This window comes from Pipra filicauda, unplaced genomic scaffold, assembly GCF_003945595.2.
Source record: "Pipra filicauda isolate LSUMZ 115617 unplaced genomic scaffold, ASM394559v2 scaffold184_size3518187_pilon, whole genome shotgun sequence".
NCBI classification, from domain to species: domain Eukaryota; kingdom Metazoa; phylum Chordata; class Aves; order Passeriformes; family Pipridae; genus Pipra; species Pipra filicauda.
Window position 1 is genome coordinate 968717 of NW_024104292.1, and position 282958 is coordinate 1251674.

The 282958-nt window shown below is 40.2% G+C and overlaps 3 protein-coding genes and 3 long non-coding RNA genes across 19 annotated transcripts; 4 read left to right on the top strand and 2 right to left on the bottom strand.

Annotated features, from left to right (window-relative positions):
* The first annotated feature begins 64345 nt into the window (after positions 1 to 64345).
* SLC36A4 (solute carrier family 36 member 4) lies at positions 64346 to 162590 on the top strand. Of its 4 annotated transcripts, none has more exons than XM_027735605.2 (11): positions 64346 to 64535; positions 72968 to 73091; positions 73845 to 73935; positions 74970 to 75058; positions 76369 to 76464; positions 78023 to 78107; positions 88576 to 88806; positions 89580 to 89678; positions 104862 to 105031; positions 110755 to 110924; positions 156682 to 162590. In XM_027735605.2, exons 2-11 carry the CDS (start codon positions 72970 to 72972, stop codon positions 156987 to 156989), a joined length of 1461 nt encoding a protein of 486 aa, XP_027591406.1. In that variant the 5' UTR covers positions 64346 to 64535; positions 72968 to 72969; the 3' UTR covers positions 156990 to 162590. The 4 variants fall into 4 exon arrangements, with proteins under 4 accessions (XP_027591406.1, XP_039235988.1, XP_039235987.1 ...); XM_039380054.1 differs by lacking the exon at positions 64346 to 64535 and adding an exon at positions 64884 to 65329; XM_039380053.1 differs by lacking the exon at positions 64346 to 64535 and having other exon boundaries at positions 71429 to 73091.
* A 32424-nt stretch (positions 162591 to 195014) lies between these two features.
* LOC113995478 lies at positions 195015 to 195569 on the top strand. Its single transcript, XR_003543405.2, has 3 exons — positions 195015 to 195078; positions 195198 to 195259; positions 195380 to 195569. It is a non-coding gene; the product is annotated as an uncharacterized LOC113995478 (long non-coding RNA).
* An 18587-nt stretch (positions 195570 to 214156) lies between these two features.
* Positions 214157 to 216289, bottom strand: LOC120323019. Its single transcript, XR_005563062.1, has 2 exons — positions 216254 to 216289; positions 214157 to 214539 (listed from the first exon to the last, which is right to left on the bottom strand). It is a non-coding gene; the product is annotated as an uncharacterized LOC120323019 (long non-coding RNA).
* On the top strand, positions 216285 to 234723 carry LOC113995476 (POTE ankyrin domain family member C-like). Of its 11 annotated transcripts, none has more exons than XM_039380056.1 (22): positions 216287 to 216817; positions 217171 to 217285; positions 217418 to 217591; positions 217683 to 217789; positions 218254 to 218391; positions 219734 to 219897; positions 220031 to 220092; positions 220654 to 220756; positions 220870 to 220928; positions 222373 to 222475; positions 222594 to 222673; positions 223246 to 223348; positions 223467 to 223528; positions 224098 to 224191; positions 224323 to 224405; positions 224981 to 225083; positions 225202 to 225263; positions 225384 to 225461; positions 226164 to 226316; positions 227058 to 227221; positions 227411 to 227501; positions 228735 to 229256. In XM_039380056.1, the coding sequence occupies exons 1-22, from the start codon at positions 216708 to 216710 to the stop codon at positions 228783 to 228785; spliced, it is 2259 nt and encodes a 752-aa protein (XP_039235990.1). In that variant the 5' UTR covers positions 216287 to 216707; the 3' UTR covers positions 228786 to 229256. The 11 variants fall into 11 exon arrangements, with proteins under 11 accessions (XP_039235997.1, XP_039235999.1, XP_039235996.1 ...); XM_039380058.1 differs by lacking the exons at positions 224981 to 225083; positions 225202 to 225263; positions 225384 to 225461; ... (2 more) ...; positions 227411 to 227501; positions 228735 to 229256 and adding exons at positions 230255 to 230357; positions 231402 to 231463; positions 231584 to 231661; ... (2 more) ...; positions 233894 to 233984; positions 234616 to 234723 and having other exon boundaries at positions 216505 to 216817; XM_039380057.1 differs by lacking the exons at positions 224981 to 225083; positions 225202 to 225263; positions 225384 to 225461; ... (2 more) ...; positions 227411 to 227501; positions 228735 to 229256 and adding exons at positions 231180 to 231282; positions 231402 to 231463; positions 231584 to 231661; ... (2 more) ...; positions 233894 to 233984; positions 234616 to 234723 and having other exon boundaries at positions 216506 to 216817.
* Positions 234724 to 241440: 6717 nt separating this feature from the next.
* Positions 241441 to 243573, bottom strand: LOC120323018. Its single transcript, XR_005563061.1, has 2 exons — positions 243538 to 243573; positions 241441 to 241823 (listed from the first exon to the last, which is right to left on the bottom strand). It is a non-coding gene; the product is annotated as an uncharacterized LOC120323018 (long non-coding RNA).
* A 380-nt stretch (positions 243574 to 243953) lies between these two features.
* Positions 243954 to 249039, top strand: LOC114003557 (ankyrin repeat domain-containing protein 7-like). The gene is made up of 10 exons (XM_039380067.1): positions 243954 to 244101; positions 244450 to 244564; positions 244697 to 244870; positions 244962 to 245068; positions 245533 to 245670; positions 247013 to 247176; positions 247310 to 247371; positions 247932 to 248025; positions 248155 to 248237; positions 248802 to 249039. Exons 1-10 carry the CDS (start codon positions 243992 to 243994, stop codon positions 248910 to 248912), a joined length of 1158 nt encoding a protein of 385 aa, XP_039236001.1. The 5' UTR covers positions 243954 to 243991; the 3' UTR covers positions 248913 to 249039.
* The last annotated feature ends 33919 nt before the right edge of the window (positions 249040 to 282958 follow it).

A 282958-nucleotide genomic window follows, 5' to 3' on the forward strand; every position in this document is an offset into this window, starting at 1 on the left:
CCTACGAGGAGAGGCTGAGGGAGCTGGGGTTGTTCAACCTGGAGAAGAGGAGGCTCAGGGGAGACCTCATCACTCTCTACAACTCCCTGAAAGGAGGTTTTAGCCAGGTAGGGGTTGGTCTCTTCTCCCAGGCAACTATCAGCAAGACAAGAGAGCGTGGTCTTAAGCTGTGCCAGGGGAGGTTTAGGTTAGATATTAGGAAGAAATTCTTTACAGAAAGGATAATCAGGCATTGGAATGGGCTGCCCAGGGAAATGGTGGATTCTCCATCCCTGGAGGTTTTTAAGATAAGACTGGATGTGGCAATGTCATAGGTTATAAAAGCCAAGGGGGAATTTTTCCTCCCCTGCCCCACTGTAAGAAAGATGGAGTTCGAACGGGAAGGGGAAGCGGGGCGATTAGCTTTACAAAAGATCTAGCTGTCCTCCTCACAAAGGGAGAGAACAATTTCGGGTTTCTCTCTAGAACGGAGACGGGATCTGTGTGCGTGCATTTGGAAAAAAAGCCTTGAGGCCGGTTTTTCTTGCTCTCGACCTGGTCAGTCCTGACCACTCACCTCGGCTTGCTTGCACACTCCCCTTGCCTCCAGCCCGAACCTGCTGTGATTTCATTGGAGAGTTTTGTGCTCATTGGGAGAAAGGGAGGAGCCTTGAAACACTGTCAGCCGAGGACAACAGTGAGTTCTGTGGGGGTGGACTGCTCTTCTTTTCCCCTTCTTCCACTGGGGGAGGGCCCCAATTTTTTGGCTTCTCCAGTGATCCGAGACCCCCCACGTGGTAACCGCCAGAGCCCAACAGTGCCCCTGCAGGCCACCACAGAGAACTGCAGGCTCTGCACCTCCGGTGATCCAACAGTGCCCCCTGCCAACTGTGATTAGAACCGCGCTAAAGGACAGAGAAGTATCAGACTGTTTCCTTTTTTTTTTTTTTTTTGATAGGGACTTTTGGGTACAAGACTATTGTCTAGTTGTTTTTGTGTTCTCTTACTGTCTTTGCCAACATACATATATCTTTTAATAAAGGGTTGTTATATCTTCCTTTTTTTCCATAATCGCTCCACTGGAGCCTCTTAATTTTGGATTTACAATTGCTGAGAGAGAGGAGTTTGATCTGTCTCATAACTCATCCTCCTTAGCAAACATTCCAGTCTCTTCAAACTGAGACAGGCACTTAGTGCCATGGTCTAGTAACCACGGTGGTAGTGGATCAAGGGTTGGACTTGATGATCTCGGAGGTCCCTTCCAACCCAACTGATTCTATGATTCTATGAGTCTATAATTCTTGGAGAGGTATTCTTGAAGTATTCAATCTGCCAACTCAGTAGGTGCAGCAAGAAAATACAATAGCTGACTCAGGCCTTTGCTCTTTTATGGCTTTGAGGTAGCTTGGCCAAGTTGCTGCTGTACATTTCTGGGCCATAAGTCAGAGTTCTCAAAGCAGTGGCTCTTGCTGACCTCTCTGTTCAAACTTGGCTGAGCCAATTTGGGGTTGAGGGCTTGGTTTTTCCTCACTGGTACATTCAAACTTGCCACCTTCTGCTACTTGCTGGTTCCAGCCTGACCCAGATCAGGTCTTAAGGCCAAGCAATGAAGATACCAACAGCAAAGTGTATATACAGGGAAGGGTTTTCTGATGCTCCTGGACATTGTCACTTTTATGTTTTTTTTCCATGAATAACCAGCCAGGGTTTGAGCCCATTTTGGAAAAAAAGAAAAGAGGAAACATCATTGTTGAATTTCATGAACTTTTACCTCCGACAAATCATCCTTTGCATTGCTCTGTCTAGGAAACAGCCATTAGATCTATTTTTGTTTGTTTGTTTGTTTGTGGTGTACATACTTTAGAAGTTGATACCATTGATGTAAAGTGGTGGCAAGAAAGTAGGAAAGAAGTCAGCCCTGGTTTTATTTGTGTCTCTGGCCTTTGAGCAATGAGAGTTATTTTCTGTTTGCTTTCTCGTACCTAAAACACAAGACTTCAGAATGAAGATGGTCCTGTAGCAGTCCATTACACACATTATTGTGGTGTGTGACAAACACCAGAATTAAGGGAAGAGTGAGAGAGGCTGAGGAAGGACTACGTAGATAAAGAAGACAAAGTAGATACAGAGCACAAGGGGAAAGTAGTTGGGAGAACAGTAGTATGCTGTAAAGTAAGAGGAATGAGATTCTGACAGTAAGGACCCAAATCACCTTTGTATATTTGGAGCTGTTTGGGATGCTAATTGCTTGGTGATGCTGGGCAAAAGAGCATTTGAAAGAGAAGTTGTATCCATAATACAAGATTTATGCTTTTTGGTCCAATTTTATGACATACCCGTGTTCCTTAATTGATTGTTGAGTCCATCCTGCTATTCATGGCTCCCTTGCTTCTGGAGAAGGAAAAGATTACAGGTCACATGAAACAGAGGACTAAACAAAAACAAAATGGAGAATCAGTCTTCCTTTCAACCTTTTGCAACAAGTATGAAGGAGAAAGTTTGAATGGAATTTCAGAACTTCATTAGCTACTCTTGTAACGTGGCACTAAACCCAGATGTACTATGGACAAAGGTCTGCAGAGAAGATTTTGGTTCAGTAAGAACTTAATTGATTTCTGAATAACTAAATAACATGGTTATTACTAATCACTAAATTATTACTAATTACTTATTACCAATTATTAAATAACATGGTTATTACCATGTCATTAAATAACGCGACTATTGACTAATGTTAGAGCCACCATGGAATTGTTCTACAGTGATCCTTTCGTGATCTTGAATATTCTTCCTCTGCCTTAAAACAATTTCAGTTCCATCTCTTTAAACTCTTCCGTATCCTTCACAGCTATCTTGCTCATTCTTGTTTAGGACCATTCAGATAAAAAAATTACCTTTCACTAGAAATGGTGTGTTCTGCATCCCCTACCATCTCAGGAAAGGCTCCATTTTTGTTCCTTTTCTGGTGCTGCTTACTTTTCAAATTCAACTGTTGAATAATTAAATTATAGACTTTTAGAGTTGCCTAATCGTGTGCCATAAGCACAGGGATTTGCGTATGAGATCAGTGCCCCAAATGTCCTTATTTAGTCTGCTATTCCAACTGGTTTTGTACTCCTGACTAATACCTGATTGCTGCAATCGATGATTGAGTGAATATACTTTTCTTTATGAATAGTTTGTCGATGTCCTAGGATCCTCTGGGACAAAGGCAGCTGCATCTATATAAGGTGATAATAGTATTTTCCATCTTATCAGAGAAAAGTCCACAGCTGGGGACATATTAAAGCAATATTTTCAGCTCTCCACATTCCCAGTAGTTTAAATTGAAAAACCAAATATAAAATTGAAGACTAAAAATAGCTTCCCCCCACCTCGATTCATGATATTATAAAGAACCTCCTACATTACCTCCTTCTCTCAAAGCCATAATGATCTTTAAAGGCCAATTCTAATGATCTTTATATCCAGTCTAGATTTTATTAACTGAAACAGGGTCATTCTTCTGGAAGTTTTCTTCAACAGGCAAATAGAGCTCACTGATGTGATTTTTTGGGTCTTTGTCCAAGATTTTCCTAGTTTCACTTCTCTGCACCAAGAGGTTCTTCTTCCTTCTACAGAGCAGTGAGATAGGGCCAGACAAATCTACATTGCAGCAATTTTTTCGAAACATTTCATGCTCTGTGCCAAAACCATGCACTTATGTCAACGCAACTATTCAGTAGGATAACTGATCACCTGTATTATCTGGGGATGCTTGAAGGCAGTGGATTTTAGGCCTTCTTATATAAGGTTACTGCAAATACAGAAGCTATCTAAGCCAAATCTGTACACATAACTTTTGGCAAATAGAGAAGGAGGGTGGTTCTTTGAACTCATGAATTCTGGACTCAACTCTGAAATTTGTCATATGCTTCATACACTTTTCAGCAAACTATTTGGATTAATTTCCATATATGGAAAATTGAGATAACATTAATTATATTCTCATTTGCTGACCTATCCTTTATCTTCGGATGTTGCGTAAGTGACCCTAAAAATTTCCTGTTTATTATGCATGCAATATATAGGAAAAAGGGTCCTGGCTTGGTTAGCAAGTCCTGTCATCCAGTAATTCTCATGGCTGGGATTCGATAACTCAGTGTCCATGACATTAATTATTCATATACATTTGTCATTCACAGATTGTTCTTCTTACTCACTTCAGCAAAAGTAGTTTAATGCAATTTCATCTTGCTTGACAGAGAAAGATAAAACTAGGCCAAACTAATGTTTCTGTTAATATGCTGTAATGAAAAGGCATTCTGCATTCTCATCCTGTTTTCCACTGTGGTTCAACACATTTCATTGCTCATTTTATGACATGACTGCTAGAGTTGCACTGAAATCAGAGCAGTTGCATTCAGATTTTCAGAATTGGTTGGGTATTGGAAATTTTTATATGGCTTTTAAGCACTACTACATCTGAAAATTAGGCTTTTAATATAATTTTTGATCTATTTATTTAAATAATTATTTATTTCTTTAGAAACATTGCAAATGTCTTTGTTGCAGGTTAGTATATCTTTGTGCTAAAAATCAGCCAGTTTTGACTATTTAAGATTAAGTTGCTTTGATGGTTTTTGTTATAGAGTGTAAAGGATTTTTCCCACCAAGTTTTCTGCTGAAAAAAATTCCACAGATCAAAGCATCAACTGACATGCTGATAAAACTTCTTTTACGTTCTCCTTGCATTTTTTCAAACCTGGGGGAAAAAAAAGCTTGTGTTCTTTTAGGGTGTTGAATGCTTTATCAGTGCATAGAGAATAATTATATTTGCAAAATTGCAGAGTGCTTTTTAAATAGACTCACAACATTGCTGTCCTTTCCTTAAGTTTTGGTTTTGGGAAGTGAATGTTACTCCCTTTTTTTTTTTTTTTTTTTTTTAAGAGCACTTCCAAGCCACATGGCTAGTCATCTGTTACTGCCACATGGAGCCAAATCTGCAAACATTTCTGTTTCTGCCTCCTGCATATTTTCAGGGTCTAGTAGGTTATTTTTCATAGTTACAAAACTTGACATGTGTTGCTGCACAAATGGTAGATTTGGAAATATCTTCTACCATTTTTAGCGTGTACTCAGGCTTACATTTCTGCATCATTCTCACTGTCTGGAAAGTCAGTTATTGTTGGTCCATATTTGGTATGTGCATAGTTTGCATAAGGTATAGTGTGCATAGTTGGTGTAATGCAGAGCAAAGCAGCCTAAGATGAAATCTTTGGATCAAGAAGAGGATTTTACTCAACTGCATTTGAAAAATGCCTAAGGAAATCACTGGTCAATTGAGAATACACTATTTCTGTATTAAGCAGTTTCCTGTTACAACACCCTTTTTTGTTGTCTTTCATTGTGCTTATATAACCTCTGCACTATTAGCTTCAGTAGAGACAGATTGCCCCTTGCTACTAAGGATTTTCTTTTTTTTTTTTGTCTATTGCTATTAAGGATTTTTCCAAGGCCTTTGTACCTTAACATTCCCTTGCAGTGAGATACATGGCAAAATAATTTTGTAGCTGTTTACACAAGACCAGGCATAGATTTTAATACTGTTTTATAGTTCTTTGGAGCCAATTGTGTGAACATTTTTATTTTTGTCAAATAAGGTTCAATTGTGTTATTTTCATTTCATTAAACATCTTTTCTGTAGCAGTAGGTTCTGTATGCCAAGTGGTATTTTAGACTTTTTAAAAAGTTACTGTCTAGCAGGTGGTTCGTGGTATGTCAGCAATTTTGCAGTAATTTCACATTTTTGTGTTACTGGTTTGTGTTATTGATATGCAACAAATGGGAAGTAATTTAAGCTGGTTTAGCCCTCAGTTAAGGAAGATTCTGGTAAGAGACTCTTCACATAGAAATTTTATAAGTTAAGGAGATGAATCACAGAATCATAGAATGACAGAATAGTTTGGAATGGGAGGTAAATTTAAGGGTCATCTAGTCCAACCTTACTGAAGGAGCAGTGATATCTTAAACAAGATGAAGATGAAGAACAGACAAAGGAGGGAAAAAAAGATTTCAGTGACTTAACGCAGCATGCTGTGTATTCCATGATTTTTTTTTAACTGTGTTTTTGAACACAAGATAAATGATATGTAGGAAGTGAAGAAAAATACAGACAAGCTGTGAACTTTTTTCAGTTACATTATATCAATTTTGTAATATCTGTATTCCACAAAAATATATTTGGCACATATGTGTGTTTAAGTTTCCTATACCTTTAAATCCACAATTAACAAAAGTATCTAGATGTCATTTAGGTATGCAACAGGTTTCTCAAAATCTGGTTAGAAATCATGCTACTTTTCTATGATTTTAGGTCAAATGAAGTTAATCAAAGTCTCAAGACCTACAAAGGTCTACATAGTACTTGTCTACAGCTGAAATTTCTGACTTTCTGTCCCTCGATAGTCCATGAGAAGAGACTAGCATTTCTAGGCCCACTTCACCTCTTCCTAATTTATATAACTAAAATGAGATTGTTAAAACTTGCCTTTAGAGTCCCTGTTTCTGTCTAGTGACTATAAAGGAAAGTTACCCTGCCTAGTTTGCATAGAAAACTGTATATTATATGTCTAAAACTAAATGAACAGAATTTTAAACTCAGGAATCACTTTTCACATCAATGTGATACTTTTCACCATCTAAAGAAATTAGAATAGCAGAAAATACACAGGCAGTTTGAATATATAGTCCTATTACTTAATGTGACATTTCTTTCTTTAAAATGTTGCTGCTAATGAAATGATACAGAGAAGCTTGTCAAAGCAATGTCTCATAAAATGAGAGATGTTATTTAATAGAATTTTGATTCCTTGACTTGCTGTTTTCTTTTTCTAAAAGACTGCTTTTTGAATATAATTTTGAGTGTGAGAGGAACAGGAAGTGATAAATACTTAATTCCTGTTTGAAAATTAACCATGTGATATTTCTAAGGGTAGTTATTCAAGTGTTGTTTATTTGGTTTAACTGTAGAGCACTGTAACATCTCAGAGACCTCCCAAAGCCAGATGATTATAGACTTTTTATTTCTACACATTTCATTTTGAGATCTAAGATGGGGTGTTTCTACATAGCAGGTCATGAAGGAGAAGGTTTCCTTACTTGGAAGTTATTTTTTAGATGAGTTACACATAACTAATTCTGATTAAGAAGTTAGTATTGCAATTATTATTGTGTGACTTTTTTGGTATTCTTATATTGTATCATTTCCATGCTTTTTTCTGATGCTTTCAGGAATTGTTGCTAGTTAGATGTGGAATGTCTGGCAAACTTTGTATTGTTTACTTTGGATGGTAGAGATCATATTTAGAAATCAGTATTTCTAGAATACCATTTATCCTCAGAGAACAGTGATTTGTGAGTGGAAAGGCACACCTTCTCTTTAAGTAAAAATAACTTTCAGCTTTTTTATTCATTGTACTTCACTTTGGAAGCTGAAGGTTTTATTCTTATATTATAACTTTGGATGAAAGGAAATATCAAACAAAGCTATCAGAGAGTTCTACAGTTCATTGTTCTTTGTGTGTCTTTACTTGTTAATTTTCAATAATAACTTTACCAGTAGGATCACTAACTCTTTCTGTTGTATTATTGGCAGATCTTTTGCCAAGGTTGCAGTCATACCAATAATCAGGGGCTTACATAATTCTGTACTAATCTGTAGGTTCTTTTTCAAGAATCCATATATTACACATGAGTATTCTTCTAATGTCTTGAACAATCATTATCTTCTGCAATACTATGGATTAGCTTTTACTTTTGGCACAAAGTTAATGTGAGTATATGCTGCTTTCTCAGATGATTATTCCTCTGTGACTGCTGTGCTTATTGTCTAAGTAGCTTTGTATTATTTTTTGAAGTTCTGTAACTACCAATAATGCAATGGTACATGCCCCTAAATGATTTCTTTCTCATCTGGATGTGTTCCTCTACCCCTGATTATTTTCCTTTATGTTTCATATATGCTAGTAGATATTTCAGTTACCTTATGGTGTCTACTATAGTACCAGACATCAGTGTTTAGGCAGCCAAACCCTGCCTTTTTCTGCGTGTTCTCAGCAAACAGAACAAACAGATTTTTTTCTCTTCTGGAAATGAGAGAAAAAGATCATTTTGGCCTTCTGATTTATGGCCTCTACAGATCCATGGTTTAGCCTGATGTTCCAGCATGCTATGACTCCCCTGAAGCTCATGCACCAGCCTTCCATCCCTTTTCCTTTTCCATTCAGAAAGAGTGACTACGTTTTATAATATTCTTTCCTTTGGGCAAGTGTGTTACAGGGAGAAGAGAAAGCTGTGTATTTTGCGGACTATGGACGGCAGGAGTTTCGGAACGCACGCAGACGATCAATATGATCAGGTGATGTTCAATTTATTATTTAAATGAGTTAACTTTTATACAGTTTAGTTTTTTCCGGGTACATGATCACAACAAGGTGATTGGATAGCTCAGTCTGTGCACGCGTCTCATGCCTTCGGTTCATTGGTTCTGGTGCTCTGTCCATGCGGCCTGACATCAGGCCCACCCAAAGTCCCTCCTATCGATCTGCCTTCAGGGGCTTTCCGAGATTTACCAGGTGTCCCTTTATCTCTAGTTTTCCCACAACTTTCAACTAGAAACACACGATTTTCTCATACCTTACAACTATAAACATACAGTATTCACAAAGCTAACAACTATAAACTCACATAGTTTCACACAGTCTGCAAATATAAACACCACACAGCTTGCAACCTCCAAAGTTATCTCAAGCGAGGCCTAGTGCTTCTTAAAAATATGAATTCTTCATAATGTGTCCATTTTCCTGCAAATACTCTGCAGTGGACAGTAAGTTAAGAGTTGTTTTAGATATGTAATATTTTTAGAGATTTTTTCCTGAAATTTATTTTCACTTTGAAAGTCTGTGATTAATTTACGGCAATTTTATTTTTATTATTTCTTTTTTCTATCTCTTTTTCACCTTGTCCCCTCCATGCTATCCTTATTTATTTGCATTATAGTGACTCCTACAGAATACATGCAGGATCTCAAGCTTCATTTATCAGACATCACACAGAGATCCCTGCTCTAAAGCTTAAATCAGGAAACAGAAAACAGAATCAGAAAGCATGAACTATATTCCTAGTTAAAAATTCAGATTTTTTCACTTTGCTTATATATGACAAACATCATAGGAGTTATATTTAAAATGTATACTTTTTAGCAGACTGTTCAACCTGACCATCTTCATTTGCCAGTTACTCTTAGATATCTTCTTCTTCAAGTTCTGTAAGCTTTGAATTTTCTTAAGGCTTTCTTAATGAGAAAGCAGGGCTTTTAAAAGAGTAGAATTTGTATTTTCTTTGATTTAAAAGTCTGTTATCTTTCCTCACAGTAATGTATTCTAATGTAATTCAAAATGACTGATACTCATAATTCTACAGAGGTTTTTGGTTTCCAGAGCTACATAGTGTTTCTGTAGAAACACTGCTTTTCTTTCAGTCTTTTGCAATAGTAGGTTTTCTGTAAGACCAAATTACTATTTTATTTTCTGAGAATGAGGCATTCATCATGTTTTACTGTGTCTTAATTTATGAACACAGTCACTTTTGAAGAAATTAGTGGATTTTTCATTGATGTTTTGTCATTGAATCACAGAAATGTTTAGGTTGGAAAGGCCTCCTTTAGATCAAGCCCAGTGCCACTGCTCAAGCAGGGTAAGCAAAAGCAGATGGAATTTCATGTTTTTTAATTTCTGCCCATTACCTCTTGTCGCCTCAGTGGGCACTAGTGTGAAGAGTCTGGATGCCTCTTCTTCCTTGTCTCCCATCAGGTATTTATACACATTGACAAGATCTCCCTGAGGCTTCTCTATGCTGAACAGTCCCATCTTTCTCAGTCTCTTCTGGTATGAAACGAGTTCCAGTCCCTTAGTCATCTTTGTGGCCCTGCTCTGGAGTCACTCCAGTAAGTTCATGTCTGTCTTGTACTGGGAAGCATTGGGCTCAGCACTCCAGATGTGGCCTCACCAGGCCTTGACCTGCTGGCAGCACTTTTCCTGGTGCAACCCAGGAAGCTGCTGACTTTCTTTGCCATGACAACACCTTTCCTGCCTCAGGGTCAGCACTGTTGTCCACCAGGACCCCCAGGTCCTTGTCTGCCTTGTCAGTTGTTTTTCAGTCAGTCAACCCCCAGCATGTACTGATGCATGGCATTATTCCTCCCCAGGGGCAGGACTTTGCTTTTCCATCTTTTCAACTTCATGAGGTTACTCTCATCTGATGTCTCCAACCTGTTCTGACAGCATACCAATCTGGACTACCAGCCACTCCTCCCGGTTTTGTATTATTTGTGAACTTTTTGAAGGTGCACTCTGCCCTGCCATCCAGTTAATTAAAAAAGGATAAAAAGCATAGGCCCCTGTATTGACTACTGGAACACGCCACTAGTGACTTCCTTCCAACTGGACTTCTTGCAGCTGATCACAACCCTCACAACAACTGTTCAGCCAGTTGTTAATCCATCCATCTATCTATCTATCTATCTATCTATCTATCTCTCTATCTGTCGCAATTTTACTCTGGCTCAATTTTTCAAACCCCCACAAAATTACTAAAAAGGTGAGGGAGGTTTTACAGAGGCAAAACATACTCAACGTGAGGGAACAATATTAAAATTTATTGCTAACAGAATAAAAACTATAGAATAATATATACAACAATTCTAACTAGTTTTTCCTATGATGACAAACCCATGTATTTACAAAACCACCCCTCCTCCCCCCCACATTACTTCAGGGGGAAGAAATCTTTTTTTTTATTCTCAGGGCTATAGCTCTTCCAAATTAATTCTGCAGCACTTGAAAGTTTCTCTTCTGTTGTCTCTAGGGCGATAGCTCCAATTCACCATAGTTTGAAAATCTCTTTCTCTCTCTCTCTTCTATAAGGTGCAGGGGTCTCAGTACCCCACCTCTAACTGCTTGGCTCCCACCAAGGGCTTATCCATGGGCTTTGGGGGGACGCCTGTTTCACCATGTCTTCACCACGAATTACAGGGAGTTAAAGCTCAAAGTCTCTTCCCTGCCATGTGGAGGTCCCTGCCCGGGGATAAATCTTCGGGGGAGAAACCCCTCCAAGTTTGGGGGCCACCCTTCCCCAGGCCAAAAGTTCTGGGGTTCAGTTCAGTCCTACTCCAAAATGTTCCAGCTTGGCTTTCCTCTCTGCTCCGCCCCACATGCTGCGTGCTGCTACCACTGCCCCTTCAAAGGGGCCTCTCTGTTCCGAGCTGCTGCTGGAGCCCGGGCGGCTCTTCCACAGAGGTTTGCTTCTCCAGGCCCGCTTTGGGCCCGCTCCACTCCATGTGCTGTGTGCTGCTGCCGCAGGCACTGCAGGGCCCGGGCTGTAGTTGCTGCCCCCTCGCAGGGGCCCGGCCCGTTCGTCTCGCTGTGGCTTTTTCTGCTCTGGCGTCCTGGGCTGGGCTGGGTGCAGCGGGACGTCTGCGCTCTGCTATGCACCTCAGCCAGGGGCTCTGGTCTCAGCTCCAGTTGCCCCCTTCTCCTGCCTTGGTGGGGAAGGCAAGACTGCCTGAAGCTTTTCTCTCCCTCTGCTAGGAATTTCTTCTGTGCTCTGCTGCACGTCTCGGCCATCACTGCTGCCCCCACTCACAAGTGGGGGGAAATGGTTGGGAACCGCCCCAGCCCTGGCCATGGTGCCGCACTGCCGGGCTAGGGCTGGGGGGCCCGGGGCACCCCGGGCTTGGGGGCCCCTCAGCCACCCTCATGGCTGTAAATTCCTCTGTACAATAAGTGCTTCTCTTCCGGCTCTGTTAAATATGTCATTTCCCAGAGGCATTATCAAGCTTTCAATTGGCTCAGCACCAGGAAACCCTCTTGGAATTAAGCATTTTCAGCCCCAGGGAGGGGACCTAGTAAAATCACGACATCTTTCTACCCCTCACCTCTGTGAAATTACATATTCACAAAAGTTCTAAATTCTACATTTAACATGCAACCTTCAAAAAACAGAATATAATGAAAATCTCTCTACTAAAAAAATAAAACAACATCATTATAATACTTGACTCTATCCTTTGTGCTTTCACCAAAACTACAGCAAACAGTCTCTACTATGGCCAGTCTTTTGTCTGTGAACTTCTCTCAGTTATCTCAAAAGTTTCATGCCTGCATTCTACACAAAAAAAAATATGTTGTGGTTTTACTCAGGGCGGATTTTAAAATTCCCATAAATTTGCTAAAGGGTGAGAGAAGTTCTCAGACAGGCAAAACAAACTCGGCACGGGGAATAATATTAAAATTTATTGCTAACAGAATAAAAATTATAGAATAATATATACAACAATTCTGACTAGTTTTTCCTATGATGACAAACCCATGTATTTACAAAACAATCCCTCCTCCCCCCACACTATCTATCTATCTATCTAATCTAATCTATCTATCTAATCTATCTATCTATCCATCCGTCAGTCTATTTATCTAACCTGAACTTTGTCAGGTGGTTGATGAGGATGTTATGGGAGACAGTCAGTGTCAACAGCCTTACAAATGTTGAGCTAAGCAACATTCACTCCTCTCGCCTCATCCATCAAGCTAGATGACTATCAGGTTGGCTAAGCATGATTTCCCCTTTGTAAATCCATGCTGACTAGTCCCAGTCATTTTCTTATCCTTCATGAGTTTGGAAATGTTTTCTAGGATTATTTGCTCCATCATCTTATTGGGGACTGAGGTGAACCTGACTGACCTGTAGTTCCCTGATTCTTTACGAGTGCTCTTCTTGAAGATAGGTGTGTCATTTACTCTCTCATAGGCTTCAGGAACCTGTTCCAGATGCCAAAACCTTTCAGAGATAATCAAGGGTAGCCTTGCAGTGACATCAGCAGGTTCCTTCAGTACTTGTGGGTGCAGCCCATCAGGTGGACTCCATCACCTGAGCCTCCTTTTCTGAAGGTATGTCTTCCCTCTGGTCTCAGACTTTTGCTCTGATCTGGGACACCTGGGATTCCTGAAGACTAAGCTTACCAGTAAAGACTGAGGGAAAGAGGCATTGAGAATCTCATCCTTTCTCATGTCATTTGTCATCAATTCCCCTGCCCCATTCAGCAGTGGGCCCATGTTTTCTCTAGTTTTCCTTTTGCTGTTAATGTACTTGTAGAAAGCTTTCTTGTTGCTCTGCACATCCCTCACCAGATTCAACTCCAGGCTGGCCTTGGCATTCCTAATCCACCCCTGCTTCCAGCTCCTGTACACTTCTCTTTATGCCTGAGTTCAGCCAGGAGCTCCTTTCACACCTATGCAGGCCCCCTGCCACCTTTGCTTGATTTCTAACTTGCTGGGGCGGATCTTTCTTGAGCTTGAAGTGGGTGATTCTTGAATATCAACCAGCTCTGCTGGACCACTCTTCTCTCCCATTGTCACATCATTTTATTCAACGGCTGACATTTATTTTTAATAAATTTTTACTACATTTTTAAGATTTTGGTTATAGTAAATTGTTTCCTATTTCTGATGAAGACATTCTGTGTACAAAAAGACTGACTGTTATAATGATTAAAGGGTTTTAGAAGTATTTTAAAATTATTACAGTTATTTAATGTTGCTGTTAGTTTCCTGTCTACACTGCCAGTAATATTAACATGAAAATTCTCTTACACTATTCCTTTACACTACACTGGCAGTCTTCTGACTTTCCCTATCCCATTGAAGGGTCCAACTGGAGAAAGCAATAGGAAATGCAAGATGAACTGTATCTGAACTGGAACCTGGCTTTACCAGAGTGTGTGTCTGTTTTATGTCCAGTTCCTGTGTCTTTCATAAATCAGAAAGCCAAATGTTGGACTTTGGCAGTACTGGTGTGAGATATTTCTTGCATCATAACCCTATGATTAGAAAACTTTAGAAAAAACCAGATTTGCTAAACTGATTTTACCCTTCCAAAGTTTAGAGTATCTCTGGTAGGGTGCACTTTCTATCACTTTTATTGGAGCTTGATCAAGCTACTGTGTGTAGAAGAATTAAAAATTAAAGAAACGAGAGGAAAAAAAATAAAGAGAGATAGATTCTGCAGAAGAAGAGGACATGCTCTGATGAGAGGAAAGGAGTCTTGCATCCTGATCCTCGTTGCCTGTCTTTGTATATTTTATGACTTAAAGACTAAATGTCTTTCAAAAACCTTCTTATCACTGGATTATAGAGTCTACAACATAAGTATACCCATAAAAAGAAGAGACAGTGTAATGGTATAGTGCAATCTAAATAGGTGAGTTAGACAAAGGCTTGAAGAAAATCACAGCTAATTAGTATCATGGTTATCTGGTGCCTGCTAGTTTGAAGTCCTGTTTTATCCAGAAAGGCTATCTGGATTTCTTCACGTTACTTGGAGAAAGTGTACACATACCAGGCAAATATGTTTGAATGTGTGGGGAATATTTCTTCATTACAAGTCATTAGTCTATATTGCCACCCAGCTGTGATCAAAGAAACTAGGATATTACAGGGATTGAATATTTTACTTTTACTTCTGTTCAAAAAACAGATTACAGGGTATGCTTTATTTGCAGCAGGGAAGAATATGAACAGACTGTAACAGGAAGGATAAAAACAGGCCATTTGTAGCATTAATAGGCACAGTCTGAATTTGTAAAGAGAATTTCCTCAAAGGACGCAGGCGCTATGGGGATCCTTATCCTATGGGGCATTGTACTTTAGCATGACAGGTGTCTTTTGCTGCCTCTTTTCTTCCCTTTCATTTGAAACATATAAGCTGCAGCCCAAAACTTTAGTATGCATTTACATTTTCGTTTCACTAAGTCCTAAAAGCATCAAAATATCTATTCACTGTGGTTTATAGTGGACCAAATTGTGTATTGGTACATGTGATTCTATGTTCAGTACTGAAGTAGGACTGGAAGGAATAAACGAACAAATGCTTATGATGAAATGGATACTAAGAATATTGTAAAACTTGCATCCGGTTTCCAGGTTTATGAACATACAGATTTAGAGGGTATAGAGAAAAAAATCATTACCTGCACTTGATAAGTAGATAAAGTAAGGAATACAAAATAAAGACAATTATGCATGCATGTTTTACTTTTAGTTTTTCTTCAGAATTTTAGGTTTTTTGAATCTACAAAGAAAAAAAAAAGAATTTGCTGTAGATATTACCACAGCTGCAGAGTAGAAGTTGTCTTGATATATAGGTATGTAAGATGCAGTACCTATATTAAAGGCAGCCAAATTATAGAAGTGTATTTGCTGCCTTGATAGCTGCATTATTTTGTCATGTGTTAAACCAACTATCTTCTGTTATGATTAACTTAAAATATAATGATGTCCTTGAATCCCTTGAATACAAACTTTAGTGTTAGTGACTCATTTTTACACACCTTTTTTCAGATGACCTGCCGTCGTCAATCAAGTGCTTTTTTCTGTCTGAATTTATCCACACCTCATATTAAGTTTGTTGCATGACAAGCTGATTTCCTTTCCCTAATTAACACTGTATTGACTCTGAGATTGGGAGATCTTGTGTTGTGATCATAGAATCATAGAACTGACTGGGTTGGAAAAGACCTCCAAGATCATCAAGTCCAACCCTCGATCCAACACCACCGTGATTACTAGACCATGGCACTAAGTGCCACATCCAGTCTCATCTTAAAAACCTCCAGGGACAGAGAATCCACCACCTCCCTGGGCAGCCCATTCCAATGTCTGATTACTCCCTCTGTAAGAAATTTTTTCCTAATATTCAACCTAAACCTCCCCTGGCACAGCTTAAGATCATACCCTCTTGTCCTACTGCTGGTGATATGTTGAGATCTCCAACACAGGCAAATGAGTCACACTGGTTCAGATTTTTTCTGTGGAAATATAAAGAGTAATTTATCAAGGAGCTGTGAAGTTTGAAAGTGGATGCAAATGGTAAGCATGAGCTGTGTTTTTCCAGAGGAACATTGACTCTTTTTATTTACATTTGTGATGATTTCCCCTGAAAATTCACTTAAATGTTACAGGAAATATGTGCAGCTAGATTTCTAGATCACATAATTTTCTAGCTTTCCTTGAATTTAATTTCTCAAAACCAGAATGTAAATTTATAATTAACAAAGGATTGAAAGTAAACTCTCTGGTGATCTGCTTTTCAGTGTGGACATTAGAGCATTGTGTCCTGAATGCATCTGTGTCAAGGACTACTCTGAAAATACAATGAAAGTCAGAAAAATGGGAAAAATAGAATGGTTGCAGTTGTGTAACTTCAGAAATGCAACATATAGGAACCATGCTGAGTGTTTTATAGCACTTTCTGGACATGTAAATTGATAAAGTTCTTTCACTTGTACTTCTGCGAGCTCTGCACAGCAAGAGGCATTCCATTCCTTTACTGCCATTGATAAATGAGTTGAATTATTAGGACTGAAGGCATCAGAAACAGAAAGAACTTGGCATGATTATCAAATCAATCTGTAGCAAATTTTAGGACAAATAGCAGCGTGGTCTTTCATATATGCCAAAGTAAACAGCTTGCATTAGAAGCACCAAGGAAACAATAAAAGCTGGATCCCTACAGTGCCATTTGAGGTTTCTTTTTAGAGCGTAAGTTTTCAGAATATTACTGCCCTTCAAACACTATGACCGTTATCACAGTTCAGAGATGAATTGTGAATGCACCGGAGGGCAGATGATATTGGATATTAAAAGAAATGTGAACTCCAGAACAGAAGTAGTGCTGGTCAAGTTCTGTTTCAACAGGGACTTTTAAGGATTTAAGGGTCTCTTCATGCCCAGAAGAGATCATAGTGTCCAAATACCAAGCTAGTTATGAAGAACAGGAGTGCATAGACATCTGATAATTAAAATCACAATATGGGGTAGAAGGAGGCTACAAATGTGTTGAAGGTTTGGTGTCTGCTTTATGCTATAAGCCTTCATGCCTGGCGAGGAGAAAGAGGATTCACACTCCTTTGCTCCAGGATGCTCTGCCTTTTCCAGACTGCCATGTTCATATTTTGGAGAAGAGAGAATTTGTTTGTAGTTACGTATACTGAGTAGCTCGCCTACCTGTCATCAAAATTACATTCATTGTTTTTGTTTTCCCCTCTAATAAATTTGGCATAAAATGTTTCCTATGATTAGTTTGCATTTCCTCCCATTTATTAGTCATATCCATTGTTTCTCCTTTTTCTTTTTCTTTTCCCTGAGAACAGGTTCAGTTATTTGCAATGTGTTGCTGGAGTGCCTAGCAAAATGAAGCCGAGGCACTGCAGTGTTCCTGCAGTACTAATGAGTAATAGTAGTTCCGGTAGTAATAGAAGGACTGGTTTGTTTAATAAATTTAGAAAGGAATTGGTTTGGCTGACTTAGAGCAGAGTGAATGCCGCCTGACATTTTCCAAGGAGATGTTAATCATACTGTCTTCCTAGAAAAAATAAGCAAAATAAGGGAAAAAGAGAACTACAGACTAGTTAGTGCCCTTGGGGCAGGGAGAATATATAGCTGCTACTGTGAAAAGATGTGGGAGGCTGGAGTGCACAGAGATTTTAAACGGCTATTAGATATTAGAGGCTGTCACAAGTGTAAACTGGGCATCTCAATATCAAAATGACATTGTGAAGAATTCGGAAATAAAATAACACCTTTCTGTTCTTACAGGCATACTTTTTAAGAAAAAAAAAAATCACAGAACAAACTTCTCCTGTTTGATTTTTTATGTTTTCTTGCAAAAGAATATAAGGATCCAATTTAATAATAATGGTTTTGTCTTGAAAACTTTTCACTGAAGCAAGTTTAAGACTTTTGCGAACTATTTGCTTAACCATATTAAGTGGGCCTCTGAGAAGCAATGCAGAGATGCCCAAGTGAGCACTCAGTGAAAGCCACTGATCTATTAATATAACTCTATACAACTAGTTTGCACATTAATTAATGTCAGGAGAGGCAAAGCGGAGCTGGACAAAACCTACTGCATATATTCTGCTAGGTGGGCAAAAAACATTCATTTTGGAACCATAATCTGTTCCCATCTGCAATAATCTGAATGGCTTAATATATGGGATGAAACATATGGTTCAGTGTCAGCAAGACACATAGGGGCACATGGAGGACAGGGAGGTGTCCTGCTTTACAAATCCTGCCTGACCAAACTATTGGCCTTCTACCGTGGAGTGACTGTGTCAGTGGGCAAGGGAAGAGCTACTGGATTTTTGTTAAGCCTTTGACATGGTCTCCCACAACATCTTTCTGTCAAAAATTGAAGAGGTATGGATTTGATGGATGAACTATTCAGGGATAAGGAATTGGTTGGATGATCGCATCCAGACAGAAGTGGTGAATTGCTCAATGTCTGGATGGAGATCAGTGATGAGTGGTGTCCCTCGGGGGTCTGCGTTGGGACCACTGCAATTTAATGTTTTCACTGATGACATAGACAGTGGAAGTAAGTGGACTCTCAGAAAGTTTGCAGATGAAACCAAGCTGTGGTGCAGCTGGCACACTTGAGGAACAGGATGCCATCCAGAGGGACCTGGACAAGCTTGAGAAGTGGACCCATGGGAACCTCATGAGACGCCAAGTGCCTGTACTCGGCACTGGTGAGGCCACACCTCAAATACTGTGTCCAGTTTTGGGCCCCTCACTCCAAGAAAGACATGGAGGTACTGGAGCGTGTCCAGAGAAGGGCAACAGAGCTGGTGAAGTGTCTGGAGCACAAATCTGATGAAAAGGGAGCTGGGATTGTTCAATCTGGAGAAAAGGAGGCTCAGGGGGGACCTTCTTGCTCTCTACAACTACCTGAAAGGAGGTTATATCCAGGTGGGGGTCGATCTCTTCTCCCAGGTAACAAGAAACAGAATGAGAAAAAATGGCCACAAGTTGCACCAGAGGAAGTTTAGATTGGATATTAGGCAAAATTTCTTCATGGAAGGGATTGTCAAGCACTGGAACAGGCTGCACACGGAAGTGGTGGGATCACCATCCCTGAAGGTGTTTCAGGCGTGTAGATGTGGTGTTTAGGGACATGGTTTAGTGGTGGACTTACAGTGCTGGGTTAATAGGTGGACTTAATGATCTTGGAAGTCTTTTCCAACCTGAATGAAGTTGTAAGGTAAATGAAGTAATTATATTATTGAAAGATGGTATTATCACAATGAGGTTTCTGCATTGTTACTTTGTCTAATGGACATCCATTCTATTATGTACTGCACGGGTAGTATAATTTCCATATGCAGTTTAGGAAGCAGAATATCTTGCAGCTGACCTTTAATCACTTGCATTGAGTCTGTTCTCTCTAGTGATGTATTCTACTTTCAGCTTCTGTGAATTGGATCTGATCAGATGCTATTATGAAACAGAAAATTTGTGTGTTAATATTGAGACAAAGAGCAAATGACAACAGAAGTAGAAATGTCACACCTGATGGACCAGATTCTCATTTTATTTCCATCAGTTGTTGCAACATAGTGGAATTACTTCAGCAAAATTCTGCCATAAATAAGCAATTGTGACATTATCATTATTAGAGAGGAAGCACTATCTAGTAAATAGAAAAGAAGAATTATTTAATATGCTCTAATGATAGCCAGTTATTTTCTGCATGATCTCAGGAAAGTGACTTAGTCTTTGTCATTCTTGTGATTTAAGTAGGTCCCACTAACAATTTGCTACCTTGTTGGATTGTTGCGAGGATAATTAAAATTTCTCAAGCACTCTGATACCTCCAGGTAAAAGGAGTAAATAAATGTAACTACATAATTTTTCTAGGTGGATTGAAAAAATAATTTGCAATTTGCAGGAGTTTATTTATAATTTCAGTGGTTGACTTAATGAGCCCTTTACATCAAGGTCTTGTTATATGAAATGTATGATTGAGTGTATACATTAGATCTTAATGTCTTAAAAGGGACTGGATTACTGTGGTTCAAGAACAGACTGATTATTTTTGTTAGTTGAATGGGAATGATGGCACAGTTCCTCTAGCATGTGGGGAATAATCTTACAGTATTATAATTGTGGATTTATTATCATAAAATGTACATTTGAAGGGTATGGAAAAAGCATCTGTAAGTCACCACTTAATTTCTACTTTTCTGCCTTCTTTGTCTTTTCACTTTCCACAAATCAAAGAATCTAGGAAGTTATTCATATTTACAGTTGAAAGCTGTATTTTTTTCTGTTACTACTAATATAAGGAATATCCTCTCTACAAGACTGCTTTTCCCCTAACACACATTAGGTTTGTGAGGGACAGGTTAAAGGGCTATTATGAAACCATATCAAATTACATTTGTTAATATCTAACCTAAGTGAGCCTTCTTGCATGTTAATCCTGTGATTTCTTGTCCTGTCCATCACAGGAATGCAGAATGAGTTAGTCATTTCCACATTTTGGCAATATTTTATATAAGAGCAAGCAAACATGGTATCTTTTCATTCATTAAGTCTAAACAATCCTGATTCTTTCAACTTCCTCCGACAATATTTTTCTGAATCAAGTCTTAGCATTTGCTGCTGCTCTTCCTTTGATCGATTCAGCTCAACTGACTCCTTTGGGGGTAGTGCCTGGGGTTCCGGTCTGGTTTTGAGACAAGTATGTATCTCAGGAAGGGAATAAAGGGACTGACAGTAAAGTAAAAAAAATTGTCTCATCAAGCAAATTCTACTTCCAACCCCAAAATTACATTGATTAACATGACCTGAATGAGAATATAATCATATAATGAGAATATAATAAGATCCCAAGTCATGAAAGATTAGCATTTTTTGTATTCTTAACAGTAGTTCAGTGCTGCTAAATCATAGTAGTTCCAAAAAGGATGATTTAGGATAAAAACCCCCTGCAGATTTAATTGATCTTTTTGTTAGCTATTTGGTTTTGTCCCTTGGTGTGCTGCTTTCTCTTTAGCTCTAGGGACTGGAAACTTAATTTAGCTTCTCATGAAGCCTACATTATTACTGTATTGAAAGAATCTAGAACTATAAGAAAAGAACTAAATATCACCAAAATTATGATTAAATTTAGAAAATTGGTGACAGTAATTTGCATAAAGAATAACAGTCTGAAAGCCATTGATTTGCTAAATAAGTCCATTTGTCTATAATTGTTGGTAATGTACAGCAACATTTTAAAATCAGCTGAGCTTTCTCTCATAGAGTTTCAGGCAGCTATGATTTCTTTATCTTTTCTATTTTATTCAGAATTTTTACCAACTTCCCCACTTTCCTCAGTCTGCTGAGTTTCAAGTTGAAACAGCCTTTATATAAAATGTAGAAAACAGCAGATAAAACATAAATAATGTTTATTCCTGTATGCAGATTTCCCTGCATATGTAGTTTCACATATCAGAAATATGTTTATAACTTCTATAGATGGTTTTTCAACTCTAGGGGATCTAAAACAATGAAGGATGATTGAGATTGCTTTCTGTAGTCTTTTCTATTTACTATTAATCTGTTTATGATTCTGAAAGACTTGTTCCAAAGTCTGTTAAAATACATGGCAGACTTCCACAAGTTTTGGATCCATCCTTAAATAACTTAATAATATTCACAATGTATTTTCACTTGAAAGCATAAGGTTGGCATAGTATTTTTTGTTTCTTGTGTGGGTGAAGCTGTTGACTGAGAATTGTGGTTTGTCTAAGGCAGCTCAATTTTAATAGAAAAATTAAATTTGTGGCTTATATATCCTCCAAGACTGGTACATTTCCATTGCCTGGTACTGTCTTGATTTGCAATCTCTTAATTCTCAGTAAGATACTGAGATTTTACTGTGTTTATGTCAAAGCAGAATTTGGTCCAATGTCCTAAAGTTTATTTACATGTGTTCTTAAAGACCAGTTTCCATTCAGGAATGGAAATCCACATATGCATTTTTTAGAAAACAGTGCTAATTTGCTAACAGCTTGACAATAATTTTGCATTTTGAATACCTCCTAAACTCTAAAGCACAACCATAGAACATCAATAATTTTCATAATGTATAGAGATTAGAAAAATCTCTAATCTACAGAGCATTGTCTTCTGTTGCAAAGTATTTGCCACAGAGGCAATAACAATAACTTCAGAAATGTTTGTTTTTATTATCAGTGGAATGAGATGTCTATAGGCCATTTTGAAAATCCTTTAAGTACTCTAGCTGCAAATTTGCACATCCAAAAGCCCTCAAAATCTTGCAGCATGGCATCAAACAAATGTGAAAACTCTAGTGAACTCTGAGATAACTACCAAGATGTGTAATAACATCTGTTAGTGTATGGTGTGTAGTTCACAGCTTGCTGAAAAAGCAAATTCTGCATCTTAAAAACTAATTTTGAGAACTGGGATGAGAAGTTAATACTCCAGAAGTTTTAATGCAGAAATAATTCCTCAATATCTAGCTGTAGATATACTCCAGGGATCTCAAGGGCTCTTGTTTAACAATATCCTGCTTGGTGGCTATGAAAGAGTCTGAGAGCTTTGAAGTTGGAGCTCTAACAAGCTTTCTTGTTTGGAACAGGATGAAGCTCTTAAGAACACAAATGTAGAGATAACTAATCAAATGCATGCTCTTTCATTATTCAGCCAGTAATTTTCTGAAGAAACAGTGAATTCAGTTGCCTTGTTTAATCCTCTGGAGTCACAGAGCTCAAAAGCTGAGGAATCTGAAGTTTTTCTGCATCTGTTGATGACTACTGAGGAAACAAGCAAGTTGGCATGGAATCAGTCAAGTAACTACCAAAAAAGTAATGTGAATTAAAGACTCTAGTATAACAATTTATTACAGAAAATTTCTGACCAGCTCAGGTGTCATTTACAGATTCTTGGTGTGAATGAAAAACACAATAAAAATTAGTCTGCCTGCACTGATGTATAAAATTATATGGCACTAGAAATTCAGTTGCTCCAATTTGGTCATGAAAGAGAAGAAGGACTACACAGAAATGCATTTCTAGTCCATCTCACCTTGCTGTCTAAGGTATTATACTTATGTGATAATGAAGAAAGCTGTGTTCTGCTGCTTTCCAAGCATAAAATGGGGTAATTATGAAAGCTGAAATCATAGAAAAAACCAAAACTCTCCCAAGTAAATGTCTTCAAGGTGTTTGGTAGTATTTCGAGCTACTTGACTTATTTTCATGGTGTTTAAACAGTCTGTAACTGAAGTTATATTTAAAGGTATGTTTAAATACTTTGAGGAAAACCAGACATTAGCAGGAGTTTCTTGGTAATATATGATTGTTCAACTGTAGATGGAAGCTAGGGCAAGGAGCTTGTGAAAAAAAAATAGGGCAAACAGATGAATTAATAATGTAATCTGAAGAAACCACGCTAATTTGTAACCTTAATATAGTCCTATACTTAATGTTTAGAAAAGTCTTGGGCTTGATCTTCTTTTACGTGGTGAAATTTTGGCATCTAATGCAAAAAAAAGTCTTCTGCACTTAACTGAAGAGGTACTTATCTTTGACATGTATTTTTAACATGAGTGGAATTGTCCTTCATCGTCCATAGGGCCACAAGAGACGCACGTTTATATTGAATTGGTGAGGTTAGGTGAAATTAATCCTACGTTTAAGAAAGAGCAACTTAAAAACAAGATTGCACTTGGTTTTTATTCACCAAGTTATGAATATTTTTCATTACCTGTTCCTGAATAAGTAGGGTGTCTGTTTTCTCTAAGGTGTACACACACACACACACACACACTCACGCACACACACTCTCAATTCCTTCAAAATCACCTTTAAATTGATTGCAAACAACAAACAGTTAGAGAGGTTCTTTTCTTGTTTGTACTCCAAAGCTGTGTACTGATCCTCATTTCTCCAGCGTGGACAAATTTTTTAAATTAACCTTGTCATATATGACAAGTTAAACCAGCAGATGTTTAGTGCAGTTCCCGTTATCAAAGAAACATGCAGATGCTGGCAAGTAACCAGTTTCTAGGTTTGTTTCTCAAAAGAACTGTCCTTCAGACAGCTTTGATATTATCAGGAAATAACATCTGAAGTTTATGACACTGCTACACTTCCATCTGTCTCCAAACTGATGGTGGCAGGTGCATCTATCCATGTGCCACTTCATATCATGCTGAAGTTTAGAACCATAAATCATTCTGTTGCTGCAGTAGTGACAGGTGCAGGATAACAGATGCAGTCTCCAATATATTAAGAGAATGCCATGATTTATTTGAATTAAGGTGGTCTGGGGTTAGCAATCTGCTTGAAACTAGATAACCATATGGTGCATGGCTGCTAGATGAGAATATTTGCTGGTAATAATGTACTGTATTAAAATGCAAGCTCCAATATTTAGCCTTGGAAAGTGTCTCTTGACACCTGTGTCAGCTCCTTGAGATGCTTGAAGACTACATTATGTGAGCTGAAGTGCAGAATGCCACTAATCTTGTGACAGCAAGCTTGGCAACTGGGTACAGGTTTCCAATAGAGTAAAGAGTTTAAACACGCAAGCTTTCCCAATGGCCTGTAAATTTGGCATGTACCTAAAAGTCTGATTGAGGAGGGGTCTACAGGAAGAAGTTTTCTGATGAAGCGTTAATTATTTTACATTTCACTTGTTAGTAAAAATGATCATGATGAACATATGGGCAGAGGAAGGATAACTCTGTAATTAAGAATATAGAAGTAAAAATTACAGAACTGAGGCACATGCAAGAACAACAGTAAGATTGATGAGTTCGGGTCAGGGACAGAGTGTCATCTCCATTACATATTTCTCTGTAAAGAGACCTGAGAATACACAAAGGTGTATTCTAATAACAATGGTCTAACAACAGTGGTTCCACACAGATTTCAAGACAGGGAAAGCATAAAAATGCAGTGATGTCATTTAGGGATGGTTAAAAGTGTTCTTTATATAACTACAGGCCCGTTATTCTGATCCCAAAGGTATGAGAAGTTTAAGAACACATTGTCAGGGAACAACCAGGGCTGGCAGTTGTGAAGGAGCTGGCAGGGGTGGGTGGAGGCCTCAGGCAAGGCTGGTGAGGGCAATTAAGTACTATGAGTGCCCTCAGGGCCCTGACACATATTTTGATGGAAAAGAAACCAAAAACAATGAAAAAATTGGGAAAGAGATAAATTGCAGCTTGGGTTTACTGAATGTGAATTGCATCTGAATAGCCTGACATCCTTCTTTGCTAACTCATTTTCTAGACAAAAGAAATGTCATCGATGTCATCTGTCTGGCCTACCAGCCATATGGGAAATTGAAGAAGATGCAAATTAGTGGAAGAAATTTCAGGTGAATAAGGAATTAGATAGAGGAGAGACAGCAATAGGTGCCTTTGAAAGGGGATGTACTATGCAGAGGAAAGTCAGGAGTGGAGTTCCGTAAGGAATAGTCCAGTGACTGATGCCTTAACTATTTTCACATCATTTTAGGATTGAATGTGGAAATGTGCTGACAAAACTTACTTATGACATTGTGTTATGGGAAATTATTGGTACAGAAGTAGTTTAGGCTATCACACAATAAATAAATAGATGATATTCAGATTCAAAGTACTGAAAATGGGAAAATAAATCCATATATGTGGAAAAATATCAAATCATGAATTTAAGGAATAGTAGAAAGAATTTCTGCAGTCACCCAAGAAGACACGTCTTGAAAAAACTAAGAAGGGATTTCAGGAGACTGCTTTTTCACAAAAAGATTATGAGCAACCAAAGACATGCAACTACAACACTGTACAAATAATGCCAGGGCATTGCATTAGTAGGTTTAGTAGATAAACAGATACTAGATAAAGATGACCTTGTAGTATCCTAAAAGTTGGATGGACTGCTCTTCAGGAGTCTGTCTCCCTCTCAACTGTAGCAGGAAATCAGATGTCTGAACTAGATTCCTACTTTCTATATCAGTAAAACAGGTGAAATAAGTGACACTTCTAATTAATAGTTAACTGGAAATCAGGATTTTTCATTTGCACTGATTGTATAAAAGAACAGTAGAAAAACCTGACCAGTCATCTCTCCATGTGTTTTCCAGCAGCTTCCCTTCTCCTTTGTTACCAAGTTCCTAGATCGGTGAAATGAAGCAAGCTTATCTCCAATTTTAGGACCTATTTGTTCATAAAGATTTAACTGTCAACAAGCTCTATCTAACAGAGAACATCCATACTTATCTAAGTCCCTTCTCATCTCTAGAGTCAAAGTACTTTACAGACAACTGTAAGAACTTTGTATCAATGCTCTCCTTGCCACAGATAAAGAAACCAAGGCACAAAGGTGGCGTATCTTGCCAAGAACCACAGACAAGGGAGTCATGCATGGGAACAGACTCCAGTAGTCTTGACTCTCAGTATACTACCTTGTCTACTGCTGTGTGCTGCCTCCCACAAACGAGTAACAAAACAGTTTGCAGAGGTGACCTGTAGCATTCCTGACACGGTAACTATCCAGAAGGATTTTTTCCAGGCTATCAGATGAAACAAGAGAGGCAGAGAGGACAGGTTTTTGAAAGAAGAAATGTTTAGCTGAGAGACAAAGGTACAGAATTTTGTGGATGAGAGTTTTTATGTGCAAAAAGAACAGACAAGAAGCAGCAAGATCTTTTAGGCTTGTTAGGTATTAATTAATATGAAATTGTTACAAACCTAAAACTGGAAACCCTAGGCACCCTAGGCAACAACAATAAATTACTGAAGTGACAGATTACCCAGCTGTTTTATCCAACAACATCCACATGGATATTTTACAGAGCACCTCTGGATATGACTGATGATATAAAAAACTGAGGGATATCAGCTCTGGTGGGAATGGGAAAGATCAACAAAATCTATGAATTTGAGAAAGGGAAAAGGAAAAAGGAAATGGGAAAGGAAAAAAAAGAAAGGAGAAACGGAATACAAGAAAAAGGAAAGGGACATAGAAAAGGGAATTTTTTATGGAAGCTAGCTGAGAGGTGAAGTAGTGGTGGTGGTGGACATTCTCAGAAAGTCTTTCTCTCCTATGCTCTCTTTGGTGTTCTCTCACAGATATTCTTCCTAGAGTAACTATATGATTCCACCCCTATACACTCCACCTCCTTATTACTCACCCTTATTCCGTGTGCTAATCATACTGCTCAGAGCATAGTTTGATTGCATACATGTTGCCCAAAGTTAATGGTCTCCTGTGCTTTTTGCAAATGTATCGCTGGGCAATGCTGGTTGGCTACCTAAAACACTGCTACTTCCTGCTATTGGCAGCTGCCAGACACCTCATATTCCCTACCATAACGTTATACATCCAAAGCCGCAAAACAAATAGTGAAGAAGGACAGAAAGCCAAAAAGAGTGGTTCACATAGTGGTAGCAAATGCTTCTCATGAGAAATCCAATGCAGTGGCCATAGCTGTGGTCCAGAATCAAGAGTGCAAAGCTGGCAGGATGACAGCATTTTGTATAAAGAGGTACAAAACTCTGTCACAGCACCCTTGAGGTATGAAGGTGCAGAGCTGCACAGAAAAGTGACTGTCAGACTGCAGTGTTGCGAGGGAAAAGCAGCAGAGGTGCAGATGGAAAACTCTTGGCATCGCACAAGTTGTAGACTCCTCTGATGGGGCTGCAGCGCAGGGCAATAAAACCCCTCTGATCCTTCAGGCAGGCAGCTGATCGCTGCAGACAGGGAGAGGCACAGAGTGCTTTCCCCAGTGCCAAAGGTTGAGCACCAAGAGAGGACTCCCAAACAACTCCCTCTCTCTCTGCCTGTCACCCTTCCCATCTGTCTGTCTTTTGGAAAACCGTTCCTTCTCCTACATGCTCCTAAGAGACACTTATATTTTCCTCCCTACCTTGTGGAAAATCTTGTCATGTTATAGCATGTGCTCAAAACTTTATGGTTAAGGTATTGTTTTATTTGAAGATGCCCATGATTTCTTCTGTGTCTTGGGATGAGAGTAAACCAGGGCTCACATGCTGCAGTCACTGTCCTGACAGAGCTGTGAGAGCTATAGGATTCATGTGAAATCCATAGTTTGGAATGAAGGATTTGGTAAAAATGAAAGAACCAGGGCCTAGTCATATTCTCACTTATTATAATGAGCTGGTAGCAGCATAGCTGCAATTCTGCACATGAATTCAAAGTTCACAGCTTCCAAATAGGTCATCCAGAGGGCAGCAACAACTCACAGGATCTCTGGTATACCATTACAAACTCTTTCAAGATGTGCAAGTAGGCAGATAGGGAAGAAGAACATTGTCCTTTTAATACTTGAGGAAACAAAGAACATCACGGTGTGAATGATAAGCAGTTGGCTTTGTACAGGTATCGTCTGGTATTCATAGATTCACAGAATTTCAGGCCACTAAGAAGTCTTAAATCATTTTTATTGACTCACTGCCTGTTAGAGGTTAATACATTTCGCCCAGAGAAGTGAGCAATTTCTCTTTTCAGGCTACAATGAATGCCATTGAAATACCTTTGCCCACTATGGTTTCAGGTGCTGCTAAAGCTATTTTTCTTGCTTAAGTTTCTCAAAGATCCTTCTGTTTGTAATTCCTACAGGAAACTAAAAACAGCAGCGGTGAAATATGTCTGACCTTTTGATCCTTTGGCCAGCTGGGATTTTTCATCTCTCACAAATGTTCCATCTTCTCTTGTTAGGACCATTCTTTTAATACAAATTTATCCCATTGCACTAACACAGTGTTCATTAAATTTCCGTCATTGTTTTTAATTAGACCACAGAAATTTGTTACTAGCTCTGACTTCACATACTGTGGGATTCTACACAACATTTGAATCTCAGTGGCATCCCATTAACCATCATAATTTTTGCTTGCCTTAGCTGTGGTCAGCTTCAGGGATAGAATGTAAAAGTGATCATCTTCTGTCTTCAGTCAAGCTGAGTAATGAGGCACTCCTTTACTGTCCATTCATTTTACAGTTACTGCTGACCCCAAATGGCTCTTTCATTGTTGCACAGCAATGCACAAAGTGCCTGGCTTTGGAAAGAGTCCAGTTTCCCTGAAATAATTATGGGCAGCAGAGAATTAGTATTCACTGTCTTTTTTCTAAGTCATTTTCTTTTCTTTAAATGTCTCTGCTAATGACTGTCATCATGTTGTGTTCCTGCATGATATGAACCTGGATTTTTGTCTGTCTTGCAACATTTTTGTAATCATCGCATTAATAAGACTGCTTAGTGTTATTGTAAGGACATTTACTAGGATGAGACTTACTTTGTCTCCTAGGAGAACACAAATTCCTGTATACACTTATACTGACCTTTGTTACCACAAAGGTCAGTTGGTGTTAGTTACATAGGGCTGTGTACAGGAAAATGGATAAAACAAGTTAGGGCACTATGATCCACATGGGGGTAAAACAAAATGAGTAAAAACTGGGCTCATGATTTGGCTTAAAGCATCACATTTAATGCGTCACACTCTACCTTAGAGGCCACTAACAAGTGGGATGCTCTGTGGCTTCCTGGGACCTGCCCCATTTAACATCTTTACCAACCCTCTGGAGAAGGAGACGCAGTGTGCCCTCTTCACAAATTTGCAGAGGCCACCAAACCAAGGGGAAATGGCAAACATTGGAAAACATTTTTAAAGAGAAATACAGTGCAGGTGAACATAACTAACATTCTTTTGAAACTCTAAAATACCTTCAATGAGAGAAACTCAGACAAAGGGAAAGTTATAATGAGAGAGGTAGGGGTGTGCATGTGTGTACAAGTGCATGCATGTGTGTGTGTCTATTTGTATATGTACATATACATATCAGAAACACTTAGATGGATTCATCAACCCTGTTGTACTTGTGAGCTACCTAGTGCACAAAGCTACAATGAAGCAACTAGTAATTTGAATTCCTGATGTGCTTACTGAGGACTCTAATCTCTGAAGTAGTTGAGAGTACCTTAAAAAAAGATTCTTTCAAAAAACTGCATTTTACTATATGCAAAGGCCTACTGCATATTTTAGATTAATTAAGGAGTGAATGCTGTATCATGTGGTGATCTGAGATGTCTCTGATGTGTGCTACCCAGTCAAAAGTAAATGAATGTTATTAAAATTGTAAGGCTAACATTAAAAAAGGAATCACTGCACAATCCTATGTCAGACTTCTTGTCCAGCTGCACTGTTACATAGTTTTTAATTATCACGCACATTATCAAATACTTTATCTACAGCACATCTTTTATCATCAGCTTTACCCTCATTCAGTGAATGATCTCTCTTCTTTATTGCTTTAAAACACTAAAACCTGCTCTGAAAACAAAAAGATAATTTCCTTTTGTGATTTTCCATGTGGCTTTTTATTACCAGAATATCCAGGCACGTATTTACTGTTGAATAATTCTTTAGGGTGGAGGGGAGATAATCTCATTTTACAGAGTGAGAATTGAGAAACAGAGGTGAAACAAGGGACCTTCCCCTGGGAAATAAAGAACCCAGGTGAGACTTTTTGAACACCCATGTAACAGCCACTGCTGCATCAGTACAGCCCTCCACTTCAGAATAAAGCACCAGGTTCAGCTTCCCAGTTGCTTCAACACCTGATGTATTTTAGAAGTCTTCTTTAGGCTGAAAGCAGATCCCAGCCTTACTGGGATTGTACTGGGGGGATATCCAGTCTAAGTGCCTGGCGCTGCATGGGAACACTAGGGTAGAGGTAAGGGTAGACTACTGCAGTGCAGGGCAGTGGTGGGCTTCCTTCATCTGGAGCCCACCCTTTCTCTTGGCTGTCACCTTCCCTGGCACCTTCCCTACTACCAGTGGCCTCCTCTCTTTCTCCACACCTACAGGCCTCTTACCATTCCTTTAACAGTAGTGTCTTTCTATGGCACAAATGCTTATGGCTCCATGTCATTCTCCACTGTTTATCTCCGCCTGATTTTTCTTCCTCATTTTCCCTCCCTTCATGCAGTAGCATGCACTAGTTGAAGAGCTGTGCCCAAGTACTTCAACAGTGTGTTTTGTGTCTCATTGGGCACATTTCCAAGTGTTTGTAGCTGTAATTGGGGCCACAAATTGAAGTGAGCTCTCAATGTGACACTTCAGGCCCTGATTAATATTTAATTAACATAGTCCTTAAGCAATGAGTCATCACATAATGTTTCTTTTGCAATCTTACCCTGATTTTTGGTGTGTGATTCATGTAATCTTTTGTGAACTCTGTCACACCCTTCACCATCATGGACAACAAACTCCCAATTACAGAATTACACTGTGGGAAACCAAACAGGTGTTCAGGCTAGAGGCCCTTAAGCAGCAACCCAGCCAGAGGCCTCAGAGATAACGCTGGATTACACCATTCCAGTAATGAAATCAGGAGCTGTCGACAGACAAAATACTATTCTGACAATATTGAATATTTGCATTTTTTATGCAGCTGGGAATCAGAATATACCAACTGTATTCTTTTTAACCTGTACAAACTTTTAGCAAGTAATCCATAAGTCAAGCCTTTGAGAACCAATTTCATTTGTAAACTCAGTGTAACATTACCATCTGTTTCTTTGAGAAGACACTTCCTATGCTTCTAAAAGTGGCAAAACCAATTACTCTTTTGAGTAATAATTAATGAAAAAGCTGATACAGGTGTTACAAAACTGGGGATTTCCTCTCTGTTGCCTGACTCTTCTTGCAGTGTTCCACGCACTGGCTCTTCATCTGCACTGATGGTGATTTCTACTTGCTGCTTATGAATCACAGAGCCACCTTTCAAGTACTTTTTCAAGGCTGTGTATTCAAGTGAGACCAACACTAAAGGACTAAGGCTTCAAAAAAAGTTTAATCAGTTTAATTTTCTCTCTGCTCATTTTAGAAAAGAAGGTAGAGTAGTGCTGCCAGCCCATTCTTTAAAGGATGCAATGAAATCAGCACTGAGGGAGAAGAGCTGGGTTTGAGGAGTAGCTTTCCCCCCTTGCTGTGCTAAATGTTTATGCAAAGTGAAGGGAACTGTAGAGTATTGGTGTGTGATGGACTGAAAGCTGTTGAGTAAATGTCTGAATTAAATTATGTTGGTTTTTCCCCTCTCCTTTTCTTGGCAGAAGACCTTAGCAAGTTGCCTTCTGCTTATTTATTGACACTGCTGTTTTCAACAACTCTGAATCGCTACGTAAGATGAAAAGAAACAAAGTAGACTAGTATGGCACAGTAAACAGTTTGATAGGTCAGGCTATCATAAGCTTTCCAATGGGGAAATGGTTCTTTCATTAATTCTGTTCCTTTGAGCTATTTGCACTAACACGCTCCAGAATAGTGAGTGGGTCAGATCAAGGGTTTGTCTGGCTCGGTATCCTTCCTCAGAAAATGTCCAGAGGTACATCCACAGGGACCAAAGAAAGCACGCAACAATAGTTCACCAAAATGTTATTCTAGCTTTCAACAGTTTGCAGCTTGGCGGCTTCCTGAGTCAGAGGTGATGTCTCTGTTTTCAGTCATCCTCTAAGGTTTCTTTTTCATAAATTTATGCCTCTAGTCCATGTAAACTTCTTAGTCTTCATAGTACTCTGTACAGAGGAATTCCATGGTGAAAATAATGTTCTTTTTAACCTGCCATCTGCTACTACATTTGATATTTCTTAGCTTTTCTATTGGGAGAAGCAGATAATGACTGAAACCTCTTCACACTCTCCATTTTACTTGTTGTTTTGCTGATACCACTATAAACTGTTTTTCCCAGGATCCAGAGTAAGATGAGGCAGATCTAGTAGGCAGATATGGACCATTTTTTGTTCTGAGGATCAGTAACTTTGCCAAAAATGGACATTTCATGTAAGCAAACTGTGAGGTCATGTTGAATCTGATAAATAGTTAAGACTGCAAAAGAGGAGGATAAATAGGGAAAATGTCAAAACATTTCATTTTGACATTTTCAGAATGAAATATTTTGTATTTGACATTATCTATCTGAAACCTACAAAGTTCTGTTCTAAACAAGAAAGTGGAATGCAAGGCTTACAAAAAGACCAAATAAGCAAAAAGACAACCAAACTAAACCCTTCATTTAGGATTGGATAAGAGATTTCCACTTAAACCAAAACTGTCTCAGATTGTTTTGTACAACATTTGAATAGAAATGTTATATTTCCATGGAATTTTTCGGTATGGCTGTCTCTGTGGAACAGAGACATCTGCCATGTTCCCATCCCTATTTACAGGGTTCTGAATGGCTTCCCCTTTTCCCCAATATTTTTGGTCCTTATTTTCAATTGCCATTCTTTTATTTGGTCACACACATTTATGTAATAGAAGGCAAGTACAAACTGATTTAATATTACCAATGCAGAAAGATCTGGCAAGACTTGGTCTTGTTTAACCTTCCAAACTAAAGGTTAGCAAGTAATATAGCTTCTCCATATAAATGCATAAGGACAGACGTGTCAGGGAAAGGAGAAAATATTCACTGAGTGAAGATGATTTAAACTGAAAGACAAAATTGGCAAAAAATCCCAAACCACCTCATGTAAAAGAATTTAACTAAGAAAACTTTTAACCATATGAGAAGCAAATTTATGGAGACTAAAGGGAATAGAAGCATATATTTAGGATGGAACATGATCAGTTTATAAAAGACTTACATGATAGAGTAGTGTAGGATAAAACCCAGAAATTTTTGAATGTTTTGTGCCTTATTCAAACTTTATGGAAGTATACAGAAGTTATCTCATTTGCTACAAATCCAGTATGTCAAAGGATCACAGCACTGCTGCCACCCACCACATCAATATTGGCATGGATGAATATTTTGCTAAAATATATCTGCATGATGAACTGAATCCTTGATGATTGATTCCTGGGTAAACACGAACCAGAAAAGCTGAGACATAGACTCATTCCTAAAAAGGTTGAGATTTGCCTTATAAAGTGTTTACACTAAGCTGAAAACAAACTACCTCTTAGCTGGCAACATTAATCCTAAACTTTTGGAATTTTAGTTTGACCTGTGGATGTGGTTTCTACAAATTGGCTCAGGAAGGTGTCTTTGACTCCCAGGTGACACCTGCTGTCAAAGATGGGCTGTCTTCTGGAATTATCATTGTGAGAGAGAATAGCTGAACAGCGATGTAACATTTTAGGGTGCTTGGATGATCACTGTGGCTGGTGGTGTGATTTGTGCTGGAGAGTTGGTCACTCTTGTGCCTGGTACCAAAAGGGAAATGGTGTTGCTCCCATGTGAGGAGTTAAATGCCTGCTCTTTGCTGCTCTCCTTGCACTCATCACTCATTGAATGATGTCTAGAAAAGATTTTTACACCATTTCCTGTCTTTAAAAATACATCCCATCCTCAGTAGTGGCTACATGCAATACATACTAGCCCAAAAAGTCTACAAGGCAGAAATTATTGTGCTATTCTCTTAGCATATTTTCTTACTCACATCTGTGGATCAAAGGTAACTTTAAATGTTGGTAGCACACAGAAGTCAGCCAAGTAAGCCTCCATGTGCTATAAATGGTACAAACAGAGAAGTCACTCTCTGCGCTAAAAAGGTGATATATGAGACATATGTGCCCAGAGGGAGAGAAAGCAAAGAGGAGCACATCACTGTGCTGGTCTGAATGCTTGTGCATAATTTCCTGCAAAGTAGTTCAGCTTCAGCAGAAATGATGGGAGGGCATCACTGGGACCAGCCTGTACTTGTGCTCTTTGCTCAGGTTGGTGGGCGAACGTCTGAGACCTGCCCATCACCATAGAATGGTCTGACCATGCTTGGGCTGTGGCTGACCCTCGTCCCTGTCCCTTTACCTCCTGTGCTTTTCTGACTTTGTGCTATGAGACATGAGAAGTTGTGGATGCCCCATCCCTGGAAGTGTTCAAGGCCAGGCTGGATGGGGCTGTGAGAACCTGGTCTAGTGGAAGGTGTCCCTGTTCATGGCAGCAGGGTTGGGACGAGATGGTCTTTAAGGTCCCTTTCAGCCCAAACCATTGTGTGATTCTATGATTCTATGATCACCATGTTGAGAAAGGCACTGCCCTTGCCGTCACTGTCACCCTCAGCCCCCATCTCTTCTGCCCTTGCCACACCACTGCCTGACACTGAGGGACATCTCAACCTATACATTGGTTTTAGGTATATGTACGTGTGTTAAAAATGACCCTGCTGACTTGAACACTTCGATGAGGATGAGTGATGTTCCCTTCTCACAAAGAACAGACTCGAATGACTACTCACTGGTTGCCCTATGGCACGGTCCTCAGTACAACATTTTAGAGGAGCCAGCTTTACCATCTGCAACTAAGGGCGGCTGCTGGCCACACTCTGCCGTGGGCTGTCCATGCCCATGGGCTCAGGGCGACACCGGGGGCATTAATACACAAGCACCCCCGGGTTTATGAAGTGAGGTCATTAGTGTTTGTGCTGCTTTCCACTTGATGGCAGCAGAGCCCACAGCAACGGGTGCGGGCAGGTCTGTGTGCGGATCTCTGGTTGTTAGTGATGGGGAATGGCAGGCGATGAGTCCTCACGGCAGAAACGCGGCTCTTGAAAAGAATATTAAGTATATTTCGATAATATGGATTTGGATAATTTGGATGTATGGGTAATAATATGGATTGCAAATGTAATGGTGGTGAGACCAGCTCTGACAAGAACTGGAGTGCTCCTGCCTATTTCCAGAAGCAAGAGGCATAAATACAGTCTTTTGCAAGAGATGAAATCTCCACCACTGTAACTATGTATGAGACCAAGTTTCCTCAAATCTTCTTAAAAAATTCAGTAGCTTGGGAGAATATTTCATATTTCAGGCTAGTTTTGTCTGCTTTCAGTACAAACGGTTTGTTCTGAATTTCAGTGTAATGTGCAAATAGAAAGCAGCCAGAAGTTTATAATTTCTGAGGCTGAGCCAGTTTTTGGCATCCACTTTACAATTGTTTTCAGGGAGGTGTCCACAAAAGAAGCAAAATGAGAAGAATTTCAGAGAATAAATAGAGAAATGCAGCAAGGACATAGATTTACAGAAAGAATATTTTCTGCAAGGTAATCAGCTACTCTGTAGACAAGTCAGGCTTTTAATTAGGTCTGTAGTTGCAGGTGTTTCCTAAGAGCCTAATCAGCTTTGGGGGAAAATATTATTTGAGGCAAACTAGAGAAACTTAAACTTTTCTTAGCTCTGTCTCCCACATTTCACCTCACAGCTGCATAATTTACTGTGGTGGTTTTTTAAACTCTTTTGGCATACTGCAAGGTCTGAAATGGAGGCTGGTCTTGTTCTTGTCTTTGCTCCAATGTTAAATTAACAGAAATAGTACATATATTTTTCAAATCACATCAGACACTAGTATAAAAGTGATCATCTTCTTGGAAATGTTTGCCATTGCTATTCAATGGCTCTTCATTTTCCTACCAGGATAAGTAATATATTTTAAAAAGACTAATTTCTCATTGTAAAGTTATATACTCTGTAAACTGAAGAAAAGAGTCAAAATATCAACTGCTTTGGACATTTCTGTTTTGTTAATTCTGGTGGAATTGCAGGTGCCATGTTATTTCTGCTGCTTGAAAAGCAGGGCAGAAAAACTTAGTGGAGGAAATTGGAAGTTACCAGAAAGCCCACCTACAGCTTTCCCTGACAAGTCACTTTCTGAAAATGTTTACTCTTTTTGAAACAATATGCCACCATCTTGTGTCCCTTAGAAAGCACATAAACCCTAGAAAAATAAAGCCATGATAAAAAGCACTTTCTTACAAAAATTGAAGAGGTAAACAGATGGGCGTATAACCCTTGTCTTTTCTTGCCTCTGTTTGTCTTTCAAATGGAATTCTGATGTTTCACATACTGCAGGGGCCATAGAAGGAGTTAGCAGGAATAGCAGTGATATTCAAGACTATGAGTTACTTACTTTCCAGATCTTCATCTGTTTTTCATGAGAAAGACTCAAGGTAATGAAGTAAGACCCTACGGAGTGGACATCTCACTCCAGCTTCCTTGTCTTTTTTTTTTTTTTTTTTTTAACGTGCTTCAAGTTCCCTACAGGACTAACTTTACAGAAATTTTGAGAGTTTATGGGATGTGTTGGTGGGATGGTGAACTGCCAGAGGCACTGGAGAGAGGCAGAGAGAATGATGCTCACTTTCTTTCTCCAAACCTTTTAAAAATTCCTGCTTCCACAGGTATTTCACTACTTTTTTTTTTAAATTTGCTAAAGCATATATTTGTGGTTTAGTAACTTCTGCATGCTACAGGTATCTGTTGCACTAGTCAGTGTTAACTCTGAATTACTTATTCACTACTTTGAAACAGGGTTATGAATAGTGGGGTGTGTGCAAGAAAATCTAGATGGTGTGTCCATCATCTACATTGACACACACTGGTTTTTGACCTAAAATTACTCTACGACTGTAGTGCATGACATATTTTTAAAATTCTACGAATCACAATTTATTTTCATCTTTGGAGAATGTGGGAAATATGTTACAAGCCTCTGACACAAGTATCATAGCCAGTAATGTCAAAATTTTAAATTTGCCTAGGTCTTTATATTCCGTTCATGGAAGGTTTATTAAAGAGTTAATGTATTATTAATCATTAGAAATATATTACAGTTGTAAATCAAGCACAAGTGCATCAGAAGCGTTTATAACCGGTGGTTGTGGATAAGCATTCACAAAAAAGTCACAAAAAAACCCCTATATAGGTTGAAATAACCATTTATTAGAACATTTATTACACAGTAATATTTACAGCCTTACCTTGCAGGCAACTTTGATTGAGATTTATTTTGTAAAGTCTGAACTTTCTTGGTGACAATTTCTGTGAAACTTCCTTGCTGTCTGATTCATCTAACGCTGCAGCTGAACGACACTGGGAGAGCAAAACCTGCCAAGCCGATTTTACATGTGACAATCAAAGGCAAGGACTCTTGACAGGAGCCTTTTAATGAATCCATGTGAGATGGATGTGGGTTCCTTCACTGGAGAGAGAAGAGTCTCACAATGTCTCACAGAGATCCCTTCTAATAGTAAGTCATCTTTTGGAGATAGATTTTTCCACCTTGTTTTCAGAAGCAAATAATGCCAAGTGCCACAATTGGGACATTTTACTTGGGAAATGAGTTTCAGATACTAAGGGGAAACTTATTTTGAGACCTGTGATGGGGACTCAACCGCCTGCATTTTGCTTTCTCTCTAACTCTGATTTGGCAGGAGATGTCTGATGTATTCCCCAGTGAATGACACAGCCTTGCCCACAGAGAAGCATAAAGCTGAATGGGGAATAACAGCACTTTGGCACAACTTCTTAGCATCTTCTTTTGTCTCCTTGTGCCACATGCAGAGATGAAGACTCTCCAAGGTACTTGTTGGTTAGTAAGCAGGGCTGCTCATACAGTTCAGTGCTACCACTCCTACAACCCATGATATACTCTGATGCTTACTGCTACACACAACTACCTAACATCTGTATCAAATAGCAGAGAAATTTGTAATTGAGTGTTTAGTGTGATTTATTCACTTAATTAGAAAGAGTTTGAAGAAACTGCTCATAGGGAGTTAGAAATACTAGACAATGGATGAAAAGATGCAATCCTAAACTATCGGTCAGATGTGGGCTCCGAGCTTTGCTGCTAGAACAGCTCTTGAATAAAATGCCAATAGACTTTCTGCTTCCTTGGTTGCTCAGTGTGACCTGGTAAAGACAGCAATAGGAACACCACTGCCTAACGCATAACAAAATCCAGGCTATGGATCCCTGGTATCTCAGGGGGCAACTGCTGCAACAGAACAAGGCAAATTCAGGGTTATTCCAAATAATGGCAACTGCTAGTTCTTCCCCCAGGGCTTTTTTGGGTTGTTTTCTCAGAGATGGGCAGGATCCAAGCCCTGCTGTCTTATAAAATTACATATTTCAAACCTTTCAAAGCATTACACATGACAGTTAGCCATTTAGATCCACCTAGAAAGGCAAGCCCTATATTTGTAGTTTTTTCTCTGCCAAGTGTGTAATTTTCTTGTCAGACTAGAATCTTCTTCATACACACGCATGCACACACACACAAGTAGAAATCTCCTGCTGTAGACTTTTTTTTTCCTGGAAAGAATTATTTTTATTTCCTCTTTAGGAATAGCCTAAAAACTTATTTTATCCCTTGCTGCTGTGTGGGAGGTATTAATTATCTAATTATTCCAGTTTATAGGGGTGAAAGGTTTTTGAAGTTTCTTTATAGTAGCAGAGATATGAGAAACACCTAAGTTACAGCTAGGAAGTTTTGGAGACCAAATTTCTTTATTCAGGTATTATAGGGCTTTTATGCCCAACACTTCGAATCATTTCTAGGTAGATTAACAAAGCTCCAATTAAACAAAAAGAGACTGTCATGTGCTCATGCAAAGCCTGAGTAGAGTAACAGGAGGAATAGAAATTATAGAAATTATTCTGGTCAGAGAAAAAAAACCAAACACACAAAGAATCTCTATATCAGCCTAATTTCTTATGGAAATTAATTTCTCAGCTGGATTCCTTCAACTGAGAGTGTGTTATCTATCCTCATTACACGTCTATTAATCTTTAAAATTAAACAAACAAACTCTTGTTCTTTCCACTTTTAGAAACAAAATATGTTAGAAGTTTTTGTAGTTTTGATAATACATTCTTTCTCCTCTTTTCCTCTTCTGGCATTAAATGTAACAGAATGAACAATGCTAACAGTTTTCAGTTTTATTTTTTCCACTTGTTAAATTGAAAAATAACAAAGCAGCTTGGCAAGAGGGAAATTAAATTCTTCTGAGTACAGAGAAGATAAAGTTAGAGGAAACAAAGAGAAAAAAAGGGAGAAAAATCATTAAAACTTCTTGTGAAGTTTTATTCCACTGAATCTTTCAGCCAACAAGCCAAAAATCTTATCTTTTGGCAGCTTCCCATGAAGAAGTCCACTAGATGTAAAAACTGGAAATCCCAGGGTGCATCTCTCAGTTTCCTTTCTACCTGCTCCAAGTTCTATGTTTTTTCTTACAGGATTGATGTCAGTTGTCTCCAATCAATGTGCAGCAAACGTGGCTGAGAAGGAATCTTTGTCCTACTTTTAGTTAGAGAACCTCTGCTTGTCTCTTCCACTCTCAAGGCAGGAATATCCATCTGACCTTCAGCTGCACTTGTGGAGAGCAAGAGAGCCATAGGGTAAGATAATTTACTGTTAGAATAATAGACCTACACATGTCTAAAGATACTCTGATAAAATTATTCTCATGTAATTCCAATCATCTATATTTTTAGGCCATTATTAGCTTTTAAGTCTTAATTGGTGCCGGATGTGTCCATCACGTTACCTGTTATATCATCTGGCTGACACTTTAAAAGTAATATAATGGGACATAAAAGTTTAAAATTAAAGACTACTTAATAGTACTTAATGTATAGATCTAAAAATAAAAAATCACAAGGAAAAATTAATACCAGCTGGGCTAGCTCATAAAAGACCTGTACCATCAACCATGGATATGTCTAAAAAATTGCTGTACTTTTACAAACGGATGAAAGCAGCAGCTAATGTAAATCAGTACAGGTCCAGTTATTTCAGTAGCATTGGCACAGAATCTTACCCTTTAAACAAGGTGGCAAGGTGCTACTAGAAATGTTTTATTTATATTAAGTAACTCTATTTCTAGGCTTACAGCCCGATAAGGTTGTTGTTCTCCAAACAACTAAAACAATTCTCTTTGCTCTAAAAACCTTCACCCTCTAAACAAGGAATAAGTTTTAAAATAAAAGTAGTTAAACTGTACAAAACCCCAAAACTCAAGATGCAGCCTTAACATAGCAGTTTTATCATGCTTTATGATGCAATTGTTGTAGATTTTGTTCCTGCAAGTGGTCTACAAGTTTTGGTAGTAACCAATACAATTAGAGATATCAATTCCAATCTTAATTAAAGTTGCCTAAAGACTTAGTATAAGTAGTGGCAATTCTAAAATCAGTTTCCATCAGAATATGGTGGGACCTGACTCTAACAGGATCAATAACTATTTTCTGGTTTTCAGTAACCAGTGTCTGGAATAACAGAGGTAAAGAAATTCAACAGATGTGATTTGAGGACTGAGAGAATGACACAGCAGAGACTGACATGGGACCAAGGAGAAAGGACTCAAAGCTACCTTCTTGGACTTCGTGAGGAGAAAGGACTTCAGGAAACAGTTGAAGGTTGGTTGGGAGGGAGTGTTCAGGGGCCCCGAACACTCCCACGAGAGAGAGACTGTGTTACATATCAGCCTTGGAAGGCTTCTCCTGGACTAAAGTTAAAGGGAGGGGCTTAAAGGACTGATAGAAGTGTAATACTATATATATAGTTGCCTTTAGTTTGTATAGTATTTATTTGTGTAAATAAATGTATATACTTCCCCTTCCCCCTATAGAAGCCTCTGGCCTGAAAGTTTCTCTCCGGTGTTGGGATAAATTGTGGGAAGGGGTGGGGGGAAGCCTGGAAATCGGATTCTGGATTTCTAATGTGTCTCAAATTGCCACACACAGTTAATCAGATGGCAGTGCCTTTCCCCAAAAATGTGGAAAACAATCCAGTTTCAGAACTAGTATGAGAAGATTTTTAACAGAAATGGAAATATAAACCCTATAGCAGGTCAATAATGCTAAGACAATCCCAGGTGGAGGCAAAAAACTGGAATCCTTTATTGGACATACAGGCTGATATTTTAAGGTTCTGGGGTCTACATATTCATGGGGGCGCTGAGCTATTACAAACAGGGGGTTTTACAAGGATGAGGTAAGGGAAAAACCCAAGTTACACCTTTTGGGTTTAGCACATCATGGGGAAAAACTACTTATTTTAGGATTACATTTTTGGGGATTTACATGGGGGAGAGATATCCAATGTTTACAGAATACACAGGATACACAGAGAGGGGGAAAACAACAATGGATTTTGTGCAGAGGCTTGATAACATCACAACATAGTCTTTCTGTATCTTGGCAGGACATTCCAAACAGGTGACATCCTGTTTGGTCCTCAAATGCAGGTTTTTTCCCCAGCTTTTGTAGCCCAAGGTTTCTGTTTAAACCCAGTGGTTTCTTTTTCTGATATCCAACTTTTCAGACTCCAGCAAAACCCCAGACTATTTGCCAGGGTAATTAGGAGAATAAACAGGCTTAACAATTTTAAGGAAAAAAGCTCTAAAGAATAAAATCTTTACCCTGTATTGAAGCTCTTCACTTTTTAAAACTCCAGTGGATAGTGTCAGCTATTCAGCTTGTGAATGCTCTTTGTTGTCTGCCTCACCCAAACATTGCAAGACTTCAAATAAGCTGTCAAAATCTAGTATCTGAGTGAGAAATGTCCCCTTGTTGAGCACTGCCAAATTACTGCTGTCTGCTTGTGGCTCTCTGCTCCTGGATGACATGATGCTGAAGCAGCAGCAGTAGACTCAACTAGCCTAGTCCAAGTCAAAAAATAAACTGTATCAAAATTTCCTTCACTTTTTGTGCTAAACGGACCTTCACAACTGCATCCAGTTCCAGGTTCAAAAAGGCTTCATTTGTTAGGAAGCCCACATCTAAAAACCTATTTTAAAGAAATCTTATAGGCCTGAAAACATAAATAACTATTTGGATCTTCAGGTGCTCTTAGATACCTCATACCTGTTTATTGCCATAATTTCAAATAGCAAGATAAGATATATAAAGTAGACAGTATATATTATGTGCTATATAGCACATATATAATATAGCATATAGTATATAGCTGAAGTCCATTCACAGCTATCAAAAAATGAAGAGCCATTGCTGCCTCAGCTCAGCCAGATAGGGTGGGGCTTGTGGCAGCCACAGGGATGGGACCAGTACCCAGCTCCTGCAAGAGGAGCCCTTTGGGCATCTCAAAGAGATGCAGCCTCCTCACCAAGGGGAACCTTGCTCTGTCTTACTGTCAGTACGGAAAATTGTGTTCCACTATCTTGGAGAGAGCTTAAGAATTTAAGTTATAAGGGAGATACAAGGTTGAAAGTTGACTTTGTCCTACAGTTAAAAATTGCAGCAAACCTGGGTACATGGAAGTTCTCCACTCCCAGGACCATTCCAACTGGTCTCTGCTTTGATGAGACAATGGACTGACTGTGAACTGGACTCACTGGAGACTGGACCAAATGTCACAATCAAGCATTTCACTTATTGCTACAAGAGCTCTTCAGGTGGGAATTTCAAACAGCCATGGAGATCCCTCTTGGTACCTTTTGCTTTGTCTAGATCAATCCATAGGCACAATTTGTATGCTTCAGTGAGTTGACTGACATGCTGGGTGGAGAATCTGGACATCCCAGAAACTCCTTCAGGCAGTTGTTACTGTAAAATTGACCAAACTCTACATAGATAAAACACATGCAAATAGTGTAAACTCCTCCTACAGAAGGAAAATTGGTCACATAGCACAATCTTCTGTTGTCAGTTATGATAGATAGGGGATGTTTCTTACACAGTGTCAGGAGTGATGGATCTTGGATGTTCTGCAGTGGTCATGCAGCAGCACAGGCCAGCTGGCTGTGTGAACATTATGCAGCTTTTACAGTTTGCTTAAGGGCTACTTTTACAATTCTTTTCTCTGATTAGTTTGTAATTTCCTTTTAGTTGCAAATTACTCCTTCGGAAAGGGGATTTATACCCCCAAAGCTCCCCACACAGTAGAAACTAGTGTACACGTGCACAGATGAAACCCTCAATAAACAATTTAACTTGTGCATACAGGCACATTACGGACAGCTTACAGGGGATGCTGGTTACTGGCCAGGCTTCTCCGGCCTTTTCCCCTTTTCCCTTGGACATTGCTGTCTCTTCTCTGTCTGCTCCACTTTGACTGCTGCAGGCTCAAACAGGGTTGTTAAGCAGCCTTTGGTACCTCAGCTGCCTTTTTCAGGACTGGCTCAGGTACCTCTCGTGGCTCTGAATTACATTTTTGAGACTGAACCTGTGGACTCCAAGGGAAGGGTTTACGCAATTACACCTGGCTGTCAGTATTCATTCAGTTACAGTAACTCCTCTCTGGGGGAAGAGGAGTACCCTATTACATCTGTCTTGTACTCTCCTAAAATGAGGTCAAATAAAGTGACAAAAGCATATGTAAGGGTAAGAAAGTGTCTCTGCAATGCAGGGAGCAGCTCTGCATTTTGCTACTCAAAACTCCCCCTCAGACTTCATTGAACATCTCCTGAAAAGCTCTTGAAATGAAGATCTGACCACTGGGATTCTTTGTTTCCTCAGAAAGGAGCAGTATGACTTACCACACACTTCTCTGTCTTATAGGGTTATAAGATCATGTCCCTGGCTGGCAGTCAAGACATTGGCTTGGATGGGTTACTTGGACTATAGTCAGGGATTGGATAACAAAGCAGTAGGAAGGATGAGGACGAATGAGTCTTGTGTCCATGTGCATATATGATGGACAGTGAAGCAGGGTGAAGCCCTTCCCTTGCTCTCTGTAGAAGACAAAAGACCCACCCACAAATACTCCCTTCCTGATTATTTTCACTTTGATCCTAACACGAGGTTTTACTCCACAAGGCTGTGGGCCATGTAGTATGTTCTGGCAAGGACCACATGCTAACCTTACAGATTAACTCTAGGAGGTCTCCAGCAGCCCAGCTCTGACATGTATAGAATTCATCATTGACACTCGAACACTCCTCCCGGCTTTGACTCTACCACCTCACACCATATGAAAGCAGCTGTGCCCTCTGGGCATCAGACTTCTCAGTAGTGTTAATTAAACCCTACAGGCTAACCTACGTCAATATAATTTCTTTTTATCCCATTCTAGATACGGTTGATAAATAGTGGCCAGGAAAAGATTTTTTTTCTGAGGGGGGTCAATGAGAGAAAAAATTTGAGCATTGCCCCCAAGAATAGCTGAAGAAAATGACATTGCCATCATTGGCAGATTTCCAACCATTCATCTGTATTAGCAATGTGTTGGCTTTTGTCAATAAGGTTTTATTTTTGTCCAGTTCCTCCTTATAGGTATCGGAATTCTTTATAGCCTGTTAGGCCACTGTGAGACATATTTAGAAACACAATTAGTGCCCCTAAGGCTCCGTTCCTCTGTCCCCAGGGGAACTCAATTGAAAATGTTTCAGGACTGTGCAGCAAAATAACATGGTTTATCACATGAGGGAAAACCTTTTGTGCAAATAAACTGAAATTAAAATATAGTCAGTGAAAACTGCATTCTCCCTAGGCACAGAGAGAAATGATTATGTGGCCAGTGTTGTAAGAAATGTGTTGCTTTCCAGAAAGGAAGAAAGAACCAAACAGAACTAAAATGCAAAAGCTGTTTAAGAACTTTCTTTCCATTTCATGTAAGTCTGAAAGATTGTATTTTAAAAATAATTTCTGTGCAAATAGCTTCTCACCTAACTTTTAAGGAGTATTTGGACTATATCTAACATACAAGCAGTTTTAAAACATAATACTGAGGACTTAAGAGCACAACCACTGCATGACTTCCCTGTCATCAGTCATCTCCAACTTGTCCCCTATGCCCTCTTCAGTCCAAGTCACACTACAGGGGTAAGAGCCTAAGTTATTGTGCCCTATCTACTGCTGACCTTCTGTTCAATTAAATAACATAATCTGTCATAAACCCAGGATTTATTTGGCCCACTTAATTTGGAATGACAGTTTTCACTGTTGAGAATAGAACTGAACATTTTATCTACTATCTCTAGGAAGTGTATGGTAGACCCACCAGGGAAATATTTCTCCAGATTTACCATGCTGACAATTCCTGAAGAAGTTCTCTTCTTCCTAGGAGATTGGAAAGGCAGAAAAGGCTCTTGTGGGAACTCTACCTACCTGCTGCTTCATGAGTTTTGTGTTTCAGGATTGCTGTGGCAATGCTGACTTACTTGCATTCTGCATTCAGTAAAATGCTAATCAAAGAAATAAAGTCTCAGATGTAGATTTTCAATCTCTGACTCTTCACACTCAGCAGAGTGGGATAATCCTCCAGGAGGAAGCGGCAGGAGAAGAAATTTTACTAGTTTATGACTGAGCTCAGTAAGTTTGCAAACCTATGGCATTAAATGACAAGTCCATTCCATGACTGCAGGCAGCCCAAATGGCTCACTGAGTCTCCTGTCCTTGTAAAAAAAAAAAAAAAAAGAATCAGGGGGGAAAAAAGGAACGTCATTGTCTTGTCTTGTTCACCACCTGCACCACATTAGCACTTTGAGATAAACTTCCCTTGATGCTTATGATCCTGTTGCAGTCACACCACTTGACTGATGGCAGAACAGGGCCCTTAGCAATCCTCTTCCTGCTGTCACCAAATGACACCACAGAGTAACACTGTTAGCAGCTGTTCTCTTCCACATGAGACGTTTGCCATTTTGCTCTAATTTTTACAGTTTAACTCCTATAATGGGAGCAATGACAGTATTTCATTAGGACTGTTCCTTAACCAGGAACTCCTCAAGGAGCACAACATTACTAAGCAGCCATTGCAGCTAAGAGTGAACAGTCCCATTTATTGTTTGCTTATGTCTTCCTCCTCTAGGGATTAAACCCATTATTGAAGAAACTGGCCTAGCCATGACTGAACATTAATACAAGCAGTTTAAAACCAAAAAATACCCTACTATCCTTTAAATAAATGCAGACACGTTTATTTAAGCAAACATCAATCACGCAAATGCCTTTGGAAACTCCAACTAATTTCCTTCCAGAAAAGTGTTCAAACAACATGCTTTGGAAATACTCTTGGCTTATAGTAAAACATATTCTGGTACTATCCTGTCCTGTTGTATCTAAACAGTATTTAGTTATGTACTCTCTGTCTAGGAATATTTAGGCTTTTTTCTCCTTGCTTAGAAGTGCCCCATATTTTGAGACCAGCAATGCACTGGAATAGATAAAGGCATTTTTATTGATTAAAAAAAGGGTAAACTAACAAACGGTTACAAGCCCAAGAATGGATATAACAAGTGGCATATTTATTATTGACAACTCATTGCTGAATGGAAACTAATTCCAAGGTCAGGCAAGGCCTGAAAATTTTGGGTTTTTTTCAGGATTGCTTAATTTTTCCTGGATGGTTATGTGGTTTATGCATGGATGTTGCAAAGGGATCTTTATGTATGATGGCACAGCATATTTAGAAGGGAGACTAACTAGTGCTGTTACTTGCCTGCTCCTATCTCTTGGTCTGACTGTCCTGATATAGAGATGGAGCAGCTCAAGACATAGAGGTGTACATCACCCATACACAGACATTCTTTGCAGAATATGTGTATAACTGAAATAGGCTCTTTCAAGCAGAAGAAAGGCATGAAGAAGGGCATGTACATAGCTCTTCACACGTGGTTTATCAGCCTTGTGTTTGCCACAACATCACTACAAGCAGCACAGATGAAAACTGTGTTTTGATGCAGACAAATAACATCTGCTTCCCAGACTACCCTCAATGGAACAATGAGCATCTCCCTATTTACACCACAAAAATAGAGTAGTCTCCTGTGTCAACATGACCAGTGAATCCCAAGAGTGTAATGTAAAATAATCAAGTATGTAACCAAGAAAAAGCCTAAGGACATAATACCTTCGTAGAGATAATTGGACTTAAGAAGTCTTTGGAGCTAATTGTTTGGAGGCAGTTAGAAAGGTTAATAGAGTGTAATATAGCGATGTATTTCCTCTGTAAAAGTAGCATTGCTTATCTATATTTACACTACAGTACACATCAGCACAAAAGCATTATCGTTAACTAGAAAATCATGTACCATTTAGACAGGCTTCAACACCTAACAAGTTATATGGCTTGGATATAAACTCAGTGAGCTTGACGTGTAAAATAGCTTGATAACTAAATGCTGTCTTTGTGCAGACATCACACTAAAGACCCTCATCTGCTGAAGTCTTCAAGGATCTCTCTTATTTTCCAATCAGTCTCAACACAGAACTACTACCAGAGGTGAAGAGACAGCTGCGACTTCACTGCCAGTGAGGCTTCAAACTCTGTCCCAGGCACAGCACCAGTCACACCATGGTCACCACTGTAGCATGGTGTCTAGAGGAACTGAGTTTCTAGAACAGGTGATTTCACTGTAAAAAGGAAAGCATAGCATGGTGATTTTTAGCATACTTTAAATTTTTTTCCCAAACAACATCTTCTCCTGAGACCTAGCTCTGGCCTTTGACTGCTACGGATTCTCACATCCATCATTCATTAGTAGAAACTGAATTCAAGGATCTTTGGGCTCTAAGGGTATTTCATTTGGGAACTCTGCCTGAAGGATCATTCATTAAATGAATATGGTTGGCATTTATGATGATAGTATGTTTTTTTTCCCAAACTTACTTGATTACGCTTCTGCCTTGGATCAGCTGTGATAATATTTATTCCAGTGGGATCTCATTACTTTCAATGCAGAAAATTATTGCTAAATTAACTGGCTCAAAGTACTATTTATGCGTATATTTATTCATAGAACTATTTATAAAAATTGCTGGATTCTTTATTGATTGATATATCCATCCATATTAGTACTTAAGACTTTTGGATCTGTCATTATTTAGGGCCTCACACTAAAATTACTGAAGTTGAATGAAGGTACCCCTTATCTTTGTCAGACTTTGGATCAGATTGCTTATGTTGAAGGTCCTTTAGATCATGTTAGATGTAGAAGAGAATAAGGGTTGTAAAAAAGACTGGGAGTCAGTTCAATCGATTTGCAAAGCTGCCATTTAACTTTCAAAGCAGAAATAAATCAAGTGAGATTTGCAAAGTTAAAAAAAATAGTTGATTTTGGAATTAAATTTAATTAGGTAAATCCTTAGAGAGTTTTAGAAATTTTAGAATATAATTTTCAATCATTAGTTTCGTTTCTTTCAGGCCATTTATACTTCAGATAGTACTTTTTTAATCACGATACTTGGTGCATTTAAGGGCCAGTAGTTAGAGGACTCTGCAAATTTCCAACTTTTCGTGTATTCACTTATAATCATTCAGTATTAATTCTTTACATACTCATGGTACACTAGTCTTTCCTGTAATTCTCTCAGCAAAACACATGCTTTTCTTTATGGTCTTTAGGAGGTATGCAACCTAATTAGGACTGGTTGAAAATGCTCATTCTCAGAGTTATTAGTTAGAGTTCGTTGGAATGAAATTAACTAGCTTGAGCTAAATAATTTATTAACTAACTGAGGTAATTAGTTAACAAACTAATTAACTCTTTCAGCTAATTCAAGCCCAGGTTAGACAGGGCTTTGAGCAATCTGGTCTAGTGGAAGGTATCCCTGCTCATGATAGGGGGGGTTGGAACAAGATGATCTCTAAGGTCCCTTCCAACCCAAACCATTCTATGATTCTTTGATTCTATAATCTGTTGACTTTATAAAGGAGATGCTTCCCTATACCTCTACTCCATAAAGATCCAGGACACAACTCTTTACTCAAGAATAGACACCACCAGGGGATTTCTTGTCTTTTATTTAAAGAATAGCAAGACAAATAAGAAATTAAATCTACATTCACATTTTAATATTTTCTTGCATTCTTAGGAGAGAGGAGAATTTTTATACATAACTGCTCCAAATGCCAATAGCCCTTTTGAACTCTGCAAGCTGCAGCAAAAAAAAAATCTGATTTCTGCAACCCACAGTAAGGAGAAGCTGTTCACAGATGCTCCTGAAACTCTAGAGTTTATGTATGTAGGGGGACATTATTTAAACTTTTAGTCTGCTTCTTTTATTTCCCAGCAGCATGGACATAGCCAAAGGCAATGCCTGTAGTACCACATTAAATGCCTTCTTTGGCATGGGGGCCAACTTTCAAGCCCTTTTCCCCTCCAAATTAGAGAGACTGTTTAATTGAGAATGACGTATGGCATGTGCCAAGTCCGAAATCATGCCTGGGAGTTGTTTAGGAAACTTTGAGCATAACAATACCCCAGGCTCTATCCTAACAATTAAACAGTATAAACGATCACTTGCTTGTGTCTAAAGACTGTGCCCAGGCTTTGTTTAATTTACTGTTATTGCTAATAGAATTACATGCTGGTAATACAAAGTATGTCAGGCTTTATCAATTCAGAGCTGTGCTTCGATGCTGAATATAGATAGGTCCTATAGTGGAATAAACTCAAAAGGAGATATTTCCTATTTAAGAACGACAAATATCTATTGACTAGATATATGTCAGCATATTCTCCAAGAGGATAACTCCCTGCATTGTATTCTGCCTGCTATACTCCTCAACAGGGTGAATGATTAGTATTTATAGATGTCCTATAAAAGTATTTACCCCAAATGGATGAGAACCCCGCTGCACCAAGGCTGGTCCCTGCCCCAGACCCTATTTTTAGCTGCAGCCCTCTCTGAGAACACACAGTTGCTTTCTGGGAGCATGGAGGAGCTGGGCTCTGATGTTGGGCATCCTCCCTGCTACCCCCTTGCCGCAGGTCGGGCTGCGTGAGCCACACTCAAGCGTGACTTCAGCCAGTGTCTGCTACAGATTCTGCCTCCTCTGGAGATGGCTCTGTGCAAAACAGAAAGAAGTTGGCTCGTAGTCAGAGGAAGGTGATTTCTTGTTCATTAGAGGTTTTCAAGACATGAGAGGACAGGGTGCTAGGTAATCTCATGTAGGCTCCCCTTCCCATGAAAGGCTGGACCAGGTGATCTTTGGAGGTCCCTTCTGGATTCTGTGGTTGTTGCAGGATGTAAAGTCAAGAGTCTGTGCTCACTTTTGGGATTTTATTGTTGTTCTTTCAGTCTGTTAGTTTTTTCCTTACAGGTCACTGTTCTGGAGGAAGTTTTCCACACAAGAATTTGACTTTGCACTTGGAGATGAGAAGTAAGCTTTCTGTTTTATCAGTGGCAGCAAAAGGTTTGTGAACAGTTTCCTTACAGGGCTCAAATTCATGGAAGTAATAGAAGAATTTCACATTCAGATTTACTTTTTTTATGTCTTAACTCTGAAGAGTTAGAGACTTTAGAAGGAACCAGAAATATTTAAGTAGCTGAGTTTACCAAAATTACACAAAATTATTTAGAAAATTCTGAGGATGTGGGTTATTGCCTTGCATTTTTCTACTGCAGACAATATTCTTACCTGTTCAGCACATTAATTAAAAAAAATTTCAGAATAAACTATTTGGTGCATGGATATAGCCACTAGATGGGAGACAAGAGCTGGTTAGAAACTGGGAGCATCAGTTGGGGGTCCACTTGGGGAGCTCCTGTCAGCTGCCACTGCCAGCTGTGACATGTCACACTGGAGCTGCACACTAACACATCTGGGACCACTTTTACGAGTGTTCACAAGGAGGTTATTCACTGAACTGGAAACATTTCTTTATGAATTGGTGGTGGTGGTGATGAATTATTGAGGGAACAGGATATTTTAAAAATAACTGTGTTAATTCTCTGCCTCTAAATGGCATTGCCTTAGGAAATTCTCCTCTTTCATTTGCAGTGCTGATGGAAAGGAACATCTTTCACATTATCTCATCTATATGAGGTCTGTTAACAATACAGCTGCCAAATGCTTTTATTGGGCAGGAGTGGGATTAGCCTATGTGTTAGGAGGGTGGAATTCAAATCCTTAGAATGTCACAGACTTCCTGGGTAGCTTTAGGCAAGCTGTCTTTTTCCTCTGTATTTCAGTTCTTCCTCTGCTTCTCTTTTTTTTTTTTTTCCTATAGAAATGCCATATAATTGAACTTGCTTTCTTCCCTAGTGGAGATTAATACTATAGACTGTGCTATCATAATACTGCACAATATAGAAATGTCTTTGAAGCTATTTGTGGATACATTTTTTTAAATAAGAAAAATTCTGCATTTTTCAAAGTTTTCTGTGCCTCCTTATATTTAACTTTAGCCAGGGTAACAGAAATGTGGTCCAGCCTGTTTCCTAAAACTATTTGTAAAAACTGACCAAAGTAAAAAGATAAAGAAATGGAATAATTTTAAACAAAAAGACATACTCATCTCAGTCAAAAGGGGTATGGGTTGAGTAACCAGAGGATGACCTCTGACAAATGACTTCTGTAATATCCTGGTAGGACCCAGAAGCGCAATCCAATATAAGAATGCTTTCACATCCCATCTTGCAAGTTATAACTTCACTGAGACAGATGGGGACCCAAGAGATCCCTCATCCCCACCTTTACCAACTTTGGCAATGTCTTAATATGAGATCTGGAGCTTCTTTTACCTTTTTTTCCCAACTCTCACCTTTTTTCTATCTTTTGTTCTTCTCTTATTCTTCTTTTTTTTCTCCTTTAGCCAAGTGTGTTTAGTAATGATGCTGGCAGAGTTTGCCTGTACATAGAGAAGCTAATTGAATCATACTAACATGTATTCTTCAAAAAAAAAGGTACAAAAAAGAGCACCAAAACCAGAATCTATACACAAAGTCCTTGTTGGGGTCTGGCTGCCTGTACTCAAGGCCAGCTTTGACGTGGTCTCATCAGGGACCTCTGCCCCTTGGCTTGGGCTCAGGGCCTTGCCCTTTATTTTTGCAGATCCTGACCTGCTCTTCTGGCCGGGTGCTGTGGGACAGAGCTGAGGCAGGGAGTGGCTGAGGGCACTGTCCTGTCCCCCGCTGTCACCCGTGCCTTATTCCTCATCTGCCCTTGCCCAACACCTGCTCCTGCTGCTCCCTGGCACTGTATTTTCCACCCTTAGTAGCTGCTTTTCTTGTTACTTCTTTCTCCTTTTGAAAATATGTCTTGCTTTATCCTCAAGAAAACAGGACAGTACCATAAACAGCTTCAGACCATCTCTCAGTGAAATTGTCTTTCATCTTCTCCCTACAGAGAGCTATCTAAATGATGGCCAAATGTGGGAAGTTTCCATTAAAAAAACCCTCTCTTTTACAAAAGAGAAAGGCATTAAATCAGGTTGTTAAAATTAAAACTTAATCCATATTGTAACTATTTCTCCTTTAAGAAGTTTTAATAATGTTTACCATGAGATGGAGCAAGCCCAAATCTCAAATCTTGACTCAGATCTTCCTATCACTTAATATTCTAATATTAGCCAGGGGCTGAGTCTTACCAATGTTTTTAACTTCTATACCCATTTGGTCCACCAAAATACCATAAACCTGACTTTTTATCTGAAAAAACCCAAGCACTAAGCACTTTTCCTTGTCTGAGAAGGTACTTTATCTAGTCACACTGAAAAAACTGGTAATAGATCTTGAATACCTGTTGCTAAAATTGTGTTTTAAATATCATACATGGAGAAGGCAGACTGGACTTTGGAGAAGCAGGAGCGTATTCTGGCAGACCAGATAGAAACTTAGGCTTCCAAAATTCAATCCCCTGACAGGTACAGTCCGGTCCCATTCCGTGCCAGATATTTTAACAGTTGCCCAGGTGCAGTCCTTTGTTAACAGTAGGGGTTGGCATCCCAGGCTCACCACTGCAAACCTGCTGTTCAGGGCTGTTTATTATCTGCTGCTGCGTGAATTCAGACAGGCGTGTCTGCATCACCAAAAGGAATAAGTTCTTGGTCCGACCCTGGAGCTCCAACCTCTAATAATGCTGTAGAGGTTAGAGCTTTATTAATGGTATATGGAGATGCCCCAAAGGAGCTGCTGCCCTCTGCTGTACCTGTGATATCTAGGAAGAATGAGGCAGCCACTTCTGTTACATGATCCACTGTGCTGCTAACATAGGAGGATTAACTCATGTTAAAAAGCCTTCTGTGTCCTCAGTACAGAGTTTTAAAATCTTCGTGGAGGACTAAATAGCATGTAAAGCCCTCTCTGACTAGTCATTCAGATAGCCTTTCCTCTCTCCCTGTAGATTCTTCAACTAGCTTTATTATACAGTGAAGGGAGGATTTGTCTAGGATGATTTCTTACCTCAGCAATGTTTGGTCTCCTTCTCTGCTTCTGCCTCTCCTCTCCTACATTAACGGCCTATCATCAGCAAAATGTTCAAATCATGGAATGGTTTGGGTTGAAAAAGACCTTACAGATCATCTAGTTCCATTCCTACTTTTGGCTAAAAATGTGACAAACTACCACACACCTAGAACACAGATATATAAATTGATGTTGCTCATTTGCTTTTCTCCCCTTCCACAAGAAGTGATAGCCTTTCTTCATGGAGTCTCAGGATGCTTCCTTGGCCTGGATTACACCTTAAGAGCAGAAGTGTTCTGCTGAATAAGGGAACAATTTACACAACACTTTAATTTGTGTAATGCTGTTGAGCTGCTACTAAGTATAGTGCTGTAGTGTACATAGGGGAGGTTGACCCAGACTGAATGAACTGAGCAGAAATCACATCCATACTTTCTTTAAAGCTTCTCATTGCTGTACTACCAGAACCAGCAGCTGCTAAATGTCAGCAGTTAATATTTGTTTTTTCATACCATCCTTATTTGTCTGAACAAGCCATGGTAAAAATAACTATCTCCTATTTTCACTAGTGGTTATCACTGGATCTAGTGCTCTGGAGGAAGCTGTAACTAAAAAAAAAGATTACAGACATCTTTACTGGGAGTGGCAAGGAGAACTGGAGTTAGAAGATTCTGGCATTCGTTTCTGTGTCCATTGGCTACACCAGAGAGGTTAACCTGTAACTCTGGTATGATTCACAATATTACTTTACACAGGAAAGTTGCATCTTGCACAGCAATCATCTCCTTGCTCTATGCACTTGGCCCATGTTCTGCTCTTGTTCCAGCTACAGACAAAAGATATTCTGCAACTTCTTGGCTTCTACAGGAACCACCTGCTTGTTGACCCCCTCTGTAATACGTCTATATCAGAGAACAAAATCTGTACTTGTAACCAACAGAGGGCATGATCCTTTTTTTCTGAGCATCAGGTAAGATCCCATATACTTCAAATTCATCACCGTCCAAAATGAGATTGCCACATCAAGTCTCATTGGGAATGCTACACATGCAAGCTGTGCCTGGGAAAGTGCAAGCTCAGCTCCAAATCATGCCAGGTTTTTAATTAGAATTTAATATAGATTATTGCAGAACAGTGATTGTACCCACCATCTAATAAGCTCACTGGCATAGCCAGTCTAAATGCCTATTTATTGGGGCATGTAGCCTACCCACAAACCAGGATTGGCACACATGCACTAGGCTATCACCTTTCAGATTTCAAAGTCATGATTGCCCTTTGCTAATCAACAGCAGTCTCCACCAAAATTTTCCTATTTAGAACATAATTTGTGATGTAAATTGGTGGATTTCCAAAGATATGCATGTATATGTATATATCTATATATTATTTCTGGACTGTATATAATCCTTTAATGCAAACCAACAGAGGCAGACACCTTACTAGGACAGCAGTGGCTTCCATGAAGAACCAGCTCTTTGTCAGCTCAGTACTCTATGTAGTCTCACATTTGTATGACTGTTAAATGCTTTGTTATTTTGCTGCTGACATCAAACTTAGATCTTGAGCTGAGAAAAGAAGAGGAAAGAGTAATGAAAAGGGTTGGCAAAAACAAAAAAGGGATAAAGTTAATAGTGTCATTTCTTTTTATGTTACATACAGGACTGTAACTGTAAATGGGTACCAGTACCCATTCTATTGTTAGAAGTCCACAGCTAAGTATAACATCCCTCATTAAATTAATAAGAATTATTATTTACCCAATCTAAATGTACAGCACTTGCAAAAATGGATATGCTCATTATTTTGAAAATGTCTTTGTGAAATAAAGAACAGAATGAACTGTGGAGGTGATGTTCACTATTTTGATAAAGTAAATACCATTCAAGGGAAGTACTCCAGAAGAAGACAACAGTTGTTAGTGTGTTCTTTTGTTCAGGTAACTGCTTTATTTATGGGGTCTGGGACAGAGTTTCATGCAATTGACAAATCAAAAGCAAACATTGCAGTCAACAATGAATAAGATTTTTAAGGAGAAAAATGGGGGGGTTGTCAGGTTGTGGTAAGATTGGCTTCTAATTACAGTGTAGCAACACTTCTCTGTGAATGGAAGACACCATTTTATTGATGGGTAATAATTTGTGATAGTGACATTTCATGAATCAAATGGGCTGTTTACATAACGGAAAGTGAGTGAGTTTTTTACTGCTCTCCTTTACCCTCATCCCAGAAGCTGAGTCCAGGAAGAAAGGAGGGATGGAGGAAAGGTATTTTTAGATTCTTATTTCTCATTATCCTGCTCTGTTTCATTGGTAATAAATAAAATTAATTTCCCCAAGCTGAACATGTTTTACATGTGATGGTAAAAGCTGAGTGATCTCTTCCTGTCCTTATCTCAACCAACAAACCTTTCATCATATTTTCTCTCCCCTGTCCATCTTAGGAGACGAGTGATACAGTGGCTTTACTGGGCACCTGATGGACAGCTGAGGTCAACCCACCACAGTTTGCATCCAACATGTGAAGCAAAGCAGCTCAAAAAAGGAGCAGAACCTGAATCCACACTTATGCAGGGAAAGAGTGGCTATTCTCAAGTACGACAGCTGAAGTGCAGCAGTCCAGATGGACTATTGCTCGCTCGCAGATTGAATACTTCATGCAGACAGAAACAGGCCATCAGTTATTTTCCAAATTACTCACATTGGGTCTGGCCATAAAGACAATGCATGTGATTGATTTTTACCCTGTTTAATAGGATGGCTTCTGTGGATGCAAGGACAGCTTCTAAATGCTTCCTGAATATGAGTGGCTGACCTGAGTTTCTAAGATAAATGCCAAATGGTACACTTTTTAGTTTTCACAGACCATTAAATAAAGCTAAGAGCAGACGAAAAAGAACTGGATTACCATGCTCACTGAATAAATCAGTACCACTGCAGGTACTTGTACATACATAGCAGTTGCAAATTTCAGAGTAAGAAACTGATGCTGGTAAAATCCTACAGATGACTTACTCCAGTGCTCAACTGTCTGAATGATCATAGATCTCCTAACATCTTTTCTAACATCCAGTACTTTCTGTCTTTTTCCAGGAGTTTTTTTTTTTTAAATTGGATTTGATTCTGCCTCTGAAGTAAATGGAAATTATCTATGCAGCTATTTTTTAATTCCTATAATTAACATTTCCTGCAGCTTTAAAGTGTGAGTATCATCTTTTAATCACTAACTGGCTATGGTTTTATACAGTGTCCTACAACTACTTTTACTTCAGGAAGCTCAATCAGGTAGACAATCTTTCTCCCATTCACACTCTTTGAACACTACTTCACAGGAGTATAAGGGCTGTAAAAGCCTTGCAGCTGGTGGAAGGAGAATCCTAGAAAGATGCATGAAAGGAGTCCCTGCAGTGCATGGTGCGATGTGGATTTTCAGTTGTTCTGAGCTGTAGTTCTCTGGAGCTTTTTCCTAAATTAGAGCAGACCTGGGGAGTAATTTTTTGTCCCATGGGCTGTGCTAGTTCCCAAAGGTGATGTGAATCATAGGGGTGGGAGGGTGGCTGACAGCTGCCTTAGGGCTCTGCTGGTGGGCCATGGCTTTTTGTGATATTACAGCCATGGGCATCAAAAGTGACCTGGGCCGATGTATTATATCTAGCTGTGAAAAACTGTGAATGGTAGAATTCCCTTTTAAAACAGGAGAGGTTTGTCTTACACTACCACAATTCCTTTCCCTTGTTCTGTCATCTATTTTCAGTTCTTGAGTGTATACTAAATGCCCTGGAAACATTGCATGACGACATGTGGGCTGTCTGAAGGTGCCAAGCCTGCTGGAATAGTGTTGGGGGACTGTGGAAATGGAGGAAGACAGACTTTACACATTCTTGTCCACAGTGCTTTTTGAGAGCTGACTCGAAGAGGACTGTCCCCTAACAGTCCAAGGACATAGTCTTGGAGAAATCTGGTTAGAGGTCCAGAACAGGGCCACAAGAGAGACCTCCCTGATCCTTTTATTACTGAATACTCCAGTACAAGACACAACTCACCATACACTGGAGACAGATGTCAAGACTTGACAGTATCTCTAGTCATGTGCAGAACTACAGACATCTACCTAATTTCACAAGCATCCAGATAGGTCCTTGCAGGTACTTAGAGTAAAAGGAGTATTGTATTTGTAGAACACCCTCAGAATTTAAGCACTGTTTTCAGATTGTAGAAGTCATGAAGTTAGCAGGATAATATGGAAAAGTGTTGTAAATCTGAAGCACTGCCCAAAATATTCCTATGATCTCCTTTAATGCAACTTGTTAAGTTTATCATGCAGTGCATCTGTTTTTTACTTAAATATTAATGATAAATGAGATAAGAGCTGACAAAGATTCACAAGTGTCTTAACATTTGCGATACTTTCCCAAGTGACCTACTTATTGAAGGGATGCTGTGCTTTGATTTTGAACTGTACTATAAGAAAGTTGACATTGGCAGCCCACCAAATAAAACAATAGCAAACTTTGATGTTGGCAATGCTTGACTGATAAGTCCCAGCGCACACAGATCTACATGCAAATAAAGATATTTTAATTTCATTAAGGGAGAGAAAAAATATTCTGCTTTACTAACGTGATAATGATTCATGTTGGGAAAAATCCTGGCGGCTTTCTCAAATGCTTCTGATATTTGAACTGTGCTGATTATTTCTATTTGAAGTATGAACTACCACTGGCATTTTTGACACCGCAGCATCTTCTGTAATCATACTTATTCTTCATCAGAGCTTAGAGAGAGTCAACACACACTAGACTTAGCATTTTGTTACTAAACAGCTGGGTTTTTATGGATTCCAGTGGGGACCATCTAACATTTCCGTGTTTGTCACAGTTGTAGCAATCAAACTTATGAACAGCAGTTTTGGAGTTTGATGCATATTTGTTAAACACAATGGGTCTTTTATGTTCTTTGTCCTTAATTAGTGACATTGACAACGTCTGCCATCTTCAGCCACACACCTCATGAACAACTCCAGGCACCAGTTTATGCTGGGGGCCAGCCAGTTGGAAAGCAGCTTGGCAGAAAAGGACACCAAGCTGAATGTGAGCCAGAAATGGGCCCTTGCTGCAAAGGCGACCCAGTGGCATCCTGGGCTGTACCAGGTAAAGTACTGACACCACATCAAAGGAGGTGGTCAGTCTTTTCCCTCTGCTCAGCCACCAGTGTAGCTGCTCCTGTAGTGCTGTATTCAGGTCTGGGCTCCTCAGTAGAAGAGAGACTGGGACAGACTGAGAGAGTCCAACCAAGGACCACAAGGATGAAGGGACTGGAGCAACTCTCCTGTGACAAAAGGCTGAAAGAGCTGGAACTATTCTGATAGGGGAAGAGAAGGCTCAGAGGGATCCCATCAATGTCTACAAAGAACTGGAGGGAAGGTGCAAAGAGGAGGAAGCCAGGCTGTTTCGAGTGGCATTCAGTGCCTGGACCAGAGGCAATGGACACCAACTGAAACACAGGAGGTTCCCTCTGAACATTGAGAAACACTTTTCTCCTGTGAGGGTGACCAAGCACTGGCACAGGCTGTCCAGAGACACTGTGGATTCTCCTTTGTGAAAATACTGGATAGGCCCACTGACCATGCTTGACCAGGGGGGATTGGACCAGATCATCTTCAAAGGTCCCTTCCAACCTTAACTATTCTATGATTCTAAGAAATGGAATGGAAGTCAACCTCTAGACCTCCTTCTAAAAATGTTTTCATGGCAAAGAAAGGCAGGCATGGCATGAAGCTTCATATCAAAAAGATGTTACAAAACAGTCCCCTATTCAGGACGCATCAAACAAGTCCTTCTAAAACCTTAAGTCTCCTGGTTTATCAACTGCATTTTTTTAAAGCTGCATTTAGATGCTGATTTTTTTACCACAGTTTAGAATGTTCAGTGCTTGAAATTTGAACCAAGAAAAGAAGGAAAATAAGAACCCTTGAAAATGGGCTAATACAGAGCAGCATATTGATCATAAGGAATTAGTGTGAAAGTTCATGCTTGTGACCAAGGAATTCTAAAGAGGTAAAAAGATATATACATGTTTTACATCACAGATTCATGGAATCACAGAATGGTTTGGGTTGGAAGGAACCTTAAAGATCATTTTGTTCCAATCTCACTGCCATGGGCAGGGAAGTCACTCTGAACCACATTGCTGAGAGTCTCATCCAACCTGGCCTTGGACACTGCCAGGGATGGGGCATCCACAGCTTCACTGGGCAATGTGTTACAGTGCCTCACCACTCTCACAGTATATCTAACCTAAATATTCCCTCTTTCAGTTTGATCTCATGATGTTGAGTGATGAATTAGCAGGAGGTATTGCTTTTTAATACCTAGATGAGCAATATGCTATCCAGGATCTAATGAAATGCGGATGCCATATTCATATTCAAGGTGATTTCAAAATGTGCTCTTAAAAATAAATTAGTGGTATAAATCTTAGAGGAATGCCAATAATTTGCCAATCAGACAGAATTATAGTCTACAGGCAGATGGATGGCAACATAATTGAGGCCTACCAACGGCTTATTAAAACACCATGCAAAGTAATCACATTGCAAAGTAGTACCTGAGTAAAAGTTAAAATACAAACTGTTACAAAAAGGAAGAGTGAAAAACACTCAGATGTAGGCAGAAGGGTTTTCGGTGACTTTGTATGGCTACAGGTCTGGTGCCCTTATATGCAACTGAACATAGGAGATCTAGAAATTGCAGAAGAAGGGGAGAGAAATTATGATAAGCAGGAAATGGCATCCCTGTGAGGGGAGAGTAAATAGACTAGGACTCTTCAGCCTGGAAAAGACATAGGAGAGAGAGTATGACAGTGATATGTCAAGAATGACTTAGAGAAGATAAATGGAATAATTATTTTTATATTACAAAACTAGAGGTTATCACATGAATATCAGGTAGAATGCTCAAATGGCACAATTTTTTTTTGTACAATGCATAATTAAAGTGTGGGACTCACTGCCGCTGGATGGTCTGGAAGCCAAATATAAAGCATTGGAAAAAAAAAAAAGAAAGATTCCATGAAGAAATGGAAGAAAAGTTCCTCAAGACATGAGCAGCCCCCAAACTAAAGCTAGCTGGCATTTGTATTGAGGAATTGTATATTGAAACAGTAATTCTGTAAATTTACTCTGTTATTGTTTTTTTTTCCCCAAAACAGTGTGGAAATAGATCTAGTAGTGCATCTATTCTAATAAGGGGGGTTTAGGTAGACAAAAAAAAAAAAATTCCAAAAATGGTCCTTAAAGATTTCAGGGTTAGCTTTTAATTAAAAAAGATTAAAAATGGAAGAAGCTATGTATTTTGCTCCATCTGGCCTTGTTCTGAATCAACAGAAACAACATGAGTTGAATCCATGATTTCTAAGAGGCAAGCCGTATATGCTATTCAGAATATGAAGCCTAGGGCAAATAGGCATTTGGTGTCTGCAATATTCACATCATGAAGTAATTTTGCATTGATGGATGGGTGTCTAGAATTTAACCAGATGTTTGCAGTAAAGCAAATCCTTCTATTCTTACCAAAGGAGAACAAAATGTATATTACAAAATCATTAATCTCTATCACATTATAGAATCTCCTGTGTTTTTTGAATATTAATTGATCACTACTGGTTAGTCACATATTAGATATAATTTTTGGAGCATATTAGAAAAATATATTTAAACACATAATAAACCTCCTGGAGAAAGGAATTTTGATGCTAATAATGGCAAGTAGTGGAAACAAGTAGTTTCCCATTGAGTAGGATGTGAAATAAAGATGTATCACGTCCTTAATGTCTCTTCAATGTCTATGTAGGATTTACTGGGAGCCAAGTTCTGAGATGCAATGACAAGGTGGAAGGAATGAACACTGCAAACTGAATACAAATTTTGAATATACACTAGTGATCTTATATATTTTCCCAAGCAAAGTTTGGCATTGCTAGAAACAATGTAGAATACAGAATATGCATGAATACAAAGAAAATACATACACACTGCATAAAGGCTTGACACAAGCATTGTAATTAGTGAATCAGTTCCTTAAATCAATAACCTGCACTAACAGATTGCCTACTGAGAAGCCTTTTCCAAAATAAATTTGAGGAAACCACATAATAGCTCACTCACATGGCTCATTTTTTTAATGAAAGTCTGGAGGAGTATTGTATCCAGAATAAACATGAATTTGACAATTGAAAATTAATGTTTTCCACATTGGAATTTCTTCACTGTAGATAAACTAATTAATGATGTTTGTTTAAAGATGACTGAAGTTTCTGAAAAGTTTCAGATGATTCTTGCATTTCTCTTGTGTAGAAAAAAAATTTTATCATACATTCTTATTGCAAAAAAGAAAAGTTCTGTTTTAGGAAACCAACAGTGGGAAACTTTATTAATTAAGTCAAATCAATCATATATATGGGCAGAATACTGATAGTTTTGATGGAGAATACTGATACATTATTCTGGGAGGAACTAGCGTGAAAGATAGATTAAAGGGTGGGTGTCAGGTTAGTGGAAGTTCAGCCTCCAGATATTTGGAAGTCACAATAGACTAAGCCTGCTAGGAGAAGGTTCTATCAAAAGGTGATCCTTTTAGGCTAGACAGTATATCTTCAGTTAAAAATCTTTCAGAGCACTGTGTCTTTCATTAAGATAGGACATCATCCCCCCTTCCAACAGCCCTGCATTAGGGTCCTCAAACCATGAAATAAAAGCTTATGGAATTGTACAAGCTTTTATTTTACAAGTCTAAAATGTTTAATTTCAGAGGAAAGGTTTAGAGAGTAAGAATTCTGAGTATTACTGCAGTGACCTGAAGCTCTGATTGTAGCTTTTATTAGAGACTATGATTGAAATCTATTTTAACATCTTGATATATTTGATTTCCAAAGATTAAAAAAAAATAATCTAAGAAATTACAAGAAATACTGCTTTCTTTTATTATGGATAGAAACATTTAATTATGAGCAGAGGATTTCTAAATCCACAGTGTTTTGAATTGTTTCACTATCTGCATTTCCTTCACGTTTATTTTGCTTATTGGTGAAGCTATTAAGAAATATTCTTATCTACAAGAGTGTGCAGAGGAGATGCAGCATTCCTGTGGAATCCACAAAAAGTGGAACATCAGTTTCAGGGAGTGAGTAATTTGATATGAAATGATTAGTTAGAGATAACACTTCATATCATCCATCATTAACTATGATTCTCACAAATATAATTTTGTGTCTGAAGCACCGCCCCTACAAAGACAGGCTGAGACAGCTGAGGCTGTTCATCCTGGAGAAGAGTAGGTTGCATGGAGACCTCGTAGCAACATTCCAGTGTCTGAAAGAGGCCTACAGGGAGGCTGGAGAGGGACTCTTCGTCAGGAACTGTGGTGACAGGCCAGGGAGTAATGGGTACAAATTGAAAGAGGGGAAATTTAGGTTAGATATACAGGAGAAATTATTTGCTGTGAAGGTGATGAGGCACTGGAACACATTGCTCAGGGAGGTTTTGTGTGCCCTGTTCAAGGCCAGGTTGGATAAGGCCTTGAGCAATTAGTCTAGTGGGAGGTGTCCCTGCACATGGCAGTGGGGTTGGAACCGGGTATCTTTAAGGTCTGTTTCAACCCCTTAACATTCTGTGATTCTATGAGTCATTTCTTGTTTCACACAGGGAAAATAATTTGAACTGTTGAAGGGGATTGACTTTCAGGAGGTCAAACTGCAAATCATAGGCAATCTGAGCTGTCAAGTTCCGCTGCACTCTTTGTTCTCACCCCTGATTTTAGTCTCTGCTGATTAATTATGGCTCTGTGCTTGCAGTGCCCCATGCAAAGCCGCTCTCCCCAGTCCTGCCGAGGGCGGCAGATGCGTCCAGCGCTTTATGGGGCCATCACACGTGGGGCTGCAGCAGAGCCAAGGAGCAACAGTAACGATGCTGATAATATCAGAGTTCAAGGAGCGTCTGCACAGTGCTCTTAGTCATATGGGTTAGTTTTAGGTGGTCCCGCATGGAGCAGGGAGTTGCACTTGATGATCCTTATGGGTCTCTTCCAAACTGAGACACTCTGTATTTCTATGGGCACGTGCTAAAGTGGGCACAGAGCAGCCGGGCCACTGCCGGACGAGAGCACTGAGAACGGACACAATCCACACCGGGAGCCGGCACCGCCCCCTCAGCCCCGGCAGGCCCCGCCTGCCCGCCGCTCTCTTTGGTTCGCTTCCACGGGGCGCATGCGCCGCGCCGGTCGGCTCCACATCCGCGGAAGGGCGAGCGGAGCCCGGCGGGGCGATGGCCGGCGCGGCCAGGGACGAGCTGGGTGAGGCGAGGTTGAGCCGTGCGGCCCGGCGGCGGCCGGAGCGGCTGAGGGGCGGCGGGATGGCTGCTGGCCGCGGGGCATGGGGAGGAGGCGTGAGCGCCGAGAGTGGCCGGCCAGCACCCACCCCTCTCCGCTCCAGCCGGGATGGTTCGGCCCACGGGGGATGCGCTGCGGCGCTCAGCACACCGAGGCGGGCGGGATGAACCATCCCACCTGGGGGAGGGGTGCGCTCTGTGCTGCCGCGTCTCCGCGGCGCCGGGGCCGGGGGAGCGGTGGTGAGGGTTGAGCACCCCGGAGCCGGATCGGCGGCACCTGAGGCTGGGCGGGTTGAAGGGAGCGGAGCTGGGGTTCTGCAGGGGTCGCTCCATGAGGGCGTCAGTCACACCTGGCTAGCGCTCGGTTTCTTTGGGAAGTCACGGCCTCCATAGAAGTACATGAAAATACGTTCTTTTTCATCTGTGATGAAGGATTGTGGCTTGCTTTAAGTCTGTGTGTGGGAGGGTACATCGATGTTCATCTCTTAGTTTTTCTGTCCGCAGATGGACAAGATAGCTCGTAGCAGGTGTAGCTATAAAGTGTAACTGGGGCTGGGCTGGGCTGGTTGAAAATCTCATCTCAAAGCTGTGTCCACAGAATCGCAGAATAGGTGAGGTTGGGAACGACCACAGTAGGTCTCGTGGTCCAACCTCCCTGCTCAGGCAGGGTCGTCCTAGAGCACATGGCACAGGATTGCATCCAGATGGTTCTGGAATATCTTAAGTAAGGAGACTCCGCAACCTCTCTGGGCAATCTGCTCCAGTGATTGGTCACCCGCAAGGTGAAGATGTTCTTCCTCACTTTCAGGTGGAACTTCCTGTACATCAGTTTCTGCCCGTGGCCTCTTCCCCTGTTGCTTGGAACCACCAAGAAGAGCCTGGCCTTATCTTGGCACCCCCCTTCACACCTTCAGATATTTATGCACATTAAGGAGGTCCCTTCTCACTTGTCTCTTCTCAAGGCTGAACAGGCTCAGTTCCCTCAGCCTTTCCTCCTTAGAGAGATGTTCCAGTACCCTAATCATCCTTATTGCCCTCTGCTGGAAATCTGAAGATTATAGTTCCACTGTAATCTGAGGAATTCGTCCTGTCCAGTGATAATGGTGGGAATTGGAAGACATACTTCAAATTTTATTGTCCCCAAGGCTTCTCCATCTTGCATCGAGGGACTGCCACCTCCCGAGGAAAGGTGGCTGAAAGATATTTAAGCCTTTTTTTTCCCCTAAGGTTACAGGTCTGACAGTAGAAGCAGAATTTGTTTATGGGATTAACTGTTTAAAAATGCAGATCAACACCTGCTAAGAATTCTGAAGATTTTTACATGGTTTTATCCTATTGAATACTTAATAAAGCGAAAGTCTTGCCAGTGTGTCTTCACTTGAGAGTGTGTTAATAGTAGAAATGTGTGGCTTGGTCTAGATCGGATAGTGGATTATTTAAGACTAGCATTTTCCCAAATAAATGATCCATTGTGGGTTGGGGTTAAAGTGTGTAATAACTGTGGAGACCTGTGCTTGTGTACACTTGGTTTAATAACTCTGTCCGATTTTATGAGCCTTCTGGATTTGACAGTTGTGATGCAAACTGTTTGCAAAAGCAAACAGTTCTTCATGCTTTTTGAGGTGCATTATTGACTTTCAACATTTACTTAGAAATAACGATTCTCATGATTAATAAATTCTACCATGAAGCTGAATAAATCTACTTTATTAAATTACAGTATGTAATGGAAACAGATAAATGACACAAGATATATTTTCCAAAGAAAAATAAAGAGGGATTTAAATAAGAGCATGAAGCATAAAGTTCTTGGCAAGCAAACACAACAAAAACTAATGCTACCTTTTACTATTCTGGAAAATATAATTATTAGTATTTAACAGGAAATTTTAAACCAGATGAGTTTTCCTTTTTAATTTTCAAACTGGAAAATGTGTTTTAGTTTGAGGGTTTTGTTTGTTTTTATGTCTCTCATATTCAGTAAGAGTTGCTGTAGTGGAAGATAAAAAGGGAGCTGGCTTGTGTATGGTGTATTGGGGTTATCTGTTATTTCCTCCTTTAAGTAGGAAAATTTACAGATGTTTATTGCTCTGGACCAGTGTACCCCTAGCACTACCATCCATAGTCACTTCGTGTTGCTCCATAATTTCTTTGGAGGTTGCAGAAGCATGTGACTGAGTAACGTGGGAGATCATGTGTGCTTCAGGGATAATGCTGGACTATACAGTTAGATGTCTTCTGGAGAAATACTGGGAAGTTTATTTGTAGGCTAAAGCTTGGGTAGTGGAGAAACAGGTACTTCTTTCTGTGGTTGAGGGAGTAACTGAGTGTTATTCTGAAAATAATTAGGGGCAATGTTTTCTTTGTAACTAAATTTGTCTTGAGAGCTCTGGTTCTGAATGCTGAATTAAAAAACTGCTCCACAGCGTTGAGACAATAAATGGGTCATTTGTGGACTGCAGTAGTTGCTGGGAACACTGAGCCTCTCCGGTTGTCACAGACGTGGTTGCTGCCGGACATAAATGTGTTTTCTGTGTTACACTGTAGTGAAGTCTCCTTGGCTGTGTTGCTATTCACAGACTCAAGTGCTAACCTTGTCCCATAAGAGCAGCTGGCCTTGGTTGGTGACACAAGCTCTGGGTATGCCCTCTGGATCATGAGTATGGCTTTCTATAGCCTGTGGGAAAATATTAGCATAAAACCACATTTTAGGCTAGTGTAAAGATGACGTGGTTCTGATTTTCTCTTTTATTCAACAGTCAAACCAGCTGCTTGTTAACTCGAATCTTTATCCCAGTTATGGAGGCCCTGGGTCACCCTCTATTTAATAAACAGATTTCACAGGACTGTGAATCTTGTACAGTGTTTCTGGCCCTGTGGGCATGTTCTTGTGTAGAAGCTGACTGTGCAGTGAAGTATCTATGAGATGTCCTTTGCCTACTGCTTTTTGCTGAGCGCTTAATATACATCTGAAGTGTTGCTCCAACAAGGTCTGTGGGTTCCTTCTCCCGTAAATGAGTAAAATTAGCTGATGTAAACAATGGTGGGCTATATTCTATCCCCCAAATCTTTTTATGCTTATATATCAAATCGAGTTTATTGTTTGCTGACACTGACTTCAAAAACCCGAAGGAAAAACAACTAAGCTAACAAAAAACAGATCATATTTTTAAATTTGATTTGTGAAGGGGGTTTTAGATATGACTTTGGCTAGGGCATGACCTTCTTCAAAGGAACAATAGAAGATTGTGCTTGGCTTTGTTTTTAATATCTCCTCAACCTTTAACTTCTTGTGCAGCCCTGGCAAACTTTCATCCTTTTGTCACTGTTTCTTCTGTAAAATGAAAATGATGATCAGTTTTATCACTTGTGGTGCTGCATGGTTCAGTTAAATTTAGAAATGTTAATTGCTTGAGCTGTATAGAAAAATTAACTAAAGTTCTTGGTGAAAAATTTGTTTCTTTACAGAATTTTGGAACCAAAGGATTGCTTTATTGTGCTGTAAAAGCTTTAGAATTAAGTCCATTTAATAACAGTTCAAAAGTTTCTTTGGTAATATGTCCATAAATGTTGTCAAGATGCTGGCAAATTCTAGGGGATAGAAAAGTACACTTGAAGATTCAAATCTGGAAATCCTGGTCATAGCGATTTAAACACTATAGGTTTAATTTCACGGTGTAACTGGTGGCTGACCTCTGAAATTTGTCAGAGGTCTTTGAGGATACAGTGTTGATATTTTTGCATGATTATAGTGTGAGATGTAGCTGTAATGAATAAGTGAATTTATGTCTCCAGTGGTTTAAGGAATCAGTTTAAACATTGCAGTGGTTAACTCTGGGTGAAGTTGAAATGCACTCTGTGTTGCCTTGCTTGATAGTAGCAGTACTTACAGAGCTTTTTGGCACTCTGCTTGCATGGGTGTTCAAAGAAGAAAGCAGAAACAATGACAGATGTTTAAATAACTGTTGAAGACAATCAGAAGACAGCATTTGATCTGAAAAGATTTTTGTGGTGGTACAAGGAGAAAAGAAATTCATATTAGCTGATTGAAAGACAATGCTGAAAATTGGCTGGTACTTAGGCTAAGTAAAAACAAAAGGGTGTGTAGAAGTGAATTTCCTCATTCTTAGTTGTGCTGAGTAATGATAATGCAGACTTTTCAGTGGCTGGGCACTGGATTGGATCATTCATAGTGTGTTTGGATGCCACCAGAACAGCTTGGAGGAGCATGGACCTAAGGTTGGCTGAGGTATGCTCTGCACCAGGTGCTTTGTGAGAGCAGCCAGACAACTTCATCTTTGATGCGAGTATGACATGTATATGCTGTTCTTGTAGCTGGAGTTTGAGATCTGATTTAAACTGCACATACTGGACCTTTGTAGGAAGGAATCAAAGTAAATATGGGTATTCTGTACCAATTTCCTGGCAGTGACTGTGGACTTTCCAGAATAATTCATTTCAGGCTAGGTGCAAGTATGCAAAGCACCCATTCTCTGACCTTGTGAGCTCAAGCTTTCTTGCTTGGTGTGCTCTGGACTACAAGTTTGGATCCATTAAAGCTGGATGTTACACAAACCTGTATGTCACTGTGAGTGTGGACTGTGCAGTGGGACACAGCCACAGTATTCCTTCCAGCAGCAGAGATCTCATCAAATAAAAACCCATTCTTAGAAAGTCGCATGACCCAAACCTCGTATTATGTCCCAGGACCTTTACTTTTAACGGATTCACATATTTTAGGCCAAAACTATACACCAGTCATAGGATGAAGGAGGAATGACAAGGAGAAGAGGCAATTCAAAAGCATTTCTATGGCTAGAATAGAGACTAGATAGCATTATTGGAATATTTTATATAATGCAGTATTTCAGGGGAACCTGTAGTAAGTATAGTTATCACAATGTGAGTTGATGCAGATTGCTGTTGCCTGTGTTTGAAAACTTCTAATAGAATTTATTCTCAAATGTGTTATTACATTAGAACAGGATCAGCAAATTGCCAACCTTAGTGTACAAGTTGGAAACAGATATTCTGAGGTCTAGTTTAAGCAATTTCTGAGAACATGGGTGAATAGTTGACAGTAAGTTAGGTGATTAGTCATCTGAGGGTTATTGTCATCAGTATTCCAGCTCTGATAGACAGCTTTAAACATGGGCAGATGACTTTTCAGAAGAAAAATAGCTTGTCTTAGAAAAATTCTTACTATTTAAAAGATGAGGGGAATGCTTGAGTATGTCTAAATCCATTCTTAAAGGACTACCTTTGTGATCAGAAGATGGGTCAGGAAGTTGGGAGAAAAGTAAAATGGGGTGTCTGAAAAATTCAGTCTTCTGAGTGTCATCCGGTTGTGTGGTAAACAATGTAGATGTATGTATATATCAAATGTTCCAGTCTCAGGCTGTAATGGAAGAAGAAAATTTTACTTTTCTCTCTTGACTGAGCAGTTGCTGATAGTCACCAGAGCTATCAGTTCTAAGGGTTGTGCTGGTTCCCTCACACTGCTAAATAGGAACCTTAGTTGCTGCATATTGTCATTGTTGTTTAGCATTACAAAGAGCATCCTACAAAATATGATGGAGACAAAACTGGAAAATATTTTTATTATTATTCCTTTTATATGTAGTTGAATCTCATGTGATCAGAGACTTTGCACGCTTGTAGTTTGGCTTGCTCCGAATGAAAACACTTCAGATTCTAAGTTTAGAATCAATATTTTAAAGAATGAAAATGAGCCTAATCAATTGCCCACTGGGTGAAACTTTCAGCTCCCTCTGACCCCTGAGGCGACAAACTTTTACTCCAGAAGTAGAATGTGCAGGTCTTTGTGAGCATCAAATGAACCCAGTAGGGGCTCGGAGCTGAGAGAGGATGGTCGTGGCATCCTCAAGAACTAGTCAGCGCAATGCTGTGGGAGCAGAGGGAAGGAACTTTGCTGATCCTTCTGTTGATCAGTTTGTAGACTATATGCCATGTAGTGAAACATGTTTAAGTCTGTCTTGACTTCTATAATTAGAATATCACTGAGTATAAATTTGCTCTGCAGTGTACTTACTGGTTGAGTCTCTGACCTCTGATTTTTGCTCTTGACTAGTCATCTTTGCTTCTGTCAAGTGCTTTCATTACTGGCTTTCAACTTTACTGACATGAAATTCGGATGACCCTTCAGTTTTTTCAGGAGAGTTTGAGCTCTGCTTTTAATTTTAATGACTTGAATAAGCTACCTTCTGCTTTGTAGGATTTTTACACTTGTTTTACAGTTTTTCTTTAGAGATTCTTCTTACTTAGCATTGGCTTCAGTGCCCTGCTGGTGGGTTAGACATCTTTAAGGTTTCATAAAAACTTTAATGATTTGTTGAATGGCTGTGGTGGGTTGGCCCTGGGTGGATGCTGGGTGCCCAGAGAAGCCACTCTATCATTCTTCTCCTCAGCAGGACTGAGGAGAGAAAATATAACAAAAGGCTCATGGATTGAGATAAGGACAGGAGAGATCACTCACTAATTACGATCATGGGCAAAACAGATTTGACTTGGGGAAATTAATTGAATTTCTTATCAGTCAAATCAGATAGGGTAATGAAAAATAAGAATAAATCTAAAAAAACCCGTTTTTCCCATCCCTCCCTTTTTCCGAGGTTCAACTTTACTCACAATTTCTCTACTTCCTTCCATCCAGCAGTGCAGGGAGATAGGGAATGGGGGCTGTGATCAGTTCATCACGTTATCTCTCCTGCTCCTTTCTTCTCAGGGGGAGGACTCCTCACAGTCTTCTGCTCCAATGGGGGTCCCTTCCCATGGGAGACAGTCTTCCGCAAACGTCTCCAGTGTGGATCCCCCATGGGATCCACAAGTTCTACCAGCAAACCTACTCCAGCGTGGGCTCCTCTTTCCAAAAGGCCACAGGTCCTGCCAGGAGCCTGCTCCAGCACAGGCTTCCCCTGAGGTCACAGCCTCCTCCACTGTTGGGTCCTGCAGGGGCTGCAGGTGGATCTCTGCATCCCCATTGACCTCCCTGGGCTGCAGGGGCACAGCTGCCTCACTATGGTCTGCACCACGGGCTGCAGGGGAGTCTCTGCTCCAGTGTCTGGAACACCTCCTCCCCCTCCTTCTTCACTGACCTTGGGGTCTGCAGGGCTGCTTCTCTCACATATTTTCGCTCCTCTCTCCAGCTGTTATTGCTCAGCAGTGTTTTCCCCTTCTTAAGTGTTATTCCAGAGGTGCTACCACTGTCACTTTTATGCTCAGCCTTGGCCATGGTGGGTCCATCTTGGAGCCAGCTGGCATTGGCTCTATTGACATCCAGCAGCTTCTCATAGAAGCCACCACTGCAGCCCCTTGCTACCAAAACCTTGCTACACAAACCCAGTACAATGGCTACTTTTCAGTGCATTCTGTATTTCCTACCTGTGCATATCTTGTTTTAATTAATTAAGTGTTAATTTTTATCAGATTGACCATAATGACTCCCCAAAATAAAACTTTTATTTGTCATGTTCATATGCTTTTATGTACTTTAAAGATGTCAGTTGCCTGTACCTTCTCTTAAATGTATCTGCAGGCTCACAGGTGTTGCAGATTTCACAGGTATTCTGTTAGAATCCGTGTTTTTCTTACATCATAAATAAACTTAAAATAGTTAAGGTATTCAGTGTTCATTTAATTTATGAAATATTTTTTTTTCTTGCTGAATAGTCTTTTAATGTAGCTAATGTTTTAATGTATATTTTAATGTAGCTAATGAATTTCATGGTATTCTTCAGTGTTTTCAGAGTTCTGTAAGCTATGTGGTAATTCACTGTGCTCTTGCATACTTAGAATTCATTAAGGTTGGAAAAGACCTCTGAGATCATTGAGTCCATCTCTTACCCTAGCACTACCATGTTACTACTAAACCATATCCCTAAGTGCCGCATCCACATCTTTTAAATACCTTCAGGGATGGTGACTCCACCACTTTCTTGGACAGCCCGTTCCAATGCCTGATAATGCTTTTAGTAGAAATATTCAGTAATGTTTTAGTCACAGGGATTTCTCTCTTTTTTTGGTGGAAGTTATGAAAGTCGAGACTTAACGTACTTTATGAATGGGTACTCTGGTAGGCAAGTGTAGGGTAAATTATCTTTTTGCTCTTGGCAGGATTTGCTTTACTTAACTGTAGTAATTTAAAAATGGTTATAATTTACTCAACATTAAACTGGCATAAGCTGTTAGTTTTGCCTGAAAGGCGATTTTGTTCACTGCTGACTGCTTGCTCTTGCTAGGTGGTGTTACTTAGCTCGAAATTTATGTGAGTTTAAAAGGTTCATGAAATTGCATCTTTCAAAGCATGGAGCCTGAATCCTTTATTTTGGTTCTTTCTCCATTGAATGGAGATATCTTCTGTGGTACCTGTCTTACCTATTCATTTTAGGATGGGATGACTCTGGGGTGTGCTGTTGCTTACCACTGATAAGCATAGACTAAATGCTTAGTTTTGCAATAGCTAACAGTAGGTAAGATAAATCTCTATCTTTTGTAACAATAGGTGACTTTTCGGTTTTGCTTTTTGTTGTATTAGCTTGCAAAAGGATCTAAACCATTGACATTTTCATGATAAAAAGTTGGTTTTCTTAATGAAAACCTGTGGTGTTTGGCCATAATAATAATGATAATAATGAGATGGTGTACCACTTTAAAGAGAGAGCATATCCTGTGCAAACTTGTCCTGTATGTATCTGCTTAAATCAGCATTATGGTTAGGAACACATGTAAACCTCCTGGCATGAGAAGTTTTACGTCTGAACTCTAAGTTTGTTTCTAATGCTAATGTAGTGTTAACTCTGTTGTACAGGCATGGAAGTAATGAAGCCTTTAATTGATGAAGAAGACTCAGATGGCATCTCAGAAGAAGAGCATGAAAATAATTTCCTGCCAGTTAAAACACATTACCAGCTTGGTAATGAAGAAGGCATTACGTATGTGTTATGCTTGAGTATCAGCTTGTTTAAATTTGTTGCCTCTGCCTCATTTCTTATGAGCAGTTTACTGAACTGTGTAGGGGTTTTCTTGCACCTGCAGGACGGTTTTGTGGTTGTACATCAGGACTTTACATAGTTCTGCCAAAAAGCAGCCCATTTTGAATAGGTTTTTTGTTCTTTGGAAGCTAAGAATGTGGCTGTAAAATATTCCAAGGTGCCTATTTGCAAAGTGACTGGATTACTCAAAATCCAAGTGCTGTTTAAAGAAGATTTTGAGAAGATTCTGGAGATAATCTGTTTGTGAAAGTTTAATTAGAAGAGATGGCAAAGCTTTGGGTTTTGGTTTTCTTTTTTAATTTGTATAAAGCTTTGGCTGTCAGACTTGTGATTTGCAGCTGGTAATTTTGTTTTTGAATGTTATTGATTCTAAAATAGTGATAAAACAGTGATAAAACTTGGTAATTTTGACTCTGAGGCAAATGAATAATAGAATTGGACAGAAAATAACATTTCACAAGCTGGAGTAAAGAACTGAAGATCAGACTTGTATGTTCTATTTGAGAGTGCTCACATATAATGATGAATAAGAATGTTATTTGAATGTGCTGCACATACTTTAAAATAACTAGACCACCACCATGAGTTGAAGCTCAAAATTTATCACTTTATTATTAAATGACAGAGGATGTGGTTTTACTTTTGCCCCCTCCCCCATCTCAGTGTACTTCTAATGTGATGTTTTATCCTCAGGTTTATACAAACACTTACTCACCTCCTCAAGGGAAACATTGGAACTGGGCTTCTTGGTCTTCCACTTGCAATAAAAAATGCTGGTATTGTGGTAAGAATTCAATTCTTTTTTCATACACTAGGAGAAATATCTAGACTGATTTACAGATATATGTCCTGAAAAACTAAAATCCCTATACTTATTTGTTACTGCAATCTTAATAGAGTTGTGTTGATTTTCCTCTTTAGTCTGGTGAAATTAGTACTGAAGATTAAGATTTTTATTTTTTTTAAAAAAGTTACTACTTCACCCTGAGGACTTCATTGCATGAGTTGCATTTTTGTGTAGCCGAAGTGTTTTTCTGGTCAAAACACAAACTTTGTAAAAATAAATAAATATTTTGATTTACTCAGACTCCTGTGGTCCTATGGTGTCTCATGGGAATTGTTACTATGTGGTTGTCTTTGTACACACTTCTCTAGAGGCAGATTGTGTGTCCTGGAATGCGTCATCAGCTTGTTAAATCAATGTAGTGTTTCTGCAGAAACAGGCTATAGCACAGGTTGTTTATACCAGGTAATAAACAATGCATTTCCTAGGGCAGGGTAAATTTGCTCAAGTGAAATTTTCACCTTACAACTAAATAATCCTGTAATTCTATAGTACAGGATGTTCAGGTTTAAGAGTGAGAGTTACATGTGAAAAGCAGATTCCTTCTGTGAAAATTTCTGGTTGAAATTCCACTCTGAAACAAATTATTTAATTTGATAATTATCTGTAGTTTGTAACTTTTGCTGTCATTACCACTTCAAACCAGTTCAAACCACTGCTTTGAATTGGACACTATGTGCAGTCTTCTCTCTTGACAAACTTTTTTGGGCAAATGAAGCAGTTAGAGGAGTGCAGTTGTTTGTGCCTATTTTGTACTTATAGCCATCTCTCAAGTAGTGAATGTAAAGTAAGGAATGCCATGGAATGTCAGCAGTAACTCCCCCCCTCTGAGAGAGGGAAAAATACAGTTGCACAAAATTTTTTTTTTTTGCTACAATGTGAATTTTTTTCATTTAGAGATTTTTCCCCAGAATATTTTCATGAGAAATTCTGTATATTTCCTGTGTCCTCCCTCCTTTTTTTTTCCATACCATGTTGGACCAATCAGCCTTGTGTTCATAGGAGTTATATCGGTTCACTGTATGCACATCTTGGTACGTTGCAGCCACTCTCTGTGTCAGAGGTAAATGTGGAACTACTCGTTCAGTTGCTGAGTTTCAGTATTTTTTTCCTTAATTTGTCTGTTCTGTTTGTGATTTTTGGCCTAGAGAATGTCCTGATGCTATAGCAGTTCCTTCTGTCAGTTTAGAATCTTCCAATTGTTGGAAGCAACACTCAAATTTGTAGCGTGTACCTATAAATGATAGGTATGCTCTGTGCAACTCACTGGAAAAAAAAAAATTGTTCTCTGTTCATATTCAAAATGAAATTAGTTTAATGTGTTGCCCAGTACTCTGCTCCCTGCTAGGAAATAGTAGGATCTTTCTCATTGCAGTTTTAATTGCTTATTTTCAGTCCATTAGTCCTTCTTTATATTCGTAGATTTCTTCATAGCTTCTGAATCTTCATAGCTTTGGAAAGTGTATAATTTATAAATAGCCACTTTATAAGTACTCCATAGGAATAAAAGATAAACTAAGAAATCTGTCAATGTCTTCCATGATTATATGTGAGTTCTGTCTCTTTGAATTGTGACAACTCGATTCTTTGAACTTGTAGTGCTGAAGGAGTGAGTTAAAATGAGCTAGTGAGCAGATAAACACTAAATACTCCTCCAAGTGAGTTGTACAATATTGGGGGGAAGCAGTTTTTCGGATTGGTAGAGCTATTCAGACTGACAGAGTATTTTGTTTAATAGTGACTTTTGTTAAACATTTTTATCTTACTGTCAGGTGTTAAAAGAAAAGCAGTGAGAGGGTCTCATGTTTAAAAAGTGCAGTAAAAGTTTTAAACTGAATAGAATTGCAAAACTATTCATGCCCCTGTAGCTGGAAAATCTCTTACCAGATTAATATGACATTGTACTGTGAATGGACCCTGTCATTCCTGAATTCTTCACTTCTTCCGCTGTGGTTTTGAATGATCTTTGAAGATGATCACTGAAATAAGATCATTCAATCAGTTGTGACTGCTTGTGCAGGAAGAGTTTTTGAAACCTGTTCAAATTCTTTCTGACTTTTAGATTTGAGATCAGTTTCTTAAGCTCATATTATAAGTATCTGATTTTGGATTAATTTATAAAAAAACTTTGTTCTGTAAGGAACTTACTTAGTACTGTTGAAGTGGGGGAAGCAATATTGTGTTTAACGTGCTTGTTGAGTGCTAAATAATAGCCCTTCCTGGAGTAAGAAGCCAGAGCCATACCTCTGAAATTCAGCAGCAGTGGAATGTTGCCACAGGTGATAACTTGTTATAATCGTGGGAAACCAACAGCATTTTCAAGGTAGGGCATATTTTTAATAACTCCATTCTTTCTTAATTTTTTGATTTCAGGATGAAAAAGTCCTCACTGGGGTATAGTGATACAGTTAGTTATGCCATGGAATTGGGGCCCCTTGCTGCTCTTCAGAAACGAGCTTCTTGGGGCAGGTAAGTTTGAATTAGAATTTAATTGAATAAATTCATTATTAAAAATTAATGGTTTGACTTGGAATGATAGGAGAATTTCTTTTTACTAAGATGTTGCCTTCCTTAACAGTGATTTTTTGCAGTGTCATTTGTTATTTCCTGCTACCAGCAAGTAGTGGTGACATGGGAGGATGTCTGTCTCTCTTAGGCATTTCAATTTTCAGGTCTACAAGAGCTGTGAAGAAAAAGAATTCTGTTTAGTAATATAGGAAGAGATGTGTTATAACCAGAAATGCATTCTGTATTGTCTAATGTAGTGAAGTTTTCATTCTTTTACTGGCATTCCCTGCATCAGAGTTCACTCTTTAAGCAGGTTGACACTGTAGATGTTAATTACTTTAATGGATTTAGTCAGAAAGGAAGCAAAGAATTGCTTTGCTTCCTGTTTAAATATAACATACAAATAATGGATAAAATAGGTACTGTTTTTGCAATAATGACATGAAGATGTTAATAGCTTGTTGTCTCTGTTAAATACTTTATCCCTCTTTTAAAAAAGACTGTTATATTTTTCTTTGCCATTTGTTGCTGTAGAGCTGTTTGTGGAGTTTGTAGTATGACTGCACAGTAGTGAAATTGTGAATAGTGGAACAAACATATTGCTCAACATTAATTTAAAGTGGTTTTTACCTCACTTGTGGAAGAATTTTTTTTGTTCCTGTTATTTTTAAAGATGCAGCATCTTGCATCAGGGGTTTTGGCTATTACTTTGTTTCAAGTAAGCAAAAGGTGAGCTAGTTCTTTTAAGATCTTTTGTGATGACTTTGTAGGAATGGAGAAGAGCTCAATTAGAGGAAAATTGATTCGTACTGATATATAATGACAATTCTCTATTGCACCTAAGAGTTACAAGCCATAAATGGCAATTGGATCTCCAGAGACACTGTACTGCAGCAAATCCATTCTCTGGGGCAGATCTCTGCTGTATCCTTAACTCTAGCAGAGCTTCATTACAGCATGTCTTCAGGCCACCACTGTGTATTACTTTTTTTCAAAAACAATCTGAACCATAGTTTAGTGTTTTTTCAGTAATATACAGTGTCTGAATGTGTATTTGGATACATTGACATAGACCTGCCTGGTAAGATGTGAAAGTGTTATCTTGAGTTGATGCAACTTTTATGTCTTAGACTGCATATGAGACATTTCATCTCTGGACCTGGTGGAAAACTGCTGTGTTGGGGGCTAAAGGGTGCATCAAATATGTATGTCTCTTGTTAACATTTGTACCACATTAAGTCCTTGAATTTCATTTTATACCACTTTAAAATATGTTGAGTACCTTTTTTTTTTTTGAGAAACTGTGATGCCTACTTAGTTTTACCTTAAAAACCACACGCACAAAACCCACCCTGTTTTGCCATAAGAGGAGCATGTATTGCAGTACTTGTGAAATTAATGTGGCATTTGAGTGTTGCATTTTGATTACTGTAAAAAGGAGCAGTAATTGCATGTTAGGTAACAATGGGTTAATTATTTGGATCTTAAGTATAACGTATGTTTGTTTTTTCTTCCTCAGGTGTATTGTGGACTTTTTCTTAGTGATAACACAGCTGGGATTTTGTGGTGTTTATGTTGTGTTCTTGGCAGAAAATGTGAAACAAGTGAGTAATGTTGCCATATGGAAGCAGTTATGGGTTTAGATTAATATTTCCTCGCTTTTATTTCCTGTCCCTATAAAGCTTTTGGTAAATAGAAGCAATGTCCAAAATGAACAGAATTCAGACCTTGTGAAAGTGTTTATTGCCTTCTGACTTGTTTGTTGAATTTAAAACTTAATTGCGGACATGATAGAAAATAAGGATGAAACTGGATGAGAGGAGCCAGTTCTCCCTCAGTTTTTTTTTTTCCCCTAGGCCTTCTGCTGACAGCCTTTTTTTACCCCCAACTTCCTGGGCATATTTTACCCTTTTCCTGTCACTGGAATATTTGTTTTGTTCCTGTTTAGTCACTTCCCTTTGTAGAATCCACTGTATCTAAACCAATCCTGATTTTTTGTTCCTAAAAATGCCTGACATTGAAATTTCCGCTGCCTCCTCAGTAGTCAGTTCCAATGCTTTCTTATCTGTTAGACAGCTGCTTCTTTGTAGAAGCTTAAAATTTCTTATCAATGTTGCAAGTCCTTTATTTCATGTTCTAGCTCTAAGTAATTTATTCTTTTCGATTTGTGGATACTGTTTATATTTTTGAATATTATTATCCTGTCTCCTCTCTATGTAATATCTAATAGAGGGTAGACATGATAGAATCTAGTAACTGTTGTTGCTTTTCTGTGAACGCTTTGCAATTGGTCACATAGTTTACTTCAAGTTTTATCCCTGAAGTTGGTTAAATCAACTAAAAATTGCAAATGAGTCACCACAACTACAAATACCTATACACTTCCCCAGCAATCCCAAACCTTTCAATAAAACCCAGCTATCCCTTTTCTTCCCCTCAACCATCCATCACTGACAAAAGGAAACAAACCCATGCCTATCACTTTCATGAGAGCTGCTCCTGCTTTCATTCATGTGTTTTGTCTCTTGTTTTCCGGTCCTTCTAAGCTCTTTCTCATAGGTGGAGATTATTCTGTTGACAGGGTCCCTTGTGTGTGTTGGTCATTCCCCTTTGCATACCCAGCAGTTGCAGGCAGAAGTTTGTGTGTCTGAGCAGGTGGTCCATGGAAGGAAGGAAGGTTGAATGCTCAAACACAGGCACGTTGAGCTTGTGATGCTTGCTCCTCCACGGGCTTTTTAAGATGCCTGGACTCTACCAATATGCTTTGCTGTGTTTCCTGTTTATGAGATTATGGTTAGTCACTTGCCATAAAGCTAATGAGGATGAATCTGGGCCTGTGTCTGTACAAGCACTGGTGAGGCCTTGTACTTGAGTACTGGGCCTCTCACTTCAGGAAAGACACTGAAGTGCTGGAGCTTGTCCAGGGAAGGGCGATGGAGCTGGTGAAGGGTCTGGAGGACAAGTCTGATGAGCAACTGAGGGAGATGGAGGTGTTTAGTCTGGAGAAAAGGAGGCTGAGGGTGAATCTTATTATTCTGTACAACTACCTGAAATGAGGTTGTAGTGAGGTGGGGGTTGGCTTCTTCTCACAGGCAATTAATGACGGGATGAGTGGACATAGCCTCAAGGTTCACCAAGGGAGGTTCAGGTTGGACAACAGGAAGAATTTTTTCATGGAAAGGATTGTTAAGCATTGAAATGGACTGCCCACAGAGGTGTTGGGGTTACCATCGCTGGAGTGTTCAAGAAGCAATCAGACATGGCACTTAGTGCTGTGGTCTAGTTGACAAGGTGTGATCGGTCACAGGTTGGATTTGATGTCTTGGTGATCTTATCCAACCCAAACAATTCTGTGATTCTGTGATTCTTTGTATGCTCCTGTATTTAGAGAAGTGTGTGAGGAATAAGGTATGGCAGGTTACTGAGCATTAATCATCCGTGTAGATTCTTATTCTGCCAACAATGGAGAGCAGAGTAATACCACGGTAATTTGAACAGTCTGATTTAACTCCTTTCTTCTTATACAAAGTGATGATGACTGCATTACGCAGGTCTGATGGTAGTTCGCCGAGTTCCCTACAGCGCATCACAAACTCATGAAATTTAGCATGGAGTGCTTGGCCCCCATGCTTCCAGACTTCAGGTGGAATTCTATCAACCCCAGCCGCCCTGCCAATTTTCACCTACTGTATGGCCTTAAGAGTTTCTCCTAAAGTGGGGGCAGTATCGAATTCATTCTTCACTGGTTGTTGTGTGATGGACTGAATTGCTGAGTCTTGAACTACACGGCTGGTACTGAAAAGAGTCTGAAAGTGTTCAGACCATCGATTCAGAATGGAGGTTTTATTTGTCAGAAATGTTTGACCATCAGTGCTGAGTAGAGGGCTTTGGACCTGGTATGTAGGCCCGTATGCTCTTTTCAAGGCCTCATAGAATCCTCTGGAATCACCTGTATCTGCACATAATTGAGTTTTTTCAGCTAGATTGATCCACCACTTGTTCTGGACGGGAAGGCCCATACTACGACCTTAAATCATCTTGTCCAGGAGCTGCTTTATGCTGATGCCGCCGCCCTCGTCACCCACACAGAAGCAGCCCTGCAGCGTTTAACATCCTGCTTTGCAGACGCTGCTGAGCTCTTTGGGCTGGAAGTCAGCTTAAAGAAGACAGAAGTTTTCTATCAGACTGCACCTCAGGAAGTCTTCCATCATCCCCATATCACCATTGGCGAATCAGAGCTCAGATCGGTCCAGCAGTTTAATTACCTAGGTAGCCTCGTCTCGGATGGTAAGATTGACGGAGAGAGACAACAGGTTAGCAAAGGCATAGAGTGACTTCGGAAAGCTTCATAAAAGAGTTTGACAAAATAAACACTTAAAGTACAAAGATCAGTGTTTACAGAGCCATTGTGCTGTCTACTCTCTTATATGAGTCCGAATCATGGGTCATCTACTGCCACCACCTGCGACTCTTAGAACGCTTCCATCAACACTGCCTCCGTACAATCCTAAACATCCACTGGTCAGATTATGTGACTAACACGTCTGTTCTAGAACAGGCAGCAGTTACAAGTATTGAGGCCATGTTACTGAGAACACAGCTGCGCTGGGCAGGACACGTCTCAAGGATGAAGGACCACCGCCTCCCTAAGATCTTGCTTTATGGTGAACTTGCCACTGGCTGCTGCAAGAGAGGAGCCCCGAAGAGAAGAAACAAGGACTCCCTGAAACAACATCTCAGCCTTGGCCATATTGATCACCATAACTGGTCTACTCTGGCCTCCAGTCAGGAGGTCTGGAGACACGCTATCTATAACGCTGCTGCTTCTTTTGAGTATGCATGCAGGATCACCCTTGAGGAGAAAAGACAACGCAGAAGGAATCGTGTCTTGCTGAATATTCCACCTGAGGAGTCTTTCTGCTGTGCCTTTTGCAACCAGACTTGTCTATCTCGTATTGGCCTTTTTAGCCACCAGCGTGCTTGTAACAAGCGTGGGTAGAGCCCTTCCCAATTCTTCATTTGCGAAACCTAGCCATGATGGTGAGATTCTTATGTTACTCAAAAGCTAGACTACAGGTGTCTTGACATAGCTCACCTTTAATTAGGAAAAAGAGTGTCCCCTTGGGCAGTTAGTACATACAAGATAGTATGGGTTTTGTTCATGAGTATTTATATTGTGTCTAAAAAGTGTTCCAAGTTCTCTGGATGAAGAACCTGTTGAGATAGGGTATATTTGTGTATTTGGAAGCTGGATACTCTGTAATTTGTGTCTTGAGAGGAAAAAAAAATCAAACCTTTTAAACTACAGTTCTGCTGTCAGAATCTGTCTCAATACCTGAAAATCCTCTCTGATGTCCTTTTCCTGGCCTTCCAAAGTGAGATTTTTATTGCATTCCTTGCAATGTAAGTTCAAATTAAGCCTTTCCTATCAAATATGTATCTCATTAACCAGTTGTCATGTATGTGTTGTGACCTTGAGTAGAAGATGAGACTAAACACTTTTTGACCTTGGCTTTTGTAGGTTTGGAAAAAAAAAATTGAAACCTTTTTCAGGAAACTTGTTGCTGCTTTATTGAGGAAGAGTTGAAAGCTCTTACAGAAAAGCAGGTGCTGCTGAAGCAGTAGCTGCAGAGACCCGTAACATGGGCACTATGAATGGATTAAAGTCATTAGCAATTCAGAAGTTCCACTTCCAAATGTACTTAATTTAGATTGCCTTGTTCTTGCTCTTCTGGGAGGTAGAAGTCGGGTTTCTTCCTGGCAACTTTCGATTGCATAAATCTGTCCCGTAGAGGGCACCAAAGAACACAAATTGTTACAGCCTTAAATCTGTAACGATTTGGGGTAGTGAGAGAATGGGAAAGGTGAACAGATGGAAAGGGGATGGGGGATGAGAAGGCGAGAGAACTGAGATAAAGGAAGAACACGGTAAAAATGTTACTAATGGCACTCCTTTACCAATACCTCTGCATTATAATTTGTATGACAGAAAGAGCAGGTTTTGAGATACAGGTCAGGAAACAGTGGTCTCAGTTGAAGAGACTAAGGAAATGGAATTTTTTCTTGCTTCTGAAATAGTTCTTGTAAGAAGTGTATTCGTGACTTGAACTGAATTTTTTGCAAACACTAGCTATGCATTAGTTGTTTTCTGAGCAGAAAAGGAACCTGGTAACCAGATTTGTGCAAGTGTTTGATCTTCCTGGATACAGCTGAAGTTGGTGGATGCTGTGATTGGGCTATGTAAATGAGACATCAGGTGAAGAAAACTGTTTCAGACATCACACCAGCATGTAAGTTAATGCTTGAATAACTGAAGTAACTCCTGATGAAGTCTTGTGTCTGTGGATATCACTATACCTAGTGATTTCAGTGGCCATGTACTTCCTTTCTAAAACCATAATGGTATTTCCTCATGTAGTTTAGAGAAATGTTTGACACTTCAGATCACGTTGCTTTGTTTAGGACAGAGGCAGAGTCAGTGTCTGCTGTTCTTGGCTCAGCATGACTGCCACATGCAGTGATGCACTAGCAGAGAGCAGTGAGAGATTGTTGTCCAGAATAGGAATCTGAGGTTATTATAATTCTAGTGTTTAGGAGATGAGGTTAGATAGAAAGTGAGTCATAGTCCATCCTAACACAATCAGCAGTAAACTTGCACTGAGCTAAAGAGCATATGAGAAAGTTTAAAACCCCCAAATTCCTCCTGCTGCTTTGTATTTTGTTGCTTTTCGAACAGTTTTAAGTATTATCTGATTAATTTTTAAAAGCAAAATCTAGGAAAACACTTTCAAAGTGATGATGTTAGTCCACACCTGAACAAATTAGTATAATCTCATCTTCATGAGAGGGTTTTTTTTGCTGCTCTCTGTTGTCAACTCTCCCACAGCCTATTGCTCCACTCTAAGAGGAAGAGTAGTGATCCTTACATTCTGTATGTTTTGTGTTTACTTTCTTATTCAGCTTTCTTCTACCTGTCAGTAACTCTTGCCAGTTTTTTTAGCTCTCGCATAAGATTAACCCTTGCTGGGTCTTATTTGGTGTGCCTCTTCTGAGGCTGTGTGCAAGATCACTATTCTTTCATGTCTCAAAATACACCTTTGAGGGGTATTTCCTGTGGCCATGTCTAAACCCGTAAGTGGTACTGCTCTGACTGATGCTGTTAAAGCTGCTCTATTGATATAAAGTTGGTTTAAAGGTATATATGTCCACAAAAGGGAATAAACTGTCCTCCTGTGCATTTATATCAGTATAACTGTGTCCATAATATGAGTTACACAGTATATATGTGTGTGTGTATACATAAAATTCACCTGTGTATAATGGACATAATTAAAACAGTTTGACAGTCAACAGTTGAAACTTTAAAAAGTTTCTTTTTTTTTTTGGCAAGCAAATTGAAATATTAATTTTGAAGTCATGGGCTTCACATTTTGATGCATGCAAGTAATAGCCAGTGCAAAGTAAATTTCAGGAACCTCCTGCTTACCCAAGCCAGTAGTGCTGTTTTTAGCAGTGTTTCAATTCACAGTAACCTCTTCATCCAATGGCAAACTAATCTCTAAAATAGTCTGTGTGGGATAAGTGTGTGCACTTTCAGCAGTTATTAGGGAGTAAGTGGAACTTAACTAACCATTTCATGTGTTCTTTTCTCTATTCCAATCCATAATTCTCCATAGGATAGACATTGGTAAACAGGACTGTTTCAGAAAGGGCTCTACTTTTCTTTGTTTTTAAATATATTTCTAAAGACTTACAGCAGAGTAATCCTCAGGGATTGGTCCGATCTCATTAGGGTGAAGGCTATCACAAATAAAAAGGGTTTGTTCCATTTGAGTTACAAAATACATTTATACATTGCCAGCTGTGACCACACAGAACAAAGATGGGAAGAGAGTAAGAAATTACCTGCTTTATACTGTCAAAATCTGGTTAAAGCAGTGTCACTGCTGTCCTCTGAAGACAAAAAGAAAAGAGGGAAACTGGGATGTATCTAAGAGTACTGGGAGAAACCTGAAGTCTTTGAAAGACCTTACAGACTGGAGAGGTTCTTGAGAACCAGAGAGAGACAAATGTTGAGTTTATCTTTATTAAAAGCCAAAAGAATAATTTGGAGAATTACAAACCAATCAGCCTCTTCAATCCCTTTGAAAATCAGGAACTGAGACTTCTTGGCGTGTGTTTCTGTGCACATGAGGGAGAATAAAGTGACTGGAACCTGTCAGCATGGATTTACCAAGGGACTGACCAACTTGATTGCCTTCTGTAAGAAAAAAAGTCTGAATTTGTACATGATGAGAAATCACTAGATGCTACTTTATAAACGTTTATAGCAAGGTTTTTCATGCTGTCTCTGACAATAAATTTGTATCTAAGTAAGGTTGTTATGGTCTGGATAGATGGGTGGACTGACAGACAACTGGCTGGGAGAAAAAAACCACTGGTTGTGTGGTCAGACTTGGAGAGCAGTGTTCATGATCATGAGCCAGCAGTGTGGCGTGACGGCAAAGCAAACAAACAGCATCCTGGGTTGTATGAAAAGAAGGATTGCTGGTAGATAAAGGGAAGTGATTGTCATCCTTTGCTTCACATTTGTTAGGCCATATCTAAAATACTCTATCAAGTTTTGGATATTCCTAGTACTGGGAAGTCATTGACAAAGTGAAGTGAGTTCAAGGGAGCCTGCTGAAATTGCTGGCGCTGAAGCATTTGTCTTGTGAGGGCTGGGGAAACTGGGCTTGTTCAGGTCGGACAAGAACTGGCTTTTGGAGGACCTAAAAGCCACTCCCCAGGACTACAAAGAGGTTGTCTAGAAAATGGAATGAAGTTCTTTACTGAGGTCAAATGACAAGACAAGAGAAACCATTCACAGAACAGCACAGGAATTTCTGTTCTGAGGGAAAGAAAAACTTCCATACAGTCAAGCACTGGAACCAGTTGTCCAGACAGGTTGTGCAGTCTCTATCTATCCTTAGAAGTTTTCAAGACCCAGCTGGAGAATGGGGAGAGGAACAATCTGATCTGATGCCGTAGCTCACAGAACTGTGAGCAAGCTATTGGACTATAAACTTCCTGAGGTCCTATCTGACCTAAGTTATTCTATGATTCACTGACTCCAGACCCCTGGTTTTGGATGAGGTAATGGAGAAGATTGTTGAGAATACGGTGTTTTGTCTAGTTGGTAGGAGACTTGACAAGGCAAAGTGACTCAAATGAGAGATGGTGTAGAAGAGAGGAAAGGGCAGAGGAACACTTTGTGTATTTTGTGGAACTGGCATTTATTCCCCTAGAATTGCAGCTTTTGTGTTAAAAACACACAAGAAGCACATGCTTTTCATAGCTCGGACTAAAGACAGCTGTAATTGCAAATCTGGTTTATGCAAAATATTAATCTGTGCTGCTTAGGTTCAGAATTTCATTTTTCTTTTTTTTTTTCTCTCCCAGCTAGGATGTCTTTGATGCCCTGACTTCTTTCTTTAAACTGTATTGCAAGGAACAGGATCTGCAGCAGACTCCTGCAACTCATGACATTCTTGAGAATCCATTTGACCCCATTTCCTTCCTCCAGTGAATGCTGTGCCAGGGAACAGTGCAGGAAAAGGGGTACCATGCTTGCCGTATTGTAAAGCAGAATACAGTGTTGTGATTTGTTGCAGGAATACATCTCATATCTTAGGGGTGCAAGGGGAGTTGGTAAACTGGGGTCAGGGAGGCAGTTTTATTGCCCTTTCTGCATCAACATTCAGTCATCTAATGAAGGTTGTGGAGAGTTTATGTGCAGCTGTAGTATGTTCTTTCTCTGTGCTTTCCTCAGTATTTTTGTGAAAGTAAAAGGCAGATGGAGATATGATCACCTCCTTCATCAGGGTAGCTGATCACAGTAGAGCGAAACTTGAATAGAATTTTATATTGTACCTTGCATTTTCCGACTGTATTAGCCAGTAAACTCCAGTTGAATATCTAATTGGAATTTGGTGATGCTAATAGAAAAAAATTTCTGACTTCAGGCACTTTTTATTAGAGTTTGTGTACACTAAGGGAATGCCTCTGTCTTAAGAAAAAAATTGAAGTGTTTGAATGATTGAAATTATTTGAGGAGAAGCTGGTTTATACTGTGGTATTTTACAGATGTATTTTAGAGCCTGAACTGTATCTTGCCTGGTGTTTTTTTGTTTGGTTTGGTTTGTGTTTTTTAAGGAATAAATATTTTATTAATTTTTTTCTAATAGCTTATCAGGTATTTGTATAAATTGAAGGCATGCTGGGTTAACTTTATTGTAGAGGAGGTTTTCAATTGAGTTTGTGTGCTCAAATCATACTGTGATTCTTAGAAAACTCTTTTATGTGTCCCTGAGTGTAGAGAAGCTCTGGCTATCTGCAAATGCATGCAAGCAAGTAAACACACGAGACTTGTTAAAGTGAAAGGCTTAAAGTGCTTGTTCTATATTTCTGTTTTAAGTATGGTGGGAATGCTGTAAACTTCTACAGAGAACTTATGTGGCATTAGGGAAGTAATTTGGTTAAGTGTTTGAATTATTGGTTGGCAAAGTAGAGGGTTTGTAGTTCTGTGAATTCAATTCTAAATGCAATTAGCACTTCTTGTAGCTTTCTAAAAATGTTATCTTAATGAAAACTAACAGATTTTACTTGTCATGCAAGGGACTAAACTTAAGATCCTTGCTAAGTGGAAACCATCAGTGTTTCCATAATGTCCAGTGTCTGTTTTCATTTAAAGTGAGATGTCTGGAAAACATGTGGTTGCAGAATTGTATCTTTTTCTTTCCCTTTTTCATATTGGGAAAAAAAGTGCATGATGCTTTTTGTTACAGAGAAAATGATCTTAAGTTCATTCTGTCTTCCTGAGTTTTTGGATTGTTTGAAACAATGGAAATAAGGTGAATTGTGCAAAATTTTTTTTCTGCTAGACTTGTAAAGTCTGAGTTTTTGTGAACTTGCCAGGTTGAATGACTTGGTTTATATACACTTGGGTTTCCATTAGCAACTAACTCCTCATGATAGTCTCATAGTACCCACATTACCTTGATTACCTGCCATTTCACCAGCCTGTCCTCATTTCTTCATTTCACCCTCTTCTTCAAAGTAAAAAATTAATAGCCCTGAGTTACTCTGACCTATAAAAAATTTCATTAAGTACTGGTAGTTGTGGTGTTTGCTTAGGAATGCTGTGGTTAAACAAAAACTTAACATTTTAATGGTAGTACTTGCCCCTTTCATTTAACAGCTTGATGTGTTTGGATTTTTGAAGTAGAATCTATGATCTTATTATTTCACTGTCACAGAGAATAACTGATATTTTAAAGAACAAACCATATTGAAAGAATTGCCCTTAAATTAATCAGTCTTGGGACCATGCCTGTGAATTATGTACCAAAAAACCTACTACACTTTCGCATTGTGTGCTACTGTTAATTTATATCAATATAATGAGTACAGAACTCTCAGCTCTCCTAGAGCTCATGGTTTTTAAAGCTGAGTTAATGTTCATAAATAAAAGAGTAAAGAGTGAAAAAAAATTTGAAATAAATGAAAGACGGACGTGTTCATATTCTAACATTTTGTATGTATGCTGCTATCGTGCATGGCGAAGGCATCAGGTTGTTAGGCACTGAACTTGGGTGCAATAGCAGTTTGTCATCTAACCCCCTTACTCTCCTTAGGAAGATTCACACTCTTAAGATTAAGACCCAGTTCTGTCTTGCTTGCTTTCAGTTTACCAAACTTTCTGAAAGGAATCTGGTCAAAACTGTGGATGTGGATTTCCACTTTAGTCTGTGGTGGGATAATGATGCTTTGAAGTCCTGATTTCATCATTTGCCTTAAGGCTTGCTAGAAGTGCCTTGTCTTCCCCTCTGCATCGAGAGTACCAGGCATCTCAAAATTCCTGTCATTCACCAAGCAGAGGAACAAATTTCCCAGTAGGAAAGTAGCAGTGTGACTATATACTCACTACTACCACTGTCTAACGTGTTTTTTTGCTTTGGTTTTTTTGTTTGTTTGTTTGTTTTGTTTTGTTTTGGGTTTTGTTGTGTTTTTTTTTTTTATTTTTAAATAAAGGTCCATGAAGGATTCTTGGAAGCTAAGATTGCTCCCATGAATGTTAGTGCCACGAATGTTAGTTCGTCTGAGAAGAGGAATATTGATTTACGAATATACATGCTGTGTTTCCTGCCATTCCTGGTCCTCCTGGTCTTTATTCGTGACCTTAAGAGCCTGTCCTTGCTTTCATTGCTTGCCAATCTGTCCATGGCTGTCAGCCTGGTGATCATTTACCAGTATATTGTTAGAGTGAGTATATAAAGTTTATTATCTGGTTTTTTCAGTTGGCAAGTTGTGTTTGTTGCATGTGGCAGTTGGTCTATGATAGATATACACTGACTGACAGTTTCTGAAAGGCAGCATTATCATGTAATTAATTGAGGCATCTTAATTTAAGGAGGTGCCTCAAAATCTGCAATATGCTCTAAATACAGACTTTTACAGTGCTTTTGAAAGAAAGAATAATATTGCTGCATTTAAGATAATAAAAATATATATTTTGGTGAGTGGGAAGTGGAAAATGGGGAGGAAGGCAATAAGAGATATTGACGAGGAGGCAGGAGAAGTTATGTAGAAAAAATTGGGGAAGATAGTAATTAATTACTCTGCAGGAACTCAGCTTGTAATAAAGATATTTCCTTTTAATGTCCCTCATGGTTATGAAGAATATCTGTGCAGTATGAAAGCAGATTAGAAAATTCAGAAGTTTGCAGAAGATTAAGCTTTATAGGTGCACTTTCCCATGTGCTTTAATTGATGCTCCCTCATATACAACAGTGTGATACTTTAAATGTGAAATTTTTTCATGACAGTAGTAGAAACCTAGAATAAATGTATCTGCAAGTGTTTGTGTGGGAAGGTGGCTATAAATGTGTGTAAAGGACTAAGTTTGGGAGGGAAACCAGGGATTATAAATAGCAATGTCAACATTGCTATTTATCTTTCCTATAACATAATGCATCAATCAAAAAGTTTTAGAGAGAACTAATGTACTTTACACTGTTTTGCTTTGTTTTCTTCAGGATATAGTAGATCCTCGAAAACTACCTCCAGTGGTCGGCTGGAAGAAATACCCACTGTTTTTTGGGACTGCAGTATTTGCTTTTGAAGGAATCGGTGTGGTAAGTGCTTTTTACTGACTCTTCAAAATCACTGGTTCTATGCTAGATGATGGGATACAGGCAATTTTACTCCTGTTGTTATTTTGTTGTTTTTATTGAAACACTAATCTCCCACATTGGTATGAAGAGGGTTAATTTGTCTGGTCAAAAAAGGCAAAAGTTGAGAACACAGCATCCCCATCACAGGGGAATTTGGTGGATACTGACTACTACTTGGACACTTAGCCCTTTCCCAAATTACAAGAATGCCTTTAGTTCCAAATAAATTGAGACAATACTGTAATAATAACTGGTATCATAATATGTTCTATGGTAGTATAGAATTAAGTTAATAATATGATTATATTGTAATTACAGTGATTCAGCAGCTCAGTTTTATGTGATGAGTGTGTAAAAATAGAAGTGCATTCAGCATCCTTCTTTTCCTTTGGAGTCAGAAAGGACTAAGTGATTTACTAGAAATGTATTATTTTTCCTGCCTCAGACTTCTCTATAGATCTGACTTGATAGAGATGAGGGTGATAAGGAAAAGGATAGAAATTTCCAAATTTTTTTTTTTTTGATTCTTGACCTTCTGACAATGAACTTCAAGTCCTCATTGTTTCCTGAAATATGTCAAATATATAGATTTATCACTCAGAAAATTGGGTTTTCAAAAGTGGTTCTTTTTCCGTCTCTTACTCAGTCAAACATCTCAAACTGGCAAAGTCTGCAGGTTAGTCAACCGTTTTTGTTCCCTATGATATATTTTAAAAAACTAGCTAAAGAGACTTCTGGGAATGGCAGGTCATAATGTCTTTAAATTGTTGGGAAATTACTCTATGTGCTTTGTTTGTTATATAATTACATACTTCAGCAAGTGTTACTGTATGCTTAAAACTGAAAAACAACCAACTGCTTCCTATTCCCCCCCAAAAAAAACCAAACAAAAAACTCCACAAACTAAAGCAATCCCAAACCGAGATGCAATTAATCTGAAATGATTGTCTGTCATTGACATAACATAGGAGATTTTCAAGTCTGTTTTCTTTTCTCGAATTGTCAGCTCTGACTTAAATTAGATTATTTTACCTCGATGCTGTGTTATCAGTGGCAGAAGAGCTGAATAGGAAAACCTTTTAACTCCTATTGTGGTGCAAAAGAGTGTTTGCAAAGTGTTCTCCACTGTTTCTCAGGTGTGAACGGACAGATGCGGAGCTTTAGCTACCCTATATCTGACTGTGTCTGGATATCTTTCATTTCGTCATCCAGAACTTTCATTATAAGAAATCAGCTGTTTGTCTGAGATTATTTGATGCCTATGGATCTTGGGCAAAAAAGCCCATGCTCAATGAAACAGACAGATTGGACTATGCAAGGTAGTTATATAGTCTGTCTGTGACGGACTTCACTTACTGTGTGTGTTATGTACAGTTGGTCTGATACATGTCCCAGTTGTATTTGATTTGCCCATGTGCTGCATAGCACACAGGTGTGTATTTGTAGCTAGGGAATCCCAAATGAGAGTCCTGTGAGCCTTGGGAAAGTGGGGAAGGCTTATCATTTGGTAGCAGTAGTTTATTGAATTATAGGTGGGGAATTGATTTATGGTAATTATTTTCTGGCACATTAGATCCCACATTAGAGAGCTCCTTAAATTTACATGAGCAGCAGACTTCCGAAACTTCTGAAGAACTGCCCAGAGCATTTGCTTGATTGAATCCCTGGTTGTTACTAATGACATCTTTAGAACTCCTGATTTTTTTTATCTTTTATTCAAGAGGGTTCATTCTATTTGTACCTTTAAAGCACAAAAATACTGCTGTTTACAAACTAATTAAATGTTTATGTTCATTATGGTTTGATACACATTGTATATGTGTGTTTACATTACACAGGACCATTAGAAAAACATAGCTACCTTTACAAATTAAAATTAGTGTAGAGTGAAAATTTAGATCTTAACGTTTCTTCCTTATATGCAGAATGATATTAAGATGTCTCTGCTTCTCAGGGATATTTTGGACATGCAGAATATTTGTTGTACATGCTTATGCTCTGCTTGCAGGCATCATAGAGAAGAAAAATATTATTTTATGGGTTTGGATAATCAGAACTAAACAAAGTTGTTGAAGCATGAAATAAGAAAAGATGAGTGAAGTAAAGCAAGACAGACATTTCCTCTTTACATAATTAATATTTCATACAATTCTTGGTGATTGATTTAATTGATAACTAGTTATTACAGCTCCATAAGTTACCATCATAGACCTGTTGTATGTAGCTAATGTGTGACAACTTGTTACCCTGTGTCTTATTTATTGTCATTCCTAGATCTGTGGTTAAGTTGTTCTGGTAAGGAAAAAAAAAACCCGCCATTTAATTAGATTGGCTCTTTAGTCTACTTTCTCTGACTGCAGGCACTCAAAATGAATTTTTATAATCTTGGTCTTGTAGTTAGAGACTTGATTTTAGATTTTGTTCTGGAATGTCCTGCAAATAACACATATTATTGGGAAGCTGTCTGATCATGGCATTATGAACAGAAGCCTTAAGGTCTTAATTTTATCAGAAGAGGATTAGGATTGATTAATTTTATGCAATAGATTGACCTGAAGCAGTTTGAGGTCTCATTTTTCCCATTCCTTGATTCTGAACATGCATTATGCTAATTCTCATCTGAGAGCTGCCAGATTATTGGATGTTATGAACAGGGACAGTAAATGAAATTCTGAATTTTTTGGGCTGGTTTAGTCATCTAAAGCAGAACCTGACAAGAGAGGATAAGTTCCCTCAGTGTGGGTTTTTTACCGCCATTGTTATGTTTAAAATAGTCTTTCCTGCTAAGAGTATTTAATGATGAACAACTCAAGTAGAAGAATAAATGATCTATAAAGACACAGTACAAAGCAAGGCGCTTGAACCATAGCAGTTGGGAAGATTTATTTTCAAAGATACATAATTGATTTTGGTTTTATTAGCAGAAGAGAGGATAATGTTGCCAGAAGGCAAGTGGCAGTTCATAATGCATGTTCAGTGTGGAAACATGTCTGTCTGGTTTCTTTGAAGCAAATAACAGGGGAAATACTCTAGCACAGATCTTTTTTCCATCCCATTGTTCCAAAAAGCTTCTTATATATTGATCTTTTTCCTTTTAGTTTAGCACTTGTCATCACTTCAAATATGACTATAGTTCATTAGTAACTAATAAAATTAGTGAGACTAATAAAACAGAGGAGACTAAAGTCCTGTTCAGTCTAGGGAACATGTTTTGGGAAGCTGCAATGATTCAGCAGATTTGTAGTAAAATTTTCTTCTTGATCTTCTGAGACTATGTTTCTCTTACAGATGGTGACTGTATGAACATGGGTTTTGGTTAAACTCTGTCATTAGCTTAGGACTGATTAGTTGTCCCTGTATAATAAGGAAATCAGCAGTATGGAAGCAATTTGGAATATTGTTGCTTTAGCTGTCGTTGATCCCTAGATAAATAAACTTTAAGAACCTCAAGTTTACTGATTTGAGTCTGTAATAACTCAAAGGAGGAAAGGTAGACTCTTTAAAATTGAAATATAGAATCTCAAAGAAACCAAAGCAGTGCCTAGAAACTAGTACTTGTGAAATACTAAAAGCTAGTTAAACATTTCATCAACCAGTGTTATAAAACTATTTTGAGATATTTTTCATTAAAATAAAAACAATTGATATAATGAATTGATGATATTATGATGATGAATTGAGCTGTTCATGTCTGCCTGTGAGATCAGTCTAAACTCTTATTTGATGGCAGATTTGAACAATTTTGTCATTTTGCTAAAGTCCAGGCAAGTTGTTTGCTTATTGCTACAACTGCTGGAATAAGGAATAAGGTTAGTGCTATCAAAGAGCTGATTAATGTTAATTCATGCTAAACTCTGAGTGACACTTGTAACAGGATTAAAGAGTTCTACAGTCGGTTTCTTGTGCTATTTATTTCTTTGCTCCCTTTTCGAGTTGTCCATAAAAATGGGGTTACTGCACATTGGTAAAAGGTTCCTGCTGCAAATTGTGAATGTCTTGGCAGCTGGGTGGTAGTCATTACTGTGTGGAAAGAGTTCAAGTTGGCAGCAGGGGCACCCAGTGATCCCTTGATACTGAGTTAGCAAACAGCAGCTGAAAGCTCAGTGCTGTCAGTCTGGTGGTTATCATTCACGGTGTTGAGAACTGTTTTGGAATTCCAACACTTTTAAGATTGTAAGATCATCAGGGTGACCTTGTGAAAATCATATGGACTTCTGACATCAGTTCAGTTTGTGGAACAGTAGTGGCAACAGAAGTGCAGTACTCTAAAATGGATACAACAAACCGCTTAAGATACTTGGGTTTTTTTAAGCTTTAAAGTGAAGATTTTGGTTCAGAAGGCAGTATGTTGATTAGGAGATGGAGAAAATGTATATTTAGCCCTGAGTGGACCTTTTTGAATACAGGACTCTGCTGGGAATGAGAAGTTCTGTGGCTGCTTCTTTCCCTCTGTGCTTTCACTTCTCTCTGGCTATGGGTTCTCTGTGCCAGATGATGCTGCCTGGCAGATTGTGGGGCTGGTGTTCAGGCCACAGAATAGAGTACCAACACTACTTACTGAACACAGGAGCTGCAGGTGATGGAATGCAGTGAATGTGTCTTTCATGGAACACGTAACGTTATTTTGTAAGAACCATGTTCGAGTTCCTCTTTCATATTCCAAAGGTGAGTAGGCCTGGTTTTATAACGAATGTGAAGTTTTTGTTACTGAACGAAAAGTAACTTCAGACTGAGTGTGCCCTTAATGTAGTTAAGCCTCTTGAACGCACTTTTTAGAAGTGTAAAACCAAAGCCTTCAGGCTTGAATCTGTCTGTAGCATTACCATGTGGAGGTAATAGTTTTGCATAATGTTGTGCTTATGTAATAGCAGTTACACTCAATAAATATTTTGCAGCAAAAGTTTGACTAGCTTTTCTGTCCTAGATTTAAAAAATCAAATCCAAATGTGGAAGTCATATTTTATAATAAGCTTCAGAGGGGAGGAGGATGAAATAGATTCATAACATTTACACAGGAAATATGATTTTCCTTCTCCATTACATATAAATATGCTAAGTTAACTACTGTTTGTACAATTGAGTATGACTTTTTTTTTTCCCCTGTACTGCAGTACTGTTGAGTACTGCAGACATATTAGCTTAGTGAAGAGAAAACATTACTTTCCAACATTAATTTCAGGTTTGGAAAATAAGAGTTCTTATATTTTAGCCTATTACTTGAAAATGTCTATTCAGACTGCTTTTGAACTTGGATATCAGAGCTTTGCAGTAGAAGATATGGTGGTATTTGTATACCAAAAGACAGACTCTGGAATCACATTAGGCAGCAGCTAACCAATTCCAGAAGATTTAAAAAGAGAAAACTAAGTGGATTATAATTTTAAAATGTCATTATTTGGATTTTGAAAGTAATGCAGATGAGCTTGTTAGGCCTGTGGCTTTGAGATAAAAGCCTCTCATTGTCAAAAACTCTTTTGCCAGATTAATATTATCCTTTAAAAAATAAAAAAAGAAACCCAATGGCAGGCTTCTGTAGTCCTTAAAACCAGACTGGATTTGATAGAAGCAGACATTTAACAGGTAACATGACATCATCTAAATTTTCTTGGCCTATCATCTACTTGACCCAGGATGTATCATTTCATTGGTGTTCTTTTGAGATGATGCAAAGGCTTGTATCCTCAAATATGAAAGGTGGGAGTTTTCTGAGGATATTCCTGTACTTGGACAAGCAAGTGTAGGTGACTGGATTTCATGACTGTGGGAGATGACTTGCTCCTAAATGTGCGTTGGTAAAAGTGGACTCTAAATGTTGTGTCAGCAAGAAATGTAATTTATCAAATTAAATATTCCTTACCAATATCCTGCACTTCCTGATTATGGAGAAAATTACTTTCACCCTGGAGAACCACTTGTTTGTGCATATTCTACTTTTAGTACTTCCTATTTTAATGGCAAATCTTAATAACACAAGCAGAAGAATCTCGAGTATAACTTTCTTTCAGGCAGCATCCCATCCCTTATTCTTGCAACATCCACAAGTTTCTTTTTCCTTAGAAAAGCTATGATACACATGCATTTTCACAAATAGGACAACAAAGGCATTTAAGTTTACTGCTTACTCGCCTGAAGCATTTCTTAATCATTATGTGGTTCATGACTTTGAGAAAGGGAGCAAAGGGCAAGAGTGACAGTGTGCCAAGCTGTTGTGTTCTGCCTTGCCAGCCTGTGGCAGTTGGGTTTTGGGGTCTGAGACTTGGCTTCAGTGAGGCACAGAAGCTAATTCTTTTGAGATGTTACCCTGTCTTAAATGGAAAACTTGTCTGTCTTAAGTATACATGGAGTAGAGGCAGAGTGAGGCATGTACTGTTTATGCTAATATTACATATAATTAAGAAGCAGAGTTATAAAATCACAGAATCAAAGAATATGCTGAGTTTGAAGGGACCCACAAGTATCATCAAGTCCAGCCCTTAGCCTTGCACACGACCATCCCCAAGAGCCACACCATGTACCTGAGAGAGTATTGTCCAAACGCTTCTTGATCTCTGTCAGGCTTGGTGCTGTGACCACTTCCCTGGGGAGCCTGTTTCAGTGCCCAGCCACCTTCTGGGTAAAGAAAAAATATCCTAATCCTAAACCTAATCCTCTCCTGACACAACTTCAGGCCATTCCCTTGAGTCCTGTCACTGGTCACCACAGAGAAGAGATTAATGCCTGCCCCTCCTCTTCCCCTCATGAGGAAGTTGTAGACTGCAATGAGATCTCGCCTCAGTCTCCTCTTCTTCAGTCTGAACAAACCAAGTGACCTCAACCGTACCTCACACAGCTCCCCCTCCAGGCCCTTCACCATCTTCGTTGCCCTTCTTTGGACACTCTATAATAGCTTAATATGTTTCTTATATTGTGATGCCCCAAACTGCACACAATATTCAAGGTGAGGCCACACCAGAGCAGAGCAGAGTGGGACAATCACCTCCCTCGACCAGCTGGCGATGCTTTGCCTGATGCCCCCCAGGACATGGTTGACCCTCCTGGCTGCCGAGCACTGATGACTCATAATCAACTTGCCATTGACCTGAAATTGTTTGTAGTTTATTCTGCTTTTTTGGAGTCAGAATTTTTGTTCCCCTGGCCCATCATTCTGTAATTCTTCTAAACAACTGCTATGTTAAACTTGTAATGGTCTGAGGCAAGATTTTCTTTCTGATATATTCTGACTGAGTACTTCTCTAGAGTGTATGGAATTGTCTAAGTAATATGGAAATATGAGTCTTCAGTATGTGACAAACCTTTTGAATATAGCTCTGAAGATGCAGGAACATTAGTAACTTTTCTTGGAGAGAGCAGCTAGCTAGAATAAAGACTTGCATCCTTGGTTTTAGATTTTCATATCTACCATTTAATTGGCAGCATCTTTACCATCTGTAATAGATTCTATGCAACCTTTTCAGTGACAAAGGTAGCATTGCAGCGTATGTGCATATGTGTGTCTAAACATAACAATAAATAAAGTTTAAGTTCTGGTTTACCTCTTAAATATTTTGCCAACATATTTATTTTTTAAGTTAAGTCTACTGTAAGTCATAGAATAATTTACATTTAATGGATCAAGCATGATGGAGACAGTGGAAAAATAATTATTTTATGGCTGAAAATACTAATTTTTAACTCTTGAGCCAGAAGGAGTCCATACATACATGATCATATACTATACCTTTATTTATTATTGCAGTAGATTGAAACATACCCTCCAGCAACATTTGTGTTTCTAAGTAATATTTTCTTTTAGCACTTAACTGGTAGAAATTTTGAGAGAAGCGTAATTTATAGTGGACATATTAGAATATAGTATTGTATAGTCTGTAGGCTGAGTAATATTTTCTATTGACATATCTTTTGCTGGATAAAATTGCATACTATTGTAAAGGGCAGCAAAGCAAATAACACTTCAGTGATTTTGACAGAACAAATACTTAAAAAGTATTAGTGACTGAAAAAAGATGCTGCTTTTTCATTTTCAGTTTGCATTGGAGAGGAGTATTTTTGATTTCATGCACGAATAAAGTCAAATAAGACATGATAGTACACAAACTTGTAGAGCTTCTGTTAAATTTCAGAGGAAACTAAAGATTAACGAAATGTCACAATAAAGTGATAAACAGGCTCTTAAGCATAAAAAGGGAAAAAGAAAAAAGAACCTCTGTAGAAAATGTGAGGTTTAGATGTCAAGCGAAGTAGGATTTATACAACTCCTGCAAGCATTGTTAAATCAAGACCATCAGAAGAGGCAAATAGAATGGGTTTTGATTTTTTGGGTATATGAGTAGTTCTTTTTCCTGGTGAAACAGGTAGGAAGCTGCTTTGCTGGAATCTGAGGAGATTGATTTTTGGAGAGATTGAAATTGCTCAGCAGATTTCGGAAGGTAGTGTTCTGTAGTGAGAACTTGTCTTCTGGATTTATTTATTTCATATAAAACTTTTACTATAAAAATTGATGTATAGTCACCATTTGACTTGCATCTTTCCTTGAATAATAGTAGTTGCCTTTTTATTTGCAGTCATGAGAGAACTGTTACGAAAAATTAGGTTGTTTATTGTACGTCTTCCAAACGGTGATGTTCTGTATCTTTCTAAAGAGAGTGAGCTTTAAAAACCTATCCAAAAGTGCATAAAAGCCTGTTGTTTACAATATCGCATGAGACTTTTTCTGTGCAGTGCAAGAGGACATGAACAAGGACAGGCAAGCAAAGCATAGCAATGTAATATTGATGTATGTTATGATTATTATTTTACTTGGAGAAACCATACTTCTGCTGCAGACAGTCCCCTGGTACGTTGCATAGTTGTAAATCCACCTTTCAGTGAACAGATGAATTCATTGGTACCTTCTGCAGACAAGAAGGAATGGGCCAGGCCTGGGCTCCATTGGTTTGCTGAGGATTTAATATTTTGTCTTTGGAGGTTAGATAGTAGAATTTATGTTTACATACTTTGAATACCTTCAGTATCAGCTTCCTCAGCTTTTTTGCTTTGACTGAATAGAGCTTTATCTTGTTGCTGTAGGACATGATTATAGATGGATTTTTTTCCCATGAGTAAATTGATAAATATATTGGGTTTAATTTTCCAAAATTCTCGAGTTGTCTCTAGCTTAAACTAATAAAATCTTTTGTATAGCTGTCTCTTCTGCCTGAGATACATCTTTTAAAAGTGGCAGGGATGGAGGATTGCTTCATTCTTGCCGTTTTAGTGGTATTTTCTGAGAAAGGGAAAGATAACCATATGTATTTAAACACTAAGTGTGTCTGCTGTTAAATTATCCATTACAAGATTGGCCATGAGAATTAAATCACAGTTTACCTGATTACCTGCAGGTTGAATTCTCTTGTGAGTTTTTTTTTTTGCTTCAGTCATATAAAACATACAGTAGAGATTTCTAATCAGTATTAGGCAGTCCCCTGCAGCTTAGTTGCAGAAAAGACTGAGTGTAGCAGGATATTCAAGGCAAGGGATGGGGAGACAGTGGTATTATTGGGGATGTTTATACCTACTTCATGGAGCTTGAGATGAAAGGGAAAACAGTTTGCATAATGGATGATAGCATATTAGCCAGGTTATTTCAAAGATTCAGTTGTGCTTCCTTACCAGTAAATGATGGGTACTTTTGAATTTATTTGTGGATGAAAGCAAGATGGATTATGCTTGTTTTGTAATTTTAAGAAACCAAAGGTTGATTGTAACTAAATGAACCAAGTATTAAGTTTCAAGGAAAATAATGGTAGTGACATGTGCAAGTGTCTCAAAAATTATAAGAAAAGCTCTGCGAAGCATGTGACGGAGAAAAATGATAGAGAATTTATTCAGTGAGGAGGGAAAAGAATGATAGAAAATGAGAAATTATGAAAAGGATCGGTTTTGTCTAAAATACCTGATTTCATAAGTATTTGGGGCTATGACAGGGACTAGTGTGAAATGAGGGAGAAAGAGCTTGAAGGAAGCAGAGCATGGAAATAAGAAGCATGAAAGTGACCCATTTAAAAAAAAAAGGTTAAAAAAAATAATATTTGAAACTCTGAATCTCAGCTCATCTTCCAGTTCTCTTGCCTGCATCATTCTGCCTCCAGAGACCTTGCTTGGGATGGAAGACTATTCCCCGAAGTTTCCCCTGACCTTAGTATCTCCCATCACTAGGTTGTGCAGTGGTTGTGTATGTTCTTATAGATCTGAAGAGTGTGGGAGGTATTGGACTAGATGAATGATACTGCCTGTTGTAGCAGAAATGGGTGTTTTAACAAGCACAGAGCAACAGCGAAGCCTTAGTGTGTCATACTGAGTTGATGCAATATCCCTTTTGAGAGGTGTTATGATGCAATATTGGACAGAGAGAAAGAATCAGAGGTGTGAATGTTTTTTTTCCAAAGCTATTCAGTTGTCTAGGTAAGGTGTTACCTTTTTAAGAAAATAATTTAAAAGAATTGAAGAGTGAAATTAATTTCTGGCTCTAGAAAAAAGGGCAAGAAAGCATGTTCAGCTTCAGTGTTCCAGAAGGGAAGTAATCAAACAAAAACTAAAAAGCATTTGTGAAAAGAACCTTATATCTTTTGCATTCAGATAAAATGTTAGGTTTTCTGAAGTCATCACAAGAATGATTGTGCAGGGACTGGAAAGAAATTTTATGTGAAAATCTATCCAGCAGCTGCCCAACAGTGACACAGTGTCAGAACAAGCATTGGCTCACACCATATCTCCTGTCAGCCCCTGTCTCCTTGTGAACACTTCACTAATCCTTTGGATCCTGATGGAATTTAGCAGCTTAGGGAGCAGAGAGTTTGTGTAATATATAATATATATAAATATACAATATATATAAATTGATTGTTACTTGATTTCATGTTAATTCAGCAAGGTGCAGAACTTTTTGTCTTGTCTGGAATAGGTGATACTGAATACTGTATAAAACGTGGCTCAAATTCTTCACATAATTACTTTGGGCATCAGTTCTACCAAGGGAAGCACCTCCTGCAGTGACAGCAACTGTCTTGTAATGTCTACTGCTATGCAGAGAGAGTACCTGAATCTGGGAAGGCTTGTGCTGAGACTGGGAAGGGACACTCTTGCTCGTACTGAGTGATGCAGGAAAGGCTACATTAGCATCCTCATCTGTTCACTCTGGAGGCAGATCTAGTGTTGATAATAATTCAAAGATAAGCAGGGATAAATTAGTATATTTAAATATAATTTGGAGTCTGTTACATGCCACTCAACCAGGATAAAGAGGCAGATGAAATATTCTATAAGCAGCTGGGAGAAGTCTCATGGTCGATGGCCCTTGTTCTCATGGGGGATTTCAACTTATCAGATGTCTGTTGGAAATACAATATAGCAGACAAGAAACTGTCTAGGAGGTTCCTGGAGTGTGTGAAAGAGAACTTTCTGGCACAGCTGGTGAGTGAGCCAACCAGGGGAGGTGCCTGCTGGACCTGCTGTTTGTGAACTGATAAGGACTGGTGATGTGACGGTTGGAGGCCATGGTGATCAGGACAGGGGGATCGAGTCCACCCTCAGCAAGTTCACAGATGACACTGAGCTGGGTGGGAGTGTTGATCTGCTGGAGGGTAGGAAGGCTTTGCAGAGGGATCTGGACAGGCTGGATCAATGGGCTGAGGCCAGCTGTATGAGGTTCAACAAGGCCAAGTGCCGGGTCGTGCATTTGGGTCACAACAATCCCAGGCAGTGCTACAGGCTGGGGGAAGGGTGCTGGAAGCTGCCCAGTGGAAAAGAACCTGGGGATGCTGGTCAGCAGTGGGTGAACATGAGCCAGCAATGTGGCCAGGTGGCCAAGAAGGCCAATGGCACCCTGGCCTGTATCAGCAATAGTGTGGCCAGCAGGACCAGGGCAGTGATCGTCCCCCCTGTACTTGGCACTGGTGAGGCCACACCTCGAATCCTGTGTTTGGTTTTGGATCTGACACAACAAGAAAGACATTGAGGTGCTGGAGCATGTCCAGAGAAGGGCAATGGAGCTGGGGAAGGGCGTGGAGCACAAGTCTTATGAAAACCATCTGAGGTAGCTGGGGCTGGTTAGCCTGGATAAAGAGAAGCTCAAGGGAGACCTTCTGGCTATCTACAACTACCTGAAAGGAGGTTGTAGGCAGGTGGGGGGCACCCTCTGCTCCCAGGTAATAAGGGTCAGGACAAGGGGAAGCAGTCTCAAGTTGATCCAGGGGAGTTTTGGATTGGATATTAGAACAAATTTCTTCACAGGAAGGGTTGTCAAGCACTAAAACAGGTTTCCAATGGAAGTGGTGGAGTCACTGTCCCTGGAGATATTGAAAAGACATGCAAATGTGGCACTTGGGTACATGGTTTAGTGGTGGACTTGGCAGCGGTGGGTAAATGCTTGGACTGGTAAAAAGTCTATCCCTATCTTTCTTATAGACCCCCTATAAGTATTGAAGGTCTGCAATAAGGTCACCCTGGAACCTTGTGTGCTCCACGCTAAACAGCCCTAGCTCTCTCAACCTGTCTTTGTAGCAGACGTACTCCATCCATCTGATCATTTTTGTGGCCCTCTTCTGGACCTGTTCCAACAGGTCTATTATAATGAACATTCTTATAGTCTTTGAGTTTAGCTCCCTCTGACTGTGAAACCACAGGAAATTTTTTCCCCTATTAATTAGTCACCCATGGATTACTTTTGTAAGTTCAGAGAGGCAGGCAGTCTCAAGGATCCCTTTCTGACCGGCAGTCATGGTGGAAAAACGTGAGATTTTTTCCATGATCAGCATGTGTATCTGAGTTCACAGTCCTCCCTCTGCTAAGAGTGCATGAAATGAATACCAGAGACTCTGGAAATCAAACCTGTGGGCCAGTGAGCTTACTAAGAGACTCCTGATATCTGCTGGGCGAGCAGTTACCATTACAGCTCTGCAGAGATAATGTAGCTTGGAATAAGATCTTAGAGTAGCAATTCATGCTTGTTAAGGTTCCCAGAAACTGTAAAACATGGCAGAGCTTATGCAGAAAATATATTCTGTTTATAATAACCAGAGAATTAACAGATACACGCTGAATGAGTTTCTGTTACTGGTTCAGACTCAAATGCTGTCTGTTAGTAGGAAGTCAAGAATGGGAGAACTCCAATGTAGGAAAAAATTGCCGTTAATTTTCATCCTCACCGCTCCTTAATAAAGCAGTGTATTAAAACTGTCTAATTGCAACTGAGGACAAAAGAATCTGAGGTGTGCTCTGCTCTAACTGGTAGTTGTTGATGTTAAATATCAAAAGATGGCTTGATAAGCACTACACGGGCACAGAGGCTTAATTAATTCAGAGAAATCAGCAAGTTTTGTCTGTGTCACACTGAAGTAATACTTGTAGCCTCATATTTCCTTTTGTATTTTTCCTGCTGCTCATCAGTCATTTAAAAATAGATTTAATTTTTGAAACTCTTCTTGGTTTAAATTTTGCATTCCCCACCAGATCAAGTTACAAAAATCAAGCTCAGATTTTTTTTCTGGAGGAAAAACATCAGCAGTGGAGGCTCCAAATTATGTAAAGAAGTTAACATGTATAATGTATTTTAATTGAATAGGAATGAAAATTACCTCTAAATGTGCACTTTTTAAGGGACCTCTTTGTTCTCAAGTGTAAAATTACTTCTTTGGGATTTCTAATGTAGGAGAAATAGAATAATATGGGATGGATTGGCAGTAGTGATACTCAGGAAGTGATAAGTCAGGAAGTGGATGTCAGTGGGTGACTAGGAGGAAAGGAATGATTGCCCTATAGAAAATAATATGCTAGTAATCCAAATATATAAATTTATTTGCTAATTAGTGAATGAAATATCCTTTTTTTCATAACTCACATTGCTTAAATTGAATAGTAGATATTGAGTAATTTAAAAGGCAATTTTGTGTGACAAACAGGAGCTTTTACAGGGCGAACCTGTTGCACTGAGACTGTTTTGTCTGTATTAGATTAACATAAATGCTAACTAGAGATGACAAGCTTGTTTAATTAACAGTGCCATGCTGTTAATCAAATATAACCAGCATGTCTACTGAAAGACAGGCTGAACTGAGGACTTTATTCCACTGACTGTATTGATTAGATCTTCATTACCTAACTTCATTATAGAAACTTAGATGTTTTATTTAGATGTAACTATATTAGGTGTTTTAATCTTGAACTATGTCCCATATTGAGTATCTGAGTGTACAGTTCTCTGAAAGAGATAGGGAAGGTATGGTCATCTAGGAGCATGCATGTACCTTCAGCTTGTGTTTAATGATGTAATAGGATCTGCTAATGCTGATGAAATTCAAGCTGGAAAGAACAGCATGTGAACCTGTTACTTGGTTTTACTGCCTTGCCTAGAAATTTTATCTGGGTGCCTAAAAACTTAAGTTGGAACTTACTAAGTGTATTTTCCTGAATGTTATATAGTACCTGTAAAAGGCAGTCTCTCCAGCAAACTTCATGTAGTAATGGTTGCAACATCTCTGTCTTCACTTTGAAGTGATGGCAAGCCCAGCAAGGTAGATTGACTATAGTTCTGGCACAAGGCACGTACACTATGTTTAGAGAAAGCAGTGCTTAGTGTGCCTGGCCTGCCCTATTTCTTGTCAGAAAAATGAAAAAGAATGTGGGACTGTGTTCTGGTTGTCATGGGCTCAAGCTTCCCTGCTGGGAGAGCTGAGGCTGAGTGCTGAGCATGAGCTTGGGTGTCAGTAGGTTTGTCTGTGATGGGATACTGACAATGCAGGCATACCTAACAGAAGTAGGAGAAATATCCTTGGATTCTGAACAATTCTGTTACAAAAAAATTCATGTTACTCATATTGCCTACATGTTTGCATCTGGACACCATAAGTTTCTCTTGACAGTTTTCTAACCTATAAATATTGCTTTATATTCCCACACTGATGCTGTTTTTCAACCAAGATAAGTGCTTTTCAGTAATTGAACGTTTCTGTTGGGTACCTAAAACACTGTGACTGTTCAGGCTGTAAAACATTATTGTAGAATAATCTTATTTATTTATAAAACCAGCAAAATTTTGGAAATTGGCTTTGAAATAGGGGAGAAAAGTAGTTTTAGGACATAAAATGTAATTGATTCTCCCTCTATTTCCAGGTACTACCATTGGAAAACAGAATGAAGGACACAACACGTTTCCCACAGGCATTGAACATTGGGATGGGAATAGTCATGACCTTGTATATCTCACTAGCCACTCTGGGATATCTGCGGTTTGGGGATCAAGTCAAAGGCAGCATAACTTTAAACCTGCCACAAGATAAATGGTAAGTGTGTATGTGACTTAAAAGCAGTAATCTAGAAGGCATGAATGTTGCAAAGATTATTCCGTGCCTCAGTGCTGTCAGGCTTATAATTGATAGATGCTCAGACTTATAATGTATGTACTGTGTCTGTGCCTTCTACATTAGAGCTATGGTCCTAGCCAGCAATTTCCTGCATATTAAAAGGACTTGAATATGGAGACAGATCAATGATCTTTATTATAAATTATTCCATCTCTAGCAGAAGCTAGTTCCTGGACTGTTCAAGGGGAGAATATGCAGTTTGCAACCAGCTGTAACACAGTTGTGAAAACAGCTACTTTTACCTTGCATATCCTGGTAATATCGTGCCCTTTTTTAGTGTAATCACTGAGTTTAGCAGGTAAACAACTGGGATGTAAGACACCAAAGCTGAATGGATTTGTAGTTCAAGTGCAAGTTCATGGATAACATATAATAATGGCTTCCTATCAGAAAAGTGAAGCTTATGCTTGCCAGTGTCTCAAGGATATTATAATTTTTCTTTGGCTTTTTTTTTATGCTGTGAGAGCTCCACATGTCACATGCTAAAGAAGCACTGAAGACAATTTCAGCTGGTGCACTGTTAGTTCTGTATCTGTCTATGGATGGATATATATACTGTAACTATTAATTTAAAGATAACTCTAAATTTTTTTAGTACTTTTATGTCTGATGGGCCTAAAATTAGGCATATCAACAGTGCACAAGTATTAAAACTGAAAAGTATTTTAATGTTTTCCTTCTAATCAAATAATGCGTTACAGGTTATGTGCTTGCATCTACTTGTTCAGTGTCTGTTGTGGCAGCTTACTGAAGTAGTGAAATCTCAAATTATGTGGGGAAAAAAACCCTGCTTTAATGAACTGAGTGCTGACTCGATTTTTACTCTTTGAAACAGAGGAGAACGTGTGTAAAGAAAGTTCTTAATTTTTAGGTGTTACTTTTTCACTTTTTCTTCCTTTTCATTCCTTGGAGTCAGTATGAGCCATGCATTTTTAATTTTTTTGTTTAATTGCCTGTCTGATTCCAGTGTTTAATACATGAAAGTATAATAAAATGGGTCTTGAAGGATGAATTTTTTTCAATTGCTAGAATTTTCATCTATTGCTTGTTTACTTGTTTTGGTTTTATACTACTGTTGTAAAAACTGAGATTTGTCCCTCAGTTTTTTTCCATTTTATGGGAAGTTTTTTTTGGTTTGTTTTTTTGAGCTTTGGGGGGTTTTGTTTTCCTGTTTTGCCTGTGGTTCTGGTTTTTGGAGATATTGCTATATATATATTTGTATTCTTTCGTTGTACATAGATACATGAGAAGTTTAGCAAGACCAAGTGCAAGGCAAGGCAATCGCAAGCATAAATACAAGCTGGTCAGAGAATGGATTGAGACTAGCCCTGGGGAGAAAGTCTAGAGGGTGTTTATGGAGAAGAAGCTGAACATGACCTGGCAATGTGTGCTCACAGCCCAGAAAGCCAGCTGTGTCCTGGGCTGCCCCAAAAGCAGTGTGGCTTGCAGGTTGAGGGAGGTGATCCTCCCCCTCTACGCTGCTCTTGTGAGACCCCACCAGGAGTGCTGCATCCAGCTCTGGGGTCCTCAGCCCAAGAAAGATACTGACCTGTTGGAACAAGGCCAGAGGAGAACCTAAAATAATCATAGGGCTGGAGCACCTCTCCTATGACATGCTGAGGAAGCTGGGGCTGTTCAGTCTGGAGAAGGCACTGGGAAGACCTTAGACCACCTTCCAGTACCTGAAGGGGGCTTACAAGAGCGCTGGAGAGGGACATTTTGCAAGGGCATGTAGTGATAAGACAAGGGGGAATGGCTTTAAATTAAAGGAGGGCAGGTTTAGATTAGATATTAGGAAGAAATTATTTGCTATAAGGGTGGTGAGATACTGGAAGAGGTTGCCCAGAGAAGCTGTGGATTCCCCATCCCTGGAGGTGTTGACGACCAGGCTGGATGGGACTCTGAGTAACATGATCTAGTGGAAGGTGACCCTACCCATGGCAGGGGGGTTGGAAGTAGATGATCTTTGAGGTTCCTTCCAATCCAAACCATTCTCTGATTCTGTGACATTAGAAAAACCCAGGAATATACAAATGTTTAATGCATCCATTCTGTCTGTGTGATGCATCTGAAAGGGAAAATACTTCTATTTTGAATATTACATGGCAGTGCTTGTTGTTTGTAAGATTAGTGAAAAGTTTGTTTTAAATGGTAGCTCTGGATTTATTTGTGCCTTAAGAGAAGTGCTCTTAAAAAGCAGGAGTGAGAGGAATGTGGAATAAGGTAACATTGCTACTCACTGTCGCTTTTTATTGCGCTTGTGCAAGCAACACGATGAACTTTATTCTGCATCCCTGCTGTCTAGCAGAGCTATTCACATATGAGTTTTCAAGTAGCTCTTGGCTACAGTGCAGATGTGATGATGATGTTTATCCTGATAGCTTTGCAGGACTAATGCATAGAAAGAGATAATAAAAGAGATGGAAACTGGTGCTCTAAAGGGTAGAAAATTGGCATTTTAAGTGTAATAACCTCAAAGCTACTCAGGGCACATATCTACAGTTAACGAAGTCATCTGTTTTTGTCTTACCCTGGATAGTACCCCAGAGCAGCAAACAAAATTTGGAGAAGCAGCTCATGGGTGCACCCAGGGGTTGTGATGTACGATGCTGTTGCTGTGCCGTACTGTGGGTCTACTTGATACAGTACTGAGGGGCAAGAGGTTGCAATCACTGTGCTAACAAAACAAATTTCCAGTAAACAGTATTTTGGTATTTGGTCCTCACATAAAAAGCCAGTAAGTTGCCAGTTTGTACTAGAGAAATGCAAGGAGCAGGGGAGGTTTTTATAAGAAGATGGTCATGCAAAAGAACCTGGAATGTACCTAAGCAGTGAGACTTGGCTTATGTGTTTCATTCCAGCTGGACAACCCCTGCTTAAAAATAAGCCTTTCCTGGTAAAAAAAGTTAAATTAGAATTCTGCTGCTTTCTGAGTTTTATTTGATGTCCTCGCAGATGCATTGACTGGAAGGCATGCACAGGCCCTAGACTGGTTAAGTGCTTAAGTTTAATTTAAATAGAAGATTGCTCATGTTCTTAAAAACATCCTGCTAGATTAGTGCTTTTGGAGGAACCACTTAGTGCAGTTCTAGTTTAGATGCTGTTTGATAGTACAAATTATCACTCAGCATAATATATTACTTAGAATATGTTGAAAATGGACTTTAAGAATAGTTCTCAGATTGTTTTTGCTGATCTTTTACAACTCTTTTCTGGAATCAAAGAATTCTGGTTTATTTCATAAGTAGCATTTATCTTTTTACATAGTTAGCTGCTTGGAATCTTAGTAATTATTGTCATGTGACCATCAGTTTGAACCAAGTCCTGCAGTATTTGCAAATGTAGATTATGGAAAATTGTGCTTTAGTACTTGGTAGCGTCCTTGGTTCGGGTCTCATAAAATCATAGAATGGTTTGGGTTGGAGAGGACCTTTAAAGATTATGTGTTCCAACTGCCCTGCTGTGAGCAGAGACATCTTTCACAAGACCAGGTTGCTCCAAGCTCTGTCCAACCTGGCCTTGAATGCTTCCAGGGATGGGGCATCCACAGCTTCTCTGGGCAACCTGTGCCCGTGGCTCACCACCCTCATTGCAAAAATTTTCTTCTTTGCCCATGGTTAGTTTCTCATCTTCTTGAGGCTGAATATGAAGGTTCTTTTCACCACCTGTTCTTTGTTAAGACATCAGTGAGTCTTTGTGCAACAGTTCCCTGACAGTGAATCCCAAAGGTTAACTACCATACAAACACTATAGTATATTGAAGTTCAACAAGGCTTTACATGGTACTAGTTAAAATGAAAGCTTAGTGTAATTAATTCCTGTATTGGTTCTAACTGTATTGTTATGCAAGTTTTGTTACAGTACTTGCCAATGTTTCTACCCTTAAAAGAGGTACAATGAAATGTCAAATGGAGAATTGAAAAGAGGTTTAGCACATATGATTTACATTTTTATTAAAAGGTAGCTTAAGAAACTGTCTTTATCTGATTGGAGTATAATATTAAATTACTAGTAAAATCACCTCAATAATATAAAAATTGTTTTCTAATTTGGAAGGTTTTAATCCTTGTAGATCTATAGAAAATTAGTTAGTGTAAGGGAGACACTCACTTTGAACAACTGTGTATTTAAAGTTTTGAATCCTGTTTTTGAGTATCTTTTAAAAATTGTTTTTGTAAAGGTTTGGGATGGTCTGAAGCCTGAGGATTAGAGGTGAATTGTGGGTAGCGGGTCAGTTTTTCTATTTTTAATTGGCTAAAATCCATCTAAGCTTCTGGAATAAGGACAGTCATGCAGACTTGATAGAAAAGTGACTCTTTTTTCCTTGACATTTCTAAAAAGAAGTGTGTCACAAGAGCTGTGGCTTCTAAACTAGCTACACCATTATGTCACCACAGAAATTGATATAATAGTTTTTTTATCCATTTGAATATGCCTTTGGGGCTTCACTGAGTTGTGTACAGTGATGGTCAAACCTTTGTTACATATATTCTAGAACCTATTAGTCAAAATTTATTTTTAGTTGAAGCATATTTTTCTTTTTCCCCTCATATCATAGAATGTATATATATATAATATATATATATACATACATATATATAAAATAATTACTTCTGTGTATTTGTTCATTTAAAAAAAAACCCCTTATTGGTTTGTTAGCAGTCTCTTAGTATCATAAAAAATGGAAAACTTGATGACCTAGCTTGTAGCTGTGAGATGAGAAACACCTAAGACTGAGCTGAAAGGGCTATTCAAGTTCACCAGCGGTTCACCACTCCAGTGTTCGAAACCGTTATTGACTGTGTGTTCAACACATCCTTCAAAATGTTGAAGGAAGGATGATGGAGGCATCCTGTTGTGGTGGTGAAGAGCTGAGCTGTATGGATACAAATTTTGCCATGTTGTGCCATTTGGCCACAGGACAAGGGGCCAAAAGCAGTCGTGGCTGGACTTTATTTACTTGTACAGATACAGTCTGTGACACTCAAAGAGGAAACACTTTGAGTGACCCCTGCCAGGCTTTGAGAGATACAGAGATGAAGATCCTACTTGTTCTTTCCCTACCCTTGCTTGTTTTTTCTTTTCTTACTTATGCATGTTGCCTTTGCTTCAGTTCAATCTCTCTTTAAGGACTGAAGCAAAAAAGAAAAATGTTGTTTATGAGAAATATTCCCTTGCTCATTTGTGAACACACAATACCCCATGGCAAATGAACCAAACCCTTACCCAAAGTTTTAATAATGTCCTTAGTTGCATTCTTAGAAAGAAAATCATGTGAAGAGACTCATAATTTCTCAGTTGACTGCAAGCAGACCTATGACAAATGCTTGTAGTTTATGCAGCATGGATTTAAACTGCATCTAAATTTAAAACTGTTGGTAGTGCGAATAATTCTTTGTCACTTGTTTACTCAACCACACGTAGCAGTGATAAGGGTGTCTGCACTTCCTGTTTCTTGAAGATTTACTCTAGTTGGCTTATCTTCTGCAATTTCTTAGGCCGTTGTAATGTAACATTTGTGTTTGCTGGGGGAAAAATATATTTTTCAAATATATATATATTTAGGCTTAGTACCATTGGCAAGCTGATTTTTTTATGAAGAGTTTACAACTTACGTGAATGTGTGTAAATGTTTCCAATAGGTTATATCAGTCGGTAAAAATGCTGTACTCCTTTGGGATTTTTGTGACCTATTCGATTCAATTCTATGTCCCTGCGGAGATTCTCATTCCAGTTGTCACTTCCAGAGTGAAGCAGAAGTGGAAGTTACTCAGTGAGCTTGTGGTGAGAGCACTATTAGTCTGCTCAACCTGTAAGTATGTGCAGAATATCCATAAAAAAATCTTGCTGTTACATTTTGTTGGGACTTGCTTATTTAAACATATGTTTTGTTGTTTATTTTTCCAGAGGCTAGCAATCCTGAAATTTCGCTTCAACAATTCACTATATTTTGACTTATATGAACAAAGGAATCTAATACTGTATTTGTATTTTAACCACACTTTTATAGGTGTGACAAATTATTTGACAACCATATCTTTTGCCAGTAATACCCTAAAGCTGCCAACTTGAACTTTTATTTGAAAAAAAATTATTTTTTTAAGAGAGACACACATTGCTGATACATGTCAATGTTTATCTATTGATCTGCAGTACCTGCTTGTCATGTAGAAATCCTTTCTCTGTTTTGTTGATCTGAGGATGAAGCCTAAAGGTGTGTTGGTCTGTATCCATTAAATTGCACTGACAAACATGGATGCCTGGTCACAAGAGTTCATGAAGGGAGACTTATTTTAGGTGATAATGCTCCAAAGTAGTTTTGCATCTCTGTCCTCACTGCCTATTACTCCTGTTGTTTCTCTCGCTTGTCCCCTAATCTTTCCATCCCTCCTATAAGCTCATTGAGATATCACAGATGCTAGTAGAAGTCAGCAGGGCTCATGGAATGGTGAGTATGGTCTCATCTAGGAATCGATACTTCTGAAGATAATAAACTGTGGAGGAAGTTAACTCTGTCTTTACAGCTCCCACCTGAAGTGCTTGAATAACATAGGATGCTTTTCTAAAGGATGTTGTAAAAAAATTGCTTCTAGTACAAAGTTGACCTCTCCACCATGTGTACTGAAATGAGCTGTTATTACCTGAAAAACAATCAAAACTGCTAAACAAGCAAAAAAATACTAAACCTTGTTTTTTAGGGAAAATGTTGATTAAAGAGTCTGGATCCCTTTCCCCACCCACGACGTGGGGGAGCCCAGCTCTAGTTCCTTCTCCGTCTGAAGAACCATTTCCGACGTCTTGAGGGACGGGGAAAGGGGACTCCAGCGACAGGGTTTTTCAGGCCCCGAGCCTGGAGGGGAGAGGTGCCCTCCCCTCCCCCCACCACCCACGTGGCTCCATGGCAGGCACAGAGACAGCACACCGGCGTGGAGAGGAGGCAAGAGAGAGTTTATTGTTGGGAAGGGGTTTATAAGGCTTTTAGGAGGGTCAAAGGGGAACCAATCACAAGTTCAGGGTCACACAAAAGAAACCATCAGGTAAAGGGTCAACAGCCAATAGGAAGGGGTTAAACAAAGGACCAATGGGACACCTCAGGACACCTTTCCCAGGACACTCCTGCATGGGAGATAACAGTTGCTGTGGGGGGTGTTGGGAAGAAGAAACACGTGTTTGCAAAGGGACCACAAAGAGCCATTTTAAGACATGTTTAAACAAGTTTCTCATCAGATATAGTGCTACAAAAGAGAAGAGTTTTGGTTTGTTGTCTCAGTTCTCTTAGTGAATGCTGACCAGTAGCTCATGTGCTGGATGACAGCTAAGAATTGTTGTCCAAGAAAACTTGAACATCTAGTGAGACCTTCTTAAGGTCAAGCCAGTTGAGAAAATCTGGCTTGTTTTTCTATCAGTGCAATTTAATTGCTACAGTAAGCAAAGGCAAATATCATCAATCTAATAAATTGCTGCTCTGAAAATACATCTGCTATGTGGAATTGAAAAAAAACAACAAACAAACCCCAAAGGTTTTCTTGAGTAATGAAGTGCATATCTCCTGAAGCACTGTATAATCTGTGTTCCACTTCAAGTGATCAAGGTGTTAAGATTTTAGATTGAAGATATATGAATAGCTCCTGTAATACCTGTGAGTCATCTATATCAGAATGCTTCAAGGTCCAAAATGCTTTTTTATTGTCTCTCTGAGAGATCATTAGTAAGATCTCCAGTCCTTACTGCACCTTCAACTTCCACTCACTCTCTATTGCCCTTTATGTGCCCCTTATCACCTGCCCTGGTAATGGTACCACAACAGATTTGAAAAGCTAAGAATCTTGTAGATCCAAACTCTTGTTTACAGCCAGAGGTTTTAAGAGTTTATCGGTGAAAGATATTTTCATGTATGTGTGTAATGAGAAGAGCCAGTGGTGAATAGGCTTAAAGGCACATTTCCCTGTTGGACTTAGGAAAATTATAAATGACTTCATGATATTCAGCCATAGTATTTTGTGGGTTTTTTGGCCTTTTTAATTACTGAGTAGCCTGGAAAGAGAAAACTGGGGAAGTCTCCAAGAAAAGAAAGTAGAAAAACAAAGAAAATTTGTTATATATATGTAAAGATATATTTATATAAAATATACAGCTATCTATATAAAGATATAACATTAGAATCCTACATATTTGTTTCTTTGAAAAAAATGTGTAATAAAATTGGACCTGTTTTATACCATTGAAACTTACCTGTGATATGAATCTCTAAAATGGACCTGCTGAAGTGCTACAGATTACTGGGATATTTGAGGATTGTTTGCTGCAAGACACAGAAAAGTAAAATTAAAAGTGTGCTCTTAAATGTTGGATATTTGCCAGGCTGTTCTGTGATATATTTTTCCTAGTTGTTGTTTCAGGATTTTTTCAAGGGGTTTCTACAAATTGTATGTATACAGTATCTATAATACCTTTTCACCAACATTTGTATAAGCTCCCATGCTTACATTCACCTTCTCTTCATCATTTTTCATCAAAGCACTGGTTTTATACAAAATTGATTTAAATAGCTTCACTTTTCACTTAGCTTCACTTTGTCTAAGTGAACTGCAGAACACAGTTCCTAAAATGATTCAGAAAGCATTTCTTTAATGGAAAGTAAAAATCCAAAACCTTTTCAATTGAATTTTAGAAATTAAGTGGTTTTGATATTGGTGACGGAATATGTTGTAATGTCTGGACCATTCAGAGGTCATACACTGATTAAAGGGACTCTGCTTGCTTGAAAATAATTCTCTGAGAATAGAAGCTTCAGCTGTGTTGCTATTAATGCATTAGCTTTTTAAGAGAAGACTTGAAAAATCAGTTATTACTGATTTTTTGGGCTTTTGCATTACTCAAATTATGTAATGATTTTATTGTTACAGTATATACGAAACTTTGTTGGGAAAAAGCCTTCAGGCTTGAGACTGAGAGGAATGTACCCATCCCTTGGGAAGTTCATGTTTGGGCTGAGTGGTTGTTGCTCTGGAAGTAGGTCAGTCTTGGCTCGCTGAGCCATTCTCAGGGAGCAGTGAGATCATGTGGACTCTTTCTAGGCAGAATTGGTGGTTAAAAGTATTCAAAAGACTGCTTTTACCATATCGGAAAGGAAGTTACAAAAGGTTTAAGAACAATGTTCGCAGTAGCTGTCTGAATTTTCACATCTGTTCTTAGCATCTTCTTCCAGACTGTGACACTCTCTATTATTCAAAGTAAAAGCAAATATTTTTGCTGAGACAGTACTAGATTGGCAAAAGCATGCTTTTCCTTTGGTTATCCCCTTGCCAGTACTTTTTGGGCAAGGACACAGTGAGTGCAAATGATTTGGCAGACTTTGTTCCTACTGCTTTTTTCCCATCCTCCAATTTACTGTTAAAATAGCATGTCAGTATTGCATGGGTCAGATACTTTTGAATTTTAAGGAAAAGGTGGGAAACTGACAGTTTCCATATTGTTTGATACTGAAGACTTCTTTCTATTCCATTTGCAAGAGACATACTGTATTTTGGATTTCGGATTTCACTGTATAGGGTGTAGCAAGTTAGAAGATCCCACCATACTGAATAAATCTTGACACTAAGCCATTGTTTTCCAAACTGAGATGAGCACCTTTGCACTGAGTGAAGGCATGCGCTAGGCTTGTGTTAAAAGTCCAGCCTAGAGCTGGAGACTGGGTTTGGTAGTTGTTGAAAGCAGGTGGGAGGTAGACTTGTAGCTAACTAGGCAGAAATAGGATTGAAAGTTGGACTAAGCATCACTGTACTGGGCGAAGTTAGAAATTAGGAACACATACATGTAGAAGGAATAGGACAAGAGCCACCATGGGATTTGGAAAGTGCTGAGAAACAGATATGCAAGTCTAGTATTTTGTGGATGCTCATGAGCTGCCTTTAGATTGTACTTAGAAGTTCATCACTACAGGATTGCTCCATGTAGGTGCCAAAGGATCTCCAGCAGCTGTCTGTCTTTTGGTCTCTGCCTGGTGACTTGCCAGTTTTGTCCTGTGGTGTGTCAGTTCAGCTCACTGTGTTAGTTACAGACACTCCTTTTAATACATAAGAGGACAGAAAATCTATCTGATTGTGCTCAGACAACCACATCCTTGTGGTTGCTGTAGGTTCTGTTACTGTTGCATATGCATTTTTGTATGAACTGCAAGTGCTTTACATTTCTTTATCTCAGAGGTTTTTGCTTAGTGTTTGTGGTATTTGAATGTCAAATAACTTCAGTACTTTGAAATATTTGTCAGGGTGGAATTTTTATAATGTTGAAAGTATTTACCCTGATTTTACATATTTAAAACACATGTCACAAAAGTACTTTAGATCTGTGTTTGCTGCATCTACTTCAGTAAAGATTGGGCATCAAACACATGGTTCAGCCCTTAGCTTGTTACCTCATAGAATTGTGGCTCCAGCACATTGGGATTAACTGTTAAAGTGTGAAACTTTTTTAGTTTACTTCTAAAGGAACTGGACCATCCTGGATGAAATTATTAAAGATTTGTAAATATCATTGCACAGAATGATATGTTTTGAGAGGCCAGCTTGCCTGGGTAACCAAATAAGTTCTGTTTAGCGCATTGCTTGAAATAAACTGTCGTTGTATCATGACAGCTTTTTACTCTCCCTTGCTTATCTGGTACTGAGATCGTGGTGACTCCAGGAGGGGAGAGTTTGGAGAGGTTTTGTTGAGCTTAAGCAATTAATTCTCCTGGGTTACCAGCTTCAAAATACGCTGAGCACTTGGAGATCGAGGGATCTGCCAAGCATTACTCAGTATTGATGCTAAATGGCATCAAACATTCACTTCTGTTGAAGTGAAATGTTGCAGTAAAAATTGTGGTTAAACAGTTTAGGATGGGGCAAGACTGCAAGTGTCTAGTAGAACGGAAATGTAAATGTCTCATTTACTGTCTGGCAAAGGCTTACTCATGTCTTCTGACCAAAGGGCACTGAAATTAAATGTTCTTGCTGGATGTGTTGGAAGCAGTATGATAAAAAAAAGGCAGTATTGAGAAAGTATTTCATCTGAAATGGTGGCAGCAAATCCTTGAAGAAGTAAGGGAATAAAATAGAAAAGAACAATTTAAGCATTACTTTCATTTTTAAACAGTAAGTTGTGTTTGATTTATTAAAGATAGTAGTGAAAGAATTTTTTTTTGTGGATTGGTAAGATCTGCTGAAGAACATCAGAAAATATAATGGAGAAAACCAGAGTCAAGTATTATAGTATCTTTCATCCACATGAGAAGTATAGATTATTATTTTTAATAGCTTAATTTAGGGCTGTATTCCTGTAGCCAAGGTTCTCCTGTTAAAACGAAAATGAAGAAATATTGCATTTGCATATGGATGTGGAGATACCTTTGAATTGTCAATTGTTTTGATTATTAGCTTAAAATGAAAGAAATTTAATTGAAGGGCTAATCCAGCTGAGCATGAATGGAGCTGTTAGTGAGCTGCTTGTGTTTAACTCTGAGCTTAGTGTGTAATTTTACCAAGAAAAGAATAAATGCATTATTCAGTTGAATTTATCAATTACACTTTTCTAAATATTTCCCCATTTTAACTGTACCTGGTTTTAGGAAAGAACAGTTCTTGCTGAACAATTAGACACAAGATAAAATGATATTTACCAGATGTCTTACACTGATTAATGACATTGTGCCAATAAAAGACCTGCTTAGAGGAGCTGCAGGAGAGGTAACATGAAGGAGTTTTAAGATCTATATAGATAGGATAAAGTGATAATCATTTATGCAGAAGTGGCTTATGTATCAGTTGTTAGACACAGATTTTTTTTTTAATAAGAGTTTGTTCATTTTAAAGGGTAATATTAATGACAGAAAAATTGAATAGATAAATTTGTGAATTAAGAAACTTTCAGATGGGATTTAAAATAATTGCATGGACTGCTAACAGGCTCCTCAAAGTGGACTTAAACACAAAGTATTTGTTTATGAATTGTCCAAGGAATAAAATGAAATATTTGATTAATTCAGTTAATTTTTTTCCAGTATGTAGTGGTTTTTTGGTTGGTTTTTTCTTTTTTTTTTTTTTTTTTTTTTTTTGATGCAGATAGCTGGTGAGCATAATTCTTACTTCCTAGTAGAAGATCCTGTGCTGTGGTTTTGAGACATGAGGATAGGTATCATTGTGTGGTTTTTGGACATATCCTGAGGTATGAGAAATAGTTTTGTGAAATCACTTTCTTTCAACCTTTTTGAGTCTCTCTCCAAGAGGAATAAATCTCTTAACTTCAGGGTTATATCCTTATTATGATTCCTTTCTTTTGATGTGCCATATGAGTTTTGTCACATCTTATGAGTAGCTGTTGGTGTAGACATCGATTTATGTACATATAATAGCTAATATTCTTTTTAATAGTCCAAATGTTATTTTTTAACCTGATTTTAATATATGGATACCAGATGTCTATGGTTTATAATTAACGGTTAGATGTTGTGGATTATTTAAATGGTGCTAAAAGTGTTTCTTATTGCTGGTTGTTCTAGAGATGTTAACTTGTGAATATATTTCCTAGATGTAACCCTACTGACCAGCAGAATGGTCTAATGTTAGTATTCATCATTACAAATTCTTATATTTTAAAAGCCTTATATAGAAAGTTAAGCTGGGAAGTAAATTCCTGAAAAGTTAAAGCAAGTCCTACTTTATCTGTTTTGGGTTTTTTAATTACTTCAGTGTAGGTTGGATTTCTTTCTGTTCAGGTGTTAATTAAAGTTCTGTGAGTAAACTTAGATTTTGAAATGCAGTTCTTTTGCAAAATAAATTTGTAGATATGGGACAGGAAGAAAAGTATGGGCTTGAATACCTCACTGGAGATATTCAAGAACAGACTGGATGCAATCCTATGCAATGTGCTCTAGAATGGCCCTTCTTGAGCAGGGAGGTTGGATCAGATAACCTACTGTGGTCCCTTCCAACCTGACCCATTCTGTAACTCTGATTCTGTGATTTGAGATTAAGGTGAAAAATGGAAAATTTTGAAAGATTTGTAATAAGAAAATTTAAAATATCCATAATAACTTTGTCATCAAATTTTTTTGGTTTTTCTTTTTGAGAAATTTGTTTCATTATTTACAAAAAAAAATCAAGAACTAAGTAGTTTAGCAGTGCATTTATGTATTCTGAAGCAGTTAATCCTATTCTGGGGCAATACTTATTTTTAGATTTTTAAAAATTATTTTAATTATTAATATTTTTAAAAACAATGTATGATTCCTTTTTACAGTCTCCTTTGCACATTGTATTCGTTTATGGTGAAGTGCAAGTTGGAGATTCATAATACCACTTACAGTGTACACCTACATGTCAGTCCGTGCTCTGAAGTCATGCATGGCATATGTTGCAAAGTACTGTGTGGGTTTGGACTCATTTAGTTTAGCTTGCAGGACTCTGTTCTCCATATTTCTACACCTGCAATGGTCATGCAAACTAGACTCCTTGTAAGGAGCAGAGAGGAACACATGCTTGGAAGGGCACAATTTGTCTGATATAGTTTACATATTTGCTTCGGGACAAGTTGAACTGGGCCAAAGAAGTGCTTATTTTCTTCTCTGGTGTGTTTGAAGGAATAGATGTGAGAAACATATCTAGCATTTGATATGATGAATCGTTCGCACGAAGAGTGAGGTGACGCTGAATATGATGCTCAGTTCCCTGCAGTTCAATCCCGTTTTCCCTTTCTAATAATAATTTTAAGACTAATCAAGCCTGCTTTCATTTTTTCGTTCCACTTTTTTTTCCATCTGTGTGCTTACAAAGATAATGAAGGATGATATGAAAATTCTTTGTCCAAATAACAGATAAATATATATATATTTATATATATATTCTCTAGCTCATGGAAAGCAAACTTTATGTTTGTAATATTTCAATAATTCATGCATTTGTGTCTCTCCATTATTTCAGCCCATTATATCTTTATGAATGAACTGGCTTAGAAGAGGAAGTTATTATTGGGTTTGTTCTTAAATGTCGTACATGAGCCAGTGATTTTCTGTCATGCTTACTGAGTGGAGCAGCTATTTTTGTATGTACCCCTTACACATTTTACATCTATCCAGTACTCCATGACTTGATATTTCCTTTAAGATCCAAAGATTCCTAAGGGGAAAGTAAAGGATTCAGCAGATGGAAAACACCAGTTTCTTAGTGCACAGTTAGGAGGAAATAGATAACGATGGTTGGCATTTTAAAAGTCTCCCTGTTTTTTCCAGGGGATTGGCATATGTCTTCCTTCCTCCTTTTTGATGTGCAGCAACACAGAGGGGAAAAGGTATATTGAGTTAATGGGAATACCAAAAGTAATAGCATGCCATGCTTTGCTTAATTGGTTAATCTGAGTTGAATATTATTGAATATTTATCTGTACTTTTTCACTTGATAAGGTGTATCAGTGTAGACGTTGTAATGATGAGCAACATTGATTTACAGTTACAGAAGGTCTAAAGAACTTGTGCCACAAGAGACATCCCATTCTCTTTTTAGTTCTTATGTTTTCAACATCATGTTCAAGGATTCATTAGTTTGTTCTTTCCTGTTGCATCCCTTAAACTTTTTTCCATCTATTTTTTTTTTAACTGGGAAGTTTTCCTAGACCTGCGCTGTGGCCCCAGGCCTTTGTCCTGGCACAACCAGAAGAGCTGTGTTCTAGAGTTTAGGAGATAGAGGTAGAAAGAGGAATATCTTTACAATATGTTTTTATGATACATGAGTCAAATTAACATCTCACTGCTTACAAATGTAGAATATCTTTCTCTTCTCTGTGGTTTTCTTTATCCCACCATAGCATAGCAAGTGAATGGAATATATTGTCTTTTGACTTGCAGTAATTGCTCACTGATAAAGCTGTTCTGTACTGCGTCAAAATAAAAATTCTGTGTCTTGATCTTTGAAGTTAAATTATGTTCTTTATTTCACATGGGGTGTTGTGGCGAGGTTATCTGGACTGTAGTTCTTCCTTTGGTAAAAAATATCTTGAATCATGTTGCTGTCCTAATAAGCTGGTATGAACCTCCTTACTGAAGACTACTTGGTTTAAAGTCAGGTTTCCAAAGGAATTAAGTGTATACAATTGTTCCATCAACATACACTCCATGAGTAGATCTGTCTTTGCTGGATTAACATCAACACATTTTTGTTCTTCGGCACAACTTGGCTCTATTTCTGTGAATGACTGCTTTTTCACTCCACTCACTGGTATGTGCCCATGATCTTGCTAGTTGCATCCTCCTTTCAGATCTCAACTATTTTTTTGAAAAGCCACTCAGTCTCTTAGTCTGTGTTTATCCACTGTTTATCCAGTAACCAGAAACTTTTTATTTTGTAATTTTGCTGCATTTATTTTATTTTTTCCTTTTTTATTTGTCTGCCTTTCCCTTTCTTTTATGCTTTAATTGTCAGACATTATTAATCTGTAATATCAGACAACAAACCAGAGGATTATTAGTATAAATGCATAAAATGAGCTATTACTATTATGACAAGTAATCCACTTGACACAATATATTCCAGATCTAAAGTCTAAGTGGTTTGGTCAAGAGAGCTGCAATTATGTGGTTTATGTTTCCTTTCATTATCCCTGTTTGATAGCTACAGACTATATTTCTTTCTGGAATATGGAGGCAAAATGATTGCAAATGCTTACTGCAAAGTGCACCACTGAGAATATGGCAGGAGTTTAATTTTAAGACCTGATACTTAGACATGTAGACTAAGCTATAAGAATTTATTGTTCAGTTAAATGTACATTCTAAGTGTATGTGGAGTGTGTTTTAACATTTTGATCTTGTTTCAAGGTTGCTACCTAGATTTACTTATTTTGTGGAAGCGTCCAGTAGAGTTTTGGTTGCAGAAGCACAGATTCTAGATTTATTACTCTTGGCAAAACAGGGTAATAATTTAGGAACTCATTGCATAAATTAAAGCTCCGTCTGTACAGTGAACTAATTTTTTAACATTCAATTAAAAATAATATTTTATAAGATAAAAAGAAATTGCAAGGCAGCTAGCTGAGATTAAGGGAAGGGTAAAGTATCATGAATGAAAACTAAAATTTTTCATTTTTGTGGCTGTTGAGCTGGATATCTAAGATCTAATTATTATTCAACTTTGTGCCAAATAAACTGTGGATTAGTGATAAATTAATCTGCCTTTTGAGAATACAACAGTTTGATGTGGTAGTATGAGAAACTGTGAATTACTTGGCAATGTTAACATTTGTTCAGTAGGAGAAAAAGGACCAGAATCCTTTGTGGTTTGGGTCTTGCCAGGTATATTTCCATGAGTCACTGTTTTAGAAACGGCTCTTTATAGCTTTTTTAAATTGCTAGAAGGAACTACTGTCCCGTGTAACTCTGGTGGTGTCTGCTTCCAAGTGGAGAAAAATACTTGAAGTGTCAGGCATATCCATCTGGATTACAAAGATAAATCTAGTGAGTTCCTATCCTTGCTCTTTTGTTTATGTATCTAAAAATTTTCCTTTTTTTGTGTTGTTGTTTAGCTTTTAACTGCCATTCTTGCTTACCTTTTGTCCGCTAGGTTTAAGGATCCTTTCTTAGCACGTGTTTTGTTTCATATGTTAATGCAAGCAGGCTATAATTAAATTACAGTTGGTGTATTCTTTTATAAACTAAAAAAGACTGAGTGTAGGAAGCATTTTCCAATACTTCATGTTAAAGATAATATTTTTTTAATATAGAGTATAAAGGAGTGCTAACAATCATACAATCTCTTTCACATCTGTCAAAAAAACCCAATTTTCAATACAGAGCAATAACTTTCCTACTTTTATATTACTCTTTTATGTTTATGACCAGGTTATTACCATCTGTTGGTGACAATTACTGAAGAGCATTGTAGAATCATAGAATGGTTTGGCTTGGAAGGGACCTTAAGGATCATCTAGTTCCAACCCCCCTGCCATGGCAGGGAAACCTTCCACTAGACCAATTTGCTCCAAGCCCCATCCAACCTGGCCTTGATGTTCCATCCTCCAGGGATGGAACATTCACAGCTTCTCTGGGCAACCTGTTCTAGTACTTCACCACCCTCACAGTGAATAGTTGTTTCCTAATCTAAATCTGCCTTGTTTTAGTTTAAAACCATCACCTCATTCTATTGCTCCAGGCCCTTGAAAAAAAGTCCCTCTTCATCTTTCTTGTAAGCCCCTTTTAGGTACTGGAAGGTGCTATAATATCTCCCTTCTCTTCTCCGTCAAGAGGAAAGTAGTTTAAATTGTGCTTACAGTAGTGCTGGGCTTAGAAGTATGCATGGTAGAAGAACTTAGAAGAACTTGGTAAGGGATCTTGGAGTTGTTGTCAAGAGATTTCTGAAACCATGAGCTCAGTATCCACTGGCAGAGAAGAGGCCAGTGAAATTGTCAGAAAGCAAGACAAAGGGCATTGTTTTGTTGACAGATAAAACTTGACTTTCTACGGCTTTAAGTGTCAGTGTAGTTCTGGTCTCTGTGTTTTGACCAGGGTGTACTGGATTGAGAGAGTATGTGGAGAAAAACAAGTGTTGTCTGACTTCAGCCGACATTCAGCTCTGTGGGATTCAGTTCCTTATTAACATATGCTGGTAAATATATCTGACTTTAAATCTTGGCAAAAAAACCCAAACAAATAAAAAATCCCCCAACCAACCAAAAAACCCCCCCAAAAAACCCCAGTACCCCGTGGTACTCTTATAATCTTTACTGGCAATTATCAGAGGAGTAAGAAGATAACTTATTATTTTAATTTATGTTTTCATTCTGTGCATAGTTGTTTTGTTTTTTCGTTAGTAGGTGGTTGAACCCCAAGGAAAAGAACAGCATAGTTATTAAATGGTCTGTATATGCATAACTTTGAGTGTTCTGCTCTTGCAGTGAGAGAACTGGAATGACAATAATCACAATAAAAATAAACACACAAATTATTATGAGCAATTGTTTTAGCTCAATTAACTGTCATTCTGTATAACATAAAATTACAGGGGGTAAGCACAATAGAAATAATTGCTATGATTAAATACAAACAAAGTGCTTGATAGCAAAGTAAAGCAAGAATACATTGTTACTGCTTTGGTTACCAAAGTGCAGGGTAGCATTTTAAATTCACCAAAGATGATCAGTCTTCAACTTCATTGTGACGAAGGACTGAGTATAATAAATATTGTGATACGTTTTCTCAAAAACATCTTGGGTCCTGTGTGTCTTGATTTTGCAACTTACATCTAAAAGCCATGAACCAAATAGCATTCATGGAGTGAGTTCAAGATCAGTTCTCAATGCTGTTTATTGCCCATCTCATCCTTAGCCTTCCAGGCAAGGTTATACTTCCACTTGTTATTGAAGGTCCTCTCTTGGATAAAAAGTAATTGGAGAAGTTATTGCTAACTTTATTGTAGCTTATTCAGCTGTCACTTGGAATAGCTACACTTTGCAAGTGAATATCCTAGAAAAACTTGTATGTTTATGTTCAGCATAGTTCACCTGAAGCTGATTTTCTGTGTGTTGCGTTAGCAAACACTAGACACGCTGAATCTCTTTTGATGTTTCAGAGAAAACTGGAGGAGTTTCTGTTTAATATCATTAATATTTGCTGTTTTATGTTTTGAAAAGGCTTAGCATTTCCATAAAGCTGCCTGCTGGTTTATGTACAGCTATAAAGTTATCCCACAAGCTGAGAATCAAAATAATTTTCTCTAATAACATCCCTGTGAAAAAAATTGCAAAATGCATTATGCAACCAAACAGACTATTACATATATTCAGGTATATGCCTGTGTGTTTCTTATGCAGACCACAAAACTGTAGAGGGAGAAGATCTATGAATCAGACCCAGCCACTCTGGTATAAAGTCAGGTTCATTGAGTCTCACACAGCAGTAAGAGTAGGTGATCATTCATTATACTATAGGCTATAGTGTATACAGTAAGACTAGAAATCACCAAAATAATGGCTGGAATCAAAAGCATACATAATAGCTAAAATCCTAGTTAACCTTTTCCTTTGATTGGTGGCAAGTTGCATAGCAGTGTTTCATGCACTAAAGTGCCAAGGCACTTCGTGCAGTAAATGTATTTCTCCTACCTTCAGACTACTTTTCTGTGACCTGCTTAAAATATCTATCGTGTTTATACTAATAAATTTCAGTAAAAACTCTTGCTGAGATACCTATAACAATCTTTTTATCTGACACTGGAGAATTTGGATGATGCATGTATTAATATATATATGTTTGTATATATGCAGGCATGTATAAAAGAGAAAAAAAAATAAAGTTAGATAATAGGGAGTAAAGATGTCTAACGTATTTGAAGTTGTGAAAAAAAAACCCATGTAATTTCAGTTTCATCATTGCCATCTAAATGAATATCCATGGCTTTTCTTTTTGTCAGCCAAAGACAATTTATGATACCTCTCTCCTTTCACAAATTCTTTGTACTTGAAAATGGTACAATGTTAATAGATATTTTACAATGGATACTGCAAAGATTATTTTAATTTAAAGAAAAAATTGTAAATAGTAAAAATAAGTCAATATTGTATATTAATAACTGGGGGAGTTGTGCCATCTGAAAGATGCAGCCAGAGTTGGTAAGTACATTAAGCTGTAAAGTGTGATGAATGGTAAAGTATGTACCATTATAAATGGTAATTTATGTATGAATGAACTATATGTTTTCTGCATAGAAAAAAAAAAAAGAAACCCTGTTCATAAAGACCTTTGGTCTCAACAGAAAACAAAAAGAACAGGCAAGGAAACACATGGTTAAGTAACTACCCCACAGTTGTTCATCAAAGACCGGAATTTCTCTGTGTACTGTTAGCATAATCAGTTCATGGAGAAATTCCCAGCTATTGTGCATGTGGATAATGTAGGAAATACTTTGAGGAAAATGGATTGAGAAGTGTATGTTCCGCTTCTTTAGTCTTCACAATTCAGAGTGCAGCTCTGCTGCATTCCACCGGCCTGTGACAGAGCTTCTTCAAAGGTGGTGTGTGAGGTTAAAGTGGAATTCTAAAATTTGCTTCAAAAAATCTGCACGTAACACAGTCCTGACACTACAAATCTCTGCTTATGGGCAGAGTCCATATGTCCCTCTCTCGTGTATGCTCTTCAGGTAACTCTGAAAGTAGAGGATCTTGAAGAGACTTTGTAGAAACTGGTAGTTGAAAATATAAGCAAAGAAAGATAGTGGGTATTTTGGAGAGCTGGATAAGGCACATGAGGTGTCAGTAAGTGCTTGAAGAATCACTTCAGTTTTCTGTGACTGTGAAAGAGTAACTCCTGCATGGGGTTATTGAACATTAGGAAAGTATTATCTGGGTTTTGATGCAATTCAGTGTACCACAGGAAATAGAAAGATAAGAATTCTACCATTGCTCTTCTTTTCTGCATGAAAACACCTGCTCTTTTAAAAAAGCTGTTACACTTTGATTGTCCTCTCCTTTGAACTCATGCTGTGATCTCCAGTGTTACCTGGGCTATTAAACATTTCAACTGACTGCTTGTATGTATTGAGAGGGCTTGGGAGATACTGTGCTTGTATGTCCTTTCAAGGTCTCTTTTATTACCAATTTCTCTATTTGTTTTGCCTTTTTCTCATCATGAAGTTCATTTGTTTGAAATCCCTACACTGTGTGACAGTGTTAAATATTTAATTTCCTTCTTGTGCATAGAACCATGGAAAATTGGAGTTTCACGTAAGTGAAATAGTTTCCTAATATAAAATTTGAGTTTCCTAACATAAAAATTCAGTGTTTTCTAAAATATTCCACCATAAGTACTGTTAAAATAAAGAAACATGGGGAAAAGTAACTTTGAAGGATAGAGACTGTTTTAATATTTATAGGTGTTTTACTCGCAGAAATATTGACTGAATCATTGGTAATAACAACAACATGTTTTGAGAGCATGAGAATTTAGAAAACCAGACATTTTCAGTTTTTATATCTGAACAATTGTTCCATCTTTAATACCTGTATGTTTACAAAATGTAACTTAACTCTTTTTTGCCTTTCTCCATTTTGATAGAAGTCCTTCTGCGTTGATTTACTCTTGTATTGGGGTATTTTTGAGCAGGGGGTACTGTTAAATTTTGGAGTAAGGGAATTGACTACAGTGTTTAAGCTTTTGCTTATAGATGAATGGGAACTTTTTGACATTGATAATTTCATTATGTAGTTAGTTATTTTTGAACTCTAAGGTTGCACTAGAATCTAGGGACTTGCTCAAAGTGAAAGACCAATGGATTACTTAAAATGTAATTTAGTTTGACCTTAAATTGATCTAGTATGTACAATGAAGTAATTTACTGGAGCTCATTATTTAGAATTGAGTTTCTTACCACACGGTAGCTTTTTTAAATAACAAAACTGGGTAATTGAGTATATAGTTGTAGTTCCATTAATTTTGTAATTCCATAGCCTTTTCAGAAGGGTAACATTTGGTTTTCATCACAGCCTTTTTAATCAGTATAGAGCTATAATGGTACAAACTGTGATGCAAAGGAGCAAGATATTATTTGCTCTCACATAGTAGGTGCTGGTATTGGCTGCAGCACCACTGCAGAGAACTGCAGAGGAGGTGATATATTTGCCTGACCTCTAACTCAGTGAAAGAGGAGAGATGATGGCAAAGCTTAAAAAAATCTGTTGGGGATTTGGGAACTGGAGCTCATGCAGGAAAGGAACATTTTGCAAGGAAAGGCTACACATGAGAAGTAGGGCCAAACTTCTGAATGGCAGGAGAAAGATGGTAGCATCATTTTTTCCTGGAGTCCTGTTGTCTTCAGGAATGAGAGAGTGCTGATGGTGCTGGAAACATTTCTTTCTGATCCCAGTGAACTTTCAATCAACTATATTCACACAGACTAAAAGACTAAAGCAGTTTAATGTAGCTGTTAGTATTTTTATGTGCTAAGATGGTCAGTTCATGCACTGATTATCTCAGATGGAATTTAGCTGCTTTACAGGTTCAAATCTGTTGTTGTTCTGAACAAAAGTGATGTGTGTGTGTGCGTGCTTCTACAGTCCAAATTTTAATTGCATTGTCTGCTGTGTTTATTTGGAGATTGAGACAAATGGCACAATACTTCAGTGTTACACTTCTGCTTTTAAGAACAAAAAAATTTGGACCTTAAATTTTGCAACTGGATATCTCATTTATGTAAGATTCAGGGTCTGAGCTTTCCATAAGTGGGAAACAAGCATTCTGCAGTAGCATAAACGATGGTTACACTTCTGTGATCGCTTGTTCTTTTCAGCAGAGAATTCCAAACTAAGCAAAAAATTTCCTCCAATAGGCATTTGAATTGATTTTTCAATTGTTCACGTTGCGAATGTGATTAGATTACCTTTCCAAAGCACATAATGTAGAGGCTTTCTGCCATCAGAACCGGCAACTACTATCCATTCCAGGTTTTTCATAGGGTATGTATGTAGGTATGGATGGTGGTTTTCAACCTTCGTTCTGAAAGGTCAAGCACTGTAGTTAGTGTTGTATTAAAGCCACTCCATGTACTTCTTGGGAGTGACTTCCAGCCTTCATGGTCCTCCACAGTACTGTTTGCATCTCCATCCTTTTAGTGCAGGGCTTTGCTCTCTCCTGATGGTCTGTAAGTGGTTCGGTACTCCTACAATCCAGGACATGTGAGAATATTTCAATATAAAATACAGAGTCCTGTTAAAGACAGTGTGTTCACAGTACAAAAATGAAGGCAGAAAACCCAGTCTAAACCAGGCTACCACTGCACAGTGCTGGCAGTGGTAGACTTGCTGCAACGTCTGAATTAAGTCTAGTTTCATTACGCCGTATTTATACTGAAATGCTGTATAACCAGGTAGTAATTCTGTTTTAGGGATCAAGTTGCAATATCTTTCCATTTCACTCCAATGATTTTCATGTATGAGAAAGCTGGAAACTGTAATGTAATTGTAGGGATTTTCTGTTCCGTAAATGCTGATGCTTATAAATGGATAGTATAAAACTTTAAATAAATAAATGAAAATTTTAATTCGTTTTTTAGAGAAAAAAAAATTCCTAGCCATTGACCTGTTCCCAAGCCAATGAATTAAGTGAAACATTTGAGACTGAGCCTTCATATGTGTTTTTTATAGATCCTGAGACGTAAAATGGGTGAATAAATGTGGGAGCTGTAGCAGCTTCCTGCAGAGGAATGGGAAAAAATGAGTCCTTATTTTAAGAGGAGAGAAAGATATTCATGATTATGAAGAGAAAAGAAGCATAGTGCATGTGAGATGTTATTTTAGAAAGAAAAACATTTAACAGCTACAATTACAGGTGTGGAACTAGAGTAGTGCAAATGGAAAAATGCTGTTGGTTGGAATTAAGTTATCTGACAGTTTCTTCTGAAAATTCTGAAACTGTCTTGTTTTTTCTTCTGAGACTGTCAGTGTTTTAACTTTGTTAAACCAACATATGGCATATTAAGACTGAAGTTCTGTGTTCAGTATCATCTTTATTATGATACAATAATGGAGCCTATTAGAATACATGTTTGGCTCAAGTTTCAATTACAATTTATTCCTAAATTTGTTGTGGGGTTTTTTTATGCTCCGAAGTTTGCTATGGGCTAAGAGAGAACGCATTACACAGATGCAAGGTTTTATTAATTAAGTCTAATATTTTGTGAGTATAATTAAAACACAATGCAGTTGTTATTAGTCCAGTTATAATGACACTCATAATCCAAATTATGATAGAAAAGCTATATGCAGTATGAAATTACTGTTCATGATGTAGGGTTGCTCAGTGGGTACATGAGCTTTCTGTTTATTTACATATACTGTAGTCACAGAACTAAGCTAGAGCAAGGTAGACAAAAATCAATTTGACTGATGACTAGAGAATTGCTCTTACAGTTAAACCAAGCTGAAATCAGGTCAGGTCCAGACAAGTTCAAAGACCCTGCACTTTAGGAATGTACAAAGCTCGAGGACTTTTTCTGATTATAGCAAAATCACATTTAACAGGTTACATGCTTGTTATATTTTAACATATTGCTATGAATGCTGACAAATTGCATCCAAAACTGTTGAAAAAAGTTACTTTAAATGTGTCAGATATTTTAAATATATCAGATTTTAAAGACTAAATGTTCTATTTACGACGCAATTCTGTACCAAATTTTTGTAGCAACGGAATCTTGGACAATGTTCTCAGGCCCATGTTGTGGTTATTGAGGTGTCCTGCGCAGGGCCAGGAGTTGGACTCGATGATCCTGATGGGTCCCTTCCCATCTGCATATTCTATGATTCTGTCATTCTCTTTACTTGGATGAAAAATCTTCACTTTGTCAGTTCCTCACTTGTAAAATGTTCTCTCATATTACAATATTCTGTTGGGATATGATGTCTTCACAGAAAAACTGAATATTACATTCCACTGCTGGAAACCAGATGGCTTCATCAATGTTAAATCTCATTTTCTTTTTTTCTTTTTTTTTTTTTTTAATGTGGATAAAGAGTTATTTCTGTTTTCCTCATTCTACATAAACAGCATGTTTCCTCCCTGAAATAGCAATGCTAGTTTGTATGGTTTTGTCTAGTGGAGATGTAAAACATGGTACTTATACTGTCTTCATTGTGCTTTATCTGCTCTGTAGGGGATGGCCACTGAGCTGGTGATGCATATACATACTGGGAAAATTAGATGTTCCTTCATTACCATCTTATGTTCTTGCCACCTACTTGCTTGTCCAAGTGCTCTCAAGAGATATCCTAATCATTAGGTACTTTCGAGTTCTAGAAAACCGGTGCCATTGAGCATGTATATGACTCATTACAAATACTTTGGGTTTGCTTGGTGTTCTTACAGTGCAGTTAATCCCCTTTTTCCATGTTGTAGTATAAAGGTTCAGGCTCTAGAGACAAAGGGACACTGGTCATTTACAAAGAATCTTTGTATTGAGATAATTAGACACAGGGTATCTAACCTAGTATAAAATACAGATTTTTATGTTGTTAATAATACTGGTATTCACAATGCATGTCTTTGAGAATTTAACATAATTTACAATTATACAAGTTTTGAAAGACTTCTAGTGTAGTGTAAAATCCATGATTCCAGTAGGTTAAATTGTTTCACTCAGTTTATTTTATAAGTACACAAAGATCAGATTAGTTAAAACGTAGTCCCTTACAACTTCATTAGCTATAATGTCACACTGAAAAAGGTAAATGCTTTTATTGCCAAGTTAGTGCAAGTACTTCTTCATTTTAGACTTTATGAAGTTAACTTTTACTGTGTCTTACTTTGTGTTCAGTATTACCATGTAAATCACTCGTGTTCTTCTAATCTGTCTGTGCAACTCTGTGTACTTCATGTAGCCAAATTATTTTTATTCTAAGCTGACATGGGTTTCTTTTGCTTTTGAAAAATACTAAATTTTTAAATTGCTTATATATCTATATGTGTATACAGTGTGTATGTTATTTTATGCTCCTTTCCAGGCATTATTTCCAACAACAACAAAAAAAGAAAAATCTGGAAAAAAATGAGGTATATAGCACCTATATATAAGCAGTTCCATTATGCAAGTAAACAACAAAATGATCTTTGAAAACATGAAAGCAAATCTGGAATCATAGAACAGTGGAGGTAGGAAGGTACCAGAGGAACTTGTCAACCCTCGTCCCATGCTCAGAGCAGGGCCAGTGAGAGCAGCTGCTCTGGGCTGTGTCCAGGTGGATTTTGAATACCTCCAAGGATGGAGACTGCACAGTGCCTCTGGGTGACTAGTTCTGGTGTTGGACACTCTAACAGTGAAGATGTTTTTTCTCATGTTCAGAAAGAAATTCTTGTATTTTAATTTGTGGTTACTGCCTCTTGTCCTCTCACTGAACAGCACTGTGAAGATTCTGACTCAATATTCTTTGTTTCCTCCCATCAGGTATGTGTACACATTGACAAGGTCTCCCTGAGACATCTTGTCTCCAGGCTGAAGAGTCCCTGCTCTCTCAGCTTCTCCTCTCATGAATAATGTTCAATCCCTTAGTCATCTTTATGACCCTTTGTCAAATGTGCACCAGTATGTTCATGTACTATGCAGATGGACATCCTTTGGGTCTAAAAATACAATTTTAAAATGCATTTAAGTGTTTTAAGAGCAAATTTTTGTTTGATGCCTTAAACCCCTAACGTTTTTTTATTTTTCTAATATTTGTAAGACTTGTAAGTTTTATAAGTAGTGGAAGTAGATTTTAAAAGCAGCAAACCCCCCCCTTTTTTTGTCCCTTGTCCCTTTCCCTTTCTCTAGCACCCTTGTTTACACAGTCCTTAACCCTCTTACCCCATTCTATGCTCCCTATATCAATCCTACTCCTGAACACAGCAGAAATGTTTAGTCTTTTGTCAAGGCAAGGCCTGGATTGTTGGCAGAACAGCATATCAGGGCCTAAACCACAGAATACGGTCAAGAATTAGGTAACTATGTACCCTTTGTGCTCTGATGAAGAGGAAGGTGGGATGAACACGGGGTCCCAAAACCCCCAGACCCATTTCTCAGGGGGTGGACCCCGGGGCGGTCCAGAGTAAAGGCCACAGGGTGGACACGTCTGGGATTGGATGGATGGTATTATAAAATGTAACATCTCAGGCACGGCTGGGGGGTGCGTCTTGTAACATCTTAGCCTTGGCAAAATAAACCCTTTCTTATCTCACCCCTAATTAACTGCTCTGGAGATTTTTTCAGCACCAAAATTCCACGGCAACAGTTAGATCTCAGTTCTACTTATTTTCAAAGCTAATTCAGCACTTTTAAAATCCAGCCTAACACTTGGAGACATTTGAAATAAAGAAGAAGATAGGGACAGAAGGGTAAAGATGAGATTTAGTTGAAAAAGGAGTACTTTTTTAAATCCCAGTGTTTCCTGTATAAGATCATGAACCACAGCTCAGTGGAACACTGGATAGATATATAAACCCTTAAGACACTTTTATAGGTGAAAGAGGTGTGGGACACAGGGTAGCCAGTTACCAAAACTCATATAGACATAAAAAGTTTTTGTATTTATGGCCAGCCAAATAGTAAGCTGTATATGGTAGAATATGTCTAAATTATAAATTCTCCTTTTTATTTCTTTATTTATTGCCTAGGTTTATAAGATGGCAGTGTTCTAAGGAATGAAAACCTACAACTGATGCAGCCTAGATCTAGACAATTACCTCATTTTCTGAAGAACTGAGCCACCCAACATATGTAACTGAAGAAAAGTGGTGATTGTTTGGTGATTGACATTTCTGACATCCAGTAGATACTGGAATATTGTTTTCATAGTTTAGTTCCTGGTATCTGTCAGAGAAGAATATTACTATTATTACTGTGAGGTTATTCAGCAAATTTGGAACATCCACTCGAAGCCAACAAGATAGATTTAATCCTTCAACTTTGCAGTCTCACAGAGCTCTCACAGAGTGGTTGCAGGCGTTGGACTCATGTCTGTCATGCTCTACAAATGCTTCTAGTTTCTGAGTAGTTCCTAGTAATGAAGAGTGGGTGTGTGCTGTTTGTACCTTTCTGTGCCATTAAACATGATCGGGAGCTCCATCGCACTGGTCTGGTCTAGGCTGCTCCTTCTGTTTCTCCCAGCCTCTCAAAAAGGGTAAGACTTTCCCCTTTCCGTAGCATTTTTTTTTTCTTTAACTGCTGGTTTCTATTGCCTTGAGACCTACATGGCAAAAATCATTCCTAGGGCTGAATCCATTATTGCCTGCTCATGTAGGCAATTGGAATGGTGTTGCAAGGAGTGAACTGGGAATATTTGCTACCAAAAAAAGTTCCTGATGAGTTGCTTGTTATCACTCAGAAAAGGCTCAAAATTGCATACATCAAAACTTCTCAAAATGTGCTGTTTTGGTATGTGTTAGAACTCCAAAACATTTTAGCTTACTTTTTTTCTGAGTCACACAGATCTACCCTATTGAGCTTTAATCACAAGACCAGACTCATTCAGATCAACACTAGACACTTATCTATTATACTAAAATCAGGAGCATCACTGCCATCAGCATCTTTTGGAGGGGAAAAATACAATTTCAAATCCTAAAGGGGCTCAATTCTACTTTGGGGGTTGTGATCTCTCACTCAGACAAAGTAGTTGTTGCAGCAAAAAGTTTGAGAAACAAGATAATAATTAGTAAAGTGAAATATGTGACTGCAGACAGGAAAATACAAACATTTAATTTTAAAGGGACATCTAAAACGTTCTTAAGGTTGTTTTGTGTACAAAAGCATGTTTCATGACATATTGGATGATGGGGCAGATGGTGTGTATGGGTGCTTCTTGTGAGTGATTCAGTCTTCAAAATTCAGCCCACTTGAACTTGGTATGGGAATGTACTCTTAGGCATGTGAAAACTTCTTTCATTTTATGCTGATGGTGGAACTAGATCTTAATGTGGTCAACTTTTCATTGCATAAAGAGTCAGTTCTGCTATTTTCTATTTTTCGGTAAAGTGTTCCCATTTTGTTCTTGTAACAATTACTGGGTTTTGTCAGATGGTCCTGACAAACAACGTGAGTATAGTTGGTCTTGTTAAAATGGTATGTGTTGGAGTGCCTCAGTCACTGATTACTGAATTCTCTCTAATTATTTCTGCAACAATGTGATGAAATTACATTACAATTACAATTTTCTGAAGACCTTTCCAATGTGAAGTATTGATCCTAGTGCTTCACACGCATCATGATTGTAGAGCACCTTGCGAACATGAGTTATGCGAACGTCACAATAGGTTAATGTCACAACAGGTAAAGCATTTGTAAAGTACTATTGGTTTTGCGATAGAAAAAAGCAGAAAATAGCATCTGTCGAAATATACAGTGATGTTACTCAGTTACCACAAACTTGCCCTAAAATGTCGTGCTGTACTCAACCATTTGGTTTGCATCCACAGTCATGCATATGTGTCTGAAATTAATGTTGAGATTGAATATAGTAATGATATAATGAAAATACCCATGATTATATTCTACAAATTTTTCTAGCAAAAAGGAAAAAAGTGTGATGTATGGACTCTCCGTAGAGGAAACTTTATGCCAAAATAATTTATAGTACATTGTTTAATAGGAGAACAAAACTTGACACAATATTCTAAGTACAGTCATGATTTATATCTGCTCGATTTATAGGAACTCAAGAGAAGGAAATGTAGAGGAGAGATGTGTAGTAGAGTGCTGGAGCAGAGCTGTATTGTGAGTTTCAGAAGCAGAAGGGATTATCAGAGGATCAGAATTCTCTGGGGAGAGCTTTTCAGCAGTATTGTAAAACTGTTCACTTCAAAACCTTGTTCTCCAAATGGTTTTGTAGTATTTCATGTTGTGATTTTTCTGTTTTTCATGTCATGAAAGTCTTTATTGGCATCTCTTATGCCATACACAAATTGGAAAAGACATTTTGTATTAGAGAGTATTTGTGAGATGTTTCATTGCACTCAAGTTAGAAATTACTATGTTACAGGAAATATATTATGTAGGTAAGAGCCATGGCATCGTTGCTGCATTTTTGAATTCAGGCTTCTTAAACTAATAAATGAAACTGAAAATCTTCCCCAGGAATTTTTTATTCATAATCAATCATGATTCTTAAGCATATCTACTTTAACTGATAAAGGACATCTGTGACACTGAAGAAATCATGGACAGGTCTTCTTCCCTGCACAGAAAGAAATATTCGCAAATGAAATAAAGTAATCAAAACTAAATCATTTTCATACCTCAGCCTACTCCAAATGAGCTAAAAACCTGATTCTTTGGAGTTCTGTGACTTGGTAGATGAAATGATCAAATAAAGGGATGAAAGATAAACACATGATATATATCTACACTAGCCCTTGCTAATTATAATGCTTCTGAAAGCAGAGTGATTTCTTGGGTTGCTTTTATAGAAAAACTAAATGATAAATGGAAATAGAGTTAGTATGCTTTGTATCCAGCACAATCCTATTGAGAGAAAAACCCAGAACTGTGACATTCGGAGAGGACAGATGTGTATCATTTGCGTATTATTTATCACTGCATTGATTTAAATTGAGTTCCTCCAGAGGCTTCTCTTTACATTGGAAAGTGTGGTGAAAACTTCATTCTTATTATTCTTAGAAGGGAATCCGTGGTTGCCCTTAGCACTGCCTTTTCAAGGTACTCATGGAAGGGAAAACCTACTGGAAACACCTGGTGGAATGGTGGAGGATTTTTGTGTGTTCCTGGTGCTCATCACTTGGAAATCCTGTGGGACAAAGTGTGTTGGGGAGTAGGATTGAATGGTAGCAGTTCGTGCTTAATTGCACCTGTGAGCTTACCTGTGGCCCTTAGAAATGGAATACAAGATATGGCATTGTCTTGATTGACTTTAAAACACCATGTGATGCCTTGATTGCTGTTTGTGATGGCTAGCTTATGAAAATAGAAATGGAGAAAGGAAACTGGCTGCACGAAGGGACAGACCCTGTCTGTAGTTAGCCATTATTCTTACTCTTTCTGGAGGAAATCAGAAAATTGCGATGCAGAGAAAAGGACTCTGGTGTCATGGATAGCATTTTTCAATCTGAAAGTTTGTTTCAAAGCACAGTTGACCATTCCTTCTAGGCTTCAGGTCTTAATTTTTTTTGATGAATGGTCAGGATGCCATTATTTTTAAAAAGTCAAGCATATTCAATATGCAACATGCAGTTTTGTTTTCAAGTCTGGTCTCAAATTGTGTTATTCTGTATTCCTGAGTTTTGGTATGAAGCTTCGAAATCAAGAAATCGTGAAATCAAGGTGGCCTATGCAGTCTTGATCCTTCCTAATATCTAAAAAGCAAACTATATTCTATATATACAAATATATATATTGCCTTCATACTTTTCTGTTTGCCAAAGTTTTGTGTAAGCATTTATATTAAAGATTTAAAGTAAGAGCTCCCACTCTCACAAATAGACCACTAGAGCAGTGAATGGCACTAATTTGTCCATATTACGCTTTTCAAGACTAGGCCCTTAAACATGCATCTGTACAATAAGGATATAGAACATAGTCCTTGCTTTGTTTTGAACTTCTGCAGTTTAGAGTCCCTTCATCTGTCCCTGGTATAGCTAACATAGGTAGGGGGTTTGTCTTCCTATAAAGTATTTCATCTATTGAAATATCTTTCATTGAATGGGATTGATACCTTAACCCAAATCAAACTCACAAAATCTATTGGAGTAAAAAGCAATATTCTTTCATTTTAAGGAAATGCTTATGAGACAAAATAAATAGGCTTGTCAAGCTTTATTTTTCATTTCCTGTCCAATTCTGTCTGGCTTTTAGTCATTGAATTTTTGAAACATCATCCTCCACAAAATCTAACTGTATTTCCACGTTTTCTTTTCTTCCACTGCAGACTAATCAGATCACTTTTCATAACGTTCTTATCACCTGTTTTTCCTTCTGAGCTGCATGTTAATCAACTCTGTTGTTTGAATGTTCGCTATTTCTACTTCAGCATTGAAGTGTTGACTTCATTAATGCTAAATGAGATGTTGCAGTTCCTTCATTTAGCTACTTGCTTCTTGGCAGTCAGAGATTGAAATCTGTAGATTTGGGAAAATATAACTTAAAATTTGATCTCCACAAGTAGGCCAAGTTTAAAAATTTCAAATATTAAAAACACATTTGAGAAAGTTTAGATATTTACGAGACAGTTTTTTTTCCCTAGTACTTTCTGATAGTTGCTATCCTTGAATGTTGCAATTCCCAGAGGTTTTATTTTTGTTCTTCAAGTCATGCTGCTCTGTGTCTAACACTTAGGTTAAATGCTGTCATTCAGACACTCGTCTTGAATTATCCTTGTGCTAATACATGTAAGTAATTTTAAATTTCAGTTTATCTATAGGAAACAATTCAGGCTTTGATGAGCTGCCTAAGTGGTATTTAGCTTTGACTGTATGAAAACATTCAGATGTTTGGATTTATGCAGCCTGATACTTTTGTGCAGTGTGCCAACAAGATTCATGTCATTAGTTGTCTTATGCAACTGCAGGTGATCAGACTGTGAGGAAAGCAGTCAGCTTATTTAGGTGCTATAATACAGGTACAACACTGGAGAGATTTAATATTGGTTATTTTTGACGACCTGAGTTTGAAAATTTGGCCACAGCAAATCTGTAGGATAGAATTGTGTTGCATTGATTTCAGTTGAAACATCATCAGTTACTCTTTCCACAGTTTAGTGCACATCTAGGCCAATTGTGAAATAGTAATTTTAGTCTGATTCTTCAAAAGTTCTTAGTATTTGAATATTTGTATTTAAATGATGCATTCACTTATCAGTGCAAACTGCTATGTGTTCTAAGATCATAATGTATTGCTTTTGGTTAGCAAAACGGAGTTCAGCCATAAATAGTCCAATCTGTACAAGAATGTGGTAACATGAAACTAGTTGAAATTTAGAGTATTTAATATCCAGGAACATAAAGTATTTGGTTAATTCCAGAACATCCATAGAGTATAATGCGCATACGTGGTTATGAAGGACTGTGACCTTTAAGTTTATTTACATTATTTTTATTCATTTGACATAATAAACACAGTTACAAAGCTTTTGGAAGTTTTGAATACCTGTTGAGAAAACAAACAGATTGTATCTCATCTCTTAATGTACAGAAGCAAATCTCTGTTGGATGTGTGTGACACTGTATTAGGTGTATTGGCAGTTGTGCTTAGACAAACTTCTTGTAGGTTCAGACTCAGCAGGTACCTGAGTTAAAATTCATTGTGGTCAATGGAGAGCCAGAAGAAGCATGATCACTCTCATCCCTAAAGTAATTCTCAAACTGATGACTAAATATTGAATTAAATTTTAGAAGAAAAACAAAGTTATTGGGCTTTACTTTGATAGTGATTATTCTTTTTCTGTCTTTAATGTGGTAGAAGCTTGAAAGATGGCCAGAACTTCAAAGTTCTATTCCACTGTTTTTACAAGAAGTTACTGTGTCTACACTTATGATGTAAGAAGTGTGCTTATTTGGAGAGTGTGTTTGATTGTGACCATTCTGCAGCTGCTACAGCATGCATTGCACAGTTTAGCCACAACTAAGCAGTGCTACAATGTTGATTACAGCTTGTCAAACACTTCAGGCTGCTCCCCTATACTTAACTGAAATAGATATTTTCTAAAAGTATGGGTTTCCAGCTACACTACTAAATTTCAGAAGTTTCTATTAAATATAATTTTAAACTGAAGTATTATACAAGAAAAGATTTTCTTTAAATTGAATTTTGTTTTCTCAAATGGAGAAATGAAATAATTTTGGATCTTTTTCAATTTCATTTCTGAAAGGCTTCCTTATTAGTGTACAATTTTACAGGCAGTTGAACAATAATGTAGAGTAGACTACTTTTTATTTCTGACACTATATTTTGTTATAAAACGAGTTAGTGTTGAAGTAGACAGCTACTTTTGTCCTGATGTACAAATACTGCATCTTATATGTAGCTTTTTGTTAGATTATAAATTCTGCATGGCAGGGACTTCTAGGTATAAAGAAGCTTGTAAAAACTGGCATGATTTTGCATCAATTTTATTCTGTGGTAGGACTGAAAATAAAATTACCTCCTCCTTAAAGTCATTCCATTTTTCTCTGTTGATAACTATTTACAACAAAATTGTGCTGAAGTCAAAAGTGAGATTCTTGTTCACCAGAAGGCATGAGAAATTTTCTGGAAGGAAATAGAGCTGTATGAAATAAATTTGATAGTATTTTATTTGGCATGTAGCACAATGAACTCCTTCCACAGCTATATTATAGATGTCCAAATATTTACCATCACAGTATCTTATCTTCTTCCATTCATTATCACTCTGGCATTTTCTTTCCTTGAGAATCATTACTTTTTCTTTTGTTTCACCTCTTTCCATCTCCGTTACTTTTAGTGTAGCTAATTCAGGACTTTCAGAAGAGCATTAGTATGGCAGCAACCGGAATCAGTTGATACTCTGTTTTCAGCTGCTCATCCTGATGCAGCTTTGTAGCTGTTTGACAGTCAGTACATTGGATTGAAAGTGATGAGACTGCCAGTAATAAAAATGGTGTCTGTTGAGATTAAAAAGCGAACTATATTCTCTCAGAAAATCATTTAAACTGCAATAAGACTACATGATCCAGTGCTCCTGATGGGCTACCCCTGGGTGCATTGTCTTGAATCATGGAATGTGTGGATTGGAAGGGACCTTAAGGATCATCTAGTTCCAGCCCTCCTGCCATAAGCAGGGGTACCTTTCACTAGATCAGGTCGCACTGAGCCCCATCCAACCTGGCCTTGAATACTTCCAGGTATGGGGCACCGACAACTTCTCTGGGTAACTTGTTCCAGTGCCTCACCACCCCCACAGTAAAGACTTTATTCCTAATATCTAATCTAAACCCACCCTCGTTCAGTTTAAAGCCATTTCTCTTTGTTCTGCCACTCCATGCCCTTGAAAACAGTCCCTCTCCAGCTTTCCTGTAAACCCCCTCTAGGTAATGGAAGGTGCTAGAAGGTCCCCTCAGAGCCTTCTCTTCTCCAGGCTGAACAACCCCAACTCTCTCACCAGTGTCTGTCTTTTGTGATGGGAGAGCTGTTCCACCTCTCTAATCGTCATCAGGGCTGCTCTCATTCGGTTCATCCCCCAGCCTGAATTAATACTGGGGTTTGCCCTGACACAAATACAGCACCTTGCACCTGACCTTGTTAAAACTCATGAGCTTCCTGTGGACCCACTTCTCTAGTTTGTCCAGGTCTCTCTGGATGGCATCCTGTCCTTCACGTGTGTCAACCACACCACTCAGCTTGGTGTCATCTGCAGACTTCCTGAGGGTGCACTTGATCCCTTTGTCAATGTCCTCATTAATTAGAAAAAACGTCTTAAACATTGTAGCAAAGGTTAAAGCCATTCCGGGGCAAAACTTTTTTTTGTGGTGTTTAGCAGAGCTAAAGCACATAGCTCAGGAAGAAGTTGTGCTGAACTGATTTGATATGGAAGTTAAAGATGAAAACAAATAACTTCAGTTTTCTGATGGAGAGGTTTTGAAGAAAATTAAACTAGCATAAGTAAGGATAAAATGACGATAATAGCAAAAGTAAAATCAATAAAATAATAAAAGAACTGTTTTCTACAGAGAAAGATATTATAGTTGTAATATAATTTACTTAGTGATCTTTAGTAATCTTAGTGTTGGAGCAGCCAGCTGAAGTCATCACTTTTATCATGGCCGAAGCTCTCCTTTAGGTTGGGTTTGGTTTTGCATTGTTACTAATTTTCAGTGTATTGCTATTTGATTGTCCTTTCAGTGGTAGGTTACAGTTTACATTTTAGAAATTTTTAAAAAATCATTTACACTTCCTGATCTCTTGCTTTTCTAGCTTAATCCTAGCCTTCACAGCCCATGATAATCTGTAAGCAACAGTGAATTACTGACAGAAAAATTAAACTGAACTAGTTTCAAGGTAGGGGTGAAACACAAAACAAGTTTCTCCTAAGTGTTATGCAGATGGTGTCTCTTGGCCTAGGGAAATGAAGACTTCTTGTGCCTGACATTTGAAAACCAGATTAGATTGCTTCTGTGAGAAGCAGGGAGTTGGGACTTGATGATCCTTATGGATCCTTTCCAACTTGATGTATTCTGTGATTATGTAACTCCAAAGAGATTTTCCCGGAATGTGCCTGTCTCTTTGTGGAAGCCACTTCACAGCAAAAGAACAAATGGGTCTGTTACCCAGGGGATGACTTCTCTGGTTTAGAGCACTAAATAAATAAGCCTACTTCTGTGAGCTATCTCATCGAAGAAAACATACGTTTCTGATGTTTGTATTTATTTCTTTATATTTCTCTGGATAGCAGAAAATGAAGTCTGAAGAGTTTACTCGATAAAGTCCTGGGAATTTTAGGCATAAGAACTCTGCCGCGGGTTGTTGTATCTTACAATCTTTACTCTGTCCCATTGTTGTGTTGCTGAATTGAGCTTCATTTCTTAGAACATTCGTAAGGAAAGGCAAGCCCAATTTTCATTCTTCTCCCTCATTTCATTGGTATTTAGCACAATTTGTTTTCCCTTTCTTACAAAGTTGTATCTGTATCTTCAGTGGCATCCACTGAAGCCTGAAGTGATGTGGGTGTTTGTTCAAGTGGCTGTGGCTTAAAAAAAGGGTGAGATAGTCAGTGAAGCCCTTGATTAATTTTTCTCTTTGAAGGCAGGACATTTCGTTGCCAGTTGAGATACGCAAGCTAATTAGCTGGAAGTTGCCGAACACTGTCCTCTTCTGAGGAACTAGCTCAGTAAAGGAGAGGTGTTCAGATTTGGGGAAAAATAGATACAAAAACATTGAGCAAAACAAGCTAAGCAATATTTGCTCAGTGAAATTCCTCTGACTAATTGACAGTGAAGTCTATCAAGTACTTAATGGGAGACTTACGATCTTAAAATACTTTTGAAAGTCATTTAGATACAATTCCAAGTTGTGTTCAAATGCATACTATAAAAAAGACCTATCAAGCATGCTCCTGAGCAATGGAATGGATGTGACTGGGGAGCAAAATAATTCTGTGGGGAAAGGAAACTGAAAATTATTGTCAAATACACTGAAAGTGTTTCTTTCCCTTCAGGGAGGTATGTAAAATGTGGAGCAAAATGCTAAGAGATGTTGTTACCAGTCAGGTTTTTACCAATCTTTGCAACTTACAGGCAGAAGCCATTTCTCCTTTGAAGTGTTGCTTTCTAACTCAAACAAGGAAACAAGATTGAAAGAGTACCATATCCCAGCTATGGTCTATGGTATTTAATTTCTCTTTGGATATGCTGTCCTCACAATAAGCTGGTAGAAGAAAATGGTCTAACTAGTAAAGCTAACTGATTAGGAAAGTGTTTCAAGCAATAATGTGCATATGTTTTAGTGTCTTAGCCACAAATGCAGCACATGGAAAGATTTGACTACTGAGCAAGAAGGAAATAATTAAGCTAAACATCTCTGGGTGCATTTTATGTTTACAAATTGTTGGCATTTTGTTTTTACTTTCTAGTGGTAATTATTTTTTCTACCTATAAGTAGACCACCAAAATACTGCACTGTGGCTCTAGTAGAGGCAGACTGGTCCAGTGAATTCCCTGCTGTGGATTCCATCCATGTAGAGAGTTCACTGGACAACTGACACATGCTTCTGTGTGCTGTGTGTGCGTCATTCTGGATATCACTCAAATGACAAGGGGCATTTAGGTAGGATTTTAACCGAACTTAAGAGTGACAGGAAGTCAGTGATTGCATTTCTGTAGCAGCACTACTTGTTAAAGAGCAATCTGCTTTCCCAGGGGAGGTGGGGCAAGTGTAGTCAGCATCTCTGATTGACTGCGGTTTTGTGTGAGCTCATGTAAAAATGAGTGAAAACTGTTCTTACCCGTCTGTATTTTTAGGTTAGCATGAGAGAGCATTTGAAATTCGAACAGCAATTTAATGTATACTGTGTAAAAAAAAATCAGAAATTGATTGGAAGTCTCTTGAAATGAGCCCCAGCAGGACACTGCTGCTGAAGTTGGGTTGCAGCTTATTTTCAAAATGATTACCTAATTTACTGATGAAGAAATATATTTTTCCTCAAGCATAGATAGATTGCTGTGCAGAGAGCAAAATGTACAGAATTCTTCTTTCAAGATGTTAGACATGATAAGCAGGTTTCAAGTAAGCCTTTTGAAAATTGCAAGGTAGCGAAAGCATTCCTTGAAAATACTTGAGAGCTTTTTCACTGTATATTGAAAGCAATTAGCAATAAAGAAAATACTCAGGACCATCAAAGTATAATTTTTCTGCTGGTTTATATACCAGCACCCTATTGTTTTTTTATCGTTTTGATAAGGGTTGAAACATTGCTTTCCTTTCAGCTGTCTTTTAAAAAATTACTTCATAGCTGGAATTAGTCACTCCAGGCATTTTCTTTGCTGGTGCTTCAAATAAGCATAAAAGCTAAAATATTAATCATACCTGAGCATTATTCATGATTTGTGGCTTGATAAGCTGAACCCCACAAAGGCCTTCAAACATCTGCCTTGTTTTTAAAGGATTGGAGGGCAGTTGCTGGGTGGTAGTAGCTTGGTGTGCCTTCTGAACTGCCGTTGGTCAAAATTAGGAATTTTTTCATCCCAATTTTATTTTGTTTCCTCTGCCCTTCTGTGTGTAATGGGCAGCAAAGTTAACTCTAAGTCTTGAGGTACAGATGGAATTAAGTCCTCTGTGACTTGTTTATAATGACTTCACCAACCTGTTGCAGAGCCAGGACTTTAAAGATCACTTGTCATAATAAAGGTATACAGCTTTAAAATTTTAGAGCAAAATTAAGAAAAAATCCATATAGCATATTTAGATGAATTCAGTCCTCATGATGTTACATTTTTTGCATTTCTGCTTTATTTTCTTTTTTTTTTTATGCGATTTTCCTTTCCCTGTTCTAGTGACATATTGCAACTCACTCTGAAGAGATAGATGCTTATGAATGGTGGTATAATGTGCTTGTGTGGATATATGTGCTAAATTTGTGCTGTAAGAGGAAGGGATGAATAAGAACTTGTCATTTACTCTTTCTCCTCATTGAAGGACTATATTCTTGATTGATTTCTCTCATCCGAAAAAGAATCACTTATCTTGAGAGTGTATGAGATACCTTGTGATAACAAAAGAGAGGGATAAAATCTGAATGTTCCTTAGTACAAAAACTGTTCTTCTTGTAATAGATTCTTCAAAGGTCTTTTTGGGGACGAGCTCATAGACCTATGCCTAATCTGTCCACATCTGGTGCTATTTAGTACAGATTTTTTTCCTGTACCTTTTCATTTTTCATTCAGTTATTATTTTTATAATCAACTATGATCAATATTATATAATGTATGAAAATTACACAAACCACATTCTAAAAAACAAGCAAAAACCTATTTTGCTAAGTGAATATAATTATCCAGTAAACATATGGAATAATTCTGTCCATGGGGTAAACACTAAACTTTCATTCAAACAAATACAGAGCATTGCCACTGAGGTGGGGATATTTGCTTGTGTCACTGCGAGCAAAATTTTGACCTGTTGTGTTTTCTGACCATATTAACAGTCCTCCACAGTTCTCTGTGGTGTGCAGCCATGCCTAACCTATAAAATATGATTTTCTCTGACATGATGTTTGCATTCAAGATTGATTCAACCATCAGTTCTTGTTTATCTCCCAAAACAAACAGTCAATACTGATCTACCTTACCATAAGCCCCTTTCACTTAAATCCACACCTACTATAGCTTTTTGTCCTTTTAGTTTTGTGGAAATCCTCTTAGTCCATTCTGATACAGTTTGATGATAACGTTTTCCTGTGAGTATTTTCATTGTTCCTTTTTCTTGTTTCTTTCATGACTTTTTCTCCAGAGGGAAACTAGTGAAATTCTTGCTCATATGATTTATAAGCAGTATTATCTCTTCTAATTGAAAAAACTTGTGGCAATTTTGTGTTTCACTTGTTTTCTAAATTGATTCTTATACTGACAATGGGTAGATCAATAGTCTAATTCCGTGGTTATAATCACATCCTTAAATCAATATCTACAAAGCTTTTGGCAAAGAATAAACTGCTCCCTCAGTTTAGGTTGAGAGTAAAGCAATTCTCCAACATCCAGATCAATGTTTTGGGAACAAAAAACAGTATAAGATCTTTCCCATACTTACCCCTCAAGGTTAATTAGATTTAACAAAAGTACTCCAGATTTTAATATTATGTTATAAATAACAGTGGAATCCAGAGCTAATGATGAAGTCATTGCAGCGATTTTCTGGACAGTAAAAAGTTAGGGGGTTTATGAATTTCAAACATACTGGAATTCACTTTTTTTTCCTGCTAGTTTACAACTAATTATTTTTAGTTAGTGTACAACTAATTCCAGCTTATTTTTTTAGTAATACGAAGACCATAGACAGTAAATATACATAATAATTTCCACAAGAATATTCCAGTTAATTTTAATTAAACGAGTATTTTTATCAAAGTATGGAGGTAGTATTACATACTCTGAAGATTTTTTGGTTGGCTTTATTAGTTGATGTAGTGGTTGTAATGCCTGCTAGTTAAAAAATGACATTGTAATACAGTAGTATCTTGCGCTTGATATTTAGTATTGCCTTTCATCCTCTGGGAGTTCATACTGTTTTATAAATTATATTTACACATAATCATTTCACTGTCCACTTAACAGCATTACCAAAGGTAGAGTTTGGTATGGGAAGAAAACCATCCCTAAAACAGAATGCAAAGCATTTGAGGATAGCCAGAAAAAGGCTTCTGATCAACACAACACAAGCTCAGTTCTTATTTAGAAAAAAATAATTGAAAGGTAATTTTGTAGGTGGAAACCCAGTGTGTGGGACACTTGAAGTGGGATTTAAATCTCAGTTCCTCGAGGAGTGCATACAACCTGAGTTCCCCCATTCCCATGAAACTGCTGTGAGCACTAGGTCATTATTTCCCCTCTCCCATGAAGTGGAAAAGATGGTGGTAAGCCCTTTGAAAATTACAGGTAAAGGACAGTCTATGGCAGTACAGGCTTCTGATATGCAATCACATGTTGGGTATTGATTTACTTGGGTCATAAAATGCTAAGAAAGAATGCCAGGGAGGGTGACCTGTTCCCTTGGGCATGCACAGTGTGTGGTGCGTGTTCCCAGACACCTGGCAGAGTGACCTGTGCAGGAAGCCGCAGCCTGCAGTGAGCACAGCTGACTGGATGCAGGGAGGGGGTGATGCTGCAGACACAGGCTGTGCCTGAATTCTACTGTGCCGAGCTGTAGGCGAGTTTGCCTGTGTGATGAAGCAAGCTGCTCTCTTTGAACTTCATTTTGTGAGGTGAAATACCAACAAATTAAGACTAGAAACATCTGCAGATGACTGCATTTTTTGATGGATTTGGACTGCAGGCCATAATTCAGTACTTAATCTGCCTAAGCCTGCCAATGCAGGGAGCTGAACCTCAACTAGCTACTGCACATGATTCTCTCCAGGAAGCCAAGGCACTTGGCAGCTTGTTTCTATATCATCAATCAACTCAGCAGGCTTTAACTAACCTGTGCCTGTGACACCAGCTGTTGCAAAGTACTATTTTGGAAATGCATTGATCATCCCACTGCAGCATGATTGTTAGTGATTGTTATCTTTTTAAGGGTAGCATTTTTTAATTAACTTTTGATCTGTTGCAGCAAATTCACAAGGTATTTATTACTGTGTCAGTAATAATATAGTATGTGCCATGTGCAATAGCTACTGATCATACCCAAAACCTCTGCATTTTCACACTGCGAAAGGAGCAGGCCAATTCAGATACTTAAAACCAACTTGAGAATCCATACATTTGCTTTTTGTGGAAAACTTTTAGCATTGCGTGAAATCAGAGTGTGGCTTCCCATTTGAAAATGACTAAAATTTCTCAGGGGACTAAAGTATTTGGTTTGTAAGATAGTTAGGACAGCTATTTTTTAAATAATATCATGTGTCATCTGATGTTATCAATAAAAATTTTTAAGCCATTTTACATAAGAAATCAAAATACAGTGAAGTATCACTTAAAATATCAAGTATAATCCAGCTTTGAATGAGGATTAAAAATTAATTATTTGAATTAATGTGTACTTAAATGTGATATCAGCACACTTTCAGCACTGGTACTTCATGCTACAGGGACATTTTTGTGAGACACTAGTATTGTAGTGAGTGCATTATCATTTTCTAGGCTTAAAGAACATAATTCATGTGATTGTTTCATTTTTTTATCAGTTACAGGAAGCTTTTACTTTGCCTGCCAGCTGTAGGATTTTTACTAGCCTCCAGGTAGAACATGACCTGTTAACCACTATTCTTTTGTCCAGTGAGGTTTCTTACCAATCTGTTTTCCCTCCATCCAGATACAAGAGTATTATGGCAGCCAGTGTCAAAGACCTTTCTAAAGTTGAGGTAAATGGCATCTACTGCTCTCCCCTCGTCCATAAATCCAGACATTGTATCAGAGAAGGCTATCAGGAGGGTCAGACATGATTTATCCTACGTAAATCCATTACTTTTTTGTTCCCAGACACCCTTTTCTCCTTCATGTGCCCAGAAACGTGCTCCAAGATGACTTGCTCCATTATTTTTCCAGGGACCAAAGGAAGTCTGACTTGCCTTTATTTCCCTGTATTAATCTTTTGGCTTTTCTTGATGGCATTTAATTTCCCCGGTTACCAGGGATCTCCCTCGAATTCCATGACTTTTCAAAGACAGTACAGAGTGGTGTTAGGACATTGGCCAGTTCTCTTTAACACTTTTGAATGCAACCCTTCATGTCCTATATACCTTTGTGGTTTGAGTTCTCTCAAATACACCCTGATGCAATCTTCATCCCCTGATGGTAATTCTTCCTGTTGAGCTCTTTCACTGATACTGGGGGCCAGAAGACTGCCTGAAGCAAAGGCAGCACTGAATACCTCAGCTTTTCCTGTGTGTACTGTCACTAAATCCCACACCCCATTCAGCAGCAGGCTCACATTTCCATCTTCAGTCTTTTGTTACCAAAGTGGTTGTAAAAGCTTTTCCTATTGCCCTTGGCATCCCTTGAATGTCTCTGTTTAGTAGAATTTTGCCTTTCCTGAGACCATCCAGACATGTCCACGTGATGTTTCCAATTTCTCTTTTATAGCATGTCCTTGCTTCACCTCCTCTGTACTGTTTTTTTTTTTAGAATAGAACTCCATCATGAGTTCCCTCCTTAGGCAAGCTGCTCTGATATGTCTTCTGGTTTGCAAATTCCATTTGCAAAGTAATGTGTTCCTGCTGATGGAAGCTATAGCACATATAACCTTCTCTCCAAAAACACAGGTTAGAGACTCAGAAGTTTTATTAAAGTTACAGAACAGAATCTGCTTGTTCTGTAGGTTTTTTTAATACTTGGGGAGAGGAGGGAGAGCTAACTTAATCTGCTATTTAAGAAATAGAATTCCACAATAACATAGATATTTTTGTCATATTAATCAGCTGTTTCTTTAATCATCTTTATTAAAGAAATATAAAATTTTATTATGAAATAGGAAAGAAACCCAAAGAATAAAGAGAAGTAATAGTTACTATTCCTAAAGGTGTCTTTGGCAATTTTTCTGCTTCATATATATGTATTTATGGAGCAAAGCGTATTAGTTTAAGATTAAAGCTACGTATGTTCAGTTTCATCTTCATGACATTATTTCTTGCTCACTTTATGTAGTAATCAAAAGGTATATAATGAAAATTTTATTTTCAAGGTTAATGGCAAGACAAACTTTTTAAATATAAAGTTATTTTAGCTTATTATTGTTTTTCTTATGAGACAAAAAATAGCAGCCATGGATCCCTGCCTACTTTCCTGTGGCATATCTTGATATACACAGTGTATCCAAGAGAAAGATTGAGAAGTATGGAGTGGTGACAGTGAGTAGAGGAAATAATGACTTTTCAGCATCATTGGAAGCATCACGGCTGGCTCTTCAAGGCTTAACCACTCCTCTTAACCATTTTCTTCTGTTCCCTGTAGTAAAAACAGTCTTGTCCTTGGATAAGCAAACATTAATTTTTTCTTGCACTGTTGAAAACCTTTCAGCTGTCTCAGAGTCAAATATTATTTTGAGAGACTGAGCCAAAGAGGAAAAAAGTTCAATGGAGGACTCATTTCTGGTGAGTCCTTAAAATCAGAAGGGGAGTGACTGACAGTGGGAAGTCTCAGTACTGAAATGATCTTGGATCATCCATTTAGAGCACAGTATTAATGAATTTTGCTGCATGCTTTACATTCATTTGTAGAATCTAACTGCATGTAACAGCTGTTTGCATTATTTCACTGAAGTATGCCTAGAAAGATTTGTATGATAAACTACCAGCAGCAAAGCTCAAATAAATTTACAGCAGAGACAAATGAATAAATAAAGTGCTTCAGATCTAACAGTCTAACCAAATGCCACTTGTGTCCCTATGGACTATAGTTAATTAAATGGTCAAATACATTTTCACCTAATCCAGTGTGTGCTGTGCCAGGCACTTCTGCTTGCTGGTTTTATGAAGATCACTTGGTGTTGCAGCTCAGGACAAAGTGCAGCATGAGGAGTTTCCTTAGCCTCTCACTGCCTGGTTTGCTTAGTAAAAATACACTAATTCTGGAGATCCGATGGGGGCAGACAGAACAGGATGAGGAGGTCAAGCAGTTGATTAACTACCACTTGGACATTTGACTTGGAGAGAGAAGTCACTTTGAGTGGTCCTGAGGAGGTGAGTAGGGGAAGAATTGCCTCATAGCTGTGTCACTGCTATTCCATCCCTGACCCTGTAAAGTTGTACCTGCTCATGCAGCTTCTGCTGCATAGGATTGTTGTGACACGGGGTTCTGCTTAAAATGGGTGCAGGTCTTGGAAGCTGAAATCTGAACGAATCACACTGCCTAAATTTTGGGGTTGTATAAAGCACAGACAGCTAGAGGGAAGCAGTTTTATTAGTAGAGGATGGGGGGAATGCTGTCCTGTAATGGGTGTCTTGTGCCAGTCATACGTGCCAGTCATACGTGCCAGTCCTTCACCTTGGCTTGTAGGTATTTTAGGTAACCTGGTAGGGAGGCTAGACTTAATGCTGCTGTTAAATCACTGGTCTGCTGTAATTCTTTATGTGTTTTTCTACATAAGGAATAAAAACAATATAAACCCTTTTATAAACAGCTTTGAAATCTCTGCAAAGTGCTGTAAAAACTGAATTTATTTATGTGTCTGAGAAAGTGGTGTGGAGGGGGGAAGGAGTGGATCTGCCCGTTCCCTGAACAGGGCTCTGCTGTGTATCAAGGCAGCATCCTGGGTCATCTCTCTTTGTGAAGGGTAATGATATTGAAACCATCTTCTCCTGTATGAGTCTGGTCTTTTCTACTAACACAGGACAAAGCAATCATAAACATTGAGTTGTAATATAAGGGCAGGTGATGTGAAGTACTTTCTGTCTCTGTCTCTCATAATCTGTGTTGCAGGAAGATAGTGAGGAAAGAGTTTTTCATTCCAAAGGCCAAGCCAAACTGTATGATACATGTGGTTATCCTGTGTGCAAGCTATATCTCTACCTTGCTAATGTGCAAGTAGTGTTTGTCACATCATAGTATAACTGCAGTCTATCTACTGCTTTGTTCCTTTTTCTATTTAGTTCTGGTTTTGAGATTAAGCTGGTATTTAAAAACATATTTTTTAGGAAATTGGGTTAGGAAAATTACTTCTGTTGAAGAAGTTTTTAAAGAAATTATCTTCTGTATGTATTTTATAGTATTCTGATATCTCAAGGAACAGCTCAAACACCACCTCAAACTCTATGTTAAATAGCATTTCTAACCAGGAAAAAAAAAAATTCTAATTCATAATTATATAATACCAGGATCTTTATCTAAAATCCTTTTTTTAAACTGGGTCTTTCAATATGTAAATTATTCACAAATGCTCTTAAGTTATTATTTGCATTAGTTTATCTGCAGATTAGTACATATATATCAAAACACAGTTTGGTTTCCACTGTGGAACTCTCAGGGAAGGCATTTCTTTTTATTAGTAATTTAAATACGTATTTTATTGAAATACTAAATTTTCTTAGCTTTTGTCATTTATTTTTAAAATGTGAATAGTTTTAATTGCAATGTGGTAGGTTACTGTTTTATAAAGGAGAGATAAATGATTTATTGTGGTTCTCTAAATAAATCAGCAATGTCCAACTGATGTTTGAGGGGCAGCACCCACTGCTTTGCCTGCCTACAAGCCAAGGTGGAAGTTACAACTCATAGACAGAGCATGGAAATACACATGTGCAGAAAAGACAACGTGGATTCCCTGGTCAAACAACTACTTGAGAAGATGTAGGTATCTTGACCTTCTAGTTGTCCAGCCCGCACATGTAAACTCCTTGCAGTCAAACTGGCTAAGCCTTCTGGGGTAGTCTGTAGCAGAGAAATGTTTTTCTATTCTCTTAGAAGGTAAAGGAAAAACGCTTGGGCAGTGTGGAACAGAATGTTGCAGAAAAGGAGGAGGGAGTTGGAAGAAAATACAAAGGTTTTTGTATTTTCATTAGGGAAGGGGATCCAGGAAACACTGCAGTAGGGGAAAGGGAAGAAGAGGATGCCAGACTGACTGGCTGAGCACTGCTGCTGTAAAGAAAGATGGACACAGAGCGCAGCCTGGGATGTTTGATTAGGAAGGAGGTTTCAGGCTGATATTTTTACTTGCCATTTTACCTCCAAGAAGAATTCTTTGCCAAATGTTTAATTTAGGCAATTTTAACTCCTGGAAGGGACCCTTTCTTTGTCATACCATAGGCATCTGTCTGTTAAAAATACGATTTTGTTTTGTGGTTTTGGAAAGTTGTATGTATGTCAGACATCCATCTTTAATACATCAATGCTGTAGTCGTCTGGTTTGGTCCTGGAAAAGTAGTACAAATGGAGAGTGGGGTGTGCTGTCTTCCTGCAGAACAGGAACCTCTTCAGCACTGTCACTGCCTTTGAAGAGAACTGGTTGTATGTCACTTGAGACAATTTGCTTTTCAGCTGTGTGAAGTTACCGCCCCCTAGTAATATTCAATATTTTTGGTACTTTAAAAGCCTTCAGTCTTTTTGACTATGCCGATTTATGAAATCTGCTGTTAGGATAATTTGCTTGGGCTGTACTACTGATCTGGAAACACACTTCTTTTCTTTAGGTGCAATGTTTAAATACCACTGACCTGTTTTTTGTCAGAATTATATTTAAATACTAGATAAAATCTAAAATCTGGTACTATCTGAGAAGTCATTTCTTTTAATGATTTTAGTAAAGAGATATTAAATAACTTTATTACTGACCAAAAGGAAAATATAGTGGAAATTATCGTTATTATTAGCCTTTTAAATTTCAAAATTGCTTTCTGGTTTCCTAAAGATGCTTATTAATAAATTAAGTCCTACTAGAAACATGGAAAAAAGGCTTTCTTAGTGACCTGTGTGATTAAAGTATCCTGATGAAGTCATATTATGCTTTGTTTTTGGACTGTGTACGGACAGGACTAAAATGTTATTCAATCTTTACTTAGATCCATAGATCCTAATTACAGCTGTACCAATCTTGCTCAAGGATTTAGCATGGTATATGCATTACGTTCTGATAGAAATAAAGTAGCTCAGTATTTGATTACTGGAGGAAGTATTGGAATATGGTAATCACATATTTGACTTTATCTGCAGCTATAAAGCACTTAAGTTGGGTGGAGATGGCAAAACTTTTTTTTGCCCCCAGCAGTCTCATTGGAATTAACCTCCCAGCAAGCAAGTCCAGCAAGTAGTCTGCTGATTTTGTAACAAGGAGAAAAAGTTGTAAAAGAAACTGCACTACAAAATAAACTGAATAAAATTAAGGGCATCTTTCCACTGGGGTGTTATGTCCCATCAGAAAATAGAATAGTTTTACTACAGTATTCCTCCCACCAAAAAGCCTCAGCTGACACAAATAAGTGACTACATAGCTGAGAGAGGCTGGAGAATTCATTAGTAGTAGTTTTTGAGATTAGACTGCAGAGTTTAAGGTAGAAGCAATAGGATGCTATCTCTTGTTATTTCTGCTGGTTGCTTTGTTCATATGGCCCTCATGCTCTTATTCAAGCCTAAGGACAATTTAAATGTTGATCAAAAAAAAGGTGTCATATTAATTTATCATTTACCAACAGTCCTGGCTCACTGGGGAGGTCCCAGATGACTGGAAGTTGGCGAATGTCATGCTGATCCACAAAAAGGGTTGCAAGAAGGACCTGGGGAACCACAGACCTGTCAACTTGACCTCAGTGCCTGGCAAAGTTATGGAGCAGATCATCCTCAGTGCAATCACACAGCACCTACAGGATGGACAAGGGATCAGACCCAGCCAGCACGGGTTTAGGAAGGGCAGGTCCTGTCTGACCAACCTAAACTCCTTTTATGATCAGGTGACCCGCCTGGTGGATGAGGGGAAGGCTGTGGATGTGTCTGCCTGGACTTCAGCAAAGCCTTTGACACTGTCTCCCATAGCATTCTCCTGAAAAAGCTGGCAGCCCATGGCTTGGACAGGGGCCCTCTGTGCTGGGTCAGGAACTGGCTGGAGGGCCGGGCCCAGAGAGTGGTGGTGAATGGGGCTGCATCCTGTTGGTGGCCGGTCACTAGTGGTGACCCCCAGGGATCAGTGCTAGACCCAGTTCTGTTTAATATCTTTATTGATGATCTGGATGAAGGGATTGAGTGTACCATTAGCAAATTTGCAGATATTGATACAAATTCAGAATTTCTTCTTAGCATTGTATTTTTAAAACCTACACATGGCTGGGAAAATCAGACTCCATACCTGTAGGAATGCCCCTTGTTTACTTCTTCTGGAAAATGGACCCCTTTCTTAACTCTTGAGTACATGAGTTGTATTTCTTTTCAATTGTTAGAGAATAAATAAGACACTAATTAAAACCTTGAGGCAAATTTCCAAACTTCCTCCCACAGCAATATCCAGATCCATACAAATTTGTATGAGTCAGACAAGTGCTTGATGAGATTCAAACCAACACACAGCATTTTGTTTTTCTGTAACCTAAAGCAACTATAAACTAGAGTTGGGTTTTTTTTCCAATTAAAAAATATGAAACATACTCTCATTATTTTAATAAAGCAGAGTGTTTCAATCAAAACTATGAACTATAAATTAATGAGTGCCTTTTAAACTCTGGACACATGTGGAACTGAAAGGCCTATTACAGAAGTTGAAAATCTGTATTAAATGAATACACCCACTACATCTATTGAATTGGCAAGATAATAAATGTGCAACCCTCTCTTTTACTTCTGAACAACACATTGTTCATATTAATAACATAGTAATTAGCTGAGAGTTTTATGAGACATTGTAAATATACTTCAGCTACACTTTTCAGTTACTTTTGGACCGTGTTTGATGGTGTAAGTATCATGTTGCCAGTCTGGTCTGGGTGCTCATCCTGTGTGGTTTAGGCTTTCATGGCATTTACTTTTATGGCTTTAACAGGGTTATGGCTGCAAAAGTTAGAGAGGTGGGTACTTTGTGACTTATTTCATTAAGCTATGTGCTGGATAACGCATAAACATGTGACATTTCCAGTCTCTAAATGTCATATCAAGTAATGGAAGAAATTGGTTGGCTTGGAGTAGGTCCATCCTAGCAGTGAGATAAAGAAACATTGTCTTGCCTATTTTTGAGTGTCAGGGTGTTTCTAAGGTTTCCACCTTTGTCTCTGCCCAAGCTTCCTGTGGCCAAGTGGTGTCTCTCATGTCTCTGTAGAATCACAAAGTGTTACTAAACTATAGTCATGACAAGTAGAAACAAGTGAATTGATTTTTCTTGGCAGATCTGTGACATCTATGTTCCTTTCAAATAGGATGGGCTGGAGAATCCTTTATCCCTCTACAGGCTTGTACCTTCAGTCTTACCTCCTTTTTATGTGAGATCTCTGTAGTTACAAGTTTTATTAAAATGTGTAACAATTAGCTGGTAGCAGTGGATACCTGTTGTGTTCTGTAAGTGAATTTTGAGTGTATTTGCCATTGCAGTTTCCCCAGGTTAGATATTCTCAATGGAGAAGGTCAACACAAACATCAGTTGAGTATGTTTGCCTTTCATAATCAATGTTATGTCAGAATTTTAGGCAACTGGTGGCATTCAGCCCACAGCAAAGATGCTCTGCAAGTAGAAAGCATGGTTTTATTGATTATAAAGCTGATTCACGCCTTGTGTTTTTGATCCTCACATGTTATGTGGGGATTTCCTCCCTCCTTGTTCCATAAGCTATTACAGAGTGTCCAAAGAAGGGCAACAAAGATGGTGAATGGCCTTGAGGGGAAGCTGTATGAGGAGCGGCTGAGGTCACTTGGTCTGCTCAACCTGGAGAAGAGGAGACTGAGGGGAGACCTCATTGCAGTGAACAACTTCCTTGTGAAGGGAAGAGGAGGGGCAGACACTGATCTCTTCTCTGTGGTGACCAGTGACAAAACCCGAGGGAATGGCCTGAAGTTGTGTCAGGAGAGGATTAGGTTGGGTGTTAGAAAAAGGTTCTTTACTCAGAGGGTGGTTGGGCACTGGAACAGGTTCCCCAGAGTACCAAGCCTGAGAGAATTCAAGAAGCATTTGCATGAGACTCTCAGGCACATGGTATGACTCTTGGGGATGGTCCTGTGCAGAGTTAAGAGTTGGACTCAGTGGTCTTTATGGGTCCCTTCCAACTCAGCATATTCTGTGATTCTATGATTCTGTGATTTGTTTATTACCATAAACACTGTCTACATTGTATTTGATTGGTAAAGTTTTTCTAAAGCCAAATATGCTTTTATTATGGCTTAAGAGTTAAGAGAAGAGGTATGGAAGAACCAAAACGTATTACGTTGTATTTTTTATGTGCTAGTGGCTTTTACACCTGTTTTTCCCATTCCCTTTCTTCCTGATTGCTTCTTCTGATAAGAAGTGACAGAAAGTGGCAAGCAGGCCAATGCTGTGGATGTTTACACTAATGTCTGATAGCTACAAAGCTATATATATTCATGGGAGGGAAAAATGACATTTCCACCACATACAGGGGTCATATAGAGGCCTTTGAAAGCTAATACAGGACTGAAAACATTACATGACAGACAACTGCTGTATCTGAGTTAATACTAGGGTACTTGCCCAGGCGTGCCAGCCAAAGGGGTTAAAACAAGAAGTTTCTGGTCCAACATGATGGACTCTGTTTCTATAAATGTTGTAGGTTCAGTAAGTGAGACCGGCCATGCTTAAAAGGCTGTGTTGGCCTTGTGTTCAGACTCCCTTGGCAGAGCGAAGTTCTCATTTATTTAACTGGGCAACTATTACAGCAACATTTTACAAATTAAATGCAATTGTATAAACCAAGATTTTTCAAGAGGCAAGGTTGTAGGGTAAAGTGACTTAAATGACTGTGACTGCCAAGTCACAAGCAGGTTTTGTTTATTTTGAATAATTTTATGTCACTTTTAGATTTTTAGTTATATCTATTAGTTGATGGTATTATTTTTTTGCCCACTGTCTCCTGGGCAGCCTGCAACAACCCTTTCCCTTTATCTTCCTCAACTTTTATTCTTTCATCTTAAAAACCAATCAACAACCAAAAAAGGGAAACATGTCCATGTTTCATATTGCTCATTTCTCTGTGATTTGCAGACCAAATCTATTTACCCTGTAAGTACAAGAACACTTTTTAACTTGAAGCTCTGCCAGCAGAAATTCAGAATCTCAGATGAGCATCAGGATGAGGCTTACTGACAAGTACAGGCATTAATCTATATCGTGCATACCACTTGGAGCTGGAAAAACAGTGAATGATAGAGCTTTGTAAAAAGCCTGAACCACTAGACTGTGTATACTTTGCAGTTTTGTTTTTCATGTATACTTTGCAGTTTTGTTTTTCATGAGGATGTTGAATCTAAAACCAGTGTTTCTCTTATGTTTTAGGTGCTGTAGCAGTTCTGATCCCTCGCCTAGACCTGGTGATTTCTTTCGTTGGAGCCGTCAGCAGCAGCACTCTGGGACTGATTCTGCCACCTCTGGTTGAAATCCTCACTTTCTACAAGGAAAACTTAAGTTTATGGACGGTATTTAAGGACGTTTTTATAGCTGTTATTGGATTTGTTGGATTTTTAACAGGGACATATGTGACGGTTGAAGAAATCGTTTATCCCGCATCCGCAGTTCTAGCTAACGCAACAGAGAGCTTCCCTGCAGATTTAAATGCTACAAACTTGGTGGTTGGTTTAAAGTAATAACGAGGAGCTGTGAACTGTTTCGTTCCTTAACAAGAAATTCTTGACTCAGGACCTGCTTTCAACTACTGGTACTGTGTAGAGAGGTAGTTCGTTAGAGATGTAGGGTATACATGTGAAAATACGTTATTTTTTTAGAAAATAATGATATATCCCTTCTGGACTCTGGATGAAACGTTACAGGATGTTGTTTATCAGAGCAATATTAGTTTCATGATGCAAAAACATTCAACACCACAGATGATAAACAGTTTATTTTTGTACATTTTTTGGTAACTGTTATCCTGACCCATTTTTTACACCATTTCTTTATCCTTGATTTCAACTATACAAATGTATAAAATATTATATTTTTTGTTACCTATTGCTAGAAGTCTGTAGACTGCATATCTTTATTTCTGTTGGAACATATAATAATTGGCTTTGGATTCTTTTGTTCTGCCTTAAATAGTATCTAACATGCCCTTTATATATTTTTGCTTCTTTTGTCTATTTTAGAAGAAAAAAAGAACAAGTTGATAAGTTGGTAAATGGGCAGAAATGGGTTTTGTTAGCAAGCCTGTGTGCTGAGTCCCCAGCTGCAATCCGGATTTTCAGAGTTCATACTTGACTTTCTGTCTCACACTTCATAGATGACTTTCCCTCCAAATGTTGAAGCTCTATTTTTGGTCTTGTTTTCTAAAACCCCCCTGTATTTTGTACAATAATAGAACTATTTATCATACTCATTCCCGTTCTGAAGAAACTTGTTTTTAATTATAACATTCCTCCAAGAAATATGGTATGCCAAAACCTCTCCAATGTAGTCATACAAATTAAGATAGAAATATATGTAATATTTTGCTTGCCTTCAGTATATTCCTCAGAAATCTACCATTTGGTAATCTACCATTTGGCATTACAGTGCTAGAGTAATATACTACTAAATATATCTATATTTATGTTTTCTTTTCAGAATATTTCCCTTGTCATCTACCATCTGGTGACTGTAATGAGCACTTTCATCTCCGTGTTGATGAGGGCATTTCTGATAGGGATTCGTTATAGCATGTAGTTTAAACTGCATGTATTTGTTCAAGCAATAGTTTTGAGTAATGCTCTAATTTTCATTTTAGCATGGACAAAGTAAAATACTTGGCAGGCACTTTAAAAGGAGGAGTCTCTGCAGGTGCTTTCTTGTGAAAGTGCCACAGAGGAGCAAATACAGGTAGTTAGCAGACACAAAAGGTAATTTCAGCTTTTCATCTTAAAGGGTGTTTAGTCTTTAAGCTGTTTTAAAAGACTTGGAATCTAAGTATTTCCATCTGTTTCATAATGAATCTGTTGTTTACCGAAACTATACACTACACACCGATAAGAATATATTTCTGTGCAGCATATTTTACTTGACATTAAATACTTGTACATGGAACATTTTTAGTAGACTGAGAGGATTTAAACACAAGTTATTTTTCCTGCGAGTTTTTCATCTTTCTCCGTGTGTGTTTGGAGAATAAAGGACTTTCAAATCCATTCACACTGTTTGTTCTGCATCAATTGTGTTGTAGTGAGCAGCTCTGAGAAAGTGCTTCTACCAGGGTGCAGAAAGACTTGAGCAGTTCAGAGTTGGGTGGTTAATTTGGCAGGTGCCAGTGAATACTGCCATGGTACTATCGATGAAGATTTGCTGACCTGGGTACCTGCAACTTAAAGAGGTGGCCTTGGTGCCCAGTGAAGGTACCATATCTTTTTGAAAGGCTGTAACTTGTTTAGAAGCTTGATAGGTTTGAGGGGTCTAAACTTAGCCATCAGACTTTGGATAACCTGGCCCAAATACAAAACCATACACATCTTACTGCCATGTCTGACAGCAGTGCAACCTGTCAGGGCGCAGATTTTCAGACAAGTGTGTTGCCACTGACTGACCAGGTATGAAGTAGTGTGTTTATGCAGTGGGCCAGTGTTGCCACGTCTAACAATGTTGTCTCATTTGAATCCTGAAAATGTTTATTAAGATATTTTGCACAATGTAAATTTTCTCCTACAGTGTAGGATTTTTGTTATTTTAACACTCATACAATGCATTTGCATGGCCTGCTCTTTCGAATAGAAAGAATCAGGCATCAGAGTATCTTAGTTTGGATAAGATTAAAATGTCACGTTGTAAAAAACTAAGTCTGACTAATGAGAGTGTCCTGTGAAGCATTGCCAAAGATTTAAAAGATAGGAAATTCTGACAGAAACACCTCTTCTGAATAGGAATGTTGATTCAGCTTTTATAGTACTGTAGTAATAGCTGTAAGTTAAGAGGCAGGGAGTGAAACTGAGAGATTTCATAGGTATGGTTTACATTAATATATATTTAAGATGGAAATGTACTTTAGCACAAGCTGAATTAAACTGAAAAATGTATGTGGTTGGCTTATGTTCCTGACAAGGAACAGAAAGCTATTGTATTTATATACTGTACATGAACTTATATTTTACAATATCATATTGTTATTACAGTTTTAATGTAATTTAATAATTAGCTGCACTACAAGTAACTGGATCATTTTCTTGTCTGTAACTGTTCATCCTCAAGTACTGGGCAAGTAAGAGGGTGGGTTTGCCTAATGTTCTGTAAAACTTAAATCTTCTATATCAATAAAGACTACAAATTACCGTGCAAACTCACTGTTATCCTGGCTGTCACCAGTACTGTGTCACTAGAAGAAGTAGGTGTCCTAATGCAGAATTTGCCTTTGAAATTATCCAAGGAATGGCAAGTGAGTGACTTGAGACTGTCAGACAAGCTCTAGAGCTGACTTTTCATTGATAATAAATCTCATCTCAAAGTCACATAAGCATTCCTGAAAAATCCCACCTCTGCTCCAAGGTTTTTCATTAGAGCACAGTTAAAGTTAGGCTTCTGCCTAACTTTATCTTTTTAGAGGTGCTTTAGAAAATAAGTAAGTTAACATTGTAAAATTTACAATCTACAATTTACATTGTAAAATGTAAAAAGGGATGCAGGTGTCCCCACTGAAATTCCTGTTCCTATTTGGAAAACCACAAAGAAATATGAATCCTTTTTTTTTTTAAATTGGACAAGCCCTCACATATTTGCTTTGGACTTGGCCTTATCTGTAAGTATGGAGTGCTGTGTCAACATGTTGTGGGAAAGTGTTACTTGAAAAACTATCAACTGGAAGTGAGGAATGAGATTAGTTGATGAAAACCTTGAAGGATTCCACTCAGTTCATTTTAGGTAGAGTAGGAGGTAAGAAAGTGGAAAAGTGATTATTTTATTCATTTTATATTAAAATGTTTCCAGGTGATCTGGAGAAGCAGTAAATATCACTACCATTCTATAATTGCTGGAATGTATTATAAGCCTTGTCAGACCTCCCATTCTTCTGCTTTAATTTATTCTGTTCTGTATGGAATAATCGGTATTTCGGCTCCTTGTGGGTTTCTCAAGTGTCAAAGTATCCTCTGGTAGAAAACTAAGCAATGTAGCTAACATCTGTCAAAGTTCATTTTTCACATGCTGTCCACAGGAGAAACCACAGCAAAATTTTGGTGGAGTTTCAGGAAAGGAGAATAACCTTCTCCATGGTTTTGTGTGTTATCTACAGGTCTTATACAGATGTCTTGGTTATCCTGGACCATCTTAACATGGCATGAGAAGTCTGAATCTTGCCCAAAGTTAGCTGAGTTACCCTCCAGACTCCATGGTATTGATTAGTCTTATAGGTCTGCGAGCTGACTACACCCCTGGACATATGTACTGAGACCAGTTTAAATATTAGTTTATAATCACTAGTAGCTCAGTGGTTTCATCTTCAAGTTCTCCTAGAACACTTGGATGAGTAGCATCTGGTAGTGGTAATTTTCTTACTCTTATTTAATTTGGTTTTCCTAAAATGCTTTTATTAACAATTAAGAATTGATGTCAATTTACAATTCCATAGATGTCACTCCTTGCAGATAATAGCTGGGGTGAAAGTAACATCTAAACAGACCTTCAGTCTGACTTCAGGAGAAGTTTCAGTGCATGCAAAAGGAGATGTCTCTCAAATTACAGAAGAAGAATCTGCAAGGTTAAATGGCAAAGTGCTCATCTCCAGAGACACAAAGGAGCACAGAGGCATAATCATGAGTGGATGAACTCCACTTTAGATATGTTTACCTTGGTTTACATTCTTACAAGTAAGACCTTATTAAGGGTTTATCTCAAAGGAATGAATTTCACAGGTTGCACCAAGTGATTGAGGAGCCCATCCTGTAGAACAGCAAGGAAAGGGAAGAGGGGCCAGTGGTGTGGCTGAAGGCCAGTCTCCTTCAACACAAAAGGAATGGGGGAATCCCAATAACCTCAACAGAGAAGTGGAGCCTGTGACCTGGCTGCTCCCAGGGTTTTCACAGGACAGAAATCAGCCCGTGGTCCAGGTGAGAAAACCATCAAATGGGTTGACTGGGGAGACTCTCAGGATCACCTCATGAACTAAGAGCAGTACTGCTTACAGGGGATGGGCACACCCTGTGGGACATATGGGAAGTGTATTTTGGGTTTGTACAGGACTTGCAATAAACATTTTGGATAGAAATCAAAGGTCAAAAAAGACAGAAATCAAAGTGTATTGGGGAAAACATAATTTATGATTCTATGAATGTAGAGACAAAAGGGGCCAGTCAACCACATGTGAGCAGGAGATGGTCAGTGCAGGTGTCTGTCTGTCCATACCTCATGCCTGAACAATATAGTCTCTCCTATCTTCTCACTGAACTCCATTTATAGCTGTTTTCTTTGGTGTCAGCAACTGGAGACCATGTCTAAAACCAGAAGCTGAAGAGGTCCTTATTGTGTTTCTTTATTTATATATGTGTATGCTTACATATATGTTTGTGTATTTTTCCTACTAACAGCCTTTCATCCTCATCAGCCAGAGAGGGGAACAGGATCAGACCGTTGGTGCTGCTTGGGAGTGTGAGACCACTGTGTTTTCTGTGTGTGTTGATCTTTGCTGCCAGATGTGTGTATGTCTGGGGTGTGTGTGTATACACATGTGCTTTTTGAGAATTTGTGCTCAGCCACACTATGGGCTGAATGTGGAGCTGTGGCAGCCTCACCTGCTCTTTGCTACGGGCTTTGGTAGCTCCTAACAGGCCCCACACATATTCCCTGAGAAAACTAGATTCTCTGGAACTCAATATCATTGCGTCATACTGCTGAGCTTTGGCCTTTCTCTCATTTTGCAGTAGAAGATACACGTGTCCCCCAGCATGCCTTTTCTTTAGAAAATAGCTTCTTTAGTTTTTTTTAAACATCTCAGTGATTTCTTTAAATTTGAGGATGTGGAATTTTGTGAAGTGCTTTTCATGCCTTCTCCGGATAATCTATTTGACTTTGAATGAGGCGAACTCAAACTACTGAAGCCGGTGAAGTCCTTTCAGTTCTGTTGTAACTTATGCACATAGTTTTATTTTGGGAGTAGTCCCATATGTATCTTAGATACTTAGGGAGAATTGATTGTTCTGTGTTTTAGTTTTCAGCAACTTTCCAAAATTGAAATAAATCATATCTTTAATGTATCCAGTCTTCTAAATGTTGAAATAAAAATGCCATTGGAAAGTTCAGAGTTTATTGATTTTTTTTTTTGAGCATTTTCATATCTAATACAATCACTTGCTTTGCACAACAGAACATTTGCTTTGCTGGTTTCAACTGCCAGCCCTGAGAAATCAGAGTCCTGGGAAACCAAGCCCAGTGCTCTTTTTTCATACTTCTTCAGGGTTAATAAAATCATTGTGAGAATTAGTCTCTTAGCATCGTCTGTGCTACACCATCTTTTTCAAAGCCCATGAAACTATTGCTGTTAATGGATTCATATTGATGTAAAGTATTGGAGCAATTCTGGCACACGACGAGAGGATCCGTTTCTTTCACAGCTGGGTGGGCTCTGGAGCGTGTCAGTCTAAGGCTCAGCAAACTAATTATTGCCAAAGTGACTAAATTACTCAACTGTACATAGAAATAAGTCTATCAGTGAGAACTTGGACTCTTTCACCTCGTCAGCCTTACAAACCACCCTTGACAGGTTGTTATGGTTTGAGATTGCCCCCGCGGGAGCCAGGGGCTTAGAGGTGATTAGATGCCAGGGCAGTTTTCCCTGAGAGCCAATCACCGCTTGTTTTATTCGCTCCTGCTGAAAAATCATATATACACAACCGGTGGAAGTTGTTGGCAATTGGTCTGTGTCTGCTGCTGTGTGTGTGAGGGAAGGCCAGGGGTGGCAGGGCCTCCTTCTTCCCCCTCTGGGGGGAAGGGGGGCCCTGCAGCCCCACAACTCTGCCTAAGCCAGGGTTGGAGGCAGCATTGGAGTGAGTGTGTGTTGTGAAGGAAGGGATTCACAACACCTGAAGGTAAGAGGAAGAGAGAGGCAAGCTCCTTGCGAGGAGGCCAGGCCCTCTTTCTCCCCCCCCCCCCCTTCCAGCCAGACTGCAGAGCTCGGGACAGTTCGTAACTGGACCAAACACCTGTAGCAAAAGCTGAGCGGGGGCTTTTTCCCTCTCACTGTTAAGTGGGAGTGGATGCGAGGCTTAGTATTTTGAAGCCGAACCAAAAGAGACAGGCTGATAACGAAAGCAGCTTGGTGCCAGGGGAAGGAAAAAACCCCAGGCGAAATTGGAGACTGGCCGGAGAGAGGCTCAACGGGTGCCCTACAGAGGTTCAACCGGGGGCAGCCGAAAACTGACTTGGAGGATGTTTGATAAGCTGACTACACTACAGCAACCTACGAACCGAGGTGTGAGAGTGAGAATGACACAGCAGAGACGGCACAGAACCAAGGAGGATGGACTCAGAGCTATCTTCTTGGACTTCGTGACGAAGAAAGGACTTCAGCAAACAGCTGGAGGTTGGTGGAGGGAGTGTTCCGGTTCCCCGAACAGTCCCACGAGAGAAAGACTGCGTTACCTATCAGCCTAAGGGCTTTTCCTGGACTAAAGTTAAAGGGAGAGGCTTAAAGGGGCTGATAGAGGTGTAAAATAATATGTATATAGTTGCTTTTAGCTTGTATAGTATTTATTTGTGTAAACTAAATGTATATATACTTCCCCTTTCCCCTGTAGAAGCCTCTGGCCTGAAAGTTTCTGTTTGGTGTTGAGAGAAATTGTGGGAAGGGGTGGGGGAAGCCTGGAAATTGGATTTTAGATTTCTGTGGTGGCTCAAACCACCACACAGAGTATGTAGTGCGTCAGTTTTCCTGCACATGTTTTAGTTTTTACAGCACAGGTACTAATTTACTTTACTCTAATCTCCAAAACTTTAATCAGACTATTCCAAATTTTTGCATAGTTGGATAGTTGGATCAGATTCGTCTCCTTGCTTTCCCCTCTCCATTATCTTATTGTCTCAAGTTTCTGTTAGAACCCATGGTGCATATGCTGCCTCTGCAGGGTTACTGCATCTAAATACTCTCTCTCCTGAGTCTGACAAGTCCACGGATAATTTTCTGTCTTCCCAAACTTGTGCTTCACCCTACCTGTCACTTGGGGATTCTTTACTTTGCTACATTGTAGTGAATTCTCTGACATTTAAAGTTCTATATTTTTGTTATAATTTCTGAACTCATGTCAGCTTAGTTGAAAGGATCCTATTTTTTATATATAAAAATAAATACATTTCATACATATGTTTATTAAAATTACCCATTCTCTTCCGAAGGTGTTTTCTTTCAAGTCACTGCGATGCCTTGCATCCAGTGATCTTTTCTGGCTCAGGACTCAAAGCTTGCTCTGTCCCTGTGTCATGGTTTGAGATAGTTTGTGATCATGTGTATAATGTGATATGGTATTTATTTGTACAGTCATTGTAATATATTCCCTTTTCCCCACTTTGAGTCTGGTGTGTTTTGTCTGGAAAAACCTCTCTCACATTAGGTTGAGATGTGGGAGGGGGGATGGAGCTAGGGAATTGGATTTTGGGACTATCTCAAACCATGACATAAATGGTAGCAGAGGATGGTTAACGAACCATTGAGGGAGAGAGATAAGAGCCATGATGCTTGTGGTAACAGAAAGAGTTTTCCAGACAAAACACAGACTGTACCATTGTAGAGTAAGTAAGGCTATAGTAATGTAAGTTAAGTATTAAGAGTAAAGTTTGTGATGATGCTATATTGATGTGTAGTAGAGAGATTTTGATTATATTTTAGTTTATTGAAGATTGAATGTTGATTAGAGTTTTTTTTTCAGTTGTTGTGATATGTTGACATTTCGCAGGAGCGAGGGGTGGAGTGTTGTAGTGGTTTGAACCTTGTTCTCCCCAGAGGCTAAGAGAAGTGGTAGACCCCAAGGGGTGGAAACCCCTGGAAGTTTTGAAATTCTGCCCAATGGACGCTCCTGCAGAAATGTAAACATATCACAACCAGACCGGAAAAGAAGAGTTGTAGTTTGGTGGTTGTAGGAGAGGTGGCCATGTTGTAGAGCCACGAGGAAGGGGCTCTGAGCCCCTTGGGCCCTCTGGCCCCCTCCCAGCCCCTGGCTGGGGGGCTGCAGGGACCTGGAACAGCATAAAGCTGGGCTAGGTGCCTGTAGTATGCCGGGAGATGTTTTCTCCATGGGCACAGAGCAGCAGCCGACGCTGACCAGAGAAACAGTGGCAGAGAGCCAGAGATAAGAACCTGAACTGAAGAAGCAGCAGAAGCAACATGCAGCACTGCAGAGGAGACTCCTGGAAGGAGAGTCGAGGAAAGGAGAGCCAGCAGCTGAGAGCTACAGAGTTCTTGGGGGTAAGACTGATACCAGATCCCCAAAACTCCTTTGAGACCTCCTGGAAGGAGGAAGATGATGGACTCTTACTTGAAAGAGCCTTGAAGTGCGACATGCACTGTAGAAAGGAGCTAGAGAGCTCCGAGAGGAATGCAGGGGGAGTTGACCTTGGCTTCCCCCCCCCTTGCACTGCTGCCACGGTGGCAGCCTGAGAGACAGGGCACAGAGGCCCTGCAAGAGATACCAGACCGTCACGAAGACCCCCCTGTGTCTTCGTGATATGACGTGGTGAAACGACCTTGTCTGGGGTTACGAAGACCACGGAAGACCCCTCGGTTGTGAGGCGATGGGGCCGAGAGAGAGGCTTGGATACCTCCCTCGTGGATGCTGGCAGAAAGCCAGCTATCAGCTGCTGCATGCATGAGATGAGAAGAAACCTGCTGCCTCAGAAGATGCTGCTGCTTAAGGACTGGAAGGGATCTGTCCTTCTTTCCCTCCTGGACTTTTATTTGGAGGGGAGAAGAGATCTGATCCATTGTAAATACATATGTCATGGTAGAGATAGTTTGTGATCATGTGTATAATGTGATATGGTATTTATTTGTACAGTCATTGTAATATATTCCCTTTTCCCCACTTTGAGTCTGGTGTGTTTTGTCTGGAAAAACCTCTCTCACATTAGGTTGAGATGTGGGAGGGGGGATGGAGCTAGGGAATTGGATTTTGGGACTATCTCAAACCATGACACCCTGGCTCTCAGTTTTAGTCATGCTGCTCATCATCATGCTGTGGGCTGTTTGTTTATGCTCTGCCTTGTTCATTCAAAACACCTGTATATCTTAAATGCATATCTGAATTAAATTTATTCCAGTATCTCAAATTTCTGCTTGTTTTGTTGGACCCAGGTGGCACAGTTGATTTAAAAGATGAGACTCAGGGGGAGTTTAAGGACTCAGTTGGCAATGATGCTAATAAGCGAATGTGCCCGCGTTCAGTGGAGTTATCTAAGAAATGAAACAAGGTATATTCAGTTGCTGTTGTGTTTGTTGCTGTAGGTGGGAAGCAGAAAAATTCTTTGGAAGGCTTCCTGAGCCCTCTGTACCCTTTCTGTTACAGTGGTGCCAAAGACCACACTAAGAACGGTGCCACAAAGATCACATCCAACAGTGGCACAGTAGTCCCCAGCCCGCCTGTGGACCTGGTTCTTTCTGAACATAGGCATAGTGGTTACAGGCACAGTAAATCCCTGGTGAGGTCCCTATTGGCTTGATAGACTCCAACCAACCAAGAGACCATGGACCTACTGCTCACAAGCTTAATGGTTGTAGCGACAACTCATAGTGGATCTGGGTACAGGGGTTATTTGCCAACATGATAAGAAGCTTTTACCCTATTCAGTTAATGTCTCTCACTACCACGCACACACCCCAGTCCTATGTTCAGCAGGTTCTGAACTCCCAGCAGGAAAGCAAAGTACTAAGTTTTGTTGGTGGGTGCTGCAGTTCCTAGTTATGGACATTACTGGCTTAGGTACCTGGGCATCTCCAGGGTTTGTGTCCATGCATTTCTCCTATCTCCAGGATCTTCCCAGCTTCCAGGATCCTTCTTTCTGCCACGTTCTTTCTTCTTCATAGAATCATAAAACCATATAGTGGTTTTGGTTGGAAGAAAAGTTTAAAGATCATCCAGTCCAAACCCTGTGCCATGGGCATAGACATCTCGCCCTGAAATAACCTGAGACAACAGGAGAAAAATTTGGCTTAGAAAGCGTGGAGCTCTTCAGATGAGGACTCCATACAAGAAGCCTCTCAGATACACCCTTGATAAAATCTTCATAAAATAGCCATGCTCTTGTGACTGCAACACAGACAGCTCAAGGAAGGGCTTCATTGTGCTCCCTCTGGTGAGCCACAAAGGTTGGTTTTTGGGGCACTCAGGCTGTATCTCAAATATCTGTAGGTGCTCTGGGGTCTGATTCTCCAGTCACCCAGGTCAAAGACCTGGTCAGGGTGGGCCATGGCTCTTTTCTGGAAAACCCAGCATTTGGGCTGGGGTGGTAGGAGGAGAGCAGGACCAGTATGGGCCATGTCTCAGTAGAAATGCAGCTGAAAAAGCTCAGATGAAGATGCAGGCTGGAAGCTGGAAAACCTTTCTGGATGAGGTCCAAGTACATGGGGAAAATCCAGGAAGATCGTAGCTAACAAGACCTATCTGCTGTTGAGAAAATCCCATACCAATAAGCAGTGGCCTCAGCTCTTCCCTGAGGCCTTTATGAGCTATTTCTGGATTCACCATCTGTCTCACCTATTTTTTGCAGCCTCAGACTACACGCTATAGGTTGTGCTTCATTCACAGAAACCTGCATCAGTCAAACTCTTGTTCTTCCTGAGATTTCCCTTCCTCTATTCAGCAAACAGCTTCTGTTTCCATCAGGTTCAGCCAGCTAAGCAGCTCATCTTTCCTCTTTACAATTTCATTTCTGCCATGTGACATTTTATTTCAGTAACATGCCTCACCTTGAACTGTCACATGGAGTGCCAGTTGTTATTACAATTTCTATGATTTTGTTCTGTAAATGTTGGCATTTTCTTGTTTTGGAGGCAGTGCTACAGTTTGTACGAAACTTGTCAAATATCTAATTACAGAACTTTTTTCTTTTGTTAAGTCGTGCTATGTTTCTTAATTAAAATGTAGCAGAATGACCCCTCTCACTGCCCTAAATTATAATGCTCTTTTTTTTATATTTATATATATATAGAAGGGGCTATGAATCCTTGACAGCCAGAGGCCAGGCTGGCTTCACAATTGTCCTAGAACAACCATGTTGTTCAATTCAAAGCTAATTGGTTCCGTACAGACATTTCAATACCAGCAAAATTTGTTGCTATAACAGTATTTTCCTGGTGCATTTTTTTTTTTTTTTTGGGGGGGACACTTAGGTGAAGAAATGTGTGGTTTTTCCTGCAGTGAGGGGAAACTACCCTATGGTAGCAAAGAGTTTCTGGCTTGCCTAGAAACTTTGCTTCCAGCTATGTAACTTCTGGTTTTGCAGTGGTTTTTGACTGCCATATTTCAGTCCTTACTCTTTCTCTGTGAGGGAAATAGTTTCTTTTTTTTTTTAAGTTGGGACTGTGTGGTTTATCTCTCCATCTCAGTGTTATTTTAAAGTTATATGGCAAGAGTAATGGCAGTGCTCAATTAAAAAAATAGGAATCAAAAAAGAAAGTTGTATAAAGCCATCACAGTATTCTGAAATTAGACAGCAAGGAAAGTTCTTACTAGCACTGAACACCAGGTGATGGGGTTGACAAGCAAACTTAGCAAATAAATCCATTTACCTCAAGAGCATACCTGCTCTAAATTCTTCAGTGTTCTCACTTATAGACAGCTCTAGTTCACTGTGAATTGTCTCGGAAGCACCTCTATAAAATAGATCTGCAGTGTGCTATGCCTTGAGGAAATAATTCAGATTTGTATCAGCTTCAGCAAAGATTTGGCTCACCATGGCAGTGAATCAGGTGAGAATAACTGATACCTTTCTTCCTGTTTTCTTTTTTTCTTCTTTGCTGCTGAAGGAAGACACTTCAAGAGCAATAGTACACAATGTATTCCTATCAAAAGATCGAAACTGGAGGGGCAGTTACCCAGAACTGTCTGCAATGCACGTTCTTGTTTTGCAATATCTCAAGTCAGGCATGCAAGTGAGATCCCCAGGTCTGACAGTTACTTCTGAGAATCTTGGCTCATATCAATGTATTCATACTTAGGAAGGGACTATCCATCACACAGTTATGGCAGATGTTCAGTGTTCTGCACACATGGATATGGGTGGCTCACTTCAGGCAATGTTTGTTACAAGCTAGAGGTATCTATTAGTTTCTGCCTTCCTCATGCAACATATCCTCCCCTGTAAAATAGTACATGATTTTCTGTTTGATTCATCCATATCATGAAAAAATGTCACTGCTGTGTCTTACAAAACACAGCCCTAGCATTTATTTTTATTTTTCTATTTGGTCGTTTGGGGGTTTTTTTTAACAGAAAGTTGCCACATCATAGTAACTTTTGGTAAGACTCTCCTAAATTTTTCCTGAACTCTGTTACTGATATGGGGTCACAGTGCCACGAGCAGCCTGGAGGATTTGTGACTAGCAAAGCACGATGTGCATCTCAAGCCCCTATGCCTCTTTGTCTGTCCCGTCTGCAAGTGTAGCTTCACTCTTCATTTGCTTAATTCATGAATAGTCACAGAATCATAGAATCAGTTAGGTTGGAAAAGACCTCTGAGATCAAGTCCAACCTATGATCCAACACCACCTTGTCAACTAGACCATGACACTAAGTGGCAAAATGAGTCTCTTCTGCTCCCTGCAGTCATGTGAGGAGCTCTCAGATTAACTGTTGTTTTGAAATATTGAGGCATACTTCAACTTGTGCAGGAAAACCAGTGCCATGCAACACCAGAGGCTCCAAGCACAGCCCTCAGCATTTACTGGACTAACACCCGCAGCTCTTGTCCTTTTCTCTTTCTTTCTTGCTGATGTACAAAATACACGGTGGTACACATACATGCATTAGGAAACCAATCTTTCTGACAGATTGTCTTGAGGAGCCGTGACCTGACATTTGCTTGTCTCAAACATCTCATTCCAGTGGCTCTGTTGCTTTTTATAACCCAGCTATGGGTCTCAGAACTTTTATCCTTGTTTTATTGCACTGAATGGACATAATGGAAGAAGGTGCCTACTTCTTTCTAGCTATTGGGTACACGAGTATGAGTACACTTCTTTCTAGCTATGGGCACCTTACTTTATAGGACATATGCTTTTAAAGCATTTTAAATCAGGAAAGTTCTCCTTTAGCACATGGCCGGACACGGCAGATCCTGAAGTACTCTCCAAATGCTAAAAGACTTAAAAATGTAGACTTTGTAATTTCTTATTTCTTGGTCTTTCTCTTCTGGGGAGACATGGAGAAAAGACTCTGGAATTGAAAGGCAGTATCTAATGACAGAAAAGACTAAATTTCACAGTCAGACAGTTGTAGTGACTATCCAACACTTCAAAGGAACAAATTATGAGTTCCACCTGACTTTTTTTCTACTTTTTCCTCCTTTTTCATAAATATTTATGGTCTCCTAAGCTATTAATTTTGAGAAAGGTAGATTTATTACCTAGGAGTGAGTTTAATTTTCATTTATTTTGCAGCTATCTATGAGCAATATCCGTATGTGCTGGGTTCTCAAAGGCTGGTTTTCCATGAGGCTGCTCCTGGCAAGCAACAAACACCTTTATATGTTACCGTAATGGGTTAGGATGTGACTGCTTCAGAACTGCAGTATTTTCATCTTAGTCTCTAGATAGGCTGTTACAAATTCCTTAGTAGGTTCCCGTTACACACTGAGGTCCCTTTTGCACTGAGTCCTGCCAAAAAAACAAATAGAGGACAAAGAACTGGTGCACGAAAAACAGTATACCCAAGAAGTACAGTCCCAGGGCATGGATCATGCAGGGGAATATTAGGCTTGGGTACAGATGCCTGATGGTGTGACTTGTATGCTGTCCTCCATCTGTGCTTTGTGCTCCCCAGAGACCTTGAGTTCTTCTGTTTTCTCTATCTAGGTAAAATTTCCTCCTGTTTCAGATCTGATGCAAATCCTAAACGCTGATGAAATCTTATTTTTAGGGCTCAGTACTTACACAGTAGGAATACAGGCTGCTTCGGGGAATAGCATGGCAGTGAATTTCATTTTGGCAAAACCTCACCTTTCTTAGTTCTCCATGGATATATCCTTTCTGTTTCACTGGATCATTTTTTGTGGGTTCTGCTTTTTACTTTGGAGAGACTTGAGGCTTTTGTGGAGTTTTTTCCTGCCCCATCTGTGGAGAATACTAGAGATAGCCCTATGATCCTATGCCATCAAGTGCCTTCAAAAAGATCTGCACAGCTCTGCTCCTGAGATACTGAATTTTTTTCTGCTCTGATCTTTCTTGTCCTATTTTCACCAAATGGACTGTTGATGTTCTCATCTGTCGCACAACCCACTACAGGGTCTCTGGGAATGTTGTGCTGTTTTCTTCCCTACTCCTGCAGCAGCAGCTCTACTAGCTCTTGCTTTTGGTGGGATTGCTCAGTGTTAGTGTTAAGAAAATCCGTGCTCAGAACTAGTTTGATGAGTTTATTGTTCTGTATCCAAATATAGTTTGAAAGCAGAAACAGAAGATGCATAACACGTCTAGCTCTTCCCTGCCAGCAGATAACTGTTGCTTGAAAATATATGATTCCACAATATTTATCCTTGAGTAATTTAGTCGAAAATATCTGGAAGTTGGAAGTTTGGAATCATTATAGAATCACAAAATAGCTTGGATTGGAAGGGATCTTTAAAATCATCTAGTTCCAAACCCCTTCTGTGGGCAAGGACACTAGACCAGGTTGCTCAAAGCCCCATCCAGCCTCGTCTTGAACACTTCCAGGGATGGGACATCCACAACTTCTCTGGGCAACCTGTGCCAGTGCTTCACCTCTCACAATGAAGAATTTCTTCCGCATATCTAACCTAAACCCACCCTCTTTCTGTTTAAGGCCTTGTCCTGTCACTACAGATGCTGCTAAAATGTTTGTCCCCATTTTTCCTGTATGCCCCCTTTAGGTCCTGGAAGGTGCTATATGGTCTGCCTGGAACCTTCTCTTTTCCAGGCTTGGAAGCTGTTAGCCAGTCCAATATCTCTTTCTGTCAGCAAATCCTGATTAAGTCTAGTTGAGTTGTTAATCAGGAATACATTTCTCTTTTGAGCTGAACTTTCTTTGCCCCCTCTCGTCTTGTGAATCTCCCGCAGCCTCGCTGAACATTGCAGTTATTGTCTGCCTTTTAAATGGTGTCTTTAATTGGAGACTGATAAACATAAATGCATTCAAACTTCCCTGTAACAACTGTATTACTTACAGTTCACAAATCTGAGAATTTTGTATTTTTTTCCTGTTAAATCAGTTTTTATTGGACCTATAATACATATAGAGACAAAATAAATATCTACAAGAGCCTCCCTGGTAATAGAAGAAGAAATTTGCAGAATATATTTAGCAAAACTTATATATATAAATGCACAGAAAATACGCTTCTGCTTTGCTGGTTTCACTTCATACTTCACAGTGTTTAACTGGCATTTGGAAAACATATGAAAACATATATAGCCCAGGAGTTTGAGTATGGCCCTAAGACCTCTTCCCTGCTCATTCAACTGTTGGATCAGAAATGGATATGTATTAATAAAACATGGACTGCTTTTAGTAAGGCTAGTCCAAAAGTGTTTGATTCCTTCTCAATTTGACTAGAGACTGAAATAAAAAAAGGAGCAGCTGTGAAAGTGTAAAGACAATATTCACATATATTCATAGAGCTTAAAAATAAAAAAGGTATGAGATCACCAAACCTGAGCCCAGTGCATTCCAGACTGTTACTTTACATCCAGAATCTCAGCCCTGAAAAAAAAAAAGGCATCACGTCATTATGCAGGAACATCAAGAGGCTGAAAATCCAGCATTTTCTCTGATATTTTGCTCAAGAGTTTAGTTTCCCTCACTGTTAGAATTTTGTTTGTAGTTTCTAATTTGGATTTATTTCCTTTTTGCTTCCAGGTATCTTTTTAAATTTATTTATTTTTTTTACTCTCCATCAGGTTAAAGCCCCATTCAAGACTTAGAACACTGTGTTTTCTCCCATAAAGGTATTCAAGCATTTGAAGATAATTTATTGATTATCTTTGAAAACAGATTGAACAGTATTGATCCCCAGCTCTGACAGCTAAAGCATTTTCAGGCTGACAAGGCAGCTCCGAATGGTTTGGATGAAGGCCCAGGCCAGGAGGCTTTTGAGTTGCACGTGAAGACACCGTCGGGAGGCAGCCTGGGGCAGCGTGACGGGGCGATACTGCTGCCAAAAGCAGAGTGCATTGCTGCATCGACCCGTGCTGCATAAACACACTGTGCTCATCAGTGGTCTCACAAAGCCACCGCAGGGACAGAAGGTCCAAAGGCTTTTCAGCAGCAAGGGGCCAGCAAAAGAGTCCGAAGAGTGCAGTTCAGCCCTCAACTCTCCTACTGATCTACTGGGGGCCTGGGGTAAATTCCCCACATCCCTTGTGCCTCAGGTGCCCTGGTAGGAGAAGTAAGAGGGTATTTACCCACATTCTCAAGCTGTTTGGAGATCACTAGACTATTGCTACTGTAGGTAATTCTGAACCACTGTAAGATCAAACAATGGTAACTCGGCGCTGTGTTGGTCCTACTTTAAGTTCTGAATATTGGCACAGAATCCATTGTGGATAATAGCTCTTTGAGGAAAATACTATATAATTTCTAGTTGGGGTATTTCTAGATGCTAAGGCCAAAATATAGCCTTATGATAGTCAAAATGAACTTTTAGCATAACATGGAAGGTCTTGAGTATCCAATACTTCCTGCAGTTGGCTTTGGGGTAGAATGTGAAGTATCTTTGTAACAGTACTTATTATTTTAAACACACTATAGAGAGTTTGCCTTCTTAGCACTCCATCTACTCTGACTGCTGCATCAATTGGTGTTTTAAAGTTGTTTCTCACTTCTTAAATACTGCATTTTATTTTCAGTCTTATAGACGTAGCTTCAGTCTATAATCTTGGTGCCTTGTTATGGCACGTATCTATTACAGAGGGAATCCTTTGCATCTATTCCCCAAGGAAGTGTGTGGCAATCACACCTGAATTATCGTTTCATTTTCCCTTTGGTAGAAAAATATGTCAAGTTGCTGTTCTCTCTCTGCAAAGCAGATTGCATATGGATTGCACTATTTTCTCCTTGGTGACGTTTTATTCTGGGAAATTTGAGGGTTTTAGCCTGATATGCCAAGGCAAGCAATTATATAGTTGCATATCTGGATCTTTGTCTGTCATATCACTTTTTAATGACCTTGACATGTTCTGGCCAATTCACCAGTCTGGCAGAGGGCATCTTTAAAACTATCATCTTTAAAATTTTGTCAGAGATACTCTTTAAAGTTTTCTCAGAACTGTGACTCTGGGAAATGCATTCAAATAAACCCTGTGTGACTGTCATCTGACTATTGTGCTTGCCCATGGAGCAGGATGCTCCAGCAGCAGCGCTCCCAAACCTTGCAAGCAACTCCAGCTTGCACCAACTTTTGTCCCTTCAGTGTCTTGGAGATGGATGGGGAGTTTTGCCACAGAAGGAAAAGAAACAAGAGTCTGTAAGCATCATTAAGCACAAATCTGTGTGATACCAGGCTTCATTAGATCTATTCTTCATGGAGGAACCTGTTTACACAGTCAACATCAACTGTGATAACTGGTGAGATGAGATGGATGAAGTTGGTTTACTCAGTATTTTTTATCGTTTGCAGACCTCACTCCAAAATCTGTTTGCATTTACAGTCTTTCATCTGGAGAGAGAGAACAGATAGTCTATAAAATAGAAAAAACATATTTTCAGAGAAGAAGAAAAGACTAAAAGAACATTGGGCAGATGTATATGGTACTGCATTGTGCTTAACTTGGTTTTGAAAATAAAAGGACTGTTTTGTATTGATAGTGTCCCTTCAACAGGGCTTGAATCTTATTACCACAAAATCAGACGAGAAATGTGGAGACTTAACAGAGCATTCTCTGGCCTGTAGATGTGAAGTAAAAATAATCAGTTTATGCTGTTAGTTTTGCACAGGCAGAACAGAGCATTGGTGGTCTTTCTTCTATTAAATGATATAAAGTTCAGAAAGTATTTCTGCAAGAGTGGTGATCTTGGCAGCACAAAGTACTGGAGCACCTTTGACATGTCACCTTTGATGGAAGGCCAGAGACCAGAAAGCCTTGAAGGCTAATCATTAGCATGTTACAAAGCAGTCTTCATGTTAATTGATTGGTTTTCTGAGGATTAGGGTTATTTTTCCAAATGATATGTGGAAATAAGGTATATTCCACAAAGTGACTTGACAGCAAGAAGTATTAACTCATAGATGTAAACTGTGTCACATATTATTGATATTTAATACCGAGACAAAATTTTACATTTTTTTTTAACTTTTTTTTAGTGGTTTAAAAGTTGACCTGTCTTGGTACCTGTGCCTGTCATCTCCTTTCCTCGACAGTCTGGAAACAACTGTCCTCTTTGGAAGGGGTTGGTAAGGCTCCATATAGTTTCCTTCTCTTGAGCTCAGGTCATCTGTCCAGCCACTTTTTGAAGTATTTATGCAAATACTGGATGAAGAAGTGAGTTTTTGTTCTGAGATTAATGTCCACCTCCCAAATGCGTCTTACATGAAAGCAAATATGGTTTCATTTACTGTATTTGATTAAAGTTTGGAAGACTTTTTTATAATTTTGAAGTCTAAGTGCTATTCACAATCTGAGGAGAGGGATTCAGAAAACCTATGATGGCTGGTTGAAATGGAAGGAAAAGTACCGGATGTAATATCAACTTCTGATCCCGTTGAGTAAACACTAACAATCACAGCTATTATAGCACATATTTTGTCCTCCTACATGACCTACATGGCACCAAAGTACAGATCATGTTTTGAGTCAGATTTGTATTGCAGAAGCCTGATCTTGCTCATGTTCCTTATTTCAGTGATTTCCCCTGGGACAGCAACCCATCCTGAGTCTGTGACGGAGAAAGTACAAAAGGATGAAAAATGCTATTTTATGTGTTAGCACAAGTAATATAACCACAGCTGAAGTGTAAATACTATCAATAATATAAGGAAAAGGAGGTAAAAATCAGTTCATGTCTATGGAGATGTCTGCCTGTATCTGCTTCATTAGCACAGCATCTGAGACCTTAAGTTACAGTAACATATTTTTTCTCATAATATGCCTGTAAGATAGAGAAGCTGTATTTGCATTTCATGGACAGTGAGAATGGGGGAAAGTTAGTGTTTTTAAATTTGCTTGTACTTCTGTGTATCTAACAAAGATTTCTGTATTCTTTCAAATGAGATCCAAGATATGTCACGGTGAACAGGCAAACACCGAAATAAGAAAAAGTCAACATGTTCTCTTTGAAAAGACTGGTTAAGGTCAGTATCCAGAACTTCTTGCCTATAAAGAAGAGGAATAAACTTTGATAAAATGCCGAGGACAAAGTTGGCATAATGTTATTTACTTTTATGGAGGTTTTCCAGCTTAGCAGAAAAAAAGGTAACCAGCCTAGCACAGAAAAAGATTTGGTCCTCAGAAGCACAAGGAAAAGAAATGAGTATGTTTATAAAAGATAAATCTCTTGCCAGATTTTTTTCATAGAATGGCAAAGATGGTCATTGAAAGCAAAGCAGTTGATCTAGTTTATTATGCTTTTGAATCACAACCCATTTCCTTAAGCAGTGAGCATGAAATGCAGTAGCTGAAAAACTCACACTCAAAGAGAATTCAGATGAGCCTGAATATGAGCTCTCCTAGGACTGAAAATGAAATTAAGAACATATAAGATTAGGACTAAAGGTAATATTTTTAGCAGAGCAAGGTGGTATACCAAAGATCTTTGTAATAACTGTTGTCAAGTAGTTTCTCCAATAATGATGCAGAAGGAAAAGAAGATTGTACTAATGCAATTGAATGCCCTACACTGAGAGGAGTTGAGCAAAGACAGAGATGCTGGAGGTGGGATTGAGAGCAGGGACATACTTTGGAGGAGAAAAGGAGAAAACATGACATTGTAAAAAAAAATAATGAATGTTAAAGATTCAGTGTGAGGTTGTTTGGGGCAGTTTGAGTCTGACACAGTCCGTGAATCAGGGCTCCACTAACTGTTGCAAGAACTTGGGCAATGAAAGGCTGTTCCCTGTCCTCCAAATCTAACTGAAAAAATATACAGAAAACACAAAGAGTGGAACTAGAGAGACAGAAAGAGGAAATATTTTGCTTAAGTTTGCTAGCTGCAGAGGTCATCTGTCTGCCAGACTGGAGAAGCTCTTGAGTATCCTTGAGGCATAAAGTGGCACGTTTCGGTGTTTTGGGAAAATCCATTGGGAAAATAAGGATTTAAGGGTACTGGAATTTCTCTTGAATCTATAGGGGAAAAGTATCCAGTAAGTATCCAGGGATTAACAGGAGGTATCTCCAAAGGCCTGGCACTCTAGTGAAGATATGTATGATACGAAGTAAAACTTTCAGAAGGCTGTTCAGTTAAAAATAGTCTCAAATCAAATTATAACTGAAATTAATAGTAAATTGTGAATCTTTCCTGTTTGCTCTCAATGTTCGGTTTTGGGTTCTTTTTTTTACAGATCTTAATAAAATTAATATTTACATAAGGGAATTTTAAATATGAGCTCTTACCTGCAGGAATTCTGACCTGTCATCTCTGAATGTTACTGATCTGTGATCTGAATACAGGGTGCCATGACACAGGTACCAGCTGCACTAAGTTTCCAAGGAAAAACATGAAATATGCACTCCCAAAACTGTAGAGTGCCTTCTGGAAGGGTAAAATATTTTACTAGAAATGAGTACAGAATCTGGAAGAGTAAATACATTTGATCCTTTTATGACCCTCTCATGAATCACTTGAAAAAAAAGGAGAGTGAAATACATGTAAGATATAACCCAGCATGGTTGCCTGAGCTCCACTCTTCTGTGTGTGAGCAGAGCAGCGTGTGAGGATATTTATTCTGCTATTCAGTCTAGGGTCAGTGTTACGGTTAGAATACTACACAAATTGGAAGATGGAGACCTTTGGTAGGCAACAGAGGGCCATATGAAACCCATCTCAAGTTTATTTATTGTCTCTGTCTTTTGGAATTAATACCATATTGGTTTTGCACTGCAAGGTTTTGATAGTGAGGGTCTACGAATGTGGCATCTCTGAGGAGATGCTGGAAGCTTCCTCCTCAGAGCAAATACCAACTGGCTCCACCATGGACCTGCCACTGGCCAAGGCTGAGCCCATCAGTAATGGTGGCAGCACCTCTGGGATAAAAGAGTTAAAAAGAGGGAAAATACCTGCTGGGGAACAGCATCCAGAAGAGAGGAGTGAGAATATGTGAGAGAAAAAGCCCTGCAGACCCCAAGGTCAGTGCAGAAGGAGGGGGAGGAGGTGCTCCAGGTTCTGGAGCAGAGGTTCCCCTGCAGCCCATGGTGAGGCAGCTGTGCCCCTGCAGCCCAGGGAGGTTCATGATGGAGCAGAGATCCACCTGCAACCCCTGGAGGACGCCACACCACAGCAGGTGGATGCCTGAAGGAGGCTATGATCACATGGGAAGGCTGTGCTGGAGAAGACTCCTGGGAGAACCTGTAGTCCCATGGAAAGAGAAACCCACGTTGGAGCATGTTTGCTGGCAGGACTTGTGAGCCCACAGGGCACCCACACTAGAACAGCCTATTCCTGAAGAACTGCACCTCATGGAAGGGACCCACACTGCAGCAGTTCCTGGAGAACTGTGTCCCATGGGAGGGATCCCACGCCGAAGTAGGGGAAGAGTGTGAGGAGTCCAGTCCCTGAGGCAGAAGGAGTGGCAGAGACAGCGATCACAGCCCCCATTCCCCATCCCTCTGTGCCACCATGGGGGAGGAGATAGAGAAATATGGAGTGAAATTGAACCCAGGAAGAAGGGAGGGGTGAGGGGAACATGGTTTTTAGCTTTGTTCTTGTTTCTTATTACCCTATTCTGATTTGATTTGTAATAAATTAAACTAATTTCCCCAAGCTGAGTCTGTTTCACCCCTGTGGTAATCAGTGAGTGATCTCTCCCTGTCCTCATCTCAACCAACAAGCCTTTTGCTATATTTTCTCTCCTGTGTCCAGCTGAGGAGGGGAGTGACAGAGCAGCTTTAGTGGGCAGCTGGCATCCAGCCAGGGCAAATCCACCTCATACACACCCACACAATTTCCAGTGTGCCCTGTACCCTTTTGTAAAAGAGTTCTCCTAAACCCCCCCAAAGGCTTCTTTCCTTACTTTTCCTTATTTTTTCAATTTCTTCCTTTTTGTTTTCCTTTTTGCCTTTGCATTGTGGAGTGCCCCTTAAAGCCTTTCAGAAGTAACAGATTTGGATCCTCTCATCCTCCCATCTTATGGGTCCTAAATCCTGCTCTTTAATAAACATAGAAATAGTTAGATCTTGAAATAATTACTAGTTACTGAAAAAACCCAAAGCAACGAAAAAAAACCCAAACAAAAAACCTTGGAATCCACCTTGCCCCTGGAAAAGCATCATTAGATACACACAGTACCTTCCCATGACCACAGCTGGGATGACTTTGGGCTGCTTTACATCCAGTTCTGGTGGTTTCTCAGAAAAACTGCCCTTTTGGCAGCAATGTGGTCCAGCTTTGTGCATTTCCTAAGCTTTTCTGACATTCCTTCTTGAAGAATTACTTTCAATGGACTGCATTCTCATTCAGATGTTGTAGAGATGTAATTTCTCATTACCTAAGAAATGGTAATTCTTTATTACCTGGAGGCTTACAGCCAAGTAATATTGTTTCTTTTAAGTAGAATAATTAATCATTTCCTGTCTGTCCTCTTTGTATCCTTTCTAGCTGGACGACCTTGATCTCTTGCAACTGGACATGTCTATCTCGTATTGGCCTTTTTAGCCACCAATGCGCTTGCAACAAGCATGGGTAGTGCCTTCCCAAATCTTCGTTCACGAAGCCCAGCCATGATGATGATGATGACCTTGATCTCTGTCTGTTATGATCTGGTTATTAAAATTATTAGAAATGCCTCTGCCCAAATTAAGGTACAAATGAGACCAAATGCCGAAGTCAATAGTATTGGTTTTATTTAATGGTACATGTGAGACAAAGAAAGAGAGATAGAAAGAAATAGAGAAAAGGGGGTGGGGGGTAGAAGAAAGAGAGTGACAGAGGGAGATTAAAATAGAAAAAGTATCACCACTCCACGGAACCCATTGGTGTCCAGTTGGTCCAGTTCTTCTGGTCTTGGTGATAAGGGTTTCCCAAAAAATATAGAATCCAATGGATTAATATACGTTCAGGAGATGCCAGGCACCTTGCCTTGGAGGGGAGAAGCTTTGCAGTGTGTTGTAACAGCTTTGTTGCCTCACTTGGATCACGTGCAGTCTTCTGGTGGCGGAAGGCCTCAGGAATGAATTAGGGGGGTGCTTTGGGGGTCTTTGGTGGTTCATGACCCCTTCTCAGTTGCCTCTCATGTGAATGTCCCCCATGTTTGTAGTCTTCCTGGGGGGGCAGGGGTTTACTCCTTTGGTTTGGTGTGGAGAGATTTCACCATCACACACCCAAAACCCTTCTCCCCCACCACCCTCTGAGCCCAGCTAGGCCTGACTCTTAATACAGATACATTCTTCTCTCCTGAGCCTTGTTTACTTCTCCTCAGACTTGAGATGATTAGACAGTAGTCTTATCTCAAGTCCCTGTCACAGTCCAAATTCCAGTCGGGAGGCACTGGGAGGAGGGGGGTGCTTTGGTGGCCACAGACAGACTGCTGTTACCTTGCAGTTTGACAAAAAGTCTTTCTATGATTTTGACAATGTTTAAGACATTACCAGCATTTCAGTCCATCACACTGTCTCAAGTATGATATTTGTTGTAGCAAGGAGAAGCAAGATCAGCTGATCAGACCCACTCCTTCCTGTACTGCCTACACCTTTCTCCACACTGAAACCTTCTTGTCAAATACCTTCAATACGAAGGTACAAGGACTCCCTGAAACAACATCTCAGCCTTGGCCATATTGATCATCATCACTGGTCTACTCTGGCCTCCAGTCGGGAGGTCTGGAGACACACCATCTATAACGCTGCTGCTTTCTTTGAGAACGCACGCAGGATCACTCTTGAGGAGAAAAGACATCGCAGAAAGAATCGTGTCTTGCTGAAAATACCACCTAAGGAGTCCTTCTGCTGTGCCTTTTGCAACCGGACTTGTCTATCTCGTATTGGCCTTTTTAGCCACCAACGCGCTTGTAGCAAATGTGGGTAGAGCCCTTCCCAAATCTTTATTCGCAAAGCCTAGCCATGATGATGACTGTGTGCTTAGGTATTAACGCCTCAGCAAATCTCTCCAAACCCTTCAGAAGATGAGGAGAAGTACAATGAGATGTGTGGTGCATTGTGGCAGAATCTTAAAAGTCACAATCTTGAGCCTAAATTGAGAAGAATTTTCTCAACAACAGCACGTGTTCATGTGACAGAGCAAAGATTTCATCTGTTTCCCAAAGCACATCCTGGCATGTGGCACATTGAGACAGCCCTAGAGGTACTGGGAGCAGAGGAAGAGCAGAGAATAACTCAGAGAAATAAATCACTTGGCAGCAGGTCAGTGAGCTGAAGTGACCTGGTTGTACTGAGCTCTGTAGCATAAGTGAAGGGGCTGAACAAAAGGCACAAGTTATCAACAGGAGAGCGCAGAGGGGTTTGTGAGTAATATTTTTTCCCATTAAACTCCTACCAATATTTGTGCAAAGAATATGCATGTCCTGATTGTCGCAGTGAAACAGCAAGGTGATCTGTTGTGGAATTACTGCACTGAGCAGTAAGGATCAGGAGGGGAAACAAGATGTGGGAATCTGGTCCTGGCCTCATGGTGGAAGCATTCAGTCTAGGGGCTGCCCTCAGCACTGTTCTTGGAGATCAGCCTGGTGCAAAGGGAAATGGGCCTGGGGTGCCCTGCATGTTTGACATACCTGAATTTCAACATAGTCATGGGTTATGTAACCCAGAGCTGTGTACCACTGTGAAGACTGAACAATTTGAGGATTTTATTTTTTTCTTAGATGTGCCACATGCCTATTTTGAGCCCCACAAATGAGAAAGAAATCCTGAAAGTTTTCACAGAATTGTAGATTTTGCAGCATTACACCTACTTCCATATATTGACTCAGATCAGGTGCTAGGAAAGGTTTCAGTAAGGAATAGTGGAGGAGTTGATATGAAGGAACACCAAGAGCCCCAGTCACAGCCCTCTCTGGTGGGAACAGCCCTTTAGACACCAGGCAAAAGCAGAGATACTGACAGCACCAAGGGTAAATAAACTGCACATGAAAACTGGAGTGTGCCTGTAAGTAGTGTCACTTTTCATGTCTGGATTAAGCCCTTCATTTTGGCTTCTCTGGCACAATATTAAACGTATTTTTTTTCTGACTTTGACATGAATAAATACGTTTTCCAATCTTTGCTTATGGAATAAAGGATATTCCTAGGCAGAGAGAAATGGAAGATGCAATCCTGAAAAAAAAACAGTCAGGTGATACTGGACAGTTATTTTCTGTTACAAACTTGCATAAAAATCCAGTGTGACAGTCACTCCTGTGTAATATGCAGATTATACTAGTTAGTTCTAATTTGAAAAAGCCTGGTATCCCTGAAGTAGAGATTTTTCTAGAGCATTCCTTAGTCCTTTTTCAAAGAGTAATCTCGATAATATAACCACAGCCATTGAAACAAAAAAAAGAAAAATACTAATAATTAACTACAATTTTAACAGATAAACTATGTCTTCACTAAAAGTTTGTCATCCTGATCTCAGGAGATCTTGCATTCTCCTTGTGTTCACTTATTTACAGTCTTAGACAATTGGGCTGTGCCATGCTAACAGCAAGAGTTTGGCTCCAGCTGTGCAACTGTGTGGTAATTGTCTGCAAATCAGAATTAGATGGGAAAATGTCAATGAATTCCCTTCCAGAAAAAAAAAATAAATTAGTAAGAGTCATTCTCTTTCCCCCAAAATTATTGTCATTCAATTTGATTGAAATATTCCCTCCTCCACCATGCATTGTGCCCAACCAAGCAGGAGTTAATAGCATTCCACTGATATAGCAAATTAGTTTTTACTGGTGATGACACAGCATGCTCAAAAAATTTTGCCCCCACTTTCATTTTTTCTTATTCTTTCAATGTGATTCACCCTCCTACACCTTTCTTTCCATTGCCTCATGAGTAATTTCTTTTTATCTGCATCAAGCTAATGCAATGCTGTATAAAAGCTGGAAATGGTTGCTTTTGTATTGTAGTTACTATTAATAAGTCTCTGGTGTTAACAGTTTCCTGATCAACACATCCTGATTTTTCCCTTGGGAAATGCAATGTTCAATTTGTAAAAAAAAAAAAAAATAAAAAATGGAAAAAGATACAGATCAGACATTTTTAGTTTTTTGTAACTTGAGCAAGATCTCAGATATACCTGTTCCTTTAGGCCATCATTAGTAAAAGTAGATTGCACGTGCATACCCTTTTCAAGGTAAATATTATTTTTGCTCTTAAGTGATAGTTTTGTGCATGTAGTAGAAGTAGTATGAGAAGACACAGCAGCTGACATGGTATATATGTTGTCAGCTTTCTCCCCACTTCAGGACATGGAAGGGATGTTCCATGGAACAAGGAGGTGCAGCAGCCTGGGATTGTCACAAGGACAAGATAGTTGAGATATGTTCAACAAAGCCTGGCAATGTGGTAGCTGTGGTAAAGAGGGAAGTCACTTATGGGCTGTTTTCACTTCATTTAATGGCAACCATCTAAAAATAAAACAGTATTCTCCCTTTGTTGTCAGTTGAAAGACACCAGTGCCTCAGAAAACAAATCATGCAACCTGTGGGTAAGACAATTCCGTGGAGGTGCCTGTTTTGCTCCCTTCAGTGTAAGAAGAGTGTGCACAACTGTGGGAACATGCACAGAAATGGTCAAAGGCAATTCTACTTTGCACTGTACAAAACTGAGAAACGTCTGTGGGAATTTCTAGACCCTCAGTTCTGACAGAGAGCAGCCAGTGCATACAAATCCTCTCCCTTTGCTTGACTGACTGAATGAACTTGTGTGCTTCAACAGCTCTGAGGGGAGCACTATCCCCCTGAATTTTCCCTTTTTACCAATGCCGATGGGAAAGAGGGAAAGCTGGAAAGTATACACAGCTCACACTACAAAGCTTTTTACACAACAGCAAATGCCTGGAGTGATACATCTGTATATGCCTTGGACTGAAGGGCTTCAGTGACGAGTTGAAAAGGAACATAAAATTACTCTGTGCAAAAATGACGAAATAACTACCTTTAAATTTGTGATTCTGAGAGAACAATGTGGAAGAACAGTCAAATCGAAGAGCAAGTCAACAGTTGCTATCCCCTGTTTTTGCTGCATCCTTGTGCTGAGCCATTCCTGCAAGATATTGAACAACTGTAGTACATAAGTTATCCCAACTACTGCCACAGTTCCTAACACTGCTCATCAACCTTCTTCAGAACGAGTCAAATTCTTGGAAGGTTTGACCAATCATTTGTTAGCAGAAGTCAACTGAAAGATTACTATTGACTCTGGTGTTTCTAGAGCAGGTCTGGCATTCACCCTGACTAACTTTGGCTATCTGAAAATAATTTAAGTTTGAGGCCCAGTTTACAGCCATTGGTGAGGGAAAATGAAAGCATGGGGGATGAGGAATTCATCTCACCTGTCTTACCTGCCATGTCTTAGAATACAAGATAATGCCCTCCAGAAATCTTTCTACACTTGTTTATTTGGCAAGTCAGGGAGGTAAAGAGGTGCTATGAGAACTGTTTTGACTGACTTGAAGATGACTATCTTCAAAAACAACTCGATGTTTCCTCTCTGGAATAGAGGACTAGTCAGCGGGGAAGCGGTAGTCTTTGAGAAAAGTCAACAATGGCTTGTGAAACCACACCAATTACATCAGCACTCAAAAACACACATTGTGTGGGCGGGAGAGGAGAGTAGCTCCAGTACACTTATAATTCAGGTCCTTTGCAGCAAGTGGGTAAATTGTTATACTTCTCCTATAAAGTCCTTGGAAACAATAATAAAGCTGGACAAGAAAAGATTACTACCCCATTATTGAAAATAAAAATAACAGAAGGTTTCTAAATGTCAGAAGATTGGGTTATTAAGAGGGTTATTAAGCTTCTTCATGAGCCTTAAATTTTTTTCTGATTCAGACTTAACTGGCTTACTGAAACAACTTCAGAAAGGTCAAAGGTTCACCAAGAAACTATGAAGATGTGAAAGAGCCATCTGCTGCTGGAAGTTCCAGATTCTCCTTCCAAAGTACAGCAGCAGGTGTTGCAAGCAAAAATCCTTTTATTTATTGCTCTGGGTAGTTTTCAAAAGAACCCAGGCTTGTGGCTTCCAGACTGAATATGGGATGTATGAAATCACCACTGTGCCACAATGCTGCTTCTGCTCCACACAGAATCATAGAATGGTTTGGGTTGGAAGGGACTTAAAATCATCTAGTTCCAACCCCCCCTGCATGGGCAGGGACACCTTCCACTAGACTGGGTTGCTCAAAGCCTCATTCAGCCTGGCCTTGAACACTTCCAGGAATGGGGCATCTACATCATCTCTGGGCAACCTGTTTCAGTGCCTCACCATTCTCACAGCGAAGAATTCCTTCCTAATATCTAATCTAAACCTGCCCTCTTTCAGTTTAAAGACATTTCCCCTTGTCCCATCACTACATGCCCCTGTCAAAAATCCCTCTTCAGCTTTCTTATATGCCCCCTCTAGGTACTAGAAAGTGCTATAAGGTCTCCCCAGAGCCTTCTCTTCTCCAGGCTGAACAACCCCAACTCTTTCAGCCTGTCTCCATAAGAGAGGTGCTCCAGCCCTCTGATCAACTCTATGGCCTCCTCTGGATGCACTCCAACATATCCATGTCCTTCTTATGTTGGGGGATCACAGACCTGGATGCAGTACCCCGGGTGGAGTCTTACCAGAGCAGAGCCAGAATCACTTCCATTGACCTGCTGGCCACGCTGCTTTTGATGCCAACATGGTTGGCATCTGGGTTGCAAATGCACATTGCTGAGTCATGTTGAACTTCTTGTCAACTAACACCCCCAAGTCCTTCTCTTTGTGTCTGCTCTCAATCCATTCTCCATCTAGCCTATATGTGTTCTTGAGATTGCCCCAGTCCATATGAGGGGCCTTGTAATGTAATTATAGGGTGAATGCACAACTGTTGGCATTAAGAAGTCCATCAAGAAACTGAAATATTTTCATAATTTTGATCACCTTTTTCAGTGGTCTAAGAAGATAGTTTAAATTTGCAGGTGGCACTTGCCCGGGAATGGCTGTAGGCAGTCTAATAGATTTCCCATGTCTTTTAATTAGAAAAATGGTCTGAAATCAATCATGTGAAATTAAATTTAATAAAGGGAGATGTTCAGGGAATATATGGACAAATAGGGAATAAAATTCAGAGAATAGAATTGGGAAAATAATGAAGCCCTAAGCCAGAAGAAAAGGATCTGGGGGCAGCAGAAGACAATTAATGAGAGTAGCAGATATGGCAGGTTTGCAGAGAGCATGTCCTGCAACAATTCAGTCTTTTTCTTATTTTATCTTTATCAAGGTTGTTTTGGTCTCAGATAGGGTGGTCCTGTCTGCATTGTGTTTTTAATATACTGATGGGCATTTTAGAAAGAAACATACATAACCAAAAGGCAGTAGGAAAACAATACCAGTAACAGCAGATGTGGAAAACAGAAAAGAAGGTTGAGGCAGTTTGTCCCACTTATTCCAGAAAAGAAAACACATACAAGTATATCTGTTACAAGGAAGGAAGTATTTCGCTGTTAACTATGGCCACTGTGGGACAGAGTGAGAAAGAATTGGTTCAATATGGAGTTAGATAAATTGAGGTAAGATACTGTGAAAAGATTTCCAGCTGTAAGGGGATTAAAACAACAGCACAAGTTATGTGGGGAAATGTTGGCATCATTGAATTGGGGTCATTAAAAACTTCATTAAAAGACTTAACAAAATGATCGGACATTAATATGTCAGGAGTTGCCTAAGTACATTGGGGCTAGGATGCAGTAACTAAATTTTACAAGAAGAAAAGCCTGCAGCAGCAGACTTGTCTAGAAGCTTACGAATCCAACTGGAAGTCACCGCAGGGTAGTCTGAGCTGTTCCAGGCACCAAATAGGGATTAAATCCACTTGACCTGTTTCTAGCAGTGATCCATGGTCTTATTTTTGAATTAAAGGTATTTTGCAATACTGTCATGCTTTGTGCAGGATTGAAGGCTGTCAGTGTGAACTTTAAGCTTCTAAGAAAATGCACTGGTTAAAATTTGATGCAGGTTTTTAAGGTTGCATCCTTCAACTTTGGTGCCTGCCTACCTTATACCATGGGTTTAAACAAAGTGTCTCAATGCTTAGGGTCAGAGACTGAGTTTTACTATTTAAACACCCAGTGTCCAGAAACAATAGTATTCCAGTTAAAGCTTGGGCAGTGCTGTACAGTATAAATGCAATAGGGAGATGCTGGTCACTATGGAAGTGGGTTTTCTTGCTTCCCTTCCCTCTAATTCCACTGTTTCTTCCACCAGTGGCAAACAGCTTGCTGTTCTGGTACCTGTCTGTTTGCAGGCTGTGTGCTGCCAGGGCTGAGCCCTGCGGCCAAATTACAGGGTGTCAGGGAAGCAGACTGGCAAGAGCAGCAAGCAGACAGGGTTGGACCTCAGAGGACTGTCAGCCTGGATTGCATGGGTGCTCAAATGGTCATGAGGTGAAGTGTGTTGGAAATCAGATGGGAGATTTATGAACAAGCCTTCCTCTAGCCAGCTCCCTGTTCTGTTTGGAGGTAGTTGCATGAAATGAAGGGCTGATATTCTCCAGGAGGTTTTTAGGTGAGGATAGGTTGTCTTGGTTGGGTAGATGTTTTCGAAAATGCCCACAAGAAGAGGATACCCTGGGTAAGAGGGCCAAACAGACCACCTGGGCTGGGTGGAGCTTGGGCTTATAGAATCTGAGGGTTCTTAGTATTTATCTTGGGTTTTGCATATCCTCACACTGAAAATGAGCTGAAGGAGGCTGCAGCCAGCAGCAGGGGATCACAATTGCTGAGAGGGATTTTTCACATGCTGAGTGCTTTTCTGTATTAGACTCCAAGCACATAAATGCCTAAATGATAATAAGTTCCTTGATCTTCTTTAGCAATGACCTAAAAGAACACTTGAGATATTGTTTTGGTATTTTAGAAAATACTTGAGCCCACATTTGACAGATGTCCAACTGTAGGAAAATTATGAGGTTCTCTGCTCTTGTCACATTAGTACAAAGGACAGAGCTTAGGGCTGGTTAGAGAACTGAGCTGGCACTGAGTTAGCTCCCATATCTTCATGGAAAAACCCAGCATATGCATTTGCTCCAGAAGCAGGACAGCACTGCTGACTTGTTCAAGCACCTTTCTGAAATTAGCTTGGGATTCTTCTACAGTGCATGATGTGGAGAGCTCTCCAGAGTCCCTGTGTCCCACTCCCTAGTTTTAACTATCCAGGAACAATCTTATCCTGCATTCTGTACTGCATACAGAAACCTAAACATTGCTTCTAACCCCTCCGGAGATGAAACATATTTCCAAATTTTACAGTCTTGCAGTTGTTTTGTAAGCATTGGATAAGAGGTAAGGAACAATTAAGATGCCAGATGGACTTTTATTAGTTGTGTTTGGGGTTGATATGCAAAATTCTGAAGACTGAAAAGCAATTTTTGAAGCTGGTTCTTCATTTGAATTCATGTTCCTTAAACAAGACAGAGACTAAACAAGGTGGGCGTAATTTCTAAGAGCTTTGAGTGACTGAGCTGAGCTGTATTACCAAAAAAATTGAGGAAAGTGTGAACATGAGTAAGGAAATAAAAGTTAAGTAACAAAAGTGATACAGGGTAATAATTTATTTTCCCTTAAGTGTGTGTAGTTTTCAGAAAGATTTTATCTTTACATACAAAATAGTCTGAATGTAAAGTTTTTTCTGCTGTAAATGTTTGTGTTTATCTATTATACTGTTTCGAAATATATATTAACACATTTAATAGATGTTTTGCAGAGGAAGAAGAATGGAACTTATTTTCTATTCCAAAGTTTTTGGAAAGTAAAAGTGTAAGAAGTGTATTAAGGAGAAGGATTGTTGATAGAAAACAATAAATAATTACATAAAAGCAGTAAGAAAAGAGAAACAGAGAAGATGATGTCAATGAAGATAAGAGTGAAAAATGTAGAGGGAAACACGGAGAAAAATGAGGGGGAGGCAAAGGGAAATGAGAAAAACAAAAAAGAGAAAGTTCAGGAAAAACATAACGTAGAAACTAGCAGTGAATTTTATACTATTCTAGGGAGTATAGTAAGGAGAGAATGTCTTCCAGCAGAATGGCTTGTGGCTTGACTACAGGACACTCCTTATTTCAAGGGTGGAATACTGTGATGCAGTGGCTACTATCAGGAGTGAAGTCTCCAAAACTGGTTAACCCCACTAGAACATAATGCTGACCTCTCAGCCAGAGCCTGCTTAGCCAATGCAAAGACTGAGAGAGTGGAACACATTTGACCACAGCTGGCTGTGGTCAGTCATATGAGACTGCCTCTATAAGGCGTAGAGAGAAATGGGTCCTGCCTATTGGAGCGATGCATCTTGTACTAGAGCATGTGGGGCCAGGAAAACTCACAGCAAAGCAGGGTGCAGAGCAGATGAGAGTTAGCCCTGTGCTATGCTGAAGTTATCAAACCCTTGTTCTCATCCACATGCCAGTTAATCATCTGTCCCATGTGAGCTAAGTCAGGGTTTTAGTAACCCAGACTTCCCCATAATACCAGCTTCATAGTTAGCACAGACCAACTGGAGGAGTCTGCTTGTAACCTGTGCTGTGCTGACATTCTTTGGAGTGTTCCTACACCACTGAGCATCTCTGGCCCTGAAATCACAAAGCTGAGGGAGGTCCAATGCAGAAAAGAAAAATGTGCTTGCAATCCCATTTGCATCCTGAATATTAGGCAACTATCAACCTTTTAATTATGCATAATATACCATTTCCTTCCTTTCAGGAAGATGAGAGCAGAATTTGCACTACCAACTTTTTATGTGATATTTCAGTGAGTAAAACACATAACCAGACATGAGGGATTTTTACTTAATAACACCCGGTCCTAGCAAACCCCTATTTTTCTAATGAATAAACTGTTATCTGGATGGAGGAAGAAGGAAAAAGAAAAAGAAATTATAATCACATTGGCTTAGCTCTAGTATTTGAACCAAATTACTTTTTTTTTTTCTTAATTAGTCTGCCCAATTTCCTCATTAGAGTTTCACAGATTTTCAGACAGCATTAGTTTTGTCCCAGAACTTATCTCACATTTATTTGCAAGTATCACACTAATGCATTAAGGGAATTGTTTCGTTTTGTACTTGCATGGTGAAAAAAAATTAACAGCTTTGTATTTCCCTCTGCAGTCCTTTATAATGAGAAATACTTCAGGAATAGGCAATTTTAAAGAACATAAATTGCTTCTCCCTCTAGCAAAAGTCTGCAATCACTGATGAAAGGGTCCTTCTCTTCTGTGCTGTTAATGAACAGTCAGCAGTACAGGCTTCTCTAGCCATCCAGTGTAGAGGCCATTGACTCATGCCAAATATTCTGGTACTCTAATCTACCTGTTGGGAGAGGAACAGCCTTCAGAAACAACTACTGTCTCCATTCCAGAAGCTTTGAATTATTCCAATGTGCTTTCCACATTAGGTTAAGTCCCCTTGGATTGGGTTTACATGGTAAGGTTTTGGTAGCAGGGGTGGCTTCTGGCTTCTGTGATAAGCTGGTAGAAGCTTCCCCCAATGCCAGCCAGCTCCAAGACAGACCCACTGTGGGCCAAGGCTGAGCCCACCAGCAATGGTGGTAGTGCCTCTGGGATAATGTATTTAAGAAGGAGGGGGGGGAAATTGTGCAGAAGTAATTGTGGTCAGGTAGTGGGTTGGTTTCTTGGATTTTTTAGGCCTTCCTTAGCAACGGGGTCAGAAATCTAAGGAAGTGTTCCATATCATTCCTTTCCGTAACACAACATATAAAAAGGCGCAGATAAGAGAGTTCACTCTCTTCGCTCTTCCAGTGGCTGAAGGCGACAGGTCCCTCTCGGTTTTGCTTGTATAGGCCAGGGCCTGCTGCTCAGACCTGCCGTTATCTCCGTTCCATTCTGGAGGTGTGGGGAGTTGGTTCTGCTGTCCCGTTCAGGGAAGTATTTAATTCGTTTTTGTATTTATTTGCTAACTCTCTATTGAAGGGGTATATTTAGAAGATATTTTAGTTCTTTTATCCTTGTTTCCCCCTCCCTTTTACTATTGTGTATAATATATTCAAATTGTATATATAATTGCAAATATATGTAATATATATATATTTGATAGAATCCCGTTTCATTTGAACTTCTTTCAGTTTTTTTTTCCCTGTGTTTCCCAGTGTTTTTCCCTCGCCTGGGGAGAGCAGGAGGGGGGAGAAGACAGCTTGGACTTGGCAGGAGAGCCAGGCCAAACTGATACAGGTCAGAGAGTGGAGAAGTGAGAATATGTGAGAAAAACAGTCCTGCAGACACCCAGGTCAGCGCAGAAGGAAGGGGAGGAGGTGCTCCAGGCACTGAAGCAGAGATTCCCCTGCAGCCCATGGTGCAGACCTTGGTGGGGCAGGATGTGTCTCTGCAGTCCATGGAGGTCTACAGTGGAGCAGAGATCCACCTGCAGCCCGTACCAGAGCAGGTGGATGCCCAAAGGAGGCTATGACCTTGTGGAAAACCTGCACTGGAGCAGACTTCTGCCCAGAATTGTGACCCCGTAGAGAGAGGAGCCCATGCTGGAGCAGGATTGCTGGCAGGACTTGTGACCCCACAGGGGACCCACACTGGAATAGTCTGTGCCTGAAGGACTGCTCCATGCTGGAACAATTCATGAAGAACTGAAGCCCACGGAGAGGACTCACATTTGAGAAGTTCATGGAGGACTCTCCTGTGGGAGGGACCCAAACTGGAGCAGGGGAAGAGTGTGAGGAGTCCTCTCCCTGAGGAGGAAGCAGTGGCAGAAATGACATATGTTGAACTGACTGCAGCCCCCATTCCCCATCCCTCTGTGCTGCTCTCAGGGAGGAGGTAGAGAATAGGGAATAGAGTTAAGCCTGGGAAGGAGGGAGGAGTGGGGAAAAGGTGTTTTTAAGATTTGGTTTTATCTGTCCTTATCTTGACCCATGAGCCTTTCATTATATTTTCTCTCCCCTGTCCAGCTGAGGAGGGGACTGACAGAGTGGTTTTGGTGGGCCCCTGGTGTCCAGCCAGGGTCAACCCTCCACAGCCATCTTCACCAGGAGAAACTCCTTCTTCCAGAGGAGTTGACATTGCAGTCAGCCAGATGCTGGGGCTAGTTCCAAACTTTGTACATGGGAATGGGAAACAGGAGAGATCCTCCTGTTGGAGCAGAACAAGAATGATCAGCCCATATACACCCAGGGATGCAATAGGGAGGTGGTACCTTTGTTTTGTTATTAGATTGGGTTACTTTATGCTGCTTCTTAACAGAATAAGGGAAGGAAAAACTTAAAACTATCACAAGATGTTTTTTGCTCATTTCAGCTGGAGCAGAGTCATACTGGGTATGACACCAGATATGAATCAATAATCTCCTGAAAAGAGATGTGAAAAAAGGCTTCCAAAATCCTTCTCAATTTTCCACATATAGCTGCGACTTAGACCCATCATGGAAATATTCGTAAATAAACATTTTAGTAGTGTGAAGTTTACAAGAATCTGTGTATTTTCTTTACTAAAAACAGGTTCTGGATCCTTTATTTTATTATCGGTCTTTCTGAACCACCAAGAATTCACTGCATTAAGTTTTCAGACCCTTCTTCAGCTCTTTCACTGCAGCCCAGTGAAATAGGGTGCCTTGCTGCTCTAAATTATCTTGGACCGTACTCCAACCTTTTTGTGAAGTTTGCATCCCTCTGAGCACAGTTCAGTTGTGAGCCTGTTAACTCCTTTCTCTGGCCCAATTAATTTTGAGGTGGATCAATTTAATCCTTGAATAGTTTGAACAGGTTCTTGCCTCCTTCCAGCTTGTGTCCATCTTTCTCTGAAAGCCTCTCGGTGATACAGACTCTGTGTCAGCCCACGTTGCACATTCAGGGGTACCATTCTGGAAGAATGAAAGTTCATGGAATGGAAGAAGAGTTCATGACAGCATCTCAGACATCAAATAAGGGTTTTCTTAATTCATGCAAACTTAAGCCAGGGTTAAATTGAACCTGTCCCTTAGGATTGACAGAGGACTTGTACAAAACCAAAGCAACAGGATTCATTTGGCTTTAATATTTTGTTTACAGAATGGCTTTTCACTCATCTTGTTACATATTCATGTGGCTGGGGAACCACTGGGGAGAGAGGAGAGGAGCCAAGACAGTTTTTTTCCTTGAGTCACTAAAAAAAATAAGAGGCATTTCATCAAGGAAAGTTGGTGAGTTTCTGTGCTCTGCAGCCGTGATTTTGTAAGTATGAACCTACTGTCAGTACTTAAATGAATAGTGTTCTCAAGCTGAACCTTTCAAAAGTACTTTTAAAGAAGGAATTGCTCCAGAGATAGCGGCAGAGCAGAAAAAAGGAAAAGAGCCACAGATTAAAAAAGCATCATGAGGCTCAGCAGTAGGTAAGTTTTGTAGATGGAATTGAAACTAGTGACATTTATACTGCAATAGCATTGAAAGGCTGTAGTCAAAGGAAAGGACACTTTAGAAAGGCTTTGTGAATATGTGAATGGCTGAGTGGCTGACAAGGCCTGATAGAAGAAAGCAGAATCATACACATGGACTACGAAGGAAGATAACAATTCGCTGAACTATCTGGTCATAGTCCACCAAACCTTTACCCTCCCACCATCAGTACATAGGTGTAAACTGTTGAACAAAACAACAGCAATCCCAAAGCAATACTCGTGTTTTAGTAGCTGGTTGGGTACGTGATGCGTTACTGCAGCCCCTGTCCTATGCTTGGATCCCATCCTCTGAAATCCTATTCAGTTAGTGCTGAGACAAAGTGAGGTCAAGCTAATGTTCTGGGTCTCCTTGCAGCTGACCTCCAAGCTGGATTTGTAGAACAAAGCAGTAAAGCTTCTTGCTGCTTGCAGTCCTCTGAAATCCTACAAGACTGGCATTGTGAGGATTGCTGTTTTCCACCTCATAGCCTTCTCCCCTGGATCCATTAATGTCAAATGGTTCCCTTATGACCTACAGTCTGGAGATGTATTTCTTCTGCCTCGGTTCTCTCTGGATTGAGCAGGGGTACTTCATCTCCTTTTGAAAGCCCTACCCATGAGAGATGCCGAATGTGCTGGCTGTGTTTGCCCGTTTCGTTCCTTCCATCACTCAATCCCGCTCGTTAGGCCTGTTGGCTGAAGCAGAAGTGTTGTGTGTGGAAGTGGGTTGAGAAGGAGCCAGTGCCAGTTCTCAGATGCATCTTTTAAATTACACAGACTGATTCCAAAGGTCAAGGGAAAGTGTTGGTCCGACTTGATGCTTCCTGCTGCAGTGGGCAAGAGTTTGGATGCGCGCTCTGTTGCAGTGGAGCACGGCAAAGGTAATTTCAGAGGGACTAAATGGTTACCTTATTGAATTTCTCTGGGGTGACATGGCTGGGGAGAAGCAGAGTGAAATAAGGACTCAGAGTAACAACACACTGTTTCCCTTTTTTTCCAGATATCCTGCCAGCAGCAGGAGCAGAGCAGAAGGAATATTTTGACCCTTCTTCTAAGAATAAGGTACTTAGCTCTGTTCCAGATGAATTGCATTGCCTTTGGCTGAAGTCAGATGTAGTGTGATGCTGCAGTCTTGATGAGCATTCGTTTCTCCACTGTGTCTGTGTTTTCTTGCTCATTTAGGTTCCTACACTGGAGGCAGAAGATCTTCAGCTAAGGTCTGATTCTTCAAGTCAAACAGATTCTCAGCTGGACAGACAGGTGACTCTAATAGAGGCAGAAGCAGATATCCCTAAATAGAGCCTGTCAGTGTAAGCAGAGGTGTTCTGACTGTGGAATTCATTTTGAAAAACTGCTGAGAGGAGGTGATTGAGTCTGGACCTGTGCTATACTTCAGACCTCATTTTGTTTGCATTCTGAAGCAGAAGGGCTGGAATAAGCCTTGCTCCAAGTCCCATCCAGCTTCACTTTGAACACTTCCACAACCGGGTCCAGTGTCCCACCACAGTCCTTGCAAACAATTTACCCCTTATGTCCCATCTAAATCTACCCTCTTTTCATTTTAAATGATTGCCTCTTCTTCTGTCGCTACAGGCCTTGGTAAAAATATCTCTCCCTCTATTTACACTGAAAGACAGCAGTAAGTTCTGCCCACGCTGAGAAACCCCATGTCTCTCAGCCTTTTTCATGGGAGGAGTATTCTAACCCTCTGAACATCTTTATGCTTTGTGAAATCCTGTCCACTCATAGTGTCACTGTTCAAGATATGGACAGAGAGATCACATCAGTTAACTTCACATCCAAAATGGACTGGACTTGGGGAAATTAATTTAATGTACTGCTAGTTCGTAGAGAGAAGGATAATGAGGAATAAGACCTTTAAACACCTTCCTGCTATCTCTTCCCTCTTCCCAGGCTCAACTTCAGTCCTGATTTCTCTTCCTCCTCCCCCACAGCAGCACAGGAGGATGGGGAATAAGGGCTGTGACCAGTTCATCACACTGTTCTTCATTATCATGCCTCCGCTTCTTCCTCCTCAGGCAGGATTCCTCACACTCCTCCCTGCTCCTGCATCAGATCCCTCCCATGGGAGACAGTCCTCCATGAACTTCTCCAACTTGAGTCCTTCCCATGGGTTGCAGGTCTTCATGAACTGCTCCAGCACGGATCCCTTCCACTCAGTGCTGTCCTTCAGGAACAGATGTCTCCAGAGTGGGTCCCCCCATGGGGTCATAAGTCCTGCCAGCAATCTGCTCCAGTGTGGGCTTCCTCTTTTCATGGAGTCACAAGTCCTCCCAGAAACCTGCTCCAGTGTAGGCTTCCCACAGGGTCACAGCCTCCTTCGGGCATCCCCCTGCTCCGGTGTGGGGTCCTCCAGGGCCTGCAGGTGGATCTCTGCTCCACAGTGGACTTCATGGGCTGTAGGGGGGGCACCATGGGCTGCAGGAGAACCTCTGTTCTGGTGCCTGGATCGCCTCCTCCCTCTCCTTCTTCACCGATCTGCAGGGCTGTTCCTCTCATATGTTCTTACTCCTCTCTTCTCTCTGCTGTTCAGCATTTATTAACTTTTCTTCAGTACATTATCACCACCATTTCTCAGCTTGCCCAGTGCCGGGTCTATCTTGAAGCCAGCTGGCATCAGCTCTGTCAGATGTGGGGGAAGTTTCTGGCAGATTCTCACAGAAACCACCTCTGTACATCCCCTGCTACCAAAACCTTGCCACGTAAACCCAGTATACTTACACAGATATTTCCTGGGGATTAGTTCCTGGGGAAGTTCCTTGTACTATATCTTTGTTCTCACATCTGATTTAGTTGTAGGACTCTATTTTTGGTTTGCATCTTCATTTTCAGTCATTGCACTCACTCACTCACTTCTACACTTACTCTGAGTAAATGAAAACTGCTGCATGCACTGGCCTAAGTAAAATTCAGTGCAACTTATGTAATTTCTTAGGTCTGATAATAAAAAGCTTATGCCTGATACAGTGAGGCACTCGAAAAATGTTTAATACTCTTCTTTTATCCTAATAGGGACTAGGAACAAAAAAGTGCTCTAATCTAAAGAGATGAGCCACTTAACATATGTGAATCAGAAGAGCTGAGAAAGATATAGCACTAGGGGGCAGAGACTAATGGCTGAATTTTCAGAAGATTATAAATTCTCTCTTTGGGACCTGAAGGAAGTGGCAGAGCTATTTCAAACTATTGAGAACTAACTGCCTTAAAAATTAAGCTTTAAGTGACATACTAACATCTATCCAGAAATCAATAGTTAACTAAAAAGCTGAATTCAGATTTTCTGACTCCTAGATAAATACCACCTATAAATCCGCTGGGCAGAATCTCAGTCTCTGGCAAAACTCCTATTATCTTCAGTGGGAAAGTGTTCATTCTCAGCTTTTCCACATCTCTCATACAATAAGCCAAATCACAAATATCCCAGGTATAGTGGGATACAAGATAGGAAAAAGGTATACAAGGTAGGAAAAAGAATCATTCTTGGAAGTCATCCTGTGCCTTACAGTGCAAAATCCCTCATACTGAGAGGACTGTTGTGAACAACTCACATTCATATTAATGGAATATTAACTTTAAAGTTTCTTTCTGCCCCCTTGCCTGTGTTTCTCCTTCCTGTGCATCGATCAGGAAGTCAAAGTAAGCACACAGGTGGCATTCTCAACAAAAGCAATGTACCAAGTGGTATTTAAAATTATAACTTTTACTTATCTCTATTGTGGAATATGGTTTGTTCTGGGTAGTGCACAATAGCTTTGCTGTCTGTCAGAAAGCTGAGAAATTTCTTTTGATAAAAAAATAAAATTGATTCACTGGCAAAATGCAGTTTTACTTCTCCAGCCCATAAAACTTCAAAATGTCATATTTTGCTGAGAGAAGAAGAGCACGAGAAAGGAGAAAACTGAATAAAAAACAAATATAGGACATCTTTGTCATGAAGATTAGAAAGAAAAAGAAGGAAAAGAGGAGGAAAAGAACCTTCCACTTCTTTCCCAAAAGCATCTAACATTTGGAAAAAAAATGAAAGCAGCAGTCCAGGAACCCTGAGCCCTTGTTGCTGTCAGGTGAAGTCAACTTGAGACAGATAGAAAAGAGCTGCAGCCTGTGCTGAGGGTTTGATGGGGATTTGCTCTGGTTCAGCCTCTGTCATCACTTTCACAGCAGTTACAGATGATGTGGGCAATGACAAAAATGCCTCTGAGTGCTTCAGAGAGGGTTTATGCATTTATGAGTAATTCAGGACATGTGTCTTGGGGCCAAGTCACTGGTTATCTCTAGCTCCTTGAGTGAGTGTAGGCAGAAGGGGGTGGGGGAGTTAAAATCCCTCTGGTTCTAACTGTGATTAAATCCATGCTGTTGGGATATTTTGGTGATTCAAATGCCATTAAAATATCTCAGAGCATCTATAAACTAAACCAATCCCCATATTTGTTGTCTTCTCCAAGGTCAGACTGACAGCGTCTGTGGAGTTTTTTGCCTTTACTCATAGTCTAGGATGTGCTGCCCTTTCCCACCAGCATCCATTAACATCACCTAATTATTCCCTGATGCTGGACAGATGGTGTTTTCAATCTTGCCTGCTCTTTCTGTCGGACATCATAGTTGGTGGCTTTTGGGATTAGGTGGTGGGTTCACTGGAGGTGCTGGGGAGTGCTTCTCAAGCAGCCGTACTCAGGGACACAGAAGGTGCTATGTGGATCACCTCTGCTTAGACATCCCTATCAAGGCTGTCAGTGATGGTAAGGTGGGTAGCTTTGGTGATCCTGTCCTCCACATCCCTCACTGCTGTAGGGAAGAGCAAGGTAACAATTGCCCATGACTGAAAAAGGCTTATAGGTAACATAGCAAGTGAAGCATGGCTGCAACCTGGAGATGAGAAGGATAACACCATCTGTGTAGCCAATGTGCTGAGCACAGGCTGAACAAAACAGTTTCTTGATAGTTTGTAATAATCTTTTAAAATACCTTTTTCTGGTAGGGGGAATATTCTTATCAACCAATTCTTTCAGCGAAGACTTTGCTAGTCTTGCCCAGCCTACCATTACCTTGAAACAAAGTGTTGCACACCCTTCCACACTAGGTTAAGCATTGTACATGCTTCAAAACAACCTCTCTGCATCTCTGGACTTCAGCCCTTTTTTATTCTTCCTCAAATTACCATTGCTGTCAAAATTTGTTATGATTTCATCAAAAGATGTCAGATAAACCTCAAGTGGGATTCTTCAATGAGGTGGATTGGTGGGATTTAGCGAACCGAGTGTAATAATTTAAACTCATGGTCTCTAAAATTTTAGCTCTCATTGTGCACAGTTTTCTTCCTGGTATTCTGCAATGGCCAGCACAGCCTTCACCATCATTCCAGTCAGCAGTAAGAAAAATTTGAACATCATTATTTCATGGGCCTCTGGTATCTTATGTTTTATTTCTGAGGGTTTATTGATGTCTTCAGGTTGTAGTCATGTCTCCTAGACAATCCACACTTCCAAATCAAATGACACTATACTCATGGCAAAGTGATAATCACAATATTTTTACTGGTCTTTGGATTCAAAATCTTATGCTGCTATTATAATGTTATGTTAAAGTCTATTATATGTTCCTCTGATAAATTATTCTTAAATTTCAAATAAATTAATCTGCAAGTAAAATTAATTTAGCTGTGCCTAAAATTGAAAGGAAACATTAAAAGAGAATTTAAAAACCCCCAACAATTATCCATTTAACTGTCTTTGTTTTATAGTTCATCAGTCATGACATGATCTTTGCTCTCTCTTGAAACATCTCAGATCTGACTAGTGCATTCTGAGAGATTTTTCTGTTTTAAGATAAATATCTGGAGCAAACAGGAGAGACAACTGCCAGAGGAAAGCTTCTACTACTTTCCTCATGGAAGTTCGTAAAAATAAGCTCCACCTTTGTCCTTCCACTGTGATTAGCTGAAGTGGTACCCCAGAGAATTTGCACTATCCTGGGCATCCTCAGGCTGTCTTTGGGGCAGGGATCAAGCTCACTTGTAGAGGACAAACACAAGTGGACAAGTTTGTGAACTAGGACTTGCAAGAAGTGGTTGGGTGAATTTCTACTCACTCTTTGAGCGTCAAAGTCCTCCTTTTTGTAGGACATCTGACATAGTAGGTTTTGTCCATGGAAGAACCAGGGCTGCAACTGCCAATCCAGCTTGCACTGGCATTCCCAGGTGCTGAAAAACACTGGTTTCAGCGAGGTGGGACACGTTGGTGTACTGTTTGGTGCCAGTGCACATAATGCTGACTACTGTGTTCTTCCACAAACAGCTTTTGCTGTGCGTTCTCCATGCTGCTGCTTCCTTTTTTCTCTGCCCCCTTTTTTTGCAGCAGGGCTTGTGTTCAGCTGCCACTGGAGAAGTTACCACAGACACTCAAGTTCTCGAAACCTCAAGAGTCTCTAGTAAATTTTTATTGTCTTACATGTTATATACTTAATTATACATGATGATACAGATGTTCTGTATAGATATAGAACAATTTAATTACACCTTACTACATTGATTTGCCATGTAAACCTGAACTATAGTATAAAGCAAATTAAATAGGAAAAAATATTTGCTTTCCAATATTTTAAAGGGGATTTCAAGGCAAACAAACAAAAAAACACCCAAGCACACAGAAGGGTGCAATGCATCTCACTTATTTTCCCTTATTGGCAGTGCAGATATCTACACTTCAGTTGTCCCCTTAGGCCCTCTTTTTAACTGTGATGAGTACAAGATATTTTTTTAATCAGGATTCCTTTACTGTTTTAAAGGTCTCTTCATCAGCTATAATGGGATTCCAAGGTGATCTGTTTAAATACAAGCACCTTTAGTTTCAGGTGACCCTCAACTCTAAACTTTTCAAGCCAGATGTAAGCATTAATGACCAAAAAACCCATCAAATTACCACTATAAAAAAATAAACAAACAAAATGTCTGGAAAGATGGGTCTGGCATTTGATTCTCTTGCTTAGCCCAGCTCAATTTCATATTACTAGACAATGCCTTTTTTAAAGATTTTTTTTTTTCCAGTCACAAACACCAGGTTTTGAAGCTGTTTCCATTCTCTTTCTCCCTGTCAGAGGTCTCCTCTCACTTATGTCTCATGAGTGGGATATGTGAACTGCTGATGGTGGCTCAGCCCATGGACAGATGCTTGGACAAAGATCACAAGAATGGCTTTCTGCTGGTATACATGAGTGTCTGACTGAAAACCAATATATATGATATATGAAAGGAAATCCTCCTAAAATTATCATTGAGATTTAAATTAGGCTCACTGTCTTGTTGACCTGCAGGAGGCTAAAAGTGATGATTGTTTATCAGTTTTGTCTTGAGCCATGCTGACTATATGGATGACTCTCCATAATATATAGAGAAAATGTGTGTATCATTACAGAAGAGACAATGTGAGTGGCTAATTAACCAACCATGTCTTTCCAGAAATCTGGGTTCAAATACTACCTTTTCACAGAGGAGGCAGAGGATGTGTGTTACAAAACACTCCTGGCTGCTTAGCATTGTGACAAATACTTGGTATGTATTTAAAAAGGAGATTGGGAACATGATTCAGTGATTAGAAAAGTGAATTATAATGATATTTAATAGTTCTATACTCAGAATTCCCAAGGGATGCTCTAGCAAGATCTAAGTGTTAACTCTACACCCACAGTGAAGAGGACATCACTGAAAACTAGGCATTAATCCCTTCATTTCATTACAGTTACTGGGCAACTGCAAGTGTTGTCATAAAAGTGAAAATATGGGTAAGGAAATAAATTTCATTTTTAATTGCATTTTCTCGAGACAGATACTTACATTTACTTCACTTTATTAATAACATTGCTAAAAAGGTATGTGCTGCAATATCTTTTCATGTGAGGATGATCAACCTAATACATACTTTTCCACTCTAAATTCTCTCCTGCATTGGAACCAACATCAGGGGGGTTTATTTACATTTCTATGACTTTTTTATTTTAAAATTTTGCTCACTAACTTAGGCAATTAGTGCATGCCATTGTCCATCAAGGCCAAGGAGATGCTTTTTTAAAATGCAACATACACAATCATTAACCCTCTTATCTTCTTGTTGCAGTTTAAATATGCACGTATTTTCACTGCACATTCAGTTAGACAACAGCAATTTTCCCAAGGAAAAGTTTAACAATGGCATATTGCCAAAATAATTGTTTGGCCAAATACAGGAACAAGATGGACAAGCCAAGTAATCATCCTAGAACACAGTGGTCCCAAAGAGAGCTCTGTGTTTACAGGGCCCTGCATCTTCCAAAGTTAATTTGGAAAGGTTTCCTACTGGGTATTTCAATAAAAAGCAAAATGTAGTTTCTAATTTACTTTCCCCAAATAAGAGTCTTAAATGTTGACAAATGCTGTAAATGTCATCTGCTTGGGATGTGCCCTGTATACAGTGATAATATGGGAAACTTCTTGCAGAAAATTCTAAAATCTTAAACATTAATCCAAAATAAATGAAGCTCCCTTTTGCAGAACTGGGTGGTTTGGTTCTTTTTTTTTTTTTTTGTCCCCCAAAATGTGCTATTGTGTCCAATTTTTTTTTTCTAATTAAACAATACTGGAGAGAACACACAAGTAACATGAAAATTGGCACAGACTTCAGCGTGAGCAGAATAGGGATTCAATCCATTAACCAGACCATCACACTTAGCACTTAGGAAATAACTCATTGTTTCCAAAAAAGTTCTTTTCTTTCTTCTTCGTATCTTAGCTCTGGAAAATCTGCATGAAAGGTCCACAACATTATCTTGCTAAGCACATGGAAAACAGATACCTTTTCTTTATCACTTTCTCTTGATAGATAGGGCTGGGCTTGTAGCCTGGTACCCAGGGTGATGGGCCAAACTTTATCTCTGAAGCCTTCTTAAGTATTTCTGGCTCTTCCTATTCTTATAACACTACATCACTGATAAAGCCAAAAACCTTCCTGCAATTATCTTTGCTCCCTTACAAGCACTCCAAATCCCTGACACACTCATCTCTCTTTTCTGTGGTGATTTTGCGGTGTCTTTTTGTCACTCTGTGCTTATTCCACATATTTATGGCGTTCTGATTTCAAGTTTGGGTAGCTTTCATTCTGCAGAATATACATGTTTTATAAAAAATAATATATATATAAAATATATATAAATTTTTATATAGAAAGTATAAACACACCGCGTGCCTTCTTCCCATGCTCATTACTTATTTGTAGTAAGCTCTACGATACCTCTAAGCATGACCAAGTACACTTGGGTACAACTGTACAGACTATTATACGACGTAAGTAGGTGGTACTATTTCTGTACCGCCAGATCTTACTATGTGAGTAGAATATTGGAAGGACATAAAAATTATTAAGTGGAGCAAAGAGATGAAGTGGCACATCTTACAATGCCAATGGTATCAGAAAGGGAAATAATTTCCACAAGCTGTTGTTCCTGCTCTGCTCCACTTCCCATGTCTGGCTCCTCCTGCTTTAATTCCTTGAATATCACATATTTTTATCTATTATCTCCCGTTGTGTCACTTTTATACATAGAAAATGTGTCACAGGTGCAGGGGATGATATTTACTTGAAACCAGGCCAAGCAACGCATTAGGTGAATGTAGCTCAACCTTTGTCACTAATAGTTTTTTTGTTTTTTCTTAAATATTTGGAAACAGGTCTGAATTTTAATAGTAATCCTGAACAAATTTGGGTTAAAATGTGATGTGAAGGTATGAAAGCAGAACTTAGTCTGCTGTTTTCAGTGGTTTTAGGGAAAGAAAGAATTTGGTGCCTTTTGCTCAGATTGCCACTTACAAGAGTAAGAAACATTGCCAATAACACATTTGGCCTGAGGATATAACAGTTCTTCAGAAGCCCTGATACTCAGTCTCACAGTACCCTTATGTGTAGTTAGTGGAAGCTTTTGTTATGCTTATTTTATAAAATACAGTGAAACACAGAGGGCTAACCTGTTACTCCAAGGCTGTTCAAATCAGTGGCAGAATTGGAAATGGCATTGCCATCGCTCTTGCCCAGTGTCAGGGCCCCGAGGGCACCAGCAGTTCTCACTGGTCCTGACCAGCCTCACATGGGGCTCCCCTCAGAACTGTCCAAATGTGATACCCCATTTCAGCTCAGCCTGGTGCCCTCAGTTTGTGCCAGAGCTGCCTTGTAAGTGTGCTGATCTCCAGCCCTGCTGCTCCTCTGCATGCACCTCTGACTCACACTGCAGGATGTCTTCAGCCCCATCTCCTGGATGGGCACATTGTAGCCCCATCACCAGCCCTGCTGCTCATGCTTTTTTCCAGGAAAGCTTCAGCTTCAAACAGCTCAGATTAATCTTTATTGTTAGTTTTCTTTGAAATGCTTTAGCATCAAGGAGAAGAAATATTTCAGAATATCTATTCCTTTTCTGAAGGCATTTTCAGTTAGGAAGACTGATAGGAAAATTTTGACTGACTTCACAACAATTACAAAGGTCTTCAACAAAATGATGCCTCTGGTGAACCCACAGGAAATGTTTTCTGGGAAAAAAAAATCACCTGTAAATAAAAGAAGAAAGTTCAGTTCAGTTCAAGGTATTTTTGTGAATCTGTCCTATTGTCACAGATGTGGGGAAATAGCTGTGAGAAGAAAAAATTTCTTGACCCAGGAACAGGATGGAAATATTTACGCTTGCTGATGAATTGCATCAGTCCTCTCAGTCAGCAAACACACACTTAGCCCATTACAAGAGAGAAAACCTGAGATTTGGAGTGATTTAGAGGATGAGTGTGATCATGTCATGTTTTCAAAGAGTCCTGATGATAAAGGGAATACAAAGAATGGACTGTCTACAGGTCTTGCCAAAATTAGCAAGGAACAAGCCTAATGCCTTCTGATTTTTTTCCTTGTGAACCCATGTTCTGCTTCCTGCGAAGCCTGAGTAAGATTTTTAAAAAAACAATTCAGTGCAGGACAGCACATTTATTAATGTACTTGCCATATGAAAGGATGAAGGTAAAGCAATAGGAGTATTCTCTAGGTTTGGCTTGAAAATTCCCTTTTCAAAAAACAACAACCACCAAAAACCCAGAACAAAAAAGCACCCTCAAAATAAATTAAAAGAACATAAAACAAGAGCAATAAGGTACTCTAAGGAAAGTTTTCCAAGTCCCTTACTATACAAGCTTCAAGACCTTAAGAGGAAAAAGGCCTTGTTGATGTGCATGGAATAACTATGGAAAATATGCCCACTTGTGCCTTACTGCGTAATTAAATGCTCTATAAATTATTGATGTGCCACGATGGCACACAAGAGAATATAAGAAAAGAGCATTACATGGAATCATTGCTTCAAACCAGCTGTCTCCTTCCTCAGATTAGCTGATGTTTTCACCTCCTAAAAGGAAGCTAAATGATGTATGAATGAGAGAAGGAGCACACAGCCAAAAGCATTACAGTTGGTATTTTGCTGCTGGTGTTTTTTAAAGCATAAAATTGACATTGATAGTACTGCTTGGGGGGATAGGTATATTTTCAAAACTCAGTCTCAATAAGAGGATATTTCGAAGAGGGTATTTTTCAGCTGAGATACTACAAGCAGTAATAAAGATCAATGGGATCCAACTATTTACACCTTTAATGAGCCTCATCAACTCAGTTTAAATGTGTGTAAAAGCATTATGTTAATTTAGGATTTGGAAGAGATATATCTGTTTATACTTAAGTAAGAAGCTTCAGTATCTGTTTATACTGAAGTGGTTACAATGACTGGTCTAAGATGACTCAGAGACTCAGACTGATCTGTCCAAGAAAAATAGAGACACTACCTATAACTTATTAAAATAAACAAAAAAAATCTTTATGGAATATTACAGGATCTATGACTGTCTTATCCACAGAAGCTGAACATTCTGGTAGAAGAACCATCAATTTACAAAACTATTGTTATAAATGAAAGGATATTGATTTATTATGCTGATGTTGAATTCAAATTAGGGGCTTTCCAGAAGTGAGACCTGAACCCATTTTTGGTTCTTATCAGTAAGTCAAGTCTGAAATAGAGTGTGCCAAGAGGGAACTCAGCATAATGACCACCTCTACACCAGCTCAGATGCTTCACAAATCACATGATGAACACTGCTGGATCCAAACCTCGGAGTTCTCTTCCTTAGAAAGATTTAGCCTGAGAAAAGTCTCAGGTGTCACAGTCTTATCCTGAATTTTATTTTTTTCTTCTCTCCTTCTGCTGGAAATTATTTGACTTCTGAGAAATACAGGGATGGGCAAGAAAGAACAATTAGTTATGGTCATTTGCATTCAGATAACTCTCATCATAAAGGATTTGCAAGTACATATTTTGCTGCCTTCCACAGGCTACAATTAGAATTGTCCGTTTGTTATCCATGGACTCTGACATTAATACTTAAGAGATTCAGACCACCATAAGATTTTTTTCCCTTAAGTTTTTCACAGGAAAACTTCATTATTTTATAATTTTTTCAAAAGGAAATAAAAATGAAACATTTCTTTTCAGATTGTCCTTCTAATGGCTAAATACAACAGTAAAGTCAATGTTTCTGAAACTCTGACTTTTGAATCACTTACAGACAATGCATTTCCTTTGGGAATCTCTGTTGCCAGGAATCTGTTTTGTTTACTTCTGGGTATGGGTTTCTGGAGACGGACAGGTAACACATTGATTTTTGTCTGACCACCTATGAGATTTTTCAAGGGCACTGGAGATATTTTGATAGTAGCCCAGAGAATATGGTCAGGGAAGGTAATGAAGACAGATGAACTGCTTATACAAGGCCATAGCTGAAAGAAAACTTTTATTAAAAGACTTCTAACAATGATTTACCTTTGCCCTATGAAACAAAAAGTATGTGCCAATATTGTGAATTTCACAGTGTGTTGTTTTGATTATGCACATCAAAATAAAAAGTCAACATTTCCAAATGCATTCAGTGAAAAACACATAAAAAACACGATCAAAACCACACACAAACAAAAAATGCAACAAAAGAAAGAGAGGATAACTTTGTCTTGTTTTTTATAAAACCACATGTGGACATGACAGAATTTCCCTAAACTGTTCAGATTTCTCTGTGCTTTACTCCTCTCTGTAAAGGATGCTGATCATACACATTGCAGGGGACAGATACTTGGCTTTCAGCACTGAAAGCATGGGGTGAGACCTTTGGTCTCACAAACACCTTTGAATACTTATCGTGCTTGCTGTGGCCATCTATCAGTGATATCCAAAATATTCTTTCGATTCAGATATTTTTTAAAAATCCCATCCTCTTCTGAAAAGAGATACCTATAATCTGCCTTTGGTCTCTCACTGTATTTCAAAATGGACCAAGCATACGACATAGTGAAAAATGGAGGGTTCTTCTAGATGACAGACTGTAAGAATTTAATTTCAGGGACATAGAGAAAAATTTGAAATGAAAAGTTAAAAAAAAAAAGTCAGCATTTATTATAATTCTAACTCCCCCCACCCTTTCTTTTTTTTTTTAAAGATTGTGATCTGTGAGGAAGAGGGGCTGATTCATGTTCTTCAGGGGAGTTGGCAATTTGATCACCGCAAAGTGCCAAACGTTCAAAGCCCAAGCAGAAGAGGGAGTGAGTAATTCAGTGGTTTGTTTCTCCTTGCTCTCCACAGCTGAGGTCCCCCAGGACTGCAGCAGGGCTGAGCAGCCAGAGGGTTTCATGGATCAGTGGTTCATTCAACCAGAGCACAAAGAAGAGAGATGAAAGCAAGATAATAGTGGCTTTTCCACATGTATCTCATGAGGAAAATTAATTACCCTGGAGAGATTTTGAAGGGGGGGGGGGGCAGAGAGAGCGGTAAAGGCACCAACATTATGGTCAGGCAATGAAGGTAATATCCTGACTGGAGTTTGATCTCAAAGGTGCAGGGCTGAAAGAGGGCAAAGCCTTAACTGCTGGATGCAGGAGGCTGCAGGCAGCAAGCCTGGCTCTCTATCAACATGACTGAGATGAACTTTCAGCAACATGCATAAAGGCTTTGAGACACCAGAGGGTAAAATAGTGACCTGTTCTTGATTAAGGAGAGCTGAGGAATTTTACAGTATCAGGTCATGCATGACCTCCTGGATGAAATGGTTGGCCTTTTTCTTGGGTGAATTCACAGTAAATATTTTTATAGTATTTTAAATATTTCTTACTCCTGCGTAAAGGAGTAATTACATCATTTCATGCCATGAATAGTAAAAGCCTCCACAGGAGATGATAAAATACATTTGAGAGCTATTTCTTGCAGTACTTTGAGTGCAATTTTCACTGAGCTCATAGTTTGCAAAACAGGGTTGTTGTGAATTAATTCACTAATAGTTTCATAATGTCATAACTGGGTGTTGGTTCAGTATTTGACAATGAAGCGTTAATTCCCACCATCATATTCTTGGGAAAAACTGTGACAGAAAACTGCCTCTTTCACTTTTCAAAATATCTTCATTTAGAGTGGAAAGTTTTGAAAATAGGCAGAGTTTTTTTCTATGCTGTTAACACATTATAGTTCAATGTGGAAAATATGTCCTGGCCGGCATAACTCCAATCTCCAGTCAAAGTTGTTATTATTGCTGTAGTAGAGGTGCTGATCCAACTAATGTCAGACCCCCACTGACCACTCCTGCAGATGCACCCAGAACCGTATTTTCTGTGGTGGTAACCTAGAGTTTCTTTTTCATGTGCTCAGTGTTATAGAACTTTTCCTTGAGAAGAAAAAAAAAATCACAAAACAAACCCACAACAAAAATACAGGAGTGATGATCACTTCAGAATCGAGGTAATTTTGAAATCACATCTATCCAGTATATGTCAATAATACTACTACTTCAGTTTTTCAAATAGAACCAAAAGGAGGCCACAGCCTTTGTACACCCCTAACAGTGCAGGGTCTCTGGATTGGTCTGGACCTGTATTAGCCTGAACTGATTTAAGTTCGTTTTAACTGTGAGAGCAATTCTCCAGCCATCAAACAGTCAAATTGACTTTTGCCTAACTTGTTCTAGCTTAGTTCTGTGACTACCCACTGAATAACCCTACATTGTGTACAGCAACTTCACATGGCGTATAGCTTTTCTGTCAGAATTAGCTCGGGCTGTGAGTGTGAATGTCATTATGACTGGACTAATAACAACTGCACTGTATTTTAATTATGTTCACAAAGTACCCCCAAGGGTACTAAGGGAACTGGCAGAAGTGCTCACTGAACCACCCTCCATATGGCATTTCACAGAACCAGAGAATCACAGAATATACTGAGTTGGAAGGGACCCACAAGGATCACAAAATCCCAGGATGAAATAGGTTGGAAAAGACATCTGAGGTCATCAAGTTTGACCTATGATCTAACACCACCTTGCCAACTAGATCATGGCAATAAGTGCCACATCCAGTGTTTTCCTAAACACCTCCAGGGACACTGACTCCACCACGTTCCTGGGCAGCCCATTCCAGTGCTCAATCACTCTTTCTGTGAAGAACTTCTTCCCAATGTCTAACCTAAATCTCCCCCAGAGCAGCTTAAGACTATGTCCTCTTGTCCTACTGCTAGTTGCCTGGGAGAAGAGACTGACTACAAGCTCCTTTCAGGTAGTTGTAGAGGTCCCCCCTGAGCTTTCTTCTCTCCAGGTCAAACACTCCCACCTCCCTTAGCTGCTCCTCATAGGAGCAGCATTGTGCTCCAGTCCCTTCGCCAGCCTTGTTGCCCTTCTTTGGACACGCTCCAGCACCTCAACATCATTCCTAAACTGAGGGGCCCAGAACTGGACAGTACTCGAGGTGTGGCCTCACCAGTGCCGAGTACAGGGGAAGAATCCCTTTCCTAGTCCTGCTGACCACACTGTTCCTGATACACGTCCCTTTCTGCCTGGCCACTGATCAGCCACTCTGTGCCCAGCCTGTAGCGCTGCATGTGGTTGTTGTGACCAAAGTGCAGGACCTGGTACTTGGTCTTGTTGAACCTAATACTGTTGGATTAGGCCCATCTATCCAGCTTGTCCAGGTCCGTCTGCAGAGCCCTCCTACCCTCCAGCAGATCAACACTCCCCTTCAACTTGGTGCCATCTGTAAATTTGCTAATGGATTATTGAGTCCAACTCCTGGCCCTGCACAGGACCATCCCCAAGAGTCACACCATGTCCCTGAGAGTATTGTCCAAACATTTCTTGAACTCAGACAGGCTTGGTACTGCCTGGCTAAACAGGAGTTTGGCAAGTGTGATACTTCTCTACAAGAAGGGCTAGAAGGACAATCTAGGGAACTACAGGCCTGTCAGCATGACCTTCGTGCTGGGGAAGGCCAGGGAAGGCCAGATCATCCTGAGTGCTATCATATGGCACTGCAGGGACACCAGGTATGGGGGAAGAACTGCAAAGCAATGTTGAGTTACTGCAGTTTTGTTAATATTAAGCTCAAAGTAAGTCACAAATAGTAGATTAACAAGTTCTGGAGTGTCAACTCTGAAAAAGACTTTACTGGATGCTTGACTGGATCAAAATACAAGTTTAGGTGAAGACTCTTTGGTAGAAAGTCTGAAGATCAGTAACTTAAAACTCAGCACACAGTAAATTATTTATTATAGTAAAAATTTGTTCTGTCTGTGTCTTTGCTGACTCTTGCCTTTAGTGGCCTAATGGGATTTTCTGGGTAAGAGATACAAATTACGTGAAATAACTCACTTCTAATGAGCTACATGTAATTGCAGAAATAAGTGATAACAATGAGATCACTTCTTACTGGGGAAGTACAGAATTCCCATTTTGTCCTTCTTGACAGATTAGAAGACTGAAATCAATCTGAAACAGCTTTTAGATGCCTAAACTTTCCCTGACTTCACTGGAAGAATGATAATTTGCTATGAAGTTGAATTGGGGTCAGGTGAAGAACTTGCACTACCCTTGCCCTCCCATTTTCTTGAGCAATACTTGGGGTGTTCAGAACCAGCCAAGTGCTGGTGAGCCATAGGAAATACGACAATTAACACTGAGAGCCAGAGACAAAATATATTTATAAAAACATATGACTTTGACAAATCATGATTTCTTGCCCTTTTCCTGAAAATCCAGCACCTTCCCTAAGGGATGCTTTACACGCCCAATCCCTAAGCTTTGCCAATACAGAAGTTATTGATAAGGAAAGGACAGCCAAAACATTTGGGATGGTCTTTTCATTTTTTTTTTTTTTTTTCCAGAAAATCTAATTCCAGACTGAGCACAAACCTTTGAAATGTTACAGAAGGAAGGAATGAATGCGTTAAAGTGTTGGAAATTTTGACATAAATATCTTGGCTTGTATGCAGCATTCATCTGCATTGGTTACAGGTTACATACTACAGAGCTATGAAGCTTCAACATGACTGTATGCTTTGGGATAATCTCTGGCATCCTGTGCAAGGCGGCAGACTTCTTCAATGCAGAATAAACCAAAACCTCAGGATAAGTGTGGACTAAAGGACACAGAAATATATAATACCTGCTGGACCCCTGGTGACTGTGATTATAAGAAGACTTTAACTGGTTGACCTCTCTAATTTCTGAGTAAGCAAAGGACAAAAATATCATCTCTTCCCACAGGAGTGCACAGCTGTAGCTTGCACACCTTTAATTCTTTCCTTGTTGTGAGGTAGATGTTTTTTAAAAATTACCCTGCACAGGTATTTCAGACAACATGTCTCTTAAATTTTTTGCTAAATGAATAACTTATTGCAAATCACCTCATAAGTTATCTTGTTAGATTTCCTACATCCTTCAGCTTTCCTTTCTGTACACACACATCAAGAAAGGTAGTATTGCATAGGTGTAAATCGGGCTAGAATTAGCTTGTATGATCTGCTGTAGAAATATGCTTTAGATAAGGTAAAAAGTCTTTAAGGATTAATTCTAGGTTTCTGCACATGTGGTATTTACTCTCCACGCTGCTATAAGCATTGAGGTATGAAAACAAAGAGATTGGTATTTTTAAGAAAGTCTACATTGAAAATACAATTTTTATTTCGATCACAGTCCTGCTCCAGATATAATCAGCATTAAAATTATTGTTTTCTGAAATGTGACTAGTTCTATAATTAAAATAATAAGACGGACTAAGTAAGAGTAGGGAAAAAACACTGCTGCTGTACTGCTGTCTGGACACAGCCATAGAAATTTCACAGGCAGTTATTATTGCATTTTACATTCATCCTGTTGTAATGAGATAGTTTTGAAATTATAATGTTCAGATAGTAAAACTGAGAAGGGCCCCAGCATTTACGAAGCAGATAGTAATCTTCCCTTCACTCTGATGCATTTGCAGAGTTTATCTATCCTACTGTAACATTCCTGCCCCAGAGCTGCAAGTTCAGCCACAAGTTTTACTTTTCAAAACATACACAGGGTTCTTTACTATCTCGAGATACTGTAAAGAGAAGAGGCCACACACTTTTCCTCAAGACTACTTTTACTGATAATTTTAGGGGAAAAAATAAGACAACTTGGCATCCAAAGGGTGTCATACTATCAAAACAAAGCATATGCCTTTGCTTTTATCTGCTCTAGTCCTCATGGCCACCTCCCTAGCTGGGACTTGAGGCCCACTGGCCATTCTGGGGTTCCAGGGTGAGGGGCAGTGTTCTCACTGTCCCTGCCAACATGAGGCTGGGTTAGGGGCTGCAGGAGCTGTGGTGTGTTGAAGCATTCCTGGACTGCCTTTGACTGACAGCTGCTCCGGGGGCTCCAGGGGCCTGCCATGAGGGATATGCCGCCATCTCACCTCCGTGAGGTTTGACCCATTCCTTCCCCCTCCACACACACTTCCCCCCCCCTCCGAGGTGGTTCCAACCCAACAATATTTTTACTGATCCAGTGTCTCACACCTCCCAGAACAAATCACCGGGGATAACCTGTATTTGACATCGTTTCACTTTCAGTGTGGCCATTACTCTGGAGGGTGCAGCTGGGGGAGCAAATGATAAGGAAAGGATAGGGAGTGTGTAGGACGTAGGGAATTTCAGAAGAAACATATATAAAAAAAGAATTTTCTGCTAGTATGATTGAAATATTAGCAGTCTAATCCAAGCATCAATAATAGTCCAGATCTAATAATTATGGAAGAAAGAGAAAAAATATTTCAATGCAGTGAAAGCTTCAATAGTAATATAATAACAAAAGGATACGGTTACAATTGTTTTCACCCTGTTTAGCTTCTAGATCCTTTCTGCCTCACTCTTCCCATGCTCCTCCTAAGGTTGATGGTTTCATTTTGGGGATTCCTGTTGAAGGGGAGTTTTGGCCCGTTGCCAGCATCTGGAGTTATTTGCTGGAGGAGTACAATGTTCTTGATGGTGTTTTCCTCTCCCTCATTTTAGGACCCACATGGGGTCGTATTTACATATTTACTAACACACTTTTACACCTTATTCTTTTTTCATTGCTCTGCAGCTTCACATTACATTTGAATTTATGATATATGGTGCATTTTAAATGTGTTAGAAATACTTGTTCTTTTTTCTCTCTATTGCCCCTAAAGCCAGTTTTGGCTAGCACCTGCTTGTTCACCTTATGCAGCTTGTAGAGATCAAGGAAAGCTCAGCTGGAGCAAGCCTTCCCCTGAGGCCTACAAAGCTCAGTACAAAGCCTGTGGTTTCTTAGTGACAATGGCAATACTATAGTACAGGTTTGCGTTGTAATAACTGGTAGTCTGCAGTCCATTCCCCCTGTGCAACATCCAGCCATTAATCAGGGATGTTTGAAGGCACATCCTGCCCACCCTTTGAGTAGCCACCTCTGGGTGTGTTTTGAATTTTCTTTATAAGACATTTTAATCAGACATAATTCCAGAGAAGAAAAAATTAGTTTTTTTCAGAGATAAGTTGACTCAAACCGGTGTTTCTCCTTGTTCTTCATGTTATAGGTAAATAAACCAAATCAAAATTTAGCAGTAAAATTTATTGTGAGATTTATATAAAGTGCAGATAAGCAAATCAGCACGCTAGGTGGCCTGAGGAGACCCCTGCTCCCCACCGGCCCACAGGCCCAATAAAAACAAACAGCAACTTTTATACTTTTTCAACTCCCCCTCCCATAGTCACTTGATTGGGCTTGGGTTCGCGGGCTTTGTTCTGGTTGGTTCTGTTGTAGGCCCATTTCAATTGCCAGGGACTTTTCCATCAATAGCTTTAATTAGCCCAGTGTCCTTGGAGCTGAATATGGGAAGGTATCCAGATGGTCCAGATGTTCTCCTTGGCTCTTCTTTATCATTTCCATCCTTGACCCTCTGATCCTCGTTCTTTTCTTCTTTTCTAATGAGTAACTAAGACAATATTTTTAGAAAAGCAGGATATCATATACGTGCTCAGTAAAGTAGAATATCTTTGCCAACTTAGGAACTGCCAGTTGCAGGACAGTCAACTTATAATAATAATACAGCAGTTAACTATTCCGCAGTTTACAACTCCCTAGTCCCAACCAGGCATTAGCTATAATATACAGAAAATACAATATATATATTTTGACAAGTAAATTTTACCATTGCTTACTTATTACATTCAGATCTCCCAAATTAACTATGTGCTCCATTTGTTAAGGAAGAACTTTGTAAAAAGAAAGAAAGAGAGTGAATTCACTGTGTTTGTCACATCTTATAAAATCCATAAGAAAGGACCATTTCTTCTTAAATGTCTGTAAGAGACCAAGCATATATGATCATGTGGCTGGTATCTCACCCAAATTAGTTGGCAGGGGAACACTAATAAATCGGATTAGACAGGTAAACCTACTCTTCCTGTAATTTCAAATTGTTAGCTTTCGACAATCCTATTTCTGTCTGTCAAAGATATTCCAAGGTGTTCAGTGGTGGGTCACTTCATCTCAAACAACCAACCAAGGAAGAGGGAAGACAAAATGCAGATGACAGGGAGCACAGCTCACAAAGGGCTTGTGACTATTTAGTGGGGTTCGTGTGATTATCCCTAGTGAATATAACTTTATCATAGAATTATTCTCCCAGAATCATTTAGGTTGGAAAAAAAAATTAAGATCATCCAGACGGACCGTAAAATTGTGCTGAATTGAGACATCTATAGCTGAGCTAGTAATTCATTGCTTTCTTTATAGTTAAAGGAGAGAGAAGGGGTTGGATTTTTCAGGGTGCAGTTCATCCCATCCAATGCAGATGCTGTGGGACCTTGCAGTGCAATCCTTGGTGTGAAAGAAAATAAACACACTTTTCAGGAAACAGGGGATTTTATTCAAGTAACAGAAACATTTCACAAAGCACAGTGTCCTAGGTCTGTTTGCCGAGGTTTCAAAACTCACAGTAAAATCATCAGGAGCAGGGGAAGAGCTTTGAGTTTTATTGCTCTTGTCACCGTAGGGATTATGTTTCACAGAAATCTGTTAGACAGCCCTGAGTCTTAATATCTATATAGCACTTCTGTTACTTGTTGGTGATGGGTCTTGCAGTGGAGCACTACAGCACTTCTTTTTTTCTTTGTCTTTGAAGGTGGGTATTTTTATGTTTTACATATTTATTATATTTATTATATATTTTTGTTGTATATATTTATTATATATATTTGCAACCTACGAACCCTCAGCCTGCTCATCGTCAGGTAGAAGGGGTAGAAAGTCTGTCCTTTCAGCAGAATTGCACCTTCTGCTCTCCAGAGGGCATCTTGGGGTGACAAAATTATTCAAGCCCAGCTGACCAAGTCATTATCTCCAAAGTCACAAGTTCACACCTGTTCTGGTCCCCTACCGGGGCCACAATTCCTGCTAGCAAATCTGCTCCAGGCTCCTGCTGGGAGCCTACTGCAGCACGAGCCTCCCACGAGGTCACAGCCTCCTTTCAGGCATCCATCTGCTCCAGCGTGGGGTCCTCCATGGGCTGCAGGTGGAGCTCTCCTGCACCATGAGCTTCCCTGGGCTGCAGGGGCACAGCTGTCCCACCATGATCTGCACCACGGGCTGCAGGGGAATCTCTGCTCCGTTGCCTGAGCACCTCCTTCCCCTCCTTCTTCACTGACCTTGGGGTCTTCAGGGCTGTTTCTCTCACATATTCTCACTTCTCTCTCCGTCTGCAGTTGCTGTTGTGCGCTGTTTCCCCCCCCCCTTCCTAAGTTATCCCAGCTACACCCTCCCCAATGGACTCAGCCCTGCTCAGCGGCGGGTCGGTCTCGGAACCGGCTGTGGTGCCGCGTCACAAGCCCCCTCTGTGATGTCTCGGCGCTCCACGGCTGCTGTCCCGGCGCCAGACCCTTGCTGGCCGTCATTGCTGACTCCGCCGCGACGGGATCAGCAGCGCTTCTCGGGCTTGGACCGTCGGGGGCTGCGAAGCACAGCTTCCACGCGGATCTCGCCTTTCAGATTTGCCCATCCTCTCCCCACACCCCCTCCCCCTCCCCGCCCGGGACTCGGCAGAGTCTGCCGGGCATCTCCTGTGTCTGTTGAACCCAGGCCGAGGCCGCCGAACGCCGAGAGATGGCCTGGGTCGACCTGCACAGCGCGGCCGCCCGCGGCGACCTGGACCAGCTGCGGCGGCACTGGTGGCTGAAGAAATTCTTCATCAACAGGCGCAACGCAGACAAGCTGTAAGGACAATCAGCAAAGCCTCCACCTTTTGCAAAATGTGGAATTTGTCAAAATTATCTGAAGTCAGGGTGGTTTTTTGATGGATGTACTTTGTGTACTTTCAAGCCTAAGCAGCAACAAAGGATACCATCAGTGGAACAGACACCATCTAGCATCCCTTAGTAATGCTTATTTTATTTCTTTTGTTTTAATTATTACTCTATTTTAATTTAATTGTTATTAAAGGTTTTACTTTTGATTCTCCTCCCTGTTTCACTGGGGTGGGGAGGGAGAAGGTGTGAGCAAGTAGCTGTGTGGGGCTTAATTGTCAGCTGGGCTTAAACCGGGACAATTGTGTATGTTTAATTTCTAGGACACCTCTGCATCTTGCTTGCATAAATGGCCATGCAGATATTGTTCGTTTTCTAGTAGGCAAGAATTGCAAGCTAAATCCTGGTGACAAATATAAGAGATCACCACTGATGCTGGTATGTGAAAGGGGCATATGTTGTCTTATGATTGAAGATGCTTGAACTTTCCAGTGTTGGGAAGACGCAGGAGTTCTGACAGAGAACAATGTAGATGTTGGAAGTTATTCCTTCTTTGTGTCTTGTTTCCAGGCAGTACAGCACCAGCACAGAGATTGTGTGGCTGTTCTGCTGGAGCATGGTGCCAACCGTGCCCACAGAGCTGCTACTGGTAACACCGCCCTTCACTTTGCTGTTCTGATGTCTAACAAATCTCTAGTGGAGCTGTTACTAGAGCATGGCGCAGATATTGATGTTAAGAATGAAGTAAGCTTGGACTTTAGGTAAACCTCCTCTTCCCAAGTCAACTTGCTTGACTTTTCTCTGTTATTCTAAGAGAGATGATTTTTCCTTTCAGCTGGGATACACTCCACTTACTCTTGCGATCACCGAGCGTTGCAAAGGGATGATCGAGTTCCTTCTTCAAAAAGGAGCTGACGTGAATGCTACAGATAATCATAAAAGGTGAAGGATTTGGTAAAAGCACGTGTGGGACTCCTTAGCATTGTTTAAGTTGGATTGATGGGAGGCATAAGAATGAGCATTGAAAAAGGGCCAGGAACCACCCAGAAGGAGCTCCTTCAGTGTGACTTGTGAAAGCAGACCTGCGCTCTGCTGCTTGCTTACTTCAGGGGATGATTTCCACACTGAGGACTGCAAGAAAGCGTTGTCTGCGGTCCCACATGCACACGCGCGCGCGCAGGCACACACACGCGACCTGAGTCTGCTCTGGGTGGGTGGCTGGCCTGGAGACCTCCTGAGGTCCCACCAACCTGAATTCTCCAACACTTCCAGGTGTTTGGCTGTGCTTTCCTTCTGCCAGTAGGAGAGGGGAAATGAATTGTCTGAGAAGCAAAGAGGGATTAAAGTAATGATATGTAATGCCTGCAGAAGCTGATGTATTTACTCTTATCTCCTGGATGCCCTAGGACCCCTATGGAAGTTGCTGCTATTCTTCAGGATAAGGATGCAGTAGAAGTTCTTCTTCGCAATGGCGGTGTTATCAATAAAGAAGACACTGGACTGTTTGGAGTTCGAGCTTTTGAAAGACTATTTCGAGATGAGCTGTAAGTGTTTTACATCCTTGTTAGAGCAACTGCATTCTCAGAATGTCCGTGCTGATGTACAGCCCTTTTTGGTAACAGCAGCAGGGTTAAATGAGGTGCTGAGAGCTTTATCGAAGTGTGACACCTTCTGATGCATCTCTTTCAATGTAAAGGGTAGATTTGGGAATTGAGGAAAACATCCCTCCTCCCCACCAAACCCAGTTCTCTTTGAGAATTCACCTGTGTGCTTCCAAGTTCTATTCTACTCCCTAGCAGCAACTACCTGCCTTTTGTTTCAGAGGGGATCTAACTGATATCCCCTAATTAAAACTCTTCAGTGCTTTTCCTCTTCCCGTGGATAGCTTTGCACCTCTGGCCATTCACTGGCCAAGGTGGCTATGTGTGCTTAACTAGACTGAGGAAAAAAGCCCTCTATCGTAGTGATGGTAGCCAAGGGATGTGTGAATGAATTGCATTATGCCTATGAGCATGCCTTGCCTAGCCATAAACAACTGCCTGTGAACTCTTGTCACTGGATCTCAATTTCCTCTCCCCCTGCCCCTTCTGTTAGCCTGTCTTGATGGGAAGCAGGAGAGAAGGGAGCCTGGGTAAACTGTGGAGTAAAAACCCCTTTAGGACTAAAGCATGTTTGAGGATTGCTCTAACAAAACAAGGTATTCATTCCTCCCCTCCAGGCTTCTGTTGTGCTAATGCACCATTCTGCAGAGCAGCCTAGGTCTGGAGAATGTGTTTAATTTCTTTTGTTGTTTGATTGGGGTTTTTTGTTTTGTATTCCTGCTCATGAAACAAACCTGACCTCCAACTGACCCAAGGTTGTTAGAATATGACACAGGTCTCAGAATGCAAGTGCAGTATTTGTTGGCCTCTTAATATCTGACTTAGGAGCCCTCTGAACTTCTGGTCTTCAGAGGAACCATGGGAATTTCTGAAGCCCTTCAAAGTGAGGACTGGGGTTGAGGAGACGTTGCTCCATCTTAGTGTTGAGACATTAGTATAACATCCAGCTGAGGAAGAGGCTTTGGAGATGTCAGCCTGCCAGGGGCCTAGTTAATCTCCCTGGTCCTTGAAATGGAGAGGGGGTCTATCAGATGAGACAGTAGCCAGCAGGGGTGAGTTACTCCACAGATAGAATAGGCACCTGTAGCATGAGCATGCCTGTAGTGAGGATTTCAGTCTCCACTACTCTAGGACTGCAGTATGTTTTGTGTGTGTGTGACCCTTTAGCGGTTGTCTAGGAATAGGGTTAGAATGGCACATGCATGGCTGTTGCTCTTCCCGTGGAGAGTGCAGGAAAGTCTGGGGGCATTTTTACCTATTGCATTTCCTCCCTTTCTATGTTTAGTATTGCTAATGAAGGAGAGGAATATGAATGCTCTGAAAGGAAGGGACAATGTTCTGCCAGAGGCACAGAAGAAATTAACAGCTCTTGCTCTGGGACAACTGCTGACATTCTCTCAAATACACCTGCATTGCCAGAATTATGTAAGACTCTTCACTATCAAGGAGGTAAGAAGGAAAAATCAATGTGGCCTGTAGGAGAATGATAACCCACCAGTGTGATGCATGTCTTGAGGGAGGTGCCAAAGCAGAGGAAAATCAGCACTCCAAGGAGTGATGCGACTCTTCTCATATTTGTTAGGTGTCTTACCAGAAGTGAGAGAAGAGCAGAAGAAAGACAAAGACTCCTCCTGGGATTCTGAGGTACCTTCTCTAGAGGAGGCAGTGGGGTCCCTCTGAATCACTGGCTTCTGGGATCATTACTGTCTGCAGCTGCTTTTGCCAAATGCTTGTAAGTCAGACCTTGACATGCCAGTGCTGCAGACAAACTGTTCCTGTAGGACTGGGACAAAGTGAGGCCCAGCTAGTTCTCCTTGCAGCTGACATCCAAGCTGGATTTCTAAAAAAGGACAAAGCAGTAAAGTTTCTGTTAGGAGACTGGCTTGGTGAAGATTGTTGATTTTCTATCATACCGCAAACATCTTCCAGTCCAGTCACTGTCAATTGGTTCCCATATGACTCACAGTCTAGAGACTTCTTTCTTCTGCCTGCATTCTCTCTGGATTGGACAGGAGTACTTCATCCCCTTTGGAAAGCCCTGCTCAAGAGAGATGCTGAACGTGCTGGCTGTGTTTGCCTCTTTTGTTGCTTCCATCACCTGATCCCGCTTGTTAGGTCTTTTGGCTAAAGCAGAAGTGTTGTGCGTGGAAGTGGGTTGAGAAGGAGCCTTTGCCAGTTCTCAGACGTGTCTTTTCAATTTCACAGACTGATTCCAAAGGTCAAGGGAAAGTGTCCGCTGACCCAACGCTTCCTGCTGCAGTGGGCAAGAGTTTGGATACGCGCTCTGTTGCAGTGGAGCACGGCAAAGGTAATTTCAGAGGGACTAAATGGTTACCTTTGTAAAGTGGGGTGACATGGCTGGGGAGAAAGCAGAGTGAAATAAGCCCTCAGAGTAATGACAAACCTGTTATCTTTTGTTAGGGGCCTTGTCAGCAGCAGAAGAGCAGAAGGAAGACAGTGACTCTCCCTGGGATTCTGAGGTACCTACTTTGGAGGAGGCAGTGAGGTCCCGCTGGATCCATGGCGTGTGGGCTCCTTTCCCTTTGCTGCTGCTTTTGCCACATGCTTGCACCTTGGACCTGGACATGCCAGTGCTGCAGACCAAGTGTTCAGTTAGTGCTGGGACAAAGTGAGGTCAAGCTAATGTCCTGGGTCTCCTTGCAGCTGACCTGCAAGCTGGATTTCTAGAACAAAGCAGTAAAGCTTCTTGCTGCTTACAATCTCCTAAAATCCTAGAAAACTCGTATAGTGAGGATTGCTGTTTTCGACCCCAAAGCCTCCTTCCCTGGATCCATTAATGTCATATGGATGACTGTTATGACCTCCAGTCTGGAGATGTGTTTCTTCTGCCTAGGTTCTCTCTGCATTGGGCAGGAGTACTTCATCCCCTTTGGAAAGCCCTGCTCAAGAGAGATGCCGAATGTGCTGGCTGTGTTTGCCTCTTTTGTTGCTTCTGCCAGCGGATCCTGCTCATTAGGCCTGTTGCCTGAAGCAGAAGTGTTGTGCGTGGAAGTGGGTTGAGAAGGAGCCTTTGCCAGTTCTCCGACGTGTCTTTTAAATTACACAGACTGATTCTGACGGTCCCTGGGATGTGTCGAAAAATGTGCTGTTTCCTGCTGCATTCGGCAATAGATTGGACGCGCGTGCTGTGTTAGTACGGAGCGGCAAAGGTAATTTCAGAGGGACTAAATGGTTACCTTTGTGAACTTCTCTGGGGTGACATGGCTGGGGAGAAGCAGAGTGAAATAAGCCTCAAAAACATGCCTGTTACCTTTTGTATAGGAGCCTTGCCAGCAGCAGGAGAAGAGCAGAAGGAAGACAGTGACTCCCCCCGGGATACTAAGGTACCTTCTCTGGAGGAGGCAGTGAGGTCCCGCTGGATCAATGGCGTCTGGGCTCCTTTCCCTTTGCTGCTGCTTTTGTCACACGCTTGCACCTTGGACCTGGACATGCCATTGCTGTAAAGTGTTCAGTTAGTGCTGGGACAAAGTGAGGTCAGCTACTGTCCTGGGTCTCCTTGCAGCTGACCTCCCAGCTGGATTTGTAGAACAAAGCAGTAAAGCTTCTTGCTGCTTGCAGTCCTCTGAAATCCTACAAGACTGGCACTGTGAGGATTGCTGTTTTCCACCTCCTAGCCTGCTTCCCTGGATCCATTAATGTCAAATGGTTCCCTTACGACGTACAATCTGGAGTTGTATTTCTCCTGCCTCGGTTCTCTTTGCATTGGGCAGGAGTACTTCATCCCCTTTGGAAAGCCCTGCTCAAGAGAGATGCTGAACGTGCTGGCTGTGTTTGCCTCTTTTGTTCCTTCCGTCACCTGATCGTGCTCTTTAGGCCTTTTGGCTAAAGCAGAAGTGTTGTGCGTGGAAGCGGGTTGAGAAGGAGCCTTTGCCAGTTCTCAGACGTGTCTTTTCAATTACACAGACTGATTCCAAAGGTCAAGGGAAAGTGTCAACCAACCTGACACTTCCTGCTGCAGTGGGCAAGAGTTTGGATGCTCACTCTGTTGCAGTGGAGCACGGCAAAGGTAATTTCAGAGGGACTAAATGGTTACCTTTGTGAATTTCTCTGGGGTGACATGGCTGGGGAGAAAGCAGAGTGAAATAAGCCCTCAGAGTAATGACCAACCTGTTATCTTTTGTTAGGGTTCTTGCCAGCAGCAGAAGACCAGAAAGAAGACAATGAGTTTTCCTGGGGAGATGATGACTTTTCCTGGCTTTTGGAGGTAGCTGTTCTGGAGGGGGCAATGAGTTTCTTCTGGATCCATGGCGTCTGGGCTCCTTTCCCTTTGCTGCTGCTTGGGCAACATGCTTGCACCTTGGGCCTGGACATGCCAGTGCTGCAGACAAACGGTTCAGTTAGTGCTGGGACAAAGTGAGGTCAGCTAATGTCCTGGGTCTCCTTGCAGCTGACCTCCCAGCTGGATTAATAGAACAAAGCAGTAAAGCTTCCCGCTGCTTGCAGTCCTCTGAAATCCTCCAAGACTGGCATTGTGAGGATTGTGTTTTCCACCTCCTAGCCTGCTTCCCTGGATCCATTAATGTCAAATAACCTACTGTCTAGAGATGTATTTCTCCTGCCTCGGTTCCCTCTGCATTGGGGAGGAGTACTTCATCCCCTTTGGAAAGCCCTGCTCAAGAGAGATGCTGAACCTGCTGGCTGTGTTTGCCTCTTTTGTTGCTTCCGTCACCTCATCGTGCTTATTAGGCCTTTTGGCTAAAGCAGAAGTGTTGTGCGTGGAAGTGGGTTGAGAAGGAGCCTTTGCCAGTTCTCAGACGTGTCTTTTCAATTACACAGACTGATTCCAAAGGCCAAGGGAAAGTGTTGCCCAACTTGACACTTCCTGCTGCAGTGGGCAAGAGTTTGGATGCGCGCTCTGTTGGAGTGGAGCACGGCAAAGGTAATTTCAGAGGGACTAAATGGTTACCTTTGTAAAGTTCTCTGGGGTGACATGACTGGGGAGAAAGCAGAGTGAAATAAGCCCTCAGAGTAATGACAAACCTGTTATCTTTTGTTAGGGGTCTTGCCAGCAGCAGGAGAAGAGCAGAAGGAAGACAATGACTCCCCCTGGGATTCTGAGGTACCTGCTCCGGAGGAGGCAGTGAGGTCCCGCTGGATCAATGGCTTCTGGGCTCCTTTCCCTTTGCTGCTGCTTTTGCCACACGCTTGCACCTTGGACCTGGACATGCCATTGCTGTAAAGTGTTCAGTTAGTGCTGGGACAAAGTGAGGTCAGCTACTGTCCTGGGTCTCCTTGCAGCTGACCTCCCAGCTGGATTTGTAGAACAAAGCAGTAAAGCTTCTTGCTGCTTGCAGTCCTCTGAAATCCTCCAAGACTGGCACTATAAGGATTGCTGTTTTCCACCTCCTAGCCTGCTTCCCTGGATCCATTAATGTCAAATAACCTCCAGTCTGGAGATGTATTTCTCCTGCCTAGGTTCTCTCTGCATTGGGCAGGAGTACTTCATCCCCTTTGGAAAGCCCTGCTCAAGAGAGATGCCAAACGTGCTGGCTGTGTTTGCCTCTTTTGTTCCTTTTGTCACCTGATCCCGCTCGTTAGGACTGTTGGATGAAGCTGAAGTGCTGTGCGTGGAAGTAGGCTGAGAAGGAGCCTTTGCCAGTTCTCAGACGTGTCTTTTCAATTACACAGACCGATTCTGATGGTCCAGCAGAAAGTTTGCTGCTTCCTGCTGCAGTGGGCAAGACTTTGGATGCACGCTCTGTTGCAGTGGAGCACGGCAAAGGTAATTTCAGAGGGACTAAATGGTTACCTTTGTAAAGTTCTCTCTTTGTAAAGTGGGGTGACATGGTTGGGGAGAAAGCAGAGTGAAATAAGCCTTCAGAGTAATGACATGCCTCTTACCTCTTTTGTTAGGGATCTTGCCAGCAGCAGGAGAAGACCAGAAAGAAGACAATGACTTTTCCTGGGGAGATGATGACATTTCCTGGCTTTTGGAGGTAGCTGTTCTGGAGGGGGCAATGAGTTTCTTCTGGATCCATGGCGTCTGGGCTCCTTTCCCTTTGCTGCTGCTTTTGCCACATGCTTGCACCTTGGGCCTGGACATGTCAGTGCTGCAGACAAAGTGTTCAGTTAGTGCAGGGACAAAGTGAGGTCAGCTAATGTCCTTGCAGCTGACCTCCCAGCTGGATTTGTTGAACAAAGCAGTAAAGCTTCTTGCTGCTTGCAGTCCTCTGAAATCCTACAAGACTGGCACTGTGAGGATTGCTGTTTTCCACCTCATAGCCTGCTTCCCTGGATCCATTAATGTCAAATGGTTTCGTTATGACCTCCAGTCTGGAGATGTATTTCTCCTGCCTCAGTTCTCTCTGCATTGGGCAGGAGTACTTCATCCCCTTTGGAAAGCCCTGCTCAAGAGAGATGCTGAACGTGCTGGCTGTGTTTGCCTCTTTTGTTGCTTCCGTCACCTGATCGTGCTCATTAGGCCTTTTGGCTAAAGCAGAAGTGTTGTGCGTGGAAGTGGGTTGAGAAGGAGCCTTTGCCAGTTCTCAGACATGTCTTTTAAATTACACAGACTGATTCCAAAGGTCAAGGGAAAGTGTCCGCTGACCCAACACTTCCTGCTGCAGTGGGCAAGAGTTTGGATGCGCGCTCCGTTGCAGTGGAGCACGGCAAAGGTAATTTCAGAGGGACTAAATGGTTACCTTTGTGAATTTCTCTGGGGTGACATGGCTGAGGAGAAGCAGAGTGAAATAAGTACTCAGAGTAACAACACACTTTTTCCCTTTTTTCTAGGTATCGTGCCAGCAGGAGGAGCAGAGCAGAAGGAATATTTTGACCCTTCTTCTAAGAATAAGGTACTTAGCTCTGTTGCAGATGGATTGCATTGCCTTTGGCTGAAGTCAGATGTAGTGTGATGCTGCAGTCTTGGTGAGCATTCGTTTCTCCACTGTGTCTCTGTTTTCTTGCTCATTTAGGTTCCTACACTGGAGGCAGAAGATCTTCAGCTAAGGTCTGATTCTTCAAGTCAAACAGATTCTCAGCTGGACAGACAGGTGACTCTAATAGAGGCAGAAGCAGATATCCCTAAATAGAGCCTGTCAGTGTAAGCAGAGGTGTTCTGACTGTGGAATTCATTTTGAAAAACTGCTGAGAGGAGGTGATTGAGTCTGGACCTGTGCTATACTTCGGACCTCATTTTGTTTGCATTCTGAAGCAGAAGGGCTGGAATAAGCCTTGCTCCAAGTCCCATCCAGCTTCACTTTGAACACTTCCACAACCGGGTCCAGTGTCCCACCACAGTCCTTGCAAACAATTTATCCCTTATGTCCCATCTAAGTCTACCCTCTTTTCATTTTAAATGATTGCCTCTTCTTCTGTCGCTACAGGCCTTGGTAAAAATATCTCTCCCTCTATTTACACTGAAAGACAGCAGTAAGTTCTGCCCAGAGCCTGCTTTTCTCAGGCTGAAAAATCCCAAGTCTCTCAGCCTTTTTCATGGGAGAGCTGTTCCAGCCCTCCACACATCTTTGTGACATTCCTCCGTCCATGTCTTGCTTGTGCTGGTGGCCGCGGAGCTGGATGCAGGACTCCAAGTGGAGTCTCATGAGATCAGAGTAGAAAGGGAGAATTGCCTCCCTTGACCTTCTGGCCAGCCTGATGACCAATCTAGTTATATAATCCCATCAGTAGAAGCATCTCTTGTGTTGTCATGTTCTTACCGATTTCTCCATGCTCATGGAACACTATTTCTTTAGCCATTGGTCAGGCAGCTGCTGGAGAAGCCTGATGAAGTTCTCAAAAAGAACTCCCTGGCAGAACCTTCACTTGGAACTATGAAGACCCACAGCAAGGACCTGAAGGAAGAGAAACCGCTGATGCAGGAGAAACTGGAGAGGTCTGAAGCTAAGGTATGGGAAAGCCTGTCTCTTGGCAGGGCTCAAGGCCTTCTTTGTAGCGCACTAGAGCAGGGAAGTGATTCTTCCTTGAGAAGAACACAGGGTGGTTCAGTGTGCAGCTAGCTGTGATGGGAAGGAACAGCACTGCTGCCTTTGGTGTCTGCCTGTTGGCACGACTTGAAGTGACAGTGGAGGGCTGCACTAAGGTGGCGCAGGGACCAAAAAATTATATGCGGAAGATTTACTCGAGGAGGATAAAAGAATTTTTGCTCAGGGAAGTTTTGGCTGCTAGGAAAGGCCCAGCGTGGGGGGAGATTATTTCCCATGAAAAGCACTGTCTGTATTTCTCTGCCTGTCTGTTTAAGAAGCTAACTCCACTGTTGCAAGAAGAGGTAACACATTCTGACAGACATGTTGTGGGGCCCCTGCCAGGGGAGAGAAGAAGTCCATAGAAGGACAGGGAGAGAACACAGCCTTGAAGTTGTTGTCGTGGGGTAAAAAAGTGTTTTGCCCTGGAGTTAGAAAAGTGGTAACCCCCGAGGGGGTGGTGTTCTTGGTGTAGGGCCCAATCAGAAGCTACATTTTGCTCCTCTGAAATCAACATAAAGACATAGACATAGGAGAGGGCCCAGTATAAAAGAGGAAGAAGTATCACAGGTTTTGAGAGTTTTCATCAGTGTCAAAGCAGCCCACTTGTTTTGAACAAACGTAAGCCGTCTACTGAGGGTTCTTGTTGGGGTTTGGCATCTGCAGGAACCGAAGGAGCATCATATCCAGGAGGAATGTTTTGCTGCGTCATTGAAGAGTGCCCCAAAGGAGAAGGAAATAACAACTTCCAGGAACCTGCAAGGCCTTCCTCCTTCATGCAACATGTCTTTACCTGCAGCTATCGGCCAGCTGCGAGAACGCATTCACTGGTAAGACAGTGGAGCAAAGCTTCACTTTTTGTGATTTTGTAAAAACAACGGGACTTGCTTGTATCCCAGTGAGATACTACTACATGATTTTCAAAGATGCTTTTATTTTAGATGAGGTTCTTTCACACTGTTCCTTTGGGATTTGTGCTCTTGTGGACTTCTGTCATAAGGCCTGTACTTCTTTTTCAGTCTCGAAGTTGAGTACGCCAGGCTGGAAGCCACAGTCCAGCAACAAGCCCAAACCATTGCAATAATTGAGAAGCTCAGGCAAGCCCAAAAGGTACTCGGGGCCTTCCCTTTCATGACCCACGGAGCCTAGTTCTGTATTAAGGCGGGGAAATTTTACGATGAGCTTTCCCTAGAGAGAGTCTAGGAGAGATCAGTTCCTCTTTCTACTGACTGTAGACTGCCCTGAAAGTCCTGTCTCTTCCCCAGCTTTCTGGCATTTTGAGTTGTGCCGTGAGACTAAACCAAATCCTACTTATTGCTGTCTGTGTTAGGGGTTGACAGTAATGCACTTAAGTATTAGTGCATTACCAGGTTTCGGTGTTTTCTGCTTTAGACCAGTCGGGAGGTTGAGGCCTCAGACAGCAGTTCAGACAGTCCTACAGTAGAGGGATTTGGTACCTTTGCTTGTGGGCTTTCCATGGGCTCTGGTGATGCCGAGCACTTCTTCCTGGAGGCCCGACTGGCATCAGCAGACTGTGACAGGAATTCTTCAGTTGCCTGTATTCCAGTCACCTTCCTGATTTGTGACTATGGATTCCCTGGCCAGAAGGCATGGGTCCATAATGCAATGAGATGACCTCCAAAGATGAAAATCCCTTTGCACAATGAAGGACACAGGGATTTGTGGTCCGGCCAGGATCGGACGCACAGAGACATGGCAGGAACCCAGACTTTGGCACGTTTAGATTGTAAGGGTATAAAAGCTCCAGGTTTTCTTTTGTTCGGGGGCCCTCCTCAGAGGCACCCAGCTCAAGCTGCTCTTTTGTTATTTTATCAAGATTACATTATTTTAAGGATTGAGATGACTGAGGCTCTGCTGTGGGAAACCTGGGGTCGAGCTGCTAAGGAAGCCATGTCTGACTGTGTGAGTGTGGGGTGTGTAGAGAGTCAGGCGGGGCACCCATCTGCTCACGGGAGCCACCCGCTGCAGAGGGGCTTGGGGCTCAGCTCAAGTGGTGAGAGAGTGACTGCCACAGTGACTCCTGGATGATAGGACAGGAAAGTTTCCTTAACAATTGCATCTGATTCCCTGTATTCAGAACCCAAGGGAATGGCATGAAGCTGTGTCAGGGAAGGTTTACTTCAGATGTTAGGAAAAGGTTCTTCAGCCAGAGGGCAGTTGGACCTTTTCTCCATGCAGGAGACTTTCTTGGCACGTAACTGCTCCAGCCACCCTCCACAGAGGGTGCTTTACAGAGCACAGGGGGCAGTTGCAAGGGAATATTTTCTATTCTTGCTATCCTGTCCACCCTCACAGCTGCTGCCAACTCTTTCTCTCCCACAGACATGCAAGTGCTCCATCATTCACAGAGGAGCAAGGCCCAAGCTGCCATAAGAAAGACAGCCATCTCTCCAGTGTAATTAACCCAGCAGTGCTTGGGCCATTTCAGCGAAGACTCCGAGGCAAACTACATGGAGAGGGGTGCTCTGGAGCTGAGAATCATGCCAAGGAAACAAGACAAGCTCTCCTACCCATTAAGACCTGGATCCTAGGGCAGAGAGAGTCCCTTACTCTCAAGTGGGAAGCAGTGGAGCTGTGGCTCAGGGACAGCTCTGACTCAGCATGGATGGCACCAGCAGGGACTGAGTCCACCCTCACCCCTAGAACATTCCCACCCCTAGAACACCCCTACTCCTAGAACAGACTAATTTGTCTACAGTGTGAGGAAATGAAGTACACCAAGTCACCACATTCCATATTGCCTAAATAGCAGCAAGAGGCAGTAAGAAATGCAAAAGAACTGCACATTTTGTGTAAAGCTTTGGAAGGCTGTAGAGACCTTTCGCGCTCAGACAGTCCAAAGCAGAGCACAAAGCATCTGGCAGCAATCATTCTGGATGCACCACAGCTAAATGATAGGTCTGGCCTTGGCTGCTGCTGGTATAAGAGTGATGGCACCAGCAGAGATGAGTGCTCTAAAAGGAAGGGACAACGTTCTGCCCGAGGCACAGAAGAAATTAACAGCTCTTGCTCTGGGACAACTGCTGACATTCTCTCAAATACACCTGCATTGCCAGAATCATGTAAGACTCTTCGCTATCAAGGAGGTAAGAAGGAAAAATCAATGTGGCCTGTAGGAGAATGATAACCCATCAGTGTGATGCATGTCTTGAGGGAGGTGCCAAAGCAGAGGAAAATCAGCACTCCAAGGAGTGATGCGACTCTTCTCATATTTGTTAGGTGTCTTGCCAGGAGTGAGAGAAGAGCAGAAGAAAGACAAAGACTCCTCCTGGGATTCTGAGGTACCTTCTCTAGAGGAGGCAGTGGGGTCCCTCTGAATCACTGGCTTCTGGGATCATTACTGTCTGCAGCTGCTTTTGCCAAATGCTTGTAAGTCAGACCTTGACATGCCAGTGCTGCAGACAAACTGTTCCTGTAGGACTGGGACAAAGTGAGGTTCAGCTGGTTCTCCTTGCAGCTGACCTCCAAGCTGGATTTCTAAAAAAGGACAAAGCAGTAAAGTTTCTGTTAGAAGACTGGCTTGGTGAAGATTGTTGATTTTCTATCATACCGCAAACATCTTCCACTCCAGTCACTGTCAATTGGTTCCCATATGACTCACAGTCTAGAGACTTCTTTCTTCTGCCTGCATTCTCTCTGCATTGGACAGGAGTACTTCATCCCCTTTGGAAAGCCCTGCTCAAGAGAGATGCTGAACGTGCTGGCTGTGTTTGCCTCTTTTGTTGCTTCCATCACCTGATCCCGCTTGTTAGGTCTTTTGGCTAAAGCAGAAGTGTTGTGCGTGGAAGTGGGTTGAGAAGGAGCCTTTGCCAGTTCTCAGACGTGTCTTTTCAATTTCACAGACTGATTCCAAAGGTCAAGGGAAAGTGTCCGCTGACCCAACGCTTCCTGCTGCAGTGGGCAAGAGTTTGGATACGCGCTCTGTTGCAGTGGAGCACGGCAAAGGTAATTTCAGAGGGACTAAATGGTTACCTTTGTAAAGTTCTCTGGGGTGACATGGCTGGAGAGAAAGCAGAGTGAAATAAGCCCTCAGAGTAATGACATCCCTCTTACCTCTTTTGTTAGGGGTCTTGCCAGCAGCAAGAAGAGCAGAAGGAAGACAATGACTTTTCTTGGGAAGATGATGACATTTCCTGGCTTTTGGAGGTAGCTGTTCTGGAGGGGGCAATGAGTTTCTTCTGGATCCATGGCGTCTGGGCTCCTTTCCCTTTGCTGCTGCTTTTGCCACACGCTTGCACCTTGGACGACCTGGACATGCCAGTGCTGCAGACAAACGGTTCAGTTAGTGCTGGGACAAAGTGAGGTCAAGCTAATGTCCTTGCAGCTGACCTCCCAGCTGGATTTGTAGAACAAAGCAGTAAAGCTTCTTGCTGCTTGCAGTCCTCTGAAATCCTCCAAGACTGGCACTGTGAGGATTGTGTTTTCCACACAATGTTTGTGGAAAACAGTGGAAAACAGTGGAAAACGCAGTGTTTTCCACTGCTTCCCTGGATCCGTTCATTTCAAATGGTTCCCTTATGACCTAGAGTCTGGAGATGTATTTCTCCTGTCTAGGTTCTCTCTGCATTGGGCAGGAGTACTTCATCCCCTTTGGAAAGCCCTGCTCAAGAGAGATGCCGAATGTGCTGGCTGTGTTTGCCCGTTTTGTTGTTTCCTCCACCTGATCCCGCTCGTTAGGCCTGTTGGCTGAAGCAGAAGTGTTGTGCGTGGAAGTGGGTTGAGAAGGAGCCAGTGCCAGTTCTCAGACGTGTCTTTTAAATTACGCAGACTGATTCCAAAGGTCAAGGGAAAGTGTCGACCAACTTGACACTTCCTGCTGCAGTGGGCAAGACTTTGGATGCGCGCTCTGTTGGAGTGGAGCACGGCAAAGGTAATTTCAGAGGGACTAAATGGTTACCTTTGTGAATTTCTCTGGGGTGACATGGCTGGGGAGAAACAGAGTGAAATAAGTACTCAGAGTAACAACACACTGTTTCCCTTTTTTCCCAGATATCCTGCCAGCAGCAGGAGCAGAGCAGAAGGAATATTTTGACCCTTCTTCTAAGAATAAGGTACTTAGCTCTGTTCCAGATGAGTTGCATTGCCTTTGGCTGAAGTCAGATGTAGTGTGATGCTGCAATCTTGATGAGGATTCGTTTCTCCACTGTGTCTCTGTTTTCTTGCTCATTTAGGTTCCTACACTGGAGACAGAAGATCTTCAGCTAAGATCTGATTCTTCAAGTCAAAGAGATTCTCAGCTGGACAGACAGGTGACTCTAATAGAGGCAGAAGCAGATATCCCTAAATAGAGCCTGTCAGTGTAAGCAGAGGTGTTCTGACTTCGGAATTCATTTTGAAAAACTGCTGAGAGGAGGTGATTGAGTCTGGACCTGTGCTATACTTCGGACCTCATTTTGTTTGCATTCTGAAGCAGAAGGGCTGGAATAAGCCTTGCTCCAAGTCCCATCCAGCTTCACTTTGAACACTTCCACAACCGGGTCCAGTGTCCCACCACAGTCCTTGCAAACAATTTACCCCTTATGTCCCATCTAAATCTACCCTCTTTTCATTTTAAATGATTGCCTCTTCTTCTGTCGCTACAGGCCTTGGTAAAAATATCTCTCCCTCTATTTACACTGAAAGACAGCAGTAAGTTCTGCCCAGAGCCTGCTTTTCTCAGGCTGAAAAATCCCAAGTCTCTGAGCCTTTTTCATGGGAGAGCTGTTCTCTGTTCCAGCCCTCCAAACATCTTTGTGGCATTCCTCCATCCATGTCTTGCTTGTGCTGGGGGCCGCGGAGCTGGACGCAGGCCTCCAAGTGGAGCCTCATGAGATCAGAGTAGAAAGGGAGAATTGCCTCCCTCGACCTGCTGGCCAACCTGATGACCAATCTAGTTATATAATCCCATCAGTGAAAGCATCTCTTGTGTTGTCATGTTCTTACCGATTTCTCCATGCTCATGGAACACTATTTCTTTAGCCATTGGTCAGGCAGCTGCTGGAGAAGCCTGATGAAGTTCTCAAAAAGAACTCCCTGGCAGAACCTTCACTTGGAGCTATGAAGACCCACAGCAAGGACCCGAAGGAAGAGAAACCGCTGATGCAGGAGAAACTGGAGAGGTCTGAAGCTAAGGTATGGGAAAGCCTGTCTCTTGGCAGGGCTCAAGGCCTTCTTTGTAGTGCACTAGAGCAGGGAAGTGATTCTTCCCTGAGAAGAACACAAGGTGGTTCAGTGTGCAGCTAGCTGTGATGGGAAGGAACAGCACTGCTGCCTTTGGTGTCTGCCTGTTGGCACGACTTGAAGTGACAGTGGAGGGCTGCACTAAGGTGGCGCAGGGACCGAAAAATTATATGCGGAAGATTTACTCAAGGAGGATAAAAGAATTTTTGCTCAGAGAAGTTTTGGCTGCTAGGAAAGGCCCAGCGTGGGGGGAGATTATTTCCCATGAAAAGCACTGTCTATATTTCTCTGCCTGTCTGTTTAAGAAGCTAACTCCACTGTTGCAAGAAGAGGTAACCCATTCTCACAGACATGCTGTGGGGCCCCTGCCAGGGGAGAGAAGAAGTCCATAGAAGGACAGGGAGAGAACACAGCCTTGAAGTTGTTGTCGTGGGGTAAAAAAGTGTTTTGCCCTGGAGTTAGAAAAGTGGTAACCCCCGAGGGGGTGGTGTTCTTGGTGTAGGGCCCAATCAGAAGCTACATTTTGCTCCTCTGAAATCAACATATTATAACAGACCAGAAAAGAAGGGAGATGATGTAGCTGGAAAAGAAGTAGCCATAATCTTTCCCTTTTGTGCCTCCGGTTCTCCATCCTGCCGCAGGGGGGAGGGAGAATGGCGAGCCAGTGAGCAGCGCTGTGGCTTGGAGAGTCTCAATGGGAGCACTAAACTGGGGAGTACCATTCCTAAACCACAACACCACCAACGCACTACAACTTGTGTTTGGAGTCCTTGAGAAAGGAGAGAAATGTTGTGGCAGCCCATAGGAAACGCTCTAAGAAATCAGTGTAGACATAGGAGAGGGCCCAGTATAAAAGAGGAAGAAGTATCACAGGTTTTGAGAGTTTTCATCAGTGTCAAAGCAGCCCACTTGTTTTGAACAAACGTAAGCCGTCTACTGAGGATTCTTGTTGGGGTTTGGCATCTGCAGGAACCAAAAGATCATCATATGCAGAAGGAATGTTTTGCTGCGTCATTGAAGAGTGCCCCAAAGGAGAAGGAAATAACAACTTCCAGGAACCTGCAAGGCCTTCCTCCTTCATGCAGCGTGTCTTTACCTGCAGCTATCGGCCAGCTGCGAGAACGCATTCACTGGTAAGACAGTGGAGCAAAGCTTCACTTTTTGTGATTTTGTAAAAACAACGGGACTTGCTTGTATCCCAGCGAGATACTACTACATGATTTTCAAAGATGCTTTTATTTTAGATGAGGTTCTTTCACACTGTTCCTTTGGGATTTGTGCTCTTGTGGACTTCTGTCATAAGGCCTGTACTTCTTTTTCAGTCTCGAAGTTGAGTACGCCAGGCTGGAAGCCACAGTCCAGCAACAAGCCCAAACCATTGCAATAATTGAGAAGCTCAGGCAAGCCCAAAAGGTACTCGGGGCCTTCCCTTTCATGACCCACGGAGCCTAGTTCTGTATTAAGGCGGGGAAATTTTACGATGAGCTTTCCCTAGAGAGAGTCTAGGAGAGATCAGTTCCTCTTTCTACTGACTGTAGACTGCCCTGAAAGTCCTGTCTGTTCCCCAGCTTCCTGGCATTTTGAGTTGTGCCGTGAGACTAAACCAAATCCTACTTATTGCTGTCTGTGTTAGGGGTTGACAGTAATGCACTTAAGTATTAGTGCATTACCAGGTTTTGGTGTTTTCTGCTTTAGACCAGTCGGGAGGTTGAGGCCTCAGACAGCACTTCAGACAGTCCTACAGTAGAGGGATTTGGTACCTTTGCTTGTGGGCTTTCCATGGGCTCTGGTGATGCTGAGCACTTCTTCCTGGAGGAATGGCATGAAGCTGTGTCAGGGGAGGTTTACTTCAGATGTTAGGAAAAGGTTCTTCAGCCAGAGGGCAGTTGGACCTTTTCTCCATGCAGGAGACTTTCTTGGCACGTAACTGCTCCAGCCACCCTCCACGTTTTACAGAGCACAGGGGGCAGTTGCAAGGGAATATTTTCTATTCTTGCTGTCCTGTCCACCCTCACAGCTGCTGCCAACTCTTTCTCTCCCACAGACATGCAAGTGATCCACCATTGACAGAGGAGCGAGGCCCAAGCTGCCATAAGAAAGACAGCCATCTCTCTGTGGCAGTAACTGTGGTTTAAACATGCTTCAAAATGGCTTTTTGTAGTCTCTTTGCTGGCTCGTGCTTTCTTCTTCCCAAGATCCCCCAGGACAAGTGTTATCCCATGCAGGAATGTCCTGAGAAGATATCCTGAGGTGTTCTCATTGGCCCCTTTTAACCCCTTCCTATTGGTTGTTAACCCCTTCCTGCGACCTATAATTGGTTACCCTGTGAATCTTCCTAACCCTATAAATGTAACCCCCCCAACAATAACTCTCTCTTGCCTCCTCTCCACGCCAGTGTGCTGTCTCTGTGCCTGCCATGGGACAGTGTGGGGAGGGGAGAGCACCTCTCCTCTCCAGGCTCAGGACCTGAAGAAACCCCTGGCGCTGGAGTCCCCCCCCCCCCATCCACATTAAACCGTCGGAAATGGTTCCTCAGATGGAAATGGAACTAGAACTGGTGCACCCCTCCCCATGGGGGGAAAGGGATCCAGATCTCTCCAGTGTAATTAACCCAGCAGTGCTTGGGCCATTTCAGCGAAGACTCCGAGGCAAACTACACGGAGAGGGGTGCTCTGGAGCTGAGAATCATGCCAAGGGAGCAAGACGAGCTCTCCTACCCATTAAGACCTCGATCCTAGGGCAGAGAGAGTCCCTTACTCTCAAGTGGGAAGCAGTGGAGCTGTGGCTCAGGGACAGCTCTGACTCAGCATGGATGGCACCAGCAGGGACTGAGTCCACCCTCACCCTTATAACGTTCCCACCCCTAGAACACCCCTACTCCTAGAACAGACTAATTTGTCTACAGTGTGAGGAAATGAAGTACCAAGTCACCACATTCCATATTGCCTAAATAGCAGCAAGAGGCAGTAAGAAATGCAAAAGAACTGCACATTTTGTGTAAAGCTTTGGAAGGCTGTAGAGACCTTTCACACTCAGATAGTCCAAAGCAGAGCACAAAGCATCTGGCAGCAATCATTCTGGATGCACCACAGCTAAATGATAGGTCTGGCCTTGGCTGCTGCTGGTATAAGAGTGATGCGCTGAGCTGAAGGGTGATGCTGCTTGCATGCCTCTCATCTTTCATGGGTCAGCCCAGAAGGACCCACAACATGTATTATTGAGCAGTGATGATTCAGCATCATCCTGTTGATGACAGGTTTTGAGATGGAGTATTGATGCCAGGTCGTGACGAAACACTGGGAATTGCCAAGAGACTTCCATGGATGGCCCAGAAAAGACAATTGTCTTAAATCATATGAGGCTAAACCTTTACAGCAGAACTTAGATAAATAAACATTTAAAAAATACATGGCCCAATAGAAGTATTTAAATTATGCTTTTTACACATAATGTTTTAGCAACGTTTAAGCAGTTCCTGCACAGTCTTACAAAAATTCACAACTCTGATTTCTCTTAAATCCCCCAAAACAAAATGGATTTCATGATCCATATCTCCATAAGTATTTTGCAAGCATCAGTTTCAGTACTGCACAAGAAATGATATAAATATTGGGTGGTTTAATGACTTTTTAAATCCTTGTTTAGGCTGAAGTAGAGCTATTATGAATAACAGGAGATATGCAGAATTCTGCATGCCTCTTTGGGTATAATTGTCTGTGGACTTCCTTCTTTCTCATTAAATTTAGCTTACATGCAGATAGTAATCTACAGCAGATGTGCACAAAGTCCCAAAGTACCTGTTCCAAGTATTATTAAGTGGAGAGGCGGCACAAATTTATAGCAACACATAGTTAACTTTAGGATTTAATTTTAAATATGTAACCCCTATAAGGCATACATCATGGTCTGTTTGGATCTCTCAAACTTACAGGACAATATATTCTGTACACTAAATTTTGTTTTATGAGCTCATTTGGAAATAAAATAAATACATCTAACAAAGGCTCAGTTCCCTTTGTACAGCCCAGTCTAATGTGAATTCACTAATTCATCACTTAATTTGTGAGGTTTCTAACTCACAAGATCTCTAATTCGTATTCAATGCAAACCTTAGCTCATATGCCGTGAGACACTGGATTAGTATATTAGTTATTGGCTCAGACCAACTCAAATGTGTGTGTGTGGGGGGGGACAGGTCAAATGTCATGAAGGTGAAATAGAGCCCTGCTCCGTACCCCAGCCCCTTGGAGCCTCCTTGGGCAGCCCTGGAGCAGCTGTCAGTCACTGGCACACAGGGAGCCCTCCCCCACACCACACTCCCTGGAGCCCCCAACCCAGCCTCAGAATGGTTGGTGCACTGGAAGTCCCACCTAGGGGGGAGGGTGGCCAAAGCAGATCAAATCAACACGATGCAGCCATCGCATGGTCGCACCCTACCATCTGGACATGTAGAAGCTGGACTTGCATGCGACTTTGGGTGGTAGCTATAATTCTCTCTTTCTCTTTCTTTACTTCTCCTAATTTCCTTTCTTGATATCTGGGTAACTTAAAGCTGGATGGGTTGGATTATGCTAAATTGTAAGGGTTAGCATGCGCTAAGTCAATGCTTTGTGAAATGCTTTATTTTGGTTGAATGTTGCCCTTCAAACTTTTGCCAAGTTCCCTTATTTTCTGAAGTTTGCCAGTAAAAGTGTGTTATTTGACCTCCTGAGAAACATGTGCAGCATCTTCTCCCGTGCGCTCTCTCAAGGTATTAAAAGAACTCAAGGCCCCTTCAATAAACTTGGTGGGTGAATTTTTGGAGCCTCGTATATTTTTAAAGTAAAACCCCTTTGATATGCTTGTAGCTCGAACCTGGGTTTTTACATACGGCTGTGAGTAAAATAGTTACTGGACTGACAGCAAGAGTGCTCCTTCTTCCTCTCTATCATGGTGTGGCTGTCCCTTGTATCGCACTGGGAAGCAGGAATGCCTCAGCAGTCCAACTGCTGTTGAAAACTGTCTGCTTGAAAAGCTTTTTGGGTGAGCTCATGTCATTCTACCTTCCAGTTTGGAAGTTTGATCTATACTATTTCCATGAGTTGGTGGATTATGAAGAAACTGCCAAACATTAAATACACAGGGATGATGGCTGCAGGATACTGTGAGCTGTAGGTGACAGTGGCTTCAAAATGACCTTTGTCCCGGTCATCATGTCCTGCCTATGTGTTGCTCTCAGTTTGACCTAATGGTCCTAGCATACATCAGGCCTTAGCATGAGCAAAGTGCTAGCCAAAACCTGATCAGGAGGAGTGTGAGCAGCCACACACATCCTCGCAGGCTGCCTCATTCTGAACACCTTCCCTTTTGTTGAGTTAAATTTAATACTTACACCTTCAAGATAACATGTGTTTTTGGACAGGTATCCAGTTTAAGCAATACCTGTCCTTTAAGCTCTTCGGTTAAACCTACAACAGCTGGAACTCCCATGACTTCATTAAACACTGTATTGCTCAAACAATTATGTGTTCTGTTGGCCTTTATTCATAGAAGGATTGGTCTCCAATGCAAGAATCTTCTTGAATGAAGCTTTCATCAATCTTCAAAAAAACTCTTAACTCACTAAAAGTACTTCAATGTTCAGTGCCTCATAAAAGAATGAGCTACATGTAATTGCGGAAATAAGTGACAATGAGATCACTTCTTACTGGGGAAGTACAGAATTCCCATTTTGTCCTTCTTGACAGATTAGAAGACTGAAATCAATCTGAAACAGCTTTTAGATGCCTAAACTTTCCCTGCCTTCACTGGAAATACGCTAATTTGCTATGAAGTTGAATTGGGGTCAGGTGAAGAACTTGCACTACCCTTGCCCTCCCATTTTCTTGAGCAATACTTGGGGAGTTCAGAACCAGCCAAGTGCTGGTGAGCCATAGGAAATACAACAATTAACACTGAGAGCCAGAGACAAAATATATTTATAAAAACATATGACTTTGACAAATCGTGATTTCTTGCCCTTTTCCTGAAAATCCAGCACCTTCCCTAAGGGATGCTTTACAGGCCCAATCCATAAGCTTTGCCAATACAGAAGTTATTGAGAAGGAAAGGACAGCCAAAACATTTGGGATGGTCTTTTCATTTTGTTTTTTTTTTTTCCAGAAAATCTAATTCCAGACTGAGCACAAACCTTTGACATGTTACAGAAGGAAGGAATGAATGCATTAAAGTGTTGGAAATTTTGACGTAAATATCTTGGCTTGTATGCAGCATTCATCTGCATTGGTTACAGGTTACATACTACAGAGCTATGAAGCTTCAACATGACTGTATGCTTTGGGATAATCTCTGGCATCCTGTGCAAGGCGGCAGACTTCTTCAATGCAGAATAAACCAAAACCTCAGGATAAGTGTGGACTAAAGGACACAGAAATATATAATACCTGCTGGACCCCTGGTGACTGTGATTATAAGTAGACTTTAATTGGTTGACCTCTCTAATTTCTGAGTAAGCAAAGGACAAAAATATCATCTCTTCCCACAGGAATGCACAGCTGTAGCTTGCACACCTTTAATTCTTTCCTTGTTGTGAGGTAGATGTTTTTAAAAATTACCCTGCACAGACAACATGTATTTCAGACAACATGTCTCTTAAATTTTTTGCTAAATGAATAACTTATTGCAAATCACCTCATAAGTTATTTTATCTTGTTAGATTTCCTACATCCTTCAGCTCTCCTTTCGGAACACACACATCAAGAAAGGTCGTATAGCATAGGTGTAAATCGGGCTAGAATTAGCTTGTATGATCTGCTGTAGAAATATACTTTAGATAAGGTAAAAAGTCTTTAAGGATTAATTCTAGGTTTCTGCACATGTGGTATTTACTCTCCATGCTGCTATCAGCATTGAGGTATGAAAACAAAGAGATTGGTATTTTTAAGAAAGTCTACATTGAAAATACAATTTTTATTTCGATCACAGTCCTGCTCCAGATATAATCAGCATTAAAATTATTGTTTTCTGAAATGTGACTAGTTCTATAATTAAAATAATAAGGCGGACTAAGTAAGAGTAGGGAAAAAACACTGCTGCTGTACTGCTGTCTGGACACAGCCATAGAAATTTCACAGGTAGTTATTATTGCATTTTACATTCATCCTGTTGTAATGAGATAGTTTTGAAATTATAATGATGTTCAGATAGTAAAACTGAGTAGGGCTCCAGCATTTACAAAGCAGGTAGTAATCTTCCCTTCACTCTGATGCATTTGCAGAGTTTATCTATCCTACTGTAACATTCCTGCCCCAGAGCTGCAAGTTCAGCCACAAGTTTTACTTTTCAAAACATACACAGGGTTCTTTACTATCTCGAGATACTGTAAAGAGAAGAGGCCACACACTTTTCCTCAAGACTACTTTTACTGATAATTTTAGGGGAAAAAATAAGACAACTTGGCATCCAAAGGGTGTCATACTATCAAAACAAAGCATATGCCTTTGCTTTTATCTGCTCTAGTCCTCATGGCCACCTCCCTAGCTGGGACTTGAGGCCCACTGGCCATTCTGGGGTTCCAGGGTGAGGGGCAGTGTTCTCACTGTCCCTGCCAACATGAGGCTGGGTTAGGGGCTGCAGGAGCTGTGGTGTGTTGAAGCATTCCTGGGCTGCCTTTGACTGACAGCTGCTCCGGGGGCTCCAGGGGCCTGCCATGAGGGACAGGCCGCCATCTCACCTCCGTGAGGTTCGACCCATTCCTTCCCCTCCACACACACACACACATCCCCCCCCCTCCGAGGTGGTTCCAACCCAACAATATTTTTACTGATCCAGTGTCTCACACCTCCCAGAACAAATCACTGGGAATAACCTGTATTTGACATCGGTTCACTGTCAGTGTGGCCATCACTCTGGAGGGTGCAGCTGGGGGAGAAATGATAAGGAAAGGATAGGGAGTGTGTAGGACGTAGGGAATTTCAGAAGAAACATATATAAAAAAAGAATTTTCTGCTAGTATGATTGAAATATTAGCAGTCTAATCCAAGCATCAATAATAGTCCAGATCTAATAATTATGGAAGAAAGGGAAAGAATATTTCAATGCAGTAAAAGCTTCAATAGTAATATAATAACAAAAGGATGCGGTTACAATTATTTTCACCCTGTTTAGCTTCTAGATCCTTTCTGCCTCACTCTTCCATGCTCCTCCTAAGGTTGATAGTTTCATTTTGGGGATTCCTGTTGAAGGGGAGTTTTGGCCCATTGCCAGCATCTGGAGTTATTTGCTGGAGGAGTACAATGTTCTTGATGGTGTTTTCCTCTCCCTCATTTTAGGACCCACATGGGGTCGCATTTACATATTTACTAACACACTTTTACACCTTATTCTTTTTTCATTGCTCTGCAGCTCCACATTACATTTGAATTTATGATATATGGTGCATTTTAAATGTGTTAGAAATACTTGTTCTTTTTTCTCTCTATTGCCCCTAAAGCCAGTTTTGGCTAGCACCTGCTTGTTCACCTTATGCAGCTTGTAGAGATAAGGAAAGCTCAGCTGGAGCAAGCCTTCCCCTGAGGCCTACAAAGCTCAGTACAAAGCCTGTGGCTTCTTAGTGACAATGGCAATACTATAGTACAGGTTTGTGTTGTAATAACTGGTAGTCTGCAGTCCATTCCCCCTGTGCAACATCCAGCCATTAATCAGGGATGTTTGAAGGCACATCCTGCCCACCCTTTGAGTAGCCACCTCTGGGTGTGTTTTGAATTTTCTTTATAAGACATTTTAATCAGACATAATTCCAGAGAAGAAAAAATTAGGTTTTTTTAGAGATAAGTTGACTCAAACCGGTGTTTCTCCTTGTTCTTCATGTTATAGGTAAATAAACCAAATCAAAATTTAGCAGTAAAATTTATTGTGAGATTTATATAAAGTGCAGATAAGCAAATCAGCACGCTAGGTGGCCTGAGGAGACCCCTGCTCCCCACCGGCCCACAGGCCCAATAAAAACAAACAGCAACTTTTATACTTTTTCAACTCCCCCTCCCATAGTCACTTGATTGGGCTTGGGTTCGCGGGCTTTGTTCTGGTTGGTTCTGTTGTAGGCCCATTTCAATTGCCAGGGACTTTTCCATCAATAGCTTTAATTAGCCCAGTGTCCTTGGAGCTGAATATGGGAAGGTATCCAGATGGTCCAGATGTTCTCCTTGGCTCTTCTTTATCATTTCCATCCTTGACCCTCTGATCCTCGTTCTTTTCTTCTTTTCTAATGAGTAACTAAGACAATATTTTTAGAAAAGCAGGATATCATATACGTGCTCAGTAAAGTAGAATATCTTTGCCAACTTAGGAACTGCCAGTTGCAGGACAGTCAACTTATAATAATAATACAGCAGTTAACTATTCCGCAGTTTACAACTCCCTAGTCCCAACCAGGCATTAGCTATAATATACAGAAAATACAATATATATATTTTGACAAGTAAATTTTACCATTGCTTACTTATTACATTCAGATCTCCCAAATTAACTATGTGCTCCATTTGTTAAGGAAGAACTTTGTAAAAAGAAAGAAAGAGAGTGAATTCACTGTGTTTGTCACATCTTATAAAATCCATAAGAAAGGACCATTTCTTCTTAAATGTCTGTAAGAGACCAAGCATATATGATCATGTGGCTGGTATCTCACCCAAATTAGTTGGCAGGGGAACACTAATAAATCGGATTAGACAGGTAAACCTACTCTTCCTGTAATTTCAAATTGTTAGCTTTCGACAATCCTATTTCTGTCTGTCAAAGATATTCCAAGGTGTTCAGTGGTGGGTCACTTCATCTCAAACAACCAACCAAGGAAGAGGGAAGACAAAATGCAGATGACAGGGAGCACAGCTCACAAAGGGCTTGTGACTATTTAGTGGGGTTCGTGTGATTATCCCTAGTGAATATAACTTTATCATAGAATTATTCTCCCAGAATCATTTAGGTTGGAAAAAAAAATTAAGATCATCCAGACGGACCGTAAAATTGTGCTGAATTGAGACATCTATAGCTGAGCTAGTAATTCATTGCTTTCTTTATAGTTAAAGGAGAGAGAAAGGGTTGGATTTTTCAGGGTGCAGTTCATCCCATCCAACGCAGATGCTGTGGGACCTTGCAGTGCAATCCTTGGTGTGAAAGAAAATAAACACACTTTTCAGGAAACAGGGGATTTTATTCAAGTAACAGAAACATTTCACAAAGCACAGTGTCCTAGGTCTGTTTGCCGAGGTTTCAAAACTCACAGTAAAATCATCAGGAGCAGGGGAAGAGCTTTGAGTTTTATTGCTCTTGTCACCGTAGGGATTATGTTTCACAGAAATCTGTTAGACAGCCCTGAGTCTTAATATCTATATAGCACTTCTGTTACTTGTTGGTGATGGGTCTTGCAGTGGAGCACTACAGCACTTCTTTTTTTCTTTGTCTTTGAAGGTGGGTATTTTTATGTTTTACATATTTATTATATTTATTATATATTTTTGTTGTATATATTTATTATATATATTTGCAACCTACGAACCCTCAGCCTGCTCATCGTCAGGTAGAAGGGGTAGAAAGTCTGTCCTTTCAGCAGAATTGCACCTTCTGCTCTCCAGAGGGCATCTTGGGGTGACAAAATTATTCAAGCCCAGCTGACCAAGTCATTATCTCCAAAGTCACAAGCTCACACCTGTTCTGGTCCCCTACCGGGGCCACAATTCCCGCTAGCAAATCTGCTCCAGGCTCCTGCTGGGAGCCTACTGCAGCACGAGCCTCCCACGAGGTCACAGTCTCCTTTCAGGCATCCATCTGCTCCAGCGTGGGGTCCTCCATGGGCTGCAGGTGGAGCTCTCCTGCACCATGAGCTTCCCTGGGCTGCAGGGGCACAGCTGTCCCACCATGATCTGCACCACGGGCTGCAGGGGAATCTCTGCTCCGTTGCCTGAGCACCTCCTTCCCCTCCTTCTTCACTGACCTTGGGGTCTTCAGGGCTGTTTCTCTCACATATTCTCACTTCTCTCTCCGTCTGCAGTTGCTGTTGTGCGCTGTTTCCCCCCCCCCTTCCTATGTTATCCCAGCTACACCCTCCCCAATGGACTCAGCCCTGCTCAGCGGCGGGTCGGTCTCGGAACCGGCTGTGGTGCCGCGTCACAAGCCCCCTCTGTGATGTCTCGGCGCTCCACGGCTGCTGTCCCGGCGCCAGACCCTTGCTGGCCGTCATTGCTGACTCCGCCGCGACGGGATCAGCAGCGCTTCTCGGGCTTGGACCGTCGGGGGCTGCGAAGCGCAGCTTCCACGCGGATCTCGCCTTTCAGATTTGCCCATCCTCTCCCCACACCCCCTCCCCCTCCCCGCCCGGGACTCGGCAGAGTCTGCCGGGCCTCTCCTGTGTCTGTTGAACCCAGGCCGAGGCCGCCGAACGCCGAGAGATGGCCTGGGTCGACCTGCACAGCGCGGCCGCCCGCGGCGACCTGGACCAGCTGCGGCGGCACTGGTGGCTGAAGAAATTCTTCATCAACAGGCGCAACGCTGACAAGCTGTAAGGACAAACAGCAAAGCCTCCACCTTTTGCAAAACGTGGAATTTGTCAAAATTATCTGAAGTCAGGGTGGTTTTTTGATGGATGTACTTTGTGTACTTTCAAGCCTAAGCAGCAACAAAGGATACCATCAGTGGAACAGACAGCATCTAGCATCCCTTAGTATTACTTATTTTATTTCTTTTGTTTTAATTATTACTCTATTTTAACTGTTATTAAAGGTTTTACTTTTGATTCTCCTCCCTGTTTCACTGGGGTGGGGAGGGAGAGGGTGTGAGCAAGTAGCTGTGTGGGGCTTAATTGTCAGCTGGGCTTAAACCGGGACAATTGTGTATGTTTAATTTCTAGGACACCTCTGCATCTTGCTTGCATAAATGGCCATGCAGATATTGTTCGGTTTCTAGTAGGCAAGAATTGCAAGCTAAATCCTGGTGACAAATATAAGAGATCACCACTGATGCTGGTATGTGAAAGGGGCATATGTTGTCTTATGATTGAAGATGGTTGAACTTTCCAGTGTTGGGAAGACGCAGGAGTTCTGACAGAGAACAGTGTAGATGTTGGAAGTTATTCCTCCTTTGTGTCTTGTTTCCAGGCAGTACAGCACCAGCACAGAGATTGTGTGGCTACTCTGCTGGAGCATGGTGCCAACCGTGCCCACAGAGCTGCTACTGGTAACACCGCCCTTCACTTTGCTGTTCTGATGTCTAACAAATCTCTAGTGGAGCTGTTACTAGAGCATGGCGCAGATATTGATGTTAAGAATGAAGTAAGCTTGGACTTTAGGTAAACCTCCTCTTCCCAAGTCAACTTGCTTGACTTTTCTCTGTTATTCTAAGAGAGATGATTTTTCCTTTCAGCTGGGATACACTCCACTTACTCTTGCGATCACCGAGCGTTGCAAAGGGATGATCGAGTTCCTTCTTCAAAAAGGAGCTGACGTGAATGCTACAGATAATCATAAAAGGTGAAGGATTTGGTAAAAGCACGTGTGGGACTCCTTAGCATTGTTTAAGTTGGATTGATGGGAGGCATAAGAATGAGCTTTGAAAAAGGGTCAGGAACCACCCAGAAGGAGCTCCTTCAGTGTGACTTGTGAAAGCAGACCTGCGCTCTGCTGCTTGCTTACTTCAGGGGATGATTTCCACACTGAGGACTGCAAGAAAGCGTTGTCTGCGGTCCCACATGCACACGCGCGCGCGCAGGCACACACACGCGACCTGAGTCTGCTCTGGGTGGGTGGCTGGCCTGGAGACCTCCTGAGGTCCCACCAACCTGAATTCTCCAACACTTCCAGGTGTTTGGCTGTGCTTTCCTTCTGCCAGTAGGAGAGGGGAAATGAATTGTCTGAGAAGCAAAGAGGGATTAAAGTAATGACACGTAATGCCTGCAGAAGCTGACGTATTTACTCTTATCTCCTGGATGCCCTAGGACCCCTATGGAAGTTGCTGCTATTCTTCAGGATAAGGATGCAGTAGAAGTTCTTCTTCGCAATGGCGGTGTTATCAATAAAGAAGACACTGGACTGTTTGGAGTTCGAGCTTTTGAAAGACTATTTCGAGATGAGCTGTAAGTGTTTTACATCCTTGTTAGAGCAACTGCATTCTCAGAATGTCCGTGCTGATGTACAGCCCTTTTTGGTAACAGCAGCAGGGTTAAATGAGGTGCTGAGAGCTTTATCGAAGTGTGACACCTTCTGATGCATCTCTTTCCATGTAAAGGGTAGATTTGGGAATTGAGGAAAACATCCCTCCTCCCCACCAAACCCAGTTCTCTTTGAGAATTCACCTGTGTGCTTCCAAGTTCTATTCTACTCCCTAGCAGCAACTACCTGCCTTTTGTTTCAGAGGGGATCTAACTGATATCCCCTAATTAAAACTCTTCAGTGCTTTTCCTCTTCCCGTGGATAGCTTTGCACCTCTGACCATTCACTGGCTAAGGTGGCTATGTGTGCTTAACTAGACTGAGGAAAAAAGCCCTCTATCGTAGTGATGGTAGCCAAGGGATGTGTGAATGAATTGCATTATGCCTATGAGCATGCCTTGCCTAGCCATAAACAACTGCCTGTGAACTCTTGTCACTGGATCTCAATTTCCTCTCCCCCTGCCCCTTCTGTTAGCCTGTCTTGATGGGAAGCAGGAGAGAAGGGAGCCTGGGTAAACTGTGGAGTAAAAACCCCTTTAGGACTAAAGCATGTTTGAGGATTGCTCTAACAAAACAAGGTATTCATTCCTCCCCTCCAGGCTTCTGTTGTGCTAATGCACCATTCTGCAGAGCAGCCTAGGTCTGGAGAATGTGTTTAATTTCTTTTGTTGTTTGATTGGGGTTTTTTGTTTTGTATTCCTGCTCATGAAACAAACCTGACCTCCAACTGACCCAAGGTTGTTAGAATATGACACAGGTCTCAGAATGCAAGTGCAGTATTTGTTGGCCTCTTAATATCCGACTTAGGAGCCCTCTGAACTTCAGGTCTTCAGAGGAACCATGGGAATTTCTGAAGCCCTTCAAAGTGAGGACTGGGGTTGAGGAGACGTTGCTCCATCTTAGTGTTGAGACATTAGTATAACATCCAGCTGAGGAAGAGGCTTTGGAGATGTCAGCCTGCCAGGGGCCTAGTTAATCTCCCTGGTCCTTGAAATGGAGAGGGGGTTTATCAGATGAGACAGTAGCCAGCAGGGGTGAGTTACTCCACAGATAGAATGGGCACCTGTAGCATGAGCATGCCTGTAGTGAGGATTTCAGTCTCCACTACTCTAGGACTGCAGTATGTTTTGTGTGTGTGTGACCCTTTAGCGGTTGTCTAGGAATAGGGTTAGAATGGCACATGCATGGCTGTTGCTCTTCCCGTGGAGAGTGCAGGAAAGTCTGGAGGCATTTTTACCTATTGCATTTCCTCCCTTTCTATCTTTAGTATTGCTAATGAAGGAGAGGAATATGAATGCTCTGAAAGGAAGGGACAATGTTCTGCCAGAGGCACAGAAGAAATTAACAGCTCTTGCTCTGGGACAACTGCTGACATTCTCTCAAATACACCTGCATTGCCAGAATCATGTAAGACTCTTCGCTATCAAGGAGGTAAGAAGGAAAAATCAATGTGGCCTGTAGGAGAATGATAACCCATCAGTGTGATGCATGTCTTGAGGGAGGTGCCAAAGCAGAGGAAAATCAGCACTCCAAGGAGTGATGCGACTCTTCTCATATTTGTTAGGTGTCTTGCCAGGAGTGAGAGAAGAGCAGAAGAAAGACAAAGACTCCTCCTGGGATTCTGAGGTACCTTCTCTAGAGGAGGCAGTGGGGTCCCTCTGAATCACTGGCTTCTGGGATCATTACTGTCTGCAGCTGCTTTTGCCAAATGCTTGTAAGTCAGACCTTGACATGCCAGTGCTGCAGACAAACTGTTCCTGTAGGACTGGGACAAAGTGAGGTTCAGCTGGTTCTCCTTGCAGCTGACCTCCCAGCTGGATTTCTAAAAAAGGACAAAGCAGTAAAGTTTCCGTTAGAAGACTGGCTTGGTGAAGATTGTTGATTTTCTATAATACCGCAAACATCTTCCACTCCAGTCACTGTCAATTGGTTCCCATATGACTCACAGTCTAGAGACTTCTTTCTTCTGCCTGCATTCTCTCTGGATTGGACAGGAGTACTTCATCCCTTTTGGAAAGCCCTGGTCAAGAGAGATGCCGAACATGCTGGCTGTGTTTGCCTCTTTTGTTCCTTCTATCACCTGATCCCGCTTGTTAGGTCTTTTGGCTAAAGCAAAGTGTTGTGCGTGGAAGTGGGTTGAGAAGGAGGCTTTGCCAGTTCTCAGACGTGTCTTTTCAATTCCACAGACTGATTCTGAAGGTCCAGCAGAAAGTGTGCTGCTTCCTGCTGCAGTGGGCAAGAGTTTGGATACGCGCTCTGTTGCAGTGGAGCAGAGCAAAGGTAAATTGAGAGGGACTAAATGGTTACCTTTGTACAGTTCTCTCTTTGTAAAGTGGGGTGACATGGCTGGGGAGAAAGCAGAGTGAAATAAGTCCTCAGAGTAATGACCAACCTGTTATCTTTTGTTAGGGGTCTTGCCAGCAGCAGGAGAAGAGCAGAAGGATAACAATGACTTTTCCTGGGGAGATGATGACTTTTTCTGGCTTTTGGAGGTAGCTGTTCTGGAGGGGGCATTGAGTTCCTTCTGGATCCATGGCGTCTGGGCTCCTTTCCCTTTGCTGCTGCTTTTGCCACATGCTTGCACCTTGGGCCTGGAAATGCCAGTGCTGCAGACAAACTGTTCAGTTAGTGCGGGGACAAAGTGAGGTCAAGCTAATGTCCTTGCAGCTGACCTCCCAGCTGGATTAATAGAACAAAGCAGTAAAGCTTCTTGCTGCTTGCAGTCCTCTGAAATCCTACAAGACTGGCATTGTGAGGATTGTGTTTTCCACCTCCTAGCCTGCTTCCCTGGATCCATTCATGTCAAATAACCTCCAGTCTGGAGATGTATTTCTCCTGCCTCGGTTCTCTCTGCATTGGGGAGGAGTGCTTCATCCCCTTTGGAAAGCCCTGCTGAAGAGAGATGCCGAATGTGCTGGCTGTGTTTGTCCGTTTTGTGGCTTCCTCCACCTGATCCCGCTCGTTAGGCCTGTTGGCTGAAGCTGAAGTGCTATGCGTGGAAGTAGGTTGAGAAGGAGCCTTTGCCAGTTCTCAGACGTGTCCTTTAAATTCCACAGACTGATTCTGAAGGTCCAGCAGAAAGTGTGCTGCTTCGTGCTGCAGTGGGCAAGAGTTTGGATGCTGGATGCTTAAAGGTAAATACTTCTCAGACAAAAAGAGATAGGTAGATTATTGCATATATTATGAGGCCATGCCACCAAAATGCCACAGTTGAATGTATTAGGTGTCTGCTACACAAAAGAATAAAACTACAAGTTTTGTATCACAGGTTATGGGCTTCTGGTTCTTCCCTTGCTAATGGGAAGATCCCATAGAAACCATCTCCTGTAACTATAGTCACATTCTGAGTGACCACTGCTAATTTGCAGGTCTGTTATCAGTAATTAAATTGCCTCTTTGGCAAGAACTCAACATAGCCAGAAACCACACACTCACAAGACTGCATGTGGACTTCTACTGTCTATAGTGAGAAATAAACTATTGCATTACAAATAAGAAGCTTTGTAGCAGCTAGAATAATGTAGTTTTAAATTATGCTTTTTCTTCTGATTGATTGCATAGAGATTAAGGTTTCCAAATAATGAAAATCAGATCATTTTGTTTCATACTGGTGCTCTCAATATGTGTTGCTTGATGCATTAACTTACAAAGATTTTTTTTTAGGTTAACAGAAATACAGACAGAAAAGAAGCTGACTTTGAAAAATCCCTTTCATTAAAACTAGCTTCTTGATATAATGGAATTATTGTCAGGATCCCCTGAAGTTGGGCCTGTTACCCACAGAAGTGTAGCACCTTTCTGCAGCAGAGCATGTTAACTGCATGGGAAAAATTAAGCTGGCATTGTTAATTGGAATTGGTTTTGGCTGGCAACAAAGTAGAAAGCAAAGCTAATATAGTAATGAAGTCATGGTCTTAGCAGATTAAAATGATAAAGATTTGGCTGATGTTAATTATTTGGTTGTTAGATTAGAATTTAGTGCACCGGAATTTTTAAATATGTTGTTCAACAAACATAACTTGGAAAAAGTTTGAGAAGTCAAAATATAGCATATATGAATCAGTTATAAAAGGCATTTCGAAAGGCATTTCTTTTGGAAGTTTTCCCGGGATGAGGTGGATCAATGTCATGATGGTATAGTTTAGGAAGATACACAAGGCTGTAATTAATCAGGAATAGAAGCTGAAGTTCATTTGGTTTTGTCACTCGTTGGTACTGGCATGGGAGACAACAGCTTTGATCTTGGAAATAAAAAAGATATTAACTGGTGTCTCTCCTCCTGTTCAGTTGCCACGGCCCAAGGGGAAAAAGGGATAGGGACGCGGCACCACACAAAGGGTTCAGACGCAGCTGACAGGGTCTGGGTGCAATGCCGATTTATTGAGAGAACACAGGGGCTTATACAGGGTAAGTCTGAGGGGAGGATTCAGAACTGGGGAGGAGCATGGGACTGACAACTCAGGGTGAGACAGGATTGGGAGACAGGGGAAAGGTGGGTGTAACTTGTGGGTATCCAGGGGAAAGGACCAATGGTAGCTCACTCTGCACTGCAGCAAACCCCAACCAATCAGTGACAGAGGAGCGGGAAAGCAGGGGAGAGCAGGGTGGTAAACAACTTTTGGCGGGAAAGTCTGAGGGATAGAGGGGAATAATATGGGGGTACATTAAACTTGATATAAAACCAATAATGAACTGGGGAATAACAGTCAGTCCAATAAGTTAACAGTCCATTTAAGCTCTGTAGATGTCCCTCCACGCTTGAAATCTCTCCCAATTGGACTTCTCATTCTCCTCATTTAGTCAGCCTAGGATCCTGTAATAATTTAGAGGAACTGATGCCAACATAACTATTACTTAATAGATACTTTCTAGTGCATTAAAACCACATGCAGGAAGCAACAGACATCAAAAAGCCTGAAATCAAAAAAGAACAGTTTTTCTTCATTGGGGCTTCTCTGAAGCTATTTGATGTTATTGTCTGTCAGGGATGATGGTTTATCTGGTCATTGTTCGATCTCCTAAAAGAAGAAAGACTTGTCAAATTAAGGAGGTACAACAAGAGAAGTGCTTACATTTGATTAGTTAGGCTTTACAGCCTGGGAGCTGTGAGATTTTCAGTTCTTGCCTGGTAATCTCATGATAGCAATGAACCAGCACCTCAACCCACTAAAGCTGCCAGCAGTGCCTAGTTCCCAGTCTGAGATCACTTCAAATTCTATGTCAACAGATGTGACATGAGACTTCTGTTGAAACATGTATCACTGTGGATTTCATGTAGAGCCATAATGGATGAAAGCAGAAAGCCAAGTCTAGTACTTTAGGGGGAAAAAGTTGGAAATCATTGAGTACTTCAAGTAGTCATGGCAAATGGGGTTTTACTGAGGAGTTTAGCTTCTTAGAAATGCAAATTGGGAAAAAATTAGGGCTAAGAAAATTGTTTTTATGAGGGAGTTGCATGGCAGATATGCTGACATACAGCAGTTCTGTTATTGCTTAGAAAGAGCTTTTATATTGGTTATGATATAAACATGATTATTTTTGCTAGCATGTTTTAATTCTTTAGTAAACAGGGTTTTGGTTAGGAATAAAATGCAAGATTAAGAATAACAAGCTGCAGAAAACCAGTAATAAATGCTAATAAAAATATTTCACAAAGAATATTCTGAGTTGGGAGGAACCCACAAGGATCATCGAGTCCAGCTCTTAAGTGAATGGCTTATATGGGGATCAAACCCACGACCTTGGTGTTACTAGCACCATGCTCTAATCAACTGAACTAATCTCAGGGTCAGTAAGAACTGAGGCCTAACCATTAGATTAAGAAAAACTTAGAAAATGAAAATTCAATAGAAAGGAATGTAAAAGCCATTGTTAAAGTAAGTTTTCTCCAAATTAGAGAATTATGGTATCCAAAACAAAAATACAATGCTGTAATTCTTTTGAATACCATAATAGAGTCTTAATGAAAGGGATCCTTTTAGATACTATGGATTCTGCGAGATCCTTATCTATACCTGTTAACCAATACTTGCCTGTGTACTAATACTTTTGTAAAATTTTTCCTGTAATGGTGAGAAACATATTTAAGAAAAATCATCAATATTATCTAATCAAATTGTTACTACCACATTTGCTCCAACATTAGGACTACTAAACCTGACATGATGTGTGGCATGAGTGAAGGAAAAGATAGGAGAAAGAAGGATTTTGGAAAACATCGTGTTTGCGTTATATATATATACACATTAGAATAATGCTTTATGACTTCTTCTTACAGGAGATTGTTTCCAAACCATGTAAACACAGCTTTAAAAATATTGGGTCTTCACAATGCAGCTTGCCTTCATTTTCTTCCATGGTGCTGGGGAACAAGGTAAACTGGGGTGAAAGATGAGAACTCAGTAGGCACTGCTTCCAGAGTGTCCATGAGTCAGTGAGGAGATGTCCCCAGAGCCAATGTGTGAGCAGCGCTGTGTGGGGCTTGCACTTCCAGATGCCTGCTTGTGGGGAGGTGCTCCCCCAGCCTGCAGTAACAAGTGTTTTTCTTGCTGGGAACAGGTGGCTGAAAGCCATCTGGCTGTCCTAAGCACCCCAGGGTTCACATGAAGTCACAGCACTTCTTGTTTCCAACTCACCAAGGAGGTGTCTGACCAGAGTTGCTGCGATCCATCCTGTTTCTGCCTCGATTAGTCGCTGTGCTTTACACAAAGCTACATCTTGAACTCTTCAGAGAGGGGTGTTTGCAAGCATTTGCAAGACAGTGCTTTTTGCAATCAACTCCTTCTTTGAGGGAATTTCTCGGGAGTTCATACCACTGCTCTGAACTGCAGTGGCTGATGTTGGCTACTGAGAGATCAGGGAGGTATTGGTATTGTTGAGAGCTGAAAAAATAATGGTATGGCATCAAGTGGTCATATTTCTTTTTAATGAACATTTTGTTGGATGCTGAATTGTGATGGTCTGGCTCTATGCTCATTTAAGTGGACAATTCTGGAAAAGAAAAGCAGCAGCAGAAAAAGAAAGGATGGGGGAACAAGGATATGAAGGAAGAAAATTAACAAATACTGTGTTTTCTTTCTTTCTGAGCAACCTAGTCTAGTGGAAGTCTCCCTGCCCGTGGCAGAGGGGTTGTAACTAGGTGATCAAACTGAAACCAAAGAAACTATATTTCTTTATCTTTAGTTCCACTTCCAGCTTTCAAAACTTTCCAGATTTTGCAAATCCTGCTTAATTTTAGGTTTTGGAGAGATTTTTTTGAAATTGAGAAATTTCAAAAATAACATGGTAGTAAAATAAAGAAGGGGAGGAGAAAATACCTGTTTCCATGTCATCTATTCCATTGCACACTCAGGGACAGCTTGCAGGACAGGTTGAAAGTGAGCTCAGTTGGGCAGCCCATACTCCCAAAAGGACAGAGATCATACAGTAGACGAGTGTGAGTAAATTTCTGTAATGACTAAATTTCTCTTCTAGAAAGTATCTGTTCTAGTTTCTAAGCCTTTGTTGAAGTCAGCAAGTCATCATTGTGAGGATGGTACGGGAAAACTTCTGCCCAGGGTCCCCAGGACTCCTAGAGATGTGTCAGAGTGCCTGGGGAGTACCTGAAAGTTGCTGAGGTGCATTCAGACTGTTGACCAAGGCATAATTTCACTTTGTCATGTGAGCCCTGTTAGAGTTCCTACACTGATCCAAAGTGGCTGTGAGATACTGGAAGGAAAACTGAAGGACTGGGGACTACCATCTGTTCCTCCAGTGAAAGGACAAAGCACATCCACATAAAGATGAATCTAGTTGAGAAAGGCATGGCTGAGCAGATGGTACTGTCAGGAGGGCTTTCACTGTTTTATCCAAGGATATTTCATGAGTCATTCATTGACTGATGACAGAGTTCAGAACACATGAAAGGGGAAGAGGAACTTTGAAGATTGCTTTGCAAATCTGTTGAGAGTTTTAAACCAGGACCAAGACTAATGAAGGACAGTGGACTACAAATGAGTATAGACAATGCTGACTTGCTGACTTGGACAAAAGCCAGGAAATTAGAAGAGATATTTTCTCATTACAGAGTTTAGGAGTGTCAAAGGGGATCATAGCATAGGCTGCCAAACATTTTACATTTCTGTATATAAGGTAAAAACCGTGAGAAATACATCTGTAAACCTGAAATTATTCATGCAGATGATCAGAATGTGATTTAATTTACAGAGCAGACTTGGAGAGAAAATTCACATAAATGGCATATTGATTAAAGGTATTAATTTAAAGACAAAATGTGTTCATGGACAAAAGAAAGGAAGTGTTCCTTGCATATCAAAGACATAGACTAGATCTGAGGTCTCAAGTGTAGTAGGATGTGAGTCATACTGTAAATCTCTGAGTAGGGATGAAAGAAAAAAAATACGTACAACACAAGTGGGTCACTAAATGAAGAATGTGGATGAGACTTTGTGAGAAACAAGCACAATCAACCAAAACATAAATCTTGTAATAGTGGGGAAATTTTCTCTGTCTGGGAAGGGAATAAAGGAACAGAAGTTATACCTGTTCTGCTAAACAAGAAGAGACAAGGACCAATCCCTTGGTCTGAGCACAAGCATGAACACAGGTTTGCTTCCTTACTGTTGAGGACAAACCTTGTTTAGAGCAGATGGACACAGTCTGCTCTTCACAACACTTGGTCCTGAGTCTACTCTAATTCTCTGTGGCCCAAGGCAAAATCATGATTTTCTATGATACCTTCTTTTGGTATTCAATATATGTGAAGGGATGCAAGGGCTGTGTTACAGTTCACCAAACTGGTCCTTTAATGGCATGGAACAGAGAGCACGTGCTGCTTACCCTGAGGATAACATTTCAAGGTGGACGCCTCTGAAAACAGGTTACATAGCAATTTGTCAGGTGGGATTTTCGTTAAGTGTTTTATTTTTGTCTACAATCCAAATGCATAGAGCACCAGCAAGGCAGGTTTATTATTCTTCTATAAGTTTGAACAAATAAATGAACTAACTAAATAAAGAAACCAAGAAAACTAGAGGGGGGTTTGTATTTAGCTACTGAGGAAAACTGAGGTATGATCAAAATCCTGGAGGCTTGGAAACATTCCCTTATGTGATCATGTTGCATGCTACTTTTATGCACTGTATATATACACACCTAATTCCAAAGTAAACTGTCAGTCACGTTCATTTCAAATAAATGGAAATTGGCTTAGCTCCTACTAATGCTCCTTGGATCAGACTGACGCTCCCTCACCACAGGCAATACTCATTTCTGTAAGAGCATGACTTCTACCAACCCACCTCCTTCAGGGCCATCCCTTGGCCTCTGTGTGGCTGTTGTGTGCTAGAAGAGTACTGGGACCACTGTGTGGGTCAGCATTCTCCTCTTACAGTCTTTAGGTTTTGCTCACCCTACAAGGCAGATTATGTAGTTGTCATCAGTGTAGGGTCTGAAGACTGCCTTCATTGTGGCATCTAATTTCTTACTAAATGGTTTGATCTTCAAGAAATCCTGTGCTACTTATGAGACATCACTCACGTTCAAGGCTCTGCAGGAAAGAGTTTCTGTCTAAGAACACAGGCAATTTTACATCTATTCAACTCCATGAGATTTCTGCAGCCAGCATGAGCCTGTCTGACTTTGTTTTGGAAAACGTGTACAACTACCTCAGACAATGGCATAACACAATTTTCCCCCTTTACAAACTGTATTGTGGTTTAGCCTCAGCTGGCAACTAAACCCCACATAGCCTCTCACTCACTCTCCCTGCATTGGGTTTCCTAACCCAGCACAGAGGGCCCCTGTCCAAGCCGTGGGCTGCCAGCTTTTTCAGGAGAATGTTGTGGGAGACGATGTCAAAGGCTTTGCTGAAGTCCAGGTAGACACATCCACAGCCTTCCCCTCATCCAGCAGGCGGGTCACCTGATCATAAAAGGAGTTTAGGTTGGTCAGACAGGACCTGCCCTTCCTAAACCCGTGCTGGCTGGGTCTGATCCCTTGTCCATCCTGTAGGTGCTGTGTGATTGCACTGAGGATGATCTGCTCCATAACTTTGTCAGGCACTGAGGTCAGGCTGACAGGTCTGTGGTTTCCCAGGTCCTCCTTGCAGCCCTTTTTGTGAATCAGCATGACATTCTCCAGCTTCCAGTCATCTGGGACCTCCCCAGTGAGCCAGGACTGTTGGTAGATGATGGAGGGCGGCTTGGCAAGCTCTTCCACCAGCTCCCTCAGCACCCTTGGGTGGATCCCATCTGAAGACAATTAACTGTATCCCAGCCCATACCAGTGCAGTGAGATTCCTGGTAGTCTTGCAGTGAGGTTAATACAAATAACCAGTCACTCCTTTACTCTCTTGTCAAGAGACTGATTTAAAATAGTAATCTGCTCTGTACTCTGTGCAATCTCTTAGATGGCCAGTGACTTTGAAGTATACTGAAGGTGTCTGAAGAAAAGATTTGTTGACGTTTTCTTCCATTAAGTAGTAATTTATTGCCATTAAAAATAGTTCACCACTCAAGGAGGTGAGTATTGCTGGTAATTTCTCTGGTCCCACTATGATAAACAGGCTCATTTTTAAGAATTGATTTGCTTTAGGGACCTCCTTTCCACAGGGTTTAATATTTGATTAATATTTGGTGTTAGCTACATTATGCTTCTAATAGTGAAAAGTACTGGTTTAGTCAGACTGCTCTGGTTTGGAAAAGGAGGATGAAAATGCAGTGACTTACTACCAATAGCAAGCAGAGTTTTGCAGCACAAAATTGGTCAGAAGGCCGTAGTGTAAAGGAGTGAAGAGCCCAGAATAAAGAAAGGCTGAGACCCTCCTACCTACTGCCAAGGAAAATACCTGTTACAAAGCAAAGCACGCATTTGTGTGTGTTTAAAGCAATATAATTAGAGAAGACATACATGATGTCCTTTGGGATTAAGTAAAATTTCAAGTGTCCCTGATAAACTTCATAAGCTACTAAGTGAGGTCTCTCAAGCAGGGTGATTTTCCTTTTCATGACTCTCTACATATGTATGTAAAATATTTCGGTTTGTGTCTGGTCATTTCAGATAAAACTACTATTTGTTAATTTCTTGTTTTGACAGGATCTGTTGGTTTTGGACAAATCAGCTGGAGAGACAGAACCCTAAATGAGTTGCTTGCCTTTTGTTTGAACCTTTCCCTGCCCCCTTCAATAATGAAGGGAAAATATGAAGCGATATAAGTAAAAAATAACAGTTTACTGAAGGAAATAGCGGTAACTACAAAGATACAGAGGAAAACTGTTTAAACCAACAAAGGCAGAAATCGTTTTCTAGTCGCTCAGCCCCTAGGACAAAAAAAACCCAAAATGGTGTCTGGTTTCCCCCGGACAGGACAAAATGGCAGTGACCATGTGGGTTCCCCGGGCAAAGGCAAAATGGCTGAAAAACGTCACCCTTTTCTCCCCCCCCCACCCCAGCAGCTGGAAACTCATGGAGTTGTTGCCATCAAGGTCCCTCGGTGCAGTCCAGGCAGCAGCAGCCCCGGTAGGAACTGCTACCTGTGGCTAGGCTTGAGAAAAACTCCTGTCTTTTCCTCAGCGCTGGGGAAAAAGTGGCCCCTTCCTCTTCCAGTCCTTGGCTTTTTTTTCCTGTCAAGCACACACCTCCCTCGATGACTACTCATTGCTAAAGCTCTGCACTCTGGCTTTGTAACCATAACATAGGAGTTTCCTTTATGGGGCCGTGCTGACACAAAAGTGAACGCAAAAAGATTGTGTAGTTCTGTGTAGATGAAGAATAACGATGCTTAATCTTCTGCTCAACATGCATGATTTCCATATAGTGACTACCGGCCTCAAAAACATAATGAGGTCATTTCTTTGTGGAACTTACTGTCTACAAAGTAAAAAAAAAAAAAATACATTATTTGGGGGGAAAAATGATGCAAGAAAGGAACAGAGGGAAGTCTCCAATTTGCATTTCCAAATCCCTAGAAAATTTTATGGAAGTATATGTTTAGAAAAGACAGATTGGGACAAACAGCTAACAGTGGGTTCCTGACTTTAGCTTTTTGCATGTAATGTAATATATTGGATGGGAAATCAAGGGAATTTCTGAACGTTCAGGTAAATCTTTACCCTGATGAATGTACTGAAAAGCAAAGCTCCAACTCTGGTTAAAAGATTATTCCAGAAGGTGATTTTTAAATTTTTTAGACAAGTGGCCAAAATACTGCTAAATTGATATTGGCATATCTCAAGATTCTTCAGTTATGGTACTAGTTTTGCCTCCCTTACTCCACCAGCAGAACTCTTTTTCTCATGTCCTAATTTGTCTCCTTCCTTCACACCTCAGTGTTAGTGGCTTTTCTGTCCCAAATGATAGTCAACGGGTGTTAGGCTAAATGATTCTAGTGATATATTCCAATCTGCTAAGCAAAAGATGGAATAATTTGAGGTTTGGCCTAACTTTACAGTTCTCATGAGTTGAAATTAAATCCATTGAAAAAAGAGGATATAAGAAAGAAAATGGAAAGTTACAGATTCACTGAATTATTAATCATCTCTGGTGTATAAAAATATCCCAGAAGGAATTATTTTTTTATCACATTCCTGGTTAAATGAAGCATGTATTCTAATTACGTTATTAAGCAAAGTTATAATGAAGAAAGGTCAAAACAATCAAGAACTATCTTTACTCACAGTCTATACTTGCTACTAATTCTTACGCGAAGAGCTGTTTCTGCCAGCCCTCCTCCCTTGCTACCCATGATAAGGAAATTAAGCAATTGTTTTGAAAGGAAGTAAGATCAAGTGACGTAGTACAGCTAATGAAGATATTGATTTAACGCTTGCCCACAGGGAGAACTGAGCAGAATTAAAAGATTTTTTATTTTTCTTTCCTTGTAAAACTTCAAGTTCTTATTTACAGTGAGTAGACTGGCTTTGCAACCTGCAGCTGGTGGAGTTGAGCTAGCTGAGTCCCATCCACAGGGGGTTCTTTGTTCTACCACAGAATAAAAGACTGGGACACAGATTCAAAATGCTGCCTCAGGAATCCCAGCACTGTGAACCTGCTTGAGACCTGTAGACTGACTAGATGGTGGCAAGCACTGAAACTTACTGTAGTTGCCATCCTTGGAGATATTAAAAACCTAACTTGGTGTCCTGAGCAACCTGAGAGGTCCTTCACCACCTCTGTGATTCTGTGATATGTTTGGTGCCAACAAGAGATGCCAATATAGCTGAGATCTTTTCTAGAGGCCCATCCTCACTCCCTGATTCACTTTTGTCTTGATCAGTCTTCATTTATATCAAACCAATCTCAATGTCTGTCAGGTCAAGAAGACTCACATATTCAGGGACACATCTTGCGTAATTTGCCTTGTTTTATTTAAGTACAGTCCAAGTAACTGTGAATTCAGCCAAATCATACCAGTTTTACCTTCAGCCAACAGAGCAGAGAGATTTGTGGCTCAAATTGTAATTCATTGAAGCTGTCTGGAGCTGCCCTTCCTTCTGAACAGCAAGCAGAGTTCGGTCTCAGTCTTTTTGTTTGGTGTCTTTAGTATTTTGTCATGGTTTGAGATAGTCCCAAAATTTAATTCCCTAGTCTAAGCCCCCTTCCCCATCTCAACCTAATGTGAGATGGTTTTTTTTTCCAGACAAAACACAGCAGACTCCAAACAGGGGAAAGGGAATATATTACAATGACTGTACAAATAAATACTATAACACATTATACACACGATCACAACTATCTCTACCATGACATATGGTATTTACAATGGATCAGATCTCTTCCCCCCTCCAAATAAAAGTCCAGGAGGGAAAGAAGGAGAGATCCCTTCCAGTCTCAAAGCAGGAGAATCTTCCAAGGCAGCAGGTTTCTCCTCATCTCATGCATGCAGCAGCTGTAACTGGATTGTTGTAGCTGGATCCCTTTTCAATACACACAAGGGGGTCTCCAAGCCCCTCGGCTCTCCTTCGGTCCAAGAGAAGGCCTCACCTGTGGACTGCCAGCAGGGACAAGACTCGCATCACCACAGGTGTATCACGAAATGCGGAGCATCTTCGTGAAAGTCCCTTCCTCAGGGGATTCACCCGTGAGTCAGAACATCTTGGGCAGCATTCAGTTGCAAGCCTTTGCCTCAAGAGTTCTACCAGAGCTCCTGTGCTCTGTCTCAGGCTACCAGGCTTGTCAGCAGCAACGAGGGGGACCAAGGTCAACCTCCCGCATTCCATCTGGCCGTCCCGGTCCAGCTCTGGGACGTCTTTTGAGCTTCTTAGCTCCTCTCTCTCTCTCCGGTGCTGCATGTCTAAAACTCTTCTCCAAAATAGGAGTCCATGTCCTCCTTTCCCGGAGGTCTCAAAGGAGTTTGGGGGTCTGGTATAGTTCTTACCCCAACTCTCTGTAGAGCTAGTTCTGCTCTCATCTGCTGCTGTTGGCTCTCTCTTGGCTGTCTGTCTCCTTCCAGGAGTTCTCTCTGTGTGCTGCATGCCGTTTGCTGTTTGGTTCAGTTCTTATCTGTCCTGGCTCTCTGCCACCGTTTCTCTGGTCAGTGCCAGCTGCTGCTCTGCGCCCATGGAGAAAACATCTCCCAGCATAACTACAAACACTTAGCCCAGTCTAACACTGTTCCAAGTCTTTGCAGTCCCCCCCAACTGGGGCTGGGAGGGCCCAGAAGCCCCGAGGGGCTCAGAGCCCCTTCCTCGTGGCTCTACAACATGGCCACCTCTCCTCAACAACAAAAAACTACAACCCATCTCTTCCAGTGCTTGTGATATGTTTACATTTTTGCAGGAACGCCCATTGGACAGAACTTCAAAACTTCCAGGGGTTACCACCCCTTGGGGTGTACCACTTTTTTAGCCTCTGGGAGAAAACAAGATTCAAACCACTACATATTTATAATCCATCAGTAAATTTCCGCCTGATGGACGCTTAGAGACTAGAAAGAATATAGCAGACTAATTAGCCATCACAGATACTGTAGTGTCCCCCTAATTTTATTGAAAATTTATCAGTCTTGATCTTGTTGAGGGAGATGTTAGGTATAGATTGGATTTGCTTTTGTTCGGTCCACCTGAAGCTGCCTCTGGTCTAGGTTGAACAAGCCCAGCTCCTCCAGCCACTCTTTGCAGGACAAGTGCTCCAGCCCTCATCATCTTCACGTCCTTCTGCTAAACTTCGTCCATTTTATTGATGTGCTTCTTGACAAAACTATATGCAGAATCTAGATGTGGTCTAATCCTTTTTCATTGCTCACTTGTGGATTTGAGTGCTCCCTTGTGAATTAAATATCTAGTAACAGCACTCAAGCTTATACATCAAATATAGGAAATTTGTGACCGAGCCTAAAACTTTATTGTATGTAAACTCTGTCCTCCTACCACGTGATATCTTTTTGCCAGCGCTTGGCATCTCCACTTGCAGAGTACTGGTGACAGATATTTCAGTTACTCTTTTTATATTTGAAAAAAAGGAATAGGAAGCTGTTCGCTTGAGGAAATGAACCTGTTTCTCACATCTCAGTTGGTCTCTTTAACTGCTATACAAAGGAACTTCTTTGCCTGTTGTTTGGAGTGTTTGCTTATTTCTACAAACTGAAACAGCATAAACAGGAAAGAGTAAGATATTCTCACTAGCATAGCTTCGGTATGCAGAGCAGTCTAAAGGTATATCTGTGGAGATATATATGCGTAAATTAGCTGTGAAATAGTTATCTCAGGTGGTCCAACAGACTACTGTTTGTACACTTTCGGTGTTCACTGTGGGATTTTTTTATTGTTGCGTTTTTGGGGTTTCTTTGTTGTTGTTGTTGTTGTTGTTGTTTTAATCAAACTTTGTTTTGTTTAAGGTTAAATGTGAACTTTAAAATCCCATTGCCTGCTAATACAAAGCTGTCTCTGTTATCCATATGGGAGCTCTGTGGCCTATGCATTGACTGAAGTGTGGTTGTGTTTCTGCAGAAGACAACTAAAACCTACATATTTCTGGTGATGCCAAGCTCTGGCATGTGATATCTGCTATTTCATTGGGTACGGTTTGTACCATTATATCAAACATCACAACTATTTCATATTACTCATTAACAAGGGACCTAACTAAATGACTATGATTTGCTTTTCAAAGGTTAGCTTCGCCTTGACAAGAGGGGATGCAACCAGCTATCAAATGGTAGCCTACAGCTTCTGGTTTTGCAACAACTTTGCACCACTTTGAACAAAACACTTGCTTTTTCCTGATCCCTAGTTCCACCCTTTGAAAGGGGAATTATAATCCTGTTTTTTTTCCACCTGCTGTCAACCTTTAGACATGTGTTTTGCAGGTCAGGTGGTGCTGTGTGTGGATCACGTCTGAGCACAACAGGGTTCCCTTGCAGTCAACAGCCTCTGAGCAACACAAGTTGTGAGTTAATTAAAAAGAAAAGGCTGCACAGTTCTGTAAGCGTACAACACTTGGAGTGTGACCTTGGATAATCTGAAAGCACCGGAGATGCTTTCTCCTATACAGAGGAATCAAGACTCCCATCTTCCTGTCTTTTGTTCTATCTGACTTTCATGAACTGCTTACTTCCCAATGCCTTAGTTTTTAAAAGCGGATATAGTGTTTTCTAGTTCTGTCTTTTCAGCACAATATCATTACTGAGGAATCAGTGTGCAAGGTAGAGCAGAACAACTCTTGCTTTGTAGCTAATAGGTAAAGAGCTATCACAGATGAAGCTGAGTTTATACAACCAGAAAAAATCATTAATATATGTACCTAAATGAATGAAGATTATTAAGTTTTCATAATAATTTGCTACATTATTTGACCACTCCATAGAATCACAGAAAGGCTTGGATTGAAAGAGACCTTAAAGACCATCTAGTTCCAACCCTCCTGCCATGGGAAGGGACACCTGCCTCTAGACTAGGTTGCTCAGGGCCCCATCCAACCTAGCCTTAACCGCTGCCAGGGATGGGGCAACCTATTCTAGTTCCTCGCCACCCTCTGAGAAAAGAACTTCTTCCTAACATCTAATCTGAAATCTCTCCGCTTTAGTTTGAAACCATTTTCCCTTGTCCTATCACAATCTACCTATCACTTTCACCAATTTTTATAAGCCTCTTTTAGGTACTTCAGGATAGTCAGCCTGCTATGCATTTACAATTAGGTTTTTAAAGTTCAAAGCTAGAATTTTCAAAAGGCTTCTCTACCTTGCATCAACCGCAGTAAGAAGTTTTCCACTGACTTAATCCAAATCCACATTAGGTTAAAACATCCTAACCTTTCAAAAATCAAAATGATCTGAAGGCTCTTTTACTAGTTCTCCTGCTGACAGAACAATGGCACCAAACACAACAAATGGTTAGAAATGAGTAAGTCTAGTTGTAAGGTCTGCATGGGAGGGCTTCTCACCACCAGTACTACAAAAGTCTTCAAATATATGTCACGGGGACAAAATCCCAACTTATTTTAAGATCATATATGTCATTACAAAAGGCGTATTCGAGAAGGCATGTGGGATAAGTTTCATTTTGGAATTAAATCTGCCAAGAGATGTCAAGTGCAACCAGAAGGGCTTCTTCAAGTATATCAGTAGCTAAAGGAAGACTAGGGGAAATGTGGGCCTGCTGCTGGATGAGGTATGTGCCCTGGTGGCAAAGGATGCAGAGGAGGTAGAGTTACTGAATGTCTTCTTTCCTTTAGTTTTTACTGCTAAGGATAACCCTTTGGAATTCCAGACTCCGGAGGCAAGAAAGTCTGAAGGAAAGAAGTCTTTCCCTTGGTCCAGAAGGATTGGCTTAGAGATAATGTAGGCAAACCTGACACCCACAAATCCATGGGCCCGGAAGGGGTGCACCCACGATCCTGTACAGCCTGCTCTAGGTGAACCTCCTATAGCAAGGGGGTTGGACTAGATGAGCTCCAGAAGTCCATTCCAACCCCAGTCATTCTGTGATTCTGTGAGAACAAGGGACTGGATTAAGTGGCCCAGGTGTATGTTTTCCTGACCTATGTTCCTTCATTCCTTTGGGAGGTTATTAAGAATCATACCTCTTAAGAATCTGAGGTACACACTGAGCAGTTAAGTCTGGCTATTTAAATTTTACTTTTATATTTAGACTCTTAAATTAATGTCTTGGTTATGAGACAGAATGAACATAATTTGTTTCCTTTGTCCTTAGGTAAATGAGATTCCTAAATTGTGTAATCTGAAGAAGAGTCATTCAGACTGTGTAGGAAAATAGTGGGCTTAGCAGTGTAGGTGCTTGTGAAGTACTTAAAGAGAGGAAGCTGTACTTAGGCTAACTCAACCTGCTCAGAGCTGCTGGAAATTTCATTAAAATGCTTATTTTCCGGATTTCAGTCATGCCTCTCTTTTTTTGATAGTTAGGAGTGAAGAGAACATTCTTTGGGTGATCACAACTATTTTTGTAGTGATTAGTAACAGCATTCATTGTTGTAGTCTAGGAATGTGACCAAACATGAAAAGTAAGATCAAGGAACTTCTTTGAAATCAGAGGTGTAAGAGGTGTAAGCAAGTACTGGAGAAATAATATAAAACCACTGAGCAATTTACAATGCACGTACAGTGAGGTATAGTTTTTGTTGCATACTGAGGGATAACAGGCAAGAAACTTAATTTTTTAAAATTAAACTAACAGTTTATTAAACAGCGAGATATTTTTCAAGATGATGTGACTGGTTCTGATGTTTACAGCTATAGACAGATCCTTCTCTCTATGTCCTGCCCTTTGCATGACTCTTGTTTCCAGTCAGACTGCTACAGTCACTGTTCCCTTCTCTTCCAGCATTGGTTTTCTTGCTTTGTGGAAGGCGTTTCCAGCCAATTGTCATGGTCTTTCAGGTTAATTTCAGGTTAATGCATTTTTATGCTAACTTACTGAAATGAATAAAGTCACTATCCTGTCTTAAAAAGGCAAAAGCCCGAAGAAAAAAAAACCGCAAGCACAGTAAGTGACTATTAGCTCATTTTCTCAGACATTATTTTAACAGGGAACCCTGTATGCCAAGGCCCTCTTTTTGCTGTGCCTTTGTATTATAGCACCTCACTTTCTGAATGTGACTAGACCCCTTGAGCATCATGATAACTGAAGAACAAAACCTAGCAAAGGCTAAGCAGTCACAAAAATAAGTTTCAAAGCTTGTCAGGATGATACCAACAGAAGGATGTAAATGGTGGGCTAAAAATGTAATTTATTTTTGTGCTTTGTTTTGCTGTAATGACTCACAGCCACTTATCACCTCTGTGTCAGAACAGGAAATGGAGAAGAGCTGTCGTTGTTCCTGACAGGGCTGCATCTTCTCTGCTGTTCCTGTTTAGCAAGTGTATCCAGCTCAGGTGTGACAGCCTTGAGAGGCTTTGCAACGTGGTGTCTCAGCCGGAGCTGACCTTTAGATCAAGTATACATTTAGTCTTAGAAGCTGGTTCAAGATCTGAGCTCTGTCTTTAGCTTGGTGCCAAAGAGGCAAACAAGAGCTGTGACTCTTTTCAGTTATACCACTAATAGTTGAGTCTGAAAATACATCACTTGATTACATCCTTTTGCCTATAAATCTGCTTTACATCCAGTGTGCTCATTTGTGAGAAAAGACATGTCTTAAAATGTTCCAAATGCTTTGTGTACACTCTGGTCTGAAACAAATTATAACAGTCCCTCCCATAAAAAGATGGAGAATGAAAAAGAGGAATATTCAATTTGGCTAGAAGATCTCAGCCCACACCTTTCTTACTGATGAATAGCAGAAAGTGAGAAGTTGATTTGATGTAATTTACTTCAATGATGGTGAACTTTTAGTTCCTTACTGGGAGCACCTCTAGATGGTAATGGGAAAATGAGACTTTTTATTCTGGAAGACAGTTTGAAAGTCTTGCTGATATTTAATATCTAGCAGCTAAACAAAGCAGGACAGAGGTACACAAGTAGAGCTCCACCAAACAAGGATTTTGTTGCGTCAGATGCATCATGGAGTAAATTTCTCATTAATTAAGTCCAGTAACTGCAGTATTAGAGAATATTTCAATAGCTTTCAGTGGTGTATTGAAATTGGCTGTATTTTATTACAAGACCAGAAGTTTTTTGACTGAAAACCAAGAAAAGGGGGGGGGGAGGGGTACCTTTAAAGATCACCTAGTTCAACCCTTATGCCATGGGCTGTACCCTAAGCTGAGTTTTTCTTGCATTAACAACTTTTATTGTTTCTTTTCCTCAAATTCTTTAAATGGAATTGAAACTGAACTCATCCATTTACCTAAGTCTGAGCCATTTGGAAACTGTGAAGCTGTTTCAACAGAATATAATAATATTTTATGTTCACCTCCTTTTGCACTTCGTATCATCAGGCAGAGGTGCCTGATTGGAGGACAGGTTGCCACAAGACCCAAGCACTCCAGTCTGACTGGAAGCACCTGGATGTTCATTCTTCTTGCCATGGTTCCAAACGCCAATTCTCCTTTTTCAAGTTCTTACTCCTGAAGGAGACTAAAGACAGATTATTCTGTGTGATTTCATACCACATCAGTTACCTGTATGTGTTCAGAGCTTTGTAGAGCTTCAGTTGCACTGTTCTTCATAGAGCTACTGGTGCTGACTCTGAACCTTTATTTGCCAGCGTATGCTGTCTAATCCATTTAATTAGACATGATCTACCTTCTCTTAGGTATTAGAGCTTTTTTAGTCTTAATTGTATTGAATGAATTCTGCTAAGGAGCAATTACATGGACAGTTATGCCACTGGATGTGAAGAGCAATGACCTGCCTTTGGGCATAGGCCAGGAATAGAAAAATTTTCATCAGAGTCAGCCACAACCAGAGGGCATGGTCTTAAGCTCTGCCAGGGGAGGTTTAGGTTGGATATTAGGAAGAAAGTTTTTACAGAGAGAGTAATCAGACATTGGAATGGGTTGCCCAGGGAAGTGGTGGATTCACCATCCCTGGAGGTTTTTAAGATGCAACTGGATGTGGCACTTAATGCCATGGTCTACTGCCACAACAGTGTTGGATCAAGGGTTGGACTTGATGATCTCAGAGGCCTTTTCCAACCCGGTTGATTCTATGATTCAATGTGACACTAATCTTATGGTATTTTGAATACAGACCTTCGTGGAAAAGAACCTACTGTTGAATGCACAGCAAGGTTTCAAATTATCTTGGAGCTATAAGTTACTGAAAAGTCGGGACTGAGTGGTTGCTGGGATTTAATCTAGCCTAACAGGTAGTTGAAAGGGAGAACATGAGCGATATAAACCTCATGCCCAACTTTAAGATAGTTCCCTTCTTCATAAGAGTGGAGGTATTTCCCTTGGATATTTTGGGAACCATTCGTTTTCTTCTTTAAAGAGATGACATTTTATGGAATTTTATGTAAGTCCTCCACAGATCAGCTCTGCCCACCATTGACAACCAAGCTGAATTTATTAAGCTTTTAGTCTGTGTTGTGTTTCTCAACCTTGGATATTGTTTGTCTTTTGGAAGTGAGTTTTCAGCCTGAGGTCTCTGCATCACTAGAGACTACAGACTTAAATGGTCCAAAAAAAAGCAAGTCAGTTCTCAGTTAGCTGAATCAGGTCCATGATTTTGTTGGAAAACATTTTAGAAGTTGGAGATTCTATACTAAGAAAAAGGCAGAAAACCTACTTACATGTTTAAATTGCATTAGACATAATAACTATTGTATATTAATTAATTAATTTAATCACATTAAGTCACATTAAGTGTAGTTTCTGTACTGCTAGGTGTTTGTATTAAAGAAGTTTGTGTGAAATGAGGCTGACAAAGCACTCATTATCTGAGGTGCTTTCTGTGAGGAAACTGTGTTTTGGGAATATGTAGAAAGTTGAAAACACCATATCAAACAGATCCTTGGTTTTGAGGGAGGTAGAGACCACACTCAAAACTAACTGTCACTTGGCCTGTGGAATTACCCTTTGCTTTCCAAATCTCCATGAACCACTACAATACAGCAGTGTCAATTTGATGTGTCACTCTTTGGTGTCACATTTTCATTATTGATGTTGCAAGGATGCATTAATGTTGCTAAGTAATGAAATTTAGTCTTTTGTTATTAATGTTGTGAAGCTTTAAAATCCTAAGTATTTCCATTGATTTTTTCATATCGACTGTCTACTTGATTTAGCTTGATTCCTTGCTAGATTCCCCACAGAAAATCCTCCTCGTTCTGGGGGTGAGCAGCCTCTGTGAGTCAGCCAGGGAGAGGCAACAGGGAGAGCTACCCACATATCCACACTCAGTATGATTCACATCTGCATGGGGGTGTCTCTAATGCTGTGTAAAAGGCTCTTGCCTCCATCACGATGACATAATACAGGGGTTTAACTTACCAACCCTGAATATGCCGTGTTTGTTTCCAAATGAATAGTGAACAGACTGCAGATACTGTAAATATTCTATGTAGTTACTTAATTAACCCAAATGCCTGTAAATAAGGAGGACTTTTCTGAATTAGAGGGTAAATACTAATTGCTCAAAGCCCTTTTGCCCCAGCAGACTGTGGGGTGAGCTGAACTGGTGTACAAGTGCCTTGTACACACAGTGTAATAAGACCTTGGACACACAGATTGCATGCAGACATCTACATAAAACCCCCTAAACTAAAATGGCTTAAAACTGATAGTGAGGCACTGGAAGAGGTCTCCCAGAGAAGTTGTGGATGCCCCATTCCTGGAAATGTTCAAGGCCAGGTTGGACGGGGCCCTTGAGCAACCTGAGCATGCCTGCCTGTAGCAGGGGTGTTGGAATTGCATCGAGATAATCTTAAGGTGCCTTCCAACACAGAACATAGTATGAAATACCCTGACTTTAAGATTCAAGATAAATGTATTTGTCCATGAGTTCATGACTAGCTTGTAAGGGGAAAAGGGGCAAAAGTAGGTTTGCCAGTGATGAGCGATGAGATGGTGTGCCAAAATTTGAAGAAAGGAGCCCTAATGGGATCCCTCAATCTGCTTCACTGGGTATTGGCTATGATGTACCACACCTGAAATGCTTCTACACTAATGCACGCGGCATGAGGAACAAACAAGAGGAACTCGGAAGCTTTGGCCCACTCCCAGAGATTTGACCTCACTGGCATAAGTGAAACCTAATGGGATGAGACTTGTGACTGGAGTGCTCTGTTGGATGATTATAGGCTCTTCGGGAGAGACAGGTGGGGCAGAAGAGGTGGAGGGGTGGCACCATGTGAAAGGTTAGAACGTATGGAGCTCACAGTTGACAAGGGCACAGTTGAGAACCTCTGGGATCTTGTGAATGAAGTTGAGATTGGTGGCCGTCTTGGCCACAGTAACCATGAAGCCATTGAGTGTAAAATGACTGGAGGAAAAGTGTCAGCAAAACCTGAACTATGGACATAAGGAGAGCAGACTTCAGGCTGCTCAGGGAATTAGTAAGTAAAGTCCCCTGGGAAAATGTTTTTGCAAATGCTGGGGTCCATTAGTGCTGGTCGCTTTTTAAACATCACCTCCTTAGGGCACAGGAGCAGGCAATTCCCAAATGTCGGAAGTCAAGCAGGTGAGGCAGAAGGTGAGCTTGGCTGAGCAGGATCTTCTCTGGAAGAATAAGGAATGTGTGTGCCTGTTGGAAGAAAAGTCAGGTGACATGGGAAGAATTCAGAGATGCTGCTTGCCACTGTGGGAAGAAAATTTGTGCAGGCAAAGCTGAACTGGAGTTGAAGCTGGCCAGAAATGTGGGGGACAATACAAAGAGTTTTTTCAGATATACTAATGGCAACAGGCAGTATAGAAATATCATTGGCCCATTACAGGATAAGGATGGTCACCTCACAAACAGGGACGGGGACAAGGCAGAGGTGTTTAACACTTTCTTCGTCTCTGTCTTCAACACAGGTGATGGACCAAGGGAGTCACAGTGCTCTGACCTGGAGGACCATGACTGTCAGGATGATCAACATCCAGTTGACCCTGAAATCTGCTCCTCCAGCTGGGTCTATGCGGTCTGATGAGATTCACCCCAGAATCCTCAAAGAGCTGGCTGATATCATCTCAAAACCACTCTCAATTATTTTTGAGCAGTCTTGGGAATCCAGAGAGGCCCCAGCTGACTGGAAGCTGGCGAGTGTTGTCCCGATTTTCAAGAAGGGCAAGTAGGAGGACCTCGTAAACTACAGGCCTGTCTGTCTCACTTCAGTGCCTGGTAGAGTTATGGAGAAGATTATTCTGGGAGAAATCAAAAAACCTGAAAGACAACATAGTCATTGGCACAGCCAGCACGGCTTCATGAGAGTCCTGCTTATCAAACTTGGTTTCTTTTTATGACAGGGTAACCCACCTAGCTGATCAAGGGAAGAGAGTTGATGTAATCTTTTTGGATTTCAGTAAAGCTTTCAATACTGTCTCTCACAGGATCCTCCTGGACAAAATGTCCAGCACACAGCTGGATAAACACATGGCGTGGTGGGTGAGCAGTTGGGTCGAGCACAGAGGGTGATAGTGAATGGTGTGACATCAGACTGGCTGCCTGTCAATAGTGGAGTTCTGCAGAGCCCCATCTGAGGCACAGTGCTCTTCAACATTTTCCTGAATGACTTGAATGCGGGACTGAAAGTGATACTGAGCATGTTTGCAGATGACACAAAACTGGAAGGAGCTGTTGACTCCCTTGAAGACAGGGAGGCCCTGCAGAGAGGACTCAACAAATTAGAGGACTGGGAAATCACCAACCATATGAAGTTCAACAAGGGAAAGTGCTGAATTTTGCACCTGGGATGAGGCAACCTTGGATGTATGTACAGACTGGGGAATGAGATGCTGGAAAGCAGTGCCATAGAAAGGAACCTGGAGGTCCTGGTCAGCAGCAAGTTGAATATGAGTCAGCAGTGCCCTGGCATTTAGGAGGGCCAACCATGTCCGGGGGAACATCAGGCAAAGCATTGCCAGCCAGTCGAGGGAGGGGATTGTCCCGCTCTTCTCTGCACTGGTGTGGCCTCACCTTGAATATTGTGTGCAGTTTTTGGGCACCACAATATAAGAAAGATATTAAGCTATTAGAAAGCATTCAAAGAAGAGCAATGAAGATGGTTGAAGGGCCTGGAGGGGAAGCCATATGAGGAGCAGCTGAGATCACTCCATTTGTTCATCCTGGAGGAGACTGAGGAGAGACCTCATTGCAGTTACAACTTCCTCGTGAGGGGAAGAGGAGGGGCAGGCACTGATCTCTTCTCTGTGGTGACCTGTGACAGGACCCAAGGGAATGGCCTGAAGTTGTGTCAGGGTAGGTTTAGATATTAGAAAAAGGTTCTTCACCCAGAGGGTGGTTGGGCACTGGAACAGGCTCCCCAGGGAAGTGGTCACGGCACCAAGTCTAACAGTTCAAGAAACATTTGAATGATACTCTCAGGCACATGGTGTGACTCTTGGGGATAGTCCTGTGGAGGGCTAAGAGTTGGACTTGATGATTCTTGTGAGTCCCTTCCTGCTTGGCGTATTTTGTGATTCTGTGATGTCATGGTTTAGGAATGGTCCAATTTAGTGCTACCGCTAAAATCACACAGCTGCTTGTTCCTCCCTCATCCTCCAGTTGGAGGCACCAAAGACAAAGATCATGGGCTGAGATAAGTACAATTTAATGGAAACAGCAAAGAGATAAGAAAACACAAATTATAGCAACAATACTAGTAACAAAAGATATAAGACAAAAGAGCAATTTCCACAGAAAAGGCCATGACAATAAACAAATACTGGCTCTCCCCACCACATTTTCTTGACCAGAAGGAACCCCTTCTCCCTAGAAGAGAGAGTCCCTTTCCCCAGCCTCGGCAGTGAACTGAGGTGATATAGAATTACCTCTAGGTCCTAGCCATGCCCTCTCCTGGCTACTGCAAAAATTAACCCTGTTCTGGCCAGAATCATGACAGTTTAAAAACTGAAAACTAAGATGAAACAAAAGAGTAGGTATGATCCCACTACTGTTTGTATGTTATGGATTTATATGAACATGATTCTAGATTTATCTGTTTCCCTGGGAGTTTCTCCTTATCTGTGGAGGAAAACTAAACTGATATTCCATACGCAGTACACTGAGAGGCTGTTAAAATGAAGGACCATAGGTGAAGAGAAATCAAGCTAAAATTAGCAAACCTACTCTCTTAATCTTGAGGACTTGAGTCTAAAAATTCATCATGCAGCTTACAAATGTGGCCCTTTAGCAATTAGGATGTACCACCAGGAAATCTGTAGGATCCTGCATACCCATTTTTGTGTGCTTGGTGGCTTAATATGCCTGATATACTGCGTAAAAGACTAGCAAAAAGACATTGATGTGACAGCCTTATGCATAGGAATCAGGCAAATCTAAACTCACACTGTGCTCTTGGAAGTTCCAGAATTGAGATTTTGGATGAAGAACATTTAGTAGGTATAACCATGGTGCCCTTGTAGCTGATCCCTGAATACAGGGAGAAATGCAGAGTACAGCTAGATATTCTCTGCGTCTCTTGCTGTTTCTTCCTACTCCTGGAAAAGAGAGTTTAAATTTTGTGGATGCACTATTTGAAGAAAATGGCAAATAATGGACAGAATTGGCAGCTGATAATCTTTTTATATTTCTTTGATCTCCTGAAGATTATTGCTTTATTCCACCATGGTGAAAAGACTTCCTTCCCATTTTACCATGACATGAAATCTCAGGATAGTTTTACTTGCCTGTTGTTTACTTAGTACATAAACTTGTGGCAGAATGAGCGCCATATAGTGGCCATATATGATAAAAAATGAAATCTGTAGTGTGGAGACTTCCTCCTACACGAAAAGGCATCATCCCTATTATCAGTGGAAGTTTCAATCTAACTAGGACTGTACACGTATGTCTTGCATAAATGCGTCAGTTATACAGATAGATTGCTGTTTCAGCATGGGATGAGGCTTCTGTCTTGTTCTGTAGCTGCATGAGGGATTTAAATGGTCTTTTCCTACTGCCTTTAAATGCTGTGCAGCCTGAGAATGACTGGCCTCTATTTCAGTGCAGCTAATCAGTTACCAACTCAGGTATGTTTTCTTCTGCTGAAACCCTTGCCTTGCTCTTTCCTCTCTGTAATTATGGAGACTTCTTTCTGTATAATCTAGAGGAAACATGAAAACCTTCATTGTGGAGTCTGGAAATCATGCAGCAGTTTAGAAGTTTGAAGTTTAGAAAATAGCACATTTACATTTAAATGAAGTGTTAAAATAATAGACTGCTGCTGAAGTTCAAAGCTGAGGATGTGAATTTTTTACAAAGGGCACTTTGCATCTTCAAAGAAAGAATCATGGGCTTTTGAAACCCCTAAGTTAAGTCTTGCAGCCTGTGCCAATCCAGTAAACATAAATGAAAAGAGCTATGAGTAGAATTACAGGGGCTCCGTAACAAGTTATGCAATAATTGTCTGAAATGAGAGCATCTGAAAAGAAATGTCTCTTAGTCTTAGTTTACTCATGCTTTCCAAATAGGCTTATTTAACACGTGGTTGACCAGGGAAGCCTCAGTCAAATCTGAAGCATTTGTCTCTTCATGAAGAGAGGGCCATTATCCTTCCAGCAGCTAATGTCTCTGAAGAACCATAGGAAACGATTTAGCCCTTACTGTTGTCAGCTCTCATATGCCAGAGAAGAAATATGAACATTACAAACAATATTTTATCATGTTTTCCTAAAGATCACTTAGGTGCCTGCTTCTTTTCCTGGTGCTTTACACTGTAGATGAAGAGGTGTATCAGCATGTCTAAAGGCAAAAGAAACCAGACATTAGGTATGAGGGGATAAAAAACCTGTCTGTCAAGTGTTTTCTTTTAAGAGATCCTAAAAAATAAATATTCTTCATTTTTAAATACTTTGTGTGTTTAAATACTTTTTGTGTTGCAATTTAGCCAATTAACACTGTGAGGACACTGCTTAAATGCAACAGATGAGTGAACTGTCAGCCACTTGGAAACTAGGAATCTTTTAACTACTTGTGGCCTAATGAGAGAAGATTATGCTTACTGCTTACCCTCGAAAAGCACACATATCTCTTATAATGCAGAAATCTTAAAGGAATAATAAATTTCTAAATACAAAAAAACCCTATAACATTTAAGGACCATACTGTTAACACATATGCTGGTTTTAAAAATATAAATAGACAGTGATGGGGGAAGAATAAAATACATTTCTCTTTTTTATCTTCATGACTCCAAATGTTCTTTGGTGTCTTTGTGCTTGCAGCAGGGAAAAAAAGATTCTTTTGATGCTTTTGATGGGCACATGAGGGAGAGTATATCAGGATGAAAAGGTCATGGAATGAATACCTTGTTGTAACAAAGCCCCAGCCCTCTGAGGTGACAAAGCGAGGGGGCACAGAACAAAGACATCAATAGCACATCAAATAGTTTCAAATAACACCATTTTTCATACATAGCATTTCACTTAATCCCTGCATTGTTTTTGTATAGGAAAAGTTAAGATTATGGCATAAGTTGTTCAGCAAACTAAGTGTATATTTTGGAAAAATAGGTGGAGAACAAGAGGGAGCATGAAACTCTGGAGTCTGAAAACTTCTTTCCCAAAGAAATGGTACTTGAGGCCACCTAGTTCCTTGTATGTACCTAGTTCCTTGTATGTAATGCATTTGAAAGATGGTCCCTATATATATGGGGCATTATAATTTTGTTTTAGGGGTTTTTCTGGTGTTTTTTTTTTATTAAATTGTTCTCCACGCAAACTCCATATGCAGAAGGTGCTTTAGTCCAGATAACTTGAATACCCTATCAATTCACGATCTACACAAGAAAGGGCTGTTAGAGCCATTGTGTTCACTTTTACTGTGTCCAGCCTGAGAGTATCCAGATCAATCGCTGCAGTAGCTTTTTGAGAGTTCATATCTGCAGATTGAACAAAATACTCTAAAATACTAAATATCTGCTTGAAATTTAGCAGCAGAACAGGCTTTCATGGTGTTGCAGTGACACTCAATGTAAGATTAGTGCCACTTTAGGGCAAAGGGAAAAAAATCTCTTGATTCACTGTGTTTAATAATATGTTGCTTGAAATTCCTGTACTATTGTGTAAAGTGCTTAGACTGAGACTAATTAACCCTTGCAGGAATCTAGTCCTATGAACACAAAATTTGCATTAATTTACAGTGACATAGGAACTGAAGTATGACAAAAAGGCCGCAGTTGATTAAAGACTGAATTAGGGCTTTCTATTTGAAAAGCATTGGGATTGCTGGTTCTTGGCTTTATGGATTATCATTTATAAACTAAGGCATACGGGATTGGTGATACATTACAATATGGAAAATCTATCTTATATATTGAAAATTATATATATTACGTGTACTTCATATAAATATTTCTGGTTCATTGCCTTTTGAACAAAGTGAATGATAAAGGAAATAGAAAATAGGTTTGCAATAGTTACTCTGGCTAAGTGCAGCTTTTGACAAAGATGCTTTAACATTAAGCGGCACACAAGTGCTTGAGTCAGACTGCTGAAGTGGACTTTCAGTGAAGTTCTGCTTGAGAGTAGTGAAAAGTGCAGAATATTATAACATTTCCCATGTCAAAAATATCCTTTGGAAGTCCCTAGATTGCCACTGAAATATAAAAGGAAAAAAATCCCAAAGCCTGTTCTTTCTTTTTGATTGATTCATTCATTCACAAAATATTTCCTTCTCAACTTGCCCTAGCATTTCATCAAAATGTCGTTGTCAAGGAATGTTAGATGTCTTGCCAATAAAGTCTCTCACCGGGCTGTGCACTTAGTTTCAATCATCAAGATTAACCTGCACCAGCTAAACTTAAGTCATACAAAAAAGCAGCAGGCTGCTGCAAATGGGATGGAAAGGGAAAGGCTGCTTCAGGCTATGGAATACAGAGAATGGAATTGAATCTGTGCAGTAATCTCCTTGACACAGCACATAAAATCCTGGAGTGACCAAGGTGAAGGCCAACAAGGATGTACCTGTGAATAGCTTGGTATTAAAGGAAGGGTAAAAACCATGGGTACCCACTTTTCAGTGGGGCAGGGAACCTAGTGAGAAGCAACAAGGAAAAAATTGAAGCACTTGGTGCGTTTTTTGTCTCAGTTTTCACTTGGAAGCTTGTCCTCAGGGGTCCCTGATCCCTGAGTCTTCTAGCAGAATCCGTGGGAGCAAACCAGTACCCACAGCAGAGGAAGAAAGAGTTAGGGATGACTTAAGCCTCTTGTGCATACATGAGTCCATAGGACCAGATGGGATCCATCTAAGGGTATTGTGGAAGTTTGATAATCACATCTTGATGCCACACTGCAACATTTTAGAAATGACATGACAACTGGAGAGGCTCTTCATAACTGGAAAAAGGCAAATGTTATATAATTTTTAAGAAGGACAAGAAGAGGGATTCAGGAGACTGCAGGTTGGTCAGTCTCACCGCAGTCTCTAGGAAGGTGATGGGGCAAATCCACTGAGAATTAATTTCTAAACTCACAAATAGACCAGAAGGTGATTAAGAGCAGCCAGCACAGGTTTATCATAGATCATAGAATGGTTTGGGTTGGAAGGGGACCTTGAAATTCATCTAGTTCCAACTCCCCTGCTGTGGGCAGGCACACCTTCAACTAGACCAGGTGGCTCAGAGCCCCATCTAAACTGGCCTTGAACATCTCCAGGGATGGGGCATCCACAGCTTCCCTGGGCAAGCTGTTCCAGTGCCTCAACACCCCCACAGTAAAGAATTTTTTCCTAATATCGAATCTAAACTTACTCTCAATTTAAACCTATTCCCCCTTGTCCTGTCACTACATGCCCTTGTAAATAGTCTTGATCCATCTTTTCTGTAAGTTCCCTTCAGGTACTAGAAGGCTGCCATTAGATCACCCCAAAGGCTTTTGTTTTCTCACCTTTATCTCTTTTTCCAGATTTACCAAAGGGAAATCATACCTGACCTTCCTCCCTGTTTTCTGTGATGAGGTGATGAGTGCTGTGGCCAAGGGAGAGGAAGTGGATGTTGTGTACCTTGATTTTAATGTGGTCTTTGAACCAGTGTCCCATAGTCTCCTTGTCACTGAATTTGGAAGGTAAGGGCTGTATAAGAGAGCAAAATGGTGGGTCGGGAATTTGCTCAACTGGTGGACCTGAAGAGCTGTGATTAGTGTTGCAAAGTCCAGCTAATGGTCAGTGGGGTCCCTCAAGGATCAATAATGGGACCAATCCTACTTAAAGTCTTCAATAACAACCCAGATGATGAGACAGAGTGCATCCTTAGCAAGTTTTTGGACAACACCAAGTTGGAGAAAGCGTCCTGAAGGGCAGAGCTGCTACTCAGAGGGACCTTCTCAAGCTGAGGAAATGGGTTGTGAGGAACCCCATGAAGTTCAGTAGGAGCATGATATTGCTTGTAGGATGAAATAACGTAACACTACAGGCTGAGGCTCAGCCATCTTGGTAGCAGCTCTAGAGAAAAGGTCATGGGGGTCCCTTGCAGACAAGAAGCTGACCATGAGCCAGTAGCATGTGCTTGCAGCAGAGAGGTTCATTAGGAAAAGGGTCACCAGCAGGGCAAGAGAAGTGACCCTTCCACTTTGTTCAGAGATTTTAAGACCACATCTAGAATACTGTGTCCTGTTTTGGACTCTCAAGTGCAAGATACGTATTGATATACTGGAGTAAGTTCAGCAGAGGCCACCACGCTAGTAAAGAATATGGAGCACAGGCCACTTGAGGAAAGGCTGAGAAAGTGGCATTTATTCAGCCTGGAGAAGAGAGGCTGAATGACAGGCTGTACTGCAGTCCACAACTAGCTGATCAGAGGATGATGGAGCTAGTCTTCTTAAGGGCAAACAGTGATAGGATGGGAGGCAATGGGAGCAAGTTGCAATATAGAAGATTTCAAATAGATATTAGAGGGAAAAAATACATACGAATGATCAAATACTGATGCAGGATGTCCAAGGAGGTTGTGTAGTCTCCGGCCTTGGAGGTGTTCAAAATTGACTGGGCATGGACCTCAACAACTTGATCTGTTCAGATCTATTTTGAGCAGGGGATTGGACAGTTTGACTTTGGAGGGGCCTCCCAACCTAAAACATGATGCTGGAATTCTGACAGTATTATTGATATTCTGAGGGAAAATTACATCTACTCATACACTTATTGCCACACAGATGTGAATTTTTCAAGCCAGAGGTAGTCTTTATTTTAAAGTTTCTTAAAAATGGTTTTGAAGTGTTTTTTTTTTCCTTTTTGGTATGAACTACTCAAAACTAGAAAAAGTACTGAAATTAAAAGCAAGAGGCTGTGAGAGAGTCAATTTTTTCTGTGAAAAACTTTCTTGACAGTTGTAGAAACTGCTTAAGACTCCTCAGTCACGTAAGCAAATCATTCTCCGTAAGGCTGGGGAAACAAGGCTGGACCAAGATGCTTCTGATGTGAAAAAGAGGGAAAAAAGCAGCATGAGAAAGAGGTACTAATGCAGTGAAGAATCAAAAAATAGAGTCCTGGAAGTATGCTGTCAGCAGAGGATTGGAGGGGGACAGTGATAGCTTACTAGAGGAACCACATTTCTATTAGCAATAGTTGTGGTATTATCCTCCCATAAACTATCCTGGAGAGCACCAGGATTTCCCAAGTGCTTCCTTGTCCTGGCGTATTTCTGCACTTGTTCTATGTTCACAGTAACCAGGCAAGCTCCGTTTTGTGGGCTAAATAAGAAGCATTTAAATTCATCATTGTGCAGTCTTCCACATTTTGCCCTCATTCTATCCTGTGTGTGTTGTCAGTTTCTTATGGGGACTTTAGAAAATCAGGAATCGTGAAGTGCGCATTTCTAGCAGTGCGCATCTTTTGCCATGGAACAGGACTGTATAATTTAATTTTTGCAAAGCTTTTTGGATTTTTATTCCCAGGATGAAAAGGTTACATTTACACTAAATATATGCAACCAGTTTATTTACCATGAGCGATGTAAAAGTATGGTCACATGAACTGCTGTTTTCTTCCTTTTTTTTTTTTTTTTCTTAGGACAAGACCTCACTGTTCATTAGTTTGTAAATAAAACACAGGTGGCATCAACAAACCTTACTTATGATTGCCTACACTGTCAGTTGGCATGCATTTAGTTGATTTTATCACATGACCATAGGTAAAGGGAACCTCAGTAGGTTTACAGAAGAGTAAAATGAGTTGGTATGTATTTCAGACATAAAACTTGAATTTTTTTTAATGCTGTTATTGTGGCTAGCTCTTCTTTATTCTCCCAAAGAAGAATTCTCCCTTTATACAGCAATTTCAAGGCTTTGTTCTGAAGCCACTGAACTATTTGGAATTATGCCTGCTCGATGCCATGAGATTAATTTACTCTGTGAGTGAACCCTAATGATAGATACTCCATAGGACTTTCCCAACTATTCACAAGGACTAAAACCCCCAGAGTTGAACACAAGAGTCTTCAGTTAGTGAATGTGACAGTTCCACCTCTGTGACTGGGTCCAGTGGGTCTCACAGTGTGTCATGATCTTTGTTGGTTCAACGTCCAACTCCACTTGTTAAATAAGGAGTATCCATTTTTTGACAATGGATTTAATGTTCTTAACCCAGAGTAATGTTATGACAAAAAATATTTATAAATATAGACTGAAAAAACAATCTTATTAGTCAGCTGGAGGTGTTACTAATAAGACAATGAACAGGAATCAATTGTGTGTTCTGCAGCTGACATTCATAGTGGTCTCATTACACACTCATAACTTGAGGTAAAATACTCATTTATTGTCATAGACCAAGTGTGCAAGATCCAGTTAAAATAGCAACATATTCAGATGGCTGAAAATAAATTGTCTTCCACATTTTCCATTAAATCTGTAAACATCTTTAAGTGCATCAAATTGTTCAGATGATCAAAATTATGTTATATACATATTAAGAAATATATACAATCTTCCATATATATTTATTCATTGGCACATTCCCAGACTTGTGCAGTTCATTAAAATACAATTGGGAAATAAAAGCAATAATTTTTATCTAAATATGTTCTTAAAGGAAGAAGTGGAGAGACAGAAGTGCATTTCTGCCCCTGAGAATGAACCAGGCAGGCAATAATTTAGTAAGAAAAGCTGATCTCATGAAAGTCAACAGTAACAGGACTGTTCTTCCTTGAGAGTGAAATTTTCACTTGCACAGAGCAACAGGAGAAGGCTAATGCATTGTTTCAGTCTCATTTAGACTTTACCACACCTCCACTTCCTACTTTACTGAAACAGAATTTACAAGTGGTCTTCACCCATCTATGCAAAGGGTAAACTTTTTTCTAATCAGAATTCTATTGTAAGAACAATTCAAGGAGACATTTATTTCTTTAAATGAACAGAAAATACAGCACTTTTTAATTGAGATAACATTAATTTTCTGGAAACAGACTTTGTCCCTGAGGTCCTAGTTTTTCCTTCACTAGTTACCTTATGCAGAATGCAGCATCTACCTCACTTTTTTTCCTCCTTTTTCTTAAAGTGTTTATGCCTGATATGCTGGTGCAAATACTTTTATTCAAGAAAAATAATAATTTTTTCAAAGATGCATAAATCTGTTCAGAGCTGATACGTTCTTCCTGACAATACTTTAAAATCATGCTATAACCATATCACCTGTCTTGATGGTACATTTATAATTTTTTTCTTCACACATGAATTGAGCGAAAATGGATTTTGAGTTTAAAGTGAAAAAGGGAAAAAATTAATTTAAGGCTTCTGATGTAGGTAGAAGTATATGTTACATGAAGGGTTTTCACCATGCAAGAGCTGCATTTAGTCATCTAAATTAATATAATTTTTGTGCATTTGATTGATTTCCATGAAAATTTAAATTTTATGGATTTAATTGACTTCCAGGTAAACTCAAATGGAATGCTTTGTGGCAATGCATGGTATAAAACTTATTTTAACCAGCATGAGTTATTGTCCATACATCAGGACTTAACAAGTAGCAGTACCTGGCAAATTAATAGGTCCATTGGCTTTGCAGACACCATGCAGTGCAGGGTTCCATTCAGGAAATGCTGTGGTAGTAGAATCCACTTCTAATAATTTAGGGCTGTTCAGAAAATTTTCTATCATTTGTGAGGAGGGATCAGATTTTGGAACACTTCTTTCTTTCAACAGTGCATTACTGTGTTCCAGTACTGTATTCAGGTCGGGGGCTCCCAGCAAAAGAAAGAAATGGACCTGTTGGAGCAAGTCCAGAGGGGGCCACAAAAATGATCAGGGTGCTGGAGCACCTGTGCTACAAGGACAGGCTGAGAGAGCTGGGGTGGTTCAGCCTGGAGAAAAGAAGGCTCCAGGGAGACCTTAGAGCACCTTCCTGTACCTTAAGGGAGCTTATAAGAAAGATGCAGACAGACTTCACAGGGGCATGTAATGACAAGACAAGGGGTAATGGCTTTAAACAGAAAGAGAGTGGGTTTAGATTAGATATTAGAAAGAAATTCTTAACTGTGAGGGTGGTGAGGCTCTGGAACAGGTTGCCCAGAGAAGTTATGGATGCCCCATCCCTGGAAGTGTCCAAAGCCAGGCTGGATGGGGCTCTGAGCAACCTGGTCTAGTGGAAGGTGTCCCTGCCTATGACAGGAGGGTTGGATTTAGATGATTTTAGCGTCCCTTTCCAACCCAAACCGTTCTATGATTCTTGATTCTATTCAGTTACGTGTGTAAGCTTCATTTAGGATCACTGAGGAGATACCAGTACAAGGATTCTTAAAGTGATCTTTAATTTTTAAAGAGCACAGATAATTTACAAAATGACTTCATAAAAATTTTAAGCCTTCTCCTCATGAGTAGGGAGAATGATAGCAGCTCACTTTTACGGCCAAACAAGTGGTTGCCACATTTATATTTATTTTATGGAGCTAAACCAATAATTTTTGGACTGTTCTGGGCTCTGTTCTGACTCATGCCAGCAAGTGATAAACCAAGGTCAATCAATTTACTTCTAACATTAATTCATCTCTAAGTCAGTCAACAATTTTTGACTTTCAAGTCAAAATATTGAGTACTCAAAGAAGTCAGCGAAAGCAGGATTGTCAGTGAATCAAACTTAAGGTCCTTTCCTACAACTTTCCCAGACTCTTGAAACTCCTTATTTACTCTGGGGGAAATTTCCCACGTAGACATGCATGTATATTAGTTTTTTGTTCAGTACCTTGGTGTGGAAGTCATGAAGAAAGACAATACATATCAAAACTGTGTCAGACTTACAAAATTATGTTTCAGGTAGAACCTACATATTAATGATTGCTACTTTTAGCCACAATATTTTTATTATGTACCACCAGGTTATATTTGTCCCATCTCTTTATTACTCCTATTCACAAATGTGTCAGCTTCTTATGAGGCTACTACTGTCCGAGTCCTAATGTACTGGACTTCTGGCTATCAGAAGAACATGAAAGCAGCTAAAAGAATAATCACATTTGTTCCTTTGCTGTACTTTACATAGGCTTTTGGAAAGCAAATAAAACATTTAAAATGCTATGGTTATTTGATATTTTTCTATCAGTAGAACAGCATAAGGGTGATGCTTAATACATCTTCTATGGTTCAGAAGCAGTATATTTGCTGTGCAAGTAAATATTACTACAGAAATATTTTTTTATAACAGCCAGGTCAGGAAACCCAAACTGGAATGTCTTAGAAACCTGAATTCCTCATTTTACCATTTCAGTACCTGACATGGATTTACCAGAGACCTAGCTTCTCTCCCCTGAACAGCACTACTAAGAATAATGTGCATTTCAAGTCTAATGATAAAATAACTTCACATTGACTGTCTGTTTGCACACAGGTCCCTAATCTGATTCAGAGATAATACAGCCACATTGTGTAAATTACTCTGATGCTGTGGAGTATAACCCAGATTGTAATCTGATCTGCACAGTTACAATGTGTTACCTGAAAAAGAAAAAATCCAGTTTGAATTCAAGCTGAGTTTGAAAATAAAATAGAAAGTCATCCTTTTATTTTATGAACAGTGCAAATATGAACTGTAGGTACACTATTTATGAGATTAAGATCACCTGTCTTTGCCTGAAATGTGTCTACGTGAGCTGCCTGATCTCTGTTACAGTCAATGAAGGTACAGTCAATGAGTTCCATTGATCAGCTCCCCTTACCAATAAAGATGTCTGTTTCAAGATAAAGTGAATAATTTCCTAGAACTCTATGGGCTACAGTGGGAATTTAGATAATGGATCTGGGCAAACATCT

Bases quoted from the DNA above. Each gene is read 5' to 3' on its own strand.
- SLC36A4 (XM_027735605.2), top strand. From the start codon at position 72,970: ATGGAAGTAATGAAGCCTTTAATTGATGAAGAAGACTCAGATGGCATC. The intron at 73,936-74,969 runs GTAAGAATTCAA...TTTCCATACCAT, and splicing joins TAAAAAATGCTGGTATTGTG to GTTGGACCAATCAGCCTTGT. The intron at 89,679-104,861 runs GTAAGTGCTTTT...CTCTATTTCCAG, and splicing joins CTTTTGAAGGAATCGGTGTG to GTACTACCATTGGAAAACAG.
- LOC113995476 (XM_039380056.1), top strand. From the start codon at position 216,708: ATGGCCTGGGTCGACCTGCACAGCGCGGCCGCCCGCGGCGACCTGGAC. The intron at 223,529-224,097 runs GTACCTGCTCCG...TCAATTACACAG, and splicing joins ACTCCCCCTGGGATTCTGAG to ACCGATTCTGATGGTCCAGC. The intron at 225,264-225,383 runs GTACTTAGCTCT...TTGCTCATTTAG, and splicing joins ACCCTTCTTCTAAGAATAAG to GTTCCTACACTGGAGGCAGA.
- LOC114003557 (XM_039380067.1), top strand. From the start codon at position 243,992: ATGGCCTGGGTCGACCTGCACAGCGCGGCCGCCCGCGGCGACCTGGAC. The intron at 245,069-245,532 runs GTGAAGGATTTG...TGGATGCCCTAG, and splicing joins GCTACAGATAATCATAAAAG to GACCCCTATGGAAGTTGCTG. The intron at 245,671-247,012 runs GTAAGTGTTTTA...TTCTATCTTTAG, and splicing joins AGACTATTTCGAGATGAGCT to TATTGCTAATGAAGGAGAGG.